Genomic DNA, 288,358 nt, shown 5'->3' on the forward strand with positions numbered 1-288,358 from the left:
AAAGGAGACTATAAAAAACAGAGCTATATGAATTAAAGATGACAGCAAAAATATAAAAGAGGAGTTGAACAAAGATATGGAAAACCTCAGAAAAAAGAATAAAACAGAAATCCTGGAAATAAAAAATCCCTTTAGTCCAACAAAAAACACAGTGAAAGCCCACTCCAGAAGACTAGAACAAGTGGAAGACAGAATCTCAGAGCTAGAAGATAAAATAGAAATTAAAGAAGAAATCTTAGTCAAACAATTCAAGAGCTGTGAAAAGAATATAAAGAACTCAGCAAATCCATTAAAAAACCAAACCTGAGACTCATAGGCATGGAAGGAGAAGAATTGCAAAGGCAAAGGGATATGTAATATATCCAATACAATAATAACAGAAAATCTCCCAAATCTCAAGAAAGTTTTGCCCATTCAGATACAAGAAGCCTCCAGGACATCAAACAGCCTTTGCCAAAATAGAACATCCCCATGGCATATTATCATTAAAGCAACAAGCACAGAGAACAGAAAAGAATATTGAAGGTTGAAAGAGGGAAAAAACAAATATTGTATAAAGGTAAACCCATCAAAATCACAGCAGATTTCTAACAGAAACCTTAAAAGCAGGAAGGGCATGGAGTGAGGTATTTGGGCACTGAATGAAAATAATTTCAGGCCTAGGATACTCTACCCAGCAAAACTATCATTCAAAATTGAAAGAGCAATAAAAATCTTCCACAATAAACAGAAACTAAAACAATATATGACCACCAAGCCACCACAACAGAAGATTCTACAAAGAATTCTGCATGAAGAATATGAAAGAAAGGAAGTATCAAACCACAGGAGAAGAAATCAGAGAGTAGCATTGATTTGGCTGCACAAAATCAAATCTTTAAACAACAAAAACAACTAAATGGCAGGAATCACCCCATACCTATCAATATTAGCACTGAATGTCAATGGACTCAACTCCCCCATCAAAAGACACCGTTTGGCAAACCTGTTTAAAAGGACAATCTGCTGTTTTCAAGAGACCCATCTTATTGACAGAGATAAACACTGGCTCAGGGTGAAAGGCTGGAAGAAGATTTACAAAGCTAATTGTCCCCGAAAACAGGCAGGAGTTGCAATATTTATATCAGACTAAGGAGACTTTACACTTACATGGTAAAATGAGGCAAAGGACACTTCATACTAATAAAAGGGGCACTACATCAAAAGGAAACAACAACTATCAACCTATATGCACCCAATATCAGTGCATCCAATTTCATTAAACATACACTAAAAGACTTAAAAGCACATATAGACTCCAGTGCAGTGGTAGAGGGAGATTTTAATACCACTTTATCACCAATAGGTAAGTCATCAAAACAACAAATCAACAAAAAAATCCTAGAAACAAATGACATCATAGATCAAATGGACCTAACTGATGTCTACAGAATATTTCATCTGACAATAGCACAGTACACATTCTTTTCAGCAGCCCATAGAACTTTCTCCAAAATAAGTCATATCTTAGGGCACAAAGCTAGCCTCAGCAAATATAAGAAAATAGAAATAACCCCCTGAATTCTATCTGATCACAATGCAATAAAACCAGAACTCAACAACAAAAACAATAGCAGAAAATATGCAAATAATTGGAGGCCAAATAACACATTGCTCAATGATCAGTGGATCATATAAGAAATCAGAAAGGAAGTCAAAATGTTCCTGGAAGTTAATGAAAATGAAAACACTACGTACTAGAACCAGGACCTATGGGAATCATCAGAGACTACTTTAAGAATGCATATTCCAATAAATTGGAAAAATTTTAAAGAAATGGAAAATTTTTAGATACTTATGATCATCCAAAACTGAACCAAGAGGATATTAACCACTTGAATAGATTTATAGCATGTAATGAAATTGAAGCAGCAATAAAGAGTCTCCCAAAAGAGAAAAGTCCAGGACCTGATGGATTCTCTGCTGAATTCAACCAGACCTTTCAAGAAGAACTAATACCTACACTCCTTAAACTTTTTCATGAAATAGAAAGGGATGGAACACTGCCTAACTCATTCTACGAAGCCAGTATTACACTCATCCCAAAATTGGACAATGACACATCTAGAAAAGAGAACTACAGGTCAATCTCTTTAATGAACACTGATGCAAAAAAGTTCAATAAAATAATGATAAACCGAATCCAACAACACATCAGAAAGATCAGTCACCATGACCATGGTTTCATCCCCAGAATGTAGGGGTGGTTCAACATATACAAATCAATAAATGTAATATAGCACATGAGAAACAATGACAAAAACCTCTTGATCATCTCAATAGACGTAGAAAACGCCTTTGATAAGATTCAACACCATTTCATGGTAAAAGCTTTAGGAAAAGAAGGACTGTATCTTAACATTATAAAGGCTATATATGACAAACCTATAGCCAACATCATACTCAATGGGAAAAACTGAAACCATCTCCCCTAAAGTCAGGAAGGAGACAAAGATGCCTACTCTCCCCATTCCTGTTCAACATAGTCCTGGAATTCCTATCCAGAGCAATAAGGCAAGAAGAAGAAATAAAAGGAATATGAATAGGCAAAGAAATAGTCTAAGTATCCCCATTTGCAGATAATATGATCCTATACCTCAAAGACCCAAAAAACTCCACCCTAAAACTCCTAGAAACCATAAATAGCTTCAGCAATGTAGCAGGATACAAAAATCAACTTACAAAAATCAGTAGCCTTTCTATATGCCAAAAATGAACAAATTGAAAAAGAATATTGGAAAAAAATTCCATTTACAATAGCCTCAAAAAAAAAATCAAATACCTAAGGAGTAAACTTAACAAAGGATGTGAATGACCTCTACAAGGAGAACTATAAACCACTGAAGAAAGAGATCCAGGAAGACTACAGAAGGTGGAAAGATTTCCCATGCTCATGGATTGGCAGAATCAGCATAGTAAAAATGGCTATCCTACCAAAAGTAATCTACACATTCAATGCAATACCCATTAAAATTCCAATAACATTCATCACAGAGGTTGAAAAATCTACCTTAATGTTCATTTGGAAGCACAAAAGATGACAAATAACCAAGGCAATACTGAGCAAAAAGAGCAATGCTGCAGGTATCACAATACCAAACTTCAAACTATACTACAGAGCCATAGCAATAAAAACAGCTTGGTACTGGCACAAAAACAGATATGAAGACCAGTGGAACAGAATAGAGGACCAGGGTATGAATCCACACAACTATGCACACCTTATTTTTGACAAAAATATATGATGGAGAAAAGACAGCTTCTTCAACAAATGTTGCCAGGAAAAGTGGTTATCTGCCTATAAAAAATGAAACTAGATCCATGCCTATCACCCTGTATGAGTATAAGCTTGAAGTGGATTAAGGACCTTAAATTAGACCCCAAACCTTGTAGTGAGTACAAGAAAGATCAGGGAATATACTGGAAGCAATTGATATTGGCAAGGACTTCCTCAGTAGAACTCCAGCAGCCCAGCAACTAAGAGAAAGGATGGACAAATGGGATGACATGAAATTAAAAACCTTCTGCACAACAAAAGAAACAGTCTCTAAATTAAAGAGACCACTTACAGAGTGGAAAAAAATATTTGGTGGCTATATGTCAGACAAAGGACTGATAACCAGAATATACAGGGAGCTCAAAAAACTAAACTCTCCCAAAATCAATGAACCAATAAATGAGTGGTCAACTGAACTAAATAGAACTTTTTCAAAGGAATAAGTCTGAACGGCCAAAAAGTACAGGAAAAATGGTCACCATCCCTGGCCATAAAGAAAATGCAAATCAAAACCACACTAAGATTCTACCTCATTCCTGTTAGAATAGCTATCATCAAGAACACTACCAACAACAAATGTTGGCAAGGATGCTGGGAAAAAAGAACCCTTATGTACTGCTGGTGGGAATGTAAGCTAGAACAACCACTTTGGAAAACAATATGGAGGCTTCCTAAAAAACTAAACATAGGTCTGCCATATGATCCAGCAATACCACTCCTAGCTAGGGATATATCGAAAGAATGCAACTCAGGTTATTACAAAAGCACCTGCATACCCGTGTTTATTTCAGCGCTATTCACAATAGCTAAGCTATGGAAACAGCCAAGATGCCCCACCACTGATGAATGGATTAAGAAAATGTGGTATCTATACACAATGGAATTTTATGCAGCCATGAAGAAGAACAAAATGTTATCATTCGCTGGTAAATGGATGGAATTGGAGAACATCATTCTGAGTGAGGTTAGCCTGGCCCAAAAGACCAAAAATCGTATGTTCTCCCTCATATGTGGACATTAGATCAAGGGCAAACACAACAAGGGGATTGGACTATGAGCACATGATAAAAGCGAGAGCACACAAGGAAGGGGTGAGGATAGGTAAGACACCTAAAAAACTAGCTAGCATTTGTTGCCCTTAATGCAGAGAAACTAAAGCAGATACCTTAAAGCAACTGAGGCCAATAGGAAAAGGGGACCAGGAACTAGAGAAAAGGTTAGATCAAAAAGAATTAACCTAGAAGGTAACACCCACACACAGGAAATCAATGTGAGTCAATGCCCTGTATAGCTATCCTTATCTCAACCAGCAAAAACCCTTGTTCCTTCCTATTATGGCTTATACTCTCTCTACAACAAAATTAGAAATAAGGGCAAAATAGTTTCTTTTGGGTATTGAGGAGGGGGAGAGGGAAGGGGGGGAGTGGGTGGTAAGGGAGGGGGTGGGGGCAGGGGGGAGAAATGACCCAAGCCTTGTATGCACATATGAATAATAAAATAAAAAAAAATAATTCCTTCTTTTACATCTTTAATAACATAAACATTCTTATTTTGTCATTAAAGACTTTGTCTAAATATTTTTACTTTGTCTAATGAAGTTTAAACGTCTGTCCCATAGCAGGAGCTCAGTAAATATGTGCTGAATTTATGAACAAGTGCCCAGGAGATAGTCCTACTTGCCTCACTTTTTCACTGGGTTTCCTTAAAGAAATTATTTAATTCCTCTTTGCCTAATTTTTTTAATGTGTAATACAGAGAAAATCCTATCTCCTAAAGTTGTTGTAGGGTCTAAATGAGGTTATGTCTAGTGTACTGCTTCACCCATGCCTAGCTGTGTTAGTTGCCTTCCTTTCCAAACTCTGCACTGTCTTTTTCTATTTCTTGGGAACTGAAACATCGCTACCATAAGAGCATCTGAGTGCATTGTGCTTTATTGCTTCTTTTAGCTTTGCTGTCTTCTTTGCAATCCTGATAAAATCTGTTTCTCATACGCACAGTTCCTTCATCGTGGGGCTCCTGGGGACCACACGTGGCTTTATGCTGTCCTCTGTACTTTCTCTCTTATTTCTGTGCTGCTCTGGCTCTCTAGCTGCTGAACTGATTTCTACTCTCAGAATGCTAATAAATACTCTGTGAGGTAGAAGCGCAATTCACCGTAACTGAATCTGAAATAATGCTTAAGTCCTGCATCCATTTTGGATTCTGCTTCCTGTCACTTGGTTTCACTTATACTCTGTCACAGCCCATTGAGGCCTGCATGGTGTAACATGGGCTTCATCTGCTCCCTTTTCTCTACCTGGATGGTCAGTCTCAGAGGCATCTATTGCTTTATCTTTTGAGATAAAAGAAATCTGAGTACCTAGCAAAGAAGCCTAAGTGTTAGTCACTAGAAGAAAAAGGACACACAACTGAAAATCTCAAATTGCCTACTTATGTTACTTTTGAGGTTTTGTCTATTAATTTGGATATAGGGCTCTACAAAAGAAATTTTCACCTTTTATTTTCCATTTGCTTTGGTAACAGAAATGCTATTTATGGTACATAACAGACACTAAATTATGTAAACTATGTCCTTGATAAATGGAGAACGAAATTTAGCTCAGGTCTTAAGTATTATCCAAGTGAATATATTACTGGAAAGACACTAGGATAACACTGTCTAATCAACTTGTACTATTTGTAGCCTTGACACTGTAGGTTTCAGGCCTAAAAGGAAGTGGTTTCTTTATTGTAGAAAAAATTTGAAGCATGAAATGAGGTAATAAAAGAGAAAAAAAGAAAAGATCACCTCAGCAAGAGATGAAATATTTGCAGGCACTATTCAATACTGAAAATGTTACTTTTCCTTCTCCATTCACTGTTCTTAAATTCTTCTTGCGACAGAGATCAAATACCAGTGATGTGCAGTTTTATCATTACATAGATTTACAATGTTGGGAATTTATTAGCATTTTTTGTCTTTCTAGAATTCATACCTTTTTTTTCCTAGAAAATGCCTTATTTTATATATATATATATATAAAGACTTGAGTGGGACTGAGTAGCAGATTCCATTTTCCTGGTCTGCTCAACAAGAGGCAGGATCCTATTTAAGACCAGTTATACCTGATAAAGGCAATAAAACCCTGTTACTACCTGGGAGTTGCTGAGAATGTGGCACAGACTATTTCATTGGTTATAAGATACCATCTTTTCACCCACAATTTGACATCTCTGATATAGGGATGCATTTTATCATCAGACATAAAAAACTATGGGGTTATTAGGGGGGTCAGCATTTTTCCTTTCTTATAGGTACATAAAGTTTTTCTTGTAGTCAATGATCTTGATCCCATGAAATATAGTACACCTGGAGATTTTGGGAGCAAACTTGCTGTTTGTTCATTTATTTATTTAGAGACAGGGTCTTACTATGTAGACAAGGCTGGCCTCAAATTCATGATCCTCCTGCCTCAGCCTCCTGATTGCTAGGATTGCAGGCATGAACCACCACACTCAGCTCTTCATCTTGCTGTCTTGAAGGATAAGGCAGTCTAAGAATGGAAAGGATGAGGAGGAAAGCAGAGTGTATGGATTAAGAGAAACTATATATTGATGATGTAACTTACTTTCTGTTGTACTCAGTTATGTTTGAAGTTAGTGTTTTGAAATTCTGTAAGCCCATTAACTCCACTCTCATTCCATATACACTTTTGTGACACCCCTCCTCATTTGAAAGCAGTAGTAGGATTTGAACTCAAGGACCTGTAATTGCTAGGCAGGTGCTCTACCACTTGAGCCACAGCTTCCATCTTTTTTTGCTTTAGTTATTTTCAGATAGAGTCTTGCATATTTGTCTGGGCCAGTGTCAGACTGCGATCCTTCTACCTGTGCATTCCACATAGCTGGCATTACAGATGTGTTCCGCGATACCCAGCTTGTTTGAGATGTGGTCTTTGTAACTTTTTCCTGGCTAGCCTCAAGCCATGATCCACCCCATCTCCTCCTTCTGAGTCAATTACAGGCACATGTGGCCACTCTAGGCTCCCCTTGTCCCACCCCCCACTTTTTTTTTGCTTAAGCAAGTTATAGGAGCTCATCTCTCACTTTTATTGCAAGAGTTATGACTGCTAGAGTACTAAGTAACTATAATTCAGAGAGGCAAACATAATCTTTAGATGCAATCTGATTTCTGTAAAATAGACGTGATTCACAGTAACTCCTGGGGCAAAAATGACTTTCAGGGGTTGGTGTGTATCTTAGTTGTAGGGCACTTGCCTAGCATACATGAGGCCCTGGGTTCCATTCCAACACTGCAAAAAAATTGCAGATTGATGATTCCTTGAACAAGAAGTCCCCAAATGCTCACCAAATCAGGAAACATGCAGTAGGGTAGAGTCCAAAAAACATTGACAGTGGTATACAACATAGGGTGTGACAGTGTGTAATGAGATGTGTGTAGAGATACAGGGACTCAAAAAACTCAAATCTTGGGCTACCTGAGATAAAAATTTTATATATCAACAGGAAGAGTAAGAGCACATTTTCTGAGGTAAAGTAGTAGTGCAAACTTTAAAGATTTTAAATTGTCATGAAAGTATAATTTGACCATAGCCTCTCTCCTAGTGGCAAGATACTTTCTAAGATTTCAAGTCATTTGATTACTATGGATTCTTTAAATGCTTAAAGTACAGGACATATGTGTAGAAACCGTTCCATCTTGTTTGGATACCCTCCTTAAAGATAGTGCCTTTGTGCACAAGTAGTATGTATTGGCCTTAAGCCTCACACTTTCTAATTCTCTTCAAGTGATTAGGACTATCTGAGAAGTGATATAATCCCCTAGAAATGCATTGTTTGGTTTTTCTGTGTTCTGTTATGAAAATTGCTAGGAACGCATAAACTGGAATTAAGGAAAAGTATTTCCTGGCAGTTAAATGAACAGACAAATGTGTGCATGTTCAGTCATGTTTGCTGTGCCAAGGGCAATTTGAGATAATTTCTTAATTGAATTGCTTAAATAATACCATTCCAAATCCAAATCTTTTTGTCTTTATTCTAAAAATGAATTTATGAAATGAACATTTGTTCTGTTTATTTTTCTTTTAAAGTCACAAAAAGTGGCAGAAGATCATCTTTATATGTGAGGGTGTGGACCAGTCTTTAAGAAATCACTTGACACCTCACAGGCTAAAGGATACCTATCAAAGCCTTTCTTGCTTTATTTGTTGTTCTTAGATTGTTCTATTTCTGCCATCTCAGTGAGGAAATTTATATGATGTTAATCTAGTTGCGATGATTATCATTTTAATGCTGGATTTAAAAAATAAAGATTGACCTAAGCTCTTGAATTCTTGCTTTGATTTCTAGTGAGAGAAAAATACTTATGCAACTAAATGTACTCAGATATTAAATTTATAAACTCATCTTGCAGAAAGAAAGTACCAGCAGAACCAACTGGTAAGACTCCATCCCTCCCCAAACTTACTTTGGTTAGTGATTTTTACTAATTTCTAATACTTGAGTTTTAAACAAAACACACATTATTTGTGAGTTGTGATGTAGATATCACAAATAAAATAATGAATAGATTTATTAAATAGTTAAACTTTATAGAATAAATTGCAAATATACTCTTATTTTTTGAGCAAATGATGTCAATGTGAGTAATTTTAAACACCCTGAATCTCCTCTAGTCCCAAGACTTTTGTACTAGCAAATCAACCAGGAGAGACCTGCATACTTTGGAGGTGTTACTGGATCAGTCATCTTGTTTCATTCTGTTGTGGAGTAAATTGTTGAGTAACAGCATGGTATCCCAGTGCTATTACTGTGTGTAGGCTTTGCTAACCACAGTGCAGAGCTTTATATATTTGTTTTTTCTTTATCCTGCACACACTTCCCCCCTTCCCTCCACACCTTTAAATTTCCCCCTTCTTTTTGTATTTACTCTCAATTCATTTTGTACATCTCTTGTCAGGGGTCAGACAGAGCTTTTACTCTTGCCTAGCTTTGTATACTATTTTGCTTTCTGTTTCTGTTCTTGGTAAAAAGGACAAGAGGATAAGTATTATGCATTTAGGAAATATAGTCTCAGGCAGTAGAAAACATTAGTATTTTGGAAAAGGTTGTTTGGAAGACCAAGTACTCCAGGATACAAAAATAAATAATGCTACAATTCTTCTATTTCTCTTAATTAAAGCAGTTAAAAACAATGCAGTTTACTTTACAAATATCTAAATATTTTCATGACATCATAAGGTATTGTGTAAAAACAGGGTCTATGCAGCCAGGCTTCCTGATCTCCCCCTCCTCCATACCACTGAATAACTGGGTAACTACCTTGTCAATGCCATGTGCACTCCCATGAGTTCTGTTTCTTCTTCCTCCATTTTCATGGTCCTGGCACTAAGTCTCCACCTTATTTTAGCCACCACATTTTTAGACCAAATCCAGATTTGTAATTAATTATCTATAATATGAATTACCAGAATTTAACCTTACGATCCTAACTCCAGCCTTTATAGTTTACTTCCAAGAGTTGTCTGACTCCACCGTTTAATTTCATTTGACCCTGTAAACTGCTGACCCACTTTTTCACTCTCATCACCTTCTCGTGCTCTTTCTGCTCTCCTTCCCCTGCTTTCTATGCCCCATGGTTTAATCACTCCTTTGTGCATTTTCAAGTCCTTCGATATGCTCTTGTTTCACTAAAATGACCTGACAAAACCCCAGCTGCAGTTCAATCAGATTTTCCATCCACCCTATGTCTGTACCCTCACAATGGAACTTGACTGAAGAAAAGCACAAATCCGACCACCTGGGCTTCCTGCAGCTTGCATTACTGAGAACTAGGCCCTAATCTGTGCCCATACATGCTGCCTTTTCTCCTCTTATTGTGATAAGCAAACCTCATTAGGACAAAATCATCTCTAACTAGTGCCTTAGCCCCTCTCCCTTCTCATCTACTTAAGGACTCTGCTCTAATCTTTTTTCTCTTTTTCTCTAGCACCATCCATTTATTTCAATCAACTTGATCACTAACAATAAAAAACAAAAGTCAATTATTTCATAGTAAAATGTATCCCTTGAACCCTTCTTTTTCCCATCAGACTCAGTGTTCTTTTTTGCATCACAAAACTCCTCCATTGAGTTGTCTATGGTCTCTCCAATTGCTTTATTCCGATTTCCTTTCAAACTCTTTCCAATTAGACTTTTAATCCATAATTGTATCAAAAATGCTTTGGTTAAGGACAGAAAGGACATATGTGTTTCCAAGTTCATTGGTCAGTTTTTTGTCTTCATCTTATCTGAATATGGGAGTAAATTCCTACCTCCTGCTTGAAGTATCTTCTTTAATTAGCTTCTAGGGTAACATAGGCCCGTAATTTTCCTAACTACTTCTTTTTCTTGTTTCTTCTCATACTTAAACTTTAAATATTGGTAAGTCTCAGGGCTTAGTGTTTGTAAATTTTTAAAATCTGGACTCCATGGGTGATCTCATACAGTCTCATAATTCTTAAGACCATTAAGAGTTAATGTCTTGAGACTCTTAATGCTGGTGGCTCTTGATTTCCTATCTTGAACCTCATCTCCTTCTCAGATTCAGATACTTCCATCCAACATCCCAGTCCGAATCATCACTTAAATGCCTATTAAGCAACCTTAAATCCATCCTATTCAAACCTGAGATACTGATTTTCACCCTTGTTCATGACCTTCCCCACTTCAGTAAGGAGTTGCTACACTCTGTCAATTGCTTGCACTCAAAACCTATGTCAAAATGTTTGAAAAAAAAAGAAAAATACAGGAATAACTAAGCATGGTTGAATAAACCTGTAGTCTCAGCACTCAGAAGGCTGAGGCAAGAAGATTATGAGTTGGAGGCTAGCCTAGGCTACAGAACAAGTTCCAGGCCAGCCTGGGCTACATAGTGAGACTCTGTCTCAAACAAAACAAAGAAAGTAACTTCCCCTACAAGACCCTAAAACATAAGAATATGACTCTAATATGAATATGAAGTAAACATGGGTCAAAATTTATTTAATATGTCAAAATTTGTTAGTTCACATATAAATAAACCAGCACAGTTAAAACCTTGAGTCTGAAATTGAAGGACCCAAAAGAAACAAAGTTAATTCAAAGGAAAGACTTTTATATAGTAAGGAAGGAAGGCAAGCAAAATAAATTTGCTAAATTAGATACAAAGTAGGTAACAACTTTCAGTACAAAGCTATTAAATTTATCTTCTCTACTGGATGGAAAATATTTGCATCTTTACAGGATGAAAGTTTACAAGTGGACATATCATTGCAGTGATAGTCATTTCACAATTGTAAATAGTAAGTCAACATCGGTGCTTGCCCTGGGGAATTAGTTCATCCTTGTCAGGGCCTGCTAAGCAGTTATCTAATAGGAAAGGACGCAGAGTCATCTTTTTGTCTGTTTTCCAAGTGTTTGATAATATTTTAATACCTCTAGTCATCCATGTTTTCTGCCTGATTTTCATACCTTACATTTTCTAATCTCCTGAACTCTAACTTCAATATATGGTTAGAGTCCTATCACTTTTTACTGCCTTTACTGCTATCCCTCTGGGCCAAATCACATTTCTTGCCTAGCTTGTAACATTCCTCCTGATTTCTCTGAAACATTCATAATCCAGTTTCAGCAAAACAGAGTGATCCTGTTAAGCTACATATAATATCTTTGCCCTTCTCTCATTAAAGTATGCTAAAGAGTCCTCTCAGAGGCCAACCAGGCCTGATGATCTGTACCTTTCCCCAGGCTCATTGTCTCTCAATTCATTTCTTACAATACTCTGTCTCAATCTCAGTGCTCAGCTCACAAGGGGCAGCCTTGCTGGATTCCAAGCACACATAGCATGTTTCTACCTGGAGACAGTTCTACTTATTCTCACTGCCTGAATATTCTTCTCCCCAGATACTCTGCTGGATCATCCCCCACTTTCTGCATTCTTGCCTGAATATCACCTTTTGAGGGGGGCCCTTTATGACCACCTATAATTATTCAACTTATTTCCTTGACATTTCTGCCTCTGATAGTACCTGTACATTCCCCTTGACATAAAATATATACAGAGGCAGGTATTTTTTTCTATATGTTTTGTTCACTGTGTCCCAAAACTCATCCTAATATTTTTGACTCTATAAATGAGTGAATGAAGTATTAATCTTCTATCTTTTCCAAGAAATATTTAAAATTTTTCTTCCTACACAGTGAATGTTAACTTTAAGTTGAAGCTATTATTTATTACTGATCTCTATCCTAATATCAACTCAAATCAAATAAAATTAGAAACAAGTATAGTCTATATCCAAGGCACTGATTTTGGTTAACAGAGAATATAAGAAAAATTAGACACAGGAGTTTGCATTCTAGTTGGGGATATAAAATAATACGAGATTAGAAAATAAAGCTAAATACTAACAAAATATGCAAGTAAGATTTCAAACCAAATTTTGATAAAAATACTTGAGAAATAAATGCTTTTTAAAATTTACTTTCTGAGTCTCACACTTCGATGTTGTAGAATCAAAATTTGCAGATAGTAATATGGTTTCCAAAACAAAAGGATTCTAAATATATAAAACAATGAAGAAATTTGCAAGAAGTTGCTAAGTGGTATTGCTTTGTAAAAACCAGCTAAGAAACTCATTGTGAGTTGTAAATAGAAAGAAAAATCATATATTACCAGTTCTTAGCAATTGCATGATGTAATTAGAAGACCTGTTTGGGGTCCAGGGCTAGTCATTTTGCTCAGTGTTCTTACCTTTCTCCCGTCTAGCATTGTCTCTGTACTGAATTCCTTATTCTGTTTATTCGTAGATCCTTACCTCCTTGCCCTTCTTACCCTCTTTCTCTCTCTCTCTTTCTCTCTCCAACACACACCATTTTTCCTGATTGTATTAGAACTAGAAGCTCAGTCATTATGATGGTCTTCTCTGGTTTTAATTCAAGACTTCTACCTTTTTATGGTTCCCCCATCTTATCCCAAAGAGAAATATTTAAAATATATCTGCATTGCCTTCTCACCATAGCCTAAGAACCCTAAACTTGTAGGGTTCTAGATAAGTTGGATATCCCAACATAACCACTGCTGTCTCTGAAAAGAATGTGCTTTGCTTAAATAAAATGTTTATATTTCATTCCCTGGCTTCTTTCAAAAAAGGTTTTAAGCTACTTGGGTAAATGGAGAACAATGAAAGCAGCTTTATCAGTGCAGAGTGTTTAAATTTTTTTGAAAACAACTTTGCTAACCTTTCTGCAGTATTTTAGTTGATACTACATAGAAAATGCTACTTGTACTGAGAAGCTGTCAAATATAACCAAAAGTCAATGTGAATATAATATACTTATTAAGGTTTTGTCCTCCTCCCATTTCAACATTTTCTTTACCCATAGGTCAGGCACCAAGCTGTCTGTGTTTGATGCAACAGTAACTTCACTAAATAAGTAAGAAATAATGAATCTTTAGACTAGATGTGTCAGTGAAAGGGAAGTTCTCTGCCAAAACCGATCAAGTGACAATTTGAGATAAATTTCCTTCTGAATAACCAAATCTTTCATATTTTTGGTAATAGACACTCTTGTTCTTTAAATATAATCAATGAATTTGTGGTATTTAGAAAGTTAATCATTTCTCCAGTCTATCACAAATGTTGAATTCAGGCATTGAATATTCAGTATAAACATTTCCCATTATTTCTGTTGTAGCACTTCCCTTTATAAATGTAGGTCAAATGAAAATTCTGTTTCCTTTGCTTTCTCTAAAGTCATTCTTAATTTCTTTTTCTTTTTATCTGTGCTATTTCTGCTTCCCTTGATGCTTCATGTTCCCAAGTAGTTGAAGAATGTCAAGATATATTGCCCTAGATATGTTTCATTGCTAACTATCATTCTGCTCTCTCATTGTAAGTCCTTAGAATTCCAGGAAGAAATCTGATGTTAATTTTAAGAATAATTTATGGGCATTAGCTCTAAATAAATTCCACATGTTAATCATAATAAATTAATGTCTGTTACTTATTCTCAAAAATTCTTAAAAGTTTTTGGCAATATTAGGGGTTAAACTCAGGGCCTTGCACTTGTTAGGTACTCTACCACTTGAGCCACTCCACCCTTTTTGAGAAAGCGTCTCACTATGCCCAGGCTCAAAGTTGATATGGTGTTTTGGGAATGTTTTGTTCAGGCTGGTTTTGAATCATGATCTTTACAATCTAAGCCTCCAAATAGCTAGGATTACAGGCTTAAGTCACCACATTCCAGGTATATTTTAAGAAAATTTGTTCTTCTAATATATCTGGCAAAGGTCTAGAACATTTTTATAATACTGAATCTTAGTGTCATAAGCACAACCTTGTTTATCATATAAATCATTAATAATAAGTATTATTCTTTTTAAGCAAAAAATTAATAATAAAGACAAAAATCACAACAAAATTTATTAGGTATTTACTATGTGCCAAACTCTGCTATATATTTTATGTGCATTATTTCACTTAATCATTTGGAAGTAGTACTAACATTAAATTCTCAATGGATAAGAAGTATGAAGCTTTGGAAGATTATTATTAAACTTGTTGGTAACAAGGCTGGTGAAAGTGCCTGACACATGATTAAGGTGAGGGAATAAAGATAGAGACATAAAATTATCAGACAATATTTCAAGCAAAGAACTGTGTTGGATGATCTCATTTGATTCTTTTGTAACTCTTAGGAAATAAGTATAACATTATGCCAATTTTATAGATGAAGAAGGTGAGACAGTTAATGTTTTGCTCATGATTACACAGTCACCAAGTAACTGTACTTACTGAATGACTCAGTTAGCACATACCTTTTGAATAGCTACTCTCCATTCATACTTGTGCTAGGCTCTGAATGTATGAAGATAATGCAGAAACATTCAGTATTTTATGGGGATTTCCTGCCCAAGGATAAACAAAATTAACTTTCATTGTGATGCTTAATACAGCTGTTATCCAAAGACCTCCGGGAGTCCACTGGTGAATTGGTATCCTACTTCAGATAGGGTGTGGGATGGCTGTAAGAGGGAGAATGACTTCTAGAAGGAATGCTACTTGAACTACAACTTGAAGGATAAGCAAAAATTACTTAAGTGAAGGAAGAGAAGAGTGTTCTGGAAAGCGGGACACACATGAGCAAAGTCTGCAGATGAAAGCTTGAAAAATTCTAGGAGTCACAGGTGTAGCCAATGGAATACAGTGAGAAGGAGATGGGAGGGAAAGGTAGAACAGGAACAGTAAGAAGGCAGGAGACCATGAAGCATAGGGGGGTATATCCTATACTATTTGGATTTATCATTCTGAAGACAACAGGAATCTATTAAAGGATTTTAGTGTACCAGATCAGCTAGATGAGCAGGTGTTGGAGCTCTATGGAGGTAGAAGGCAGAAAAAGAAATAAATTATGAAGTCATTATAACAAATGTCATAAAATGACCAAACTAAATCATTGCCTGGCAAAACTGAAAAGTGAGGACAAAGACCAGATATATCAAGGTATGACATTGATGAAGGACAGTTTGAAAGGGATGAGAAAAAAGGAGGAATGTAGGATGACTTCTAAGTTTCACAGAGCTTTTTGTATTCCTATATTTTACATAAAGAGTAGGTGTATGTGATATGACAAAATCAGGTACATACTCCGTGTGGACTTGTCTATATGTCATTAAAATTTGAAGTGAATAGATTAATCAGGAAAATCTTGTTATTTGAATTGTGTTCACTGTGACAATAGTCTAGTTGTGATGCCAAACTTACTGTTGCAATATCTGAACAAAATGAATTACCTATGCGATGATTCAATAATTCTTGCCACTTAGAGTTTCACTTAAAAATTGTAAAATTTCTGGATATGTATCTTCCACACATCTTTGTCTATGAAAACCTTTCAATGATCCAGATCATAAATTTATACTGTGAAGGTGGAAAGAAGAATTTCTTTTATTAAATTATTCCAAAAAAAGGAGTTTTGGATGCTGCCATTTCAGTGTAATACCTTGTTTTTTTCCTAATTCAATATTTTGTTTGAAGACTTGCAAGTTATTTGTAGTATCCATCTCTCTAAATTGTAGATTTGCTTGGAAGATAATTTTGTAATCCCATAAAATCCCTCTATTTTATTCTGAGCAGTAGGGCTACTGAGAAAGACTGAGTTCTGATCTGAGAATTCTCTGTGTATCTTGAAATTAGCCACATCTCCATCTCTGGCATCATGATGTATCAGTACTATACAAGTTAGGGACTGTACAGAGAACTAGAGATTTCAATGGCAGGATATTACAGTCCAGTGCACTGAGTTTCTGAGATTTATCCATTAGTCAGCCCCTTTTGAGTCAAAAGTCAAAAAATAGATGTGCTGCCTGTAGTGTTGGACTTTCTGGGGTGGCAAGTTCTTAGTTGCTCATTTCAACATGGAACAGCAGCTGTTGAGTAGAACAGATGGCAAAGTAAGCCAAATGAGAAAGAGGACTGAAGCTTGACCCTCTTGTCTGTTTATCCAGACAGTAAACAAGAAATCTAATGAGTGGAACAAGACAGGAGGTTAAAGATGAGAGCTACCATGGATGTTGAAGATTCCAGAGACACATAGTAAGGAACTTCTGTAGAAGACAATGAGCAGAAGGTGGCCAAAGCTGGGTGATGACAATGACTTTTCAACCTTTCCTCTTCCAAGGGAAGTTTTGACTAACTGGAGCCATGTGAACAAGGAGAGAAATAATCATGAATCAGGTATTCTTCTGTCTACACAGAAGAGTCTGTGGACTCTTACCCGAGAACTTAGACCAGAACTCCCAGTGCTTAATCACTCTAAAGAGAAGAGACAGAAAAGGATGAAAGTCCTGTGAAGAATCTTGTAAGTGATTTAGTAGTTTTCTAAAAGAAATCCAGTTTAAACCAGAAATAACTAGTGTCTTAACTTGAAAAAGTTCAGGTTTGTAATAGCACATAGAATTTAGGTTTTTTAAGACTTCAATGTGGTTATAAAATACAAACAGGAGTAGACTGTTGAGAATGAACTGCAGAATTACTGTCAGGATATGACTGCCAGCCTCAATCCTGATTTGGGATTTAGGATTATGCAAACTGGTGGAAAGAATATGGCCTTAAAACAGATATGTATGAATTATTCACTAGCTGACATTTGCTAAGTTATTTTATTTTACTGAGCTTTCGTGTTTGCCCTGTAAAATGGGTTGAAAAAAGAGATAAATATATTATTGTAGAAAAGTATGTTTTGCCCCACTTTTCATCAAGCCAATTTTATTATTTTATATCTAGAAAACCATTCATTTCATTGAATTTTTATTTATTTTTTCTTTCCGTTTTTATTTTTTATTTTATTTTTATTGTTTTATTATTCATATGTGCATACAATGCTTGGGTCATTTCTCCCCCCTGCCCCCGCCCTCTCCCTTACCACCCACTCTGCCCCCTCCCTCTCTCCCCACCCCCTCAATACCCAGCAGAAACTATTTTGCCCTTATCTCTAATTTTGTTGTAGAGAGAGTATAAGCAATAACAGGAAGGAACAAGGGTTATTGCTGGTTGAGATAAGGATAGCTATATAGGGAGTTGACTCACATTAATTTCCTGTGCATGTGTGTTACCTTCTAGGTTAATTCTTCTTGATCTAACCTTTTCTCTAGTTCCTGGTCCCCTTTTCCTATTGGCCTCAGTTGCTTTTAAGGTATCTGCTTTAGTTTCTCTGCGTTAAGGGCAACAAATGCTAGCTAGTTTTTTAGGTGTCTTACCTATCCTCACCCCTCCCTTGTGTGCTAAAGCTTTTATCATGTGCTCAAAGTCCAATCCCCTTGTTGTGTTTGCCCTTGACCTAATGTCCGCATATGAGGGAAAACATACGATTTTTGGTCTTTTGGGCCAGGCTAACCTCACTCAGAATGATGTTCTCCAATTCCATCCATTTACCAGTGAATGATAACATTTCATTCTTCTTCATGGCTGCATAAAATTCCATTGTGTATAGATACCACATTTTCTTGATCCATTCATCAGTAATGGGGCATCTTGGCTGTTTCCATAACTTGGCTATTGTGAATAGTGCCACAATAAACATGGGTGTGCAGGTGCCTCTGGAGTAACCTGTGTCACAGTCTTTTGGGTATATCCCCAAAAGTGGTATTGCTGGATCAAATGGTAGATCAATGTTTAGTTTTTTCAGTAGCCTCCAAATTTTTTTCCAGAGTGGTTGTACTAGTCTACATTCCCACCAACAGTGTAAGAGGGTTCCTTTTTCCCCGCATCCTCGCCAACACCTGTTGTTGGTGGTGTTGCTGATGATGGCTATTCTAACAGGGGTGAGGTGGAATCTTAGTGTGGTTTTAATTTGCATTTCCTTTATGGCTAGAGATGGTGAGCATTTTTTCATGTGACTTTTGGCCATTTGAATTTCTTCTTTTGAGAAAGTTCTGTTTAGTTCACTTTCCCATTTCTTTATTGGTTCATTAGTTTTGGGAGAATTTAGTTTTTTAAGTTCCCTATATATTCTGGTTATCAGTCCTTTGTCTGATGTGTAGCTGGAAAATATTTTCTCCCACTCTGTGGGTGTCCTCTTCAGTTTAGAGACCATTTCTTTTGATGAACAGAAGCTTTTTAGTTTTATGAAGTCCCATTTATCTATGCTATCTCTTAGTTGCTGTGCTGCTGGGGTTTCGTTGAGAAAGTTCTTGAGTTTGGGGTCTAATATTAAGATCCTTGATCCATTTTGAGTTAATATTGGTATAGGGTGATATACAAGGATCTAGTTTCAGTTTTTTGCAGACTGCTAACCAGTTTTCCCAGCAGTTTTTGTGGAAGAGGCTGCTATTTCTCCATAGTATATTTTTAGCTCCTTTGTCAAAGACAAGTTGGTTATAGTTGTGTGGCTTCATATCTGGATCCTCTATTCTGTTCCACTGGTCTTCATGTCTGTTTTTGTGCCAGTACCATGCTGTTTTTATTGTTATTGCTTTGTAATATAGTTTGAAGTCAGGTATCGTGGTACCTCCCACATTGTTCTTTTGACTGAGTATTGCCTTGGCTATTCGTGGCCTCTTGTGTTTCCATATAAATTTCACAGTAGATTTTTCAATCTTTTTAATGAATGTCATTAGAATTTTGATGGGAATTGCATTAAACATGTAGATTACTTTTGGGAGTATAGACATTTTTACTATGTTGATTCTACCAACTCATGAACATGGGAGATCTCTCCACTTTCTATAATAGTCTTCCTCAATCTCTTTCTTCAGAAGTTTATACTTTTTCTTGTAGAGGTCCTTCACATCCTTTGTTAAGTTTAATCCTAGATACTTGATTTTTTTTGAGGCTATTGTAAATGGAATTGTTTTCATATATTCTTTTTCAGTTTGTTCACTATTAGTGTATAGAAATGCTAATGATTTTTCTATGTTGATTTTATATCCTGCTACCTTGCTATAGCTATTGATGATATCTAGAAGCTTCTGAGTAGAGTGTTTTGGGTCTTTAAGGTATAGGATCATGTCATCTGCAAATAGGGATATTTTGACAGTTTCTTTACCTATTTGTATTCCTTTTATTCCTTCTTCTTGCCTAATTGCTCTGGCTAGGAATTCCAGTAGTATGTTGAATAGGAGTGGAGATAGTGGGCATCCTTGTCTAGCTCCTGATTTTAGAGGGAATGGTTTCAGTTTTTCTCCGTTAAGTATAATGCTGGCTGTAGGTTTGTCATATATAGCTTTTATAACGTTGAGGTACTTTCCTTCTATTCCTAGTTTTCTTAGAGCTTTTATCATGAAATGGTGTTGGATCTTATCAAAGGCTTTTTCTGCATCTATTGAGATGATCAAGTGGTTTTTTTCTTTGCTTCTGTAAATGTGGTTTATTACATTTATTGATTTTTGTATGTTGAACCAACCTTGCATTCCTGGGATGAAGCCTACTTGGTCGTGGTGAATAATCTTTTTGATGTGTTGTTGAATTCAGTTTGCCATTATTTTCTTGAGGATTTTTGCATCAATGTTCATTAAGGAGATTGACCTATAGTTCTCCCTTTTGGAGGTGTCTTTGCCTGGTTTTGGGATAAGTGTAATACTGGCTTCCTAAAATGTGTTTGTCAGTTTTCCTTCCCTTTCTATTTCGTGGAACAGTTTAAGGAGGGTTGGTATCACTTCTTCTTTAAAGGTCTGATAGAATTCAGCAGAGAATTTATCTGGTCCTAGACTTTTCTTTTTGGGGAGACTCTTGATTGCTGCTTCAATTTCATTTTGTGTTATAGATCTATTCAGGTGATTAATTTCCTCTTGGTTCAGTTTTGAATGATCATATGTGTCTAGAAATCTGTCCATTTCTTTAAGATTTTTGAATTTATTTGAATATAGGTTCTTGAAGTAGTCTCTGATAATTTCCTGGACTTCCATGGGGTTTGTTGTTATCTCCTCTTTAGCATTCCTGGTTCTATGAATTTGAGTTTTTTCTCTCCTCATTTTAGTCAGGTTTGCCAGGGGTCTGTTGATTTTGTTTATTTTTTCAAAGAACCAACTTTTTGTTTCATTAATTCTTTTTATGGTTTTTTTGGTTTCTATTTCATTGATTTCAGTTCTTATTTTTATTATTTCTCTCCTTCTATTTGTTTTGGGACTTGCTTGTTCTTGTTTTTCTAGGAGTTTGAGATGTATCATTAGGTCATTGATTTGGGATCTTTCAGTCTTCTTAATTTATGCACTCATGGCTATAAACTTTCCTCTCAAAACTGTGTTTGCTGTGTCCCATAGGTACCGGTAGGTTGTGTTTTCATTTTCATTGACTTCCAGGAACTTTTTAATTTCCTCTTTTATTTCATCAGTGACCCATTGTTCATTAAGTAATGAGTTATTTAGTTTCCAGCTGTTTGCAAGTTTTTTGTCTTTACTCTTGTTGTTGAGTTCTAGTTTTATTGCATTGTGATCAGATAGTATGCATGGTATAATTTCTATTTTCTTATATTTGCTGAGACTTGCTTTGTGCCCTAAGACATGATCTATTTTGGAGAAGGTTCCATGGGCTGCTGATAAGAATGTATATTGTGTAGAAGTTGGATGAAATGTTCTGTAGACATCAAGTAGGTCCATTTGATCTATTGTATATTTTAGATCTTGAATTTCTTTATTGATTTTTGTTTGGATGACCTACCTATTGATTTTAATGGGGTGTTAAAGTTTCCCACACCCACTGTATTGGAGTTAATATATGCGTTTAGGTCCTTTAGGGTATGTTTGATGAAATTGGGTGCATTGACATTGGGTGCACATCGGTTGATAATTATTATTTCCTTTTGGTCTATTTCCCCTTTTATTAGTATGGAATGTCCTTCTTTATCTCGTTTGATCAATGTAGGTTTGAAGTCTACTTTGTCAGAGGTAAGTATTGCTACTCCTGCCTGTTTTTAGGGCTCATTGGCTTGGTAAATCTTCTTCCAGCCTTTCATCCTAAGCCTATGCTTATTTCTGTTGGTGATATGGGTCTCCTGTAAACAACAGATTGTTGGATCTTCCTTTTTAATCCATTTTGTCAAGCGGTGCCTTTTGATGGGTGAATTAAGTCCGTTAGCATTAAGTGTTAGTACTGACAGGTTGTGGTGATTCCTGCCATTTAGTTGTCTTAGTTGTTTGAAAGTTTGATTGTGTGTACCTAAGGTGAGTTTACTCTCTACTTTCTTGCTTTTTCTTTTCCTGTATTTTGGTGCTTCCTGTCCTTTCATGGTTATGTTGGGTTTTACTTTCTATGTGCAGAATCCCTTGAAGAATCTTTTGTAATGGTTGCTTTGTGGTCACATATTGTTTTAGTTTCTGCTTATCATGGAAGACTTTTATTGCTCCATCTATTTTGAATGATAGTTTTGCTGGGTAGAGTATCCTGGAGTTGAAGTTATTTTCATTCAGTGCCCAGAAGATCTCACCCCACACGCTTCTTGCTTTTAATGTTTCTGTTGAGAAGTCTGCTGTGATTTTGATGGGTTTACCTTTGTATCTTATTTGTTTTTTCTCTCTTACAGCCTTCAAAATTCTTTCCCTAATTTCTCAACTTGTTGTTTTGATGATGATATGTCGTGTGGTAGTTCTATTTTGATCTGGTCTGTTTGGTGTCCTGGAGGCCTCTTGCATCTGTATGGGAATATCTTTCTCTAGATTTGGGAAATTTTCTGTTATAATTTTGTTGAATATATTATGCATTCTCTTTGCTTGCACCTCTTCTCCTTCGATGCTCATGATTGTCAAGTTTGGTCTTTTGATGGAGTTGGTGAGTTCTTGCATTTTCTTTTCACAAGAATTGAATTGTTTAATTAATAGTTCTTCGGTTTTTCCTTTAATTACCATTTCATCTTTGAGTTCTGAGATTCTGTCTTCTGTTTGTTCTATTCTGCTGGATTGGCCTTCCATCTTGTTTTGCAGTTCTGTTTCATTCTTTTTTCTGAGGTTTTCCATATCCTGGGTGGTTTCCTTTTTCATGTTGTCTTTTTTTGTCTTGAGTTCATTTATCTCTTATTAATCATGTTCTCTGTTTCACTTTGGTGTTTATACAGTGCTTCTATGGTTTCCTTTATTTCTTCTTTTGCTTTTTCAAATTCTCTATTTTTGTTGTCTTGGAATTTCTTGAGTGTCTCCTGTTCATTTTGGTTGACTATACCCAGTATCATCTCTATAAAATTCTCATTTAGTACCTGTAGTATGTCTTCTTTTAAATTATTCTTGTGGGCTTCGTTGGGTTCTTTGGCATAGTTTATCTTCATTTTGTTGGAGTCTGGATCTGAGTATCTGTTTTCTTCATTTCCCTCTGGTTCCTGTACTAATTTTTTGCTGTGGGGAAACTGGTTTCTCTGTTTTTTCTGTCTTCCCATCATTGCCCTTGATATTGTTATTGTCCCTGTACTGTGTGCAATTAAGTATTTTCTGGCTTGTAATCAATAATAGCACTAGTGATATTTAGAATGGGAGTGTGAGAGGGGATGGAAAGCAAAGAAGTTAAAGGAAAAGGGAAAAACAAATAATCTAGTAAAAAAAATAGAAACAAACAAAAAAAGTTTCAAAGATATAAACAGGGACAGACTGAAAAGGCATTAGAGAGACAGAGAGAGGATTGAAAATAAAAAATAAAAGGAGTAAAGATAAGAATAAAAGTAAGAAAAAGTAAGTGAAAGAACAAATATATATATAAAATAAAATAAAATAAAACAAAAAATAAAAAATAAAAACCTCCAAGTTCAAATGCAATGAAATTTCAGTCTTAATAATTTTGGTGTTCGTCCTTCAGCCTGCAATCCTGGAGATGGTGCCTCAGATGTTGTTCTGTAGTTGTCTCATCAAAGGGGAGACATAAAGTGAACAAAACTACACACACACAAAAAAAAAGCCCTCTAAGTGTCCCAAGTTCAAATGCGATACAGTTTTAGTAAGTTTTTCAGCATGCAGGTGTAGTTCGGTTGTTTTCTCATGAAAGGTAGGGAGAGAGATAAAAAAGAGTCTGAAGACAGTTCTGTGAATGGCTATCTGCAGCTGTGGCTTGCCTGTCCACTGCTGTCAGGCTGCTGTTGCTGGAGGCATTATTTATGCAGATCTCTGGGGTGAGCTTAACACTCACCTGGCCCCACAGGCTTTGTTTACTCAGAGTTCTCCTGTGCGCAAGCCACTGCTACAAGCTTTCCCCTTTCAAGCACAATGGGGGAGGTGACACTGCACTGCTTTCTCAGGCCTGAGTGTTTATTTACAGTTCACATGGGAAGTGGGTCTTCCGCCTCTCCTGTGGAGTTTTCCTCCCTCCACCACTCTCACAAGCTTTCCTGGTCCTGGTTGCTGGGCGCGCGCCCCTGCTCCCGCCAGAGCCTTTCTGGTCAAGCCAGGCTTGTTTATTTACAGTTAGAAAGGATTCCCTTCCCTCCCCTTTGGAGCTCAGGGTGCCCCACTCTCTTTGCTATGTGTCTTTATTGTTCTTATTGCTAATTACTCAGTTTCTCTTTTTTCCCTGGGTGGGGGTTGGTCTGTCCAGGGGGCTATGCTTCTCTGGCCCAGGCTTGTCTGTGGGAGTACTGCAGTACCGCTTAGCTCACCTTGTCCGCATCTTCCCAAGCCATCTGGAGGCAGGCGACTGGTGGCCCAGGGGCCCTCCTGGTTTCTCCGATTAACGTGAAGTGGAGATTCTCTGCACAGGCTGGAGGTGTGGAAGGGTCAAAGTTTTGCCTCTTCTTGGTGATTATGCCTGCAAAGTGTGTCTCCAGCATCTCTCCAAGATTTCACTATAGGAGGCTCGCTTTCTGCTTCCTCCCTCTAGCCGCGCCAGCTTCAATTCTCCTCATTGAATTTTTATTTGTAAACATATATAGATATGTTCTCTTAAAGGTTTTATATTTACTTTTTTAACTCTGCACAATGCTCTTCTAATTTTTAAATTTGTTGTTGGTTTTAATTGGATTTCTGAGAGGTTAGTCAATCTTATTGCTAGTTGCTTATTGCTTATTGATTTAAAAAAATTTGTTTACTGTTTTTTAGTTTTTGCTTTTATGTTAGTTATTCCTTTCTACTTACTTTGGCCTTTTTCTCTTTTTTTAAAATTCTTGGGTTAGATCTTATTTTCATTTACTTTTTCTATTTTAAAATGATAAACATATTTTTAAAAGACCAACTACTTGTGACTATTTTCCATATCATTTTTTAATAATCAACTCATTCAAATTTTGAATTTTGAAGCATGAGAAAACTATGAAAGCATGAAATGAACTATATCTATAGTTTATTGCATTCCTCAGATTTTTATATGGCATTTTCATTTTTATTTCTAAGCAGTTTGTTATAGACAAAATATTTGAATTTTAAATCTCTAAGCAATTTCATTTTTAAAACATAGTCATATTTATGTAAAAAATGTATTATATAAAATATGTAATTTTTTGCCACCACATATTTGATCAGTGTTTTTGATTTTTTTCATTAACATTTGAGATATTGGTGGTTTTTTTGTTACTAAAACAGTATAATGTTTGAAATAAATTGTTTTGTTAGTAATAGATTTTCTGTGTGTTCTAACCTATGTATTTTATTCACATTTTATGGGCTGATAATGAATTGTTAAAATTTTATAGTATGATTATCTTTATATCTATTTTTAGTTTTTATTTCTAGAAGTGGATTTTTAGATGCATTTTGATGCTACATAATTTATCAGTAAAAATGGCTCTATTATGCCTTCTGCGTATCTGTTGCCTTTTATTAATCAAGAATGACCTTAAAGTGACCTTATTTTAATCTTCCTACCTATGCTTGACTTAGGCTAGTGTTAATGCTGTTATTTCTGCCTAATTTGGAAAATTTAACTATTTACTGCCACATTAATTGTATATTTTTCATCATCTTTCCAAGTTATACCAGGAGTGTCTTTCTTTTAATGAGCTTGCTCCATGCACAGTCTATCTCATTACTCACCAAAGGACAAAAATGCTATCATAGGTGGAAGCTTATTATTTCCCCTGCTTTTCACATGCTGTGTTATTAAACCTGCCATATCTGAATATATCTAGAGGTTTATTCCAATTTCAGCACTTTTCCAACTGTTTTTTTTTTTTTTTGCCAACAGCCTATTTTTTTAAAATGTTGATGAAATATTAGATTTATATTAGGGACAGATAGTTAAATTAAAAACATTTGCTAACAGAGACCTTTGGTTTCTCTACTATTTTCTTCCTGGTCTTGGACCAGAGCAGCCTAATGACAAGAATTCTTGCTGTTTTCTTTTCATCCCTGAATGAAAAATGATCATTTTGGAAGGTAAAGAACACTTATTCCTTTGCAATAAAAAGAAGCAAGTATCCATGAAAGCAGAGAGGCACCCCAGGAACACAGGAGGATTAGGATGGAGTTAACTGCTCTCCACTCCATCTATGCTCCAAAGTGTAGGTCAGCCCCGGGTCTGCACACAATTCAGAGCTCAACCTTGGTTGGAAAACCTTCATTACCCTTGTCGCAAGGGCTGAAACCAGGCTGGCTATTGAGAGATATTTTTTATTTTCTTGACTCCCAGGTCGTGATTATCCAGTTACACTCCTTCATTTTACATTTAAGATCAATGGTAATGTAATTTCTGAGTTCCAAATCAATAACTTGTCTTTCTTTTTTCCCACCTAAATTGGAAGAAAAATGATACAGCTCTTCCCTTATCAATTTATTTATGGAAGGTGTTCTCTGTACACGCAATCTGCTTTGGTTTAATACTTAATAGGTTTTATGTTTGCTCTAAGAAGCTTCCTCAAGTGAAGCAGAGGTTAAAGTCCTCTAATAAGAAATCAAGAACACATTGACTCATTTTAATATTTCATCTCTTTCTAGCTTATAGAGCTTTGGTTTAGACCTATAGTGATTCTCTTGCCAGACTTGTCTTATCCAGAAGACAACTAGAGGGATAATTTTCCTAAGCAGTGACAAAGGAAATGGTTTTATTAAAAATATCCTCAGTTTTTAAGTTTAACAAGTTTTAACTTATTATACTTTAACTGGTTAAAAACACTCTTTTAGATCCTTGTCTTCATATTTGTTTTTAAAATTTAAAAAAACAGCTGATTATTTCTTGAGGCCCCATCAGAGCTGAGCAATGGTAAAGGAAGACATTCCTATCATTAGAGAAGCTTTGTCTGTACACAGGGGTCATAAAATGACAGAGTGAGCTTTGAAAAAATAGGCATGGATCACCAATATAATGAGGTGGTGTCAGGAAGACAATTAATTAACAGCAATGACAACATGACATTCAAAATCAAAACCATACAGTTAAAAACATTGCACAGATCTGAAGAAAGCACAAGTTCAGGGAAAGTATTCCTGATGTAGAAATATTTCGCTTGTTATGGAAATGATAAAAGAGATTATTTGGCTATATTTCAAGTTTCTTGGCAATTAATATCCATGTATCTCAAATTGTTGTCTACTAGAAATGTGGTGATAATTAGGTCAAGGTCACAAGTTTAATCCCTATGTGAGCTGGTTACATAGTGTGATGTGTTGGGTCAGGCGTCGGGGTAGACATCCTTCCACAGGCTTGACTTCTAGTACTATGAATACATTTATTAGGCAAATGACTCTAGAGAAATTGGTTTAACTCTCTGAGTGTTAGTTTCTTCATCTGTATCATATAGGCAATCTACTTTTCTGTCCGGAAGGAGTATGAAGGAGCAGGAAGCCAATGCAGTTAGATGTTCTCTTAAAACCTGAAAAGTATGAAACAGATGTAAATTATGATTCATGCTATTCCTGTCTTGTTATACATAGCAATCTCCCTTGTCTTACAAATAATGCTCTTAATTTCTGAGGATGAAACACCATTGCAGCTTACCTAGGACTGTCCCAGTTTCAGCAGTGAAAATCTTATATTTTAGGAAATCTCTCTGCTCTGAACAAACTGGGGCTATTGGTCACCCTCTAATGAGTAGGAGACAATGACTTAGAACATACCTAATTCTCAGGTCAGTGGTAGTTTTCTGCCTGAAGAGCATATTAATAATGTTAATATTAGGATGCTAAAGATATGTTCATAAATTTTGGAGCATCCACAATATGACAGCACTTTGTAAGACAATGAGCATAAAATAAATGGTAAACAAAGCAGACTGGGTTTCCGCCCTCAGAGGAAAGTCATTCTGTTCTGAGAGAGAAGATAAACTGAATAAGCATACAAGTTGGAAGAAATGTGTGGAAGGAAAACCAGACTTTTGAATAAGACATAAAAGAGTAGACCATCTTTATGGAACAAAAGGACTACATTAATTAAAACAGAATCCTGAAGGATTTTAAGGTGCCAGCTGGAGAACACAGAAACAGTGTGTGTGCATGTGCGTGTATACCCGTGTGTGTGTGTGTGTGTTGGTGAAAAGAAGAAGAAATCCAGGCAAAGGTACGAACATGCTAGATTATCTTTTTTGGTTTTGCATCTTTGATGTAGCATAACACCTGATATAATGTAGGTAGATTCCCAAAGACAAATTGTTGAGTGAATAAATGCAGAAGTATAACACTTAAGACATAGCAATTAATTCTAGAATTTCAGTTCCTCTCACCCTTTGATGGTAGAAATCATTTAGGGAACAGCCACCTTCCTATGGTTTCTTATATTTCACTGTGTGAGTTTTCTGTCTCCAGGAACCTTAGCACTGTGTGGAATCCAGGATTGGGACATCTGCCCAAATCAATTTCTGTTGCCTATGCCATGAAGATCTGTGCCTAATGCCCCATAGGCTTCTGGGATTTATCACACTGTTTATGACTATGACCAATGATGAACCTTGGGAGAATTCTGATGCTTTTTATTTTATTCATTTTAAAAAATCAATAGGTTTATTATGCATGTACTTTGAATTACTCTAAATGATGCTCTCTTGACTTTCCCTCCCACACACATCAGCCATCTACACTAGAAATTTTAACTTTTCTGTTTACAAGTTAGCTTTCTGGATGTAATGAGAGAAAACATTGCTATTCAATGTTCCTGTCTGCTTTGAAGCTGTTTTCCCTTTACCATATTCAACACTTTATGACTCCAGTGCCAGGTTTACTTCCATTTTCCATGAAACATAACAAGAGTCCCTTGAGTGGTTGTCATTTATTTCTCTACTGAATTTTCTAAATGTTTTCTTTATTTCTCTCCTTTGTCTATTGCCACTTTAAAAAACCCATAATCTAGTTATTCATGCACATGCTATGCTAACTTAAAGAACATGCTCAATATTTGTTTTTCCTCTCTATTTAGGTTTCTCCTCTCTGTCTCTCTTCGACCATTTACCTATACCATGCATGCTGCTGTACTAAAGAAATATTTGTTTAGTAAAAAACCAAAAAACCACTCTCAGATGACATAAAATGGAAATGGGTATCTCCTGAGAATAACTGATGAGAGTTGAGGTTTGTGGGAAAAGTTGTGGTTTCTAGCAGTAAAACAGTTTTACACTGTGGCATCTAGCTAGATAAAGATAATTGAGGTGAAGAACATGGTGGCCATGAATCAGTCGGCACTCTTACCTATCAGAGAAGGGAGCTGATATAAGAGGAGCTGTAATCAGGTCAAATTGTTTCGGAATGTTCTTATTTCAAGTCATTGGTCTTAGAGTTAAAACTGGTAAATTTTATATCCAAAGAAAGATGAAAGGTGATTGTGAACTAGGTGGTAGTGTTCCTCAAAGCTTCCCCAAATGGCCTAGCACCTGAAGGAGCTGAATTACTCTGTGTACCCCATGCCACCAATGATAATTGGAATGGATAAATTAGCAAAATCATAGGTTCTAAAATCTTGTGGGTTACTTTATCTAATTTGACTGTTCCTGTAAATATATCAATTACTATGATTCACTCAGATGACTATATCTAACAAAATGGAAAATTCTATTTTAATTTTGCATTTACAGATAGGATGGAATGATAGAGTCATTCTGATTCTGGATTAGAAACCTCACTGGGAAATAAATAGGGCAGCTACCATGAGAGCCACAACACGGTAGCTTGGACCCTCAGATAACTATTGCCATAGAATTAGGACTTTTAGAAAGAAAGAAGCAAGGGAACTGCAAAACAACTAGAAAACAGCTTTCAAAATGTCAGTTATAAGTCCTTCCCTGCCAATAATTACATTGGATATAAGTGGATTAAATCCCCCAATCAAAAGGCATAGAGTTGGTGAATAGATTCAACACAATTCAATGCTACCTGTAAGAACCTCATTTTACTTGTAAGGACACACATCAACTGAAAGTGAAGACATAGAAAAAGATATTCCACATACACAACAACCAAGAGAGTAAGAATAGCTATATTTACATCACATTAGGGCTTTCTATTATACTCTGGAGGACTTTTTCTTCCTCTTATTTATATACATTTCTCTAATGTTGGGATTTTTTATAGTAAGCATGCATTATATTTTTGTACATATCTAGAAATAATCATATCTTACGTGATTTAAGTGTTAGACTGGATATTGAACAATTAATGTGCATGCATTATTTTTATAAAGAGAAAAAACAGAGATTTTTTTCAAACTAATTATACTCAAATCCTTCCTTTCCTCCTTCCTCCCTATACCTATACCGTGCATGTGGTAGTACTAAATGAATATTCGTTCAATTAAAAAAACACTTCCAGATGACATAAAATGGAAATGAATATCTTCCTTTCTTCCCTCTTTTCCTCCCTCCCTCCCTTCCTTTCTTTCTCTCTTTCTCTTTCTTCCTTTCCTTTGTGGTGCTGGGGACCAAGCCTAGGACTTCACATTTGGTCAGCAAGCACTCTTACCACTGAGCTTAATCTCCAGCCTTCAATTTTTTAAACCACCTATTACTCCTTCCTCCTTTTGTAGACCACATTTTTAAAAAGACTTGGCACTATCAGATAATGAAATGTTTTTCTATTTTTTAAATTATTTTCACAAATATGAGCCAGAACTTCTGGCAAATATGAAGTATATAGTTACCATTAAATTGCTATAATTCTGGCTGGCATGGTAGTACACTCCCAGATATTCAGGATGCAGACACTGAGAGGATCACAGTTCAAGGACAGCCTGGGCAAAAATTTAGTAAGATCCCCTCCCAACAAATAAGCTAAATGTAATGCTGGAGGCATAGGTAGAATGATTATGGGCTGAGCAAAAGGTATAAGAACCTATCTGAAAAATAACTAAAGCAAAAAGAGCTGGGTGTGTGGCTCAAGTGGAAGAGTACATGCCTAGCAAGCATGAGGCCCTGAGTTCAAACCCCAAAACTGAAAAAAAGTTGCTACAATTTCTGACCAACTGCAAGAAACAGTCATAGGAAACACAGTATTGGTCAACAGGGTTTATTAAATTGGGTATGGGGGTAGAAAAAAAAGTTTTGGCTGATAGAAAGAATGTTAGCTTAAGTTCTCTTAAAGGACTATTCTATCCAGGTATCTATTTTAATTAAAATAATAATCTTGTTTCAATTTAATATTATTCTGGTGTCCACAGTGTATCAGCAACCAGTAGTATTTCTTGGGAATTGGAAACACTGTTTTTTCACACAACTATATACTGCTTTATGATACTTCATTTTCTTTATACATGTCTTATCTTCTTAAGAAGATTTATTTCTTTGTTCATTTATTCTTTTATCTCTCCAAAACACCCTCAGTAGCAGACACAGAATGAGCATGGAGGGGTCAGTGGAGTAAGACCCAGCCTTTTCTTAGGGGCTTCAGAGTTTAGCAGAGCTCACAGTCCTGGCCACATAGTACACACCCTGGCAAAGCCCAGAGAAATAATGGAATAGCACAGCAGATACTGGCTTCATGAAGCTCACAACTTCAACATGATACACTTTTATTTCCTTAATTTCCTTTTCAAGACTCATTCCCATAAGTAGTTAAGATAAAAACAAGATTAAACGGAAGCCATGAATATTCCCTACTTGAGCCTATTGTACTCATTTAAAAAAAAAGTCCAACTTTGCTAAACATTAAACAGATTAGCTTAGTAAGCTACCCTTACTTTAGTAAATAATTAACATTTTTATTCAGAATTCCAGAAAGAAATGCCAAAGCTCCTTTGGCAGTTGTAGGAGACCAGTTTTCAGCTGGAAGAAGTGCCTTTAAAATAAAACATAACTTGAATTTGAATGGGATGGGGGCAACTTTAAGGAAAACCTAGCAGATTGATTAGGGACTCTGCTTTTCATTCCTGACTCTGTTAACTATGCATTTAATCCAGAACTACACAAGTGCCAGGGTTTATCTGAAGGTGAACAGGGATGCCTATCTACAAGACTCTTGATGCCATTTATTTTTATATCAGGTTCTAAGAACAAATGTAGTCTCAGTTCCTGGTTAAAAACTCTGCATCTTCCTTATCTGTGTTCACTTTTCTACTTTGTGACTTTGTCTCATTTATTTTCTTTAAACTGTTGTATTTAGTACACTGTGCATACATGTATACATAAACATATATATTATATATGTATATATATTATATATATTATAATTTAAATATATTGAAATTTATAAGTATATTAAAATTTTAAGTGACCTCCTATCTTTTCTATATACAGATATCTAGATTTCTACCAGAATAGACTCAGCCACACCTGGAACTTTATAACAAATAAATTACTTTGTATAAGGCATAGTGCATAGTGTGTGACATGAATTTTTCTCTCTTAACCATCATGCCTACTCTGTGGTTTTAGATAGCATATCCTCATTTACATATGAAGAAACAGTGACCAGATGAAGGTTTTAGAGGAAGTATAGAGTGGTGAACTGTAGTTCAGGTCTTAAGTGTCTCCCAAAGGTGCTTGTGTTAAAGGCTTTCTCCCTAGAGTAGTACAATGGGAAGATAGAGGAAATTTTGAGGTGGAGCCTGGTGAGAGGTTTTAGGTCATTGGGGGCATCTCCTTAGTGGGGACTATGGGACGCTGGTCTCTTCTTTTTTCCTGCTTCCCTGCCATGTGGTGAATGGTTTTACTCCACCAAGTGCTCTTACTGTGATGTGTGCCACCACAGAGCCAAAGCAACAGACCAACCAGTGATGGTTTGAAAACTCTGAAACTGTCAGCCAAACTAAACCTTTTCTCTTTATAAGCTTATTTTTCTCAGGTATTTGTTACAGTAAGAAAAAACTAATTAACACAGTGCTGATTTGAAGTCCATTACAATTGCTGACTTTAATTGACAATATCTGACAAACAAACTTTTGTTTGTTTTTTAAATCAAGAGTGTAGCTAGTCCTCCAGCACATTGATATTGCTTCCTTTACATACTGAGAGAACGCGTTACCCATTCTGGCTAGAATGGTATTTCTTCCTAGTCCTTTACCTGGACAAATTTCTTACTATTATTTCAAGTCTCAGCCCAGTATTGATTCCTTGAAGAAGATGTTTGTGACAGCCACACTGGGTCAGTTTCTTCTAGAACAACCCATACACAGCAGTTTCCGCTCTGAGAATTTGAATAGTGACTTCGTCACAATTACATTGGCAACTCCTAATATCAGCCTGCCATGGAATAAAAAATTGTCAATAGAATGCGTAAATGAGGCTCCTACTGTTAAATGAAATATATAGGAGGTGATTGGTTTAGACTGAGCTCCAAACCAAAGCGGAATTACTCTACTCATGCTGAAATTCTATGTTACCAAGCAAAAACTAAGTTGCCCATCTGACCTGACAAGACAACAGGAGAGAGTGATTCGTGGCAAGGAAGTCCCTTCTGCTTTTATCTTCACAAGGACAATGACTTTGAAACAACCAATCTACTTTTTCTCTCACTGCTTTCCTCAGTCTTTTTCTGTCTATAAAACCAAACTTCTGCCTGGTGTAGTGGCTCATTCCTGCAATCCTAGCTATTTGGGAGGCAGAGGAGTTACCAGAGGGTATTCAGGAAGCCAGCCTGGGAAGAAAAATCAGCAAGAGCCCCACATCAATCAAGAAAAAGCTGGGCATGGTATTGTATACCTGTCATCCCATCTACATAGGGAAGCATGAATAGGAAAATTGAGGTCCAGGCCAGCCAAGGGATAAACGTGAGACCCTACCCAAAACATAACTGAAGCAAAATGGACTGGAGGCATGGCTTATGTGGTAGAGCACCTGCCTAGTAGGTACAAACCCCAAAACTGCCAAAAGAAAAGAAAGCAAAAACAACAACAGCAAACCTTCTCTGCTCAACTCATTCTATTTCATGTAACAAGGTTCTAGAATAACAAATAAAAGTCCATTAAGATCTTTAAATTTAGTGTCATTTTTTCCTTTGACACTCCGGATCAAATTGTTGCAATTCATTTAGAATTACATGCTAGACATGCAAAGTGTTGCAGGCTAAAGTAGTAAAACCATCCTAAAGCATGGGAGGGTGTAATTGATCCATGAGGCATAATAGTTTGCATTATTACCAAACATACTCACAGAAAATGAGCATCTATTTAGAAAGCAGAAAGGGTGTAAGACAAATTAAACATCTGATTGCTGAGAGGATTCAGAGTCAATCAGGAATTAGAGTAAAATTAAGTTAAAGCAGACATAGTTCCTGGAGCAACCTCTTGATCACTGAATTTCCCCTTCTGTTCCATACAGTTGATTTGAACTTGGTGCCTTGTCTATGGCCATACCACCCTGAATGGGCCCGATCTTGTCTGAACTTGGTGCCTCAAACTTGCTAGACCGGAGCTCTACCACTTGAGCCATAACACCAGTTCACAAATGTTGCTCATAGAGTCAATTGTGCACTTAAACTATTGATATAGCCACAAGTGAGTCAAATAGTGCTTCATCTTTCTTAGCAGTATGGAAGTGGCTCTATAAATATACTAAACATTACTTCACCAACTGCTTATTTCCCCACTTCATTAGAGAAGAAAATTACCCCATTTATAGGATGTTTCATTTCCTTTTTCCACAAAGCTGACAGCTAAAAGATAGGGCTTGTTAACATGGCAATTTGTTTCAGAACAAAAAGAGGAAAGACACACAGCACATGATTTAAATTATCGAATTCTTACAAAATCAAGGTGGAGGTCAGAAGTAAGGTAGAATCTTCTCCTAATTATTTCAAAAGAAATGTTATTATGGCTTTTATACCATGACATCATGGGAAGATGTCAGGGCATAGAAGGTGACCTGGGCTGTCTTCCTTATCTCTCCTCACTCTGTGAAGAGGAGATTAAGACTCAATCTCTGAAGTTATATTCACTTCTAAAATCCGATGCACCATTCTGCAATTTGATGGGTTTTTTACTGCTCCAATTGCCTGCCCATAAAGATGCTAATCTTCACTGTGCTCTGTATGATGGACAAATGCTTGCTAATTCATTACTGTGAATTCTTATTAGCAGCTCCTAGTAGAAGCTTCAGAACACAGGCTTTGGGGAAAACAAATGCTATAGTCACTGGGCTTTACCAATTAACAGTCATGTATATTTGATTAAGTTTTTCGACTTCTGTAAACTGTTCTTCCTCACATATCAATTGGAATCAAGAAGAAATTATAGTAACTACTAAGTGAGATGGGGCACACATAGCACTACTCATTCACTAATAAATATTTTGTTTTTGTTTTATGGGAAAATGTTCAAAATTTCAGATATTTGGACTTGTGTGTGTGTGCATTTTATTTATTCGTTTATGTGTTCCTACTGCCTGGGAATAAAACAAGGTGTTCATTCAAAAACAAATTGTGAGTCAGGATTATAGGGGCCACATGAGTTATCCAAACCCCATGGTGTCATTTCTTATGCCAAGATGCCAATTAACTTTAGTCTCACACTTGTGAAGTATAAGTCTCTACTCATTATGGATGAGACAAATTGAATATGTCACAAAGTATGTTGTTGAATAAGCCATGTTTTTGTCTAGCCGATTCAAAGTTCTGGCAGGGTACTGTTTTAAAGATGGGCAGGCATGCTGTTACTTTTGTTTGAAGGTAATTACAAGAACTTGACCATTTGCTTTGGATGGCAAACTGTAGACACTCTCATAAACTAATGTTTGGATTTGTTGCTTTGCTAAATTATATTTATCAGGATTATTGATTTTCCTTTGTGCTTACTGCTTCGTTATGCCTTTTATTGTTTCTCATGGAGATGGTACTTTTTTGTGCATTAGTAATAGTATGCCACAAATGAGACTCTTCTAGGAGCCAGTTATACATCACTTTAGTAAAAGTATTCCATGATCTTGTGACAACTTCATAAATGGCATTAGTTTCATGGATTTTTCTCATTCATTGTGATAATTCCCTAAATACAGTGTAAGATACAAAAACCGATTCAAAGTAGATATTCAAAGTCACCTGGTCTCTACTTGGTTTTAGTGTCCAGATAGGTCAGGATTGGAACTAATATGGAAATTCCTTCCATGTACATATTATTTATTATTCACAACTACAGCCAAGTTTTTATTTTATAGATGTTTTTATTGAAGTTCAAAGAAATTAAGATAACATGCCCAAAATCACAGAAGTAGGCAACAGATCATTTGAATGTAGGCTAATTTTCTTCCACACTGCATGGTGTTTCCAATATACCACAAAGGCAAATATTATGCATTTATGGATAGGCACCCTGATAAATGCTTAAATTTTATTTTTAAAAATGTTTTGATGGTACTGGGGCTTGAACTCAGGGCTTCACACTTCCTAGGCAGGTGCTCTACTGGTTGAGTTACGCCTGCAGCCCTTTTTGTGCTGATTATTTTGGATATAGGGTCGCACTTTTTTGCCCAGACTGGCTTTAACAATGATCCTTCTATTTTATGCTTCCTTCTGTAGCTGGCACAGCAGGAGCACACCACCATACCCAGCTTTTTTCTGTTGAGATGGGGTCTCATGAACTTTTTTGCACAAGCTGGCCTGGAACTACAATCCTCCCAATCTCAGCCTCCCACGTAGCTAGGATTACATATGTGAGCCACTGATGCCTGGAAAATTGCATATTTTTTTTTAAAAAGAACACTATAAAATAGATACTATGATTCCTTAAAGAAAGAATGTAAGGAAAGAAAGATGCTTGACTTAAAAATAGAAGTTTCAAAGTCAACTTCAAAGTGATTCAAGTGATGCTGCTTCAGAGAAGAAGCTTTTATTCCATTCACTGGACAGTGCCATTCACACCTGAGAAGCTATGATGCAGACTCACTCTGTGCCGGTCATAGAGCTGGTGCTAGTGGTAACAGGAGGAGCAAAAATTAGAATGGTCTTTGTATTCTAATCACTTATGATCTCACCAAGCAGCTGTATTAATAAGATAAATTTAAATTATATAATTGCATATACTTGCTGTGACCCAGGTTTTCATGGAAAAGGGGATTGCCAAAAATATAATATTTGAATGTAGGTACATATTACTATAGAACACATTCAAAGCAGTCATGAAAAGTCAAAGGCCACATGTTTCTCTCAAATGTGGAATATAGACCCAATACAAACAATATTATAAAAAACAGGTCATGCTAAGGGGAGGTCACATATGAGAGTGGGAATAAAAGAAGGAAATTAAAAGGTGAATATGGTTGATGTACTTCCTACACAAGAATGAAAATAGAATTTGTAAACCTGTTGAAATCACCATAAGAAGGAGACTAAGGTAGAAAGGAGAAAAATAGAGGGGATGAACTAATTAGGGTTATAATGTCACAATGAAACTCCCTGTGTAGTTATCTTAAACAAACAAAAATGTCATTTTTGTTTTACCAAAACAGATAATAGGAAGGCAAAACAGGTCCTGTCTGGGGGGTTGGTACCAGTGGGTTGGGGGAAGATACAGGGAGGGGGTATAAAAGTATGAATATAGTGGAAATATTATGTACACATGTGTGTAAATGGAAAAATAAGACCTGTTGAAACTGTTCCAGAAATGGGGGAAGGAAAGTAGAAGAGAATGATAGAGGGGGTGAATTCAAGTATGTTATATTGTAAGAATTTTTGTAGATGTCACAATGTACCCCCAGCACAAAAATAACTAAAAATATTTTGAAAAACAGTCATTAAAACCCAAAAGGATTTTTTCCTGTTATGTACATTTGACTCTTTAGGTCTGTAATGATGGTGGAATAATGCTATGAAGTAACTAGTATCCTTGAGGTAAATGTTTTCAAGCATTATTGTTATACATATTTTTCCATTTTCACATATGGTTTATTATGGCAGTCTGTTTTTTTCCTTTGTTTTCTATTTTGAAAATATGTGTGTGGCTACATGATTTTTTTTAAGTGGAAGCAAAATGTTTTCACATATTAAAGTATTTCCTAAGAATTTTGGCCACCTTCCTTGTTTTTGGCTAAATCAACTTTTGTTCTGATTTGCCTAGTCTTCAGTTTTGGAGGACAGGGACAATGGTAGCATCTCAGCTGCAGTGATCCCTTTTTCTGGTTTCTGGATTGTAGATTTGATTAGGAGGAAAATTGAAAACCTATTCAACCTTGAGTTAATGCCTATGAGATTAAGACAAGGCTGTGGAACTCAAATTTCCAAGCACTAGCTCATTTCTACGCTCTAAGCAATCAGAATACAAACTGTAAATGAAAATTATTTTGCTGGGCACATACTTGCAGTCTCATTAACGCAGGATCAGAAGCAATTTTTTGTAAAACACATTTTCAGCAATATATTTTTAGTATGTTCATATAGTACTATGTATTTTATAGTGATATGCATATCTCTTTTCTTCAAGGATCATCAATCTTACTTAAATATGTCTTATTTTATTATTAGGAAAGTAATACTTATCATATACTGTAGTGATTTCTTTTGATGGTACAGGGGTTTGAACTCAGGGCCTCATGCTTGCTAGGCAGGTCCTTTACCACTGGGCCCATGCCCCAAGTTCTTTTTGCTTTAATTATTTTTTAGGTAGAGTGCCTTGCCAAGGGCCAGCCTGGATCTCAATTCTACTTACACCTACCAAATAGTCAGAATGACAGGCATGTGTCACCATACATAGCTTTTTTGTTGAGATGGGGTCTTGCTAACATTTGCCTGGGCTGGCCTCAAAACATGATCTTCCTGATCTTCAACTCCTGAGTAGCTGGCATTATAGCCAAGAGCTGTCACTCCCAGCCTACTGTAGGAATTTAAGAAATGCAGATAAAAAAGAAGAAACTAATGATTACTCATAGTCCCACAACACAAAGGTAAGCCATATTGCTATTTTTTGTACATATCCTTCCACTATTTATCTATGCATAACTGTGTGATCTACTGCATATATAGATATACACAATGAGTATGAACACACATTTGTTTTATAAGTGTAAGATGCTTCTATAGTATTTTTCTTACATGTAATAGTTTTAAATGTCTGTAATAGCTATATAACACCCAGTCACATAAACATCTTGTATTGACCAATTAATCATTTAGTGTCATTTGAGTCTTTCCCACCCTTTCATTATTATATACAAAGCCATGATAAACATCATTACAGAAAAATCTTGAAGTCACCAACTTGAAGGTAGAATTTTGATTTGGCTGCATGAGTAATGTAACAGAAATACTTGGGCAAGAAGGTAGTGTTCCCCATATCTGCTTCCCCTCCCTTTTTCATGCATTCACTGAGTACAACCTCAGAATGATTTCTAAAGTAGCTTTCAAAATAAGCTGAATTATTTTAAATAATATGCATTGCCAATGAGATTTTAAATTGAAGTTGTATAGCTAGTAACAATCTCATTTAGGGGCATGTTTTCTTTTCTCCTTACACTACTGTAGGGTGTAAGTTAAAAAAAAATACAAGTAAATTTAAGCAGATTTGTTTGTCAACATCTATGACTACCTGGGAATTATCACTGTTACACTAGAATGTTGCAAAGTGAAGACAGAATACAAGCAAACAGAGAATTTGAGAATGTTAATATTACCAGTGTTGTAATGATAATGGCTTTATGAATGCTAGCTTTGCCTTATTCTTTAAGTCTACATTGTCTTCTGTCCCTGTCGTATTTACTTGACCAGCATTGCTAACTGAAAAATTATACTTACTTGTGTGTGTGTGTGTGCGTGTGTTTGTGTGTATGTGGTTCTTATTGCTTATGACTATAGATATAAATCTATAGTAAATTGCCAACCTGCAAAAGTAATGTTGAGGGAGTAAGTCCAAAGTAAGTCTTTTTTATCTGTGTGACATTAAAGCATTGAACATTGATGAGCAGGAACTCTGCCCCACTTTGTTTACACATCTGATGGGGTTAATACATAAGGCCAGCACTAACTAGTGTTAGATGGCCAAATAATGATAGCCTGCGGCAAGAGAAATGAGCAGCTGACATCCTGACATTTCTTTCCAAAATCGCTGTGCATTTTCCAGACTATTTGTGTCAGTTCTACTGACAAAAGTTCTTCTGTTAACCATCTAGAACAAAATTCTTCTCCATGTGACATAATTGAAGAACTACCTTAAAACCCTGAAAAATAAAAACCTTTTCAAATTCAGATTGACTTTCTGTCTTTCTGTTTTTATTTCATGAAGACAGAGCTTGAAATGAATGAGTTCTGAATTTTTCAGAATTTAAAAATGTTGGAGAGCTAAAACTTTCTTTAGCCACTGCTGCCGAGTAGATTGTTTTAAAGATATTTAAAATTTTAAGATAAAAATAATGATGTGAAAAATTGATAATTTATGTATTTGTCCAAGTCTTACAACATTTTAGTGTTTTATGACATAAATTATCAGTTGGCATTGAGAGCTAAAATAAATAAAAGGACCATGAATTTTATACCTGGAATTCAGTATAGCTATTAAGTCTTTAGGTAAAGAACCAGAATAAAGGTTTTTCTAGAGGAGAAAGCACTGGGTACATATAGGGATGTCATAACAGAAAGGTCAGGTAAAATATGCCATAGAATATCAAGGGATCTTCTAGACTGAAGGTCAGAGAGGTAAGGAAGGGCTAAGCATTAAGGAAGTTGCATGACCAAATCACGAGGTACATTGAGGTGAGTAAGCCTAAGGAGGAGGTAAACTAAAAATGCTATAGGAGAGAAAAATGACTAAGAGTCTGTCAAATGTTAGAAAAGAAGTAGACAGAACCAAAAACTGTTTAGTTTAATTCTTTTTTAAAAAAAATGAGAAATAGAATTTGGAATAGCTTTAATGTTAAAATGGATACCTCATCCACATAATTTGGTAGCATTGCATAGAATGTACACTTAATCTATACTGATAGCTTTCAAAAAATTGTATGTCACAATGTCCACTTTGATCACTTTTATCCTTTCAATTTATTCATAATTCTTACATTCTAGAAATTTTGACCAGAATTTGGATGATGTAATCAATTGACTGGCAGATAAGATGGAATAATTATCTATGTATTCTAGAACCTTTCCTAACATATTATTTGACCATTTCATTTCAATATATTGCTTAGTGAATCACAAGTCTTAACCTGAGGAAAATATAATGTAAAATCAAGATAAAAATATAACTTAAGAACACCTAATTTATTCTTTTTCTGAATTGATTGTGATTTATTATCTTAGTATTTTTAATATTGAAAGATACCTATAAATAGCTTATAAAATTTTGTTCCCTTTGAATTACTTTTAAAATAGTCTTGTCCTAAGCTCAGATCTGGATTTAGACCTAAATCTAGATGTGTCTTTGAAGAGTTCTGTCTTCCTCCCTGCTAATATCCAGCATGGAGTCATCCTCCACAACTTCCATGGTGACATCATCCCTTCTCTAAAATCGCTTAAGGAAAAAAAATGCCTTGTAGCCAACTTCATGAGCTTAGAAAAAATCAGAGACTGAACTGCTTAAGTAATGAAACAAGGTCATCTCTGCTTCCTTAGAAAATGTTTTTATTACTGTGAAAGGAACTTTGGAATTGAATCAGAAAATGAATGGCGGTCCCTCCCAGTCTAGAAGTTGTGTTTAGATTATTAATCAGATTTGGCGATGTTAGTGAAATTAAAATGGGGAATATGCAGTGCCATTTCAATTTAAAACTATCAGTTTGTATAAGTAAGTCATATATTAATATTTACTTGCATATCTTTTAAGATAAACTTTCCATTATATACCACTAGAATAAGACATTAAAAAGGAATCTAGCCTCAATATCCCTGAAAGAAGCAGCTGCAGATTTTAGTATGAAATGAGTTAATTGTGTCTACATTCTCAGCTTTATTTATGACATTCCCCCTCATGTAGCTAAAATAATTTGAAAATGATAATACCTTACTGAATAATATCACAATACTATGATTTAATTTTTCATTTCTAACTATACTACCTTCATAATTCATTTTTTCAGATAAATGCATAGAAAATAAAATGAATATTTTATGTCTTCAATATCATTGTAAAAATGGATGCAATGAAAAATATTACAGAATCAGAAACTAAAATCAATATTATGGGGGTGGCAGAATCTCAGCTACTTGTAGAATCATTAGTTTTCTCTCACTTGTTCTTTTTTCCCTTTTGTTTTCAAATAATTGTCTTTTTAATGAATCTCATATTTTACTCTTGCTTTGAAAATTAGCATTAGATACATTCCAAAACAATTCTACACTCAGATAATCATTAACAAATGTTACCCAAGCCTGACCTTTTCGGCCAGACAGACACCAAGAGCTAATTGTTTTATGGGACTTTCCTTCTAAAAGACATTACATCTGCCCTTCAGGCAACGACCTCTTTCCTTGCATTCCAAAATCAAATGATTTATGTTTCTTTAAAGGTTTTCCAAACTTCGGTACCACACTGCTAAGGAAATTTTCTGTTGTCTAGCACCAATTTCCTAACCCTAAATTAAAATTATGGATTTGAAATGTTCCCCAATACAGCAGGAAGCTGAAAGGAACATATGCAAGGGTGAATCTGGTTCACACAAACTCCCCAGCCATGTGCAGTGGTCCTCAAAGAGGTCAAAACTGTTCTCTTCCACTAAATTCAGCTTCTAAAGGACCGAGGTCATACGAATTTTTAATTTTCTTCAGAGCACATTTATTGTAGTACTTCGCACAAATTAGATGTTCAAGCATGACATGCTTCTCACGGTCACAGCTGGTGTGAATTTTTCTGAATCTATAAACTCGGATTATTTAAAGGATTGATGGAAGGAAAAGAGAACTCAAAGTAACAGAGCTTGAGACATTCAAAGTATTTGACAATGGTTGTGCTGTTGCATTACTATTGCCATTGCTGTTATATTCTTCTTAGTAAGTATGGTCATTAAGATCTTCATTCCCAAATCTTTGCATTATCAGGCATCAAGAAACTTGTTAAGGTACCAGGAATGGAAAATGTGAGTAGAACCATCCATGAACTGTTATTCCCTCTGTAGAGGGACTGAAAACCCAATGAGAGCTGCTCAGTGGAAGGCATGAAGGAATTGAAAGTACAGAAGAGTTGCTTTGGCAATTGGAAACAATTACTGAGAGCAGGCGGTTGGAAAATGAAAAGCACAAAGTCAGTTAATTTTCTCTTTTAATGAGAGTGATTGTTACTTATAAGCAACTAGTAAAAGCAAAATACAAGGCTGGGGATGTAGCTCAGTGGTAAACCATTGCCCTGAGTTTCATCCCAAGCACCATTTAAAAAAAAAAAAAAAAAGGTGAAATAGATTAGATTGGAATTCGACTTTGGAAGGTTCCAACCAGCAGGTTAAAATTATTAGATTTCCATGGAAATGGTGAACCAAACTTTCAGTCAAAGGACTGTATTTGTTCTCTATTTCTGCATAATAATAGGAATAATTTAGTAATTTAAGGCAACACCCATATTATCTCACGTTTTGAGAAGATATAAATTCAATGTCTGGGTTCTCTGCTCTGGGTTAGACAAGGCTGAAGACAAAGTGTTGGCTGGGCTGAACTCTTCTTTGGAGGCCTTGGGAAAAATCTGCTTCCAAATCCACATAAAATACTGGCAGAATTCAATTCCTTGCAGCTATAGGACTAAGGTCTTTTTTCTTGCTGGCTGTCATCTGAGGTTTACTCTCTGCTCCTGGAGGCCACCCATATTCTTTTTCATATGGCTTCCTAGAACTTCAAGTGTAGCAAAATTAATTCTTTTCTGTGCTTTCCACTTGCCTGTCCTCCTATTTTACTACCAGCCTGAGAAAACTAAATGCTTTAAAGGGCTCACATAATTAGATTAGGTCCATTTAGATAATCTCTCTGGATTATATCTGCAAAATCCCTTGTGCCATGTAAGGTAACATTCACAGTAATAACACTGGAAACTAAAGTCTTGGGACTCGCTAGAATTCTGCTTTCTAAAATGATCCTTGAAAGTTCTTAGCCAGGTCTGGTGGCAGGATGCAGATATCAGGAGCTTGTGGTTCAAAACCAGCCTGGGCAAAGAGTTCACGAGACCCTATCTTGAAAATACCCAACACAAAACAAGGCTGGCAGAGTGACTCGAGTGATAGAGCACCTTCCTGGCAAGTATGAGGCCCTGAGTTCAAACTCAAAAAAAAAACATGAGATTTATGTAGAGGGAGATAATGAGACTCTATGTCAAAAACAAAATATACAGGGAGTTGACTCACATTAGAGATAAGGGCAAAATAGTTTCTGCCGGGTATTGAGGGAGTGGTGGGGAGAGGGAGGGGGTGGAGTGGGTGGTAAGGGAGGGAGTGGGGACAGGGGGTAGAAATGACCCAAGCATTGTATGCACATATGAATAATAAAACAAAACAACAACAACAAAAACAACCAAAATATAAAACAAATGGACTGGGGTGGCAGTAAAGCAGTTGCCTAGTGTGCACAATGACTAGGGCTCAATCCGCAGTTCTGCAAGAAAGGGGAAAAAATGTTCTTAATTGCACTAAAACCACAAGGCGCTATTTGAGCAATTTGAGCTGAGGCGTTAAAGCTTTTGTTTGTTAGTAATATGAGTTTGCCTTGGGCCCTGCTTATGGGTTTAGCACAGACTTTTCACAATTATCTTATGATTTGGGTGCTATCATTAATATTCTCTCTTGATAGTGGAAGAAATGGAGGTTTAAAGGAGATGAGTTGCTCAATGTCATATAACTCATAGTTTGTAGACTTGGTATTTAGGCCAGACTGCAGAGTACAGGGTCCTCGTCATCATTTGACCTCGTCTCCCTCAACTGAAGGCTGGAGACCACATGGCAAAGATGAAATCAATGTAGTTGACCCCTTGGTTCTGTTTAAATCATCTTTGTGTTGCAGTTTTCCACTTTGATTTACTTTGTGTATTAAACAGACATTGCATGTTGTCTTTTGTAAGTACTTCTGGTGAAATATAATCATTCAATCCTCACGACACTACAATTTTCCCAGGATTCAGATAAGAAAACTGAAGTTTCAGTTCCATATCCTGTTTCAGGTCTCAGAGTCACAGACCAGTAGATATAGACTTTGATCCCCAGGTAATTCGGGTGTGAACTCTGAAGTTTACATGATTAACCTCAGAACATCAGTCATGGCTCGTTCAAAGCTCCAAGATGCAGAAATGTGTAATCACAATCGTCATGGAGCTGATATCCTACTATGTATGTCTTACTCCTACTTCTCTTACTTGTCTTTTTGGCCTCAGTTTCCTAATTTTTAGAAGGATAATATTAGCTACTGTATAGGGATTATAGTGACAATCAATGGCTTATTACAGGTAGAACCTGTTACATTAAAAATCTTAAGGCTATTAGAAAGGTCTGGGAGAAGTGCACGAGTAGACAACTATGAATTAAGTTTACCTGAACTTTGTGTTATTTGTAGGATTAAAAAATTGACACTACTAAGCAACAGGGATGGATGAATGTCACAGAATAACAATGTTTTTCAGTGGGGCTGGCTAATTAGGCTAATGGTGAGGAGAAACTTAATTTTGAGTTGAATTTTGAAAACCTGGAGGGCATATACAAGCAGCAGAATTAAAGGGAGAGCTTTGTATGTAGGTCATTGTGAAAAGATACAATTTTGTCTTAAGCATGGGGCAAATTTGGTAGACTCTCCTGTCTGAAATGGGGAAGACAATAAATAGCATATCATAATTCATGTCAAGCTGTAAGGTTGAAGCAGTGAATATATTGAAAGCAATATACATCTTTGTGTTTGGTTATCCAACCAATTATCTAGCCATTTGATAAATATTCATATCCCTCTAAAGTGCAAGATGTTATCAAAAACACCAAGGTGAATCATAAATTTTGCCCTCAAAGAACTGATAGACTGAGGTATATAATATTCAAATATTTACACCCGATAGTGGAAAGTTGCATGAATCATAAGTGAGAGAGAAATTAAGCTCTAATGACATTTAATGGAGGGAGATACTGAGAAAGGAATGGGGAAAGGTTGTTGAGGTGATGGTCAATTGCAAGAAGGGGTAAGATGTTTAAAATAAGAATGAAAAGATGGAGAGGGATTATGTCTTGATATACAAGATATGAGAACAAACATGGAACTTCACTAGAGAAATAACATTCACGATGGGGGTTAAAAGGGGCAGAAGAAAGACATCTGAAATAGAATTGATAAAAGGTTGACAACTATACAGATTTTGATATAAGGAGGAGGGAGAAATAAAAGTTGACTAGGAGTTTGGCTTCAGTGACTACAGAGTTGGTAGAATTAGCAGAATCACTGAATACAGGAGTACGTTTACAGGAAAGGCGATGGGCATTTGTTTTGCACAAACTGTATTTTATCTATTGGACGCCCAAAATCATCCAGAACAAAATAAGACCTGGATGAACTGGGGCTGCCTGCCATGAGGAACTTGGGCTGCCTGCCATGAGGTGTAAAGAGAGAAACAACAAGGAAGAAAGGTCTGTCACACCTGATTTCTAGAACAGTTCTCACCCAGGGATGTCCTCAGTGTTCTGTGAGCTCTTCATTGATATGGTAGTGTCTCAGAGGCATGATGACTATATGGTCTAAGAGTGAAAAGGGAACTATTCATAAGTTTTCTGGAATCACTGCTGTAAACTGGGAGTGCCCTGAAGCAATTGAGTCTTCAATTCATTCTCTTCAGATGCCATGGAAGGAAGGTGGAGGCCTCAAAGATTGAAGGTGCCTTACCTTCAGTATTCCATAAGTGCTGCTTTCATGTATTTTGTGTGGATTATGGATCTGCAGAAAACATAGCTTAGAAAGTGGTTTCAATTGCCACAGAAAAGATTGTAAAACCTTTGGCCTGGGCAAAAGTTTAAGGTTTGCAAACAAAAAAGGTGGAAACAGTGGTTTTTTTCCCCCTTTGAAGGAAATAAAAAAAGGACTGCTTTTTTTATTCCCCTCTATCTCACAAGGAAAGGGGTGCTAAAATTTTGTGGTAGCACGTGTACTTTTCAAATTACAACTATATTTTTAAACAAACCATTTGTTGGTGATGCAACTGCAAAAGAAATCTAAAATTACCTCATCTATATTTGATTCATAGAATTGCATATTCTAAAGGAATGAATAAATTCTTTCAGATGATTATAATTCACTTGTAAGTTGTGACTTTGTAAGCCAGATTTTATCTTGGATCACATTTATATAAATATATATAAGTATATACATATATACAATGCTGTGAAAATGAGCAATTTTAATAATTGCAGCAATTGTAGTGTAAGAATCGGTGCTGAAGAGCCTCAACCTTCCTTTTGTGGCTCACTAGTGTTAAATAGGAAGAAAAATTAGTCATATAGCATGTGAACACCAATAAGAAACCTTAAAGATATTCATAGTATATACAAACTAAAAATTCAATAAAATTAAGCATTAAGAGACTATCATGATGGACAAGAATCATTGAATTTTGATTTTTAAAATTTAATTCCTACCAGCTGGGTGTTTCACATCTCTAATCTCAGTGCTTGGGAGGCTGAGAAGGAGAATTGCAAGTTCAGGCCAGCCAGGGCCACAAAGGGAAACCCTATCTCAAAAACAAATGACAAAAGCAGGCAAAAATAACAGTAATTCCTAGATTAAAATGCTTTGCTTCTATTAAATTTTATTGAAATTTTAAAAGTCAGTTTAAAAAGTATTAGTTAAGTTATATTTGACTGGTTACATACAGTTATAAATAATTTTATTGAACACTTTGGAATTCAATTCTCAATTTTGTTTTGAATTGTAAAGAAACTCAAAATTTCAACTTATGAGAATAACACTGTACTTTCTTCTCTGCCTTTTTCATTTTTGAACATTTATTCAGTGTGTATGTGTTTCAAGAACAGAGCTTGATAGGTTTTTCTTTTTCAAGTCTGACTTTGGATTTCAAGTTAAGGAAAAAGATAAATATTATTCTCTCCAAATTGAGAGGTTATTCATGACAGGAATTCCTGTGTAGATCCATTTGGTGAAGAGTCTTTCTTCTAACTCTAATTGATGAATCAATATCCTCTCAGAAGTGTCAGGTTTTCTTTTCAAGTACATGGTACCATTCACCATGCTCTATATACAGTCATGGCCCAAGAGTTTGTTGTCTTGAGACACTATTCAAAGGTTTTAGTGTTAACTCCTTCCCTCATGATGCCCACTCTCCTATGGAGAGACAGAGAAGCTGAGGAGTAAGTAGGCTATTGCATTCAGTGGTGTCATGACAAGAGTAGGCATAGGGTTATTTGGAATGACAAATAGGGACCTCCTAATGTGGTATTGGGGAATCCAGGATGTTGGGGAGAAGATGGTGAGCTGAGTTCTGAAAACTGGAAAAGTTTCTTCATAAATGTTACTTGAATAGGGTATGAAGCATTCTAGAGAGTGTCATTCATTCCCACCTTGTTGAAAAGGAAGGGTACATAGGTTCACAGCTATATCCATGCTGGAATTGGCCACACTGGGAGCAAAGAGAAAGTTAGACAATATTTGGAGGGATCACACTTGAAGAAAGGCAAAGATTGAGTGAAATACTCAGAGTCATGACTTCAAAAAGTCAGAGGTCAATATAATGGCAACCAACTTTCAGTCCATAATCTTACATGTGCAAAATTTATTACATAGAAAATTTTTCTTTAAAATCAATTGAATTCAAACTCCAAACCCATAGCCTATTAGAATGATGATAAAGTAGACCTCAGTCATTTTTGATGCCCTTCACTCTGTGTTGGGCACTCTTTATATCTTACATAGCCTAAATGTTGTGAGCACTCTTTTGGTTATAGGATATTAGGTCACCTCAGGTTGGGCAACTCTGATGCTTGCTATGTAAAGCTTTGTCTTTGAAGGAGCAGAGAGTTCTTGTGCTTGGGATTCTTTCCCCTCTCCAGTTTTTGATAATTAATCTGAGCATCTCATAGTGTCTTCAAGGCCCTCTTCACTTCCTTCTCCTTCTTTGGCATAATTCCTTCTAGAGATTTTATTTTACACAAAAGGCAGAAAAGATATGTTAACATGTGGTTGCTTTTGCCTTAGCTCTGCTTAAATCCTTTTAACAGGCAGGCAGCTTGCTATAAATGGGGGGAAAAGAGGATAGAAAATATATAGGCAGAACATATATATAATTTAACTTCCCAATACATTTTCCTCCGATGAAGGGCATGGTCTGTGGGAAAAGGACTAGCAGAAAATCGACAGGTTCAGTTAGCAAAACAGGGCAAGTGCCGTGGGACCCTGGGCATATGTGTTCTTCTGCACCATGCATACCTGCCTTGCTTGCAGCCTTCAGCAGGCCTGGTACAGGTTACCAATATTTTGTTGCTGCCTCTTGAAAACAGTCTACTTTGGGGGTTGTATACTTTATGGTCTCCAAGTCCCCAGTCCTTTGTCTCTTTCAAATTAGAAGCCACAGGGCTTCTGATTTGCCATCTTAGATCTCTTTGAGGCTAGTCCACATGTTCACCAGATGGCCTACATTTCAAGAGTAAAGCTGGATTGACAAGTATGCACCTTGTCCTGGCGGTCAGAAGACCTGACTTTTTCCACTATAGTTGTTGTCATTATTGACTCTCGTTATCATTAATAGAATTTTCCACTTAATAGCAATTAAGGTATTAAGGCTTTTTTCACTCTGTTATCCCACTTGATTCTCAAGGGAACCCTGAAAACTAGGACAAGTGTTACTATCTCTGCACCCTAACTATTGTCTTTATTAGAACCCTTGAAAGCAGTAGGCTTACTGAAGACTTATGGATGGAAATTGAAGTTGCTAAAAACATATTCCAGATCACCAGAATAAATTGTACCCCAGGCATTTCAGTGTAGGACAAATCATTACACAGTATCTGAGGCATTTGCTCACTCATCTATTCAGAGCCTTATGGGAGTTTCCACAGGGTTTTTGAAGGCCAGTATGCAATCGTTATACAATCTACCCTGAATCAGATGATATTCCTTTGATGCCAGTTAAAATCTTCATGGAGAAGTTGCTCTCAATGTAACAAAAGGATCACTATGAATTTTTCTTTTTTTCCTTTCTTTCCTCATTTCCTTGTTTCTTTCATCTCTAATGCATTAATTTAGTCATTTTTCATTTATCCCTTCCTTCTTTCTTATCTCTTCTCCTACAAGCACATGGGGAAAACATTACTTTCTACTCTCAGTGCTCTAAAACAATCTATGCAATAATGATGTTTCAAGAACACAAGGGTTGCCATTAGTTGGCTCAACCACATAATAGTCAATCATTTGTCATTCTAGGAGTATGTATTTAAAATGGTTACATTCAAATTTGGAACAGAATCGTAGAACATAGAGCCTTAATATAGGAAGTGTTGTCAAAGACCTACGTAAGCAAAATGCTGCTTCTCTAAAATTCTCTGCCAAGGAATTGTCCTGTTTCTATAAGAACAGATCTAGTAAGGAGTTGAGTTATTTTCACTCAAAATTCTTTCTTGTTTAGAGCCAAATTATGTCTCTTTTTTTTCTATCCCATCCTTTGACCCTGGTTTAATTATATGTGCTGACTGACCATATACTTGGTTTTCCTAGGATAGCCTCAAGTTTATATAAGACCATTGTCCCTGAATAATTATTAATGCTGTTCTCCTTTAACTCTCAAAAATGCCCCATTTCATGTCATTTTCTTCTACAAAACTGGAGAACAGGAGGATGGAACAATTCTTGCAGGGGTGGGAGAGTTGGTACCAGTGGGAGGGGAGGAGGTGGTGGGGAAAAGGTGTAGGAGAGTGAATGTGGTACAAATACTGTGTAACCATGTATGTAAATGAAAAAATGAGACCTGTTGAAACTATTCTAGGAATTGGGGGGGAACAAAGGAGAATGGTGGAGAGGGTGAATTCAATTATTATGTATTTGATACATTGTAAGAACTCTTATGGCCACAGTCATCAGGACACTTTCTAACACAGATTCCTACCTAGGCTTCCATAAATAGGGTTTGAAATTTTATGGAAATATTGCATGTTAGCAGTGCTCACTTCCCAGAGTTGCTGTTACAAACGACCACACTGGGTAGCTGGAAGCAACACAAACTTCCTCTTTCAAAAGGCTTGAGGCCAGGAGCTGAAATCAAGGTGTGTGAAGGATTGGTTTCTTCAGGAGACCCTAAGGGAAAATCAGTTCCATGCCTGTCTTGTAGCTGCTGGTGGCTTCTTGCAACTCTGCGTGGGTTCCTTGGCTTGCAGCAAAACACTTCAACCTCTGCTTCCATCTTTTTACAATGCTCTTCTGTGTGTCTTCTCCTTCATTGTTACTTGTACGGACACTCATTATTAGATTTAGTGTCCAGCTTGTCTCCAGGATGATCTCATCTCAATATCCTTAACTTAATTACATGTGCAAGGTTTTATTTCCAAATAAGGTCACATTCATAGGCCCTGGAGGTGGATGTATCTTTTTCTTGGGAGGGGGCATGATTCAACTCACATAAGCACATGTGCATTGCTCTGAAAAGTAGACCATAACTTTCTCACACCACAGAGGATTCTGTGATTTTCAAAAAATTTTAATAACCACAAATCCAGTTTCTCATTTATCCTGAATATAATATTCCAGGAATCCTTAAGGACATCTTTTAATTGAAGTTAGAATGCTTGACACATGTAGGAATTTAATAAGTATTTGTTTAACCAGTGATTGAAACAAATGGTTTGATAATTTTAAAAGACAGTCACCTTTTCTCAAAAACTTGTACTTCTTATGGTATCCAATGGGTATAATCACTTTTGAAGGGCAAATGCTAACAACAATTCAAATTGAGTTGATTCCCTGTATAGCTATCCTTATTTCAACTAGCAAAAACCCTTGGTCCTTCGTATTATTGCTTATACTCTTTCTTCAACAAAATTAGAGTTAAGGGCAAAACAGTTTCTGCCTGATAACGAGGGGGGCAGGGGAAAGGGAGGAGGCATGGGGAAGGGGGGAGAAATGATCCAAACATTGCATGCACATATGAATAAAAGAAAAAAATTGAATTGATTTACAATTATAGCTTGTTGAAGTCATCTACATTTCAGGCAGATAGAATAATTATGAACACCCTTTTATTATGGCTTACATGGAAAATGAAGACTAGTTTTCTATTCTCAGAAAAGATCAGTTTTGTGGGAAATGCCAGACTTCTGTGACTATCAGGTATCTATTTCATTGTTTGGACCAGTTTCAGGTGCCTCTGAGTTTAGACCAGAGATGCTGCAGTCCCCTGCATTATTCTGTTGTGCTGCCTATGAGAAAAAGAACTCAATGCTGTTGTCTCCATTCTACAGTGAAAATCACTTCTTTTTATGGAACCCATGCAACCAACTTCCTCATCACAGGAGGTTATTCCATAAGGATGCCTGATTCCCTTCTCCCCTCCCAGGGCCTTCTTTTCTTTGGGGCAGTCACTGAGAAATGTTATCAGCTGGTTCTCCAGGAAAGACTGAGATTAAAGAGGGGTTGCAAGAAGGAGTTCCATGTACACATTTGCTGCTCTGTGGGAGGCTGGGATCCAACTCTGGGTCTTGATGTTTAAGACTCATTAAGCACCATAGGATTTGTTTTTCAGAAGTTGAATTGGACATCCACAGGAAGACATTGGAGGCTATTTTTCAGACATACTTGGAGAAATTTCTGGAGTTGACACGATATTGCTGGTTTGTCTGTGTTACTACTCTGCCATACTCGAGAAGCATATGATAGTGGGGCTGAGAGCAGGTTTTCACATTAATAGGGCAGAGAGAATGGGGTTATAGGAAGAGAAGGACCTAAAATCACCCTTTACAAGTCTGCTGAGGGCCAGTCCACTGAGCCACTTTTTATTTGGCTTGATTTTTATTTTATAATATACATTCCTTGGGATTAGTAGCCTGTGTTTACCTTATTCAACTCTTATCATCAGTGCTCAGCACCTACATTTTGTTGGGAGAATGGAAGAATGCCTATCAGGTCAGGTGCAAGACATGCCCCTTCTTGTCTTGATGGAACTCCCAAAGAAGATGGATGTAAAATTCCTTAATGTTTATATCTTCCTGCCAAGATACCAGTTGTTTGTTTAGATATATGGCTACGATTCAACAATCCTGTGAATTCCATTTAGTTCAAGTATCCAACAGATGAAATAAATATTGTTGTGGACTTGAAAGCCAGGGTAGATGGTAGGGTTTCCAGAGCCTTACCTGGACTCCTTTTCAAGTGAGGGGATTGTTTCCCTATGGGTCATTCTTCTAATTGGAATACTCCTGTTCCAATTAATTTTCCTTCCAGGTTAACATGTATAGCTAAAAAGAAGACTTTACTAAAATTACCATTTTAGGACTCTAGACCCCCACTAATACTTATTGCAGCTCCTATGTTATCCTAATATCAGACATGATTATGTTTCCTTAACCTATCCTCTGAAATTAGGGTGCTAAATTTGACTAAGTTGCTATAATAAGTACTCTGAATATAAGAATACTCTTTTATGATCTGCAAAATTTCAGAACCTCAATTTTTATGCCTTTTGAGAGAGACCTCCCTTCTTGTCTATCAACAAATTTGCATTCTAGACAGGCACTCCACCACTTAAGCCACTCTGCCAGCCTTAACAGCTTGGCATTCTGAAATTGTCTTAGTTGTCTCCGTTAGACACTTTAAGTTCTAATATAACAGAGATTATCAGGATGTTAAAAAATAATACTCCTATTTAGCAAGTTGATATGGAAAATGGCAATGAAAAGAAAATATTTGGGATTCTAATAAAGCTTAAATATTGTTTAATGTTCTCATCACTTCTCAGAAACCTAGATATAATTGATTTCTGCAGTTATCCCTGGAACTGGCTGTTATAATAAATAGTGCCAATTTTGGGAAAAATTAATCTGTTGAATGGGTTTGTTGAGGGAGAGTGTATAAACAGGACATCTAATAAGCATTTAGGAGGGGTATTTGTGTCAGCTGTGTAGTTCTATGAACATAACCTTAAACTTTGTACATGCTAGATCTCTCTAAGGGTGGGACCCAAAAGCACCAGATAAAGACTTTGTCCTTAGAAAAATTCAAAGCCTATGGCTTTTGAGTTAATTTATCTTCCACATGATTCCTTCTTTCTTACCTTCTTCCTTCTTTCCATTTTTCTTAATTTTTTCCCTTCAAAACAATAATATCATCACTGAATACATTCCCTGGTTTTAAGGGAAAATAAGTTCATTACTAGTTTAAGTTCATTTTGTAAGTAGTTAAATACAATTCCATAGAATACATATGTCATAAACATTTTCAACATTTACATATTTTGCTACTGCAAAACAAGCTTCAACCTTTTACATATATTGTTACATATTATTTCTTTCAGGTGAAGGTCTTTTGGGGTGATTTCTCAACCTAATTCTAAGCTTATTTAAAATTTTTTCAGTTACTGCCTAGCTATTTCCATAAAGCTTGTAGGAATGTGTATTTTTTACCACTTTTTCACCTAAGTAACAACTCTGGTGTAATGCTGTCAATATGGTTTAAGAACAGTCTAGAAAAGCCAGTTTTTCTCCTATTGGGGTTTCTGAAGGATAAACTAGAGAAGACAAAGGAGAATGAACAGTAGAAAGTATAATAAGCATATCTCCATGATTCCAGAGGGAAAAAGGGTTGCTTAAAAGTAGGAAGATCTAAAATGATATCTGATATCTCAGCTGTGATACAGGTTGCTAGAAAACAATGTCTCCAAGGTGCTAAAGGGAAATTATTTAGATCTTTGAATTCTATGCTGAACCAAACTTTCATTCTGACATAAGAACAAAAGGAAGTATCTTTTGCCCACAGTTCTCTGGGTGGGTCAGTATCTGCTCTACTGCTAGCATGAGGTAGAAAGCAGAAAAGGCAGAGGTTGAAAGGAATAAATTCAGACCTGGAAAGTTTCTCCTCCTCCCCCTGTTCCCTCCATAGCTCAAGGGTTAGATGATTATATCTGAATAAGAGAGATGAGGTGAGTATCCCTCCCTAAGTTTGGCAACTTTGTACAGGGATGGCAGGTGGGAAGTTTTGACCATATTTCACTGCTAGAGGCCATGTCCCCTGAGGCAAATAGTAGGTAGAGTGTAGGCATACACTCTTCAACTCTATAGGAAATAGTGTTTATGTCTTTACTCTCTCACAGATATACTGGCTGGGTGTGGTTGCACACTACTGTAATCCCAGCACACAGGAGGCAGAGGCAAGATGAGTGCAAGTTTGAGGCTAGCATGAGCTACATAATGAGATTCTGATTCCAGAAAAAAAGATATACTTCATCTGCTGTAAAGTTACTTATTGCTGCATAATAAATCACTCCAAATAGTGGTGTAAAACAATAAACTTACTATCTCACAGTTTCAGAGGATCTGAGTGCCGCCTGTCTATGTGTTTCAGCCTCAAGGCCCCTGGTGTTGGCAGGGGCTGTGATCTCATCTGAAGACTCAGCTAGGATGACTTGATTCTCAGTCATGAGAATGCTATGCATGCTGGCAGGAAATAGTTTTTCATGGAATGTAAGCAGAAGCCCTTCTCAGTTCCTTGCCAGGTGGTCTCTCCACAAGGTACTTTACCACCACAACTGACTTTCAGCACAGGAGCAAGCAAGAGAGCCAGAGAGGAGAGAGCACAGAGTCCTTGTTTTAGTATTTTTTTAATCTCATCTTTGAAGTGCCATGCCATGTCATATTCTCATTAGAGTCATGTTGCTAGGGCCAGCCCACACTCAAGCAGATATTACCCAAACTCAAGAACAGTGGAGGCAGTGACCTTATAGTTTGCATACCACGCTTGCTATTGTAAGCTGCCATCCGTAGGGAAATATAAGCACATAGAAAAAAAATCAGAAAAATCTGAGTGTAACAGAAGAGAAAAACAACAAATCAAAGTGCTTACACCACAAGAAAAATAATAGATCAGAGTAAACAGGCATTTAAAATAGATTTCATACCTTTAGATGAGTAAAAGCAGACATTGCTAGTACAAAGTAGGAGACAGGCATTTTTAAAAAGCACTTGAAAATACTGATTCTGAAAGCTATGATAGTTGAAATAATCTCAGCTCCATATGTAGTGTGGAGTGTATATATATATATAAAATGCATGTCAAAATGATACAGCCAGTCACCTGTGGCTCATGTCTGTAATCCTAGCTACTCGGGAGGCAGAGATCAGGAGGATAGCCGTTCAAAGCCAGCCCAGGCAAATAGTTTGCAAGACCTTATCTCAAAGAAACCCTTCACAAAAATAGGGCTGGTGGAGTGGCTCAAGGTGAAGACCCTGAGTTCAAGCCCCAGTACCGCAAAAAAAAAAAAAAGATACAGATGGAAATGAATGTACAAGCACAAGAATTGATACCAATAAGTAGGCAAATGGCATTAAGAATTGTCAGAGATGTAAGTATAAGAGAAACTCAAGAGATTTTTTTAAACTACTCATAGTTGAATGACAACAGTCACAGAAAGAAAAGTATATATCAAAGTTTGAAGTTTGAAGTTGAAGTATATATTATTTGAAGAAACAATTATTAAGAGTTCCCTTGAATTGTTTCTAAGAACTTAGAATATGTTTTCTCATCCTTCCTGAGTCCATAAACTATCTAAAACTATAATTAATATTTGTGTGTTGAAATGAATGAGAAGAATTTTGTCCTTTGTAACTAAATTCTGGTTAATATTATGTTAAGTACCAGTAGAATACAATAGAATATATAGCTTTCAAATTAGTAGTTAATCTATCCAATGGAAAGCAGAAAAATAGAAAAGAGATGGAAACAAAACACAAAATAAAAAGGAAGAAATGTAGCAATTTTAGGGTAACTGTTAATATGATAGGTATAAACTGCTATCATTATGAAGATCTACATATCAGGAGTAAATAAAACCAAATGTACATACACCTTGTCATCTAGCAATCCTTGGAGTATATCCCAGAGTTTCAGGCTGCTTGACAGAGAGGCATGCATTAGGATGTGTGTATCATGGTGTGGTTTGTGGGTTTAGATACAGTAAATTGCAGTGGCTACAATTTTAACACTCAGAAGCAAAAAACCAGATTTCCAAAGTGCAGCATGGGTGAATTTTAAAAAGAGAGTAGAACAACAAAGCATAGATCTCTACTGTAATGCCTATATTGATGCAAATTTAAAAGGAAACTGGGTAAAAATAGACATATGAAACTACATTTTATGGCAGTCAGAAATAATAAGCTAGTAGAACATGCAGTAACATGTTGTCATTGTTTATTTATTGCTGAGTAAAAACTACACCTAAATTTAGTGACTTCGACCACCATTTATTGCATAGTTTTGTGGGTCAGAGATTCAGGCAGGGCTTGACTGGATGATTCTTTTATTGTACATGGCATTAACCAGGGTCACCAATTGGTAGTAGAAGGGCTAGTCTGCAGCACAGAAGACAGCTTCACTCACTTGCCAAATGCCTTAGCAGAAAGGCAGGAAGACAAGACTCAAATGAGACTATCAACTATAGGCTTACATGTGGCTTCTCCAGCATTGTCATTTCAGGGTAGGTAGACTTCTTACATGAAGTCTCTCTGAGGGAATGCTCAAAGGGTCAGGAAATAGAAGCTGCCAGTCTCTTAAGTCCTGGGATCTGAAACAATCCTAGTATCAGTTCTGCCATATTTTATTAGCCAAAACATCCGTGGAGCCAATTCTGGCTTCTGCTAAAGAACATGGATCCACCTCTTAAGTGTCCAAGAATTTTCAATTCTATTTAATTCACCACATATGAGTAGAGATAAGACACACAATGTTAAATAAGGAAGATATTTAAATATCAAAACATTTATAGCCTTATAGTCATGTATTTTTCAATATTACATAAATCTTTAAGGCCATATAACAGACAAAATAAGATGGAAACCTATATAAATGGAGGAAAAGAATCAAGGTTAGGGGTCAAAGGACACAATAAAATGATATAAAATTACAGGGGGCTTATCTGTACTGAAGATGATATATACTAGAAATTTAGAAAGTCCATGGTGGGGAGCGGAGGTAGGAAAAAGGAAAAAGGGCTGCATCATTTTAGTATGCATTAATTTAATTCTATTTAAAAATATGTCCTTTTTATGTTTGTGTGCCTAAATTTGTTATGAGATCTTTTCTTAGTACTTTTGAGGAAAATGTACTCTTTTCATATTCATGTGTTTTTCCTTTAAAAAAGTTGAATCACTTAGAAGACAGAGGAAGTGTGGAGGATGTGTGTGTATGTGTGTGTGTGTCTGTGTGTGTGTATAAGAGAGAGAGAGAGAGAGATTGAGAAAGAAAGCACCGGGTGGTATGTATTATTTCTTTCTCTTTAATTGTAGACTTGGCATGACAATCTGCCAGGGCTTCTCCAGGGTGAGGCTCCATCAAGCTGTTGAAAGGCAAAAGAACTCTATTTCTAATTCCATTATCACATGATGTTTTGACACTTGGCTACCAAATCAACTCTTCTCACTTCTGTAGCTCTAAAGAGGTGGCTATTTCAAAAATAAATTTTAAGGCTTAAATGTCAAACATGAACAAGATTATCCAAGTAGATCCATTAATTTATGGATGTTGGATGTTGTTCATACATAGCTAAGAAAGAAAATAATATAACTGTTTAAATTTGAACAACATTTTAAACTAAAGATAGAACACCTTTGAACTCTTGAATTTAAAAATCAGCAACACAGTAAATGAATGTTTGAACAGAATTTATTCATCAGTAATTTATCAATTATTACAGGCTTAGCTCTTAAGTGCTTAGAAGGAAGACCAATATGATTGCCTGCTCAGAGTTAGGTAGTTAGGTCCACACTAGAAGAATGTGAAAAAATTACTTTAAAGAGGAAAAATACCTTCTTTATCTGCAAGATTTGACTATAATCAGATTAAAGATATTAATGTAGTAAAAAGACATGTCATTCAGCTGGAAGTTATTAGCTCCAAAAACATGGAAAACTGAGACTTACAGAGGCACTCACTAGCACATTATGAAAGTGAAAATACCAATAAGTAATAGTGATTTCCTTAGCATGTGCTGTACCATAGCATGAAAACTATGGTACAGAGTTTAAACATCTTAGTTTTATCAATGCAAAAATCTTAGAATCATCAATGTTTATAGTTGGGAAGGACTTCAAGGGAATCTACTCTCTTTCTCCTTAATGATAACAATTTCCTTTCAGAAACATCTTCAGCCTTTGTTCTCTTTTTAATAAACTACACATTTCCATTCAGATCCAAGATGTCAGTGTGCCATTCTTCTGTTAATTCACTTCCAGCCCAGTGTAAAAGCAGTACACATAAAAGTGACATTATCCACAAGTTAGATCAATGTTCCTTATAATAAATGGGGAAATAGTCTAGGTAGCAGATATGGAAGTGACGATTATTTGAAGACATCTAACTGGAATTCTGGATTTGAATGGGCACTTGAGGGTTTCTCTGGGTAGTGTTCTCTGGCAATAACCCTTAATTTTTCATTGCTTCTTTCCCCAGATTATATCATGGTAGCAGAAATTTTGGGAGTATAGGAAGTTATTGATGTTCATGAAGAATAAATAATACTTTACACCACAGAAGGTTGTATCAGTCTACTCATCATTTTTTTGACATCTGCTCTGAGAAACATGGTTCTATCTGATTTTTTATGACCATCTCATAATATCCATAACATGCCCTTGAGGTGAATTTTATAATGAGACACCCTTGGAGATGTCAAGGAAATTGTGCATGATTATAATTTGAAGTCAGGTCTCTGGGGCTCCAAATGTAAGGGAACACACTGTGAGGACAGCAGTCTCTTGCCCAGGCTCCTTTCATCGGTGTCTTTCTCTCCTTTCATTCTACACCTGCATGCCTTCTTCCACAATCTCCTAATTTTCTTTTTATAAGGTATATTATAATTAATTTTAATTTTTAAAATTCATTTATTTACTGTATATCCACTGTAGACAAATTAGAAAATGAAGGTTTAAAAAGAACCCCAAACAAAACAAAGCAAATAAACATGCTCAGTTCATAATTCTGCTACTGCAAGACAGCCCCTCTCAGCATTTGCAACTGACATAAACTCAAGTTGCGTCCATTTTTCTGAATGCATTAATAGATGACTTCATTTGATAATACTGCTTTATATCCTCCATTTCATCATCATCCATCAATTTCTAATAGGCATATCTAACATCATGTGTTTTTTATGGGTTTTTAAAAGCTTCTACATTAGCTGAATTCTATAGCAGGTCCCTTAATTTAATAATTTAAAAAATATTTGTGAGTATAGAATATTTGCTCATTATAAAAATTTTCAATAACTACAGTAAATACATTGTCTCTCTTACAGTATGAGGAATATACATCTAGTTCTTTATTCCCTTTTTCACAATGTCTCTGTTATTAGTTGATATTCTCTTTGAATATTTCTTTATATCAAGGGGCTGGTGGAGTGTCTCAAGTGATAGAGTGCCTGCCTAGCAAGTGTGAGACCCTGAGTTCAAACTCTAGTACAGACAAAAAAATTAAAAAGGTTTCTTTATATCAACAGATACTCTAGGAACTTGGGGGATTTAGACATGTATACAAAGGTAGAAAAGTGTGTATTCGTACTTATATATTCTAATTAGGTAGAAGTGTTACTTACTTTGTATAATAAGTAGAGATTATATTGAAAAAAATGTTGGCTTAATAAGCATCTATTCAAAGGCAAATGGAGAATTCATTAAAAATTACAGCTTTTTAACCCAGTTCATCTTAAAACTATCAGCTTTCATTATCTCTTTAAAGTTGCATACCAGACATTACGTTTCACATTCTTAAAAATTATTTATTAAATTACTATTTCAAATAATTTATAAACAAAGCATTACTCTAGAATCATACTATAAAATATACAGCTCTAAATTTGGAAGTTAATTAAAGTATTATGGAACTATATAACATGAGTCACAGTGGAAGTCACACACTCACTTTCAATTTTCTAGTATCCTCATTAAGATACCAAAAGAGAAATGGGTAAAAATACTTAATTTTAATAGTGTTTTATTTATAACCTACTATGCCCAAAATTTTATGTCAATCTTATATTATGCCAACCTGTAATCAAATAAGAAATGAATTATTTTACATTCTTTTGTTGTACTAAGTCGTTGCTAATATATATTTTACATTTATAGCACAACTTAATTTGGACTTAGCTGCATTTCAAGTGCCCAACAGTCACATACTGCTAGTGCCTAGAATATTAAAAGGAACAATGATAAAAAATTACTAGTCACATGAATTTATAAGATTAAGCACAGATCATGAATTTAATCGTCACATTTTTTAGAAATCCAGGAGAAAATAATGATTCACCCTGTATTTTTGTGAGTGAGCATCTATGAGCCATTGACTATGGTTCAAAGTCCAAGCTAAAGTCAAGAGAAACAATGTCCACTAATTGGCCTCACTGAAAAAATAATTGATTATTAATCAATTCACACAGATAATGAATAGGTGGTTAAACACAATGACAAGTTTAAAGCAGATATTTCATACCTAGTTTTTTGATAGATTGGGATTATAAATCACTTTTTGTTGCTTATCTATGAAAATGGTAAGACGGTTCTTGGGGCAACGAATTCACCTTTGGATTCTGTTTTTGTAAAATGTTTGAGAATCAATGGCAATGGTAATGAATATTAGTATGAGCACAAATTTCATGCATTAAAAAGATCTAACTTCCAATAATGAAAATGGAATACACTTACACACACAGGAAAATAATGAGAGTCACACTTCAAAATAACCCTTCTTTTAGAAATACATATTTCTCAGAGATAAGGAAACTGAATTCACTTGAGAAATGTTTTAATCAGATTGTAAGAAGTCCATATTTAATATTCATCAAGTCCACACATAACCCAGACTAAATTGTTTGACTTAATCAGTCCTTTATCACCTTTAAATAAGCTTTAAAAAACACTAGCTAGAATATTTAGTTGAAAAATATACAAATGAATGCTTTATTGCGCCTGTTGTGAAGTCCAGTAGTCCTTTCAGAGCCTTGAGTTTAACATAATCAAACAAGTTATTAAAATTTTGTTTCATGTTTGATGTAATCCAAAATAGTGAAGCACCAAGCTTAATGAGAGCCTTTTCTTCAGGAGAGTTCAAGAACATTTATTTACTGTTTGTCATACTGTTTATCCATAACAAAGATTCTTCAGCTTACTTAGCTCATTAAGGAAAATGTGATTTGATTTTTAAAAGATTGCTCTACCACTTAATTCAGATGATGAAAGAAACGTCTACTGGCTGGATGAAGGAGATACATCTTTCAGTTTTATGTTTTATAGTTACTGCTTTGTGGAGAGATAAAGAAAAAGAAATAGGATCACTCCCAAAATACTAGCCTTGCAGAGCTCAGAGAAAGAAGAGCAGAACTCTTCAAAGAAAACTTTTAGAACAAAATGCTAGAATAAATTATAAGAAATTTAAAGCTAATGTGAATATTTAGAAATTATTTATAAAACAATGCTTTTTTTGTAATACTGGGGCTTGAACTCAGGACTTTACACTTGCTAATTAGATGGTCTACCTCTTGAGCCATGTCTCCAGGCCTTTTTGCTCTCATTATCTCAGAGAAAGATACTGCTTTTTTGCCTAGGCTGGCCTGGACTATGATCCTCCTATGTTAGGCTTCTGGCTCTCTCTGCGATGACAAGTGCAGGCTACCACGCCCAACTTATTTCCATTGAGACTGGGTCTCACAAATTTTTTTTTGCCTAGGTTGGACTAGAACAGTGATGGCGCTGATGTCAGCCTCCCAAGTAGCTAGGATTATAGACACGAGCCACCAGTGTCTGGCCAACATTCTTCTTTTGCTTGTAAGGAAAATTACATTTAACAATTTTATTTCCTCTCTTTTTATTCCTCTCTGTATTACATGACTGCACATACCAAAGACACCCATGGCTTGCAAAAATCATCCTTTATGAATAAATCTGCTAAAATATATTACTTCAAGTTGTACAAAATAAACAGTTTAAATCTGGGATGCACAATAATTATTGACAGAACAACGGTATCGTTACATACTTTAAATGGATTACATCATTAAACTTTTAAGAAATGCGACTGCATATATTCCTTCTAGGAGATTTACAGTAGTCTTTTTCACATTAAGTTTATGAGAAATTCATCAGGAAAGACTTTGTATAAACTGATATTCCCAAACTTTTTTAAATGGGAGACTTTAAAAAGTTTAACATCTTGTGGAACAACTGTTTAAGGAAAGTATTTGGGGAAATGCTGCTATCAAACCATGACATTTACATTGGTTACAATTGAGAATTCCCAAATTCATGAAACCCAGAAATTAAGAAATCAGGAAGCAGATGTTTGGAGATTAGCTATGCTCACTAAGTAACTTGCTCATCAAAACTCACGTCACAGCCCATGAGATTCAAATTCACACCAGATGCTTTTATTACAAGATTTTCATCCCTGCACATTTGTCTCAGAACAGCCAGAGGGTGGTAGTGTCTTTATTCTCATTATGATTGACATCACGTGTTCACGGCTTAGGAGATGAACTGAAGTAGATTAGTAGACTGGAACCACAAATGACAAATTTATGACAGTCAAGATTACAGATATAGCATACTGACTCAGTATCTGTGTAACCTAGTTATTTAATATCTCTCTGCCTCAGTTTCCACATCTACAACTTGGAAGAATTGTAGTTCCTACCTCATACAGTTCGTTTTTTGTTTTTTTGGGGGGGTTTATGGCTGTTCTGAGGGTTGAACTCGGGGTCTTTTATTTCCTAGACAGTTGCTCTACCACTTGAGTCATGCCTCCAGCCTCATAGAGTTCTTATGAAAGTTAAATGAATTAGTAATTGCTAAGTTCTCAGAACAACGCCTATGTATAGTAAGCACTACTAAAGTGTTGCTAAATTAAATATAAAATATTATGCCCTAATGCAGATGTCATTGATTCAGATTTTGCAAACTAAGGATGATGGTTCTCTCCCTTCTGACCCACTCTACCAGGCTATAGGAAGAGAGGGATTAAGAGAAAGAGCTGTAGAAATGGTACCTGCCTCACCACTACCAAATATGTCAATTTCTCCACAGATTGAGAAGGCTATTTTTTTTTGGTTATTTAGCAAATTTAGTTTGTTTGCTGAAATATAGGTTTACTTAGGACTGCCTCCATCAGAAAGTAAAATTGGAATTCCTAGGTGCTAAGGAGATAACTAGAATCAAAATCAGAATCTATCTGGAAGTAGCTCAGAAACATCTGCTTCCTCCAGCCTGTTCAGGTTGACTCCGTCAGTTTGCCCAAGTAATAAAAAATGAAAGCCAATGACTTAAATGATTAAAAAGTCCTTTCCTAGAGTTATGATCAGTCTCAATGAGTGTATGGTCAACAGTGCTGTCCCATCCTAAGTCAGCTGTAGACTCCTTACATCTTCCTGTTTAGCTCAGGTTTGTTGCCTTGTGGTCCCAGGACATTGTTTTTTCTCTGGGCATCATGTTTATATTTTAGGAAGGAAGACCAGCAAAAGGCAAAAGACCCATTCTAGTTGAATGTTCCTCTTTTAAGTTTTCCTGGTAGGCTCACACCCTGAAATGACTACTGATAACTCTGTAATGTGGCCTGAGCCACATTGCTACTCATCTGCTAGGAAGCCTAGAATATGCTGTCGTCTAGCTGGGCATGTTTTTATGCCCATCAAAATTGGAATAGGCTCTTTAGTATATTCTGTATTGCAGTCCTAAAGAAATGATTTTTCTCAAGCCACCTCTATCTACTCTGTACACTTAAATAAGACTGCTCTTTCCCTCTTAAGTATTTTACAAACTTCTATTTTTCAACCTTCATTTAAGTTACCCATTCCTCTGTGAAAGATTCCCATCTAAGTGTGGCAGATTCAATCCCTCTTGCCTTCTTTCATATTCATAACACTCTATTATAGCTCTTTCATGTGTACTAACTCAGTAGACTGAGACATTTTGAAGGCCAAGATGGATAGTTTATGTCTGAAGGCCCAACTCTAGCAGTTGTCTTACCACAGCTGTTTAAAGAATGTTCACTGAATGTTCAATGAATGGACAAATGCATGTATAAAAATTAGAACGAACAATGGAGTATATGAATGAAAATAGAGCATTTTTCATCTTTTGAGTAAAGTAATTATTTCTCTTAGACTCTGCTATTCTTTTTTATTCATCATTCCAAGAAAAACTTGGCCATAGAGTTAAGAAATTATATTCTAAAAGTAAGGAAGAAGACAATATAGAAAATGCTTAGTGTATAAAAATATGTCCTCTCTTCTGGTTGAGCACTCACGTTAATTCTCTTCATTGCTACATCCTCTGAAAGACTTGGTTCAAGGTACATTTTTCAAAAACCCTGAATGGATGAGCTTTGAATTCACAGGAAAAGAGAGAATACCCAAGAGTTAGCAGGATGCATTTTTCTCTTAAAATTCCAAGCAGTGTATTATTAATGTCATTACTCTGAGTAAATAATTTTAGGGGATAACAGATAAGTAATTAACAGCAATAATAATTATTGCTCAAAATAATGCTATGTAGGTAGCCAGTATTTTAAACTTCTTTTAATATATACGGGGTAACTGAGTTGATCATTGATGCTTACGCTTTGCATTTTTATATCCATATAGATGACATTTGGAGAATTACAAGAAAGTATTTTAGAGCTAATAATGAAAACTTGTGCCCTCACATAAGACTTTATTTTTTGAGAAATTTTTCCTTCAATAAAGAAGAGGTATTCTATCTAGTTTGTGTATAATCCAGATATTAATATTTTGAATAGTAAGCTGATAGGTTTTAATGTTCTTAGTTAAATCTGTTTTGAGGTGGGAGAATTCTGGGTCTTGATTTCTTTGTAAGATAGTGATGAAAAGTAGCTTTATGTATAAGAAGGATATACTCTTTCTTTTAACATATTCAGGACTAAAACCCAGAGACTCCAGATCTTAGAGTGTCAGTTCCACTGAAAAATTAGGAATAGGAAGAGGGGATAGAGGAAAAACTCTTACCTATTCTTTTTCATGCTCACAGATTGTAGGAAAAAGAAAATGGAAATCAGAAGCAGGGAATCAAGATTTCCTGTCTTCCCTAAAAAGGGATCAAAGAAAGAGCAGATTCTAGAAGTGAGGGACAGAATGAAGGCAGGGTGCTCTTCCTGGAATTGACTTTGGAACTGGAAAAGAGCCATCTCAGTGATGACCTCACAGAAACTCAAATGGTGATCTCCCCTGTCCTGAATATAGAGCTTCTGAGTCAGTTCCATGGATCATAGACAGCATCCAGAATCACTGTGACCAGGCAAGAGAGGCTGGGAGAAAATAGCCAATCAATGACCCAATGGAGAACTCAGCAGAGACCCAGCAGTCAGCTTTATCCATTTGTGTTTTCAGGGTCTAGAAGACCAGGGAAAGAGACAAAGAAAGAGGCAGAGGACATCATGCCCAAGAAGTACTCATGACTTTACCACCTGTAAGCCCCTTGCCTCCCATACCTTGACTCTCCAGATGGCACCAGCTAGTGAAGAGTAACTATTATGTTACCAACCAAGAGACAGAACACTAGCTAGAAACACTACTTATATTTTTGAATCATACTAAGAATACCAATCTGTATTCTTAATCCCCTTCCTTAAATTAATCAGCAGATGGTTTCAGAGCAAAATCACTAATTGTCTCTGAAGATCTAAATTCAAATGGGAATTAAATTTTTAGCCTCCAACCTATCCTACACACTTAATAATTCCTCCACCCAAACAGGAAGGGTTATATAACACATTAAATTCAAGTTTAAAGACAGAAAAAAATAAAAGCACAGAGAACACCAGATTTAAATTTCACCAGAAATAATCCTTGTCAGAACTTTTCTGTGTATGAATTCATAATGCATAGGAAGGAAAACTCTGTGCCTTCTGAGAAGGATTCTGCTGAGTTAGGAGAAGACTCTGAAGATGGAGAATATTAATACTACTACAACTTGGAATTTATTTCACTTAGTAAGGAGAGGATATCATTGCTTTAAATATTATAAGGTAGATACTTATAAAGTAAAGATGGGTATTTTATTTTTTCTTTACTTTTGGTCTTGTTTTCCTTACTAGAAGTGACAAAAGGGAGATCAAACAGGAGTGTGATAGGAAGAGATTTTAATGGCAAAAACACATCTTTCATCATATATTTGTTTTTTAAATTTTATTTTTATTTCTTTATTTTTGTTTATTTGCAGTGCTGTGGATCAAACCCAGGGCCTCATGTATGCTAGGCAAACCTTCTACCACTGAGCCATACCCCAGCCCTCAACATGCATTTCAAACATAAGTTAAGTGAATAATGACTTCTTTATTCTCTATCCTCAAGGAATTTATAATCTAGCCAAAGAAATTTGTTTAACAACACAAACCTGTAATAGTGGTAGAAAGAAGGTGCATGAACTTAAATGTTTGGTTGTGTGTCATGGACTAGACATGAAGTTTTGAAGTTCAAAGGAGAGTTCAGAATCAGGGAAGTTTCAAGAAATTATATTGTCATTTCACTAGACAAAAATTACAGTATGGCATGGTGTAGATGTGGACATAGTTGGGAATAGTAGGAAATAAGAGCAGGTGAAAAGATCTGTATCAACTGGCCCTAAAAAGACAGCTTTTGGGGGGAATAAATGTTGATGATTCAGTGTAGGTTCTTGAGTAGGGGAACCTATAATCAAATTTGAGGTGCATTTCCTTATGTCAGGTGGAATGAGGGGAGAGAGGCAATTGAGGACAGTGCTGTAGAATCAGTGTCAGGGTGGGGACAGAAGCAATCAAAAGGAAGAGAGGCTACTTAAAAGAATTAAAATTAAGAACTTCCTGTCAGAGAGATTAAATAGGATGACAGTTCATTCTGACTTCCCCAGAACCAGCTAGTTCATATCTCTTGTATCAGTATGACTATTAATCTACTCCTTTCTCTTGGATAACTTTTATAGTGATCTTTTATATATGGGAGAACAGCTTGAATCCAGGCAGTTGTGACTGCCTTGCAGTACCTCCACTAAACATAGGGAAGATGGAAGATGCCCATCCAGAATGGGGAAGAAGTTCACTTTGGAAGTGATTAGAAGGAGGAGCAGCAAGATTTCAAGTGTAAATGCCCAAGAGACAGTTGAGATAAAAGACAAGGGATGCACATTCCAGAAACTGATTTTTTTGTCATCTGCATCCTTCTTTTATAAAAGCCAGTTTGTACCAAGTGCTACATTTTGATTGTGAGTGTGAGCAGATGACATGAATAAGGGCATTAATGACATCCAGCACCATCTACCTCAAGTCAATATGCCATCAAAGGCCAAGGAAATGCCATGGAAGACTATAATTCAGGGTATGATTTCAAGGAGGCTTTGACTAAAGGAGCCCCAGGATTTCCTCCCCCTAGCATTGCAGTCTACTCTGCATTATTCTCCTTCACAAATATTTGACTATATCTAGACTGATATTAATGCCAGGTGCCCCTCCCTTGCCCTTATGTCTGTTACTACAACCTTACCTCTATCTCCTACCCTGCCTCCTAAAAGTCTTTCCCTCCCTCTCCACCTGCCCATTTTCTACTAGTGTCTTAATGATGCCACTTCATTTCTAACCTCTTGAAGTGGTCTTGACAGCACCAATACACTTCTGTTCTGTAGCCCATGAACTTACAGCAATTGTTGTCTTAATGCTAATGTAACTCCTACTTAATCATACATTGGCATTATGCCACCAGTTTTTCTTAGGTCTTGTATGTCCTGTAGCACTTTATTCAACTACTTCACATATATTTCTAATCTTCAGGTGATTTGTCCTCTGGACATAAGGCTGCCATATTTCCCTATGAAGCTTATAGCTCTTACCTTGTTTCTCAAAAGCAACAAAAAATTATTGCTTTATATGTTGGTAAGTGAATTAAAATCCTAATATTATTACTAGTGCATTTTCAGAATATTACTTTAACTATTACTATAAACCATGTCAACTATATCCCTTGTCCTACTTATTGAAATTACAATAATATTAAGAGGTTTTGGTGTTTTGAGGATATTTAACATAAAATATGAGTTCCTTCACTTGTTTGGAAGGCAATTTTTACTGAAAATATAATAGTATCATTTACATTTTAAAATCATTTATTTAACCACTGTTTAATATTGTATGATACAGTGCACTGAAGGCAACAGAAAACATTCAGCTTCTAAATTTAGAGTTTATATTTCACCAAATTAATAAAGATATGAATGGATTCACATTTCCAAGGTAGCAATGGCACTGAGCCAAGATGTAATTTTTTCCCTGTTCTTTGTCATTATATCAATAAGGCTTAGTTGCTTGATTATTGGACAAATGAAACATCTTTGTCTCTCTCCCAAGTCTACCAATGCTACAACTAAATTTACCACTAGCTGTTTCCTAACTTGTCACATAGTGGCACCTCTCTATAACACAAGAAGTGTGAAAAATGGGATATTTCCAATTTTATAGAGAAATTCTATTTGAGATGAATGTTTATAATGAATTGAAGAGCAGATGATACGTATGAGGCATGTGATTAAGAAATTTGTTAAGATAAAATTCCATTGAATTTCCAAAGGTATCTCTCCAACTTGGAATGTGGTGTTTTCTTGTATCAGCTGTATATTCCAAACTTCAGAATATAGATTGCGTTGTGGAAGATAGGCAGTGTAGATTGATCAAGCCATTAACCTTCCTTAGCTTCATCAACAACTTCTATAAGGCTAGGTATAATTTACTGAATATCCATCCATTGTTACCTCTAGAAACATGAATCATGATCTTTTATTTTTAATTTGTACTTAGTCTGTATGTTAAAAAGCCTGTGTACATAGCTAGACATCTATGCTTGATATTCAAAGAGTGGCATGGGAAAATATTTTTATTGTAATAAATGTATCTCTGATGTCTTTAGGGGAAATTGAATAGTATTTTATTGACTGGGATCAAACAATCTCTAATTACCACCCAGAGGCACAAAGGAAAATTGCAGCAAGTAGAGGCAGCAGAGGTTGCATCACAGAGGCAGGCACTATTTTGGTATATGCCCAGGCATTTCCTTGAAGAGCTTATGTAAGTTTCTCAAAGAAATGCCTGGGCATATACCAAAATAGTATCTGCCAAAAAGTCCATCCCAACAAGGTCTTAGTTGCCTGTTTCTGCCATCTTTGATTTTGTTTCTCATGACAGTTGAGCTCGTCAACAAACCTCAAATAACAAGAAAGCAAAAAAAACAGACAGTTCTTGTTAATTGAAATGCATAGTTTTTTTCTCTAACAACTTTTTATAAAATCTTTATGAAATTTATCAGTCCATTATCTTCATTGCATATATCTAAATACAATATCCTGAATGCACAGGAATAATTTTGGCATGAACGTTTGTAGGTTTGTTTGTTTGTTTATTTTGTAGTACTAGGAGTCAAACTTAGGGCCTCACTAGGCAGGTACTGTACCACTGAGCTATATACCCAGTCCATTTGGGTCATGATTCTTATTGTCTGAATATTTTATTCTCCTGAATATAACCCATCAAGATGTACCCATTCCCTGATGATAAAATGCACAAGTTGTATCCTAGTACAGAAGGGCTTTCTTTCAAGACCTGACTCAACCATCATTTTCTGTGACTCTCCACTTCAGTCCCTAAACTCCAGTCTTATAAAATTACCTTCAATTCCTCAGTGTTCCAGTGTCTTTCATAACTCTGTGATTTTTCCCATTGAGTCAGTGATTTTTTTCCAGACTACAAATTTCATTGTTTTACTGACCTGGCTTTTTAAAACACTTAAATGGATTCCTTGATATTGCCACAAGGTCTTCCTTGATCCGGCCACACCTACCTATCTTGCTTCAAGTTAGGTTATTCTCATTTCCATTATCTGTGTCCAAACCATGCTCACTTTCATACACAAGGTAGTTACCTCTTAGATACTATGAGACATGGTATTACCTTTGCTTCTTAATGGCCTTCCTTTTCCACATTCTGCTTAGGGTAGTTAACTCTCCTGCCATCTTCCAGTCTCTAAATTAAATGTCACTTCCTCAGTAAGCATCTCTGCTTTCCCTTTTCTCTACTCCCACATTAAATCTCCTCATCACACATCTTCACTGCATTTTTAAAAGACAAATTATTTGTAATTAGTTTTTCAAATTCCCCACTAGCATAAGAAATGTACTAAGGTGGAAATCTTATGTATTTTTGCTCAGTCTTATTCACCAACACATAACCTATTGCCTGTCATAATAGCTTTTTAATAAGAGCTCGATGATTATCTATATAATTTCTATTGTCTAGAATTCTACTCCCTGGTGTGACAGCTACTCATTTTTAAGATACAAGTCAAATATTCCCTCTTTAGGGAAACTACTCTATATACTTCTCCTAGAACCTGAGCTTGAATTTTTCCCAGAAGCACATTATGCTGACTATCATTGCTGTGTTGCACCCTGAGGGGTGATTGGTGTTCATGTTTGTGTCCCTACCATGTGAGTACTCAAAAACTATTGTAATTAGTTAATGAAAAAGTTCTTGAGTTTCCCAATCTTCATATTAAGACTCATTTCTCTTTGAGTATACAGACTAGAAGAAGTGGAGCAAAATAAGGATAACTAAAACCAGGGATTTAGTTAGAACTTTGTCACTAAGTAATGAATGGAAAAAAGGTTAATCTCTTTGAGATTCAGTTTCCTCATCTATCAAACCAGGAAGAGATCAGTGATAATATCTGCAGTGCTTTATTTGTTTTTGTTTTATTTTGTTTTGTAGTCCAGCCTGGCCTAGAACTCATTGCAGGTGTGCACCACCATACCTAGCTCCATCAGGGATGATTTTTAAAATTTCCTGTAGGTGACAAAAATATTAAAATGGCAAATGTAAAGAGTGTAGAGAGTAGGGCTAATTCAAAATATATGTGATGTACTTCAGCTTTTGCGACTAAATTCCTAATAACCATTGGTGTGCGTTTTAATAATGTCTTTTCCTCAAGGAATATTTGGAAAAAAATTTTGATTATTTAGAATTTGAGGATACATTGAACAACATAAGTCAAGTACTAAAACTCCTTCAATTCAATACCATTTTTATATGTTGTGGTCCTGACTAAATCTTGAAGTAAAAAGAAGGATTTCTAGTTTCCTGTCTGGCATGTAAGAAGCTTACTTGGAAGCTGCCACTCCATTCTAACCACAAATTAAGTGCTAAATAAACTGAAAAGTCAATACATATTTTTGGATTTATAGAGAAATGAAATGACAGGGCAATATTGCTGCCCCCACATGGGAGGCACAGAGGCAAATACAGAGGAGTACAACTCAACCTGAGCAGAGACTAATGAGGCAAAACTGGACTGCAAACTATGAACTACAGGCAGTGCACACCTGGAGTCTCAGTTAATCTGGAGACTCTGTGTACATGGGTCTGACAGTTAAAGGTTCCTGAAGGGCTCAGTCATGGGGACCCTTACACTTTTATGGGTTTTACCTACTGAATCTCTACCCGGGATCTCACAGTGAATATCAGGGAGGAATCCCTTTGTATTTCCAAAAGAAGAGAGGAAAAGAAACCATTTTGAAATGCACCAAAGCATTCTGTTCTTCAAAAGGACTGCTCTTAAGAGAAACTATTTAACAAGAGCCTAAACTTCTGGTGTGTTATCAGAGAGTAACTGACCTTGAGGAATAGATACTAATATACCCAACTACAGCAGGTTTCCACATGGAAGATGGAAAATACCCAGTCCCAGCCCCCTCTTCTTCTCTATGCATAAGAAGGGAAATACAGGTCTCCAACTCACTGCAGTCATCCTGTCCCATCTAAGTGAAGGACATAACTGACAGACTCTTGTGAAGCTCACAATCCAAAGGCACAAGCTCACTAAAAGACTGAGACCTATTCATAGGATTATAGGTACTTCCCCTGCCCTCATCTTAACACCACATTATCAAAGGCCTTTTTACAACAATTCCTTTTACCCACAGTACCATGTCCCATTAGCAAGAAAAAATTGCAAGGCATACTAAATGGCAAAAAGTCACAGAGGCAGATCAAGCATCAGAACCAGGCTCAGATATGGCAGGAATATTGTAATTCCTGCCATAATTCAGATGAAAAATCGAAAAAACTGTAATTGGTAAGCTAAGGGTTCCAATGGATAAAGTGTACAGTATGCGAGTAAAGAAGTAGAAAGATAAATTCTAGAAATGCTAGAGATCATGTCTAACAAATGAAGAATTCCTTTGATGGACTTTTAATATTTATTTATGTATTTATTTGCAGTACTTGAGCTTGAACTCAAGGTCTACACCTTGAACCACTCCATCAGGCCTTTTTGTGATGGGTTTTTTTTTTTTTTTTGAGATAGGGTCTCTTAAACTCTTTGTCAGGCTGGCTTTGAATCACAAGAATCACCATCCATCCTCCTGATCTCTGCTTCCTGAGTAGCTAGGACAATAGGCATGAGTCACTGGCACTGGCATGGTGGACTTTTTAATAGACTAGACTAGAAAAATCTGAGCAGAAGCTATCTCAATAGAAACATAGAGAAATGAAAAAAAAGGACTAGAAAAAAAAAAACCTCAATGTAATACCTAAAAACTATGGTATTAAGTATGTAATATAAATATTATAGCATTACAAGGAGAAGAAAGAGAGAAAGGAAAGGAAGAGTAGAAATAGTTAAAACAATAATCACTGAAAATTTCCCCCAAGTTAATATCTGACACCAAATCACAGATTCAGGGAGATCAAGGAGGATAAGAAGGATGAATGACAACAAAACCACATCTAAGCATATCACTTTCAAACTACAGAAAATAAATCTAGCAAGAAAGCAGAAGTTTTCAAAACCTACCTTACCTATATAGGGCCAAAAATAAGACTTTCATTTAATTTTTCTTTAGAATTCTGCATAAAAAGAGGAAGAACATTGGAGAAGGAATAAGTGAAATTAAATGAAACCTTTTATTTTTCTTACTCTTAATTGATGTAACATATAATAAAATTTGTTAATAATAATAACAGCCATGTATTTAATTATGTATGTGTGTACATACATACATACATATATATATGATTATGTATAAGTGAATTCTATAAGAAACACATTTGCAATGTAATGACACAATAGAGTAGGAATAAATAGATGACCTGCCTGGCATGTGCCTGTGGTCTCACTGAGGCTGAGCGTGGGAGGGTCACTTGGAGCCCGGACTTTGATCTCAGTCTGGGCAACATGGTGAGACAAAAACACCCCAAACAAATATTTTTTTAAATTAAATTTAAAAACTTAAACAGATGGTAAACATTACATACTAACACTAATCAAGAGACTATAGAAGCCATGCACTGGTAGCTCATGCCTATAATCCTAGCTACTTGGGAGGCTGAAATGAGGATGATAGTGGTTCCACAACAGCCCAGGTAAAAAAAAAGTTTTCTCAATGGAAAAGAGCTGGGTGTGGTGGCACAACATAGGAGGATAAAGGTTAGCCTGGGCAAAAAGCAAGAACTTACCTGCAAAACAATTAGAGCAAAAAGGACTAGAGGCACGGCTCAAGTAGTAGAGTACCTGCCTAGCAGTGTGGTACTCTAAGTTCAAACCTAAATTGTTACATTAATTTCAGTGTGGTACTCTAAGTTCAAACCTAAATTGTTACATTAATTTCAGACAGAAAAAAAGAAATTTACAAGGGGTAAAGAAAAACACTACATTATGATAAAGGATTTATTTTTCCAAAAAGCCATAGCAATCCTTAATGTGTATGTTTCTAGCAGTAGAGTTGAGCTATGTGAGACAAAAACTGATAAAACTACAAAAAGTATCAGATGAGTTTTCTATTATCATTGGAAACTTTCATATCCCTCTATCAGAAATGTACTGACCATCAGGTGGAAAACCAGTAAGGATATAGTTGAGCTCAAAGCCACCATCAACCAACTGCTATACTCAAGTTCACATGGAACATTCACCAAGATAAACCACATTCTTGACCATTAAATATACTTTAGCAAATTTAAAAGACTAGAAGTCATACAGTATTTGCTGTGCAGCCACAATGGAATTAAACTAGCAATCAATAACAGAAAGATTATTAGAGAGCACCAAAATATTTGAAGACCAAACAACACATTTCTAAATAACACACTGACCAATAAAAAAAATTTCAAGAGAAATTAAACAATATTTTAAAGTAAGTGAAAATTAAAACACAGCTTATGAAAACTTTAGGATGCAGCAAATGAAGTAATTAAAGTGAAACTTATAATACTAAGTGAATATATCAAGAAAGAAGAAATATCTAAAACCAGTTTTAGACCATCCATCTTAGGAAAATAGAAAAGAAGAGCAAATTCAATTCAAAGTAGGGAGAAAAAAATTGCAATTAGAACACATTGAAACTGAAAACAGAAATTTAATAGAAAAGTCAATTAAACTAAAAACTGGTTTTTTGAAAAGATCAATAAAATTGATAAGTCCATAGTCCAGCTAACTAAATAAAAATGGAAAAGATACAAATTACTTATACCAGAATGAAAAAAGGATATCACTAGGATATCCACAGCTATTAAAAGGATAACAAAGAAATACTATAAGCAACTCTGTTCTTACAAACTTGATAATTTAGATGAAATGGAAAAATCCCTGGAAAGACACAATCTTCTAAGTTTCACACAATAGGAAACAGACAATCTTAATAGATCTATATATTTTAAAGAAATTATAAGCCAAAAGTGGTGACACATATCTGAAAGGCCAAGGCAGGAAGATTTCTGAGTCCAAGGTCAGCCCAGGCAAAAATTAGCAAACGACCCTATCTCAAAAACAAAATAGGAAACATAATGGCAGGGGCTGTGATAGTATACTTACCTAGCAAGTTTGAGATCCTAGCATCATCCCCAGTACCACACACACACAAAGGAAATTGTATCAATAATTTATAACACTCCAAAACAAAGCACCAGACCAATGATGATCACTAGTGAATTCTATCAAACACTTAAGAAAGAAATCATACCATATTAATTATTCACAATCTTTCAGGAGACAGAAATAGATGAATAATTCCTAACCATCTACAAGGTAAACATTACCCTAATCCTAAAACAAGATAAAGGTATTCCCAAAACACCCCTACATATTAATATCTCCTCTGATGCAAAAATCCTCAACAAAACATTAGTAACTCAAATTCAACAATGTATAAAAAGAATTATATGCTATAACCAAGTTGACTTATCCCAGGTAAATAAGGCTGGTTCCTCTTTTAAAAATCAAAAAAATCTATCACATTAAGGAGCTAAAGAAGAAAAATCACAATATACCAATAGATGAAGAAAAGGCATTTGACAAACTCTAATATTCATTCACAATAAAAACAACCTGATTTAAAAAGTAGCCAAAGATTAGCGACACCTCACCAAACAAGATATCTAAATGGAAAATAAGCATATGAATAGATACTCCACATAACATGTCATTAAGAAAATGCAAATTAAAACAGTGAAATATCATTACAAGCCTATTTGAGTGGTGAAAATGCAGAACACCAGCAAGAACAAATGCTGACAAGGATGTGAAATAACAGAAACTCTCTCATTCACTATTGGTGGGCATGCCAATAGTGGTACAAGTCACATTGGAAGACATTGGATCATTTTTTACAAAAATGATCATGCTCTCACCATGTGATCCAATGATTATGTTACTTGCTATTTGTCCAATGGCATTGAAAACTTACATCCTTGCAAAACCCTGGACACTGATGTTTCCAGCAGCTTTATTCATAATTTCCAGAACTCAGAGGAAACCAAGATGTCCTTCAATAGGTGAATGGATAAATAAGGCTGTGATACATCCAGACAATGTGATATTATTCAGTGCTGTAAAGAAACAAGTCATCAAGCTAATGTATATTACAATGTGAAAGTAGTCAGTCTGAAATGTTAAAATTGTGATTGTAATTACGTGACATTCTAAAACAGAAAAAACTATGGAGAAAGTAAACAGATCAGTAGTTGCCAGGTACTGGAGGAGGGACGGATGACTAAGTAGGGCACAAATGATTTTTAGAGCAGTAAAACAACTCTATATGACATAATACTACATATGAGTCATTATACATTTACCTAAACCCAAAGAATGTAAAATACCAAGAGTGAGCTATGGTTCCTGGATGATAGCGATGCATCAGTGTCAGTTTATCAATTGCAACAAATGTACTACTCCGGCATACATAATACTTACCAATATATTTTCTCCAAAAGGCTGCAAGAATGTTCCTGATATCATACATGCTCCTAGAACCTTGCCACTCCTCCAGAGGCAGAGTCTACACCTTGCTCCCTTCAATCTGAGCAGGCCTTTAAAACTGCTTCAGCCAATAGACTATGATAGAAGTAGTGCTATGTGCCTTCTGAGGCAAGTCATAAAAAGTAACTCGGCTTCCAGCTGGCTCTGTCTTGGAATGCTTGATCTTGAAATCCAGCCATTGAGCTGTGAGGAAGCCCAGACCAGATGGAGACACTCACATAAAGAGGAAGTAAGGCTCCTGGTCTTGACCCTTGGCCAGCAATAACTTCCCAGCATGTCAGTGACCCACCTTGAAAGCAGATTCTTCAGACTTCAAATAAGTTCATTCTGGATGGATCAGAACCCTGTGTAAATTTCATGAGCAAAATAAATGATCTTTTTTATTTAAGTCATTAAGTTTTGGTATGAAGCAAGAGGTAACTGGAACATATTTAAATCAGATAATACATATAAAGTGCTTAATGTAGTATCCGACATAATGCATGTTTAATTAAAGGTGGCTATTATTCTAGGAACGGTACAAACTTAGTGTTAAGATCACAGAATCAGATTACCTGGTATAAATCCTAGGTCTATTTTTTAACTGTATAACAAAACAACTCACTTAACCTCTCTATGCCTACGTCTTTCATTTTAAAAGGAGATAATCATACCTACTTCATTGGATGGTTGTCAGAAATAAATGAATTGCAGTTTCCCACATGAGCTATGATTCTTGTCATGACCAAGCCTTTGTAGTAGATATTCCTGCATTTCACCACTTTTTAGGTCTCAGGTTAGCTGGTCCATCTGTAGCAAACTTTTGACCTCTGAAGTTAAGATGTGCCTCTTATGTGATCCATAAACACAGACCTACATGCTGACCCCTTGCTGCTACTTGGCACCTGGTACAGATTTCTTCACACAGAACTCATCTGGAGATATCTCTGTGTTTGCCAAGGCCACAGCCCATGACCCTCTCAGTGTCATGAAACACTGAATCTGCTGTTATAAACTCAAGGCTGTGAAATGAAAGAGAAGGCCTTTCTTCTCACCCCTCCCCTCTCTCTCTCTCTCTCCTTCTCTCTCTCTTTCATGTACTGTTTTGAAAACCAAAAGCAATTCTTCCAGATTTAACATCCACTTATGAGACCTACACATGAGTCTATGGCAAATGACTACAACAGACAAACATGCTGCTATCTTCAGCGTTACCTTTCCTCACACCAAAGCCTTAAAAACTTCTTCACACTGTTTTCCCTCAAGATGAATTAATTCTGAGGGACTCTGCAAATCCTTCATGGAAAAACATTAGAGGATCCATCCCAACATGTCTCAACCTCTGCAGTAGACACATCATAAATTAAAGTTGGAGTCTCCACTGTACTAACATACAAGAGAGAAAACATGAAAAATAAAAATCCCCCTACCTACTCACAAAATATTACTATTCTTTTGATTTCATTTTAATTTCAAAAGCACATGAAATTCATTTTTAGCTTGGGGGTATATATTAGCAGGTAGGATGGCATTTGTATCATGACTACAGTTTGCTGACCTCTGTCTAGAGAGTACAGAACATGAGTTCCATTAAAGGATGACTGGCAGTTTTCTAGGCAGACAAAGCCATTCTAGGTGAAGGAAATAGCAACCAGCACAGTATAAGTAGGTGAACAGCATGACTCCTTTGAGGACCCATAAATAGACTCACTGGGATTTAGGGTTGGAGGAGGTGGAAGACACAGGGAAGAAAACTGGCAGATCCAGTTGCACCATGCTGGGAATTGACCTTTATTGTGTGGACAGTGGGAAAACATTGTGGAATTTGTGGCAAGGTAAGGTTTACTTTTTTGAAAGGTTTCTCTAGCAGCAAGGTGAGAAATTGACAAAAGTATTCCAAGAGAGATGGAAAGAAAACATGTATACAATTTCAGTAGTTTACTCAAAAACCAAACAGAGGACAATTAGTCCTTTGTTAGTTCCATGGAATTCTGATTCTGCACACACAACATGACTTTTCCAAGCTCAAGACCATTGCAGATGGTATTCCTGTCTCTGGAATTTTTTCTTCTCTTTCATCACATAATCCCTTTTCATTCTTTTGGCTTCAGTTTTAATGTTACTTCTCCAGTTAAAGCTTGCATCGACCTCTCAGATCATGATTCACAGCTCTGTGGAACACAACAGGACTTGTGCTCTGTAGCAGTGATCACACCAAGAATGTTTGCCTTTTGTGCCAGACCAGAAGCCATGGATCTGCCACATTCCCCAGGGCCTAGTACAGTACCTACTTCAGAGAAGATGCTCAGTGAACTTGTACAGTGGACAAGAGGTTGGAAAGAGGCTATTTACCAGGCAGAATTGACTTGGATTTTGTGACTGACTGGTTGAAATGAGACATAGGACTTAAGGAAAATTTCTGGATTTTAATTACAAAATAGTTGGTGGAACAAGGAGACAGGAGAGGAGAGAAGTCAGATTTTAGGCAGTTGAAGAAATGATGATTTTTGAAGTGTCCAGGGGACATGTAAGGAGACATATCAGTAAACATTTTATCTGCTGCTCACTAGGGAGAGATGATCATTTATATTTGTACTAATGATTGCAATAACCTGTGCTCAACTAATCCTAGTTCTTGTTTTGAACTCTTTCCTTCCAGCACATGCTAAAAGTGAGGACTGTCTTCCAAAAACATCACTTCCTTTATTATTTCTCCTGCTTCTAAAATTAGTTGAAAATTCACATTTTCTCCCTTCAATTAATCTAAACACCCTTGGATTGATTTCATTTTTTTCTTAGTTCTGACTTCCCAACATGAATTTTCCTTTGATTGGGTTAACATCTCATTTTTCCTAATTTTCACTATTCTCTTTCCTTTTGCCACCTGTTTTGCCACTCTGTCTCAAGTTTTCTTCTTTGGAAAGCCTAAAGCTTATCTTCCATTAAAGGCCAACTGAATTTCCATCTCTTTCTTGATGCTTCCTTGGGCAAATCAAATATGCAATGCTCTCTCTTCCTTGAATTATCTTAATTTATATAGGGTGTTTCTCTGATAATACTAATGCCTTCCAAACTGAGGGTGTAGCTCAGTAGTAGAGCACTTGCCTAGAATGTGCAACTCCCTGGGTTAGATAGGCCGAGTGGAGATGAGGAATTTCTTTTTCATAGAATATAATAAACCCTGAGCTGCCCAGGATTTACATCTTCCTTTCCCACATGACTGGCATTGGAGAATTACAGAGACTTCTTCAGCTCCTGTGTAGTTACCAGAAAAATGAGAACCCAGAAGATTTCAAGGAAATAACTGAGATGATTGTATGGTAACACTTTGAGAATTGGGAAGCAATCAATTTGACACAAGTATTGGAATTGATAAGTAGAACTTCAATGAAAATAAGAAGTTTAATCTCAAAGATAGTATAAAGCTGAGGAGAATAAGAAATTATCATTTTGACATTCATCATAGAAAGTAATTTAGTTAGCCATTGGATTAACAATGTGCACAGGGCTAAGCTGGACTCTGGATTTTTAAAAAGTAAATTCTAACTTTCTATGCTTTCAAGAAGATTTCTTTCCTAAGTTGAAGATTAGGCACATAAACACATATATAATTAAAGCTTTAGATATTTTATATATGCATCCATAAAAATTTACTTAATTCCCTTTTTTGCTAATTTTTGACTTTTTGTACCTGGTAATGAATTGGTTATATTTTATACTTATTTCTTTTTTACATGTGTCTTCCTGGATTCATCATTGCAGTGCCAGCATCTAGCACAGAACCTTGCTTATCAACAATTAATTAATGAAGGAAGGAATGAAAGAAAGAAAGGAGGAAGAAAAGAAAGAAGAGAGGAAGGAAGGAAAAAGGGAGGAAGGAAGGAAGGAAGAAAAGAAGGGAGCGAGGGAAGGAGGGAGGAAAGGAAGTGGAGGATGGAAGTTGAAGGAGGGAAGGAGGAGGAAGAAGAGAAAGGGAGGAGGGGCAGGCAAGAGAAAGAAAGAATCATTTACTGTCTGAACACACTACTTCCCCTTGAAGATTCTTCTCAGCTAAGGACAATTTTTAAAATGATCAGCCATCTACAGGTCTTCCTCTTACCTTGTATGTAGATTTTTATCCACAGATCATGTTCTTTCCTATGGCTTGTTTCTAGTTCCTTTCTTTGTCTAGCCTATAACCTTGCTAACACATCTCTTAAAATCAATGACCCAGATCTTTATTTAACCAAAAGTCAAATAAAAATATATTGAACAAATAAATCATGGAACATACCATACTAGGTAGTGAAATTTCAAGATATAGTTCCCTGACTGTGAAGACTTTTCAATAAAGTTTGGCAGACAACTCCCAAATATGTGGTCTAGTAAAATGAAGTGAGCTTTGGCATCAAGGAGTCTCGTTTTGGAAAATCTCTCTCCTGCTTACTAGATCTGTGGCCTTAGGTATGCCTCTCAATGTCTATGAGGTTCAGAGTCTTATTTATGACACAGGGGAAGGAATTTGTACTCTAAAGAGATTTGGAGGATAATTAGAAATGATATTTATAACATTTAGCATAATACCTAGCTTGTGGAGGAAAATAAAAGATATGTAAAAATGCATGACTTCTTGTCAAATAAACATTACAGATATAGAAGTAATAAGCCACTTAGTCATTTAGAAGGGGCATATATAATTTCCTACCAGGAGTGTCAGAGAATACAGTAAGGCCATAATTAATATTGATCAACTGATTGAATAATATATTCAGCATATATTCCCAAACCATATGAATGGAGTAATAAATATTACTTCATGATAATGTATCTGTTGGTAAGATTTTTACATCTGATTCATTCCACTGGTGGGGCCAATAAAGTTGTGACTTTAAACATGGTCAATCATATTATTAAAAACAGAGTAAGAATCTTAGAAAAATGCTACAACAGCCAAACCTATGAAGAATAGCAAAAGTAAAACTTTGAGAAATAACTTGTTCTGTAGATAAAATTGAGCTATTACAAACTGCATAACTTCAGTAATGCATCAACATTGTAAGCCTTGAGGAAAACCAAGAGCAAAGTCAGCACACACATACTGGAATGGGATAGCAGAACCCCGTGGAAGGAAGGACATTTAACCTTGCTCTTAGGATACGCCTCCAGCTCCCCAGAAAGAGAAACTTGGGTTTTCCTTTGCCCTACTTAGTGTGTAGTCATTTTATTACTTTCTTTTTTTATTTTTGGTGTTACTGGGAATCAGGGCCTCATATTTTCTAGGCAGGTGCTCTTCCATTTGAGCCACAAATTCAGCCCTCATTTTATTACTGACTTCCTGAACACATCCAGAAAACTAATAATCCTCTGAACTCAATAAATCCAGAAATTGTCTTTTATTCATAAAATTACCTAAGCAAAAGCACTTAAAGGAATTATTAAAGTATGTCTACTTCTTCCTCAGACAATGGACCTACCTTTCTTCTAATATTGTAAAAAAGATTATTTCTCTTCCATGGCATTCAGAAGGACTGGTGAACCTGCTCATGACACCTTGCCTGTGTCTCTTCCACTTGTGCACATTGGTTTTCATTTGGCCCGTTGCCTGTGTTCACTGTGGTTCTTTCCTATCACATCACAAGCTATAAAATAGCTGAGCCTAAAACCCTGTCTTTAACTGGAAGCCTAAACCTCTCAGGGCTCTTTTTGTTACTCTGAGCAGGGCTGAATTACAGAAGTGGAATAAAACTGATCTTATTGCACACATTGGCTGCACTCCTTTGCTTTTGTGCAGAGCCCTTCAAATGCAGCCAGAGGATGTCAGTGACCTGAGCATGCAAACACATTTGTCAGATCCAGGGCTCAGGCCACCTGAAAGTATCTAATATCTTTCTTTGGCGAGTTTGCACATTTTCTTACAAGTCAAGCTACTTTTAAGTCCTTTTACTATACAATGAGTTCATGTGAGGACAGACATTCCTTAATACTACACCTTTTGGAGACTTGGAAAGCTGGATATACTGACATTGTTCACAGGATTGATGGTATCAAATGTTGTTCTAAGATTGATTTGTATTTATGCAAGCCCTTGTGTTATAAACTTAAATGCTTAAAGCAATCTATAGGGGAATTTCCCCTCCAAGCTACAACACTTATTACTTGCCATGCAATTTTGAGACACAAACAATCTATAGTCACAAGTTTGGAATGTGTGTTTGATAATATTTTCCTGGGAGACTCACAGGCTTAGCTAAGCTCTACCAATTGGTTTTCAATTTCCACATCCCTCCTTTTCTTCTACTTCCTTCCTTCTTTCTTCAACTCAAACATGACTTTCCCATTGGTTAATAGTAAAATTTTTTTTGCTTTAAAAGTAGTTTCCAGTTTTTCCTTTCCTAAAAAAATTGTTATGTGTGTACAGCCCAATTCAAATATGTCTTTTGAGGTTTATGGGGAAGAGTAAAGCTAAGCAGCTTTGGAATTGAAGTAAGAATCTTGGGGAGGTTGGAAAAAAAGAAGAAAGAAAAAGAAACTGGATTCACTTACCAGAAATTTCTCCAGGACAGGCCCTGACAACCACAGTAGACAAAAAGCAGCAGCCAATTGTCACTGCTGTTGTTCCTTGTTCCTGTTCTCTGTTGATGGCCAAATAATCCTAGGGAAAGGCAAATAATTTGTCCCAGTTGGTTCAACATCTGAGAAAGTTGTCATTTTGAAGTAGTATGTAGGACACAGGGAATAAAGCATGATGGAAAATCGTGGAAACATTAAATCAGAGAATTCAAAGCTTCCCAAGGATCTAAAGCATTTGCTTATAACCCTGAGTGCCTTTTACAGCCCTGAAATTAGAGTAAAGCAAAAATAATAACAAAATAATAATATTTTCTATAATAATAGTACTAATAATAATGCCATGAGCAAAACTCGAGAGCTTTATTCTTTGCCAGTCACTTTTATTTTGATCTCCTCATCAACCCTAGGACACATCCTCATTTTACAGATAAGGAAACTACAGGAGTGAACAGCAAATTAATAGCTAATTAATAATTGTAATAGTCTATGAGACACCATCAATGAACAAAACACTAAATATTATTTTAATGACTTCACATATGTTACCTAGTTTAATCCTCAGTAATGAGCCAGTAAGATAGGCTCTAGATTTAGAAATTTTACACATACGGAAATTAAGGCACAGAAAGGTTAAACAAATTTTCCACCACACAGCAAACAAATACAGGACTATGATTTGGACACAGGTACTGTGGCCTCAGGATGAAGACCACAGAATGTTGTGCTCTGCCATTTTTCCCAGAAGCAAAGTATAAACAAATGTAGACATTGTACATGGCTCATAAAAGCTTCTCATTTACTCTATTTCAATGACAGGACTTAGCTAGTGTTAGGATGAATGTGACCGTGTACTCATGATTGCTTAAGCTGTTCAAACATGATACAAATGGATCAGCTAAGAAGACCAACCCATCAGGACTTTTCTAGTTCTAACACCAGCAGTACCATATTCTGGAGAAACCCTTTAGCTCTAGGTAAGCCAAGGCTGAGGGTAATAGTAGTGTAGACTATGTGCATTGCTTAACTGATACCTTTAGCTCCACCCAATATCAATACCACCACCAAGATGCCAAGCACAGAATTAAGATACCCATCACAGGAAGCACAGCAATTTAGCAACTTTGTAACTTTTAATATGAAACTTCAGGTCCAGGAAGGACTCAGTAAAACTGAATTGAGATTAAGGAATTCATTGTGACTAAGAAAGAAATATACTAAGAGAGAAAGGTAATCATTCAATTCTTCCTAATTGCCCATCCGCCCCTGCCTTCCCATGATACTGTTACAAAACCCAGCAAGTAGCTCCTCTGGGTAGACTGGTCAGCTCCTAAAGACTGTGACCTTTGTTAAGAGTACCAACCAAGGGTCAACAACTAGAGCCTTCTGCCCAAAACCCAGAGTGGCCATTTTATCTCTGGACAGCCTGTGAGAGTAGCATCTCCAATTAGTTTTTTTATTTTCCATAGGCACTGGCAAAATGAAGACTTTTTTGAAGACTTTGAGAAAGTCAGTTCTGGCAGCAAATGTTAAAAAACACAAAGACTTAATGGCACAAAGTTTGGTAGGAAATGGGACGGCTATATCTATCAACATCAATAGTCATTCTTAGTAAATAAAGCCCTCCTGAACAGAAAGTGGAAACAACTTTAAAGTACTATAAGAAAACCTATATTGTGTTAAAAGCAAGCTTGACCTGCTCCATAGAGTCACACATTCTCACAAGAAGCACACCCTGAGACATTGCTATAGGAGCTTGAAAGAGATAGAAATCAAGAAAAAAAAAAAGCATGAAGTAAAAAATACTATATTCAAAGTGCTTTGAGACCTAGATTAACTCTGACAGGGTAAGCCTCACAGTAGGAATTGAGTATGCTAAGCAGACCAGGAAAAGAAGAGCTTCCAGGTAAAGCAAATGTCATATGCAAAGATCAGAAAGACTACTGGGTTTGGTGTTGTAGAGGAATCTCAAATAATTTTCTATGACTAGGGAGTAGCATGAGCTAGGGGGCTATAGATAATGCTGAAAAACTGGGTAGCTTTTAAGATAACTTTAGATAGCAAGTTTTCATAGTTGTCTCAAGATAATAATGAGCACACAGTCATAGTTTCATTAATAATGACATTAATAAGTAATTATAATTGTATTAGGTATATTTACTGTGTTCTAGGTACTATACTTCAAGCTTTACTTGGATTTTCTCCAGCTATCATAATTAACCTATTATACTATGAAAAATATACTTTCCACAACAAAAGACAAGTTACTGAGAAGTGGATATGTTTCACAGTTTTGGAAATCTCCTTCATGTCTGACATAAATGTAGTCAATTCTAATATCTGCATCTGAATTAAAAATGGGGTATGTTGATTTTGTTGGATTTTACCTGCTTATATCAGGCTTTATGCCAGAGAGCAGAAATATGATGATGAACAATTAAATGTGATCCCTTTTTTCATGGAGCCTACTGTCTATTGAGGCATCAACCATGATTATATCGATAACATCTTCCTTTGGCAGGTGTCAAGGAAAGGTACAGGATGAGGTAAGACTAGGGGAAATGACTTGCAGAGATAACCACAATACAATCTTCTGAAAAATGGAAAAGCACATGTTTGTGTCTTAATTTAAAATGTTCATTTTTTAAAATAAAATTCATTATTAGTAAACTCACATTAAATCAATAGGCTAACAGATGGGAGCTTTGGATTCAAAGCGGATTCTATCAGCTAGCAATTAGACATTTTGAAAGCATATTCTTAAATCATGATGTGTCAACGACTTGCAGTTTTTAAAACAAAACTGTCAGGCTGCAAAATTTATTATAGACTTATCTAGTTTTTATTACTGACTTTGATTTTATGTCTCAAAAGGCAGCCTAGAATTTTTCCAGTTTTACTTATTGTAGTCATGGAAGAAAATAAAAAACAACACATATTTTTACCTTCTTAAAATTATATGTGCCTTTCAAGACCAACTTTATTAATATATTCTATTTGAGGCACGAAATGTTCTGCTTCCTTAGAGCAATAATGACGATAGAAAGAATAGGTTGGGATTCCAAAAAAGTCGTCAACCCTCCTAATTTCAAACTAGGTGCCAGAGACACATGAAAGGCCCTATAATGGGAGAAACTGGTGAGTTCAAAGCAAAGCCATTAAAATGAGCCTCTGCTGCTTCTCCTCTCAAATCTAGACTTAGAAGCCACCCTGAGACCTTCAAAGCACCACTGGAGCCCTACTGACCACAAGGAAGACCACTGCCTGCCTCTGTAGTGCCAGCAGCAGAGCAGAAAGAGGGAGGCCTGTGGAGAGGTGGATCCTGAGAATTCAAGCAGAGTCAGCTGAGTGATCCCTGAGGCTCTTTTCCTATTCTCTCAGTAAGTACCTCCTTCCCTGGGAAGGGAGTGGTGAACAAGGAAAAGCCTGAGGAAGGATCTTAGGAAAGGAGGAAAAAATTGCTTTCTCCAAACAGCATGGAATTTGAATTCAGGGTTCAGGAATAAATAGGAATCTCCTCCATGTTTCTTTCATTTTTGTCTCTGTGTGGACAGCACTATCAAAATCAGAGGAATAGAAAGGAAGCTCTCCAAAGAACATTATTCTTTCACTTCCCTTCTCTAACTCCAATCAACCCATAAACTTGGTCTGGCTAGAAAACTACATATTAATAGGAAATTCAGATTTCCAGTGTCTTCTCCAAAACCAATCCTAAAGATTTATTTTTAGAAATAATGAGGAGTGCAATGTGGTGAGGCATGGGAAGCCCTTTGTAAGCAGGGTCTTACCCTTCCCTGACATAGACCCCAAACTGGTACAGCCTTCAATGAGTGACCAAATTCCTGAACCAGTTTCCTTATCCATACAATAGAATGGAGGGTGATTAAAGAAGTATTAGCTCAAAATCTAATCCAATGAGAGAATATACACACAGCAATATTCAAATAAATCATTATTCGAATAAATATTTGATAATTTCTTGACTATTTGAGGCCAGGTGAGGAGCTACAGAGGAGGTGGGGATCAGAGATTGGAAGAATTTCAGTTCAAGGCCAGCCTAAAGATAATGTTAGTGAGATAGTTGTGGTGGTACACACCTAGGAAGTGCAAGGCTCTGAGTTCAAACCTCAATACAACCAAAGCTAAAAAAGTGTGTAAGAAGTGCACTGTTATTTTTGACAGTATAAAATGCACTTAACTCAAATTCTCAGAATTTTTTAGAAAAGTTCCTAGAGAGAAGTACTTAACAATTTTCATAAATACCACTGTGTGTGTATCTCCGTGGTGAATATGTAGAAATATTATATACTTATATATAAAAATGGAAAAATGAGATCTGTTAAAACTCAGGGAGGAGGAATAGAGAATGATGGAGGAGGTAAATTCAACTATGATTTATTGTAAATGTCACAATGTACCCCCAATAAAACAATAACATGATAATAAAAAATAAAGGGTGTCTGTGACTGAGAGAATGTTCTTTTATAGAGCACGGTTGATATAATTTTGAAACTCCCTGGACAGTAGATTCTTTGTGTCACCTATATATGTGTGAAAAGACTTTACTGCTTTATTTACAAAATGCCCAATGAAAGCTTGACTCATCCCAATTCAGCCTTAAAGATCAGATTTAGAAATATGAGGACTAAGCTATATGTACTTGCCAGTTAGGACTGACTTAAATTACTGACAGCACTCTAACTTGAGGGCTTTTTCAAGTCTGAGGTTCTTAGATAATAATTACTATTTAATAAATGTCATAGTTTCTAAACACACAGAGAGACCAAATTGAATGTTCTTCATTATTTTAGACTTAATTTTTGTGGTTTTAAAATTGTGCGGTTTTCTTTAAAATAACCAGTTTATTACAATTTTTTTTGTGGCTTTAAGTTGTGTGGCTTTCTTTAAAATGTAACCAGCTGATTACAACATGTATTTGTGGTTTTACAGTGTGTGGTTTTCTTTCAAAATATTACCAGTTTATTACAAGGTTGGTAAGTTCATTAGTATTATGGCCTTTGTTAAACTTTCTTCATCAATCCCTGTATGTTTTCAAATTATGACTCTTCTTACTAGCTTCTTGAGCTAAAGGTTTTGTATCCCAGAATGATTGCTTTCCTTAAGAGATCAGTCCACCAAGAATTCTGCCAAATAAAATTTCTCTCAAATTTCCAAATAAAGCTTTATGAATTGTTCATCCTCCCCCAAAATAAGTTCATTAGTGTACTTTAATTGTATCTTGGACCAACCCAGCCTTACTTCCCCCTTCTTTTCCCCTCCTTCCCTTCTTTCCTTTTCCCTTCACTGGTTTTGAATCTTCCGCAAGCCAGTTTTGGCAAGAATATTTAAAATAATAAGATGCAAAAGTCCATGTCATTATATGTCTCCATGTGTCTCAAATACATGCTTTATTTTAAATTTTATTTTCAAAGAAACCAATAAGTCTACCTACACATGACCACATACTGAGCTCACCTTTAAAAAGGAAAAGTGTTCATTTTTCTATTTTAATTATTGATTTGTAGAGCTCAACACACCATTGATTAGTATGCAGTTTACCTGTATAAACTAGGTAAAATTGCTCTCAGCAGAAAAAATTTCACTGGTGTACCATGTAAAGTTGATGTTAGGGAGTAGTCTGAAGCTGTGTTGGGGTGCAAAGTCTGCTTTCATGTCTACTCAGGAAATATTTGTGTCTCAATTACCAAGGTAATTAGAGTTAAGCCTATGCAGTACTAATTAGTACATCCAATATGGTCATACTCCTTTGTGACATCCCTCTCCATGCTTTTCCATCCCCATATCAGAGAGAAACAGATGTTTCCACATTCTTGTTACAGATCACAGCTGTACTGGGCAAGAACAGAAAATAACTAAGCTGGATATTTTGGCCCATAATTTATCTTTCTCTAAAAAAAAATCATTATTTTTTTGTTCCTAACACAATTTTGGGCAAAAGTTCTATCAAATTTCTAAGGAATTTTTTGTTTGCTTGTTTTAATTAATGTCTTAAAAACACCTTGGGGATATTAAATCTAATGTTCACATATGTTTTTGAAAAGATTGCTCATAAATGTTAAAGAATCTACTATACTATTGCCATTGGTATATATTACAGTGGAATAGCATAGTGTGCTTATTATCTAAGATAAATGCATTCAATTATACATGTGCAGGCATCAGAGAGAAGGAAAGATCAATTGATTTTGTTCACTGCCCACAGGATGGGTTTATGGCATGAAAGGGAAGACATGGATGTGCTATTCCCCCAATTATCACAGTTCTCCACTGCCTGAATGTGAACATCTTGCTGGGGTGAATGTGATCTTCACTTTCAAAATGCACTAAATATGTTTCCTATGACCAGGTCCTTAAATGTCTTCCATGCAAGCCAGCTGTCAACCTACTACTTAACCAAAGAAATGGAGCTCTACTCTAAGACTGGAGAGAAAATTGGATTGGATCTGCTGAAAGACAACCCTACTGCTCATTAAGTAATTTTTAAAGGCATTCTTTATCTATTTTTAAGCCCTGACTTTAAAACTTATCCCTAGATGATATGCTACTGTTATAAATCCATCAGTTAGTAGTCTGAACCGTAGTTCAATTAGGTACAATCTATAATTTTATAATAGAGATTAGACAAAAATTATAGTATGAGTGGGAAAAGAAGACTGGTTATCATCATTAGGGTGCTAGTGCATATCCCAGTTGCCATTGTGTCACTAAGGTAAGATGGTCAAGACATTTTCTAAGTTGACACCAAACCCCAGTGCAAATCTAGGAATCACTAGTATCTGAATCATGGATACATTGGACTTTGGTATAGTAAAGTGCTAAAAATTAGTGAAACCTTAATAAATGCTAGGACTACTTATAGAAATTGAGCTCTAACTTAATTTATTAAAAAATAATATTATCTGTTTTGCTAAAATGAATGAATATTACAGATTTTTTTCTAAGTGTATCTAGCACCATCATTAGCCAGAGTCAACTACTTCTTCCTTCTAAATATTCTCTCTTGTTGGTTTCCTTTATCACAATAATTTTCCATTATCTTCTTGTCCATTTTTCTTAGTCATGCTTACCTTGTAAATATGCTCATCTTTCTTAGTCATGCTGATCACTAGATATTGTCATCCCTTCAACCACAGAAGGTGAATTAGTATTGACCACATGACCCAAATAAGGTCAAATAGAGCCAATAAAACTCTATCACAGGTTTTATATTGAAGCCATCAAAGAATTAAATTCTTTCTGATGAGGTTTCTGGAAGTAAGAATGATATCATCACAGTGCTGCTGGGAGTGAGAAAAAGAAGATCAACACAGTGAACAATGGATAAAAACTAAGGCTTGATTAACTCACTAAGGTCTCTGGATCTAGGTAGCTATGAATCCTATAGAATATACTTCTGGATTTCTCCATAGCATGAACCAATACATTTCCCTGATTGTTGGAGTGAGGTTTTTATATCATTTGCAAATGATAAAAACACTTCCTCCCACTTGCCTATCCCCACATGTGTGATTATACCCATATTTCTGAGATCCTCACCCTTTATCTGAACCCCAGACTCCATAAATATACCTGTGTCCTAGCTAACAGAGGGGTTAAGAGTCCCCAGGAGAAAGCCCAAACCATCTGCTGACCACCACCATGACCCCGCAGCAGCCTATGGAGCTGAATAATGAGGACAAGTTGGTGTTCGCCGTGGTTGAGGAGCTGCCTCTGGGAAGATGGCAGGGGGCATGCAGCCCTCCAGCCTGTCCAATTTTAACAGACTGCTCCCTGCAACTTCCATGAACAGACCTTTCCTCTCCTTAGCACCACTACCATATCCAAATTATCCAATCCTTTTATTATATTCCAAGTCATTGCCTTCATTCTCATTGCCTGAGGTAGGATATACTACTATTTCTTGACTGAACTACTTTTCACACTTTCTAAATTGATTTCACCTGCCCTCACTCAACCCTTTGGGTTACAGCCATAGTGATCTGTCCAAAGTGCAAATTTGACTACAGTACTCTTTTTAAGACTTTGTATGGCTCCTCATTTTCCACAAAAAAAGTATGGACCAAAATTCTTTAATGTGCCTCACATGTTTTTTTATTATCCATTCCTTCCTTACCTCTTCCAGTCTCACACACACACACACACACACACACACCAAACTATTTTTAAACTCCTAAATGGGTCATACTTTTTCTGTGCTTTGGGCCTGCTTATGCTGTTTCTTCTGCTTTAGAATATTACCTTTCACTGCTTACAGCTGGTGGAATTCTACACATCCATAGTAAAAAGTTTCTTCTCTGGGTTTCCACTCTTAGGACCACCACTTACATGGCTAGCTCCTGAGCCACACTGATCCACTGTAATTTAAATTCCCTAGTAATGTTATAATTGCCAATTTATAATCACCTACCCTGAATGCAAATCACTTGAAAGAAAGGGTCTCAGTGCCTAGAACATTGCTGCTTCATAATTAGTTGTGTGAGTGAAGGAACAGTGATTGAACAGTCATGCCATAGAGTTGACATAGCTATATCAAGTTTTATGCTCGCATAACTACATCAGCCTCTTTCTAATAATCTAAGGGGTTCAGACAAGAGTAATTGTTTTAAATACAATTTTTGATAGAGGAATTTCAGATCTTACTTGAAACTTCTTCACTTCCCAAACTCATTTGATTGATGTCACTTTTAAAATTAGGGAGAGGTTTATATCAGGGAATTTGAGGGCATGCCCTCAATGTTCAAAATCCATTTTCTTATCAAAATATAGACCTTTTGACCTCAGTTTGCATATTCATATTTTAAGCTTGAAATAATAAAATTACAAAAGAGATAGGTTGATAGTTCATGACAGAAATTATGCTGTCCTATGATAACTGACTTGGTGTTTTACACAAAACATCAAAGATGAGAGACTGCCCTGACAAGCCCTGGTGACACAGGCAAGAGATCCCTAAGGAAAGGAGGAGTGCTAACATAGCAAGAGGAAAAATAAAGGACGGTATGGAGAACTCATCTTCAACACAGAATAAGAAGATCTCCTGCTTTTCCTGAGCTCTCCTCACTCCCACCATTAACAGACACACGCACACAGTCAGCTTTAAACTATTACTCCTTGGATACTGTCTTAGTCTGTTTTCTATTGCTACAACAGAATATCTGAGATTCAGTAATTTATAAAGAAAGGAAGTTTATTTTAGCTTATGATTCTAGAGGTTGGGAAGTTGAAATCAGGCAGCTGCATCTGGTAAGAGCCTATGGTACTTCAACTTACAGAAGGGCAAGTGAGCACTTGTGTAAGAGGGAAACGGTAGTCAAACAAACCCTCTCAAGAGCTAATTCATTCCTTCTAGAAATTAATCTATTTATAAGGCCTCTGCCCTACTATTCAGGCATCCCACTAAGCTCCACTTCCCAGCACTGCAATAAGAGTAATCAAATTTCAACATGAGCGTTGGATGAAAAAACAATATTCAGCACTAGTTGTTACCACCTATTATTTCAGTGCTTGTATTTCTTGGCCAAATAAAAAACCAAAACATTAGTAAGAAAAAAAAATCAGCAACAAGTTAAACTGAAAAATCTCCTGTCTTCTGCTTTTCCTTCCTCCGATATAATCTTCATAAGAAAGTCAGAGGGATAATTCAAGAATTCAAGGCTAATCAGATTCTGTTTCAAACCGTTCAGCACTTCCTATTACCTTTGGGATAAATCCCCTAATCAACAATGTATGTGTACTCTTCCTGCCTGATGTTTTATGTTCATCACACACTCCTTCCTCTCTCTCCACATTCTGACCAATATGGGGTTCATGGCTCAAGGCTTTTACACCTGCTGTTCTTTCTGCCTAAAACACTTTGACCCCTACTCCATTTGCTTAGTTAAATCTTATCTACCTATTAGATCTCACTTTCTCAAAGTCCCCTCTGAGTTATCAGGGTTGGTTTTGTCATCCTTACTTTTGCCACTCCTTTCCAATGCCCTTGACTCTTGGAAGTGGTTGTCACCCTATCAATTTCCTCATTGGATTATAAATCCCGTGAAGATAAACACTGTATCCAGTCATTTTCATTTTAAAGTTGTCAAGGAGTACAGCCTAACAACTACTGGTAATTAACAAATATTTGTTAATTTAAAACGAAGTCAGCAGGGGAAGTGGGTTAGACAGGTATATAATTCACACATTGCTGAGGCTGCTCAGTAATGTCTTATCATCAATTTCTTTGGTTGTAATCAGGTCTAACTGCTTAACCTTATGGTCCATGGCATCTCATCTTGCAACACACCAAAAAATTTTTACATTTTACAAACATATATGGATGGACATCTTTTACTGGCTTTCCCCTTGTGCTACTAAATACCTTTCAGCTACTAAAATACATGCATCAGCAACTTTGAATCAAGGTAAACATAACTAATCATGGATACTGAAATCCTTCCATACTGATGGCCACAGAGCCCATCTCAGAGATACAATAGTCCTTTTTTACTTTTATTAGCCTTTTCTAACCACTATTCAAAGTCTTCCTGCATATTTCTTCTCCATTATTCTGTGCAGTATCTGATACTATGTAGCCTCAGACAACAGGTTCAGCTCCTTTGAAGGTAGACTCACAAGAACAGTCCAGAGAGAAAAGTGTCTTCAGGTAGATCAAGGTCGTAGCCCTTCGCCAGCTACATCACGTCTGCTGCACTTCATGTCTCCCATCAAGGAGTCCAGTTTCTCAAGAAATTGCACCCTGATTTCTAGTCTGATCCTTTTACTACTTGTTAAAAACTACTTACACAGTTTTTAAAGTAAAGTCTTATTTAAAAAAATCACATTTTTTCTATTCATTCTTATAGCCTAGCTCTATTTTTCTAGAATTTTTTCCTTCAAGTTTATCTTTTGACTATTCCTTTATACTTTTTGCTTACTTCTGCTTCTTTGTTTTTCTTTTTAAATTTCCAAGGACTATCATTTGTTCTCTAAATCTTGTTGTCTCCTATTCTTATGTAATGCAATTTCCTTTCACTTATACTTTTAATGAAAAATTTTCTTCTATTCCTTTCATTATCTGTTTCTATTTTGTTATTGTAGATTTGGGGGGTTTGTTTTGCTTTGTTGTCTTATATTGGCTATAGAGTCTCACTATATAGTTCAGGCTGGCCTTGAACTTGCCATCCTCCTGTCTCAGCCTCCCTCCCTAGTGCTGGGATTATAGGCATGCACTACCTCATCCACATGTTACTGTTGATTTTGATCTCTACTTTTCAAGTTAGAGGATTTCCTCTCATGTTTGCCCACTCATAGTTAAAGGAACTAGAAAGCTGATTGGGAGTTTAGTGTACACAGGTAGAATAGCCAACCTCTGGGCATTGTAGTGTGATCTGGCTGGCTATTTCATTGACTGACTAATATTGAAGACTGTAGATAGATACCTACAGATTCCTTTCTTATTCTGCTCGGTTTTCTAGAGAGGAAACTTAGAAATGCCCTGGAGGGAATCACTGGCTACTAGCTACTTATTCATAACTGAGTCAAAAGGGCCCATTGTTTAAGTTGAACTTTTATTTTGCTCTCCTATGTCTATTGTGGTTGCCATTCATATGGTGTTTCTCATTTTCAACTTATTAGACAATAAATTATTAGTCTTCTGGGGATTTTATCCTCTGCACAAAATTTCATGGGTGTGGGGAACATAAGAATGGATCTAGCGTCTGAGCTACTATTTACAGAGTTTCGAAGACTTCAGTGTAGTAATCGTCATTTCTAATTCCAAGGGTCTACTGGGCTTCTTCGTGGTGATTAGATCGCTTCAGATTCCCACCCTGGTGGCTAAAACTTCAGTTTTCTTTGGTCTGTTAAATCAGTTATCGTTTATCCATTTGACTGTTGCATTCTAATTCTTAGTTATCACTTTTCTCCTTTGCACCATTAGTTTGCAACATATCTGAAATTCTTTTATGATCTCTTTAGTACACTCTCACAGAAAACATAGGAGTTTATGGTAACCTTCCATATTGAATCAAAACTTTGTAATTTAGTTCTTTTTTATTATTGTTTTTACATTTATTTATATGTGTATACATTGTTTGGGCCACTTCTCCCTCCACTCCCCACACCCCTCCTCCCTCTCACCCCACACTCACTTCCAGGCAAAACCCATTCTGCCTTCATGTTCTCCAATTTTGTCGAAGAGAAAACATAAGAAGAAATAAGAAAGACATAGCATTTTTGCTAGTTTGAGATAAAGATAGCTATATAGAGAGATTCCTAGCATTGCTTTCATGCACATGTGTATTGTAACTCACATTGGTTCATCTCTACCAGACCTCTTCACTACTTCCTGGTCCCCTTCCCATAGTGGTCTCTGCCAGTTTAAGATTACTATATATGCTTGCCTATAGTGGGCACATCAGCCACATTCTCATTTTAGATTTCCTTCCCTTTCCCTATCCCTCCCATACACGTTCTGCCCTCAGTGTATGACCCATGTCCAATAATATTACTGCATTTGTTTTAGGGCTATAATCCACATATGAGGGAGAACATACAATTTTTGGCCTTCTGAGCCTGACTAAATTTGCTCAATATGATATTCTCCAATTCCATCTATTTACTTGTGAATGACAAAATTTCATTCTTTGTGGCTGAATAAAATTCCATTGTGCATAAATGTCACATTTTTTTAATCCATTCATCAGTAGTGGGGCATCTTGGCTGTTTCCATAACTTGGCTATTGTAAATAGTGCTACAATAAACATGGGTGTGTAGGTGACTTTGGAATAACCTGAGTCACATTCTTTTGGGTATATCCCTAGGAATGGTATTGCTGGATCAAATGGCAGATCTATGCTTGGTTTTTTAGGAAGCCTCCATATTGTTTTCCAAAGTGGTTGTACTAGCTTACATTCCCACCAGTAGTATAGGAGTGTTCTTTTTTCCCTGCATCCTTGCCAACATTTGTTGTTGGTGGTGTTCTTGATGATAGCTACTCTAACAGGAGTGAGGTAGAATCTGAGTGTGGTTTTGATTTGTATTTCCTTTATGGCCAGGAATGGTGGGCATTTTTTCATGTGTCTTTTGGCCATTTGGACTTCTTTCTTTGAAAAAGTTCTGTTTAGTTCAGTTGCCCACTTCTTTGTTGGTTCATTGATTTTGGGGGAATTTAGTTTTTTGAGCTCCCTGTATATTCTGGTTATCAATGCTTTGTCTGATGTATAGCCAGCAAATATTTTCTTTATAAGAGAATTTCTTAAACAAATAAATTTACTTAATTCTAGCCATACTGAGTTTCTCTTAAAATATTCTGATTCCAAAAAGTCAGTAATGAAATAACAATTTCATAGTTATTTTCAGTATTTTGCTCTGAATACCTGCATTTATATCACTGAGAATATGCTACTCAACATCATATCTAAAATACTTGGAAACTAAATACATTTTAGTCTGATAATCCAAGTCATCAGAAATCTTAGAAAAAAATTTTAATGCATTTAATTTAATGGAAACTAAAGCACAATATATTATAATTTATTGAATCATGTTAAAATAATGTTGAGAAATTTCTAGAACTAAATTCTTTCATTGGAAAAAATGAAAAGTTGCAAATTAACTATCTAAAGATGCTCCCATTTCATGAAACTAGAAGAAGAGCAAGATAAATCCAAATCAAGCAGATGGGAAGGCATAGTAAATACAAACACAACGAAATTGGCTTTCCCCATCTTGCAAGATGGTGGATGAAAAAGCTGAGAAACCACACACTATGAAGAAGAAATGCAAAGCCGAGAAGGCTGATGCCAGAGGCAAGATTAAAAGGGGTAACTGCAAGGCTGAAAGCCCAGGAAGCTGGAAGCCCTACTGGCACTGAAATCCTGTCCTGATCAGAGGAATTTGTAGGTATTACAGATGTGCTATATATTCCAGAAAGACCACAACAAAAGACAATATATCCAGCTGCCCAATCTAGGCTTGAAAAAGAAAAGGAGGAAAAGATTCTTACTACTTCCCCAAAACCAACTGGTGGTTAAGCCTCACAAAATGCCTAGAGATAATCCTACTGAAGATGTGTCTTGAAAACTGTTGAGATATGGCAAAAACTCTTTAGTCAGCGTATGAGAAAACTGCAAGTGCTCATCACTCCTAGGACTACTCTGATCATCCTCACAAAGAGGGTCATTTTCTTGAAGCAACTCAGTAAAGGTTTGCTCTCTGTGACTGGACATTTTGCTCTCAATCAAGTTCCTCTCTTGGAACACACCAGAAATTTGTCATTGTCATTTGTGAAAACTGTTACCAGCAAAGTGAAAATTCCCAAACATTTCACCCATGTTTTCTTCAAGAAGAAGAAACTACAGAAGCCCAGACACCAGAAAGGTGAGCTCTTCAACAGAGGGATTCAAGATTACAAAACAGCACAAGGCTCATCAGGAAGCTGTGGACTCACAAACTTCATCAGAAACCAAAGCTTTTCCTCAGTTCCGGGGCTACCATGCCATCCGTTTTTGCCCTCATAAATGGTATCTATCCTTGTAAAGTGATGTTCTAAATTCCTTATAAAGAACCTAATTAGGTCTGGGAGTACAGTTCATTAGTAGAGCACTTGTTTAGCATGTGCAAGGCCCTGGGTTCAATCCCCAGCATGAAGGAAAAAAAGGAACCTGATTAAACAATTGATACAAAAATAAAAGAAAGAGGAAGAAAGAAAAAGAAGGAAGGAAGGGAGGGAGAGAGGAAGGGAAGGAAGGAAGAAAGGAAGGAAGGAAAGAAGGAAGGAAGGAAAGAAGGAAGGAAATTATTATGATTAAAAAGGGAAAATAAATGAAAAGAAAACTGTTTATTTGAAAAGATCAATAAAATTGACAAATCTCAGGCAAGTTTGACAAAGGAAGAAGAGACACATGTATTACTAATACCAGAAATGAAATAGGAATCATCATTACACACCCTGTTGACATCAAGAAGATCTACAAAGAACTCTGAAAACATGTGTTCCTTAAAAAAGCACAAATTGAATACAGAATGAATTAGATCATTTGAATATTCCCTATACCAGTTAAGAAAATTGTGTTTGTAGTTTAAAAACTCCTCCAGAAGAAATCTCCACAGTCAGAGGGTTTCATCAGAGAATTCCTGCAAGCATTTAAAGAAATAACAAAACACAAATCCATATACTATCTTTCAGAAAATAAAAGAGGAGAGAACATTTATCACTTATTTTATGAGACAAGCATTATTCTGATAGTAAAATCAAAGGCAATACAAAAATAAAAATAAAAACAAGAATGAAAACTAGAAACCATGTCCCTCATGATACAGATTCTTAAAAATTCTCTACACACCAAGTAGAAGTTTAACAAATCATCAAAATGAATCTGAAAATTCAGGGGAAAAATGGCCCAAATAACGTATGCACATGTGAATAAATGAATAAAAAATTTAAAAAATGAAAATATTTATAAAAATTTATACCATGAGTTATGTAATTTATTTTCAGCAAACTAGTCTATGTGAACATTAATAAAATCAATCATGTAATCCACTGTGTGAACAGGTCAAAGGAAAAAAAAATCACACAACTACTACATCATTTGATAAGATTCAACATCCATTCATGGTTAAAAAAAAAGACTTAGAAAATGAGGAGCAGAGGGGATAGTAGTTTTCTCAAGCTTCTATAACAAACCATCATAAACTAAGAGACGTAAGATTTACTGCGAAAAAGGACTGGTGGAGTGGCTCAAGTGTTGGAGGGCTTGCCTAACAAGTGCAAAGACTTGACTTCAAACCCCAGTCCCACCAAAAATATAAAATAATAAAGACTTACTTCTTCTCACTCTGAAGGCAGATGAGATCAAGGTATTAGCATGGCCAGTTCTTTCACAGGAAAAATCTGTTCTCTCTCCAAGCTTCTGGTGGTTTACCTGACATCTTTTGCATCTTTGGCATATAGAAGCAACACCCTGATCACTGCCTTCATCTTGACATGGCATTCTCCCTGTTTGTCTGGTTCCAAATTTTCCTTTCTTATTAGGACACCATTCTCATTTTATTATAGCAATTACATCTGAAATGCTCTATTTCCAAATAAGGTTACACCTTGAGGTACTGGGTTTAAAACTTCAATATATAAATTTAGGGAGACTACTATTTAATCCTTTATGGGACCTTTTTCAACTTATTAAAAAGCATCTATAAGGAAATCTACAGCTGCTATCTTTCTTAATCATAAAAGGCTAAATACTTTCTATGATTGGCAGCAAGACAAGGATGTTTGCTCTCCTTACTAGTATTCAACATAGTCCTTGAGATTCTATTCATGCTAGTCAATAAAAGGAAATCATAGGTATACAAGCTGAAAAGGAAGAAACAGAACTGTCCTTATCTACAGATGACATGATCATCTACATTTTAAAAAACATTGTGAAAACTGACAAGTGATTTTGGCAAAACTGCAAGATCAACATACCCAAAACACTTGCTTTTCTTTTTTCCCTTTTAGCAAGGAGCATGTGGAAACTGAAATTAAAAATATGTAGTATTCTATTTGTGGTTGCTTTAAAAATGATATACTTGGATATAAATCTAAGATGACATATGCAAAAGTTATTTATATGTTGTAAAATATTAAAAAGTGATGTTGATAGAAATAGGATCAAAATAGAGAAACCTACCTTATTCATGGATTGGAAAACCATAAAGGTATCAATTATTTTCAGTTCCAATCCCTATCAAAATCCCAGAAACAGTTTTAATAGATATAGAAAAGACTTTTTTTAAGTAAATATGGAAAGGAAAAAGAACTAGAATAGCTATAAAATTTTTGTAAAAGAAGAATAAAATGGGAGAATTCACTCTTTCTAATTTAGGAGAAAATCTTTAGGACTAAAGGCTTGATGAAGAGTTCTCAGATATGGCCCTAAGCAGATGCCAGCACCATGTCTTTGGACTTCTTAGTCTCTAGAACCATGAGCCAAAGTGTGTGATATATAAAAGTGAAAGATTAATTAAACTTCATCAAAAATTTAAAGTTAAAACTTGTTTTTTTCTTTCTATGGAAGACTATTGTAAGGCAAATGAGAAAACAAGGTGCAGATTGGGTGAAAATATTTGTAAGTCACATATCTGGCAAAGGATTCATATTTATGATGTACCAGGAACTCTCAAAATCAACAATTACAAAAGCAAAGTTCAATTAGAAAATGGGCAAAAGAAATGAAGAAGTATCTCAGCAAAGAGTATATATAGATGACAAATAAGCTCCCCAAACTGTTATAGAAATAACAATAACCATCATAGAAATACAAATTAAGAACACAATGAGTACCATGACTCATCTACCAAAACAACTAGAATTAAAATCCTGGCACTGCCAAATGTAAGCAAGGATACAGAGAAACCTAATTTCTCGTACATTGCTAATGATAATACAAAATGGTAATTACTCTGGGAATTAGTTTTGGCAGCTTCTATGTAAAAAAAAATTAAAGATGTGCTGTGATTTAGCCTAGTGATTGAACTTCTGAGCTTTTTAGCTTTGTTTTGCTTTTGAGTCAGGGTCCCACTATGTACCAGGCTAGCCTTGATCCTCCTGCCTTAGCCTCCAGAGTACAGGATTATAGTCATGTATCCCAATGCCTGGCTCTGTTGAGCTTTTTGTTCCAGAGAAATAAAAATATATAGTTACCAAAAACCTGCATAGAATTGTAGAAACCAGCTTTATTTGTAATAGTCCAAAGTAGAAGCAATTCAAACATATGAAAAGTGACAATGGCTAAACCAAGCTTTGTGTACCCATACCATTGAATTTGGCCATAGAAAGGAGCAAATGCATGGCATATACAACAACTTGATTGGATCTCAATGGTATTGTTCTGAGTGAAAAAAGCCAATTTCAGAAAGTCAAATACTGTAAGAATCCACATATACAACATTCTTGAGATGATGTAATTATAAAGACTATGTTTCCATTAGTGGTTTCTAGGATTAGGCATCGTGAGGATGGAGATGGACATGACTATAAAGGGCTGATACAAATGAGGTATTTGTGAGATGAAACAGTTTTACCATTGATTATAGTAGTGATTAAATGAATGTGGCATGTAGTTTAAAACAAACAGACATAAAACTCTTCGTATCACATTGTGCCAGTGCCAATCTCCTAATCTTAATATTGTACTGTGATTATGCAAGATGTAACAATTGTAGAAAACTAAATGAATGGTACCTAGACCCCCTTTATTCTACCTTTGAATCTATAATTATTTCAAAATAGGTTTAGATTTAAAAAAATCAAAATAATACTTAGTGCTGTGGTAACAATGTATCCCCAGATGGTCAGGTATTAGAAACTTAATCCCCAAATTCATATGTTAATGCAACATATAGACCAATGGAATAGAATAGAGAGCAAAAAAAAATGTGCCAGAGTAAGGTAATGGGCAAAAGTAGTCTCTTTTCAACACTGGACATTCCTATGCAAAAGAAAAGAGCAGTGTTTTTTAATCTCATAGTAGATACTTAAATTATCTGGAGAGAATTTTAGACTTAAATGTAGGAATTAAAACTAGAATTTCTAGACAAAAACAAAGACAAAAACTTTGTAAACTTAGGTTAGCAAAGATTTGTCATAAATGCCTCAAAATGCATGAACCACACAGAAAAAATGTTAAATTGAATGTCTGTCATTAAAATTAAAACTTGTTGTTTAGAAGACATCGTTAAGAAGATGGAAAGGTAAGTCTAGGTGACAAAAAAAAATGTTTGGCAAACATACCTGGAAAACATTTATAAAATATTATTTAAAAGTCTATTTCAACTCCAAAATTAGAAGACAAAAGTCTGAAACTATATACAAAGATTTTAACAGACACTTCACAAAGGAAGATATATGAAAGGTAAAAAAGAAAAAACTCGGCAAAAATGTTTAACATCATTAGTCTTCAGCAAATTAAAAATTAAAACCACAACAAAATACCACTAGAATATATAAAATTTAAAAAGAAAACCAGCAATACCAAATAGGGGCAGTGGGATGTGCATACATTGGCGACAGGAAGCAAAATGGCATAGACTTTGTGGAATTCTGGTATCTTACTCCTATGTATTTGCCTAAGGGAAGGGAAAACACACATTTTCATTAAGATATATTCATATTATCTGAAAATTGGAAACAGTGAAATGCCAGCAACTAGAGAATGGCTGAAAAAATTGTAGTAAAGTCATGCTTTAGAATAACTACTCAGCAATAACGAAGAGCAATTTACTGATATATGCAATAACTTTGATAATTTTCAGAGATTATATGCAATGAAACCATCCAATAGCATTAATACTACATAACATATGTTTCCATTTATTTGAATTTATATGAAAAAGCCCCAAAATACACACACACACACACACACACACACACATACACACACACACACACACACTTAGGAAGTGATGCCCAGAAGCTAGAGCATAAGAAACTTTCAGGTTATAGAAATGTTCTATACCATGATGGTTACATGACTATATACAGTTTCAAATTTTATCAAATTATGTACTAAATATTTATTAACTATATTGTATTTAAATTATATTTCGGTTATATACATGCTAAATATTTACTTATATTTCTGGTAGTAGTGTGTAAGGTAAATGGAACTAGAAAAAGACACTGAAGTCATTTACTAGGTCACTGTGTGAAGTAAGGCAGGTATCAAGGGAATGAGTAAGGAATATGATACAGATGTTAGTACTATGGCTTAGAATTTTCCAGTCTCTTTTCTATCTCTTTCTTCCTTCTGGTGTGAACAAGAATCCCTAAGCTTTGTCTCAGATACAATGATGCCATGTATTAGTGGTAGTTGTAAGGGATGGATCAGGGAGGAGTTTGTATATCTAGGAGACTAACATAGCCATTTCCAGTTATAGGTAGTGGAGGTATGAAAGTTAGACTAAATTACCTACAAGCTTTTTTGTGTTGTGTTCTGTTGTGCTATTTTATTTCCACTTTTCCAATTTCCTGCCACAAGGAATTCTGGCACAGATGATGTGGAAAGAGGTTGGTTGAAAAACCTCCATACACGACTCTGATTCAACCTTACTTCTCAAGAAATCCCAAATTCCCTCTACGAAACTTGAGAATCAATGGTATAAAAAGTTGAAAAGAACATCCAGTCAAAATAGTAATGACAGCTTTAGATATGTTGAGTTTGCAAAAGTTGCAGAGATTTCCAGTTGGCCTGTCTGGCAGAAAATTGGAAATTAAGATACAGAACTCAGGAAAATTGGTTAGGATTGACGACACGAAATTGGAAATCATCAAGATGAGTATGTCATTTTCAGCCATAGAAGTTGAAAGGTCATCAAGGAAAGCAAAAGAATACAGCACAAGATTGAATCCAATAACTTATCTATAAATAACAAGAGAAGAAAAGAAGAGCAAAGGAAGAATAATAGTGAAAGAAAAGTAGGAGAACAGCATAACAATGTGTTCAGCCAAAGACAGGAGCTAAAGTGCAAGTCAAGGTAATTAGGTTAATGTGTGCTTACAAGATTTACCTGAAAATAATTCCTTCATCCACCTCTATTTTGTGTTAAAGATGAAAGATTTTTATAGGTTTTTATGGAGTATATACATTATTTGTCTAAAACTGAATGTGTAATATAGGAGAGAAATTACAGTATACTAAAAGGAGATTTAAACTGAGATATTTAGTCTCATGCTTGTAATTCATTTCCCAGAACATGACTGATTACTTTGCTTTCAAAGAGAGAAAGAGTAAAACCTTGTCAGTTACATTTGCAGATGTCTCAATTTGAACTTCATTTTAATCGTAAAATGCTGTTATGTCATTTCCAAACCAGTTTATAAGGTATTACTTTGACATAATTCTATAATGGCTTCTATCAATCTTCTCTTTTACAATTGTTCCATCTCAAAATTACTTACAATGCATTCAGTAGCCTGTGCAGCTAAGTTAATTCAAAAGACATTCATGCTATCCAAAGTAAAGAACCTCCAGAACCCTTTCAAATTGTGCATGGAAACAGAGTCCAAAGGGCTACCATCATAATTCTTAGTCAAAAGAATCAGCCTGAATCATCTACATTAAAAACATTAATAACTCAATTCTGTCCAAGAGAAGCTTATTTAACATCTATGTGATGCCATATGCCATACTCGGTTATAAAAAAAGAAATAAAAGACAATCTCTTTTTAAGTAGCTCACAAAGTACTATGGTGAATAAAATAAATTATAACTAGTTGATTTCATCATTTGAAAATTATCTGTGTTTTTACACTTAGGTTTGTGAATTATATTAAATAAATTTTTATTTTTATGTTTTTTGGTACCTCTAAATAATGATGGCAAACATTAAAACAAATAAAATAGAAAATAGAAAAATTAATCAAATGAAAATTCATATAGAAGAAATTAGCTAGTGTTCAAATAATGTTTTTTAATAAATTGGTGACATTGATATTTCAAAAGTTTTTTAAGCTTAAAATGGCATTAAGAATTTTGTGACTGCATTGTCTTGTAATATTTTCCATACTTTTTTTTTTCCTTTTTGATACAGGGTCTTGCTACATAGCTCAAGCTACCCTTGAATTCACTATCCTCCTGTCCTAAGTGCTAGGGTTACAGGTATATACCACCATACCCATCTCTCCACACTACTTTTGTCTCATTGTAAATTATATAGCAGTACTAAAATCTTGGTGGCTTGACATAATAAAATCTTATCCTGCTCATACTACAAGTCCAAGATTGGTCATCAGAGGTTCTACTGATTGTACACACTCAAGTACTCAAGTTAATGGAAACTCCTTGATAAGTGCTTCCACAGTTGACCAAATGGGGATAAAGGAATGTAGTAAATTAAACACTAAGTCCTAGACCACTTACTGTTCATATTTTATTAGCTCAGCACAGTTACATAGTCTATGAAAGCAAATGAGATTGAAATGATGTCATGCTCCTGGAATGAGAGAAGAACCAGAATATATGTGAATATCCCTAATGGTTTTTAAACTACTTTTTTTCTCTTGTTCAGAAATAACCATCATACCTATGATAGATCTCCTCAATTATCCTTTCTGAAATCCACCCTATGCATGGTTTTCATTTCATTTTGTAGTATCTTCTCTAATTTAGTACCTGAACTTCTGATTCAGTTGCATTTATCGCCTTTTTTGGTTGTTTCTAGAATATCTTTCATCATAATGATGTTTTTTTCTTCCTTTAATTTCTTGAGTTTTATAAGAATTTTTTTCTTAGCTTTCCATGATCCTATAATTGCTTTTTTGTACACTTGCCTTTTAAGCTTTTTTTTCATGTCTTTCTTTTAAGATTAATCATTACTATGTAGGACTATGTGAGTTTATTAGTCTTATGTTTTCCAGCAGATTTTGGCCTCTTTCTTGCCTACTTGGTCTGCCTTTATCCCTCTATTTCTTTTCTGGCCTCATCCTCATAATAATGTCTTTCTGAACATTATTATCTGGTACTGGGATCTTCTATTGAACAGTTTTGAGATTTACTTTATACATTGCTCTCATCATATAAGTTATTTTGATTTACCTTGGAAGCAAATCTCCCCTTAGATAAATGTAGAAACTTGGCTTTAACATTTTTTTGTAGTTGTTTGGTTCTCCTTTTTAATGGATTATATCCTTAGGCAGAAGAGGTAGATCATGGGCACCAGAAGTGGCATGTGCACTGCCATGACTTTTCCTTAAAATGCTCTTTTTTCATAACTCTGGGCTGTCAATTTGGCTAACAGGGCACCCTAATTAAAACTTATTGTACATGTCCTTTTGGATATAACATTTTTTGGAGGTGGGGTGATTTTCTTTCTTGCTGAAATCCAGTGCATCATGTACTGATAAAAGGCATGTTCTTTTCTTCCAGTTGTTGTATGCTTGATAGTGTGGGGTTAGGAGTTTTCTTGGTATTAATGAAGACTTTTTCTTTTTACTTGTCACTTGCTTTTATTATTTCTGATGGGTTTTGAGGTAGAAGTTTGAACTAAAACTACTTCTATTCATTAACTTAGGTTGTCATTTCCATACTTTAAAATATGTATGTATTTTATGCAAAGTCTCCCTCACTGTATAGAAGCCTGTTTGAAGTCAGAGCTATTTATTATTATTTAAATCTCTAGCACTGAACATATTAGGCCTTCAAAAAAAATTTTTAATGAAGTGAATTTAATTGAACTTTATATTATTGACTACTTTGGTCATAAAGAAGGCAAAGAAAATATATAGTGTATCTTAAACTATTGACCCTACTACAAAGCCATATCAAAGGACTCTGCAACAGGTTGGAAGGTTCCTTTATTCTGGTATATTAGGGTTCTCCAGGAAAACAGACCCAGTAGGATATTATATAGAATGTATATATGCGTGTATATGTATATATACATATGCATACACACTATGTATGTACATATACAAGAAAAAGAGAGACAGAGAGAGACAGAGAGAGGGAGAAAGAGATTTTAAGGAATTAACTCAGGATTTTGAAGCTGGGAAATCCAAAATATGCAGGGCAAGTTGTAGAGAAGAGTTGACATTGCATTTTGAGTCTGAAGACAGTATAGAAGTAGCATTCCTTATTTCCTGGGTGACCTTGGCCTTTTCTCTTTAGGCCTTCAAGTGTTGGAATGATGCTCATCCACATTATAGAAGGTAAAAAATCTACTGACCTAAATGTTATTCGTATCTAATTTAAAAAAAAAAAGTTCACTGCAACATGGAGAGTGCTGTTTGACAAAAAACTGGAAGCTATAAGTTAACCAAGTCAACAATAAAATTAACCACCACTCCTGGCATGCTTAGGAGAATGATGGATTTACATCAGCAGAACTGGCTGTAAATTCAAGTGGTATTGTACCACATTAAGTGAACAGGAGACTGCTATTTTATTTTATATTACATAAAGCATCCCAAAGGGAGTAATGCAGAAGTCAAGGTCTCAAGTGGTAGTTTTTTTTGTGGTACCTAGATTTATTCTGCTCAATAAGTATATTATTATAGAAAGAAATCTTCATAGCTTAAGACCTCCAAAAAGTAGCATATTTATAGGAAATGGCAACATTATAATTGGAGCTGAACCTGCCTTCATTATCCCAACTCCCCCACTCTACATGATGGATAATTTGGAACTCACTCTTCTATATGCTTTGGCTAAATTTTTATATTTATAATGTTTCATAATCCACCCGAAAAACAAGTCCCAATTTCACATGAGCTGAATGAGGACTAAAAATCAAGCAACAAATATTAGGATTATCCTTCCATTACACTCTTTTGAAAAATGACTCCTTGCTGCCATATGAAGGGTTCTCTAAGCTTTAATACTGAACAGAGATTTAAAAGGATTAACATCAACCACCTTCCAGTAAACACACAAAATGCATTTTAACATCTAGTATTTCATCTTTATTTGAGTACTTTCAAATTATAATGCTCTGTTCACATAGAAAGACTGGCTGGCATTGTCCATTACTATTCCTGCTACGTTATTCACAGTTCCCCACTGACCTTTTTTTCAGCAGGTTTTGCAGATCTTTTGTTTTGGCTGCTGTTTTGTGTCTTGCTGACGTTAGTGAGTCAGATTTATGGTGCTGTGTGCAGGGGTTCCCACCATGAATGCCGTTGTGACTAATGCTTCTCCCTTTAGCAACCTGTGTTTATAACTTGGCCATTTAGTTGCTTTGCCCAACTCTTTGAATTCCTAGGACTTACACCTCACTGGAATAGCACTTCTTATTGCCAAGGTACTTTGTAAAACACTTGACTCTATTTTCATGTATAACTATTTTTAGCGCCAACGGTGTACTTGACCAGACCTGTTCCTTGATTGTTTATTTTTGCCCAGACATTTATTTGGAAGATGTGAAGTTCTCTTTGGACTTCCACAGATGCCCCATTTGTTCATTCAACATCTTCTAGTGCACCAAATATGGACATGATCAGCTTGCTCCCAGATGAAATAAGTTAACACTTCTTATCGTGAATACAGCTGCAATGTTAGTCTGTATTCATAATATACTACCTTCTGCTTTTAGTTTCCTTCAGCTCTATGGAATACATTCCTTGCACTTCAGGGAAAAACATTTCTCATTGTAACTTCCAAATAGGTTATAATAACAGGCACAAATACAAATGATCTTGCTACTTTTAAAATGATGACTGATGGTAATGAATAAGATATAACTTATATAAAAAGATTTGAGGGTCACTGAAAACCTGGTTCTACATGTCTCTACATTAACCTGTGTCAGTGCTTAAAACGCTTAGCATTTTGGATGAGTTGACATTTAAGAAATATGTATTCTAAACTAGAATGGGATAGTATTATCATCCATGAATATATTAATTTTTATGCTACATTTTTATTAGGATATATTTGTTGTATGGGGGATTCATTGTGACAATTCTGATTAGGCTCACTTTGTACATTGATTACATTGCCCCTACCATCTCTCCCCCTCAACCCCTTACCTTTCCTCCCCACTTAAAGCAATTGCAAGAGGTTTCATTATTCTATTTTATATATATGAAGTCCATCAACCATATCCCCTCACCTTAATGTCCTTCATTCACCCTCCCCCGTCCCACAAGTACCCCACCCCACACTGTATCTAATTTACAGTACTGTCCTTTGTTATTGATTTCTAAGTCAATGTTCAAAGGGGTTCCTAGATGTATCCCTGCTGTGAATACCTTGGACAGTTCAATCCCTTCCATTGCCCTCCCTACTCTTTCCCTCCAGCCCCCCATTTTTCAATAGCTTTCAGTACATATTCTTATTTCCTATACCTTCACAGATGTCATGTATTATAGTACTGTTAATGCTCTATTATTCCCTTTTTCTTTCCTTCCTTCCCTGAGTTCCATAGTGTAGTTCCACTGTTACAGACATACTCTACATATACATTTACATATGATCATGTTTGGTTTTGTGTATGTATTTGTCTTTTGACTCTATCTTCCACATGCAGCCTTTTTCTTTCTGAACCTGACTTACTTCACTTAAAATGATGTCCTACAATTGCATCCATTTACTTTCAAACCATATGGTGTCATTCTTCCTTATAGCTGAGTAAAACCCTATTGTGTGTGTGTGTATATATATAACAGTTTCTTGATTCATTCATCAGTTGTAGAGTGTCTGGGTTATTTCCATAACTTGACTATTATGAATAGTGCTGTGATGAACATTGGTATGCAAGTATCTCTATTGTATCCTGACTTATATTCATTTGCATATATACCTAGGAGAGGTATCACTTGATCATATGGCAATTCTATATTTAGCTTTTTTGTAGAATCTCCATACTGAGTTCCATAATGGTTGTACTAAATTGCATTCCCATTAACAGTGTATGAGGGTTCCACCATATCCTTGCCAGTATTTGTTGTTGTTTTTGCTCTTGAATATGGCCATTCTAAGTGGTGAGATGAAATCTTAAAGTAGTTTTGATTTGCATCTTTTACAGCCAAGAAGGTTGAACACTTCTTCATGTGTTTATTGGCAATTTGTACCTCTTCCTTTGAAAATTCCCTATTTTATTCATGTGCCCATTTCTTCATTTGGATGTTGATTCTTAGGAGTTTAGTTTTTTGAGTTCCCTGTAGATTCAGGATATTAATCCCTTATCAGATATATAGCTGGCTATTTAATATGAGGGATACTAGTGAAACCCACCTCAACCTCAAGTATTTGACAATCAACTTGAGTAAGACAAATACAATGCAGATAAATGCAAAAAAAAAACCTGAACAATGTAATAAGTTCCATAAAATAATGGATATAGGTAACTCAAAAAGTCATATAATAAAGTAGAAAATGTTTAAGAAAAACTGCTAAACTTTCAAAATAAAAGTGGGGTCTGTTGCATATTATTTCCTCCCACACTCAGTTAGCATCATGACCTAGTAGCTCTAACAAGTGGACAGTCTTGCAGCCACTGACTGGGGCTGATCTGATTTGGAGCTCTTCAAAAAGCCACATTTCCAGAGGGTTGGCACTATTTGATCAGGCTTGGAGTACTCTTGAAAGTTCCATTTCCAGGACATCGTTGCTAGTTAACTTGACTTGACCGGTGCCTACTTCAACAGGAAAGCTCCTATTTTTAGGTCATTATCAAAAGTAAATATAATTAGATCCAATTAAGGTTATAATTTCGGTTGAAAGACATAAAATTCTATCTGAAAATTTAAAGGAAGATTTGGGTTTTGAAAAGCCCTGATATATTCCTGGAGATCTAGAAGTCCAACTCCATGCACATGGCTGAGATTCAGTTACTTCTCCTATCTGACTGACTTAAAACACCTATACAAGCAGGACATGTAAGCTAACACAGACATGTAAACTGGCTAAACTTTGAAAATGTGCCCCTATGCACTCAGATACCCTTAGAAAAGGTGCAAGATTTGTTTGCTTGAGGAAATCTGACCAATCATAGACTGACAACTATGCAATACATATATATTTTGATATTTGGAGGGCCCTCCAAATATGGGCTTACAATATGATCAATTAAATAGAGCTATATTAATTGATAGATATATCAAAATTATAAAACAGTATGAATGTGCTTATAATATGTAAAAATGCAAATTGTGTAATAATAACAGTGCAAAGGAGGGAAATTGAAGAAGATACATTGGAACAAAGCTTCAATATGTTATTGGAATTAATTTAGTATTAATGTGAGCTACATTGTTTTGTACTAAAATACCCACTGTAATGCCCAGAACAACCACCAAGAAAATTGCATTAAAAATATAGTTTAAAACATAACAAAGGAAGTAAAATAGCATGCCAGAAGACATCTACTTAATTAAAAGGAAAGCAATCAAGAAATGGAGGAACAAAAACAGATGACTATGACATATAAAAAACAAACAGCACTGTAGCAGATGTAATTATTCCAATAGTTACAGTAACTGTAAATGAATGAAACACTCAAAATAAAGGTATAGATAATTAGACTGGATTTAAAAACAGAATCCAAGCATATGCTACCTATAAGTTATAGACATTAAACCTAAAGATGCAAATAGTTTAAATCAGCAAAGAGCTGGAGTGATTATATTAATATAAAAATAGACTTTAGGAAAAGTATATTACTAGTTGCTTCTTATAATGATAAAGGGAGGGGTTTTATAATGACTCACTAGGAAGTTATAACAATTACATATATATTTATATCAACACAGATGCAAGATACATGAAACATAAGCTAGCAGTACTGAAGGGAGAAGTAGACAATTTTATATTAGTAGCTAAGGAAGTCAATACTTCATTATCCATAATTGATAGAAGAACTAGACAAAAAAATAATATAATGAGGTTGAAAGGAAAAAATTGGTAACAATGTGGTAGTGAGGCTAAGGAAATTATCGGACCAATTTTTCCAAAACGTCTCTTTAAGACTTCAATAACATCATTTAAATATTATTTTAATGTTCTTTAATTGTTGTCAAAATTTTGTATTGCTGACTTGACATGGTGGTGCACACTTGTAATCCCAACACTGGAGAGGTTGAATCAGGAGAATAGAGAAATCAAGGCCAGAGTGGACTGCATAGTGAGACCCTGTCTCAAACAAACAAACAAACAGATAACAAAGTTTTTGTCTTAATAATCATCAATCATCATGATTTTTTACCATCTTGACTTTAAAATCTACTGGACCGTTAAATTACATTGGTGTGCTAGTGCCTTTTCCTCTGACACAAATTTAAATTCAATATGCTACATAGCAAATCACATAGCAGAAAATATGGAAAAGAAAAAAAAGAATGATCTATTTCCATACATTTTGGCTAATTCGAATAATTCTGTGATGTTCTTCTTTGTAATTAAATAATTATACATATCATAATTATTTTTTAAATAATATTGTAGCAATAAGAATCCTATTTTAAAATTTTTTGATCCATAAAGAGAAATTGCCCTCCCAGAAATAATGAATCAGTTTATATCCTATCATCATCATATAGGAATCCATTTCCTACAAAAATAGTTTATGATAGCTAAATAAGTTATTCAGTAATTTATTTAACTATCAGCTGCCTTTCGATATTTCAACCATTTATTTAATAATGTATGCTATGTATCGAGATAACACAGGAAATGATTTATAAAATAGATATAGAGTTTGTCCTTGTGGACTTGTTACCTTTATGCTATTGCTATGACTATCTTCAAACATGCTTCTTTTTATAAAACTGGATTTTTAAACTAGTATTTTCTAATACTTCTGGCAAAATTCATGATGTCTTCAAATGCTTTTCCTTGGAAACTGTGGACATTGGGAAGATTCCCAAAGGTACAACAGATTGCTACTTGACTTTCTGGGGTTGGGGGAAAGAAGTTGAGCTCATGCTTATTTTGCAGCAGTGTTCAAAAGAAAAAAGTTTGATGAGCACATGTGTAATCATTATTTGAAAATACATAAACCTGAAATATTAAAACATTGAAATATTTCCTTGTTTTGGCTCTCTCAGAAAGAGTACAGGAATTTTGGAGGACCAACTCAAAACCTTTCTCTGACATTGACTATACCATAAAAACCTTAGGTGCTTTGTTAGGGTTTTCATGAATATCATAAATATCACAACTTTTTAGATTCCCTAAAGAAACTAGAATAGTTTCAAAGAATCAGAAATTCTTGGTTTTTTTTGTTTTGTTTTGTTTTTGTTTTAGGGAGTTTTTCCCCTAATATTTTTTGTACAAATTTTCTATTTTGTAATTGAAATTATTAACTTAGAAAGAAGTTGAAGATCTCAGGACAAGTGAAACTTCATCACTGACCATCAGAAATCCACAGACACACAGACAACTGCTTGCAGTATTCTTGAGAATTGCAGTTCATGACATAATAAGAAAGAAGCAAGTCAATACCCAGAGAATAAACAAATGGTTCCGATGATCAGTGTTCCCAGATCTACACTTCTCTGTGTAGGCAATATATTAACATAAACTTCAAACAAAATAGGTCATTTGAAAAAGTGATATGCTAACAAACATTTTTAAAAATCCAAAGAATGTGATATTTTAGAAAGTCTCAAAAGCATAAGTTTCATTTACAAAAGACATGTGTGAAGCAGAAACTCACTTTCTCACTTGTAAAATTTTAAAGTAACAATAAAAATAAATGTTCATTGGCTTCAGGGTGAAAAACCCTTCCAGGATACTTGCCATCAACTTTATAAACCTATGAGCCAACCTTGTTAAGAGTACACAGATGTTAACTGAGTAACTATGACTAAATGCTAGGAATCTCAGCTCTTCTCTAAACACTAGGGACCTAAGTGAAATAAAAAATGACACAGGAATCAACAGTCCCTATCCCAGATTATTTAATCTTGATCAGAACTTGATAATACTTATTATTAACCAATCTTTTCTCTGCCAAATGAACATTTATATAAAATGTATAACATAATAAAAATGTTAAGTCCTTGAAATGTCCTCATAATGAAGGCTGCCTCCAATTTTACCTTACTCACCTATCTGTCTGGTTACTAGTTACATGCAATAATAACTAGTTTCTTCAGGAAATGTAGAAAACAAGTTTTTGCTAATCATTTTACATTTTGATAATTGTATTTTTTTCCCCTGAGGTATTTCCTCTGTGGTAATCATTAAGGCTATTGCTCCAAGTTCTGGTCAAGGATATGATTGAATTCTTGGACCCTTAAGGTTGTATGGTACCATGTGACCAGTTCTGACCAACGATTTCTCAACAAAAATGACGTGCCAGATTTCTAGGCTAAGCATTTAATAGCCAATTTGGGATCTTCCAGAGCTCTCTTTTGTTTTTTCACAGCAAACACTTCTGACATTGGCTACTCTTTCAACATGGATCTCTGAGTGCTCCCGTGACAAACATGGGCACCCACAAAGGAAGGTGGATGATAGAAATGGTAAGATCAGTCATTTTTCATTAAAATGAGTATACTGTGAATTATCTAGATTTGGACATAACTGATTCTGAGTATTTGGTCAGGTTCTCAAATAAATGGTCTACATTATCATTTCACAGGTATATTCACTTATTTTGGTGTATAGTGACAAATTTATTTTCTCAAGAATTATACCCAAGCTAATAATATAAGATGAAATAAAGGTGACTCAGAGATCTGGTTTGATATTCAAATAAAAACTGAAACTTTGACATATACCTTTTTAGAGATGACCTGGTGACTATTCTTGCCCATCGTTAAGGGATATTCTGTTTGTAAAAGATTTTTATTAGAGCAGGTATAAATAAATCTTTTTATATCTAAATGATGTAGGCTAGAGTAGGGGAACTGAACTAATTTGAGAGATTGCGCCATACCTGTATATTTAATATATAAATTGCTTTGTGGTATGCTTTTGTGTATGTGCATGAGTGAACTTTCTATAAAGTTGCTTAACTTTTTAATCTAGCATATGGAAATTGATGACTTTTTTTTCCAATTTCACTTGCTTAGAACTCACCAAAACCACAAACAATTGAAAAATAGAAAGAAAATTTATGAAAATCACCAATGAATGAGAAAATAGCTACACACTAAAATGTATAAAATACTCTGGCCAACTATACTGAAATTGGACCAACATGGACAAAACTGAGAGTTGGCACATAATTTTTCAGAATTCAAAAAGGTAAATAATCTTCCTAAACATGGTAGTCCTATTCAAACATCTTGAATAAATTGATGACATTTTTAGGTGTGGCTTATTCATAACAGAACTAAGGAGTACTATTGTGTAAGCTCTGTTGGACATGGCACAATAACAGAAAATGTAGAAACTGAAAAAGAAACTCCTCATTTTTGTTTTCTACCAATTACAACTCTAGACAAAGATAACTTCCTCAGGACAAGTGGGATAAATTATGAAAAGGGCGCAGTATCAAAAGCCTATGACTTAAGGGATTTTCTTTTTACAATTTCAATTGCTTAAGCATCAAAACTAAAAGAAATAGTTTTTTAAAAGTTAATTATCAATAAAAGGAAACAAAACAGTAAAGCAGTTTCAAGACAATAAGTCAGAAACATAATATAACAGTCCCCAGATTATTCTCCCTATACCATCAACTCTAATTTTTTAAAGTTTTGCTTAAAAATTAGTAATAACACAAAGCAAAACAGAACAAGAACAAAGCTTAAATCCTGAAAGTCAATGCAGAATGTTCACATGTGCTAACAACAAATGAAAAACCTGTATCATACGGAGAGTCACCCAAAGATATAGAAACAAGTAGTTCAGATACATTGTTCCCCACAATTTCAAAGACATTAAAATAACACTAACCTGAATTAAAAGAATAGAAAAGCCAAAAGATGGTAATAATATTTGAAAAGGTAGCTTATAAATCGTGAAAAGAAATTGGAGGGAAAAATAAATCCATTATAGAAATAGGATCCTTTTATACTACAGCACGCACACACACACACACACACACGAGAATACTAATAATGGAAAATGTGATCAATCACAGGATTGTTTGCTGAGGGAAACACACATGCACACACATACACACAGATTTTGTACTGTTGGTACATTTATTCCTAAATCCTTTTTAGTTTTAATTGCAATTATAAATGGATAGTTTTTAAGACAATGTTTCTAATTTTGGATAGAATATTGAGATATAATTGGCCTATTTTAAATCATCTTAATGAGGTATAATTTACTTAAAGAAATGCACCTAAAATAGGTGTTCAGCTCTGTATGTTTTGACAATAAATACTCACCATTGTAAACTAATGTGACTTTTAGCAACTAACTATCCTTCCAGCTCTTGGTAATCAATAATCTGCTTTCTTCATTTTAAATAAGATTTGCCTTTCTTACAATTTCACATAAATAGAATTGAATCTATAGACCATTCAGAGTTACCTAACATCTTAGCAAAGCTTCCAGTCCATGGAAATGTACTATCATTTCATTTATTTAGGTCCTCTTCAGTTTCTTTCAGCAATGTTTTGTAATTTTCAATGTGCAAGACTTGTACATCTTTTATCAAATATATTTTGTAGTATTTTATATTTTAATGCTATTATAAATACTACTTAAATTTAAACATCTAATTTTTGCGCTTAGTATAGAGAAATGTAATTGTCTATTTTAATCCTACTACCTATAATCTTGCCAAATTCATTTACTGCTTCTCCCTTTGCAACTCCAAATACAGATATATTAGACTGTCTTACATCATCCCATGAGTCACTAAATCTCTGTCCATTGGTTTTCAGTCTATTTTTTCCTTCTGTGTTTCAATTGGAATTGATCATATTACTGTTTGCACAGTCTACTTTGCTCTTTGTTCCATCCTGTAATTTTTTACTTCACATACCAAATACTTGCTCTTTTCTCTATCTTCTACTTCTCGTTTCCTATTTTCTTTTTAAATACCTTGGCAAAGTAAGCATATTGATTAAAGTTGTTTTAATGCCCTTGTCTGCTAGACTCTCCTCTCTGACATTTCTTGGTCTGTCTCTATCGATTTTTCTCCTGATTATTCACTATACTTTTTGGCGTCTTGCATTTGTAGTAATTTTTTTGTGTTAGACACTGAAGTTACATTGTTGACTATTCTGCAATTTGATTTCTTGCTTTAAAAATGTTGTGCTTTGTTCCGATAGAACACTTACTTGAAGATTAGCTTGAATTATTTAATTCCTACTTTTATGTCATGTCTAGAATAGTTTTCATTCAAGGCATACTTCAGTCCCTTTAGTAAGATATAACCCATTTGAGGTTGCCACTGAATGCTGGAGTAATGACTGAAGAATCTCTAAACTGGCTAGTCAGAGCATAGCTATCTCCCTAACTTGTGCAAGATCTGAGAGTTATTCATGTTTGCTTGGCTTCGCTGAGTTTTGCCCTGCACAGATATACCTTACTACTCAGTGAAGACTTTGGGAGCTCCAGTGTCAATTTCTGAAATTTTTTTTAATAGCTCTTTCTTCTATAAAATTCTGTCCTTAAGGTTCCAGCTATCTCGGCTTTTTCTAACCAATGATTTTATTATAATCTTAACATATGCATTGCAAATTTATTTCATTGTATGTACCCTTTTAATGTATGTTACCATTTCTTAGCATGAACGTTCTGTAATTCATTTAGCTCCCTTATCATGAATGGAATTTTAGGTCCTATTGCAGAAGTTACACATTGATTCACTTCAGTCTGTTTTAAATACCTTGGACAATGCTTGACTGAGTAATAGAGACTGAAGTTACAGACTTCTTTTCTCAGACTCGCTTATAGCTCAAATTTCCAACAGGCTTAGCTCTCCATGAGCAGATATACTCATCTTCTGGAAACATAGACTAGAACTTCTGCTGTTTCTGCTGTGAGATAGGTTGTGGCAATATTTGGTTTTCATGAAACAACAATTACTAAATTTACGCATGGTGTCTAGCTTCAGAATACTTTTCGTTTCATGACTAGCTGAAGAATAGTCTCATTTCTACAGACTTAGCATAAAGGTTGCCGATTTCAGTCCTTCCAATGATTTTTGAAGCGCCTGTACTAAAACCAGCTTAGCTTAAACTAGCAAAGGTAATTTATGTTATCTGTCACCAAACACTAGATGAAGAGAAATATTGAATGGGCCACATGTCACAGAAGATATGTGGCATTTGGTTTAGCAATCAAGTGAAGAATGGAAAAATCCAGACATTGCAATCTGAAAAGATGATGGAATATGCTATTGGATGATATTTGTTACTGGATGATAAAAGAAATTAACACAGTTGTTTCCTATGATATCTTGGAAGGAAGAGTTTGTACAACCATGACTATAGCATTAGGGGAAATAATAGTGAAAATTCAAATATTGTGTTGATTATTTCCTTCACTTTTAAACAATGTTCTCTGGGAATGTTCGGGTACACAGTCTACAGCCAGCCATTCCACAAGCAGAGATGGAAGGAGAGACAATTCCATTCAGGAGATGCGGTCAGCCTTGTTTACAATGTGCATTCACTGAGAGTGCAGTGGTTTATTGAAGAGTTGAGAAGCAACAATCCTAAAGAAGTTATTAGTAGATATCTAAAACAAAAGCCATAGCAAGTAGTGGTAGTAACAGTTACCATAGTAGGGCCATGAGCCTGCCATCAGAGAGGATTTTTTTGTTGCTAATGCCAGTGACAGTGTGATTCTCACTTTGTTCTTTTGCAATGAGAGCTTTAATTGTGGTTATCCTGTTCCAGTTATATCATGATATATGGGATATGTTTAGGAGTGGGTAACTTGCTGTCTATTTTAGCAATTGTCAGATGACAAGACAGCACGCTGTCTTGAGATACTTCAGTGGGCACTATGTGAGGCTGTGGGACTGTGTCTCTCAAGAAAAATTTTGATTGGGTTCTACATGTCAGAAGAAGGGTAAGGGTGTATATTTGGATGGGAAAGTGGATAGACTGTGAAAGAGACTCCGGTGTCCTGGAAAATGGATTTTGATGGTCAGGAATAGACCTTCAAATGTTATTGGGACACCTGCACTCCAAGAATGACAAGTAACTCTCACAGATTCCCTTGAATCCAGATGTAGCCATGTGACTAATTACACATAAACTCTGGCCAGTAGTGGCACATTAAGTGAAAATGATGGGAGGAACACCTGATAAATGTCCTAAGAATGAGACGTCATGCTCTTCTCTTCTCCTTTCTTCTCACCTGCTAACTTAAATTTAGATCAAAGGACTGATGCTGGAACAGTGGTCTTGTACCATAAATAAAAGGCACAGATTGAGGATGACAAAGCAGCAACATAGAAAGATGCCTGATAATCAAGGAATTTTCAGTCAAAGTATCTACATGAAGGAGGATAAACTTCTATCATATTTTAACCATTGTTATTTTGGATTGTTTCTGTCAATTATAGCAGAAATGACCCCTGTCTTAATATAAGTGTTTTACAACATTTTAATATTACCCCCAAATGATTCAGCAAACAATGAGGTCTTTAGAGAAATATATTTGTATACATATTACAAGCATTGTTTTTTTTAGGATGGAGTCCTAGAAGTGGAATTCTTGAGTGAGTGATGTGTGTTATTTTCATTTTGAAAGATACTTCCTAGTTGGCCTGCAAAAGGCTTTATCAGGTTACAGTTGCACAAAAGGTACAGGAGGGAGATTGTTTGCTTCTGTCCTCTGTACCACTCTACAGGCTTTCACTGATTTTTAAATTTATTCTAATTAAATAAATATTTTGATATTCATATCTCTGAATATAAGTAAGATTGAAAATCCTTTTCTTATATCTTTTTGGTTACTTGTTTAAATTCTTTTTCTTTTTATTAAACTTTCTGCAAATTGTTTTTCTTTTTCCTATTGATTTACAGAAGTCCTTCACATATTCTGGATAGTAATTATTTTCAATTATATATTTGGCATATATCATATATAGATTGCTGCTTATTATATAACTTTATGGCATTTTTGTTTAAAAAAAGATATTTATATTTACATATTTGAATTTTCATTTTTGGCTTTTTTTTCCTGCAGTGCTGGGAATTGAACTGAGGATTTTGTGTTTGCTACTACTTGAGCCATTCTGCCAGCCCTTTGTGCTTTGGTTATTTTTGAGATAGGGTCTCATTTTACACACAAGCCAACCCAGACTGAGATACTCCTATTTGTGTGTCCCCACATAGCTAGGATGACAGAAACAACATTGTCCCCAGTCATTGATTGAGATGAGATCTTGTGACCTTTTTGCCCAGGCTGGCCTCCCACTCTCTACTTCCTAAGTAGCTAAGATTACAGGCTTGAGCCACTGCACCTGGCATGGTTTTGAACTTTTTCAGACCCAAAAAATTGTTATCATTACTACAGGTTCTAATGTTATTTTTGTATATTCCTTCCATCACATTTATTCAATTAGAAATTGTTTTGTTCCTTAATCCATCTGTAATGTATTTATGCAAGGTATAAAGTAGGTGTTTAATATTCCATTTTTTCCAGTGTATATCCATTTTCTCAGTACCATTTATTTAACAACATGTACATCTCACTTATTTGAAATACAAGTTTTGTTATAGTCTAATTCTTGAACAAACATATGTCTGTTTCTTGCTTTCTTTATTCTATTGCATGGACTGTTTCTATGCAATACTCTTTTGTTAATTACAACTTTGTATTTATTTATATTTGAGATGATGTTATCCAGGGTGTCCTCAAACTCCTGTACTCAGGTGGTCCTCCTGCCTAAGCATCCCAAGGAGCTGGGACTGTGGGCTCACACCACAGTGCAGTCCAGATGAGAAATCTTGTTCACAGTTTTGGGTACTGCCATTTACATATAGATCTACAGAACTTTGAAACAATTTTTCATCAACCCAATTGAAGGAAGATTGTTTGAAGACTGTGGCTTTCAGATGACTTTTAGAAGTTAGTAAGCATTCTCTAAACCATTTATATTCTATGATATTAACATTTAAAAATTACAATTAGCCAATTGGAAAGTATTTTAGAATAAGAATGCTATATGAATGTATATAATGGTTATATACTTATTTAAGTGTCTATACAGTCTATGTATTCACAATCAATTAAAATAAGGTCACATTTTTTCATTTGATAATTCTAAGACAAAATTAAATAGTCATCTTTCTACCATAAGGTCTATTTTCTTTATGTCTAGATGTTTTAGTAAAAACTAAATGAAATTAGTAAATACTAATGTTCTTAGTTTCCTTTGTATGCCTGGCTTTTGGTTTTTGGGTTTTTTGTTGCAGGGGGTGGGTTGTGTGTGATGCTGGTATGCTGAGGATTGAACTCAAGGTCTCAGAGATGCTTCTGAGCTATCCTCAACCCCTAAGTATCCTTTGACAAAAATCTGACAGAAACTGGAATTTCTAGTTTAATGTATTTCTGTTCAAATAATAGGTTGTAGATATTATGATTTAATAGTTATTTCACAGACAGAAAAACTGACCTTGAATTAGTGTTGTACTAAGAGATGTGTGTAGAAAACTGAGATCGGTGAGAAATTCTTTGGCTAGCATGGCTTTTGTTACAACTGCATGGTGCTGGACAACCAGCTCCAGTTTAACAAATTCTCTATTGCACATTGCTCAACCACTTTCCCCCAGAGTTGAGCTGCAACCAGGCCTGCAATGGTTGCAATAAAAAACATTACCAAAATTTTGCCACAGACTTCAGAACAAAGTCATCTCCTGTGATTTTTCAAGACCATGGAGCTGAGAACAGCTCAACAATCCAAACCTATTCCTCCCCTCTGGAGCGTTTGGTGTAGTCATCATTTTATAGATGACAAGAACCATGACAGAGAAAATAAGTAGCTTAACCAACATCACACAGTGAGCAAATAGAAAAGAATAGACAGTATGATAAGAAGATAGGAATGTACAAAAAGATGCTGTGATGTTGTGGTCTACACTCCTAATCACTACTTTGTACTGCTGCCCAAAGAGACAAAGGAAAGAAACTATTGAAGAAGATTCTACATGGACACAGAACAGCACATGGGCTGCATTTCTGATCAGGAATGTGACCATCTCACTCCCTCAGGTAAGAGCATTATAGGAATTAACTATAATATTTTAAAAGTGACTGTGTTACAAAGGATATATGTGTGGGAATTTTAATATCTTGCAAACCTTAAAATTGTCTATAGGTGTTTATACTAAACCTTCTTCTTGGAAGTCTACATTCCAAAAGAGCATTTGCTTTTTAATTGCCTTTGGGTTTTCAATGAGTGTTAATCTGACCCCATAGAATTTGTCCAATGTCAACAAATGAAACTGTTTTTCTTTTGGGAATGAATCTGTGATTCTACATTTATAAACTCTTAGACTATTCCTGTAGATCCATAGCACATGATTATTTCAGAGATAAGCAGGCAGGTTTATATGAGTACAAAGGATGCCCATATAGTTTCAGAAACTTTACTTTATGATCTAAAATTTTAACATGATGTTTTGAACAAGTTATTGCACAGAACTTCCTGCTAATAGATCCAATGAGAAGATTAGAGCAGTGAGTTCAGTTAAGTTACAGTTCCACTTCTATTTACTGAATTAGGAAACACACAGACAGTTGGCGTAGGGTGAAGAGTTATTTTAGGTTAAGATGAAAAAACTCAACTCACTAGCGTATTCATCTCATGGAAGTTCTCTAGCAACCCAGATTATGAACCTGCTTTTTCTTTTCAGGATCATGGCATCAAACGAGGCATTTGGATCACAACGGAAATCCCCCTTCCCCTTAGGTACCCATGGGAAAGAGACTTCTAAATATTGCATTTGTTTGGGCTCAAAGGCAAATTGTGGGTAATCTGAATCCCTCATCAATTTCACAATTCTCTGTGGATTAGCTCTGTTTCTTCAGCAAATTTTCCTTAATCACAATGGAAATTTGGGCAAAATTTTGTTTATATTGTCTACCAGTAAAATAGTGTTATCTGAAGAGCCTACTTTGTGGTATTGAGGGTACTTTGTTGGTCTTTTATTCTTGGTAGTTTGGACCAGAATATGAATCAAGCTATAGCACTTGGTATTTCAGAGCTTATTCTATGGCTATTTGTTCACATCACAAACCATTGTGAAATTGGGTAGCTTACAAATTTCAAATATATATATATATAATCTTTTGGGGCAACATTCTAGTGTGTTTAAATACCAGTGACCATCTTCCTTACCCCAGTCAGAGATCTCTGAGGAGTTACTGGTCCATTTCTGTGGTCCAGCAGCAAAAATGACCATTGACAAAAATATTTCATATTTTGCATGTACATGAGCTATGCCTACTCTTCTGTTCTCTTCCTCAGATCAATTTTCTTTTCTTCTGTTACTCAACTTTGCTATTTGAATTTTTTTCTTTTTTTTTCCTTCCATAATCCATATTAAATACTCTTTCAATATTTAAAGGCTTAATAATAGGTCGCTGGGAGGAAATGCCATTATATGTCTTTGAAAATCTTCTATAAATTCTGATGACTTATAAATAAAAATCCACCATTAGTTAAATATTCCCCATGCCAAAGGTTATCGGAGTCAAACAAGAGTTGAATAATAGTTTTAGGTATTATAAGCAAATTAGGAACTTTAGAGAAATCCTGGGTTCATAGGAATGAATGCAATAATAATAACAGTTATTGAGTACCTTCCATAGGCCCAGTACAAAATTGCATATTCCTTACAAACCTATGTCTGAAAAGCATCCGACATACTTAAGTAAAACTACTTTTAATAATGAATTTCTTTTATTTTTTTATTTTGGTGGACCTGGTGTTTGAACTCAGGGCTTTGCACTTGCACAGCAGGCCCTAACCACTTGAGCACACCTGTAGTCCACGATTAATAATGAAAACTCACTTATAAACATACTTTATGTTAATTTAAAAGCTACTAATTTTGTCCATGAACTATCACTTCCAATATTAATAAAGTTTCCCATGTCAACATAAAGTAAAGATGTCATGCACCATGGCACTTCTGATTATATGTTAAGCCTGCTACTACTTCCTGTGAACTCTTGAGTAAGATGACTGGTGACACATAGATCATATCAAAGTGTCCATGCTGAGACATCACAGGCCATCTTGGATTTTTCATCCTACCTTCCTGGTCATTGTTTCTTAATTAACTTTGCTGATGGGTCTGTTGAGCTACCTAGGACTGAATCCTAAGCTTTCGTTTCTCCTTAAATGATTTTAAAGGTCACTGATACGATGATGAATCTCAAAATGTCTATCTCTGGCCTTGACTTCTCCTTTCTGAGTCCCAGAGTCTCATATTTAATCACCTGGCTGACATTTATAACTGGATGGTTGGTTACCCTCTCCAACTCTTTACAGCTGGAAAAAATCTCCTGAGTCTCAATTTCTGATGATTTCCAACTTCTAAGGGGAGAGAAAAAAAGTCTGTTACATTCTGGGTCTTCTCTGTTTCACAAACTGTAGCACCTTCTATCTAGTTTCTCAATTCACAAAAATTGGAGTGTGTCTTGGTTCTTTCCTTCTTATCCTTTGCTTCTAATCCAATCAATTCTTGTCTCTTTTTACCTCCATCACAATTCGAGTTCAAAGCAGTCTAATTTCTTTGCTGAACTGCTGCACTAGCTTCCACATTGTTTTTGCTGTTTCCTGCATCCTAACCATCCATTGATCACATAGCAGCCAGTGGTCATCTTTAAGCACAAACCAAATCATATTGTTCCCTTGCTCAGAACCTTTTAATAGCTTCCCATTGCATTTATGTGAAGATTCAAGTGTTTTCCCTGTCCTCCATCATCTGGATACTCACTTCTACATCCTCTTTGTGCTGCCTACTCCTTCACTTCTTTCCCCCATTTGTTCATTACACTTCAGCCACATCAACCTCACTGCACTTCTTTTCTGCTCCTAGATTAACCTTTCCCAATTGATTGGCCTGGTGCTTTGCTCTTGCCTCTGACTGGCAAACTCTTCACACAGATAATGCCTACTCATTCTTAGGTTTCATCTCAAATCCTCAGAAAGACTTTCCATGGAAACTCAGTTTAGGATACTTCTCCTTTTCCATCCACACTCACCCTCCATCACATGATTCTGTATATTTCCTCTGAGACACTTCTTACAATTCTTTCTCCAGTTATTCATTTGCTTGCTTCCTGTTTCTTCTCCAAGAGAATGCAACTTTGTGAGAGGAAGAACTTGATCTTCCCTACTCACCTGTGCATGCCTACACTCCTAGTGGAGATGGTAAGGATCAATACACACATGCTCTCACCCACACTCACAAAGATACTCATTTCACACACTCACACACACACACACACACACACACACACAGGTACTCAGTAAGTGTTTGATGAAAGGGTGGGTGAAAATAAAGAGAAGAGGAATTATGAAGAGTAAGAAGTGAAATCACTATGAATAACAGGATGTTATATGGCAAGGGAACTTTAGAGACTATCTTCTCACAAATGTTTATCTTCCTGATGAGCCAATCCAGAGGGTTAACTGGCTAAAGATGAGCACATGAAAAGCAGGTATCTTGGTTCCTGATAGTCAGTGCAGTGCTTTCCACTAAATAAGTGACACATAAACTTGGTGCTTTATCACTGGATTGTTTTGAAATGAACATAAGTCTAGTATCTCATGCATTGATGTATCTCTTATGTACATAATTGTCTTTTAGAAAGAATGTATTAGTTCATGTCCTTCCTTTCCTTTTTTGCATCAAATATCGTTTCCTTTACAAAATGATAGAGTACACATTTAAATTTAAATCAATTTGTATTTAAATTATATTGAAACTTTTTCTCTTTCAACAAAGTTAAAAGCTGGCAGCTATAGGCCAATTCCTACATGTTTTTGTTATTTTGTGGTTTTTATTTTGGTTTTTCATTTTTAATTTAACTTCATTTTTTAATTAAATTAAATAGCATTAATAATATGAATGGATTTCATTGTGGTAACTCCACACATGCATTCAGTATACTTGGAACAAGTCTCCCCCTCCCCACCTCTCTCCTTTTCAAACAATGTTTAGTGGGTTTCATTATTCTCTCTGTTCTCTCTTCATTTGTGTATATGAAGAAGTTGAACTCAGGCTGGGCATACTGGTACATTCCAGTAATGCCAGCTATTCAGGAGGCAGAGATTGGGAGGATTGTACTTGGAGGCCAGCCTGAGCAATAAATTAGCAAGACTCAAATCTCAACAAGGGAAACTGATCATAATGGTGCAGGCTTTGATCCCAGCTGTGTGGCAGGTGTAGATAGGAGAATCAAAGTTCAACGCAGGCCTGGGAAAAAGTGCAAGACCATATCTGAAAAACAGACTGGAGGCATGGCTCAGGTGTCAGAGCACTTGCCTAGAAAGTTCACAGCCTTTTATTAAAACTCCAATATCACCAAAAAAGAAAAAAAGAAAAAAAACAAAACTTCAAAACTTGACAACCAAGTATTTCTCAATGAATTTAATCATTATAAGTGATTTCGCATATTAATCCCATCTGTCCCTCTCTTCCAACTCTACTCCCTTGAGGTAACCAATCAGAACAGTCTGTTATATTTTTCCACGTGTCTTTCTCCATATTCAAGATCATATTATGCATATTTCCCCACAACTTTCTTTTTATAAACTAAATGTAAATCTAGAACAATGCATATCGTTGTAACTGATTCTCTTTTACATAATTTTTGCATTGTATGGATGTGCCAAAATGAATTTAAACTACTAGTAAATCTTTTCAATTTCCCAGGACATTTTTTGTATGCCCTTGCCTCTCCAGGTTTTTAAATCTACTATAAACAATACTGTCACAACATCTATATTTACATCTGCAACTAATATAAAAACTCTACTTCTATTTCTCCCTACATTTGCATCTCTTCTCACACAGTGGTGCCTTTAATTCATTTTAAATTGAGAAGATCTTGTGAATTTTACTCTGGATTCTATTTATGTACTACATTACATTTATTGATTTGTATATATTTAATCATCTTTGAATCCCTGAAGTGAAGCTGGCTTGACCATGCTATATGATCTTTTTAATATGTTGCTGAGATCAGTTCAAAAGTATTTTTATATCTATATTCATCAAAAAAATTGGTCTACAGTTTTCTTTTTTATTCTGTCCTTATCTGATTTTGATATAAGGTAATAGTGGCTTCATAAAATGAGTTTGGTAGCATTCCTCCCCTTTCTATTTTATGGAATAATTTGAGGATCATTGGTGTTAGTTTTTCTTTAAAGATCTGGTAGAATTCAGCAGTGGTCCTGAACTTTTCTTGGTTGGGAGATTATTCCTACTTCAATCTCATTGCTCATTACAGTTCTATGTAAGTAGTTTATATCTTCTTGGCTCAGTTTTTATGGTCATATTCATTTAGACATTTATCCATTTCTTCTAGATTTTCCAATTTATGAGAATATAAGTTTTTAAAATATTCCTTAATGATTCCCTCACTTTCACTGGTGTTTGTTATTATAGCCCCCTTTTCATCTCTAATTTTATTAATTTGGGTCTTCTCTCTTTTCATTAGTTTGGTTAAGAATTTGAAAATCCTATTCATCTTTTCAAAGAATCAACCATTTATTTCATGGATTCTTTGTGAGTTTACATTTCATTAATTTCTCCTCTGATCTCTATTATTTATTTCTGTCTATTGTCTTTGAGTTTGGCTTGTTCTTGTTTTTCTTACAAGCCTCAGGTTCATCATTATTTATTTGAGAGCTCTCTGTAATGTAGGCACTCATAGCTATCACTCAAAGGCCCTGGTAAATTGTGTTTTCATTTTGATTTAATTCTAGGAATTTTTTTAATTTCTCCCCTCACTTCCTCAATGACTCACTGGTCATTCAAATGTGTATTGTTCAGTCTCCATGTATTTGAGCATTTTCTGTGGTTTCTTTTGTGATTGATTACTAGTTTTATTCCATTGTGGTCTGATAAAATATAGGAGGTTATTTTAATTTCTTATATTTATTAAGACTTGCTTTATGTTCTAAGATATGAGATATGTTCTAAGATTTGGAGAAAGTTCCTTGGGGATGATGAGAAGAATGTGTATCCTGTGGCTGTTGACTAAAATATTCTGTAGGTGTCTGTTAAATCCATTTAATCTATAGTATCATATAATTCTGAAGCTTATCAATTTTTTTTGTCTGAATGACCTTTCTATTTGTGAAAGTGGGGCATTAAACTCACCTGATATTGTTGTACTGGGTTCAGTCAGTACCGTTATATTCAAGTGTTTGTTTTATGAAATTGGGTGTGCCAGCGTTCAGTGTGTATATGTTTACAATTGATCTATCCTCTTGATAGATTTTTCCCTCTATTAATATGAAGTAACCTTATTTGTCTCTTCTAATTTTGATTTGAAGTCAGTTTTTCAGATATTAGTATGGCTATTAATGCTGGCTATTGAGTCCCTTTTGCCTACAATATCTTTTTTTCATTCTTTCCATTCTTTAAGTCAGTGAGGTGTGTTTCTTGTAGGCAACAAATGTGTGGATCTTATTTTATAATCCAATCCACCAGTCTATGTCTTTTGATTGAATAGCAGACCAATGGCACTCACAGTTACTATCAAAAGGTATGTAACAATTCCTGACATATTTCTTGTTTTAGAAGTGCTTGATTCTTTCCTAATTTTTATTTGTTTATCTATTCATCTACTAAGACACATATTCATCCCTGTATCTTCATGGTTGAGGTTATCTTCCTCTTCTGTGTATAGGATTCCTTTGTGTATTTTCTCTAGTGCTGATGTGGTGATCATTAATTTCTTTAGTTTTTGTTTATCATGGAAAAATTTTAGTTCTCTTTCAATGATGAAGGAAAGTTCTGGATACAGTCATCTAAGTTGCCAGTTATTTTCTTTCAGCACTTGAAATACATCATGCCATGCCCTCCTGGCTTTTGAAGTTTCCATTGAGAAATCTGCTGTTATTCTGATGGGTGTGCTTTTCTATGTGACTTGGTGCTTCTCTCTTAGAACTTTCAATATTCTTTCTTGTTCTGTATGCGTAATGTTTCAAATACAATATGATGTGTGGAGATTCTTTTTTGGTGCTGTCTGTTTGTTATCCTAAAAGCTTCCTGTCCCTGGATGGCTATCTCTTTCTCAAGATTTAGGAGGCTTTCTGCTATTAATTTATTGAATATATTTTCTATGCCTTTAGCTTTTATCTCATATCTTTTTTCCTGTGCCCTTGACTCATAGGTTTGATCTTTTGATGGTAACCAAAAGGTCTTTTTAAAAAATCTTTATCTGAACATTCTGTTTCATCTACCTTGTCCTCAAGCCCTGATATTCTTCCTTTGACTCGATCTAGTCTTTTGGCTAGGCTTTCAACTGAGTTTTGTTTAATTTATTGAAAAATTTCAATTTTTGTATCACTATTGAATTCCCCTTTCATATCCTGCATTGTCTTCCTTATTTTGTTCAGCTGTTTATTTGTATTCTCTTTGAATTCATTCAGGTACTTATATATGTCCACTATTTCATAGATCATTCTTATAACCATTCTTTTTATCCTTTGTCTGGAATTTCACCCACTTCACTTTCATGAGTATCTATTGCTCTGGAGTTGTTTTCTTTTGGAGGAGTCATGCTACCTTTTTTTTTTGTTTGTCTGGTTGGTTGGTTGGTTGGTTTTTTCACATTTCTTATGTTTCTGTGCAGCTGAGGCCAAGTCACTGGTTGAAACTTTTAATTGCCTGTAGTCCTTCAGTTCAAATATTCTCAATGTTGAGACAGGACTATATTGAGGCAGTTTCTCACCATTGTTCTGGGGTATAGCTCAGTAGCCAAACATTTTCCTTCATGCCCAGAGCACTAGGCCTGATCCCCAGCACCACTCAGATAAAGAAAAATTAGCTAGAGTCTCTTGTAGTTCTTAGTGTGCAAGTTGGTTTTATATGTGTGTTGAGGGCAGTGCTGGTCAAGGATCAATTGTCCACTTCTATGCTGCTTTCATTTTATGTTTTATGGGTGTTCACTTTATTTTTTATTGTCATATTATTGTTGCACTGGGGGTACATTGTGACAATTACAAAAGTTCTTACAATATATCATAGTTGAATTCACTCCCCTATCATTCTCCTTTATCTCCCTTCCCCCCCATTCCAGGAATAGTTTCAACAGGTCTCATTCCTCCATTTACATACATGAGTACATAATATTTCATGTTTTCACTTTAGAAGTTTCCCTTCTTTGTATATTAGGAGCTGCTGATGGATACAAGGAGCTTTGCTGCCTGTGAACTGGGCAGGTTACCACTTGCTCCCCAGGCTCCCCACTTTGTGCCCCCAGGGACAGCAAACATCAAAGCCTAGAGTATTCCCTGAATGTGTAGGATAGTAGGGAGATCAAGCAGAGCGCTGAGTTTTGCACTGGTGGTGGAGAACTGAGGGCCTCAGGGAGGGACTCAGGTGCTCTGCCTGCCTATCTCAGCACTTTCGGACCACATCCAGAGGTTTCACTCCCTGTGGGAAGGAAAGGACTGGGGAAATTGTTGGGTTCTCAAGATCTGTGCTCAGAGATCTCAGACCCTTCTGGCATCAAACATCCCAGAAGCCTGTCTCAGTGCTTTCAGACCTTACCCAATAGTTCCCCATTCCTTAGGAGAGAGGAAGCTGGGGAAATTGTAGGGTTCTCAGGACCCATGCTCAGGGTTCTCAGTCATGCTTGGCAACAAATACTTGCAGCTGGCAGGCAGTTCTCAGAGGCTGAGCACTCCACCAGCCATGTGCTTAGTGCTCCGTTTCTGCAATGGTCCTCAGGTGATGGGATTTGCTCTTTAGTCAAAAGGGTGGGGACTGATCATGGTGCTCTTTGCTTCCCAAGCTTCCCACAATTTACACTTCTTTAAGAGCCCATGTCAGAGCCTCTTTCACTCCACAACCACCTCTTGTAGCCATCTCTCAGCCAGGAACTGGATCAAGGTATCCCAAAACTCCATGGGCCACTAGTGTTTATTGTTCATAATAGAACAGCTCGATCTCAAACAATCTCTCTTCTCCAGGTGGAACCACGCTGTAGCTCTTCCATACATGGGAAATAAAAGTGTCTTTCTTCTCTGGTGATAGCCTGTCATGTAGGAGAAATCCCTGAAATAGATTTAAGGCTTAGAGGAAGTGTGGGCTTGTTCCACAGCTAGGTCTGCCATTCAGTCACCAAGGCTGCCTATCTTACCTTGTGGTGGAGGCCTAGGTTTTCCCTTCCCAACAGGGAGCTGTGACTGGAGCTGCCGACTTTCCTGATTTACTCTGCCTCCTGTCAGTTTCCCTGTGTTTTTCAACTGCCCTGTCCCTCTTTCATGGTTCCTGATGTTTTTCCTCTTTTTCTCTTCAGAATATATTCTCTCCTTTGTTACCCGACTCTTCTCATTCACAGAGTCAAATGGAGAAGGATTCTAATCTGACATATTGCTCCACCTCTGCTTTCACTTGTTTAAGATAAATTTTCAGTAGTAGAATTGGTAGACTATGGGGAAGGGGATCTATATCTCTATATCTCTACCTAGCTATCAAATTTTATTAAAGTCTAGTAAGGGTTAAGCAATTTAACCAGCATAGCTTGTGAGTGTTCTATATTCTCAAACAATTTCTGCTCTTTCAAACTTCCTGCTGTGGTAGTTCTGGCCTTGTCAGAGTCCTTCAGTCACCTCCAGAGTACAGTCACATAAGCCATTCACTTACTGTCTCTATTTCATTCTGCTCTTTGCCACTCTGCAGACAGTTTAGTAGTCGAATTACCCAAGGGACAGATGTATCTTCAGATAAAATAGAGATTTGTATCTAAGAAAATGCCTGAGATTTCTGCCCTTACTTTGCTTCTATTATAGCATTTGCAACACCTTTTACCCCACAAAATGAAAATATCAATGATGTCTTTGCTGTCTGTGGTAAAAAGGATATCCTTAGATGTTTGTTTGACAGGGTGTATCATCACTCTTTCTTCATAAAGAAGTTCAATTTTTTTGTTGTATCTCTTTTCTTTTCAAAAGTGAACATAGGGATGGGTGTGTGGCTTAGTGGTAAAGCACTTGCCTAGCGTGCCTCAGGCCCTGAATTCAATCACCATCACCACACACACACACACACACACACACAGAGGCAGGCACATAAATAGTTCATATAAAGTCAGAGAATGACTTTCAATATCCTTCTTTAAATATTTCTGTGAAAACAAAACAAGAGTTTACATTTTGGGGGAAAATCTGATTAGTCTGCATTTGTCATATGTCCTGTCTAACTGCTCTACTACCCAGATTATCAGAGCAGTCTCTAGTCCCCTGATAATCCCCTTCTATTGACAGTCCACTTTAACTCCCAAATCATCCCTGATTATGTTTACATTCTTAGAGAACCTACTGAACAGTTCAGGATCACTCTCTAAAAAATATAATTAGCTCTAACTGTGGGGCATAGTGCTTTAATGGTAGTATATGTTGCAAAATTGTGAAATCACCTGAAAAGAAGTTGCTATGAACAGCTATAGTGATTTTAAATTATGATAAGCTTCTTTATGAAAAAATATAAAGCCAGTCCAAATCCTTACCTGACATATTAGTGGGAAATCCAGCATCTTACTCCTCATGATCCAAAGAAGAAATATGAAGGATGGGAAATCTGACCTCCACACCCTAGAGAGAGGAAACCAGGCTGTCTTTAATTCTGCTTAAGAATCTCAGAGATGACTCTGATATGTAGTTTATCCCTGCACAGGAGCAAGTATCTTCTTTCCAAGCCAACCTTAGCCTAGGATCTTTTAGGACTCCTTAGAATGAAACCTTTGAACTGTTAACTATCAGGCCAAACCTCTAAAATGCAAGCTTCTTAGTGTCAGAATTTACAACTAAACCATCCTGCCCTTTCTTTCATGGGGGAGTCCCACCACAAAATTTCAGGGAGATATTATTTTTCTATGCTGGAAGCATAAGGTGGGGGGGGTCATTACACATTTGATTTTGTGTGTGTATGAACACTGCTATGGAGCAACTTGCATTTACTTGGGGTGGAAGTTCTAATTGCTTCACAGAATCTTATAATTTCTGTTTCTACCCTACCGGTACACATGTACATATGAACTTCTGTATGCAGATCACAGGCAGATACAGTAAGAAAGGGAAAGATTTAGAGTAGCTTACCCTGCTAAGAACAACAAGGTGATTTTTTGGCTATAGAAAGGAAAAGGAAAGAAATCTACAAGACAAGTCCTTCATGAAGTATTCTGCAATGTGACAAATGGAGAGATATTTTAGAAAATAAAACTGTGCACTGTAATATATGCAAAATGTGTGATGTCTAATCAGAAATCTGACGTTATTTTTTCTTATAAATGAGTATGAAGTTTGTGTCTATAAATTAGTGTCCATATCAAAGGAAGGTTAAATGTCTGCTTACTTATTTACCGTCAATAGTTAAGGGCTTTGTTTCATAGATATTAATTCGGGAACCACAGTCATTTATGGAGTGCATTCTTAGGTTACATGAACAGTCTGTGCTGCATTTGGCATTAGGTGAATTAAGATATGAGTCTACTGGCAACATTTTGCATAAACAATACATGTCAGGCAAAGACTCAACAAGCTGTATCGTTAATCTGCTGCCTAAAATTCCTTAGCTGAAGATGTTCTTCAAATTATTTTTGTATTTGTTAAATGTTTTGTTAACATGGAAATATTTCTGCTCTTACTTTCCTCAGAAGGTCCATATTTTTAAAGTATGCTTCAGTTAATCTCATGAACAAACTCCACTATACTTTTTATGTCTTAAATTAGTCTGCATAATGATTTTTAAAGAACGCATTTATCTGTGTATGCAGTACCTTCAGAATTAAAGTTAATATGCAAGTTAGATCCATGTTTTCAAAATCTAACATAAAATACTAAAGTCAAACATTTCACTCATTTGGCGATATTTAACTATTGGATATTACATATCTTTTCATAGTAAGATGAGGGCTAAGTGGTTGGTTATTTTTAAAACATGAACAAAAAAAGAGTTCTTCTTTCCCATTCACTTATTCTTAAAACACAGTGATCAAAACTTCCACAAAATGCAAGAGTGTCTACTTCCCATCTTAGTTCCTGAGTGAAGTAGAGAATATGTGCCATTAAGAAATAAGTTAGCTGTCCTTTCATCCAGTTATTAAAGCAACAAAACCCATAGGCAATTTTAAAGTCCAACACCATGAGAAATTTTAAAAAGCTAACATTAAGAAACCAATTCTAAACATTCAAAAATATACTTAGAAAATTAGAGAAATGAGCACAGATTAAATACCACTGCTTAAATACAAAACTGCAATAGGATGAGCATGTCTGGAACCCAAATAAGGTTTAAGTCTTTTTTTCTTACTAAGCAATTCAAGAGTACTTCTGACTCTTTCCATGCAATTTGGAGGAAGGAAGGAAATTTTCTGGGCTTGTGTGATGACTACTACATACAAATAGCAAGCACTCACAGTTTGCATTGGAAGATAAGGTGTTCCTGAAGGCTGTGACATACTGAATCGGTTCTCTACTGACCTTGTTACAGGCCTCAGAAAGTGTCCAGGGTGAGTCTGTGAGTTAGATGACCTGTAAGTACCTCCAATCCCGAGCATGTGTGCTGCTTACTATTCTCCCCCTTCTGCTAATTCCACACAAAGTAAGAGAGTCAGAATGACTGCAACTCTAACCAAATGCCAGCCAATTTGTTAAGTTTGTCATATGTTGTGCCACTTGATCTTCCTCACAATGATATGTTACAAGGACTTTTACTATCTTAAGTTTATAGACAAGGAAAATGAAGAGTAAGAAGGCAATAACTTGCCTGGAATATGTGATTTCTATCTCAGTCACACCACCATAATTCAGTCAGTTGAACAAGCCAGAAACCTAATTCTGCTCTCCACTACCTCTTCACTGGGTTAGTCACTAGGCCTTGTCAACCTCTCAAATGTTTCTGAAATTTATCCTTTTCTTTCCATTGACTTCTATTGCTAAGCTCAAATTTTTACCATCTTTTTTTTTTGTTTTCTTTTGATTTTTTTCATTTTATTAGATTAAAAAATACAACAAAACCAGAAGGAACTAGGCGAAAAGGTGGGGAAAGAAATACAGAAGAGAAGAGCTGGCAGAGTGGCTAAAGTGGTAAAACACTTGCCTAGCAAGTAGGAGGCCATGAGCTCAAACTCCAGTGCTGCCAAAAAAAAAGAAAAGAAAAGAAAGAAATACAGAAGAGGATTGAATAAAGATCAGAGAAGCAAGGAAAGGAGAAATCAAAAACCTAATTGATTTTTTTGCTTCTTATCGTTCTACTAAATTCTGTACCATCTGACATTTCTTTCCTTCCTTTTAAAATTTTCTTCCTTTCCTCCTTATACAAAGCCTCCCTGAATATTATGCCTTATAATTTCTGCCCAAGAAATTATTTACTAATTTTTGTACCAATTGAACTTATATGCTCCATTAATAGAAAACTCATGCCATTGAAGCATAGATAGCAAACAGACTATTGCTCTTACTACTAGACTGGTAACTTCTTGTAGACAAGACTGTTTCATTCATCCATTCATTCAAGTTTATTGATCATCCACTTTATGCCAGGGGCTTACTTAGTTTTAATAATGACAATAATGGCAATAACAATAGTTTGTCTTAATGGTAGCATGCCCAGTTCTATAATGTGGATATTGGTTTTGTTTTTTTTTCAGACAAGGTCTCACTATATAGCCTAGGGCTGACCTCAAACACACAAGGTATCTTAGGCTGGCCTCAAACTCAAGATCTTCCTGCTTCAGTATCCCAAGTGCTGGGATTACAGACATGTGACACCAAGCCTGGCTGTAAATATTGTTATCTTTGTTTACACTGAGGAAATTGAAGAATAGAAAAGCAAAGACACTGCTGTCAAGACAAATATCTTGATTAAAGACCTAGAACTGTATAAGAACTCAATAAATATTAGTTGCATTTAATTGAATGTGAAGTCATAAAGCAAATAAGCATTTAAAGAATGTGTTTTGCCTAAGAGAAAAAAGAACAGCAGAATAACCTGGAGTAGAGTAATGTAAGCACAAGAATAGCTATCCCTGATTTACCACTAGTAAACTACATGACCTCAAATAAATGCTTTATTTCTATAAACTTCTGTTTAAATCCATTAAATAGAGATATATTAGTACCAATATATGGTTTGTTATATGGCTTAAATGTGAAAATGTATGTAAAATGCTCAGTAAGCCATTTAGTATAAAGTTAAGATCACAATAAGGATCACTATTGTCATGATTCCCCAATAACATAATAAGGGTCAATAATAAGCTGTTCAATGTGAAATTCTAAATTTTTGGTTATGATTTTGAATGTCATTATTTTCATCTGTCATATTTATTTTTGTTGTCAATGCTATTACTGTTATTTTATGGGGAACCAATAGGAAGTACCACTAAACATGCATGAAGTATCAACTGATGAGATCCTCCAGGTTTCAACATCACAGTATTCTAAGCTATAAAATATGGATCTGAAGGAAAAATACCTACTAATTCATTCTGCCACAGAAATTACCATTTACATGGAATACTGCCATTTGAAATGTTTATATTTTACCTTTCCTTCATAGAATTGCCGTGCCAGGGATCATAAATAAGAATGAAAGTAATTACAGAGTTAAGAAAGAGGTTAAACGTTGTAACAATACGTTATTTCTACCCTATTTTAGCCATCACAATTATGGTTGAAATAAAGAACAAAAATGTTTTAAAACAACCCTAGGAACTGTCTCTCAAAGGAGAGATAAGAATTTCAAACATCTCTGAATGTGAAGAAGGAATTTCTGGAATTTAGAAAAGATTGGCTAAAGGATCAATTAATCAGCAAACACATAAATCGGCCTGCTATGTGGTTTCTGACATTGTGAAGGCTCATTGCCCACAGCTGGCATTCTGTGTGGTGGGTGGGTTAACACGCAGCCGTTTTTTTTTTTCTTCCTCTCAGGTAAACTCAGCTACTCACTAGTGGTCAGTTTCTCAATGCGTAAATAAGGTCTGCTTTTTGACACACATTCCACAGGCAAGCCAGATTTTAGGAGACAAGAAAGTCAAATGTGCCAAAAAGAAATTATAGATGGTTAAGAAGCCACAAAGATTTGGCATGGGGGTATGTATGTTGGAAGTGGGGGTGTTGAAAATCCAGCACAAGAATTACCCAATCATCCTTTTCAATAAACACCCTTAGGGTGTAAGCATTCGATGGTGGGCCTCTCCAGCAATTCCCAAACAAATCCATTGGGCCATTTGTGGTTTGTTCTCTAGGGTTTTATTTTGCTGTATCATCTGTGTTTTTTACTGCTGTACTTCTTTTGGTTAATCTTTCTTCTTCCTGGGAAACAAAACGTTCTGCAATAACAAACACTGTCTGTGGTAAGTCCCTAAAACTCCAGTGCAGCAGATTGCAAAGCCTGCTGTCCATTCCAAATCCACATGCAGTGCTTCTTCTTAAGTCACTCACTTTCATCTCTCCAACTCTTGTCTCACAAATGTGTCATTTTCCTCTGGTTACCCATCACCAGTTGCTCCTTGCAAAAGATGTTTCACTATGCACAACAAATATGTCCTCTAATCCAATTCCAAAAGCTCAATCAACTTGTAGAAATTATTGATATTCTGGAAATACAAGATTGTGCCATTTTTCTTATTGCTTTCTTTTTGTTCAAGTCTAAAAAAATTTAAGTGTGTTTTTAATTATGATGTATTCTGAACTCAAACAGAGCTACAGAGAAAAATATAGCTACTTGAACACTATATCATCTTGGGATATATTAGCCAGGCTTTATTAGAAGTATGTTTTACTTAATAGGAGCTCACTTACAAGAATACTGAACCCATGAAATTAATTAACTGGGTCTCAGACTCACTCAAAGGACCAGATGCTCTTGAAGAGAATCCCGTGGTGCCTATAGGTATAAGGAAAGTTAGAAGATTCAGTGACTGACGTGAGAAGCAATTGGGAGTACAAGAGGCTCTGGCTTTCATTTCAGTTTGCTTGGGGCCAGGAATGATTTATATCTACTAATCTGTCATAGTTACTGATACTGTGGCATCATTCTCAATAAAACCTGGTTTTGACAAGAAATTATATAGTTATCATAACTGAAAAACTGGAGGGTACATGATTTACCTAAGGAAGGCAGTTTCTACTTCGCTCTGACCACTCATAATCATGTAGCAATGAAAACCTATGCTTTGTCAAGGGAAGTCAGATCTGGATTTTAGATACAATCCTCTAAGGTTTAATATTAGGCCAACGGCATCATTTTTCTTTGTATTCACTTTATAGGATAAAACTTGTCTCAATGACAGATCTCCTTAACATACTACCAATATGCAACTTCTTTAAACATAGAACTTCTACAATCTGTGGGTTTCTGTACTAGCATTTTCTGTTCTGCTCCATCGGTTGAATGGCTGGCTCTCCTTAGGATAGTGATATGCACACTACAGGTCAGGTTAAATAGGTCCTGTTTTACTACTTCTAGAGGGGCATCCATCATTAGTTACAAAAACTGATCAAGATCTTGGAAACAAATGAGAGACAAACTCAAGCCTAATTAACTGATTTGCTGACATCTGCATCTAAATGACTTTCTATTGCTGAAAATAGTATTCACTGAGCAACTGCCATGGGCCAGGCACTAGTTCAAGCTTTTAATCTATCATCAAAAACAGGAAGGGGCATCAGCATCATTATTCCAATTTTAAATGAAATTAGATGGAGATTCAGAAAATTTATGTGATCTAAGTTCACATTGCTAATCAATCTTTGAGCTGAGATAGCACAATCTCTGTGGCATCAAATCCTCTTCTCTGTTGCTCTGTTGACTAAATTCACATCCTTTGCTAAGCAAAATTTTTAAATTTTTTTTGAAATCTAAATCAGCATTTAGATTTTCCTTATACAATTGTGTTGTCCAAGCCATAGAGTGTATGATGAAAATACCTATAAGAGATGTTAACAAATTCAAAGAAAGCAACCAGTAAGTAAATGACTAGGCATGCTGATCTAACAATGTCAATAGGTTGATAGTGCTAGAAAACATCAGCTTATTACTAAAAAAATCAAATTGGTGTCTGCACAATAGGACAACTAAGTGATATTGGCAATTGCCTGTGGGTGTGTTCTTTAGAAGCAAAGTATGAGGTAGAGTTTTTATACAAGCAATTATTTGAGGAACCATTCTTATGAGAAACCTATAAGGGTATGAAGAGACCGGGATAATGTAGGGAAACATCTAGGTGATGATGAGCTTTTAAGGTAAGTCTAGTCTCCTGATCTTGTTGGGGTTCTGGAGTTGGATGGCATCACAGAGGCTGTCCTGCCTACTGGCGAGAAGGCTGAACTATCATAACCTGTATCAGCAGTCCACACTTTCTGGCCTCCCAGGCTTCTCCTGGAGACGTGACATCCAGCCAAGGGAGGAGCAGTCTACAGAGAAGGATACAGTTGTGTGCTCTTAGTACCAAATACCTATGCAGCGAGGTAAGTATGATCTGTAGAGAGGTAAAGATATGTGGGAAAATAGAAGATCTGTGGGGAAGATGTGGGAGAGATGGGATTACCATTGGCAGTATCTGCTACAGCCATCATGTGGCAGTGACTTGGATAAATTACTCTCTATTTATAGCATTTTTATTTGGGGGCAATTTAAATTGTCTACTATGGTTTTCTGGGCAAGGCTATATTTTCTTAAAAGAGGAATTTTCAAAGTTGATCGAATTCTTTCTAACTTTTATTTTCTCCAGTGATCAAACTCTCCCCTGCCTCCATCCATGTTAGCCCCGGGAACCTATGTCACAGTAACTCAATGTGCAAAATGAATATACATACTATGAATGCCTTTGCTTTAAACAATATTCATTATAAAACATTACAGTGTAACAAAACAATTCAGTCTCTACGAGATTGCTATATTTGTCTATACCATATTACATAAGTGAAAAATTACTGACAAATAGAAAGAAAATTATTCTTCATTTCTCTTAATAAGAAGGTATCTCTACAGTAGAAAAAGCTTTTTTAAAAACCCACAAAAATATGTTCATGTGCATATTGTATTTCTGACAAAATGATACTAATAGAATTAGAATTATAATATGTCATATGTTTCATATGTTATCTTAAACGCATATTTATTATAACAACCATTAACTTTTTAAACCCAGAAGTTATATATTGTACATAATTTTTCCTCAATAAAAAGCACAGAAGCAGAAAGTCAATAAATGCTTCTTGCTATATTTTGACAAGACAAATGAGCCAACCCAGTTTACTCCAAAATATTTGATGTTTTCAGAGCACTCTGCTTACAATAAGCCTTGAACCAGAGCCCAGCATGACTGCTGGTGATTCAGAAGCCCCTGTGAAGATCTAACGGTCTATATTTGTAGCTCAGGTGAACTGATGCTTTTCACAAGAGGAGGAGAGAACCCCTTAGCAGGAGACTTGGCTGCTTCACAATCCAGCAGGGGTCAGGGAAATTTCTCAGATGCTATCACTTGCACTCTGCAGAATTCTAACTTGGGTTTTTTCCTTGGTTAACTTAATTAAACAGATTTTCCAGTTCTTGTCAGATATACCCGGAGTCACAGAGATGTAGTCGGCATTAAAATATGGTCAAGTGCATCCTTATAAATGAGGACTGAAATCTAAAAGAAATTTTTGTCTAGTTTATAAAAGACCAAGAACACATAAATGTGTTTTCATGAAATTTTATTTTGAGGCCTTTTACTCATTAAATGGGTAATTGTAAATCAAAGGCAGCTTTATATATCCTTAGTGTTATATTTTGATGGAGCTCCTGCAAAGCTTAGGAATGAAAATAAGGATCCATCTTGTGACTTACTCATTGGTACCCTCCCTAACCACTCTCCCCAAACTATCCTGCTCACAGTGTAAAGCAATCAGCAGGTCAGAATGCATCCAAAAAGAAGCGATGCCCATTCTTTCTACAAGATGAATGTTGGTCATCTTTTTCTTTAGGATACAGGTTCAGTGTGTGCATGTGTGCGTGTGTTCACCATCCCTTCCATCATGCAGAAACTCTGATTTCGGGGCAAGCGTCCTCCTCTTCTATCCCTGCCGCTCTCAGTATCCATAACATCTGCTATCCACTCTCAGTGCAGAGGACTGTGTGATGCTCTAGTTTCAATTGTTCACATACTAGAAACAAGAATTATGATTTTTCCCTTTCGTCTATCTACTGATTGAAAGGAAATGAATATGGCCATTATTATTGAAGAAACCAGCGATTTTGAAAGGCAGACAACACAAGAAACAAGCGAGTTTTCAGAGAATGAGTAGCCTCTTGGATGGGATTAATGGAACCCTTTTCTGAGTAGCAGGAATAATAAACAAAACCCTACCTTTAGGGATAGAGCTGTGGCTCAAGAAGTTGAGATGCTGTTTAGCAAAGACAAATCCCTGAGTTCAAACCTCAGTACCATGAAGAAAACAAAAGACTAAACAAAAAATACCTCTTCTTTTTTCTGCCTAAGGGTGTCTAACTTCAGCCATCCTCGATCTCTTTGGTGGATGAGGGGCTGAAGCTCAGGAATGAAATGAGAATGTCCCTCTAATTTTCTGTTTTGTGGTAAAAACTTGAAAGTTTAAGCTTTTTAGGGGCAAATCCAAATATGTCTATTTTTGAAAAGTTGAGAAAGGGCTGGACATGGTGGATCATGCCTATAATTCCATCTACCGAAGAGGTAGAGATTGGAGAATTGTGGTTTGAGGCTAGCCTGGGCAAAAAGTTAGTGAGAACCGCATCTCAACAAATAAACTGGATGTGGTGGCATGTGTCTATAATCCCAGCTACACAGGGGGCATGGGTAGGAGAATCGTAGTATGAGACTGGACCCAGGGAAAAATGCAAGACCCTTCCTGAAAATTAAATAAAGCAAAAAAAAGGCTGAGAATATGTCTCAAGTGGTAGAGTGCCTGTCTAGCAGCATTAAGGCCCTGAGTTCAAACCCCAGTACAGCAAAAAAAAAAAATGGGCTTTGCACAATGGTCACTATAAAATGGTCTTATCAAGTGGCTACATAACCTAGAATAAAGAAATATGGTTGGGAGCCAAATCAATCTCTGCGTCCTATGAACCTAACTGATGTGCGTACATGTGTGTTTACATGTGTGTGTATGTGTGCATACAATGGAATACTATTCTATGTTATTTGGAATTTTGAAGACTAATGGTAATAAGATGCCCAGTGTAGCATGTAGTAGTTTGTAATGACTGTAACTATGGTTATGGTAATTCTGAGAGCAAAGCTGCCAGGCAAGCGCTCTATAAATATCCCAAGCCTGCCCTGGCCTGAGGTTCCTTTAATTATGCTGTATCTTCAACCCGGAATGCTCTCTTCCCACCACTCCCCTATCCATTGAATCCCATATTTTTGGTCACAGCTTAGACTTTACTCTCCCAGGAAGCCTGCTCTGAGACTGAAGACTGAGACCTTCCTTCTATGATTCCTAGACTTTATGATATTATCACTATTTTCACTTGTCTCCATAATGTCTGTAGATCCTTAGAGGGGAAGGAATATGCCTTGCTTCACCTTATATGCCCACAAACTAGTGTGGTACATAAAGCATTATAATTTCTAAACATGCGTTTTTGAATAGATGTCAATAATTTGTCCATAAAAAATGTTATCAGACTGAAACTATACCAACTAAAAGAATTATTCCAATCATCTTAGAAAATGTTCCTATGGAATTCTTTTCCACTCTTCAGTAGCTTTTTTAATCCCTGAACCTACCTTTTACTTTTGGCCTGTGTCTTCCCAATTTGGCATATTCTAATAGGTAAATTGTCCCTATCTGGACCAAATCTAATACATGCTAATAATACCTCCAGAAATTGTGCTATATACACCTTGATTCCATTCTGCTCAGTCCTGCTTGGAACTAGTTGAGAGCACTATAACATATATTAGCTATTCCTCCAGACCTCTCTAATGATGCCCTTTCCTGGGTTTCTAAATTTCTCTTCACTTGGATTTTGGCAGGCATATCTGAAATGCCTTTATCTATCTCATGATTCCAACTCCCTTTCTTTTGGGGTCTCCTCATAGACTGTTTACTAAGGCAAACATCAAATTGATGGCATGATAGGTTGCAGAAGAATAAGATCACAATACCTTTTCCTATCCCTGTGGACATGCTTCTTTGCAATGGGACTTTGATAACTTCTAAACACCCCCTCAAGGAGTAGAGTCTATTTTCCTAGACCTTAAACTTCAGCTGCCAATAACTTGACTTGACCAATAGAGCATGGTAGAAATTATAGCAAAGGATTTCTGAACATTTACCCAGAAACCTATATAGCAACTCTTCTCACTCTCTTGGAACACTACTGAAATCACCATGTGGAAAATGATTGATGTAGTCACTGGAGGAATAAAGGCCTCATGTTGGGAAAAAAAAATCCTCCCCACAGAAGCCCCTAGACCAAACAGCTAATACCAACTATCAAAAATATGAGCTTCAGATCCAATCCCACTCAAGTCAATAGATGATTATAGTTGCATGAATAGCCCCAGGTGAGAACAGCAAGAGAACTACCCAACTAAATTCTGTTCAAATTGCTAATCCATTAAATCATGATGAAATAAATTAAGCCAGTAAAATTTGGAGTGGTTTATTACATGCCAAGAGATCATAGATAAAAACCGTAGCAATAGAAAATAGATAATAGACATGGCTATCCAAAGAGACACAATTGTTTTAACCACATCCAGAAGTGTATTACTCTTTTGGAACCTATGATGTTATTTGACTGCTGTGATCCACTCATATCTTATATCTGTGGAATGTCTTAAGTTCATAATATATTTTAAACCTGTTCCTTTGATCCCAACTTCCACTCTGTAGGAAGGAGGCAGAGCAGGTTCTATAATCATCTTCATTATCTGGATGAGGACAGTGAACTCAGGATAGCACCTAACTACACAAGGACACACGGTAGCAGAAGACAAGGTCAGGGTCATGACCCAGTACTCTATATTCTATGCTGTTCCATATCACAATATCTCTACCTGGAGACAATATCATGATAACATTGGCAAGACTGGATTAAATCTAGGTTTTCATTTGTCAAAATGCTGATTATGATTTTTATACCACAATTAGTGATCGCCTTTAACTATTGCTTTTTTAAAAACATTATACCTTATATGTATTTTAAGCAAAATTTATCTCTGAAGTTTCTGATTCATTTTAATCAAATTTTTATTTAGCAACAATTCTTTGATGTTCAGTAATACCTTTGAACCATTTTATAAGCCATTTAAACCTTTTATCTTTGAATCATCCAGTCACATCTTGCCAACAGAACTCAAAATTATATTTTGCATTTTTGTATTAGGTTCAAAATGTAGTGTATTCCCAACCCTGGGCATATTCTTACTGCCTTGCTTTATGTGTCTTTTGCAAACTGGTTTTGCTTCCCCAAAAAAGGAAAATATTTTTTCATGTGTTTCTTTTTTAAATTTTTTAATGTTGTGTTGGGTGGGGGTACATTGTGGCATTTACAAAAGTTCTTACAATATGTAAAATACATCATACTTGAATTCACTCCCTCCACCATTCTCCTTTATTCCCCCTCTCCCATTCCTGGAAGAGTTTCAACATGTATCATTTTTCCATTTACATACATGTGTACATGGTATTTGCATCATACTCACCCTCCTTCACCATTTCCCCACTTCCTCCCCCTACCTACTAATATCAACCAGCCCACGCAGGACTTGTTCTGCCCTCTTGTTCTCCTATTATGTGAAAGGAAAAAATGACATTTTTGCTTGTTTAAGATAGCTACACAGGGAGTTTCCTTATGACAGTTCCATGTATATATGTATTATAATCCAAATTGATTCATCTCTTCTATTTTCCTTCTTTCTATCTTAGTTACCTTCTTATGGTGGTTTCAACAGGTTTAAAAATTCTATATTCATTCTTGTATAGAAAGTACATCAACCATATTCACTCTCTTAACTTCCTTCTTTTACCCTCCCCCTCTCATATGTGACCTCCCCTTAGCATGACCTGTTTTTCATAATACTGCTGTATTTGTAGTAGGTCTGTATTCCACATATGAGATAAAACATGGGGCTTTTGGCCTTCTGAGCCTGGCTAACTTCACATAAGATAATGCTCCATCCATTTACCTGCAATCAACAAAATTTCATTTTTCTTCGTGGCTGAATAAAGTTCTATTATATAAGTACCTCATTTTCTTAATCCATTCATCAGTAGTGGGGCACCTTGGCTGTTTATATAGCTTAGCTATTGTGAATAATGCTGCAACAAACATGAGTGTGCAGTATTTTTATTGTAACCTGATTCACATTCTTTTGGGTATAACCCTAGGAGAAATATTGCTGGATCATATGGCAGTTCTATCTTTAGTTTCTTAAGGAGCCTCCATACTGCATTCCATAGTGGTTGTAATAATTCACATTCCCACCAGCAGTGCATGAAGGTTCCTTTTTCCCCACATCTTTGCCAACACTTGTTGTTGTTCAGGTTCTTGATGGTAGCTATTCTAACAGCAGTGAGATAGAATCGTAACGTGGTTTTGATTTTCATTTCCTTTATGGCCAGGGATGTTGAGCATTTCTTCATGTGTTTTTTTAGCCATTTGGACTTCTTCCTTTGAAAAAGTTCTGTTCAGTTCATTTGCCTATTTCTTTATTACGTCACTGATTTTTGGGGAGTGTAGTTTTTGGAGCTTCCTATATATTCTGGTTAATAATCCCTTATCAGATCTATAGTTGGCAAAGATTTTCTCCCATTCTGTTGGTGGCCTCTTCAATTTAGAGATCATTTTTTTGTTGTGCAGAAACTTTTTAATTTCATGTAGTCCTATTTGTCAACCTTTTCTTTTAGTTGCTGAGCCATTCCAAGATTCATATCTCATATGAATTTTGCTGCTATCTCAGATTACTATAGTTCAAAATAAGTTTTTGGGGTTTTGTTTTCAATTCTAACAAAGTGATCATTTGTAAGCTATGAGAACAGACATCATTATAAATACCAATTTTTGGAAAAACACATTAAAAATAAAAAGTAAAGCACATTGAGCCAGTAATGTAATGTTTTTGTACAAAACAAAAACATATATTATTTTTAAAAAGCATTACTACTTCTTAAATTATAAGTGATATATATTTAATATCCCATCAAAATGAAAAGAACTGTTTCTTTAATCTATCCTGAACTAAATGATATAACATTGATTTAACAACTATTATGTACCCGAAATTGCTCTCATTATATGACTTCTGTTTAATTCTCACAACTCACTAAGTTTGCATTTGTTATACACAGTTTATAAACAGGGAAACTTATACTTAGAAATAAATGCTAATATCTGAACCCACAGTCTATGACATACTCTACATTGGGTATTAAAATGGCTTAGGTGAACTTATGGAAACAAGAGTATCTGAATCATACTTATCTCTTATATCACTTGGACCATGTGCTCAGCCCTTCTGTTAAAAAAGATATCAAGTTGTGTACACTGTATAAGTTTATGTGAAAATAAACCCTAATCTATAATGTAGTATTCTGCTAACAGCATTAGATTTTTTACAAAGAAACTATTAGTCAATATTTTCAATGTTCTTTGGAATAAATCTCTGCTTTAGTTGGGTATATAAAAGACATCAGGGAATGAGGAATATTAATACCTATTAGTGAGGCACAGATAAAATCCCTTGCTGAGGAAGGGACGAGGGGAGGCTGCTTAGACTCCCATGGGGCAAACTTCCCCCTCTCCCTCCATTCTATGTTGAAGAAGAATGTCACATCACACAGAGTGACTCCTGTGCTGAGTAGTTTTATCCTAATTTCTATTAGAAAGTGAGGACCCAATTAAATATTTTGATTGAAAGACCTTCATTTAGACCTAAATGGATATACAACATGAGAAACCATAACTTCTAATTAAAATATCCTAAAATGTTGATTAGAATTGGTAGATTATTATTATTGATAGGTGTTAATTTGTTTGTACTTCACTTTAAATCACTTATGAAATATATGCTTCATGTCTGTATCTTTGTTTTCCAATTGTGGAAACTGAAGCAAAAAGACATTAAATTTTAAGATCAAAAACATGATTAGTGTCACTATGTCTAGATAATCTGGTATTAAAAAAACCTCACCTCTAACTTCTCTGTCATTTATAAATCCAAGTCTTGGGAGGACGAATATGACTTTGCATATAAAGGATTTTGCAAACAGGAGCATCTAATACCAACAAATGCTATCATTTTGACTAAAAAGTGAGAAAGTCAACAAAGTGTTGTGAAAATACTGGCACAGATCAGCCAACAGTATAAATCATTTGCTTTGGAACTATCTGCTTATTAAACCAATTTTTTTTAAGAAAAAGAACTAGGAAACAAAAGAATGTTGACCTTTAAAATGCTTTAGGCATAGTTGTCTCTACTTCTTTCCTCTTTCCCCAAGTATTTATTAGATGCTTAGCAGAAGTACATTTATGAGAGTAATTGTAGGGATAATTTAGATGGTCCTACTTTGAAGACCATATTTAAGCATATACTTGGGAATAATTTTTCTTTCTCATTTTCACTTACTATAACACTTTTTTCTTCTCTATGTGTTTTGTTTTATATGCCTTTTCAAAATGTTAGACTACCCCCACCAAAAGACCTTTCTACCAGAAATAGCACTGGTGAGTCTGGATCAAATAGCAGTTGGATTTAATAAGTCCTTAAATAAGACAGGAAGCAACTACTAACAGAGTTACTTCTAAAACTTTGTGGTACAAGTAAAATCATGTCATTTCAAGGGGATAAAACATTTGAATATTCAATTAAGACTCCAAGCATACAAGGTAATATAGTACAACATATTTTAGTATTTGAAGTAAACAAAAGTGACTTCCTTGACTCCACCACCACCAATTAGACACCAGACAAATTGACTGTTAATCTCATTTTCTTCACCAGAAAAGTGGGGTTAATGAAACACACCATACACGTTCCTAGGGAGAAGTAGAAAGGCTGTGAAACGTATCTAGAAAAGGGACCTTTCACATTACAGGCATTCAATAATTTTTTGCTTCCTTTCCCTTTTCTGTTGGTCTTCTTCTCCACCTCTTCTCTTCTTCCATCTCTGCATCAACTGTATCAGTGAGAACAAAAATATTTACAGATTTTTACATTTAAGATTTATAAGCATATAACATCTTTCATGTGAGATGAAAGATTCAAAAAATGGATTAAGCATGTTAATTTCAATGTATGTCTTGAAATATCTAAATTGTCTTTTCCTGGGTTTTTTGTGGGTATCTGTTTTCATAAAAATTATTATGTTTCCTATATAAGATGAAAGGTGAACGTTCATAGAACTCGAGAATTACCAAAGATTAGAATTGGAAGGGGCATTCAAAAGAAAAGTTATTAGCATCTACTCAAACAATTAAAAAGTTGTGAGTGCTTACTCTATGCTAAAACAGAGGATGTGTTCTTGTGAAGCTCATATTCTCATACAAGGTACAAAACACTTGCTTTACTTGTCTCTTGTTTAAAAGAAAGAGCTGGCATAGATTGAGAAGTGAAGGAAAATCTTCTCAAGAATGTTTTATTTAAGCAGACACTTAACCATGGGAAAGAATATGCTGTACAAAGATGAGGACAAAGAATCATAGACAGGAAACAGCAATTGTGCAGACATTAGGAGGGAACACTCTTGATCTGTTGGATCACTTGATCTGTTGGAGAAACCACAAGAAGGTCAGCCAGGAACAAAAAAAAGAAGAATGTAGTCAGCTATAATGTCATAAAGGTAAGCCTGGACAGGGTTTTGTAGAGTATGGTAAATAGTTTGAGTTTTACTGTACATGTGATGGAAAGTCATTGGAGGATATTGAGCAGAAGAATAGCAGATCTCATTTATCCATTTAAATAGTAACTTTGCCTGCTATGTGGCATATACATGGTCAGTGGGCAAGAATGGAAGAGAGAGGCTAATTTGAAGGTATTGTTGTGGTAAAGAATGACAAGGTGGTTATTTGTATTGAAGTGGAAATGACTGGTGGTCATATTGAGGTAGAGCTAATGAGACTTGAGTAAGGATTAACATGGGGAGTGAGGGAATTCAAGAAACCAACTGCAACTCCTAAAATTGGGGCTTCAACACATGGTTGAAATTTTTGCCTATTAGTGTGATAGGCAAGATTTTGGGGAAAAAAGTTTTGGATCACAAGAATTTCGTATTGCATGACTATTAGACATGCAAAATGATATCTTCAAGTAGTAAATAAAATACATGAGTCTTGAGTTCTAAGGAACTGTCAGGGATGGAGATAGAAATGGGTTAGTTGGCAGATGTAGGTAAATTTTAATACCATAGGCCTGCATGAGTTCATGAAAGCCAGACTATTGCTAGAGAAGGGGTGAAGACCAGAAACAGCATTAAGGAACTACAACATTTATCAACTGTAAATTAATAAACTACAGAGTTTAAGGAGTCAAACACAACAAGGGGATTAGACTTTGATCACATGATGAGGCAAGAACACACAAGGAAGGTATGAGGATAAGCAAGAAACCCAAAAAAAACAAGATAGCATTTGATGTCCTCAATGCAAAGGAACTAATGCAGAAACTTTAAAGCAACAGAGGCCAGTAGGAGAAGGGGACCAGGAACTAGAGAAAAGGTTAGTTCGAGAAGAATTAATTTAGAATGTAACACACATGTACAGGAAAGCAATGCGAGTAAACTCACTCCATAGCTATTCTTATCTCAACTAGCAAAAACCCTTGGTCCTTCCTATTATTGCTTATACTCTCTCTTCAACAAAATTAGAAATAAGAGCAAAATAGTTTCTGCCTGGTAGTGAGGGGGTAAGGGGGGAAAAGGGAGGGGGTGGGGGGAAAGAGAGGGAGCGGAGCGGGAGGAAGGGGAGAGAAATGACCCAAACATTGTATGCGAATATGAATAAAAGAAATTTTTTTTAAAATACACACAGAAATCAGTAATGGTACTGTACACCCGTAGCAAAAAAAAAAGTATCTACTGAGTTATTGAGGAAGAAGGAAAAGCATGTAAGACAAGAAAGACAGTTATAATTCCAAGATAGATCAGCTTATAAAAAATGCTGAATACAATCCCAACATAATGCCAAGAAAGTGTCAGTTTGTGTGTCTTGAAGGTCAATATTGTGGTAGAACCAATGCTGAATTTTTAATGATTTGGCCACAATAAGTTAAGGGAGTATGTCCCCATGAACATTATTTTATTCCAAAAGCTGAGTGCAAATCCTGGAATTATTAAAAAATTAATAAAAGGAAAGAGGAAAGAATGAAGGAAGGAAGAGGACAGAAGGAGGGGCTTTGAAACTCGGCTGTGAATAATTCCCCTCTCAGAGACACCAATTTTCCAAGGGGAATCGAAACAGGAAAAAGCTCATGTAGCTTCCTTTTCCTCTGAGTTACATATTGAAATCCCCTGATGCTGCTACCAGTACCTCTTCCTGCCACTTCTCAGATGGTCTGTCTTTATTCTTGTTCTGGTTTCAAGCCAAAACCTGGGAGCAAAAGCTCTAGACAGAAATGTATGTCACAATTTAGTCCCCTACGTAAGTTGAATTTTGAAAATATATAATTACCCCACTGATGTTCAACTGACCCCATTACTCAGGGCTGCCCCCTTAGAGGGCTTCCTTATTGTGTAACCACTGTCCTTGAAAGAATAGAGACCTGTTCAGAGCCTCGAAGGAGTGTTTCAGAACATCAAAGTCCCTAATGGATTCTTTCAGAAAACTCCTGGTGCAATACAACGGTTAGTACTTAGCAATATGATTAAAAGAGATGCACTATGAACTCTGATAAGTATAATTAGGAGAATTTTAGACTGAACTAGACAATAAAGAACAGGTGTTGATTGGTTTCATGTTTCTCCACTTGTTGGTAGTTTGACCTTAGGTAAATTACATGACCTTTATAAATCTGTTTCTTTTCCTGAAATGGCTTTTATGATAACACCTACCTAAGTGTGCAATGAGAATTAAACAACAAAATGTGTGTGTGTGTGTGTGTGTGTGTGTGTGTGTGTGTGTGTGTGTGTGTAGAAAGAGAGAGAAAGAGAAGGAAAGAAAGAATTAGTGCTATACCCGGCACATAAGATAGATCATAATTTGATATAAGTAAATGACAACATTATCCCACAGGAGGAAAACTTAACAGGACTCATCTTGGGAATGGCAGTGTGGCACTTGCATAGTGGAGTCTTTGCCTTTCAGTCTCAACCAAGCATTGTTTTCTAACTTTCTCTACAACCAGGTCTGAGTAAAAATGCTGGAAATCCAAATTCTTTCCCCAACTTCCTAAAATATCCATGTCTGTCATCCCTTTAACACTTATATAACTTCTCTACTTGACTTCTTTTTGTCATATCCAAAATAGTTTTCCAAGCCTTTCTACTCCTTATTGCCTGCTATTTGACCTGTTCTAGTCAAGTCAACCCCTCATTACACTCCGCTTCTCACTGCTCAGTACTGCTTGGTACCTTGCTTGCAAGCTACCTTACTGCCCCGAGCTTTCCTTCCTTCCTTTGTACATCTAATTATGATTCATATAAAAATCTCATTCAACAAAATGCAATCTGGTATCTTGAATTAGAACCTGGAGCAGAAAAATGACATTCATATAAAAACTGGAGAAATAATTTACCAATGTTAGTTTCAATGTTGACAAATGTACCCAGGGTAATATAAAATATTAACATCAGGAGAAACTAGGTGAGAGATATACTGGAACTCCCTGAGTTATATTTCTAGTTTTTCTGTAAAATTATAGCTATTCCAAAATAAAAATATTATTTAAAAATTCACACTCTGATCTTTCCTGAACACTTCCTTCCCTAACACAATCCATTCTCTTACTCCTTTCCTTGGACACATTGCCTGACTACTCTGTGCTCTAGTTTCTTCATCTGTAAAATGATGAGAATGTGCCTAAACCACAGTTAAGTGAAAGCACAGGCAGAGGTGCAATACTCTGTGTGTGTGCGCATATACATTCATGTGTGCATGCATGTGTGTGTATGCATGGTGGAGACTAAGGGAGCTAGTAAATAGCAGAACTGGTGTTTGCACCTAGCTGTCTAGTTCAAGTCTCTCCCCTTAAACATTTAGCTATGGCACCTGTGAGAATTTTTGTCATAGACATTTATACATAGGAAATGACAAAAAAGAAATACATCAAGCAATAGAAGTAGTCTGAGATTTAGGACTATCCGTGATTCTTAGTATTTTATTTTCTTTTGCTTCATTTTGCAAATATTCTACAGCAAGCATGTATTCCTTGTTATGGAGAACATTATCGGGAAACTCATAATAGCATTGCCTCTGAAGGTAGAGTGACAGAAATTGGATTTAAGATAAGAGTTAAGAGTCATTTCTTTAAAATATGAAGTAAATACTATATAACACCAAATGTATTACTTCTGACTTATAAACAGGACAAAATTTAGGGGTTGCAAGCAAAAAAACAGGATTTTGATATTATTCTGTCCTTACATTTTGAAAGAAAATTTTAAAATTATACTATTTAAGCTCTGGTAACTACACGATGGGTTATTTCAGTACCCATTCTGAAATATTCATTTACATATACATTAGAGAAGTGAAAAGAGAAGTTTCACTCTGAATAACTATTTTTGTTTTCACATTATGAACTCTACTTGGTGCTTTCCCTTGTTTGGCTGTTAAAAATAATGTTTAGTGTCCCATGTGTGGTCTAAAATGAAATTAGAAGAATGTCTAAGTGACATTGACACTGGGGAAAAATGTCTTCAACAGAACACTAAAAGCACTGGACTTGAAAGAAAAGATTGATAAATTGGACCTCATTAAAATTAAACACTCCATTAATCAAAAGAGACCATTAGGAAATGGAAAAACAAGATACAAACTTGGAGAAAATATTTCCAATGTACACATCTAACAAGAAACTCTTAAAAATATGAACAAGAGATTTTTTAAAACAAATTTTGCAAAAAGAAAATAGCAAAAGGACAACTAAATGTGGAAATTTGTTCAACATCATTAATCATCAGAGAAAAGCAAATTAAAAGCACAACAAGACCCACCTATCAGAATGGTCATTAAGAAGACTAGAAACACAAACTTTTGGTGAGAATATGGGCAACAGGAGTTCATTTTTACTGTTGGTCAAAGTATAAATTGGTATAACAACTTTGGAAAATTACTTGGCTAAAATATTGTGCAGTAATCTACTCCTAGGAATATACTCAACAAAAACAAGTGCTTTTATCTGCCAAAAGCCATGAGCAAAAATATTCATAACAGATTTACTTGTAACTTTCCAGGAAAAAATCAATATGATAGTCCAAAACTTGAAACAACCAAATAGTAGAATATATACATTCATTGTGATATACTTATATAACAAAAAAGCTATGTAACAGTGAAAGAAAAATCCAAATACTTACTAGGAAAGTATAGATGAATTTCATAGACATACTTTTAGTAAAAGTGATCAGACAAATTTCACACTGTTTTGTTAAAAAGAAACAAAACTAACATATGGAAATCAAACTGGGACAATGCGGAACCATCAGGATGATGGATGTGCTCTATCACTGGATCAGGTTGGTTATAAACACATTCAAAGAAAATCATTTAGGTTTTACAAAAAGCCTTTTGCTCTACTAGTCCTAGTCCCCCTTTCGTTTTCTTTTTTACTTATTTTTATCTGGCTATGATTTGTAGCTTTCTGAGCAACCTACTTAGAACATCATTTATAAATAAATCTATGAACATGTGAATGAAAATCCAGGGTTCCTAAATTGGACAGCATCAGATTGAATCAAAAGGCACACATTTTCATCTTATTCTGAATCTACTCACTAGAGAAACTACTTAAGATAATATCTATTTTACACAGTTGTTGAAAGAACTAAATAATATGGTATAGCTAGAAATATTTTTTAATTTTATAGTGATATATAAATTCAATTTTATAATATCCAATATAAACCTAGGAACATGATCTCCAATAACAAAAATAATAAGTTTTAGAGAAAAAAATTAAGTCATTTCTGTCTTTCCTGAGACTATGCGAACTTACTTAAAAAGGTGTTTGGTATCCTTGTTTCAGTTCTGTCCAAGTAACCACTACCAACATGAGTTCAGACGATTAAGAAATTTCCTAGCACTCCTAAGATCAATTCATGTAATGTTATTAGAACATTATATATTCAACGTTTTGAATCAGGACATAAGTCTACAATATAACAAAAATGAAATGAATTTTCTAAAGTAAATTCAGTCAAAGAAAATCCATTTTAGCCACATCTTGGGAGGGGAAACAAAAAAAGGAGTGATGAATTTCAGAGTTGTTTTTGTCTATCATTGTCAGCTAAGCAGTGTGGAGACACAATAGGAATTTTCTGCGTTTTTGTTTGTTTGTTTGTTTTATTTTGTTTTGTTTGAATCAGCGCCTCACTGTAACCTATAGTCCAGACTAGCCATGAAATCTCAACTTTCCTGCACCAGCCTCCAAGAGATTACAGGTATGTGCCACCATGCCTGGCTCTCAAAGGAGTTTCTGCATATAAATATTCTGACTTTTATGTAAAAGGATGTCAGCTATATCAAGCCGTTCTCACTTTTCTTTCCAACTTAACACATTCTTCAACACATTCCAAATAGCTTCTTCCATAAAGTTGCTTAAGTTGAAAATTCTCTAACATTTCCTGCTTTCACACAATCAGCAAGTCTTGTCTCATTTATCTAACTAACTAGCTCTATAATCCATTAACTCTCTCTCTCTCACTTCTTTCAGTGCATAAAAGCTTATCTACAATTGATTCTACTCAAAATAGCCAAATCTGATTATGCCTTCTTCTTGCTTAATATACTTCTTTATTGATAAAGATTTATATCCCACAATGTTTGCAGGAAACATTTTTCAGCATAATTTTTATAACAACAAATACACTACAAGGAATGATACTTTATCACTAAAATTTCAGGGAATGACATATTTACCAATTTACTTGACACAGAAGGAGAAAGTTTTCTGAATATGATGTTTGGATGAATTAAACCTTGTTTTGCATATTATATGCCCAATGAATGTGATGAGGAGGGATGGTTCTTTAGTCCATCACAAGCCTGCACTGTTTTCACGTTAGCTTTCACTTTAACTTAAAGCCGTGTGTGTCTATAGATGTGTGTTTACATGTACTTTATGTTCTTAGTGTAGTTTGAGGGCAAGATAACCATGGGCCTCTTCCTGAAAATATCTCCTTTATAATCTCCGTCGCCCTTCACAAGATAAATCCTCTTTCTTTAGCAAGTCCGATAAATCTTTAGAATATTATATGTACAGACTGTATTTAATTTTAACATCTTGTTTCTCAAAGAAGTTTGTTTTCATTGTCCAAGTGATATATTTTTCAATATGTGAAAATTATTTGTGCCTTGATTTTGGGTGGAACATAGAGTAACACTTTCCATTAAAGGAAATCGTTTTTTTTTAATTATTGTTACTTAATGAGGGTTCACTTTGCAGCAGGATATTCAAGAACAAATGAGAGTCATTAACAAGAGTTAGTTGTGCTCTCATTAGTTTCAGCATAAACTCTAAGCCACTTAACAAGATTTGAAAGGTACCTGACTTGACCCCTGCTTCATCAGGCATTGATTCCCACTTCACATGCTACCATTTAGACACCTGACTACAGAAATCTTGCACCAACTCAGGAGATGCATTCCTTAAAAGTATCAGAGTTGGCAGAACTAAGGTTGGCATGATTAGGCAAGTTCTAACATATGAATAGGATTCAGAAAAGCAATTACAAGATATTAAGCATATATACTGGGGCAAAGAGGAAATTTAGAAAACACCTACTACTAGAACAGACTCAAGGAATTGACTTGTCTACAATCGATTCCACTCAAAACAGCCAAATCAGATCATGCCTTTTCCTTACTTTCCTTTAACCATATTTTTGACCCCTTCCTGAAAAAAATCAGGTGATATTGTGATCTACAAGTGGGAGAATATTTTGCATATCTTGTTATGCTAAATATCTTCATTTGAAGTTTGCACATCAGCCCTTATTGGTTGCAGACTTAAAAGGAGTCACTCATTACTGGTGATTTGATAAACCTGTGTCAGTTGCTGTGCCTGTTGCTCATATCAAAACTCCCCTTCTCTCCTATACAGTTTTCTTCTTATTTTACTAATGTCAGTCTTTAATGCATTTGAGTGGATGTAGTAGTTAAAGGTTTTCTACAAGGATATTCTTAGGAGAGTTGCTTTTAATTAGCTGGACTCTAATAAGGATATCTTTCTGGCTGCTTTGTAAAGAATGAATAGCAGTGCACGTGTATGGAAGCAAGAGACAGCATAAAAGCTATTAGAATAATCCAAGTGACAGATGTTAGGAGTTTGCCAAAGCTAATGACAAGAAACTGGAGAGAAGTGAATATGAAGGCTTTAGAGTAAGTTGCAGAAATGTAGAAGACTAGAAAAGGAATAGGGTGATGTGGGGGAAGTAAGGAATTGAGAAATCTGTCTTGGCATATTAAATTTGATTTGACTTCTAGTCATGCAAGTGGGACTCTAAAGCAGTCAATGGAAAATTCAGGGCAAAATTTCTATTTAGCCATTTCTATATACCTATGAAACTAGTTAAAAATCACAAAGGAAAGACTATAGATATCCCAACAGGCTTTCATATTCAGACCCACAAAGGCATTGAAATGAGCAGAGATGGACTGTTGGTGAATCAAACATTAAGGAAAATGGCATAAAACTGGACTTTCAGTCTTCTTTCTCCTCAACTTACTTATGAAAATTTCTCATACCTCTTCAAGTCTTTTTTAGAATGGCATGGGATGAACTACATAATGTAAATAGTTTATTGCAGGATGCATACCCTCTTGCAATGCCAAGTAGGAAGCTAAACATTCTTCTCAACACTGCTCACTTGGTACTAATGAAACTTTCTTGGAGTGCCCTGAAATAGCATGTCAACCTAAACATTTACCAAGCTTAATATCACTTCCAACAAAAGCAAGAGTTTCACATGTTTGGACACACTAAAGGATAACAATAAATAAACCCATTCCATAGAAAACCCATTTAGTTGCCTACCAGTACATTTTGCAGTTAGCCTAAGTTTTAGAACTACAGAAATGCTATTCTCTCAAAATAAAATATCTAGATGAACTTTGAACCCAGAACTCGTATTCAGAATTTGCATAAAACCTCCTGAGAACTCTTTTTAAATACTCGGATTCAAGCACTAGTATTAGAAATTCCAATTTGATGGATGTGTGAAGAAAATACTCAGGAAAAATTTCTTAAGTGATTTTGCTGCAGAGCCTTAGTTAGGAAGTATTGCTTGTTGACGAGGACCACTTGGGTTTCAAAGGAGTGGGCTTTTGAGATCCTGGAAGGGCTTTAGACAACTTCTTTGCCCATCTACTTGCCTTTAACTCAACTGTGAAAGTTGCCTTTTAATTTGCATAAAAGTAAAAATCAGTTTCTTTAATTTTCATAACAAAATAGATAACTTTGTCAAATATATGCCTAACATTTTTATCTAAAGCAGATGTATCTCCCTTAATTAACCAACAATTAAGTATAACTACTTTAGGCACACATAATGACTTCTATCTCAAGTTCATCACTCTCCAGATTTGGGCAAAATCTGCATTAGTCAGTACATTTACAACAGGGGTTATCCCATGTAGGTGATATTCTCACCAATCATGTTAAGCCTTTTCTCCTGAATTATCAGAAAGCCAAATTCCTGGACTGTAACACTTTTGATTACTTTTGTTCCCTCTGGGGATGCCTTTGGAGAATGTAAATTTTAAACACTAAACTCTCAAGTTTTATGAAGATTTATAAAAGAAATAGCTTCATCTAATAAAAAATACTGCTATTGAGGATGCTCTCTACATGATAAATTTCACCTCAGCCTAGACAGCCAGGAAAAGGAATGCAATATATATTGGCATACTTCATTTTATTGATAAGTGGCTTCAAATCTTCTTTTTGAAAGTGTATTGATTATTAATAATAAAATCTTCCTGGATTCACTCTTTCATAAAATAAAATCCATTTATTTTTAGTTATTAGGAAACCACTGCCAACGAGTCTAGTGTGGCAATTGTCTTAGTGAAATAATATAAAAAAAGAACTGCTTTTTTTTATTACTTTCTAAGACATATGTATGATGGTTATCTTGTCAACTTGATTGGGTTAAGAAATGCACAGGATTAGTAAGAACGCTTCTATATGTCTGTAAGGTGTTTCCAAAGGGACAGTCGATTCTTCCTTAATGTGGGCAGCACCAACCCATAGCCTGGGAGCCCAGAGGAATAAAAGGGGTGAAATGAGAGAACCCATGGAACTCAGGCATTCTCTGTCTCTGCTTCCCAACTACCATGCTGTGAGTTGCTTTGCTCCACTGCCCCTTCCTGACATGATAGACTGAAACTTTGAGCCTTTTAAATCATTAGAACAATAAATATTTCATCCCTTAAAGTGTTTATGTTAGGTATTTTGTCACAGCAATGTAAACTATAACTACCACATATCCTTCCATAACAAAAGATGTTGTCTTTACAGAAGATTGCATTATGGTCAGGGATTATGAGTGGAATCTCACAGAACCTTGAGATTCTCTTCCCTTCTTCTTCCTCAGCATCATCATTACTGGCATTTAAATTCTCCCTATGTGTCAGGGACTATAACAGGTGCTTTGTGTTCTTCTCTAATCCTCACAACAAGGTTGAAGCTTGTCCTACTAATGTAACAATTTTGATGAGGAATGTAATACTTAAAGGGAGTAAATATCATGCACTCAACACATGCTTTTAAATAAATGCATGACCATGTGCAGCCAGATACCCAATGATTAGATGTTCTTCATCATGCTAGTCTTTACCTGAGACCAGGAGAAACAAAGTAAGGAAATGCTCCTGCTCTAGGTGTGATATGATCCATTCCTGCTGCTGGGCACTCTCTGGGGCTTTCTCAGTGTCACCACAAGTTAGAAATATGTCTTGCTCTACTCTCTTTGCATGAGGGTGAGAATTGAAGCTGACACACTATATAGGTTCCCTCTCTTTGAGCTGAGCTTTGATTTTTCTCTTCATCTTTGTTATTTATGTTTAAAATCTCTATGAAGGCTTGAACAGTGGTGGATACAGTTGACTAAAGGATCAGGTGGATACAGTTCAGCATTCACTCAGCTAACAGATTATCCATGCCATGTCCCCAAAATGGGACTCTCACAGCACTGTTTCCTTTTATGCATGTGGAGAGTTAGTGATTGTCTACTTGACATAAAGCAAATACTTTTACTATAGCTTTGAGACTCATAAGTGATAGATCACTTGGCTCACATTCTTTGAATATAGTGTTCAAAGTTTAATTAATAAAGGTAATAATTTATTGGTTCAATAAATCTTCTATGGTGACACTGGGTTTGGGATCAGGAAACCTTGGTACTTGGGTCTATTTATTCTAGTGATGTGTGACTTCAGCTAAGTCATTTCAGTGCTCTGGGCCTCACCTTCTTAACTGTGTAATGAGAGAATTGTTAGATTGTCCTGAACTTCTTTTCTAACTCTGAGAATCTATAAAGTTACCAATCTCTCTAATTTACTATATCAAGTGACTCTACTAAGATAAAGCTTTATTTTGTATAAGCATCTCTAGTCAGGAAGAAAATAATTTGAAATTAATAGGCAAAAGTAAGGAAGAGCTTTTTACAATACATGGATAAATGTAGTCATGGTCTGTTCTCACACGGTTTGTCCAGTCACTCATGAAGCTTTTCCTTCATTATTACTCATTTCCCTAATTGACTTTGGATATGGGCATCTGATACATAGACAAGATCAAAATAGTCATTACTGAATCTCCTTTAAAATAAATGTAAAAAGTGTTTCCTGTTGTGTCACACTCTGCATGAAGTCATTTTTTCCAAATTACTAGATCCTAGCACATCTCATTTATTTATCTTAGATTTATAACTGTAAACGGATTCCTAAACCTATAAATATTTAACAATATATTTCCTTACAGATGTTTAAGAAAAACAAACTTTTCCTTTCTTTGATTCCGTAATTCAGTGAATCAGCTCTGTGCTGAGAAATTTGGTCATCATTTCATCCCAAGCCCAGGGAAATCTTTTGTCTTATTAAAGACAAAATAAATAAATAAACAAAACAGGACCTCAATTTACAATGGTTATTAACTTTGAGGGGTGGCCTCAAAGAGTAATTTTCTGCCATCATCCCTATTTCAGTGCACTTTTGACACAGTCATGCTGTTTTAGGTTTTGTGTTTACTCTTCTAAGCTATCCCTGCCTGCAATTCTTTCTTTATTCCTAAAATGGCAGTAAGCCAAGCTCCACTTTCTTCTAACTTAATTTTTCCAGACTTCTTAATGGCTATGTCAATTTCCTGCGATTGTTCTCCTATAGGATTTCCTTAGTCCCCTCCTAATGCCTTTGGCCAGTACCCATTTATACCAAAATTGATAAAAGTGGAGAAAAGTCATCAACACAGTCCACAGAAGAGACTGATTCATTATGAGGTAACTAAGCTCTAAGTTTAATGGTCTATTTTGGTAGCACGACTTGAGACTCAGAGCTGAGCCTTTTAGTCCCTGGGGATGATTTCTTTTGAATGTCACTCCCAAGGTCAGGAAGGAAACATGACATCACTTAGAAGCAGCTGACTCTGAGGTAGTGAAAAGGAGATTCAAGAAGCTCCTATGTTTGCAGGTGCATTGAGTACAATCACTTGGTTAATTAAAAGATAAGAAAAAATCCTAGGACTTAGGGAAAATTCAGGACAATTCAAAGTAAAAGAGCTTGCAAAAAAAGTTTAAAAAACAAATAAATGTTTATGATGATTTCACATGCAAAAAAAAAAGGAGTTTGGAGTATCGTTTTCATAATCAGTGAACTCTTAACCTTTGCAAAATGCTTCCTTATAAGCTTTCTTGTTTCATGTTGTAGAGGAAACAGTATTGTCATTTTCTTCTCATCTGTGAGATCAAGAGTAGTCCAGTTTCTCCTGCAGAGTCCAGTGTGAAAACTCAGACAGTTTGCATAATCTATGTTTGTCTCAAGCCACATGAAGGTTTGAGAAGAGGAGATGTTGTTCATGAATATTTTGAAACAAGTATTATAAATATTGTATATTATTGCAATTATTATTAAAAAACTGTTAAAGTAAATACATGTAACTTTTAAAGAATCCAAAGTAATGAATGTTTTTACATATTCAAAAGCTTACTTTTACAAAATAGGGCTGATGGAGTGGTTCAAGTGGTAGAGTGCCTGAGTTCAAATCCTAGTACCACAAAAACTTACTTTTCCCAATTGTTAAGGGCTTCTTTCAAAGTATACTGTATGCATGTATGGAATTATCATGATGAAACCCTATTGTGCTATTAATGCATACAAATAAAAATAGTAAAAAAAGAACTTTATTTAATATCAAAGTAGATAGAAGTAGCCAGTACCTGTCCTATTCTTTATGACAAACTATATCTAGGTTTTTATTTTTTTTAAAAGTTACACTGGGCAGCACACATTGTGTCAAATTAATAAATAATGTTGATAATGTATATTAAATATGAATACATATATATGCTCATGAATGTTTATTATAAAACTTTAATATTAAGTTTAAAATTGTACTTCTTAAATCTAGAATATTAATTTACTGCTGCTTTCTCACAAGTATCCCAAATTTAGTAAATGAAAGCAACACAAATTCATTCTCTTACAGTTCTGGAGGTCAGATGTCTAGGAACCAAATGTTTTCAGGCAGCGTTCCTTCTAGAGAATGAATTTCAGTGGGAAATCCTTTTCCTTGCCTTTTTCAGTTTCTACAGGCTGCCTTCCTTTCTTGGCTCCTGACAGTTTGAAGACTCTTATGACTCCCTCTGATCACCAACTTCCTTATTATATGACATTGTGATTCAAAATAATCTATCTTGAGATCCTTAACTTAATCCCTCTGCAAAGTATGCTTTTCCACACAAGATAAGAGTCATTGATTTAGGAGATTAGGATGTGACATTTTTAGGAGGCCTTTTTTGCCTAGCACAGTAAGATGCATTTACCCAACAATATACTTCATAAATCTATCATCTTAGTGGAAGATGAAAGCCAAAACTCAATCAAAATATATTTATAAATAGAAGCCAAAGGTTCTGCATGGTGAGAACAGTCTAAAAAATATTGAGAATTAATTAAATTATATGATAGAAACATTTATCATGCCAGTAATATATCACTTCTATCAATTAGGAAGAATAAAATAGTAATGAAATGTTAAGTATAATTAATCTGATCTGGGATTAAATTTGAATGCATACAGTTTATAATTCATGCTTTGAGTGGATAAACACAGATTTGGTCTGTTAAAGCTCTCTACATAAAAAGTTCATTAATAAGTGAATGGATAAACAAATTGTGGTATATATTTATAATAGACTATCATTCTACCATCAAAAGAAATGGCATCGTATACATCCTACAGCACAGGTAAATCTTGAAAACACCAGGCTATGTCAAAGAGGTCAGACATGAAGTGTCACCTCTTCATGTGACTCTTACTATAAAAGGACACTTACATGATTCCTTTTATAGTAAATATCCAGAATAGGCAAATACATGAGACAAAAAACACATCAGTGGTTGCCAGAGAAAGGAAAGTAAGGACTGGGGAGTGATTATTTAATAGATATGGGGTATTTTTCTGGGATGATGAAGCACTTTTGAAACTAGGGAGATAATAGCTATCTTACATTGGTAGTGCACAAAATGACAGTGAATTATGTACTTTATAGTGGTTATTTGTATGTTATCTGAATTTCACCTCAATAAAAATATTCTAAAGAAATCTCAACATAAGCCAGGACTGGTGGCACAAGTCATACTCAACAAAAAGTAAACAAACAAACTGGGTGTGGTGGTGTGCATCTGTCATCTCAGCTACAAAACAGGGATAGGTCCAAGGACACAAGACCCTATCTCAGAAATAACCACAAGAGAAAGAGCTGGGGTACGGCTCAGGCAGTAGAAAAACTGCCTAGCAAGCATGAGGCCCTGGCTTCCAACCCCAGTATCACACACAAAAAAGTAATTTTTACCAAACATGAAAATTAAAAAATAATCAGTCCAGTCAATCACTTGAGAAAAGACTGATGCCACCAGCTGTGTGGCCTAAGTAAGTACTAAGAATGTTTAGTATGTTAAATGGTCAATGCAGTTCAGCATGAAGACAGGACAAAGTTTAAGAATTGGAAAAAAATAAGTTTCTCGATTTAATTACAACATTGTCTCCTGTAAGTTTTCTGAATTTTCAGACTACTGCACATTTTTGACATAGCTAGGAAATGAACCCAGGTCCTCATATATGTTAGGCAAGTAGTCTAGCACTTAGCCACACCACCCAGCCCACTATTACATTCCTGACTCTATATGCTTGACAAGTCAAATTTGATAAGTTTCAATGGGATGGATCATCATTAGGGACACTTCCAGGGATGCTCCTATCCTTTCTGCATCATTCTACAGAGAGTTCTTTTGAAAAACAACCTCAAACTCATCTTCTGGGTCAGTGGCCATCCTGAAGACACAATATTCAGGGAGTTTCACGGCCATGGACTCCTCTCTGGGGCAATTATATTTATAAGTCAGTCATTATGAGCAAACAGGTAATTAGGAAACTTTGTAATGAACCTAATAGCACACAATTAGCAGAGGAGACAACTCAACCAAAGTGCTCTGGCTCTTGCCATTAAAGAATCTGTTGGTGTGTCTTTAACTTTATAGCACTTACTTAAATGTTCAGGACTCGCCCAAAGGAAAAGTCTATGTGTCTATCCACAGTAGTAATAACAGTGAACCCTGCTATAATTCCAAAGCACTCAGTCAGCAAACTGAGGATTGAGCCAAACTTCTGTAATTATTTGCTTTTCTAATCAAGCTGAAAATCTTATTTTGCCATGAAATCAATGTAGCACATTTCTTGGCCATATAATATTGCTCCCAAGGAATATTCCACTATTTGATCACAGCCTCTTGGCCCACAAAATATTTTTATGTGTGCTATTACTGACAAATCTATTGTAATCTATCATTTTCTGGAGAATTTATAATTCCCTAACACAAGACAGATCATTGCAGTTGGACATTTTCACTAAGGAAGCGATGTTCTCTTCATTTTTGTTAAGATTTACTCAGCTGTATATCATTTCATGCTGTTTCTTACAAATTTTCCCTGCTTCAGACATCTTGACATGTGGTTATAAATTTTTTTTCTAAGAGAAAATATTTGTCAGTGTTTCATCACTTCATAAGTTAAGGCAAAAAAAAAAAAAAACTAGTTTCAATATGAAATATTTTAACCTAAAAACAGATCCAATTTATAGTGTCAAAACTCTAGAGTTTTAGTCAATATTCCTGATAAAGCATTTTAATACTACAAAAGGAAATTGAAAGAAGAAAAGCTATTATTTAACACACTTCTACTTAATTCCATTTTGCAACACTTTATGCTAATTCCTGGTGCAGCAAAATATTCAGCATTCTTGACTCTTAAAAAAGCTTGGCACGGCAACTTTCATACTCCTCAATGGGTGTGACCATCACTGCGTGATATTTATGGGGTTGGAATATATCCATGGAGTGCTTAGGGATAAAGATTTAGAGTTATTTGTATTGACCAAACCTGAAAACATTTTAAAATAAAACACAATTATAGTTCCTATATAATCTATAATGCATTAAGAAGTCATCATACCTGATGCCTTGTTTTGCTGACATATAAGCACAAACTCAAAATTTTAAACTCACACTCACCCATCCAGCCATTGCTCGATACAAATTAAGCATTATAGCAAACCAGGAACGATGCTAGGCTTCTACAACAGTGGATAAGACATAGTCCCTGCTTTCGGGGAGACTGTATTTCAGAAGGAAGATAGCAAGAACACTAACACATTTACATAGTAGGATAAACTGTTATGATAGACAAATGTCATATACAAAGTAAATATAAGGATATACAGAAGCTAACCAATTAGAAAGGGATTCCTCTAGAAAATGGCTTGTAAGTAGAACCACAGGAAGAGTAGGAGTTACCAGGAGCAAGAGACTGAGTGGGTGCATGAACACATGAGTATGGAAGAAGACTTTCCTAAAACTGAAGGTGGTTTAGCATTGCTGGAGCATGAACTAGGTTGGGGTCATACGTATGCTTGTAGATAAAGTAGGGATAAGAGATAGCAAGTTAGAAAGCAGTTGAGTAATAAAGTTCTTTGTGTGCCATGCTAAGAAATTTGGATAGTGTTACAGAGACATTAGGAACTTAAAGCCCCAGTGAAATGAGGATAGGGAAAGAGGAAAATACCACTGCCAGGTATAAGTTTTAGAAAGATCTTTCTCCAGCTATAGAGAGGAGGCTGGACTAGAAGGAGCCAGGAGATAATCCACAACGTTGGCAGGTATTAAGTACCACTAAAGGTTAGTTCTAAGGTTACTCCTGGATGTCTACAAACATGTCTCTAGACTGCTACTCCCAGGAGACAAGAATATTTTCAGGTGATGTACAGTTCCAAGGAAGGCCATTTCCTTTCTAGCCCTTGATAGGGCCGTCTACTCATAGACACCACGTATGGTTGTCAATGCAAAGAGACACAGGGACCTATCAGATTCACAGACTACAACCATTTCTTTCTCAGGGGCACCTGAAAAACTGGCTACTATTCATTCGACCTTTTTGGTTGCTGCATCTCTGAGACTAACGATATTTTAGCTTCATATTATAAGGCTACTGGTGGAGCACCTCAAAATAGCCTATTAAGAGAGGAACTATTATTTCAATTTTAGATATAGCGAAGCCATCTTTTAATAAACTGAAATGGTTTGTCCAAGTTCTCAGGATAATACAAGTGTTCCTAAAGGTGGGCTAGAATTAGTCCATTCCACTCACCACAAATAAAAGATAAATCTCCCAGGCACTGTAAAAGACACTAATGGTGCAAAGATAAGACGTGGATAGCTGCCCTTCTCCATCTCAGGTTTCCTCTCATGTTTGTAGGATTTTCTCTCTGCTTCACCCAAGCTGGGTCGGGCAGTTCTAAACCCAGGACAGGTGAATTCCCCAACAGCTGGTGGGTCCATGGTTGTTTCACTCTGTGCTTAGATTCCTGAATCCCCAGCCTGCTACAGAACTAAATATGAGACTGAGTCTCTCACAAAAGGATCCCTTCCATACCCACAGCTTCTGAGAAAAACACTCTAAAACAATATCTGTAGGTTTGTTTTTACACTGTTCTGATTTGCAATGCTTTGAATGAAATAAAAAGTTGCAATCAAATGTGTTAAATGGACCTTGGGTAGCTTGCCATTGATCTAGACTCTAGACTAAAAACTTTTTCTGTAAATTTATTACTGTTTCTAGGATTTGCCCTTTTGAAGAAAATATGTCCAATCAAAGGTTTCTTTAAGTGTGCCCTGAATAGCCTACAGTTTGGATAGGAGTATGGGAAGGACCGTATATATTTTTGAAGTAAAAAGTGTATTATATTCCTACCACTGTTCCTAGGAAAGACAGTTATGTGATGCTAAGAAAAATGTACTCTTTTTAAAACATTCATACCACTTAAAAGTGATTGAGATAAGCTGTCAATTTTAAAGTATTAATTTTTAAGCAAAGTGGGTTAAAAAAATCTATCAATCAAATATTGCTAAAATTTATTGCCAGACACAACATAAAATTGATTTTAAATAATTAACCTACTTGGAAACAATTTAAATAGCATTTTGGATTCAGTGACTTGTCACAGTAAATGTCAGTGACTTTTTCCTAAGAATCTAGTATAATGAAGCAACAAAATAAAAATACAGTTTGATCACTTAAGCTTCAAAGTCTGTGTAATAAGTACTGAAGGGGGAAAAATTCTCAGGAGTTTAAAGCATACACTGTGTTAGGCTAAGAAGTACTAAAGTTAGCAAACCACATTTTCACATCTTGCTTTGCACTGAGAACAAAAGTGACACAAAATCCATTCTGTGATAATAATCTTTCAGCTTTTCTATTATTCCCTAAAGATCCAAATTTTCAAAGTGCTAGAATCTTTTTACTAAAGTAAAGCTCAGAAAAGTATCTCTGTCCCAGTTTCTACCTTGTAATAGTGTGCCTGTCAATCAGACCCACCCACTATCACAAATAAGCTCATTGGGGTTTGCAAAATGAATTGAGTCCTTCAAAAAGAAACAAGTAAAAGTTAAAATCAAGAGTGTCTTTAGGGTGTTCAAACCCTAAATTCCTCATGCTTCTATCTGGTACGACAGGCAATCTCAAAGCAAGTGTTTGCTGTTAGAGTTATCTTCATTCTCATAGTGGAGATTGGCTTTCATATTAAATCTACTTGATCATTTTAACATAATTGTTAGCATCCTAAAAATTGCCATAAATTCTCGGTTTTATTACAACTTCATTAAGTAATAAGGAAAAACATTGACTATCAGGTTTGTTAGATGTCTAAGGAGTAATATAAATCCAAAGTATTGTCAAAAATAAGGAACAAATAAAACAAAAAGGAAGATAAGTCAAAAGGAAGATTAATCCAAATTTTCTTATTCTGTACGTATAGTTACTTGTTTTGAAAGATATTGAGTATTTAGAAAGTCAGTCTGGAAGAAAACTAGGATGGGAAATTATTACATTTGTGAGTATGTATGTCCTCCCAAAAGTATGAAGGGAAGTAATGTTTAGAAGTTCAATGAATATAGTAAAACTAAAGCTTTGGGGATATTTCTATGGCACCTTTGGAAAACAAGATAGCAAGGAAATATGACAAAAATTGATATCCAGGGAAGGTTATTTGGAGAAATTTGAGAGATGTATATATTTAAAATGTTTAATTTCTTCTAAAAACAAACATTTACAAGTTTAAATACTCACCAGGTGAAACTCCATTTGAATACATCATAGACAAGAAAGATAGACAATGTTAAGTAAGGTGTGTTAGTTATCACTGTGACAAAAAAAAAAACGCTGAGATAAACAATTTATGAAGATGAAAGGTTTACTGTAGTTCATGGTTTCAGAGTTTTCAGTTCATTGTCCATTAGTTCTATTGCTTTTGAGCCAGCTGCAAGGCCCCCAAAGCATGGTGGGAATATGTGGCATAGAAAACTGCTCACCTCCTGGCAAGCAGGAGACCAAAAAGACACACAGGAAAGGACCAGGGTCTCAATATCCTTCTCCAGGACATGCCTCCAATGAGTAACTTCCATCCACTAGGCCCCACCTCCTAAAGGTCCTACCACCTCCTAATTATACCACAGGCGATGGCAGAAAGAGTACAACCCAAAATTTGAATAGAAAGGTAAAGATGTCTAGATTTACTAGCAGTGAAGGTGGCATATGGAGGGAAAGTTGAAACATAAAATAAGAAAAAAAGATAAAATCAATAGAGAAAGTCAAGACAAGGCATTAAAACACAGACTAAGTAAAGGGCTAAGTGGCTTCTTTTCAATAATTATATGCCCAGTGCTTAGAGATGTTATTTTATATAAGAATAAGTTTACTAAATTTCTGCCTACAAGCATGGAGATGTTTAAAAATGTAGATTTTATAGTTAGTCTATTATAATAATGTCAACATACAGGAGGCAATTGCTACTGAAAAGAGAATTTGTTACTTAGACATTTCCCAAGTGGGAGGGGCATAGGAACCATACAGGGGGCTCCTGGGGTGGCACCAGTAATCAAAGGGAAACAAATAAGACAACCCCTCAGTCATACCTGCTTAAATGGAAACAGTTCCCAGTCCACAAGGACAAAGGAAAAACATAGAGCCCAACATTCTGACTAAAGGCTCAAAGTTAGGGAAGACTATGTCAGCTAGAATTTGTGTAGCAGAATACTAGAGTAAAGACATGAAAAGAGGTTGGAAGAGAGGAAGAGAAGGAGGGAAAACTGCTCAAAGCATCTAAACTTATCAAATATTTAGCTGATTTGTGCATGGAGGGAAACTCCATGAGCCTGGGAAAACTGCCAGAAATCAGTTTGCTAAGAGGAGGACTGGAACGCATTTGCATACACACCAACAAAAGTGGAATGATCTCATAGCACATAAGGCACAGAACAGACTCCTCAGAAGGCCTGCTTCATAAATGAGGCTCAGTTAGTCTTTACTTTTATTGATTGATTGATTGATTGATTGATGGGACTGGGGTTTGAATTCAGGGCTTCGTATTTGCAAGGCAAGTGTTCTACTGCTTGAGTCACACCTCTGATCCATTTTTCTCTGATCATTTTTTGAAAATAGAGTCTCATGAACTATTTGTCTGGGCTGGAAACAAACTAAAATCCTCCTGATCTCAGTCTCCCAAGTAGCTAGGATTACAATTGTGAGTCACCGGCATCCAGTTTATGTAGTCTTAATCTGGTACTCTGAGTCCACCCCAACAAAACTTTATTTATTTATTTATTTATTGATTATGGTGCTGAGGATTGAACCCAGGCCCTTGCTCTTGTTAGCCAAGAGCTCTATTACTTGAGCTACACCCCAGCCTTAACTGCACAAAACTTTCAAGGCAAGACCCAAATGGAGCAAGCTACTGATCCCAAATAACTGTATGCTGCAATAAATTCCCACATGATTTAAGGGAATACAAAAATATCTAGCACCTGACAACACAACATTTACAATGTCTAGCAGGCAATCAAATCTTACAAGGCATATAAATAGGCAAAAAATAGGCCTTATAATCAGTATTTAAAATTAATCAAAAGAAACATGACCACAAATGATAGTGACAATACAATCCAGCAGATATTGAAATAATCCTTTAAATGTGACCTACAAATTCAAGAAATTTGAGAAAAACATGAACATGAAGAATAAAGAAAAGAAAGAATCAAATTGAACGTCTAGAAATGAAAAAAATATAATACTTGAAAGTTTTTTAAGCCCACTAGATGCACTCAACAGGACATTAGATACTGAAGAAGAAAAAAGCCAGAAATTCAAAGACATTGGAATAGAAACCATCCAAAAAGAAGCACAGAGAATGAAGAGTGAACTTGAATTACCAGAACCAAGTAACCTGCAGGATAATATTGACCAGGTACGTTTGAGGTTTTAGAGAAAAAGGAAAGGAGTGAACACATACAAAAAAAAAAAAAAAAAAAGAAATAGTATGCCCCAATTTTCCAAAATATTAGGTAAGTAATAAATCTACTGATTCAAGAATCTGAACAAATTCAAGCAGTATAAATATAAAGAAAACTGTACCAAGGTATATCACAACCATATTTTTAAATAAGTAAAGAGTGTAGCAACAAATGCAGGCAGCAAAATTATGTACAGAAGAAAGGATACCATGACCTGTCACAAGAAATTATGTAAGCTACAAAGTGATAAGCTAAAATACCTTGCCCCCCAAAAAGTGTTTTAAAAATGTAGTCATATTAAATATAGCCCTACAAGCAGTGTTAAAGGAACATCTTCAGACAGAAGAAAAATTATACTAGATGGAAATATGGATAAACATAAAAATACAAACAGTAAATATGTAATAAATAAGCAGATATTTTATCTTTTTTATCTCCTTAAAATTGAATTGATTATATTGAAAACAACATGCTGCTTAATAACATAAGTGATGGCAAAATTTATGACAACTATAGCAGAAAACATGGGAGTCAGAAATGGATATTTGGTCTTTTTTTGTTTGTTTGATGTTTCTATGTTTTTAATTATTTTTATTTTATCATCTTTACATTTACTCACATGTGTATGCATTGTTCAGGCTACCTCCACCCCTCCAGAAATGGATGTTTAAAGTTGTATGGTCCTTACACTAACAAAGATGGATAAATTTTATCTGGAAGTAGACATCCATTTCCTAAATATGTATATAAGTCTAGAGTAGCTACTAAAAAATGCAATAAAACAGATAAGCACAATTTATTAACTAAAAGAGGAGATACAATGGAATCTAAAAAAAATTCAATTAATCCAAAAAGGCAGAAAAGGAAATAAAGAGAAAGCATTAAAAAAACAGATGGAATAAGTACAAAGCAAATTACATACTTAATCCAACCATATCAATTATGTAATGACCTCATCTTCTTATTGAAAGGAAGATTTTTTAGATTTTGAAATGCAAGATTGATCAATACACTGTCAAAATAAACTATATATATATAGTTTATACTACATATAATTTAAACTGTATATTTTATATATTAAAAATGTATATAGAAGTAAATAAATCTTGAAAAGGTATGCCATGCAAAAAATTAATTCAAAGCAAGACAGCATTGTTATATTACTAAAACTCAAAGTATAACAAGGAAGGCTAACAAGGATAAAGAGAGTATTTTATAATGATACTGAGGTCTGCTAATCCAAAAGATGCAAGAGTCCTAGGTGTATACACATATCTATTAACACAGCTTTAGAATCAATAAAGAAAAATCTAATAAAGCTAAAAGGAGAAAGTAAACATACTGACAACTGTAGATGATGATTTCAAAACTATCTTACTGCTAACTCATAGGTCAAAGAAAGGAAATGAGTAAGATGATAGAAGATGAACAATGCTTTCTAGAAAACTGACCTATTTGAGATTTTGAAATATTCCACCCAACAGCAGCAATAATACATTATTTTCAAATGCACATACATCATTTACCAAAATACTCTTGGATCTGATACTTTGGGCACAGTGGCAGAATACAAAATCGATGTAGCTTTTCTATATAACACAAATGAGCAGGCTAAGAAAGAAAGAAGAAAGAAGCTGAAAACACAAGAAGATGGAAAGATCTCCCATATTCATGGATTGGCAGAATTACTATTATGAAAATAGCTATACCACTGAAAGCAATCTGCAGATTCAGTCTAATTCTAACAAATATTCCAATGTAATTTCTCACAGAAATAGAAGGATTGATCCTAAATTCATTTCAAAATACAAAAGAACACAAATAGCCAAAGCAATCCTGAGTAAAAAGAGCAATACTGACAGTATCTTTAGTGTACTAGAGAGCCATAAGTAACAAAAATAGTGTGGTACCTGCACAAAAGCAAATATGTAGAGCAACAGAATAGAAAAGAGGGTTCAGAAATAAACCTATGCACCTTCATCCATAAAGCACATACTACCACACCAAAACCATAGATTGGAGAAAAGATATGCACTTGTAGAAGACTGAACTAGACCCTTATCTCTCACCCTTCACAAAAATCAATTCAAATGAATCAAAGATCTTAATGTCAGATCTGAAACTTTGAAACTACTGGAGAAAAACATAAGGAAACCCTTAAAGATATAGGCATAGGTAAAGCTTTTTCCCCATTGCTCAGAAAATAACAAAAATTAAGAAATGGGATTGTATAAAATTAAAGCAAAGATAACAACTGTCAGAATGAAGAAATAGTCTACAGAGGAGAAAATCTTTGCCATCTATTCATCAGATAAAGAATTACTATGCAGAATATGAAAATAACCTCAATTATTAACACCAAAAGAACCAAAATCCAAGTAATAAATGGGAAAATGAATTCAACAGACAGTTCTCAAAAGAACTCCAAATGGTCAATAAATACATGAAGGAATGCTCAACATCCTAAGCGACAAAGCAAATGCAAATCAAAACAACACTGAGTTCATCTCATCCCAGTCAGAATGGCTATCATCAAGAAAACAAACACTAATAAATGTTGACAAGTTTGCAGCAGGAGGGTTGGGGGGAAGAAATCCTTATACACTGTTGGTGGAAATGATCATTAATGCAGCAGTTGTGGAAATCAGCATGGAAGTTCCTCAAAAAACTAACATTAAAACTACCATATGATCCTGTTGTACCACTCCCAGGCACATACAAAAGAATGCCTGCATACCCATGTGTATAGCAGCTCTATTCAAAATAGCCAAACTATGCAATCAACCCAGGCGCCCATCAACAGATGAATGGATAAAGAAAATGTGGTATATGTACACATATAATGGAGTATTATTCAGACATAAGGAATGAAATTATGTTATTTTCAAGAAATGAATGGAACTAGAGATCAAAATAAGCCAGACTGAGAAAAACAAATATTGCATGTTCTCTCTTGGATGTGGTATCTAGACTATAAAAATTGAATAACAGGAGTATAAAAAGGATGCTGTTTGGGGGTGAGAAGCAGCAGGACTGGGAGAGTGAAGGGAAGGTGAATATGATCAAAGTACTTTATACACAGCTATTCTGGGCTTAAAAATAATTTTTAATACTAAATATCTAAAAATATTAAAATAATTTGATATCTAGTCTCTGACCACAATGGCATACAAGGAAGTCAATAACAAAAAACTCTATAAAATACATAAATATATGAACATTATCAAAGACATTTCTGAGCAACTTTTAGGTCAAAGAAGAAAGCATAAGGGAAATTAGAAGCATGTTGAATTGAATAAAAGTAAAAATAAAACATATAACATCCTTTGGAGTGTAAATGATTAGAACTTAATATAAAATTTAGAGAATTAAGTTTTTATCTAAAAAATAATGATCATGCTTCCTCTTTTAAGAACCTGAAAAAGAAGAAATTTAACCCAAAGAAAACACAGAGAAGAAATAATAAAGGTAATGAGAGGGGGTAGGGCTGGTGGAGTGGTTCAAGTGGTGGAGCGCTTGCCTAACAAGCATGAGGCCATGACTGCAAACCCCAGTAGTGCTGAAAAAAAAAAAAAAAAACAGTGAATAAAATGCAAATTCAATAGTAATAGAAAAATCAATGAAACAAATTGATTTGGGTGCAATTTCAATAAAATTGATAAACTCTAGATAAACTCATCAAGGGAAAATGAAAATTATACATTATCAATATCAAAAATGAAAGAAAGAACATCACTACAGATATTAAGTATAAAAATAAGTATTAAAAATGTAATTATGGATACTAAAAATAATTAAAAGATAATAAAGTGATATTATAAACAGTACATTTCAAAAATTTAAAAAGTACATGTTCTTTAAAAGATATGAAATATCTGAGCTTACTCAAGAAAAAAATAGATAACTTCAAGACATTTACATCTATTAAAGAATGGATGGAATTGGAGAACATCATTCTGAGTGAGGTTAGCCTGGCCCAAAAAGACCAAAAATCCTATGTTCTCCCTCATATGCGGACATTAGATCAAGGGCAAACACAACAAGGGGATTGGACTTTGAGCACATGATAAAAGCGAGAGCACACAAGGGAGGGTGAGGTTGGTAAGACACCTAAAAAATTAGCTAGCATTTGTTGCCCTTAACGCAGAGAAACTAAAGCAGATACCTTAAAAGCAACTGAGGCCCATAGGAAAAGGGGACCAGGAACTAGAGAAAAGGTTAGATCAAAAAGAATTAACCTAGAAGGTAACACCCACGCACAGGAAATCAATGTGAGTCAATGCCCTGTATAGCTATCCTTATCTCAACCAGCAAAAACCCTTGTTCCTTCCTATTATGGCTTATACTCTCTCTACAACAAAATTAGAAATAAGGGCAAAATAGTTTCTGCTGGGTATTGAGGGGGTGGGGAGGAGAGGAAGGGGGTTGGGGCAGGGGGGGAGAAATGACCCAAGCCTTGTATGCACATATAAATAATAAAAGAAAAAAATATTGAAAATGAAAAAAAAAACTTAAAAAGTACATGTTCTTTAAAAGATATGAAATATCTGAGCTTACTCAAGAAAAAAATAGATAACTTCAAGACTTTTACATCTATTAAAGAAAAATAATTCATATTACAAAACATTTCAACAATAAAATCCAGATTCATATGGTTCCACTGATGAATTCTACCACATTTTCAAGTATTAAAAAAAGGATACCAATACATGCAGAAGAGCAGCCACTACTCAATTCACTTTATGAGGCAAGTATAATTTTGACATCAAAACCAAGTGAAACATTATAAAGATCACTATATTAATAACCACCATGACTATAGATACAAAAAATCATAAAACTACTTAGCAATGTCTAAAGAACACTATATTTTCAAAGATTGTCATAGGAGTGCCAAATTCGTTCAATATACAAAAAACAAAGTAATTTATCACATTAGCAAACTAAAAAATGAAAAATTATATGATAATTTTATAGGTACAGAAGCAGTTGACAAGTTCAGTATCAAATCATGATAAAAATGCTCATAAAACAAGAATGAAAGTAAACTTTTCAACCTGATAAAAGACAGTTTATCCTGTATCTTAACTTCTTCCTAAATAATGAAAACCTGAATGTTTTCACCCTAATAGTAGAAACAAGACAAAGATATGTTTTCTCTCTTCTACTATCTCAAGGTCTCAGCTACAGTAATAGGTATTTAAAAATAAAAAGAAAAGACTACTGAAAGAAAAGAAAGGAAGTAATCCAGACATTAGTTCACAGAGGACAAGATCTTCCATGTAGAAAATCCTGAGGAATCTACCAGAAAGCAACAAGAGCTGATAAATTACTTCATAAGGTTACAGCAGGGCGGAGGGAGAGATGACCCAAACAATGTATGCACATATGAATAAATGAATAAATAAACCAAAAAAAAGGGTACAGCAGATAAAGTCTGTATAAAACCACAAGTATATTTCTATGTCATCCCAAAGAAAAATTAAAAATTTTAAGTAACAGTAATTCTACTTATAACAAAATTTTTAGACAATTAAGAATAAATTTATGAAAATATGTGCCAGACATGTACATTCAAAACTATAACCCATTGCCAAAAATAATGAAATGATCCCTAAGTAAATAGAGTCATATGACATGTTTATGAGTCAGAATTTTCACTGTTTTAAGATGTCACTTCCCTCCTGTTGATCATTATATACAATGAAATCTCAATAAAAATTCCCACCTTAGAAAATATCAACCTGTGAATTCTGAAAGTTATGTGGAAATGCAAAGGTGCCTGAAAAGCACTTTGGAAAAAGAAAAAAAATTAAGATTTAGTACTACTTAATTTCAAGGTTTACCTTATTACAGCGATAACATGATAATATGGACATAAGAAACACAGATCAAGGGAACAGAATAGACAATCCAGTAATTTAACCACTGATATGCATTCAACTGATTTTGATGTATCTACTGAGGTAATTGAATAAGAGAAAAGATAATATTCTTCAGCAAATAACGTTAGAACAATTGAGTATCCATGTGCTAAACCAAACAGCTTCAAATCTCATTTGGCATAAGACATGAAGGTAAGAACGAAGACTATAAAATGCTAGAAGAAAGTATAAAATTTTTGTGACCTTTGGTTAGGCAAATATTTCTTAGATAAGCCATAGAAAAACACAAACCGTAAAAGAAAAACTGGCAAAATATCCCCCAAATTAATATTTTCTCTTCCAAGGACATCATTAAGAAAATGAAAAGATAGGCACAAATTGCAAGAAAATAATTGGCAAAAATATAGCAAATAAAAGAATTGACTCCAGAATTTAAAAATAAATCTTATAAGCCAATATTAAGACAAACAAGCTTCTGAAAACAAAACAGGTAAAAAGTTGAACATATACGTTGCTAAAGATATACATGAATATTGTTAGCACATGACACATGCTCTGAATCATTAGTTATTAAGAAGATGTAAATTAAGACCACAATATGAATACTCACTGATTTGGCTAATTTTTTTTCAATAGCAATTCCTTATATTTGCAAAGGAAGAGAACTCTCATTTTGCAGCTGGGTATGCAAAATAGTATCACACTTGACACATGACCCAGTGATCCTGCTTCTAGGTATTTATCTAAGAGAAATGATGATAAACAATTCACTGGAAAACTAAACTTGTATGCAAGTATTCAGAGCAACTGTTTTCATACTACCTGAAAACACAAACAACCCAAATGTCCATGAGTGAGCAAATGGATAAGCAAATTGATAAATATACATGGGAAAAAGGAATAATTTGCTGATACATGCAACAAAATAGATGATTCTTAAAAACATTATTCTCAGTGAAAGACTACACAAAAGTCTACAAACCATTTTATTTCATTTGTATGAAAGTTTTCAAAAAGCAAAAGTGTAGTGACAGAGCACAGGTCAGTGATTTCAGGAATTGGCTTAAAAGATTGATTATAGAAGGACAGGAGGCAAGTTTCTAGGTTGATGGAAACTTGACTGGACTGGGTTGTGAGGGAATCTGTATACAATTGTTAAAACTCATCAGATTTAAATTTTTATTCTATGTCAATTATACTTCAATAACGGCTGTGAAGAATAAACATATTACATTAAAGTTCTTGAGATTATCTAAGATGAAAATCATGAAACCTTTGAAAAATCATAAAGGGCAGCCATGAAAATGGGAAGAAAAATATTATATCAAATGGAAAAGTAGGATATAAAGTGAAATTTTTGAGCAGCCTGCTTAGAAAGCAGTACCATTTAAAAATAAGGGGGACATAGTTGGGTGTATAGCTCAGTGACAGAGTTCTTGCGTAGCAAGCATGAGACCCTAGATTTGATCCCCCAGCGCCAATTATCAACAACGATGAAGCAACAACTGTAATAGAGGGAGAACAAAACTGAGCAATAGAAATGGAGAAAACAAAGGAAAGGAAGAAGTGAATGCAATATATGAACGACATGGACCTTGCCACTAGAAGACACATTTGTAAAGCTACTTCTAAAGCCGTTTTCTTGCACAGTAAATATGGATAGGTTCCAGAAGCAATATACAAATTCTCTAAGGTGGACAGTTCTTGTGCTTTCCTAAAACAACAAGGAAAACTTGAGGTGAGGATGCCTTCTGTCACCTCCTAGTGGTAGAAAAGGGGCAAAGTTTGAACAATACTTGTTTTACAGTCTGATGTGCTTTTGTTAGTGTTTAACAATTAAAGGCAAAAAATGATCACTGAAAAGCAAGTTCAAATTCCACCTGCCCATGTAGCTGAAGGAATGGAATGTTTTGCTGAAGAATAAGGAGAGTCAAGATGGAAATCAGCAGTTTCAAAATTGGATGTACTGAAAGAAAGGGTATCATGGGAAGAGAATAGTAGAGTTTAAAAGGGAAAACAGGAAAATATTTCATAAAGCCATTTCAAAGCAGGTCTGTACTTCCAAAATAATTTGTTGAGGATGAACTCACTAAAAAGATCTTTAACAGAACAAAGAAGAGAGGTCATGATGAGAGTCTGAAACTGGGCATCTGGTGAGAAGAACTAACTTTTGAGAGTAGAGGTGAGACATGATCCAAGAAAGCAAGTGCTGGATGCAGGGAAAGAATGAGAAAAGGAAACAAGAAAAATAATGACATTTACTCTCCAAGGACTACAATAAAGGCTTTTGGAACTAATCTTACAAATTATAGGTGGCAAGGCAAGGCAGGTGAAGGGGTAGGATAGGCCCAGACAGCTATACTTATAAAGAAAGGGTTCATAAATTCAAATCCTTTTCTGTATGGCACATAAATGTATCACGATCTGCCCCACCCCATGGTCACACTCCCATGTCTTGCCAGTTTCTGCCCACCCCTACGCATTCTACGTTCAGCAACACCCAAACTCACATGTATTTTTCCCTTCCCGTTTTCCCTCTTACACCTTGCTTTGCATATATTTTCCTCTCAATTACCACTTCTTTGGAAAAAAAAATTTCCAAGCTGTATCTCTTCACTTCAAATTGAAGTATTTTGAATTGCCTTAACTCCTCCAATAAATATCATAATAAAACACACCACCTCTACTGAGCATTTACTATACTCTGAACCATAGCTATTGTTTTATGCATGCTATTTATATGTAGGTGCAGTGATCTTTATGTTACAGGTAAGCAATCTGGGGAACGGGAAGCTTTTGTAACGTGCCTGAGGTCACACACCTTGTAATTGTTGTGAATGGAGCCCAGATCTGAATGGCTCTAGAGGACACATCTTTTCCATTACACTTACCTTTCTTACCTTTGTGGTAGTCTTACAAACTGTAATTTTTTTTTACACTTCTGTATCTCTTACTAGCCTGTGAGCTAGTAAGACAATTCATCTTCATCTCTCCGATGCTAATTACAGTGTGTAATCAGTGTTTAATATATTTGATAATGTATGAATGAATCATATGCGAATGAATAGAAGTTACCATGGTGAACATGGAAACAAAGCAGAAGATTAAGTTATATAATTACAGTATGTAATGAGACCAAGCTCTGAAAATCTAATTCAGTGTTTAACTCCTTTTTAAAAACTACTTTAAAAATAGAACACACAAATGTTATATATATTTCAAACTCTAAAACGATGTAAGCCATTTTCATTATGCAGTCTGACTTGTTTTGATTCAAAATGTGTCAGAAAATGTCTCCCGCCACATCTGTACCTATATTTGAATTTCACTGTAAACGTGTCATTGGTTTTAAAGATGACTGCTTGATATTGGCGTGATATTTCTAATTCTATGGATACTTCAATTGTTCTCACAGCTCTAAATGACATTGACAGTGAGATAAATTACTGAAGCCATGAACCAGCAATTTAGCAAAATGGAGTGACGTAGTTTATCCAGGTAAACTAGCGTGAAGGTTAAACGGCAAGCATTCATATGAGGTACGTTATGGTTTGAAAGTGATATTTACCTCCTCTTTCCTTGTAAAAAGATTGTACATGTCAGCTGTTCTCCATGTAGTTGCTATGTTTCCCCACAATTTTGACTTCAGGTGTAGCCATGAGACTTGCTTTGATCAGGAACTGTGAAGAAGATTTTAAAGACAACCCTTGTGTCCATCAGCTCTCTGGTTCTTTCTTCATGACTCTACAAATGGCATGCCCCATAAAGAGGCTGAAATAAGACTACACTGGAGTGGAGCCAAGGGCAACAGTCTTAAAGCAGCACTGTCTGTTCTCCTCCGCTCAGAGAAATCACTGCAGCCTGTTTCTCTAGCAAGACTTTATGCCACTCCAAGGACACAGTGGCTTTCAGCTTCTTCCTTGTTCTCAAATGACAATTCTCAACAATGAAAATCAAAATGAACAAACAAAAAACTTCCTTCTTTTGCCACTTGCGGAAAATACCAATGCCTATCAACTTATGCAAGTAGAAGTCCAGACTGACCACCAAGCCCACCATTCCTTCAAACAACCAAATTCTGAAACCACCCAGAGATAAGCTGCTCTGTCCTTTTGTATAGATGAGGAAACTGAACACCTTCTCCCACAGTAATTCCTATGGTAAGTTTCTAAGATCACTGTTATGGGCTGAAATTGTTCCTTCAAATTTATATGTTGAAATTCTACTCCCCAGTATGTCAGAATGTGACTGCATTTGAAGAGAGGGCTTTTAAAAAGGTGATTACGCTAAAATGGGGAAGTTAGGGCAAGCCCTAACCCAATCAGACTGGTGTTCTTATAAAAAAGAATTTTGAACGCACAAGGAGACACCAAGGAAAGACAAGATCAAAATATACAGAGAAGCAGCCAAGGAGAGAGAGGCCTCTGAAGAAACCAAACTTGCTCACATTTTGATCTTGAACTTCCAGCCTCCAGAACAGTGCGGGAATAAATTTCCATTTTCAAGCATCCAGTCTGTAGTAATTTTATTACGGTGGCCTTACCAAACTTATAGTCATAGAGTTAGTGAGTGTACTACTAGAGATCAAATCCAGGACCTCATACACGCAGGCAAGTACCCACCCTACTACTGAGCTACATCCCCAGGCCCTCTTAACAAATATTCATTTATTACTTAGAGATAAGACCTACTGATACTGATAGCTAAACCATCATTTACTGAGCACTCACTGTGTGTTACTATGTGAAGAAAGTTGCATGCAAACAGTCTGGATCGTTCTTGGAGAAGCAATTAAGCTGCTAAGTAAATTGTGAGTCTTCCTTGCAATTCCAGACTTCATTTAAACCTCTGCTTCCTCATGGAAAAAGCCAATGACTCCAACGTGGATATCCCTTCCAAGATTTTCTTATGGGATCCTGTGTTTGCTTCTATCATGATTCTTATCAAATTTTTTAATTATTTTGATCTATTCTCACACTAGACACTGATTTCTTAGCTATCAAAGATTATATTTTCATTGCACCTTGCAATTTTTACCTTGCAAAATATCTGGTACATTATAAAAATTATTTTTTGTTATTCTTGAATTGATCATATGTAGCTGTTTGTTACCATTTCTTACCAAAAAAAAATCTAAATGGCTTGAAATTGTTCTTCATTAAATGCATCATCTCAGAGTGAGTAAAATTCTCCTCTTTCCTTGGAAAGAATCATACCCACCTCAATGTGTGCCAAATATTTTTGAGTAATTTTGGAGAAATATTTTTGCTGGAATACAAGTGTTATGAGTCAGAGAACAGTGATTCTTTATTTTTATTTTTCCACCTGCAGGGACTTTTCTTGCACCACTTTTACTTTCACTTAAAAGTCTATCATCATGACTCTTGGTTGGGAAGCAAGAAGTGGCAATGGCAGAATATAAAAATTATTTTCAATGGCTAGGATGGCTTAACACATAAATAACTATCATTTAATTAATGAATGGTTGGAGGTAAATGTGAAATATTCCCTTGCTTCTCTTTTGGTTCCTTAATCCCTTTCAGTGACCTCTCTATTTCTCTGTTTCTAGTCTAAAAAAACATCTTCTTAAGTTGCCATCTTCACTGTGTTCACTCAAACACCTGCAAGTCAGTCTTTTTCTCACTCCAGTTCTACTTCTATCTTATAATGCAATGATAGCTCTTTTACTGAGGTATCAAGAACACCATGTTGCCAAATTTAACGAATGCCTCTCTAATCTTATCTTTCACAACTCTTCCACGCCTTTTGATACAGTTGACCACTCTACCTTTTTTTAATTCTCTATGTTTCTATGATAGTTATACCTCTCTAGTCACAAATAATAGGACCACAACTCAAATTAGCTTGTTCGAACACAAAAAGAATTTATTGGCTCTTATCGAGGAAGTTCAAAGAGTGATGGTAACTTCAGGTGCCATTGGTTAAAGCAGTTCAAACAATATTATCAGAAATTCATTTATTTTTCTCTGTCTCTCAGCTTACATTTCCACTTTTATCTTGTGTGTTTGGCAGATTCACCTCCCATCGAAAAAAGGCTATTGGCAGTTCTAGATTTATATCGATCATCCTTCTCTTTACTGATTCTAGTGAGAAAACCATACCTCTGTTCTTTGTACAGTAGCAAAATTTATGGGAAGGCTTCAATTGAGCAAGGCTGGTGCTATGCTCAACCTAGAGCTGGTCAACGATAAGGGATAAGTCTGTGTGTTAGGAGAGAATCAGTCTCTCCTGAACTGCATGGATTAAGATATAAAGAAATACACTGAACCTACAAAAAAATGGACATACACTCCATTGCTTCTGTAGCACTCTTCCTGTTTTTCTTCCTGGGTCTCTGCGTGTTCTTTCTTACTCTCCTTCGTTAGCTTCATCTCTGTCAGAATATCTCTGAGCTTTGTTCTGGGTCCTCTTCTCTATTCACCCTCTCTTCCTTGCTGTTGACTAGAACTCTCCTGGAGCCAGAGCTTAAATTTACTTGGCAAGCTGATGACTCCTCAGGTTTATGGCTCTACAAGTAATACGTCCCCTGAGGAACAGACACAGCTTTTTGTCTATGTGAAATTTCCACAAGGACATCTATATGCATTTCAAATCTAAAATGATGTTCTTGTCCCCTCTACCCCGGTTTTCATCCATCTTTAGCATCTCATTAATTGGTGTCAAGATTCATCATCTGCTAATCCAAAAATGTAGGAAATATCCTTGTCTTCTGTCTTTCCTTCACTCTGCATGTGTAGTTCATAACCCATTCACACAATTCATAGTTCCAAAGCACATCTGAAATCCATCCTTCCATTTGTTCTTCCACACTGCCTTCTCCCTTTCTAAACTAACCTAATTTCTTACTCAGGTACTCAGGTGAGAGCAATAACCTCCTATATTATCTTTTTAGCTTTTACTCATCCTTTTTCCTAATCCAAATTTCTACTCAGACAATTGAGGTGATCTTTTTAACATCTTTTACCTTGTCACCTTAAACTTTCTATCTCGGGTCCTATGCTAGAGTCATGTTGATCTCCTTCTTTTTCCTCCAATAGCCAAAGCCATTTCCTCTCTCAAAATCTTTTCACTTGCTCTTCCCACTGTCTGGAATGTTCTTCTCCCAGTTCTACATTTTTTCAGTTCAGATCCTAAGTATCCTCTCTTTAGAAGGGACTTCCTTTACTACATGTCCTAGGCAGCTTGGACTACCATACAAAATATAATAAGCTAGGTGATGTATAAATGACAGAAATTTATTTCTCACAGTTCTGGAAGATGGGCTGTTCAAGCTCAAGACAATAGCAGAGTCTGTGTCTGATAAACACCTATTTCTTGGTTTAGAGATAACCATCTTTTCACAGTGTCCTCACATGACTAAAGGAGTGAGGGCTCTCTCTAAGGTCTCTTTTATAAGGTCATTGATGCCATTCATGAGGACAAAGTCTTCATGATTTCTTCTCCACATTAAGGCCTCACCTCCAAATACCATCACATTGGGAATTAGGTTTCAACATATGAATTTGAAGGGGATGTAAACATTCAGTCTATAGTACCACTTTATCTTGATTTACTTTCACCTTAGGTCTCTTAGTTCATCACTCATTGGAAGAATGTAAGCTCCCAAGCATATAAACCTTAACTGTTTTGTTTATCACTAAATTTCTAAAACTTCCAACAGTTCATAGGCATTAAAACTCTATTTGAAAGATGGAGATCCCACTTATTTCCCTCATGGCATTTTTTAATGATTTTCCAGTTCTTTTCACATTTACTTTTTTACATATTAAATAATTATCTCTTCTTCTAGAGTGTAATTGCTAAGAAGACGGAGATCTTACTCTATCTGCAATGCCTGATTCAAGTCCTTGTACTCAGTAGACATTTAGTATATTCATGTTGAAAGTATAGTTGAATCAATGCTCATCAGTAAATACTTCCTGAACTTCAGCAGAGACCATTACTAAAAATGCTTTCTTCTTCACTCTCACTTGAAAAGAAGAAATCAAATCACACTGATTTTATTATAAAAGAGATACCTGTGTCTTAGTCAACATTGGCCTGTTTAAAATGGAATTTGATGTATTAATCACTAAGAGTAACTTCTATAAAAGGTTATACAAAGAACTTTGCAAAGAGATTTTCATATCTTCTGAGTCTCCACGCTCTTATGGATACCCTATGTACTCCAGTAACACCAGACTTTCAGTATTCCTTGGTCTTTCATATCTCTGTGCATTTTTTGTATTTTGTTCCCCTTCCTACAGTGTAACTCATCTCCTCTACCTAGAAAATTTTTATTTTCTTAAGCATTAAGTGTCCTTTCCCTAGGAGCCCTCCCCAAACTTTTGCTCTTCCTTACTCATTGCTTTCATCAGATTTTTACATATTCTTATGATAATTTATTACATTATACTAGTAAACACACATATGTACATATGAATGTATATTTTGTTTCTTAATTATGTATCTTTCTCCCTTCTAAGATACTGACATTCTCAAATGATTGTCCCTTGACTTAATCTTTTTTATCCTCAATAACTACCATGTCATGGGTATTTAACTGGTATCAATAAATGTAAATAAATATAGAGTTAATGCATCTGTCAAATTTTATCCAAAATAGGTCTATGATATTTCTTGTAGTACATTTTTTGATGAAGAGACAAAAATAACATCAATCTATATTTTATATCATTTCTAATTTCTTTCAAACACTTTTCCATCAATTTTTTTCATTTTATTTTCATGACCTATATACTAATAGTATCTCCACATATATATGAGTGAGGAAAAGTCAGTAAACCATTGTTCTATAGTCAACAACTAATAATTGCCATCAAAGAAAACAACTGGTCTTCTGACTCCTGGCCATATAACCGTTAAATTGCAGTAGGAATATTTTTTGAACCTTGATTCAAGACAGAATTGTTAATACTTTCACTGTAATTACAGTGACCCTAAAAAAGAAACTGGCTGCCAAACAGGACAAGTAATGTTTAAGTGGAATAGTAATCAAAGAAAAAACTAGGTGTAGTTTTTGCTTACTAAATTTACATTAAAATAATACTATTATGAAGAAAGTATGGTAAAATGGAGATTCTAATTTTTTATTGATTGGAATAAAAATTGATTTAAAATATCCTTTGGACAAGTCAGGCACAGTGACTCACTTTAGCAGTCCTACCTACTTGGGAGGCAGAGATTGGAAGGATTGAGGTTTGGGGCCAGCCCAGGCAAAAAAAAAAAAGTTTGTGAGATTCCTCCCCACCATCTTAAGCAATGGCTGAGCTGATGGCACACATCTGTCATCCCAGTTACACAGGAAAGCACAAAGAGGAAGATAAGGGGTCCTAACTGGCCCAGGCATGACCCTATCTCAAAAATAACCAACACAAAAATATGGGCAGAGCACCTGCCTAGTAAGCACGAGACCCTGAGTTCAACCCTTAGTACCACCAAAACAACAATAAATATATTTGAGAAAGAGAGATCAGATTCAACCCCTCTTTTACTATTTTATCCCCTTCCCTCTCTCCCCTTCCATTTCTCTAAGAATTCCCCTTTAATTTTCATGTTCTCTATTTACTCCAATAGAATCCACATATGACAGTGTGATACTTGTCTTTGTGAGATTGGTTTTTTTCACTTAACATGATGATCTCCAGTTCCAGTCATTTTCCTCAAAGTGACATTTCATTCTTCTTTGTGACTGAATAAAAACTCCATTATAGATAGATAGATCAATAGAAAGATATCATGTCTTCTTTATCCATCTGTTGATAAGCACTTAGACTGATTCCATAACCTGGCTATAGCAAATAGTGACATAATAAATATGGACCTACAGATATTTCTATAGTAATCTGACTTTGATTCTTTGAAGTCTATACTAAGAAGCAGTATGGATGGATCATAAGGAAGTTCTAGCTTTAATTTTTTGAGGAAATTCCATACTGATTGCCATACTAGCTGCACCAATTTACATTCTCACCAACAGTACATTCATCACCAACATGTTATTTTTTTTTTGTTGTTTTTTTTAGGATGATTAATGTGACTGAGGTAAAATAGAATTTCAATGTTGTTTTGATTTATATTTTCCTGATAACTAAAGATGTTGAACATTTATTCATGTATTTATTGGCCATTCAGATTTCTTCATGTGAAAATTATCTGTTCAGTTCATTTATTTATTGATTTGATTATTTGCTCTTCTGGTGTCTAATTTTTTTGTGTTCTTTTTATATTCTGATATTAATCTCCTGCCAAATGAATAGCTGACAAAGATTTTCTCCCATTTTGTAAGCTATCTCTTCACTCTGTTGACTACTTCTTTTGCTGTACAGAAGCTTTTTAATATAATACAATCTCATTTTCAATTATTGCTATTATTTCCTATGGTGGTCCTTTTCAGAAATTCATTGCCAATGCCTACATCTTGAAGTGTTTCCTCTGTTTTTTTCCATAGTAGTTTCAAAGTTTCAAGTCTTACATTGCTACTACCGTGCTATTTTTGTTACTGTGGTTCTGTAGTATAATTTGAAATCAGGTATTGTGACACCTCCAGCATTACTCTTTTTGCTTAAAATTGCTTTGACTATTCAGGGTCTTTTGTGCTTCCATATAATTGTACAGTTATTGTTCTATTTCTATGAAGAATGACTGAAATTTTCATGGAACTTGCATTGAATCTGCATATCACTTTTGGTAATATGGCTATTTTGACAATTTTAATTATGCCATGCTATAAATATTGGAGGTCTTCCAGCTTCTAGTGTCCTCTACAATTTCTTCTTCAGTGCTTTATAGTTTTCATTATAGAAGACTTTGTCATCTTTGGTTAAATATATGTCTTGGTATCTCTCTTTGTTTGAAGCTATTGTGAATGGGAATGATAAGATTTTAATTACTTATTTACATAGTAAAAAAGCAAAGTAAAAATATATACTTTCCATCTTTATAGTACAAAGCAAGCTATAAAACACCACAGTAGCATACTCACTACAACTAATAAAAAGGTTTGAAAATAAAGAAAATTTAATCTCCCTTTGTCTAAGAAATTTGATTTCTCCTTAAAATTGTGGTCCTTCCCATAGGAAAAAGTTGAGTCAGATTATGAGTCTAACACATAAATTAGGGTTGCTATCATGACATAAGAAGAATGGGGACACCGAAAAGCAGATAAGAGAGATTTTCACTCCGTAGTTTAAGGCAAGCATTCATTTCCCCAATGACCTTACATAACACCACGAAATTTTCCAACTAAATTGTACATACTCTATGCCTCTTTTCTTGTCACATTGTACCTTTTCCTATTCTTATTGGTATTCATATCAACTTCCTTAATTTTCTGTTAGTTCATCTTTGTAATTTTCCAGTCCTCCAAATTGTTGGTGCTTACCACATTGTACTCTCAAGAGTTTATTGAGTTGAAGTTAGTTAATTCAATTCAATACTTATCTAGTATCTCAATAAGGTTTGAAAGGAGGGGACACTGAGAACAAAAGCAGGTTTTGGGGAAGGTAGATGGTGTGATGATGCACAAAATAATTCAAATTTGAAGAGGCTGGATTTAGCAAGCATGGTGAGTCACAGCTGTGGTGGTTCAGTTACAAAAGCAGCACAGAGATTGACTAGCCAGAAGAGAGGCTGGCTGAGGGCCAGACCATGAGTTTTTGAGACCCCCAAAGCAAGGTCAAGTAAAAAGTCCTAAGGTGGATTGCTGGGATGGTTCAAGGGGAATTAGCAAGAGGGGTAGTGAGCACTTAATTGGTTCAGGGAGGAGTCAGAGGAGTGTTTGAATGTCTGTCAGTCCAGTCTGTGAATCACACTACTGATGTCTGTAGGACAGAAATAGTGATTGCAAAGATCCCCTGGGAAAAATGAATTCAGAGAATGAAGCAATTGGTTACAAAATGGTAATGTAAAAGATAAATCATTAAAGAAGCTTCTCACATGTGTTAGGAAAATACTGTTCCTCTTAACAAAAAAGGTGAACAAAGCTACCACACCAGAGTATGGTTTTAGAAGTGCTTAAGTTTGAGGTGATAGTATGACATCTGAGACCAGTCTGGGGAAAGTTGGAAACAGATGACTTAAAAGAGGTCCAGTTGAACACACGAAATGGCAACTCCACCTTGAGGTGACAACTCTGGTATGCCTATGGAGGAAAATCCACTGGAGTTCCAAAAAAGAACATAGATCTTAGTAGATGTCAAACAATCCTCACATTAGTGGCACTTGAAGAGTTGTTTACTCCTTTCTGTTTTTATGGAATTTCCATACCTTCTAAAACTACAATATCATTCCTTATATAAATGTGGAAAATATTTGCTTTTGAAATCCAATTTTGTTTTCACCAAATATATTACCTATAGCAGTACACTTCAAGGTAGGACCTAGGTCATGGGATTAGCTAATTTAAAATGTTGTTTTCTTTGTTTTTCTAGGCCTGATGAATCAGGATCTCAGGGATGGTGTCCAGTTATCTGCATTTTCAACAACTTTACCAGGAGATTTTTATGCACAGTGAGGTTTGCAAGCCAATGACCCAGAGCATGTAGCTCAACCTTAGGAACATTTCCTTATCTGTCTTTGCATTGATGCTTATCAGTGTGCACTGCTTCTACTGCAACATGGGGTTTCTCAGCTTCACTGAGCATAAAGCTTTCCTGAGCTCCCAAATTCTTTTCAGTGTTTCTACCACAGTCCTCTCTGAGAGGATTACTTAGTAAGCCATTTTGGTTAATGTATCCCAGGAAGGCTTAGATAAGTCAACTGGTCCATTAAAATCTTTTGCCTTCTTTAAGGAACAGAATGTTAAGGCTTTCTTTTTATTTTCTCTACCCTTTATCCTTTTCCTTAAGCCTCATCTTTGGTCAAATTGATTTTGTTATTTTTCAATTTTATCCATTAATGTCTTAAGAGATACAAAAGCAAGCCTGGTATAGAGAAACCTATATCATAGCAAACAATGAGACAGCTCCCTATTGAATCAAGTCTGCCTGCTTTGAGGAAAAAAAAAAAAATGTTTAATGACTTTTTTACACACATAAACACACATACATACACCACAGCATTTTTTGAAGACCTATTCTCTCTCATACTAATCTAAGGGAAAAAATGTAAAAGATAATGAATATATTTCTTTCTAACAGTTATGATAAATCACTAAAAGGTATAAAATGGAAAAAAGTTAAATTCACATTTTTTGAGGTTATTAAAATGTGGGAAACCATTCTCACTGAGAAGACTTTAGGGAGATGGCTACTGCACTGCTTTTAAAAAAAAAAGAAAAAACTAGGTTTCCATTTTTTCTCCACTCAGATGTAAATATTCTCTTGAAGATTAAAACACTTTTTGAAATTGTATAGGGGGAACTAAAGGGCAGTATTAAAATCACACTTTAAGCTATACTAGCAAATAATGTTAAAGGTTATTTTCTCACATCAATGCCCTCTAGCAAGATCTGAGACAAGGTTATATATTCCCAAATGGAACCAGTTAGCTGCAGTATCCAGCGTGTGGTACTAATGAGGCTAAGGTCAGAGTTCAGTTGCAAAACAAGCTGGTATGTGTGACAAGAGCGATGGCCTCGCCAATCTGGCTGTACAGAGCATTACAGTCACTTGGAGATTTCTATTTTGTTTTGCTTTTGATTTTTGTTCGGATTATTGCAAACCAACCAAATCAAAATTTTAGGGAATGGGGCAAGGAATTTCTTTTGAAGAAATTCCCAGGTAATGCATAAACCAATCAGGATTTGGGAGTCAATAACCTCAGAGGAGCCAGCTCAAGGGAGAACAAAACCCAGCAGACTCCTGTTCTTTGAAATTCAGCCCCTTGAATTCCAAATGCTACCCACTGATAACCTTCCAAATCTCCAGGGTGTTTTGTCCTTCTTGAACCTTTTGGGGTTCTTTGGAGAAGCAAGGAATACAAAAATATTTCCAATCTTAAAGACATGCACATTTCACGGAGCTTTTAAATGCTGACTGGCAGAACTCCCCTTTCCCCACAAACGCTGAGACACAAGTAAGAAACCTTCTTTTTCCCTGGGAAATGGACACTGATTGCAAATCAACCCTTTGAAATACTCCACTTGGAGCATAGTGATCTCCAGATACGCTTCTGGAGAAATGAGATAGGGTATCTTCTCTGGAAAAATCAGAAGCTTTTTCACGGTTGAAGTATTTTCAAACACACATGCAAAATGGGGTGGTCATGACGGCAATCATGTGGAACTAAACCAAATGACAAATTTATGTCTCCTTGGGGATTTGTGTTGGAACAGAGAGGAGGGAGGGAGTGTATCTAGGCTAGGGAAAATAGCAGGTAGGAGAAATAAAAATCCTGAAACACTGGGAAATATGAAAGTTGAAAACAAAAGACCAGTAAAGTACATGAATCTCTCACATTATAACCAGCTGCCTTGGTGTGAGATATACTTAATCTGACTATATTTGCTGTATTTTCAAATCAAATAGGTAACAAATACCTCTCTGAGTTAAATACAAATGCTGTGAGATGCAGAAACCCAATTCATTCTAAGGAATAAAAATTGAATTAATTTTTCCCCATTTTTCAAGCCACGTATACATGTGTATATGTATATGTATATGGAACCTGACATTAACCTCCATTCTGTCACAAATTGGATGTGTAAACTCTTTACCCAAAGAAATTTCAGCCCCAACCCAAATAGCTCAGGAAACACTTCCTTAATTGTAAATATCATACAAATATCATGCCCATTTCTACTGTCATCTGGCACTCAAAATCTCAAGCCAATGAGATCTGTCTTTGCAAATTTTGACAATAGTAATTGACATTTAGCCACCATCCCATCTGCTACATTTTTGGATAATTTTGTAGAAGAAAGACTTTCTCTCAATAACTCCTGGCATTAATATGCTCTAAAGACGGACTGGGCCTGGGGAGGAAGCTGGCACAATGCACTACTGCACATTTTGAAAGTTGGTAGGTACCTTTGCTTCTCATGAGTCAGTACAGATGGTCCTCTATTTATGGTGTTCCTCTTCAACCTCCCAATATTGTGAAAGCAAACCCATAGTGACATTCTGTTTTCACTTCAGTATAGTATTTAGTAAATTACCTGCATTATCTAACACTTTATTATAAAATAGGCTTTGTGTTAGATGACATTGCCCAACTATAGGGTAATGCAAGTATTCTGAGGATGTTAAAAGTCAGCTAGGCTTGGGGTGGGGGAATAGCTCAGTGACAGAGCATGTACTTAGCATGTATGAAAATTTGGTTCAATCCCCAGCACCAAGGAAACAAGAGTAATCTAGGTTAAACTGTGATGTTACATGTATTAAATGCATTTTGAACTCTTGGTATTTCAACGTAAGATGAGTTTATTGAAACATAACTCCAGCGTAAGCAAATAGCATCTGTACTTTTTGTTTTTTCTTTTATTTTTATTTTTTCTCGGCAGTACTATGGTTTAAACTAAAGGTCTTGTACTTGCTGGGCAGGTGCTTTACCACTTGTACCATGCACCCATCCCTTTTTGCTTTGGTTACTTTTGAGAATGAATCTCACCTTTATGCTCTGGCTGGCATGAACTGTGATCCTTCTATTATGCTTCCCAGGTAGCTGGGATGACAGGTTTGTGCCACCACACCCACATTTTTATTGGCTGAGAATGGATCTCACTAACTTTACTCAGATGTCTTCAAACTATAGTCCTCCCTATCTCAACTTCCTGAGTAGCTAAGATTATGGTTGTGAGCCACCACTCCCATAGAGTCTGCACTATGAAAGCAATGTCCTTCACACTCAGGAGGTGGAGTCAGGAAGATTGAGAGTTCAAGGACAGCCTGCATTACAGAAGGAGACCTTTTCTCAAAGAAAATTTTAAAAAGACAAAAACAAAAGAAATGTCCTTTACAAAGAATGCCAACATTGAAGGGATTTCTGCTCTGTTATTAGAGCAAAATGATGGTATAAAATAACCTCTTTCCTGAATTCAGCAGGGCCCTTGACAACAAAGAGAGAAGCTCAGTTACTGCCATTTGGAGACAGCCAAACGGTTTTACAAAGAAGAGGAAACTGTGGGTAGATGAAAGTTCTGCCTATAAAGCAGATGTTACGACAGTGCATTGTGGTTATATTATGTGTGCCCAAAGGATAAAGAATTCAGGTGTGAAGTAGTGTGGCAAGAGTTGCAAATTAAATAAGCCCTGCATTTGGAGTTTTTCCTTTAGTGTGCTGCAGTGACATGCCTATGGCTCCAGGGAACTTTATGATTAAGTTGGAATGAAGCACTCACGCCTCATGTTAAACGTAGCAGAAGAGAAGTTATTGAATATTTCTTGGCAATTAATTACCTGAGATACGCCCTTTTTTCGCAGCTTTGGTTTCAGGTATGTGGGAGAGTTGAAAACATTTAATTGCACCTAATTGGTTGCTGTAGTTTAATCATAGGTCTAAGCTCTGTGCTGAAGTCTGTTACCTGTGTGAAGAATGTGTAAGGGGCGTCATGGTGACACACCCAGGAGAGAGGATTTTTTTTTTTTTTTTTTTTACTTTTGTGAAATAATTCTATCTGATTTTGGATCCACTTTCTTTGAAATTAAGGAAATTATTATGAAAATTTGCCAAATATATAGTAAATTCAGTGCAATTTGGAAAGAAAAGTCTTTCTACTGCTCTGCATTCTTAATGAGATGTGTTATTTTCTTCACTCTCACAAACCTGTTGACCCAGATCCTGGGAGAAATTCCTTCCTAGATAAAAGCTAAAAGTGATGAAGGGTAATCATTCCTTTATATCTGGCCCACTTACTGGTGACTTTGTTGCCTGAGATTTGACTACTATTACTCTTGCTGACTTCTTGATTTCTAGATGTCTAATTTGGCTACTAAATATAATCATTTTTGCCTCCCAGCTTCAAGACAGTCTTCTCATTTCCAAACCCTTTCTACTTTTCTTCATAGTATTTAGTACTAAAATGGCATTATTTATTCATTTATTTATTTGGTGTGAACCAGTCCTTCTTGTCTTCTCTCACTAGAAACTTCACAAGAAAAAGAAGGGAGTTGTCAGTCTTGTTCACTGGTAAATCCCCAACATGTATTCCAAGGCTTAGTACTGAATAGTATGTGCTCAATAAATATTGGGTGCATGTATGGATGAGTAGATGTATGGATTATGAAAGGATGGATGAGAATCTGATATTTTCTAGGCTCCGTTCTAGATTGGTTCACATACCTGATCAACTCCAGTATAGTACTTTCTGTGTAACACAAAATACATGGCATATTTTAGGCACTTGGGAAAGACCTTTTGTACAAAGCACAAGCAAAGATGTGTCAAAGGATCAGGACCCCCTAAGAACACTTTAGGTGAAGATAAGAGAATAGTATCTGAGTGACAGGTGACCAGAATGGGGTAAAAATAACACCTGAAAAGATTGATTGAGGACTACAAGTTTTGGAAGAGCAGGCCAACCTTCTTTAGAGCTGCTCTGTTGCACTTGTTCCAGAGGCAATAGGAAAGATGGATGGAAAATAAGAGTCAGTGCTTTTATTAAACTTATTTAGTATCTTCTCCTCAGCTGTACATCCAAATTCAGTTAGTGAGGGGTCAAGCTTACCTAAGAGCACAAGAACAGCAGTAAGTATTTGAAACCCAAAGCCTTAACTTGTTATAAACATAAAATATAAATGCAGAATAAGATTTTACTTACTCCTCATAAAACTATCACAATCATAATGCCCAACTTTACTGGAAGCTAAAGCTTGGAAAGACTTCTTAACCTGTTCCAGATCACGCAGTTACAAATCTGTGATTCACATCTAAGTACACGCTGGTTTAGAATGGGTAAGTGTGTATCATTTTACCTTCAATTCCAGATGATTGGTAGCATCAGCCTTGATGTGGAAAAGCACTCAGACTTCAGCAGGGTTGGGATCTGGGTGGAGAGCATAGCAATGTCTGCTATGAGGATGGCAACCTATATCATTGCCTCTCTATAAATTTGGCCTCATTCTAAGGGTTTTCAAGTGTTTCTAAGGTGTTTGGTAATGTGAGGATGGAAGATACTATAGAAAAAAGTACAAATGGGCTTAGTATAGGCAGTAACGTTGATGAGACTTTTGTTTTGTTTTGGCAGTATTGGGCTTTGAACTCAGGGCCTCGCAGTTGCTAGGCAGATGCTCTAACAATTGAGCTGCTCTTCCAACTCATTTTACTTTAGCTTATTTTTCAGATAAGGTCTCACTTTTCTCTGCCCCCCCCCCCACCTACCCACGAGGCTGGCCTCGAACTGAGATCTTCCCAATCTCTGCCTCCTGACTGGAACCCTGCATCTGGATTTTATTTAGGAATTTCTTATCTAAACAGACAAATTCATGTTTCATTTGACTTTATAAGGAAACTGTATGAATATAGTAAAACACTTTTAAATTTTTCTCAATTTTTATTAATTATAAAGGAGTATACACTTAGAATAAGTAAAGAGGTAGAAGTACCTTTAAATAGTGTTTGTTTTGTTTTTGGGTCTTTGTTGTTGTTGTTGAACTGGGCAATTATTTTGAAAATCACCTTCTACTCTTCTATTCCACCCCTCTTCACCACTTTGGTTTTAATAAAATGGTGCATTTCCTTCTGTATTTCTCTCCATGTTCCACATATATACACATTCATAGAATTTATCGCTTGTTTTATAATTACACCATTCTATCTCCCTACCCTATCTGTCATTTCTCTGTCTCCCTCGGCATCTTGCATTTCTCAATTAATATTATATAACATCCCACAATATAAATGTACATAATTGATACACGTTCAAGTTGTTTCCAGTGATTTACCACTCCATGTAAAGCTGTAGTAAACATCCTTATATATGTCACATATCTTTATATACTAGTGCTTTCATTTTTATAGGATAATTATCAGAAGAATTTCTGAGTCAAAATGTGTGTCAATTTTTAGTTTACTACACTTGCCATACTGCTCTCCAAAAGGCTGTAGTAATTTATGGTCCCATCAACAATGCATGAAAGTAATATTTCCCTGGATTCTCACCAGCACTCAGATGTTACACGCTTTTATGTTTTTACCTTTTGAAATTTCAAGAACAAAAGATGATATTCAGTTGTGATTTTACTGTGTCTTTTCCTAACTATGAGTACAACTTAACAGCTTTTTATGTTTATTGATTTCTTAGGTTTCTTCTGTGAATTGATGATGACATTTTTTCAATAGATATACATAATTTGTCATTTTTTTAACCAATTTGTAGATGCTCTTCCTATATTCGGGAAGAGTAGTCTGTCATGTGCATTGGAAAAACTTTCTCCCAGTGAATAATTTGTTCATTATATCATTTGCTATATAAGTATGCTTACTTTTATATAGTTAAATGTCTGTATTTTTTATCACTCTGGGTTTCATGTCTTGAGCAGTAAGGTCTCTTCTCTAAAACTATTTTCCTACAAATACTTTCTTAAAATTTCAATTTCTCCATATATTTATGTATATAATGCTTTGTTTACATTTATTTACAATCTTACATTTAATTCTAACTCATTTAAATTTCTTTAGTCTAGTTTTGTTTTAGATGAGATTGCCAAAGGAGCACCACTTATTAAATATTCTGGAAGGGGAATACACATAGCCAGATCATTGAACAATGCAGAGAGAAGTGCAGGGCAAAAGAAGAAAATACACAGGATATACAGGGAACCCAAGCTGAGCCACACGCAGATCATGTCAGTACTCTCTCTCTCTCTCCTTTATTTATATCTCTTGCTTACTCCTTACTACCAACAGCTCTTCTTCTAGTGGAGGAAACTCAACTTTGATGCCTGAAGTATTAGGCAGGAAATACACATTGGTGACTCAGGCTAACAAGAGCATGCCCCAAATTAGTCAGCTTCCCATCAGTCCTCTCTGGTTCTTGCCACATGGGAATGCAAGACCTATGTTGCCAGATTATATACTGATTTTTTTATGCAAGCATCTGATTTTTAAGCATTAGCAATTCATTTTAATTAAATACACACACACATGCACATATACAGACCAGACAACCAGTATGTGAGCCTTTATCCTTTCCATAAGATATCACACTGCAACCTCAGGGCTGCTCCAAGCCCTGCTGACTTTAATGTGTTCTGCATATTCTGCCAGATTTGTCATTTCACACTCTTACCCAAAAGCTCTCTGATGCTCTACCCATTTGAATTCAGGAAGTCTCAAAGTCCTAGCCTGATTTTCAACCCTATCAGTATTTTTGCCTCCACATATTTTCATGACCAGCATTACCTTCCAAACAGTCACACCACACAGCCAGTGAAGATTAATATCTTTAAGCATCTGATGGAATGTCTTACACATGATATGCCCAATAGACATTTGTACAATGACTAGCTGAATCTAGTCATTGACTAGACTCTTTAAGGGATGATGTGTTGGCAGGTTTGCGTATGTGAGCTGAGAGAATACTGACATGACAGATGGGATTTAAATAGAACAGATCCTAGAGTAAAGAGTTTGAACATTATTCTACTGGAAGAATGTTTGGTTGAAAGCAAACAAAACTAAGAATCAGGAAGCCTGGATTTAAATCTATTTATAAATGGATTTATAAATTCTAAATTTATAAATCATGTAGTTCTGGCTAAGTAACATACTATTATTCAATTAAAGTTTCTTCATTTATAAAATGAAGTGTTTGAGGTGTTTGGTTTTTTTGTAATTAGGTGAAGAGGAATTTGAAGGAGTGGAGTGTTAGTAAAACAATGTTTTAGAAAATGAATTTGATGGTGAAAGGAGATGGGAAGCAAAAATAATCAAGATAGTGAAGTCATTTGAGAGATCATTGTTGGTCAAACTATGAAGTGATGGAGTTGGGGACTGCATAAGCTAAAAATAAAAATAAAACAGAAGAAAGAAGATAGAAGCAACTCTATGAATAAAAAAATATATAAGATTGGTAGTCCATGAGAGAAAAGGGATGCAAAGAACATTCTGGTTTTGAGTTGAGGAGAGAAGGAATGCCTGGAAGAAGAACTAGTCAATGGTTAAGGAATATTATGTTGGGATATTTGTTAACAACTGTACATAGTAACAAGGGAGAAGAAGAAAATGCAAGTAAGTAAAAAATGTTTAATTTTCTTCTCTTTCTTTCATCAATTTGTGCTCCCCAGGACCACTTTTAGTAGTCAGATTCTTCACCATGGCTTTCATTCCCACCTGACTTAAAAGACTTCTATCAATAAATATTCTTCAGCTCTTTATCTCAGCTGCAGTACCCTCATAAATAAATCATCCCTGGAAATATGCCACTTGTGTAGACATGTATATCAAATATATTGGCAAATTTTCAGATTAGAAATGTATTTAGACAAAGGACTATAATTGTAGCATTGGCCTTGTTCTGATAAGCTTTCGTCTTTAGCACTGCTGTAGATTCTCTCTCCTAACCTCTCCCTGCCTTCCAACTCATTGGATATCAAATGAGAAGGAAGAACAGTGATGAACGGACACTTGGGAACTTAATGCTATTTTAAAAATCTTTGCCAATGACTGTCTAGCACTGCATTGTCCAATATAATTGTTACTAGCCATATATAGCTACGGAGCACTTGAAATGTAACTAATCTGAATTGAGGTGTGGTATAATGTATCAAATACATACAGGTTTCAAAGATTTAGCATGAAAAAGTATAAACTCTCTTTTGAATAATTGTTTTAAAGTAATATTTTACATATATTAGATTTAATAAAAATTGTCATTAAAATTAATTTCACATTTTTTTCTGTTTTTGAGTTTTTTCTTAGTAGAGCTATGAAAAATGTAAATCAATTTGTGGTCAATGTTTCGGGTTTACTACATTTATCTATAGGATGGTGCTGCTCTATAAAGTTTATTCAGAGTTGAGGGCTAACTATCATGGCATGGGGGTGTTGTATGCCAGCAATTTCATCAACCCGATGATCCCTGCCTTCTATATTCTTATTTAATTAATTCTCATATCTTAAGGTCTAAGATTACAAAGCCCAGTTGGATATTGATATAATACAGAAGGAAAGAATTATATCTATTTGGGGCAAAGATACAGAATTCTATCTTGATCATGTTGAGTACGAGGCAGCACATTCAGGAAGAATGCCTCAAAAGAAGCTGAAGAAACAGGATTAGAAGTTCAGGAATGAAAGCAGAGACTGAGAGGTGTAAATAGGTGAAATTAAGCAAAAGACTCACTTAAGCCTATGTTTATAAATGTTCACCTCTCCCAAGGCCAGATATTTGGTCACCAATAAATTCATTTTCAATTTCTAAAACTCCTTTTCATAAAATTAAAGTAGGAATAACCATTTCTACCCTTCAGCAAGGCCCAAAACACAGTGGTGACCAATGATGCCTTCCAAAAGCTTTTGCTCTGGATAGGAAGACACTAGGGAAATGCACAATAATAAGCCAGGTGAGTTGTGGCTTATACACCACAACAATACGCTGCGGTGTGTAATTGAGGAGGAGCAGCACGTCTAATCTTGGGGTGCCAAATCTCTCTCTCTTCATCTTGGAAACTCATATTCAGATTTCCATATGAAGCGTAACTATTCCTATTCTGGGAAGCTTTTATAGCCACCCCTGTACCCCGCAACCTGAGAAGCGTTCACCATTTCCCCACTTGTGCTAATCTCTATCAGCTTCTACAAGCTGGAGTCATTTTGTCTTCTCTTCTCTTCTCCTTCCCCCCTCTTTCCCAGTCTCTCTCTTTGACTGTGAAATCTTTGTGGGAAGTATTTGTGTTTTCTATCTCTAGATCCTTAGCAACATACTCCAAGCACTGAATAAATGTTTCCTTTTCTTCCTTCTTTCCTCTTTCCTCACTTAGAGGTTAAGAGTTAAAGCCCTAAAAACAAATAAGGAGTGTAAGAGATGATAAAGAGGCCAGAATGTAAAGGACTTGGGACCATTTTATCACCATTTTAGAGGAGAATTCTATACCAGAGAACCCAAGGGAATTTCCCCAATACAGAATGGTAAACAGTGCTATCAAATGCCACACCAATATTAATCAGGAGATAACAAAGAGACTGTTGAATTTGGCCGTTGTATTACATTTATTATTTGAATTTGGATCAGAATACCACAGAACAATTTTCTCAATGACTTCTTCAGCAATGACAAATTTTTGCTTTTTCTAACTGTGGGCATTATGAAAATCTGAGGAAATAATGAGATTCTTTTGCCAAATGACAGAACTCTTTGAAGGTTGACAGGTGCTTACTATGACTATACAAGGCACATTGAACTCCAGGCAACAAGGGAAGTGGGGCAATTCACTTGTTAGCATGAGCACAGCATGACTCTGGACATTGTTAAGAAAACAGCTTCAATTTCTCCTTTCAGTTATTTCTAGCAGGTGGCTGAGGCACAGATCCAAGGGTGTGAGACCCTCTATGAATCATACATCCTAATTTCTAGGTAGAATTCATTTTGACCCAAGAATCTTCACCCAATCAAACTAAGTGCTGTCATGGGGGAAGGGGGTCTAAACTCACAGATCCATGAATCTATATTCTAACTTTGCTGCTTTCTAGTCAAGAGCTAGTCATTTCTGAGGGCCTATATCTCTACTAAATTATAAGTTCCTTAGAGCAAGCAGCAAGTTTCATTTCTTTTTATCTCCACTCCTTTGCTTAGCATTTTATGTAGATTGGTACTGAATAAAAAGAATCATTAAAACTTGTTTAGAATTCTGGTTTAAATATTCAATATCTAAAGTTCTGACAGTTACTCAAATATTTTAAATGCTTTTCAACCTCAGGTAATATCAAGATATATTCGTTTAATGCTATAGCATTAGCAAGCTATGGCCCAGGGCCCAAATCCAAGTATCTTCTTGTTTTTATAAAGTTTACTAAATTAAAACAATGCACACTCATTTGTGTTTTGTCTACAGCTAGTTGCCTTCAAACTACAACAGCAGAATTGAGTAGTTCAACAGAGACTATCAAGCCCCCAAAACCTAAAATATTTGTCACCTGGCCTTTTATTGAAAAATTTGTCAACTCCTGATATAGACTATTGTTGAACTTTGAGTTCAAAGAAACCACATAGGATAAAGTCCATGTGGGAGAAGACAATGCTAACTAAACCCATGGACATTCTTCTTCTTGGATAAAACTGAATCACCTTGCAATAGAATGGGCTTGGTCAGTAAACAAATTTCTCTTTAAGGAGTTCCTTTATCTCTGAGATCTGCATGTTGAAAGAAGCTGCTAGAATGGAGTACTGAAAAGGAAAACTCAACCTTTACTCTTAAGCACTGGTGATTCAATAATGTCTTAAAAGTAGAGCAAATAGCTCACATTGCAAAAGCTATTTTTTGCTTGAATAATTTCTGTTCATAGTCTAGATCTAACCATGGCCTCAGCAACTCTAGGAAGTACTTGTAAAAGCACACTTGGCATATTTAATTGTATAAATTCACGGCTGGCTTTTCTTAAGAACGCAGCATGGTATGTGATAGATGCTCAAGAAATACTTTAGAACCAAATTGTAATGAACAGATGGGATTCAGGCTGGGCTAAGAGCTACTTTTGCCTGAGTTGTTGCACTGATCCCAAATGAACTGAAGTTTTTCTGTACAAAAATAAGAGGTAAATATAACCTTCTGTAGGCTTCTTTTAAAAAAGAATTAAATCATGCAAAGATCAAATACTTGATGAGCACATACCCTGCACCAAGCAAATGAAAGAAGACAAAATTGGCATTGGTTTCATAATATAATTCTTTTACCTCTGAGATCAGTGAAGATCACCCTTTATGCAGAGTGCCTGGAAGCCTCCCACTAGTGGCATAGTCAGATGAATGTGTAGGTTGAACAATAGCAAGGGGAAGTAGACAGTTTCTATACCATATAGTCTTCACCTAAGGAATCTGTAAAATAACAGTTGCCTTACATTGGCTGGGTGAAGTGTGTATCAATTAATGATGGACCAACTGGTTCAGATAAAAGCTTGTAATTTATGAGTCGTTAAGACAAATACTTTAGGAACATGGAAAAATCACAAGCTATCTAGCATGCCCTGAAGCAATCTTCCAGTTATGTGGTTGTACTTAAACTCAGTGCTAATTTCTGGGGGCACGTCACTTGTAATAGTACAGAGATGAATGACAAAGAATTTATTAATGTGATTCTGCACTGCCCATTATACTAGCCTTCCCCCCTGGGGAAGTGAACCATCCTAAGAGCAACTCCTAATAAGCAGAAATTAAATGCTACTGTCCCTTGCCACTAAGGGAAAAAAAAAAAAAAAGAATCTATGCCTGGGGAGGAGAGAGATGGATAATTTGCTTGTACATAAATAATGTGAAGGGAGAGAGACAGACATCTATTTTAAGCCTTTGTGGCCTGGGAAACCACATTGCCCTTGCTCAAAGCCAGGAGCCCTCTTACACAATAAATAATTCAGAAACCCCACAATGAGTGCCTGGCTAGGAGGCCTGCTTCCTGCAAGCGGCCTCTTCAGTTAATCTTGGAAAAAGTCATGGCTCAACCTGCAGCTCAGACAGAATTCCTATTTTCCACCTGAGGATTATGATCAAGGCCCTCAGCCAGGATATGTCAGGAGGAAACCAACACAGTCCTGTCATTGTTTGTGTTATTTATAGTTTATTGTTTAAAAAAATTGGAAATCACTGGACTCCTTGTGGTAAACTTAAGCCCTCATATGTGAACTTGGCAGGCACTTCTCCTGGAGCAGATTTTAAAAACAAATCCAAGATATTATACACTCTTCTAGGGAAACATGGCAAAGCCAAAGTCCTTCCTGATATTTTCCCCTGAGTCCCTCTGTGGTCTTCTGTGACATTTACCTGGAGTTATTTTGATGAAAAGTCAACTGGATTTATTTTTTCAACTAACCCCCAAATTTTCTATGCAAAATTAAAGAAAGAAAAAAACACCCAATGTCTCTTGTTTGATTGATCTCTAAGTTTAGTCTGATTTAAAAGATTGATGAGATATGGTCAGTAAATAAAGTGCAAAATACAACAATGTGTAAACTAAAAAATGTCATTAAATGCCACTTTGTGAGTCTAGGGGAAGGCATTTCTGCCCCAAGTCCATCAGAACCACATTTTTTAGTGGGTGGAATGGTTGGTGTTTGTTTCTCAGAGCTCAGCCCATGATCTGCCTCTCCAAAGGTTTACCTTTTGGGATGTCTTTAATTAGTAAAGGACACTGATAAGAGTGATAAGAAAGATAGACAAACTGGGATTCCTCCAACAACTTAGAGTCAATCCTAATAAATGAATTTTAGTGAGAAAAGATTTTCTGTAAATTTTTAAAACTATCCAAGGTCACCAGCACACATACTTGAATATCAACAGGCTGTTTGCAAAAGACTAGAAATGAAATCAGATTCTGAGCCTTCAAAGTGCATGTCCCACCTGAAATGACTTTATAAATCTGCACCTCCTTGCCATAACTCTCTTCATACCACCTTAAAAAGAGCAAGCAGGAAATTTCTTTTTATATTGATATTTACTGGCTCTTTGAAACGCTTATTTGCCTCTAGGGGACATTTCTAGAGAAGGCAAAGGAAAGTACTTAGCTATTATGGCTGTCAAACCAAGTGGTTTAGGCACAAGTATTAGATCTATTGATAAAACGGAAAAGGAATAAAAGAGTCATTTTGGTGAAGTCAACTTTCATTACCATGAGCAATAAAAAAGTCAGACTGGACTTTGACTGGAATTGAATTGGGAGATGGGAAAAAGTGACTTCTAAAAATTATTTCTCTTTCTTAGCATGTGCAAGACCCTGGATTCAATTCCCAGCACCAAAATAAAAGTATTTAAAATTTTTTTATTAGCTAACTTTATTGAATAATCTCTGACCTTCCACCTAGAACAAAGGCCACAAGGGCTAGAATTACAGAGATCACATTCATTCAGAGAAAGATAGGGGAAAAACATACCTTTGATGGGGATAATCATTCTTAAGTCCAGTATTCATTTGGAAAAGAAAGGTGTACATATATACATGAAAGCAATGCGAGGAATCTCCCTGTATAGCTATCCTTATCTCAACTAGCAAAAACCCTTTGTCTTTCTTATTACTATTTATACTCTCTCTTCAACAAAATTAGAGATAAGGGCAAAACAGTTTCTGCCAGGAAGTGAGGGGTTGGGGGTGGAGAGGGAGGGGGCGGGGGAAAGGGAGGGGACAGGAATTAGGGGGGAAGAAATGACCCAAACATTGTATGCACATATGAATAAGCGAAAAGAAAAGAAAGGTGTTACAACACTGGGAAATTAACTGTCATATATCAAAAGAGCTACTCTTTTGAATGGCCTCTTCAAAACTCAGTCAATATTGTGATTTAGTGTAGGCCAGATTTATTGTGCTCCAGGTTGTGTTACCCAATCTATCTATTAATTCTATTGCATCTTCCCTCATTTTAATATTTCACTTTGTTCTTCTTTAATACATGATGTATTTCCATAATGTCTTTTATCTCCCAGCATATTTAAACATCAATTGACTAAGCTACCCAACAAACACCCTTGTGTGGGTAGAAGTATCCTATTATCTTAATTTGGAAGCTGGAAAAAGCAGGTTAAGTGAGGTGAGTGACTGGCCAGCCAGTGTCAGAGGGAGAAATGGTCTCACAGGTTATGATGCCTGGTTATCTAACAAGACATGATAAGCTCCAGTTTCTAATCTTCTCAGATTTCAATAGTGTGTAGAATAAGAATATCAATGAGATCAATTTGTAAAAAGCCAAATTTTCATAATTTTTTTGCAGTACTGGGGCTTGAACTCAGGGCTTCATGCTTGCTAGGTAGGCATTCTATCACTTGAGCCACTTTATCAGCTCTGTTTTTGTGTTGGGTAGTTTTCAGATAAGATCTGTCTGGCTTCAAACCACAATCCTCCAGATCTCTCCCTTCTTTGTTGCTAGGACTATAGGCATGAGCCACTTGTGCTTCTAAAACACAAACCAAATTTCCATTGAAAAACTTCTAGAACCTCTTCCAAATCTATCAATCTCAACTCTTATTTCTCCACAGGCAATTTAGCAACTAAAAATGGTTTGGTGAAGACAGAGCTGATATACTCGAACTTTGATAATGGGTCAAAAAGAAATGAATTTTCACAAAGAAAGACCAAATAAAATTGAAATTAACTTTTGCTAATAATAATAAAAACTACCTACCATTCATGAAGCCATTGGGCTCATACTATGAGGGATGAAGTGTGTTTTCTCATTTATTGCTAACCATTTTAATGGGGGAGAAGTGTCCTTTTTCCTACTTGAAAGATGCGAAACTTAAAGCACATAGAGATTAAAGTGAATTGTCCAAGGTCAGAAAACTAATAAGCAAGGGAGTCTGGACTCAAAATCAGATATCTCATCTCTGGAGCCCATGCTCTCAATGGCTTCACAGCAATTATCCCATTGCCTGAGTGAGACATCCCTTTCTGTTTCCTCCAAGTTAGCAATTGCACCTGCACTCTGACCAGTCAATATCAGTAAGCGTGGTCTCTACATTACATGTCACTCTAGGATCTCTAAAGGGCAAAAAAAGAAGCTGTGCCTTTTCTCTTCAATAACTATATGTCTTTTGCCAGATTAGATAGATAAGATTTGATGATTTCTTTTCTTATTTGTTCCTGATGTTTGTCTGGATTATCTTGAAATTCTGAATGTCTTTTTATCCCACACTGAAGTGATATTGACCAAAAAGTGCCTCATGCTTAAGCTAAAATTTCTGTTCCTTCACCTGTGGGCATGGTTTCTCATGTTTGCAATCCCAGCCACTTGGGAGGCAGAGAGCCAGAAGATAGTGTTTCGAAGCCACCCTGGACAAAAAGTTAGTAAGACCCCCACCTCAACCAACCAGCTGGGCATGACTGTGTGAATCTGTGGTCCCAGATACTGGGGAAGCATAGGAGCCAGACCCAGGCAAAAACTTGATACCTACCTGAAAAATAACAAAAGCAAAAAAGGTCTGGGTGTGTGGCTCAAGTGGCAGAGCACCTGCCCAGCAAGGACAAAGCGCTGAGTTCAAACCCCAGTACTGAAGAAAAAAAAAAAAAAGAATTTCCATGCCTTCTGGGAGCACTCAAGCATCTTCCTGCAGTTTCAAGGGGTGTGGGGGTCAGTAACCCAGGCAAGGCTACCTCAGCTGGGTGACATAGCTGAAACCAGGAGGAGTATGTGACTATTCCATCTCTTTCTTTTCTATTCCTCTGTTCAATCAGCCAAAGTATTTGCCACCTTTTATTGACAGTTTATTCTGAATTTGGGACTATGCCTAGTGCTTGGGGGAGCAGCATCTCCTTTAGTGCTCCCCAAACCCTATAACATGAAACTGCTATTCTCATTTAGTGTGAAAAAACCAAGCTACAGAGGTGCTAGATGGCACAGCTTGTAGTGGGGGTACAGACATATGACCCAGGTGATATGATTCCAGGGTCGTGTGTGATCTGCACCTCATCGCCATTCCACTCTTAAGATTGCTAGAAAGTAACCTAATGATAAACACATTTATACAGCAAGGTCAATTTTATAATCTCTTGAAATTCTTAAAGGTATTATAGGCATTTTACAAATGCTGTCTAAAGCAAACGCACAAAAAAGAAGCTCTTGAAAGAGCCCCAGGATTTCATTTGCAACAAAAGTTCGCTGGGCTGGATTGTGTTTGTGGCTGTGGAATGAAGGGAGCTGTAGCGAAATCCCGGGAAGAAGGACAAGGGAATTAGGTCACCTTGGCCAGCATCTCAAGAATGATTTCAGGCAGAAAAAAGCGGATCTTATGTTTTCAAAATCAATTCCAAATTCGTCATAGGTGGAACCCACTTTCTGAAAGACAAGAAAAAAGTAAGAGGGGAGCTGATTAAATTCTATAAACCTACAATCTGTAGGTTCAGTGGATTAACACTAAAAGAGATGGCCTTTAAGGCACAGGGGGAGGTTTGAGCTCATCCTGGGTTATCTTTCCTTCAGAATAGCAGTAGAAACTCATGGGGAGCAGATGAAAGCTGCCTTACAAGACAAAGGGTCAGGCCTTTCTTCTTTTCTCACTATCAGATGGAAGAAAATGGATTGTAGAAAATCCTTTATAGTTAACTATTAAAATTGGTCATTTCTTTTTCCTTTTTTATAACTTCTCTAACCTCAATCTTTAAGAGCAATCAAGCAATAAAATTTCTCCCTGAGTGAGCAGCAAACATGAAGGTGGCTCACCTTAATTCCCTTCTCTTGTAAAGCCAGCATCCAGAACAGCAGCTTAAAAGAGAGTGAGCTGCCATTTGTCAAAAAAAGCTTAGCACTGGGCAATGCTTTGAGTTTTGGTGCCAGACTCCCAAATACAAGGAATTCTTCAGGGTCTGCAAAAGAAGATAGGGAGTGAAGGGAAGAAAGAGATGTCGGAGCAGCTTCATCCTCCACCCCAAGATCATTACCAACTGCTAGAACCCTGCAGTCATTGTGGGATTAGATGGGGCAATAAAGAGGTCAAGAGTAGAAGTGGGAGCAGGTAGCAGAAAAGAGGAGAGGAAGGGAGGGGAGAGGAGAAGAGAGGGGAGGAGAGCGGGTAAGAGAATCATTTCAAAAGAGAAACATGGGGAAAAGGCAGAATAGCCAGTGTGGTGGTAAATTGGAGGCCAGCATGGGCTACATATCTCGAGAAGTAAAAAAAAAAGAGAGAGAGAAAGAAAGGGCTGGGGGTGTGGGGGTGTGGAGATGTAGCTCAGTGGCAGAGCGCTTGCCCAGCAAGTACAGTGCCCTGGGTTAGATGCCTAGTACCACTAAAAGAAAAAAGAGATAGACAGACACACACACAGAGGGAGGGAGAGGGAGAGAGGGGAAAAGACAAAGAAAAGATCTTGGATAAGAGTTCACTTGTGTCAACAATTTATCTAGGCAATTAGTCTAAAACAGACAATTGTACAGGAAAAACACTAAACTTCAGGGTTCAAATGTAGATAGGACATAGCCCTAATCCTGAGGAATTCACAGCTCAGGGAGGGAGATAGAACATGTAAACGCACAGTGGCTATCCATACATTAATGTTATTCTTAGTTACACTCTACTTCTTTTTGTCCCTCAAATACAGCACCTCCATTCCATGGAAAGGTCTTTGCATTTGCTGGTTCTTCTGCTGGAAATGCTCTCCCTCCTGATCTTTGCATGTCTGGCTACTTCCCACTATTCAAGTCTCATCTCCAACCCACTTTATTGCAACAATACCCTGAGGTCCTGTCTACACTAACTCCTTGTGTCTCAAAAGTCATTTTGAACATCTGAAATTATCTTAACTTTTTAAAGGTTTATCTTCTTCCACAAGGATGTAAGGTCCTTGAGGAAAAGGACTCAATGAAAAGTTATTGATGACCTCATAAATATTTATCAATGATTTGACTCATCAATTTGCATATTATGTTATGAAAGAGATATCAGTGGGATTCTAAGGTACCACAAAGAAAAGATGCAAAAAGGTCCATGAGGAGATTATTAAGGAAGTCTTTTCAGAATATATGATTTGCTGTTGTTCTTGCATAATTAAGGAGAAAAATGTATTGCTCAAATCTTCAAGGAAAGTAGAGTGTTTGAGGTTAAAAGTGCCTGTAATGACAGAGTCTCAGGAAACCACTGCTCCATCTAGAGACTGCACCTCATTGCAGGTGTCTGGAGTAGACAATGCTGGAAGAACATGGCAGCTACAGCAAGGTAGTTAAAACACGGTATTGACTCTAGCTCCTGTCCTTTTCACTGGTAATTAGGTGACTGCAGGCTATCAGTTTCTCTATTCCCCAGTTTCCTTATCAGCTTATGTCATGTCTACTTCATGGGATTCTTGGGAGATTAAATCAACTAATATATGAGAAAAATCAAGAAGCATGTAAGTGCTCAAAAATATTCTTATCGTGACTGGCACGTGACAATGCAGAGAAGTAATAATTCTCTGTGACAGCCCTATTTTTATTTTAATACAATGCAAACTAATTAGTTTAATCCACACATGCTTAAGAAGGAGATACTTCTATTGTTATCATCATCTTACTGTTGAGGAAATAGAGATAAAGAAGTGAAGAAATTTGCCCAAAGTCAATAGTAGTGCTGGGATTTAGATCTTGAAAGTCAGGCTTTTCAGTCTTAGCTTCACCATTACATTGTGCCACCTCTTTGAACACCTAATTCTGGAGATCTTATGAGGAAAAATGAAATAAAGTACTTAAGTGATTCACTATAGGTTATTTTTATTTTAAAAAATGCCCACAGGATAACTGAGCTATAATTAGGTTTGATCAATAATTAGAAAACACAGTTTATGTGGATTTTTCTAGAAGACTCATCAGAACCTGAAGACAATTAGGAATCATATCATCAATAATTGGCTGGTTGAATTACTGCTGAAAGACTGGGCTCAAGTTTATAATCCAAGTTACTCAGAAGGTTGAGATCTGGAGGATCCCAGTTCAAGGGGAGCACAGACAAAAAGTTTGAGACCCTATCTAATCCATTGCTGGGCACAACTGCCACCCCAGCTATGTGGGGAAGCAGGAATAAGAGGATTTAGGTTGAGGCTAGCCCGATCATAAAGCAAGATCCTGTCTCCAAAATAAACAGTGCAAAAAGGGTTGGTGGAGTGCAAGCACTAGAGCACCTGCTAGTGGATTCGAGCCCTTGAGTTCAACCCCCAGGTCTCCTCCCCCCCAAAATTACTGCTGAACAGGCAGTTGAAAGGTAGAATAGCCACAATCACTTGCTTGACCTTGATTTCTGATGGGAGTGCCAAGGGCCTCCTGCACATCAATCTTTGCCCAGCTGTACTTCTCAACTAATTAATTTTAAAAAGCTCTGAGTCAATTAATTATGAAGCAATCAGGGCTTCCAGCTGCCAATGTATCTATATTACGAACTGTAACCAATTAGTTAGCTTATTCTGTCTCTTTCTTGGAAACACACTATTTGCATATTTACCTGTGGATAAACAAGTTATACATTAATCTGTAAAAAGCTGAGAAACTACTGCTTTTGTGAACATTAACCATTAAAATATCAGGCAGATGAAAAGTACCTTTATTTATTTTATATTTTTTTGAAAAGCACCTTTAGCATACCTAATCTGGCTAATAAATAAGCAGGCAAACGACAATAATTCCATAATGGAATATGATAAATGCTTTTAAAATACTATGTGAAGCAAGCCAAAAAATCTGGTGATGTGGGGCTGTCAAGAGACTCTTAACCTTGAGGAAGATGAAATCAAAGCAAACTTAAAGGTACAACTCCATTTATTCCACACAGTGTTGAGCAACCTTAATGCAAATTTGAAGAGATGTCTTTTATTTTACAAAGAAGCTATTATTTTTCTTTATCCTTTCCTTCCATTCTTCCCATCTGTATTAAAAAAGAAGGTACCCCTCTTATCCAAGGCTAAAACCTCCATCAAAGCTCTTAATCTCATCCCCTCCCACTTTCCCTGAGACTTTGCTACATAAACAACTCCCTATTTTCCTTCCTATTATCAACTGTAGCCTATCTTGACCCATTCTCCATCTACAAACATTCTTACAGCCTCAGTCTGCTGAAAACAGCTTTGCGTTGCCTCCACCACTATTCAAACTACTTTGCTGGCCTTGCTTGGCTCTTCATACATTGTGTACGCTCAAGTTTTGTGTCCACTTCTTTATCTAACCTTTCTTAGAAGATAAACTGCTTATACTGTGCACGGATTTAGCACTTTGTTCATAATCCACTAAGGCCCTTTGAGCAGTTAAGTACCCAACAAGTATCAGCTGTTAGGATTGTTGTCATTGACATTTTGAAGGATGGGATATCATAGTATTTCAGTTAACAGCTCAAAATCTTGACTCCACCTAACTGTGTGACTTAACCAAGCTATTTAATATATTTGGATCTTTCATCTATCTGTCTATCTATCTTCTTTCTTCCTTCCTTCCTTTATTTATTTTGGTGGTACTGGGGGTTGAACTCAGGCCTTGTGATTTCTGGAAAGCTGTTCTATCACTTGAGTCACTCCACCAGCCCAAATTTTGAAACTTTGACTTCTTAAATATCAACTGTAACCACCTCATAAAGTTAATGAGAAAAACTCATGAGGTAAGCATATAAATGCTTAGCATTATGTGCAGAACCTAGTTTAAGTACTCAAATATGCTTTTTAATTGCTCAGTATAACATTGTAGGTGGCCATTTTTAATTCATTCATCTCCCTTCTAATAAGCACAATGATTTTCCTTTGAGGAATAATTCTCTAAATCCAGAATGTTTGGCCCTACCATCCCCTACCCTATCCCTGCCATCGGAAGTGGAATGTGACTCAACTCTGCCTACTTAGATCACTGAATCCTCTTTCTAGACATGTGACCAGGCCTGATCAATCAGAGCACTGAATCCTCATCTGAGGCCATACATTCATCTTTACTAATCAATATAATCCCACTGTTTTTGTCTGTTTGTTCAGTTCACAGAAAGGATTTGCAGAGTTGGTTCCATCATAAGGAATTCCAGGACTTTTGTCAAAATTATCAATAAGAGATGTTGTCTCTTTTCTATACAAGAGGGTGTGATATGGAAAGAAGCTCTTGCTTCTTCTCCTTCTCCTTTCTACCCCTCCTCTCTCCTTCCCCCCACCCCACCCCACACCCTTTTCACCTTCTTTTTTCAGACAAAGTCTTGCTATATATCCCAGGCTAGCTTCCAACTTGAGATCCTTCTGCTTCAATCTCCTGAGTGCTGGGATTATAAGGAGGGATGTGACACTACACCCTGAAAGGAAAGCTTCTTGAACCAGCTCATTATCATGACACTCTGGGGAGAGAGTTGACCCATAGAAGGGAGCACAACCAATTCAACATTGTTCAAGTCTCTCAATCCAGTCATGCCTGAGGCCAGCCTTGCCCATGTACCACTCATTCATTTGCTAATACATTTATTTTTGGCTTAAGCTAGTTTGCATTTTCTGTCACTTGCAACTGAAACTGGTAAAAAAAAAAAAAAGCTGACTATGTTTAGCATAGCTAGGTGATGAAGGAACCCTTTTTTATCTATCTATTTATTTATTTTTGTGGTGCTGGGGATCAAACAGAGTCTCCCATGCTAAGTGCACATTCAACCACTGGGCTATACCCTCAGATCGAGACTCCTTTTGGACATCTTATTTGCTCAATAAATAGCTATTGCACAGAGGTGAAAATACTCTATTTGTAGTAATTAAAGGATGCATTCTGTACCCATGACTCATTTTCTCAATCTGTGTAGACACAGATTGATACAAAATAGATGCCAGTCTATTAAGGTGATGGCCAGAGCAGAAAAATATATTCCTTTACAAGTCCATAGCTGGCCTTTGGCCATTTTTTTTTCTTTTGAAATATCATCTCTTCCAACAATTATAGAAGAAAGTAAATAGCTTCTTGAACAAAATACTTAACTGAGCAGATTGGATGACCATGTCAGTGATTTTCAAACAATACCTCCTTTGACAATGGAGAAGTACATTCTTAAAGTTATTCCTCTGTGACATTTTTTTAATCATTCAAGACAGATGATTTTCTCCAAAGATAACCTTTTCCTAAATTTATAATAGAAACAAGTACCATGAAAGGAACATAAAAAAAATAATATTCAAGTAACTTCTCAAATTGCATAGCTCTTCTGGAGATTGGGAGACATCTGTAAGGTGGTCCTATCTACCTAAACTATGTCTAAAAAATAATTTAATAATTCTGTAATTGGAACATTTTTCTATTCTCTCAGCTGGAGATTAGAATGAAGCAGAAAATAGGAATCCACATGGAAGAGTTAAAGAAGAAAAAAAAGAACCAAGGATTCAAAGAAAATATGTATTTACATGGAAAACATGGGAGCAAATAAGGGAGCTAAAAAATGAGAGATATTAAATAATGTATGTGAATTGTTTTCATGAGTGGAGGACATTCAAACTGAATGTAAAAAAATGTTATTTTGATGCAGATGGCAGCAGAAATAAATTTCTGAGGAGGGGGGGAAAAATAAACTACACTCTCTCAAAAGCCCTGCAGGCATATTCTTGTTTCTTCTGCTGCTTTTCTGCACAGGAACACAACAAAGAGGAACTGGAGCCAGTGACGAAATCATGGCAACCTGTACAACTGACACAGAAAGGCCTCACTCACTTGCTCACGTCTGGCATGCTTTCCAGGTCTAAGAGGGCTTTCATTAGTGAAAGGGCTGCTGCTGAACAAAAAGCCCCGCTCCTAAGAGTGAGAAAGGTCATTGCCTCTTCAAATCAGCATCTGCAGCTGCTGGTCCTCAGTCTTTGCTAGCTGGCCCCTCCTCCTTCTTGTCAAAGCTGGCACCATTTTAATTATTTTTGTAAATTTTGCTCTCCATTAGGTCTACCATGCTGGCACATAAAGGATGAGGAAAAAAACCCCTCTAATTTGAGGATTCATTAAGCAGCTGTTGTTATTTACTTGAAGCAGTAAATGCTGGAAATTTGCTGAATTGCTAGATTGGCATAAGAAACTCTAAAATCCTGGCCAGATTGGTTTTTATTTGTTTTTCTCTGAGGTCAAGCCACTAAGAAATACAGACATTCATCAATTGAGTACACCAGCACATTTTCCCCCTTCCTAGAAGGGCATTCATTCCTTCAGTAAATATTGTAAAGCATCTAGTCCATGAGCCTTCTTAGGACACTGCACAGCTGCTGCTTCATGGGGAAAACTTTGCTGTGAAATTCTCTATTTTATCTAGGATAAGTGAAAAAAAGCAACAAGCTGGTCCCTTTTAAAATATTGTTATTAATTTATAATCCACAGACATATATTCCATCTCTTTCCTTTTAGTTTGCCAGATTTTATTTGGGATGTATATTTCTTCTTCCCACATTGTAACAAGGACAGAAGGGAAGGCAAATCTTTCTTCCAAACGGTGTAGCCACACAATATTATATCTGATCTGCCTGCTGTGTGCAAAGTCAAATGTGAGCAAAGAGAATGGCTCGTGGAAAGTGTGAAATCAGACAGCATTCTCTTGCTACTACTCCATAAGTTCTGTGTTGATACCAGTTCCCAGAACCCCATCAGAATCAGCCCTCTCCCTCCTCCTAGGAAAAGGGCAGGAAAATTCTTCAGCCAAAAACTTCATCAAAAAGTTATCATCCTGCATCCATTCACTTTATTCTAGTCATGACAAAGTTGAACAGTACTCTTTCTAACAGTACTCTTTTTTCTATACTGGGATTTGAACTCCAGGCTTTGCACTGGCTAGGCAGGTATTCTACCACTTGAGCCATACTTCCAACTCTTTTTGCTTTGGTTATTTTTGAGATAGGGACTCAGGTTATTCCCAGATTGACCTGAACCAAATCCTCGTATTTATCCTTCCTGAGTATTCAGGATGACAGGCATGTTCCACCAGGCTCAGCTTTTTATTGGTTGAGATGGGGTGTTACTGACTTTTTGAAGGTCTTGGCCTCCAACCGTGGTCCTCTCAATCTACTCTTCATAGTAGCTAGGATTACAGGCATGAGCCACTGTTTAGTCAATGTTTAAAAGAAAGATCTAGGCCAGGCACTGTGGTTTATGCCTATAATCCTAGCTAATCAGGAGGCATAGATAAAAGGATCATGAAAGCCCCAGGCAAAAAGTAGGAAACTCTATCTGAAAAGTAACTAAAACAAAAAAAGGTTGGGGTGTGGCTCAAGTGGCCCTGAGTTCAAACCCCAGTACTTCCTCACTCCTCCCCCAAAAAAGGAAAGAAATCTAGTATTTTATTTTTTAAATTCCTCTCTGATTTTTAAATAAATGAAAACAGTATCTTCATGGTGTATTTTGTGCTCAAAATGCCACTTTTCTATAAATAAAAGAAATTAGATTCATTCATGAGGGAAAATGGCAGCAGGGAGTTTCCCAGGTAAGACTGGATAATACCCATGACAAAACATTTCTCCAAATTACAAATGATCATCCCTGTAAAAGACAGTGAAATGAGGACTTAACCAGGGAGCCAGAGTTCTCGCCATTGGTGAGAAATTGGCACCAACTACAAGCTGAAAAAAAGAATTCTTCTACAGTTCCTGTCCCCAAAGGTCACTCCTGGCCACATTGTGTCTCTCAAGACAGAACTGAAATATTATTTGTTCTTGTGAATTAGTTTTTGTTCCTTTATTGAAATTCAATGGAGCAAAAATAACTACTGCCCATTATCCCTTGCCTGTCAGCTCTACCTGGGCTGAGGTGGAGGGAAAGGACAGGAAGAGCCATTTCAGATGTTTAATACAAGAAAGCCCTTTTGGAATGTGTTTGCATGACTCATAAAGAACAGTTATTCTTAGCTTTCCTGTCAAAAGAGATAAAGCTCTTTGTCCTATAATACAAGCTTCTACTTAAAAAGAAAACCCAAGGGCCATTCAAAGCTAGAGCCCAATAATAAGCTCTCATTACAGTATCTGCCCTAAACCCCTGGAGTTATATTGTATCACTCTTTGCAAGCCTAGAACTCAACGCAAAATTTTATTCTGTTTGGCTTTTTAATTTGTCAAGGTTGAAGAACCTGGAAAAAACAATAGGAATGGCTTAATGCAGTAACAATTACTTTAATTCAGTTATGGGAATAATTCATCTGGCTATATAATTTAATACAGTTTTAATATGCTGTGTCATATAGAAAATGTATCACCTTTTTGGATCACCTTTGTAGAATGGAATCTTATACTCAAACTTCAATCTAATATTGATTGTGTTTTGGATAAGCCTGTCTTGATTCCCAGAATCAATAAGCCAATAACATACTGAAGCAATTTACTAAAGGATAGCGATAGCTCCACTCTTCCATGAATTAAATAGCAGAGGTCAGTGGATACCAAAAGAATTTGGCTGGAATTAAAACATATCCTCTCTCCAGTTTGCTTCTGAATTGGTTTCTTGTGTATTCTCAGATATTTCTCCTTTTCAGTTCACCAATGCACCTTTTCCCTTTAATCATTCTTGTATTGGTTCAAAATTTACTGTTTTTTGAGTCCTTTCCTTGGGCCAGCTCTCTGGTGAGTATTATGGGGAAAGTGAGTACTCAAGGATCTCTTAACCTAAAAGACAAATAAGAAAAATATGGTAATACATAGTGATAAGATCTATGAAGATGGGCAGCTCAAAAGTGCTTGTGAACCTAGACAATGTACTTTCTTAGAAAGATGTCTTTAGTAAACGATTGTCACTCTAGCTCCTGGAAAAGTAGGCACCATTTTGCATCTACCTACTGACTTCTGGGTCAGAGAACAATGAGAAAAAAATGATCATTGAAAACCTTCTGATTGAACAAGTCCCCCAACTAAGTCCTCCTCATCTCTTAGGTCTCAGGAAGCCAACTACCTGTTTCTAACTCAATACTCAGATCTAGTTTCCTAATGTGCTAATATATCACCCTGAATCTGTCTTCTAGAATTTCTAATGGACTCGAAACTGTACACAGCTTTGTTTTGTTTTAGATTGCCCATCTCTTTCTCCTCCTATTCTTGTCAGTTATCTATCCAAGGCTAACTTAGTCTCGTTAAGTTAGTTATAATTTATTTTACATTCTTTACAATATTATATAAGATCAAAGCATTTGTTTTGTGAATGCTCCAGAGGCATTTGTCTGTGAGACTATCTGAATGCCCTATTTTGTAATGGCTTTTTTTTTTTTTGGCAGTACTGGGGTTTTGAACTTAGGGCCTCACACTTTCTAAGCAGGCGCTCTACCACTTGAACCAGTCCACCACACCCTGAATGTCCTGTTGTAACTTACTGAATCCAGTATTTTTAATTACTGATTCAATTTCCTTATAGTATTATTCAGGCGTTTACATTTGTTATAAATAGTTGTGATTGGCTACATGTTTCTATAGATGCTTCTGTTATCTAACTTTCCCACCAAATAGTTCTGATGGTTCCCTTACTTCTTTATAACCATGGCTACATGATTACATGTCGTCTCTTTTTCATGCTTAGCTAGGTTTGTTTTGCCCACTTTCATTTTTCTTGGCCAAGCATGCCAGAGGTTCCTCAGTTTTATAGTTCTCTTTGATAAGATTTAGTCTAGTTAATAATTTTGATCTGCTTGTTTTCTACTAATTTTATTTCTGATATTTTAAAATCTTTCCTTCCATTTTTAGAGGGCAATTTATTCTGTTCTGTTTCAAATTGTTTTAAGATGGATTGTGTGCTAAATTGTGTGATTATTTGTGATTATTCATGTCACCCTTTATAAAATGACTGTATTTCTCTGCACACTAATTTTGGCCTGAACTCTGGAACTAACTTTTGAAAGTGAACATGAGCAAAATAGACAGGATGCCAGTTCTTATTCTTGCAATTCTGGGCAGGACCTTTAAGAGACATTGTGAATTGTTAATGCTGAAGCTAGGCTTTCAAAGCCTGGACCGTAGACTGAGAAAGAAGACAGTCGATCAGAGCTCACCTTAAAACAGAACTGCAACTGACCCAAGATTCTGTGTAACATGGGCAAGAAAATAATTATTGTTGGGGTAATCCCTCAGCTCTTGAACTCATTTGTTACTATAGCAAAGTTGTCTAAAACAGATATTGGTATCTCAAAACAAGGTACTCCTATAACAAACTGAAAATCCGGTATTGGCCTTGAAGACAAGAGCAAGTTGTAAACTGTTACTGAAGTCTGGGAAGGTGGCAACCCAAAGCATACAGTGGCAAAATATTTAGCAAACTGTCACCTGCAACAATATGAAAGCAGATAATCTGTCTACTTATTTAAGGTTGACTATGGGGAAAGAGGTTTCCAAAGAGAATGTTACAGTGTTACTTGGTTATTTCTTTTCCTCTGAATTGTCAAATGAGCTCAGAAAAGAAGTAGACTGGTTTGTAAGAAGAGAATAAACAGAAAATAAGTGCTTTGAACAACAACAACAAAAGGAATTAAGACATATGCCTAGATAAAGGGCATTGCCATTTATATCCTTTGTTTAAAACTCTCAATGGTTTAGGTTGTAGAAAATCATGTCAGTCGGACAAAACGACTTAGCAGAAAGCAATGCCAGCAATCGCCTTGAAGTCTGGTAGTTCACATTATATAAATAAGTCTTGAGAGAAAGCCATATCTCCAAAGACCAGGAATGTAGCTATTTACACATGTTCCCAACTGAAATCAGATCATTTTTTAAAACCCATGTGTTTAAAGAGTTATAATGCCAAAGATCCAATAGCCAAGATTAAAAGGAACCATAATTATTAAGGCATAAAACAACTGTTGGGCCCAAGCTCCCTACAGGGAGGGAGCAGGTTTAATAAGCTCAGGCCACACAAGATGCAAATATAAATACCCTTCGTAATGTGGTCAAGGAAAATGATAGACATGAAGGCTCTTCCAGACAAGAGAACTCAGTACCATGGGATACAATGGAACTGGCAAAATAAAGGCTTAATCAAATAACATTTCTTATCATTTTTCCAAAGGGAGTGTTTGTTACATTATTCACTATAATAGGTTTTGAGCTTGATGTCAAGACTGAATGAGATAATCCATGGTTTCTTTCTTAGGGCTAGAAGTAAATATATACTGATTACAGAAGAAAAAGTAATGTTTTTTATCAAGATTGAAAAGAGTAGAGAGAGTAGCATATTTCTTTTTAATACTTCTGACCCACTGACTTTGAGTTTGGGCCTAAACTTGCTTAGACAATGGTCAGTTCTGAGTAGAAGCTTGAAGGCTCTACAAATGAGATTCTACCAGCTCTGATGTTCTTTACTTTGTCTTTAAGAACAAGAACAGACTGATCCCCACAGCAGCTCCTCTAGCCTGGGTGGTGGAGTGAGAACACATGGAGCAGTGCCACAAGCCAGAATGACACTGAGGCTGTCAGTGACTGACTCACATCTTCAGATGTGCGTCTTCATAAACCCATCATAAACCAAGGATATCATCAGTCAAAAACACATCTATGTACCTGACTCACAGAGGATCATAGCCTAGCATTACAGCACACTGCAGAGGACCAGTTGTTTCCCTGTGACTGTGTGGCTGACTAGCAGCTGCCACTGTTCAGTGTCATGAAAGGATATCGTACTCAAGTCATGGGAAAAGATAAAAATTCAAGTGTAATTTCTTAAAATAATTAAAAATTGTGCCACCATATGACCCAGCAATCTCATGACTGAATATATACCCAAAGATAATGAAATGAGAATCTTGAAGAGACATCTGCCATCCCATGTTCATTTACAGCATAGTCACAATAGCCAAGAAATTGAAGAAACCAAAGTGTCCATTGGCCGATGAATGGGTAAAAGAAATGTGAGACACATGAAGATAGATCAATAGATAGACAAATAGATAGATAGATAGGAATGGAATACTACTCAGTGATAAAAAAGAATGAAATCCTGTCATTTGAAACATGGATGGAACTGTACATTATAATGTTAAATGAAATAAACCAGACACAGAAAGACAAGTACCTCATGATCTCATAAATACATAGAACACTAAAACGTTTAATTTCATAGGACTGAAAATAGAATGGTTATCTGTGTCCTTTGTGATCCCCTTTAAACTTCTCACAGAAATTGAGAGTAGGTGGTTATCAGAGGCTAGGGAGGGTAGTGGGGGAAGAGAAGGATGGGGAAAAGTTGATGAAAAGGTACTAAGTTACAGTTAGGAGAAAATTAGATAATAATCATCTACCATACATTTCAAAAAGTCAGATAAACATTTTGAATGTTTCCACCATAAAGAAATGATAAATATTTGAGGAGCTAGATATATTTGATATAAACATAAGTATCACCTGTTTTCCTATTTAGACCATTCCATATTTTTTATGTGTGTTACAAATAAATGTAGTAAGAAGCAGTTTCTGCTAAATAAACATTGCTTTTACATGATTGTAAAGTCAAGATAATCACAAGTTGGGGACTTTCTGTACATGCATTTATTATTAACAGTGTTCTTGTATTCTGCTATTAAAAAATAGTGCAAATGAACCTGCGGCACGTTCAACATTAAAGCCAGTGATGAAGTCACATTCACCATTTGTAAGGTCAACTGAGCTTGGCTGGTTTCTGCTAGTGTTGAAATAAATTATGTTGTTACTAGTGGTTCTGATGACAGCATCACTTCTGTTCACATCTCCCTTGGCGGCACCTCAGTCCCACATGCCAGTGAGCGTTCTAGCTCTGACTCTGAAGAAGGACAGGACCTGTGGTCTCCGTGTGCCCAGGCGGGAGGGACATGTAGCACAGATCTTTTATTATGAGAGAATACTGTTACTCGCTTACTGTTTTTGGTTTATTATTTTCCTAGCCTTTCCTGCTTGCTTTTTTGAAATTCCCCTTCCTTATCCTGAAGAGTGTCTTGTGGAGTATTTTCAGATCTGTTAGAAAAACTTGTTTTTTGCTTATTAAAAATGTCTTTTAAAAAATATTTTCTAGAAATATTTGACCAAAAGTGGAATTTTAGATTTACTTATATGTGTGTATGTTTGTGTATATATGTATGTATATGTGTGTATATATATGTATATATATGTGTACATATATATATATATATATATATGTTTTTCTTTTGAGACAGAGTCTCACTATGCATCTCAAGCTCACTTTGAACTCTCAATCCTCCTGCCTCAGCCTCCCCCGTGCTGGGATTGTGCCACAATGCCCAATTTAGAGCTATAGATACCTTGTGGAAGGTAGTTTGACTGCCTTTTATCTTTCACTACTGTTCTTGAGAAGGCATCTGTTGATCCACCACTACTTTGGTGAGATTTTTTTATCTTCTCTGTAGAGGCTTCTTCATATTTGGTATATTGAAGTTTAATTGTGATATATTGGTTTCTTTTAATTTTTTTTTAAATTTCAGACTCCTAGTTTTTCTTGTTGGCTCTTATATCAACCTCATAAAATATTCTCTTCTGCCTTACTTGTACATTTTAAACCTTTTTGTTTAAATATTTTAAACATATCAGAAACAGCTAAGCTATCAGAGAGAGAGAGAGCTGAGCTATCAGGTAGAAGATCCAATTAAAGCAGTCAGCCACAAACGAGAGGTAAGCCTTGAGTCATTACAGGGAGGATAAAAGCTAGAGTCTGGAGTGGAAAGAAGGCCCCTCTTCCTGCTCTGTATGGAATGGCGCATGGGTAGAAGGCCAGTGAGCAGCATATCAGTCAGAGTTGTCTCACTATTCAGAGATCCTGGAATAACAGGCTCAAAGGCTCCACCAGTTTTCTGCACTGTGGAGTTTGAGAGAAAGAGCTCAGAAGGAAAACTGTTGGACCTTCTGTGCTAACCCCTCCTCTCTGCAAATGAGGTGTTCTCACAGACACCTGTAGAAGACTACCATGATATCAAATAAAGAGATCTTGGAATGAAAGTGCCTGGACCAGGAATGTAAATATGTGAAATAACATGACCAGCCAAGGAGGCCTGACATCTTGATTGCAGTTCCCTTCAGAGACCACCATAGGGAGACAGATCTCCCCTGTGAGACCTGTCAGGAAGTAGACTTTGAAATCAATTGTCTCTAGTCAGGCCTGAAAAATCATACATAGGTTTTTAACCACAAGCCAGACTCCTCAAGTACAAGTATTACATGCATTCTTTTCTGGTGATTACAATCTCCAAAAACTTTGCAGATCTTCTCTTATCCATGGTACCTGGTTTCCTTGTGCCTTTGGAGGCCTGGAGAGAAGCCACTCCTCTTAATAGAAAAGATTTGCTTTTGCTTCAATCAGGAACTCAGAACGCTTTAAAATAAATTCTGAGCTTTTAGATTTTTTGGCAAGCACAACCTAATTACTGTGACTTCATGAAAATCATGTGAGGCTGTGGTTATAAGTTACCAGGAGAGAAGTTTTCCATTCCACTCCACCCTCACATCGGAGAAAGGCAATTTAGTCACATTCTCCTTGTGGAGAAGAGAGCAGGCAACATGGATTCACTTTAGTTCATCTAGAGGACATGGCTTTGGGGCTTTCAACATATGTGATAAGCAGAAGGAAGAAAACTTTCCATTAACCTCCCTGCCTGAACTGGCTTGGGACTTGCTTATTCTGTTTTCTATTCTGTATCTAACCTTGAAGTTTAAATTTATTTGGTTTTTCAAATGATCTTAAGGAAAATTCCAGCATTGTTGACTTTTCTCTTTGTAGTCTAGATTTTACTATATGTTAGCTCACCAACACATTTGTATACTTTCAATGTTTATTCATGTTTTTGATTATATCCAATGGCTGATCTACAAGTTCCACAGATCCCATATAGTAACATGAAGAGAAGACCTGCTGTGTTTCTGTCTGTCATCCTTCTGTCTGCTGCTGGAACTGAGGAGCTTATAGTTCCAAAGCCTCTTCATTCCTACCCTGGCCTTTTATGGGCTTACTGGGTTTCTTTTCACTCAGGAGGGACTTCTGTAGCTCACACTCTAAATATGGAAAAATATCAATACTCTCATATTTTCTCTGGTATAATACTGGTATTTCTACTCATTGCTGTTAAGCCAAATGGTTCAGGGTCTCCCAGGAAAAATTCTGCAAATGGAAATCAGGGCACAAGCTTTCCAAGATTTTGGCTTTGCTCTTACCCTATATTAGTTAACCATGAATAATCTAGAACCAAAATTCTTTGCTTTAGTATCTCAGAAAAATATGGTAATTTACTCAAGTGCTTACATGCATCATTTACATATATATTATAATTCTTGTTTATTGTCTATCTCATTAGATTCTCAGCTCCTTGAAGACAAGGATTACAACTTGTTCATACCTGTGTCCATAGACTAGCACAATGCTTGCTTATACATACTAGAAACCCAATAAGTATTGGTTAAATTAGTAAACAAATAAATTCATTTGCAAGCTGCTTTGTGGTTTTATAGAACTGTGGTGGGAAGACTCAGAGAAATGGGACTGCACATAATGGGGGTACAAGGGTTTGGGAGGCCACAGAGGAAATCAGCAGAACACATTTACTGACTAGATGGTGAAATTCCGGCATAAGTTGTCTAAAACCAAACATCTCTCAATGATGCATCTTTAGGAGTTTTTCTATTTTTTAATTGATAAAATAATTGAGGGCTGGTGGAGTGGCTCAAGTGGTAGAGCACCTACCTAGCAAGTGTGAGGCCCTGAGCTCAAACCATAGTGTCAATAAAAAAAAAAAAGAAATAATTAAAAAGTTCCATTCAGACTTGCCTGATGAGAAAAAAGTGAAAAAGAAAGAAAATCTGCAAGACTGTCACATTAAAAATAAAGATACTGATAAAAAGGCCAAAACTAAACAAGATATATATACAGAGAGAGATGATAGATAGATGATAGATGATAGACAGGTGATAAATAGATGATAAATAAATATTTTTAAAAGTCCACTCCATCTATGTCCTCAAAGTGAGTGACAAACACACTTTACTCATATTCCCACATGTACCTAGAAAGATTTCATGTGGAATTAGTATCTAGAAAACCTCTCTGCCATGAGAGGAATTTAACCGTAATAAATTACATTGAAATATTTGCTCATTTAAACTCAGGATGGGTCTGGCTTGGGGGAGATTGGTGAAAATCTCCGTTGGCCTGTGTTAAGCACATGTGCATGCAGGGCATACCTGCTGTATACCAGGTACTATGGTAAGTGTAAAGGTGAAGGCATCCCAGCCTCTACCTTCAAACTCTGATACATCCATAAAGACTATACAGCAAAGGACAATATCAAGAGATACAATGTGATAAAGAACTAACGAGAAGCCAGTCACAATGCCCTAAGTAGAGGGAGGATGGTAAGTACACATATGTTTGGGATGGCAATTTTTCTGGGCCTGTAGTGACCTAAATGGTCACTCTGGTTTCCCTGATTGAAATAGTCTGACATCAAGAATCTGGGCACCTGCTCTTGGGACTCCTCCCAACTCTGGGAGCTCTACTCTTTGCTAATTATCTATTGCAATAAACTCTCCCACTTTACTCACACAAAATGAATGCAACAAGATTACCAGTGAGGGCATCAGTTACTTAGGGGAAAAAAACAGTTGGATTCTTACAGTGTTTTTACACCTGCCAATTCTAGAAGAATTCCTCTCGATGATTACATATTAGTCAAGATAACATTGTACAGGCCCTGTTAGTCAGACAATTCCAGTCACTGACAATCTCTCTCAAAACAGTTAACATTTCCTTAACAACTTCTTCCATTCTGATATCAGGAAGTCAGAAATGAGACTTTTAGAATCCCATAAGATTGCAGAGGTCAACTTTCTGGTAGATTTTCCAGTTTCTTCCTTCATTAAGGGAAAGAGAAGGAAGGTTATGATAGAAATAAACAAAACCCAGGAGTTAATTAAGTATTTTTAGGTATCTAACATCTCACTCTGATAGATCCACCCAGTGTTGTAAGGCGTTACAAAGAGCTTTCTCCTTGCTTTGACACACGTGTTGATTCTGTTGGAATCTTAATCACTCATTTTCTAATGCAGAACAAGTTCCAAAAATAATTTTCAAAAAGTGAACAGTTTACTCACATTTTTACAAGGGATTAAACTTCATTACTTTTCTGGGTAAAATAAGTTACATTAAAATGTTCTTAAAATAATAAAAATAGCAGAGATGTTAATTCTATGTTTTTGACACTTTTTAATCAATTTTGAAGATTAATGCATTTGATATAGATTTGCTTAAGAGATGTTTTCTGAACCCAAATTAGGTAAAAACTGCTGTAATTGAAAAATAAACCACCATATGTCCTCAAGGTATGTGCAAGTTATAGACACAGTGTTTTATGCCCATGAAATTATTGACCGACTTGAGTAATTGAATTAAGAGTCTTTGATTTGTTAGCTTTTTGCTCCAGGCATAGCATGTCAATAATTGGTATGTTTATAAAAATTCTTTCCAATAGAAATATGTGAGCCTAGTAGACTATTTAAAATAAATAAAATATTTAAAATAGTCTAGTAGTAACATTTTTAAAGAATAAAAAGAAATAACTGAAGTTAGTTTAATGGTATGCTTTACCATTAAAGCATACCTAAATATTACTGGTTAAGCATGTAATAAATATAAGAAATATTTATGAAATATTTTACATTTGTTTTGTTGTACTAATTCTGAAATATGTATTTTATACTTGCAACATATCTCAATTTATATTATCATCATTTGGAGTATTCAGTTATAACATGTAGCCAATTGCTCACATATTAGAGTGATCAGGTTTAAAATGTAGATGAATTGGTAATACATTTATGTTGTTTATAAAACATGTAGGAAAGAAGAAAATACAGTGATCAGAAAAACCGTTTATAATAGAGAGACTTATGCATTAAATGTCTAAATAATTTTGAAGAGACAACAACCAAAGTAAAGGCTTTTTATAAAAATCAAGTTCAGGTTCACAAATAAACACAGATTCCCTTGAAGAAAATAGTGATAGAACACCTGCCTAGCTCTGAGTTCAATTCCCAGTGCCACAGAAAAAAAAAAAAAGAAACTGTTCAAAACTTATTTAAGAGAGATTATGTTTGTTTTTAATTTACGTCAGTGTGTTTTAAATTATCTTGTTTATGGGTGGACAGCTCAGTATAATAAATCATCACAAGAGCAAATGCAATGATTTTTGGCCTTGCAGAGAGGAAATCCTATACTATATGGGGCTACTGGACTTCAGGGTGGGGCCTTTTATTCTGCAGAACAAGCCACGTTCACCAGGTTTAATTCAGAGCCAAATGAAAAAACCAACTGCCTGGATTAAACTTGATGTGCTTAGATAAAGAGTTCTAAGTATGGCACACACATTTAATCAAAACACAAACTACATTTATTGAGCACCTAACTAAGAGACTCAGCTCACCTTGCTATCCCCTGAGATGACCAGGTTCATAAACTACTTACACAAACCCATATCTAAAACACTACTCAAACTGTTCTAGACAATGTCAAGTTGCTTTTGTTTTTGTTTGCTTGCTTAGGAAAACTCAAGGCCTTTGAGTTTTATCTATTTATCAAGTCCTTTTGTGGTAAATAGCACATCAGCCCTTAATGAATGCAGAATTAATTACTGGTGAAGGAGGAGTAGGTAGAGGTGAGGGAAACAATTTCTGTGCTGTGAATTTTTAAGCCAAGTCAGATTGGTAACTAACGACATCAGAAAGCAACAGAATATACGGTACAGGCACAGAACCCATGGATGGTGACTTATGCAAGCTGTGTGATGGATTTCAATTAACATTGCTTGATTCAGTAGTCCCTGACTAACCTTGGCCATTCTTATTAATATCTTAAAGTTTGCCTAAGCCAGTTCTTTCCATTCTCAAAATGGAAATCAATAGTTTGATATTAGTCTATATTTCCTGCATCGACTATAAGATTTACTATCCAATCTTATGAAACACAAATCAAAAATAGTGTCCAAAGTACACGGAGGTACTATGTCAACATGTACACTGGTACATTTTAAAATACAGTCTAAGAATCATTTGCTAACCATCCTCCCAGGGTTGGTGGGTGCACAGATTCAAGAATAGCTGGTGGAAGTCAAAGACTCCAATCCACTCACATTTTGCAAGTCACAGTCACGAGAGGATCTTGGTACAGCAATACCAAATTGTGCTGCAGCCTGAAGAGAGTGTAAGTTAATTGCCAGTGTCACCCAGATGATGCCCAGTGAACCTTAAGAGGTCATGGACTAAGCAGTAGTAAGATAATCTATGTGGTGATCTCCCAGGCTTTTAAGACACACTAGCAATATTTGAATTGTTGTCATTAACGATATGAAAAAACGAAACTAAACTTCATGCAGTACATGGTGTTTTTCCAAGTTCCATGCAGTAAGCAGTTTGTGAAGTGAGCCCAGGCTTACACCTACCCCTCCTCTCACTAATTATTCATCAAGCTTATTTCCCAGTCTGACTTCTCATTTCCATAACCTATTTTCCTCTTCACCTTTCTACCTCTCTGATCTAGTTTTTAATTTTTCTCCTTTCTTACTCTTTAATGCAAAAGTATATTATGTCCCTAGATAGCACATTTCATATATTCAGGTTAATATTATTAGATTGAAACATTCCTCTCTACCACCATTGATCCCTGAAGCAATCCTGAAATGGCAATCCATTTAAAGCAGAACTCCAGGCTCCATGCAAAGGCAAGGATCCCTTAGCTATAACAGGTACTGACATTGCATTTCCTATTAACATTATTCATTTTAGAAGCTAGGGAGCTTCTTACTTAACTATTTTTATGGTGTCAGAGAACACATAACCAAAAGGCAATCTCTTTCTTTACATTTATAGAAGATTAAGTACTTGGAGAAGGTAATATCCTTGCAGAGAGATTTATGTTCTCAGGAGCAAGTCCCTTTCTTGACTTTGGCTGTGGGATCCTGAGTCATTTATTCAACTTCCCAAAGCCTCTGTTTCCTCATCTGTAAGATGGTAATAAAGATGTTACTTTAGCATCACTGGACGAGTAAATGAGATGATGCACATGAGGAGGACTCAAGAAATTAGTCAAGTTACCACTACTACCATCATTATAATCATTAATAATAGATCAGCATTATCATAATGAGGTCCTCTCCAATTGGAAAACACGCATCCATGGGGTTCAGTGTGAAAATATACACCAGTGTCCAAAATGTATGCTGAGACAGATGGTCAAAAGGTGGTGCTGTGGCCAGGAATAGGGAGGAGGAAGTCTACTCTTGTAGTCCAGTTTGAATAGGAAACGAAAGATAATGCTTGATTCTGCCACTTATTTTGCCAGATTAGCACACTGAATTTGATTCATGAGTACCATAATTCTATTTTAATCAACAGAGCCCTCCATTTTATTCTCTTGCTATTTATTTGTCAGACTGGACATTTGATTTTTAGGGATCTTCAGTTTCTTTTCTTCTAGATTTTGCTAATTGCATAGCAATGTGGTCCTTAGAAGTTTCCCATGTTCTCTGTTCTTCATGTCAGTTGTTAGAACTAAGGAATGATCAAGTTCCCATATGACTTTTTTTCAAGACTACTCTAAAGATAATGTATTTTTCCAACAGGAGACACATTCTGTCTTTTAATTTTATAAGCTGTTATTGATGCTCAAAGTCTTAATCCTTACTGAGGATGAGGATGTGAAAAAGTAATGTTGCAAATCTATTATTCTTTCATTTATTTCTTAGAAAATTTCTACAAAGGGAAAGTACCCCCTCATCTATCACTTAATTATCCAATGGCACAATGCAGGAAAGGCAGAATGAATGCTTAATTGATCCTTCTCCCTATTATTTTTACCAGTTTTTAAAATAATGAGTAAGTTCTCTAGCATTGTGGAACCAGTACACGTTCTTGGCAGGAGTTTTTTGTATTATTATTAACCTGTGATGGCCTAATTCAATTATCCCTGTGTCCTTGAAGCCAGGATTGTCAACCTTAAAAAGGGGAATTCAGATATTAGAAGAAAAGAGGTTAAGTAAAAACTCTGTAGCCTTGAATTTAAATTGGAAGATACAGTAGGGTTTTCATTTAACGTATCTTTAAAGTAATGCCTAATTTAGTCTAATGAAAAAGCCTAGGAAACCATGTCTAACCAAAGAGCAATAAGCTGTCTAGCACCCAGAATTTCATTCTAAAATACCATTTCCAACTAAAGCAGAATAAAATGCCCCGGAAAAGAAGTACACAGATGGTTTTGGAGTATTTTACCATATTATTTAATAAGGAAGTTGTCCAACACTACTATTAAGGTAATAGTATAAAGTATTCAGATGTTACCCTAATGAAGACCCCTCTGGAAAAAGATGAAACAACTCTGATTGTAATACAGAAAATATATGTTCTATAGTTTTACCAGTGTTTTGTATATAAAACTATGTGAACTCAGTCATCATTTTTAAAGTCTCTTTATATTTACTGATTTTTGTCTGAATTTTCTTTCAGCTACTGGCTATGTATTCATATATTAAAATAAACTCAACCTTAACAAAAAAAGATGGAATACAATAAGGATGCAAGTTAAAATAAGTAATTTTTTTTCACTCTAAATTGCTGTACCTAGCACATTGCTTAACACATGGGAGGCATTTGAATACTAAGTGAATTAATGAAGAGATTCAATTACCACTTTCAAATGTAACCTCCAATTTAAAGCACCCACTGAGTTCCATATGGATAAATTCTACTTCTCACAATATATTTCCATTTGGATGGTCAATAGAAATCTGAAAACAAATCAGATTTAAACACATCATCTACCCACCTTCATCATCCTCCTTTTGTGCTCTCTAATGACTGGCACCACCATCCACCACTTAAACAAGAAAATTGACTGTCCTTGATCCTTTCTTCCCTCTCAACATCCAAATCCAATTCATCAGAAAATCTTGTTGGTTCAACTTCAAAAACTATTTTTCAAATTATCCTTTCTCTTTATTCACATTTCCATTTAGTTATGGTTGTCTTTTTTCCTGCAGGCTCATAATGGTCTCTTAACACTTAACTACTTCGTGTGTCTCTAATCCTTTCTCCACATGATAGCTGAAATTTAAAACAAAATGCAAATCTGTGTCACTTGTCTATTTAAAAGGCATCAATGGATGTATATCAGTCAGATAGGATAGGCTAATGCTTCTGTGATAAGCCAAAATCTCAGTAATTTAAGATAAAGTTTATCTCTCACTCATGCTTGATCAGGGACTCTTCTCAGACAGCTGTCCTTATCATGAATTCAGACAAAGTTAATTTCATAGTTCTGGGTCTGGAGTGTAGGTCACTGGTAGAGCACTTGCTTCAGACACTTGAAGTCAGCGTTTGATCCCCAGCACCAACAAACAAATAAACAAAAACCTGTTAATTTCATAGTTATTTCATTACAGGGCTTCCATATTTCATGCTGGGAGGATGAAGGGGATGTAGGATTTTTCCGACATATTCATTACCTCAGTATATAGATCAGTTTCATATTGCCACTATAACAGATTGCCACAAGGATGGTAGTTTAGAACAACACAAATTTATTGTCTTACAATTTTGAAAATCAGAAGTCTCAAATGGATTTCACTAATCTAAAAGTCCAGGTGTTAGCTGGTTTCTTCTGGTAGCTCCAGGAGATGAGTCATCTCTGCTTTCCTTAGCATCTAAAGGCAGTCTTTATTCCTTGATGCAGGACCCATTCCTCCATCGTTAAAGCCAGCTAGGGGGTGAATCATTATTTATCACAGTTCATATTTGTACTTACAGTCCATTGACCAAAACAAGTGGCATACTGCTCCCCAACTGCAAGAGTTCTGAGCAGTATAGTCTTAGATGTACACAGGAAGCAAAGGAGAGCCAGACATTGGTGAGTACCAGTAACATCTACCCTAAGTTCCTGCTGCTCTTAGAATGAAATCTGAGCAGCTAACTTGGCCCACTAAGCCTTGCAAAATTTGCACTACCCCTACTTACCCACACTCTATCTTATCCACACTCTATCTAATCTAAACTATGTCCATGTCCCCACACTGCCTATTCTCTATCACCTTGGGCTTTTCATACTCCTTTCTCTTGAAACACTTTTTCTCTCATTTGATTTTTATTTTTCCTTCAAATTTCTAATATAAATTTTTCCATACCATTATAGACACTTATTTCACCAATTGCTTTTCCTTGATTATAAATTTCTCTTTGAATTTTAAAAATAAGATTTAATTATATATGGAAAAAATATTTCCGGAGAAGCATGACTCCAGTATTCTAAGACTAAGTTGTTTCACTAATATGAACTGTTGCCTCTTATAATAATATGAATTATACTAAGGTAGTATCTTTTTAGGCAAACTAAAAAGATTTCTATCCTTCTGTTATTGGAGCTGAGTTCTTGGATCCAGAAATGGTAGAAACAAGACCAGACTCAGCACACTGGCAAAGCTTTACTGGGACATCTGCTCAGGCAAGACTGGAAATGGTTCTCTGAGCAGGAACAATTTAGGCCCCAAATGAATGAAAAGGGTAGCTAATATAGGAGTAGTTCTCACTAAAGGTTTCCATCCAGATTCTTCATGTAAAGAAAGAAGTCAAACTTTCAGAGGGTGTCACTCCTGCTTGGTCAACATCTGAGCTCAGCTATAGGCAGATCATTGATCAGCTTTGACTACTAGGATAAGGTTTTCAGGAGGCTGACCTTTGTTTGCATTTGGGTTTATAGGATGTGTTTGTAGCTGTTGTAGTTTTTAATGCCAGGACTGTTTGTGAGCTGTGTGTCCCCATTTATATTTTTGTTTAGCTTTGCTGTGAAAGCACAAAATGATCCCTGCCTTTCATGACCCTTCACTATCCTTTACCCCAATATAATATGGGTATTCGGCATTTTAATTTATCCAGTTGAACATTTGAGGCAATGTCTAGTCTTGCTCCAGCTAAATTCTCCAGATTTGGCAATGACAATAGCCAGCTTTGCATGACCTCTTACCCATGACTATTTACTGCTCCTTACCTGCCCCAATCTCTGCTGTCAAGCCTGCTCAAATTTAATATACTGTCCTAGGTACAGTACACTAACAATTAATAATCTATAATAAATATCATTTCCATATGAATTATCAAGACAAGGTCCTTAGCAACCTACTTACCAGATTTCTACCCTAGACCCTTTAGAAATTCTGAAGTTATCCTTTGTCTCCATTACTTTTCTTATACTCTGTGCTCTTAATGATTGGGACTATTCAGGGTGCAATGAGTTGAACAACTTTTTTCCATGCCTAGAATCATTTTCTAAAGTTGATTTCATGCACATGATGTGGTTAAGAGTCTGAGAAGTCTATTCACCCTACCTGGCATCAAAGGCCTACTCTATCATTGCTTGTTTCATGGCCTTGGGCAAGTTAATTAACTTTTGCATGTCTGTACCCTCACTTCTAAAGGGCAAATAATAATAAACCTAACTTATAGAGTTTTGTGAGGATTAAATGAGAAAGATATATACAAGGCATTAGAACATTGGTTCTCACTAAGGAATGTCTGATTTCATTGGTTATTATCATAAGGGATTTCCTTCCTCCTTCTCCATCTCCAAACTCTACCTTTTTGGAATTTTCTTTGTCTTTTATTGTTCAGTTCACAAAGATACGGTTTGAATGTATCTCCCTAAAGCCATGTGTTGGAAACTTAATCTCTAAATTCACTTGTTAATGGAATTTGAAGGTGGCACCTGTGGGAAGTAATTAGGATTAGAGGAGGTCATGAGGATGGGGCTCCCATAATAGTATTAGTGGCTTTATAAGAAGAAGAGTAAAGACATGAACTGGCCCACTTGCTCTATCTCACCATGTGACACCCTTTGCCATGTTATAATTTGGCAAGATGGCCCTCACCAGATGGAAAGCAGATGTCAGCACCATGCTCTTCAATTTCTCTGCTTGAATAACCTGTAAGAAATAAATTTCTTTCCTTTCTAAATTACCCAGTCTCAAATATATAGTTATGGGAACAGAAAATAAACTTAGACTCCAACTATCTTGGTGCAAATATCTTCCTCAACTAGATATTTTCTCCTTCATATGTATACCCATGCACATGCATGACATTTTTGTTGATTTCATCCAAATAAATATGACAGCCAGGTAGAGGCTAGGAAGGAGTAAGAAAGTCATAGGTCACTAGAAGATGGCAACATCAAAGATGCAAGGGACTAGCTCAAGAATTTTGATTGATTAGAATTGATCCAGTGGGAATGCAGGTTAAGTACAGCAGTAAGAAGACCTCTTCTAAGATGCCCAAGAAAGAAGTCACAGAAGAATGCTGCTTTGCAAACATTAGTAGGGCCATAACTTATACCAGTGATCTTGTTAAGATGCAGATTCTGATTCAGTGAATCTGGGAAGAGGTCTGAAATTCTGCATTTCCAACAAGTTCTCAGGTAAAGCCTTCCAATGCTCACTGAATGTCAGGACACTAGAAAAAAGGATGGAATTGCAATCCAGTGAACTCAGGAAAACCATCACTAATATCTGTGGGTCAACAAAACAAGAGTGAAAAAACTTAAGCAATAATAGCTGCAACAAAGGAGGCCAAAATCCAAATCAAATTCATGTGCATTGCATGGTCATTACAGCAGTGACACAGGTGATCCAGGACTGTGCTTGAGTTGAGAGTCCGGGATAGGGAGCAGTGCCTAGAGAACAGAACAGAGAAACATTCTGACTGTGGTGGAAACCAGTTACCCACAGATCCTATTTTCTTGTAGAAAAGCAGTGGAGTGTGGTAAAAGGAATTCCAAACTTCAAAACAAGTTCCTTTGAGATACATCCTAATCTCTTGCAATAACTAGCCAGGTGATCTCTTTATGTACCCATTTCCTCATCCAAGAGAGGGAGGAATAATAGCTTCTTCAAAAGGTTGTTGCAGGCCATGTGCTGGTGGCTCACACCTGTAATCCTATTTGGGAGACTGAGATTGGGAAGATGCCAGTTCGAGTCCAGCCCAGACAAATAGTTTGTGAGACTCCATCTCCAAATTAACTAGAACAAAATGGGCTGGAGGTGTGGCTCAAATGATAGAGCACCTGCTTTGTAGGTATGAAACCTTGAATTCAAACCCAAATCCCACCCCTCCCCTCAAAAAAACTTGAACAAGATAATTCTTTCACTGGTTATCTGGATACCTAAATGACTATAAAATCCCAAGGCTCATATTATATATCTATGATTACCAAAAAGGTGACCATAGCCCTATTTTTTTTTTTTAATCACCATCTCCTACCTCAGAAAGTCTTGCCCAAATTGCTGGGAAGAAAATTGATTCAGCTAATCTGTTATTATGTAGGAGAGGACAGTAAAGTGAGGGGTTGTAAGATCTGGGCAGAAAAGTAACCTCGATGAGCGTCATGAATTCATCAGGAACTGGAGACTCCTAGAGGGTGCCTATCCTTTGACAAGATTGTCACCTAGAAAGAAAGTGGGCTTGGTTTCAACATAAAAAGAGCTATTTACTTGAAAACCTCTTAACTTTTAAATGTTGGCAATAATTCAAATATTTATACACTTGTTTGGGCCACCAAAAAAAACTATCTTTAGGCTCAGTTTCTACCCAACAGTTTTTCTCCCTTCCATCTTTGCCTTAATCCTTGGAGGAATTCAAACCTTTTCAAAGAGGACAAAGATGTCTTTTAAAAGCCTCTGAATGGTAGACTTTCATGTAATCCTAAAGAATATGAGACTTCTGGAGTACAGCACATTTTCAGCACCCTTAAATCAGGTCATACACTTTTTTAAACTCCACTACTTGCAGAAGGCACAATATAGTGTGGCCTTGCATCAGTTAGGAGCTTTTGACAAAGAGTTACAGAGACTTCATGTGACATTAACTTTACCTAAGAGAAAAACCACTTCGATCTCATTTATGTCTCATCATTTACAACTACAATCTTGCAGTGTTTTTTCCATGGAATTAATTTATTGATCCATATGATTTTTTGTGTTTGCTTCAGCACTTACTGAATGCTAAGCACTGTTGTAAGTGCTGGACACAGAGCAGAAAATATGACAGGCATGAGTAGAGTGGGGCATTAATAAGGAATGTATAAGGTTTATAAACTAGCTAGCAAATAATTTCAGAGAGTAAGTGCTATGAATAAAATAAAATAGAGTGCTGTAGGAAAATTACATGTTTTGAAGGGTGTTTTTAATTGAGTGGTCAAGGCCTCTCTAAAGAGAGTAAAGAAACTAGCATATAAAGATCTGGAGGAAGAATATTCCAGAAGCAGAGCCCTCAGGTAGAAGCAGTGTGACTTGTTCTGGGAAGGCTGTTGAGGAGAGAATATGTGAATAAGAAGAAGGGACCAGGTAGCAACTGAGAGAAGGGCAGAGAGCAGCCTCTCACATGGGGTATGACAGAGTATTTGGTTTGAGTGCAGTGGAAAGTTTTAAAAAGAGAAAACATGATATAATTTTTTTTATGGGTGATCATTTAGACCACCTTGTGAAAAATGAATTGAGAGCAGCAGGAGTAGAAGCAGGGAAGCAATTTCAAACTATTCCTAAGTACAGGTAAGAGGCAGGAGAGCAAAAGTGACTACAATAGGGGACAGGAGGAGAGGAATTCAGCATTTTTTAGAGAAAAAGCCAATAGAATGTTAATGTCTGTATCTTAAGAGGAAAGAGAGAGGGAGAGAAGAAGGAAGGGAGGGAAAAAAGGAGGGAGGAAAGGAGGGAAAGGGGAAAGGAAGGGAAGGGAAAGCAAGAGAGGCCTTCAAGCTTTAGTACACTAAGAAATGCAAAGTTAAAGTGAGAGACAAAAGAGAGGGAAGGAGGGAGGGATGGTGGGACAGAGGGAGAGAGTGAAACTCCTCCAAGACTAGTTAGTACAAGGGATAGTTATTTTGGTAAACAATAGTTACATTCTCCCCAAACTATAGAGACTAAGGTAGAAGAATTGTGAGTTCAAGGCCAGCCTGGATTATAAAATGAGTTCAAGGCCATCTTAGGCTGGCCAGCTGTCTCAAGAAAGCAAAACAAATGAACAAGCAAAACATATCCAGGGACTTGTGTACCACAAAATAAACTTGGAAAACATTTATCCAACCATTATTTTCTAAAAGTTACAAACACCACTTGTGTACGGTAGTATCTCATTATCCTCAGGAGTTATCTTCTAAGATTCCCAGTGGATGCCTGAAACTGTGAATAGAAATGAACCCTGCATATACAAGTTTTTTCCTATACTTACACACACAACTTAACTCCTTTTTCATCTTGTCTAAGCACTTGTCATGCACTGTGACCGTAACTTTTGTAGTCTGTGGTATGACAACAAAACCAACATGAATTCTTCTTGCTTCTTCACAGTTCCCCACAGAGTTGTTCTTATTGTAGATATTAACAACCTCAGCATATTTTTTTCTTTCCTTAATGCAAAGAACTTTCACCTTTTTTACTTACAAGAAGCACTTTACAGCTTCTCTCTGACATTATCTGAATTTCTAACGTCACTAATTTGGCACTTCAGGACCATTCTTCAGTAAAATAAGCGCAAACACCTTGATAGTGTATCTGAAATCCAAGACAACTGCTAAGTGACTACTGGGCAGGCAGTGTAAGCAGTTGGGTACACTGGACAAAGGGATGACTTACTTTCCACCTAGGATGGAGTAAGATGATTATAGATTTCATCACTCAGAGCAGCATGCAATTTAAAGCTTGTGAGTTATTTATTTCTATAATTTTTCGTTTAATGTTTTTAAACTGAGATTAGTTTCAGGTAACTGAAATCATAGGAATCATAGGAAGTGAAACTGCAGAGAAGGAGAACTACTGTATTCAATTCATTAATCAGGGAAGGAGAAGATTGTAAAATTCATTCAAAGAGTATTTTAAAAACTGGGCATCAATAAGTATTTGTGTACAATAGCTCTATTAGACACAAAACTGAGTAATTTTCTATTCCATAGCTCAGAAATAACTTTCATCTCTACTGGTACTTTTGTCTTTTCTAATAGCATCCTGGTTTGGAAGATAAATTATGTGGATTTTCTGTTTCTTAAGTGAATGTATATAGACTTTCAATCAAGAGTGAAAAGCAAATCCAACAAAAGTACATTCCTTTAAATAGGTGAATAATTCTTGGGTAGGTCTATTAAATAATGTTCCCAAACAAAATTGAAAAACATACTAACCCCTCACCTGTGAAAGATAGACCCCTAAAATAAACATATATGCAAATATAAACACAATAATAGGGGGACTGTTAGAGGGCACTATGGAGAGGAAAAGGGAAAGACAGAATGAATAATATCAAAATACATTTCATCTGTAAAGGAAGATGACATAATAAAACACACTTAAAGCTGTTAATTAACAGAGGATGGAGGTAAAGGGTAAGGGAGAGTAATAGATGAGATTAATCTCATTAGAGTACAATATATTCATGGGTGAATACCATGGTAAAACCCCTTTGAAAAGGAATATACACTGAAAAAATGAAAGACTGGAATGTAAAACAGGTCTTTTGGGGGAATTGGATACTAACTAGATAGGAGATAGTAAATGGAGAGGGTGAAGGTGGGGGAATAAGATCAATGTACTTTATATACTTATATGAAAATAGAACAATGAAACTTGCTGAAATTGTTTTAAGTAGGGGTAAAGAGGGTGAGGGAAAATGGTGGAGGGGATGAATCTAACCAAGATACATTGTAAACATATATGGAAAGTTGACAATGAACCCCCCCTGTACAACTTATATATGCTAATAAAAAAGTAAAAAAAGAAAGAAAGAAAAACATACTGGCTTCTATTAATCTCATTTCCATATTTGGGAAATGTTTTAACAGACATATGTTATCTTCAAAGATCATTTATGATCCCTTACATATACCCACCTCACACACATAGTGATTGCTTATTGTGTTCTGGTCGTTTCATTTATGTAGATGTAATACTAGGTGTTAACTTGCTTCAGTATACAGAGCCATACAGTGTTCAGAAACTACTAATGCCAAAGAGGTATCTTCCATGTGGAATTCCGTATAAGGAATTAGGATTGCACATTCAAAAGTCTCCACGTTGTTCTCTCTTTGATTCAGAGCCACAGATGCTCAAGAACTGCATCTCCCTGAGTTTTACCTGCAATACTCATTGTCCTCATAATCTGTTGCTGTTGTTGGCCTACCAGAAAGTGACCTATGAGAAGCTGAGCTTCTCTTTTATTTTGACAATCCTTCCCTTATAAAAATGTTATGGTAATTGTACCAGTAAAACAGATCTTCCTATACAGTTGAACTATTTACAAAATATTGATGACACTAAACAAAACAATCTTTTTTACTATCTTCAATAAATTTTGTTATTATTCTTATACTCTCTGGGAAATCTCACAATAGTTTTTCATTTTTTGTGTTTTGGTTTTCTGAGACAAGGTCTTGCTTTAGTCCAGGGTGACTTCACGTTTGTGATCTCCTTTCCACAACCTTCTGAGCACTGGGATTATAGATGTGACCACCAGGCCTGGCTCATCACAATAGCTTAAAGTATAAATGATAGGTTGTTTTCTCCCCACCCCCAACTCCTGAACTTAAGGTCTGAACTTAGAAAACAAAAATTAGATTTGGTCTGTTGATTAAGATAGGATCATGGATACAAAAACAGTAAGTCATAGAACAGTGGCTATTTATCAACTAGAATAAGCATATATATTTGAAATGAATGAATCTTAGCTCCTATTAGTAAAAAGCTCTTGATGTTGTTTTTTACTAATGGTGAGAGATACAGTATCTGCTATCTGAGTAGATTGCACAAAAAGTTAAACTTTTATTATATCTATAAAAATGAGAATATCCCAAGACACACCATTTTGAAAGAGAAAAAAAATAGTTAGCAGTAAACAATGTAAGAGTTCCTTCTTTATCAATTATCTTTTGAACAAGTCCCTCAAAACTAATAACATATTTATAAGATCTTTAATAAGATAATCATTACTTTTTCAGATTCATTACTTTCAGATATGATAAGCCAAAGAAATACAACTAACTTTCTTTCTAGAAGTATTCTACTATTTTTTTAGTCATACAAATTTTGTCTCATGCTATCCTCTTTCATAGTCTAAATAATCTGACACTTCATGTGGTCAAAACTACTCTCTCTGCTTGATAAGCAAAAACATATCCACTATCATAATCCGTAGTCAAACTTCTTTGTCACTGTTATTCCTCACATAGTCTCAATTGTTCATATTAATTATAATTTTCATCAAGATTTACTACTTTTTCATAGGAAGAACTGAGAAATATGTAATTGATAGCAGTTAAAAATATAGAACAGCTCATGAATAGAGAAAAATTTTAAAATCTCTGTTGGGGGCCATGTGTGGTACATGACTGTAACCCCAGCTATTTGGGAGGAGGAGGTAAAAGGATTGTGGTTAAAGGGTGGCCTAAGCAAAAGCATGAGACCCTATTGAAAAATAAACTAAAAGCAAAAGTACTGGGATCATAGCTTAAATAATAGCAAGCATGAGGCTTGCCAGTACTGCCAAAAAAAAAAAAAAAACTCTCTGTAGGGATAGTTTAGTACACCCCCTACAGCCATACAACTTTCTTCCACACTTTCTCAAAATGGCAAAAATGAACACATTCATCATTATAATCCAAAGCTATGGTAACTCTATAATATATTGGCCCCTTATTTGTATGCATATATACATATATACCTACACACATAAATACAACATTTTAGTATTTTATCTTACTTAGAAATTATCCAAAATTGATTAACTCGATACCATATTAGTCCAAAAATTTAGAATTTATTAGCATTTGGAAATTATGTTTAAGCTGGCATACTACAAAACTCAATTACTATTTATATAAAAACATTTGTCAGAAGTATAATTCAACTTAGTTGAACATATGATTTTACCTTTATTCTTAATTTTAAACATTATGTGAAGTACTTCTAGCTAATCTGATTGACAAAACAGAGTAAGAATGTTAAAGAGTTCAAGCTGACTAAATAAAAAGGAAACCAAATGTTATATAAATATATGCTTGTATTATGTTGAATATTAATGCCAGGAAAAAGAAAAATAGCTATTTTTAAAGAAAAAGTGTGAAACCAGTTTATTTCACCTACTTTAGTTATATAAACTTAAATTATTAATTAAAACATGAAAAACAAGAATATAAAACATGGAGCTTGAGGAATATTATGTATATAAAAGCATTCATGAATCTCTATCAACCAATCAGAATAGACTCTCTATATTGAGAAACTTTATAACATAATTTATTACTGCTGTCCAACAGGAAAATATTTCACATTCACATGATCTAGTTATCTATTACTGTTTAACACACTCTGAAATTCAGTAGCTGCAGCATACAACCATAATTTATTTGGATCACAAACCTACAATTTGGGCATGATATTTGGCAAGGAAGGGTCCATGCAACCTCAGTTGGGGAGGCTTAACTAGGGGATCCTCCATTCCCTGGTCTCCCTCCCATGGATGGCAAGTAGGGACTGGTTGTTGGTTGTGAGCTCAATGAGGGCAGAGGGCCAAGGCCTTGGTTCCTCTCTGTGTGGGTTCGTCTACATGAGCAGTTTGGGCTTCCTCACAACACAGTGGTGGGTCCAAAGCATAAGAACAACTACAATTCCATTTACATCCTATTGAAAAGTAAATCCAAATTCAAGAGCACACAAAACAATCCTGCCTCTCAATAAAGGGAGTATAAAAGTCATATTGTACTAAGAACATGTTGAATGGGAGAAATTGTTATGGCCATTTTCTGGAAAATACAATCTGTCAAAATCTGTGTATCTCCAATGTTGCACAAAAATAGAGTTTACACCTTCCACTCTAAAGCACATACTTGCCTGGATCTCAGTAAGTTCTCCTTTTTAGGGGAACTGAAAGATTTTCTTTAAAACAAATTGAGTTTACATATAAATAAACAGTCAACTAACTAAACAAAAAGGTTAACAGACCAGATTCTTTGTCTTCTTACCACCATCTGAACTAGCAGGTGAGTTGTGTGCATAAAAATTGCCTTAAGTGCATCATCAGGAAAATAAAGTATGCTTGAATTTCACAATTCACCCAATTTTCACAAATGATATTTTTGAACAAGAAACCAATCTCAGAAAAGAGATTGGTTTTTAAATTAAAACCTCTAGTCATACAAAACAAATATCTAGCCAATAGAAAGCTAAAGAAAGACAATATTGGTTCATTTTCAAATTATGCTTCAATTCTTATGGTCATTAATAAACTTTTAGTCCTTAAAAGTTCAGCAGAGTGGTTGGAATATGGGTATAGATTCCAATACTGGCTTTACTGCAAAGAGCTATGAGCTCTTAGGCACCTCTCTAGTCCTTGGTCAAGTCATAGGCAAAAATGGGACTTATCACAACTCACAGTAACTCATAGGCTCACATGAGTATTAAATAAGTCAGCTTAATAAAACACTTAATGAAACATGGTGTTCAGCATACAGTGAGGCCTGTAAATACTAGATATTAGTATTAGTATCTGGCAATTAGTATATTATACTAACATAAAAGATTATATATACTATATAATAACAAATGTAATATCATAAATGGTGTAGGTATATAGTAGTTATATGTAGTATATGCTATATTATGTACAGTATATTATGATATGTATGGTTGTTCCTCCACATATGTGAAGGAATGGTGCCAGGATCTTCCTCCTCTAAGATACCAAAATCTGCAGATACTCAATTCCTTTATGAAATGGTATTCTATTTGTATATAACCTACCGACATACTCCAGTATACTTTAAGTCATCTCTAGATATTTCTAATAACCTAATGCAATGTAAATGCTATGCAAATGTCATCATACTGTACTTTTTAAGGAATAATGACAAAAATTCTGTCCATGTTCAGTAGACACTATTTTTTCCAAATATTTTTTATATAGAGTTGGTTGAAACCCTATACCCCTACACATAAGCTACCTGTCAATTTAAATTTATTTTGACCTATATGGTCCAATAATTAAAGTGATAATAATTAATATCCAAATACTTTCAATATTTCTTTCAAACATTAATTCTAGGGAACACATGTTGTTATCCCACCCCTTTTTAAATCCAATCATTCATGTGAAATATTTAACTTATGCTTGTATGTGAATTGAATTCCATTTGATCTGAAACTATTTCAGAAAAATATGTCACCATTTTTCTGCTGGGAGTCGAGGAATCCTCACTAACTGAAAAGGAACATCTTGACTCAGTCCCTTATTGATTGTGTCTGCCATTCATTCTTTCTAGAAGTCAAATTGAGGTTGTTGACATTTGCCACCACATAATATATGATTGCGCACCTGTCCTCACAGGCAAATACACAAGTAGACGTCTACCCCTTTTTTCTAGTTCCCTCTTGTACTTATGCCTAAAGGGGAAGACACATGCATTTCCAAGTGTATGGAACATTTTCAAACTCCTGTCTTTAAAAACTATGGACTGTCATATGTCAAATCCCTAGCCAAGGATCCATGGCCCTTCAATTGGAGACCAATGAAAAGTTAATGACTAAATATACTGCAAACCATCACTAGCTTATCCCAAAATACCATCCTCTTCATAATACAGAGCTTGGAATCTGTATACAGTGAACTCCTACAAGAAATCAAATGATAATAGGAAAACAAAGGCTAAGCAATTTTGAAGGCACAATGCCTTCTCTTTGGGGTACACAACCAACTACACCAGTAGCGCTTCAGTTACTCTCATTTTCTGCACAAGAAGGACGACTAGTGGTCAAACAGTGTACTTGTCACTTAACATCTGAGATTACATTTTCAGATCACTAGGTTTATGCTTATCATTGAGGATAATGAGGCATGAAAAGGAGAAATGAATTAATTACTCAAGGATTTCTGGCTGTTTAGTTAAAGGTCCAGGTCTCTTTCTAATAACATCTCCTAGATCTAATTTTCTTTGGTTGTGAATATGCAGTGTGAAATAATTAGCTCAGATTCCTTTGGTAGAATTCAGAAGAATTTTGGTTCTTTGTTCAAAGACAAGCTGTAACCAATACAGCCTAGTAACCTTATAGCTTAGTCTTTCTGAAGAATTTTAAGAGAGGTTTGCCTTAGTTTCTGACTGACTTTCAATGTTCTGAGAAGGAGTAGGTATTTTGTATTCATTTTGGTTGAAACATGCATTGAAACTCCTCCAATGGAATTATTGTCAAACAAGTAGATGGAACCTTGGAATGTTATACGAGAACATAGATCCCCATCCTTCCATCTACATGCTCAAACAGCTCAAGGACCCAATCACTAAAGCCCTGCATACCTCAGGCCACCACTGAAGACTCATGCCCAATTGAGTGTTTCTTGAAATACATGTGTACCAACAAGCTCATAACTTTTTAGATAAATTTAATTATGCTCAGGAAACCTGGAGCAGCTAGTAAGTAATGAGTATGTTTAGAAGTAATTGTTTTAAGTTCAGAGCTTAAATAAAGATCTCTGCAAATCATCTAAGCATTTTCTTTTCATCACTTCCTCAAAAGTATTTCTTAACTTTAGCACAAAATGGTCCCGTGGGCAGAAGACTCCCACACAAGAAGGAAAAAAAAATCTTCCTAGAGGTGACTAATATAATAACAACACAAGAAAAAAAAGGAGAACTAAAAAATATTCTATTGAACATGAAGTGACTGAGCTGAATTGGTAGCCAAGAAACATTCAAGAATGAAATGACTCTGGTATTTCTGACCTCCTACTCAAAGTTGTGCCAGATTTCACATCTTTTTTTGTATACACAGTGTCTCAACACTGCTCCCCACAGTAACTATATTTTCAAATAACACCAACACATGCAGGAATGTGGGGGAAATACAGTACTTATGACTAACTTTGAAGATTCAAGATTTCATAGGTTTAACTAAGCAGGAGGAAAAGACAACGTGAGTTAAGATTCAAGTAGAAGAGTAGAGTTCATTCTGCTCCTTCTATGAAAGTATTTTCTTGTACACTCAACTGAAAGTGTTCTTTTTCTTATTTGAAGGGGCAATCTCAACCAAATCTCTCCAGTACCTTAAGAGTGAATTTTCTGTCCTAGATGAAGCTGTGCAGGCGGTAGCCTGTACTTATTGCTTATTTAATATGCACGATGTACATAAAGGGTGCCATGAGCTATGCTTGGATGCTGCAAAAGTCTAGCTGAGTGAGCCATGTGTTTTTAAATTCCAGTGGAATGGTACATTTACTCCGGTCATGTATACATGATATATACGTATACATTAACCATACATTTGCTGATAGGAAGGTCAAATACTCTAGGTCGCCTCCTTATAACTATTCTGCCAGTGGAATGATTAAAAGCATCCTGGCATGGATGGAAAATAATATGGTTCCTCTATTTATTAAGTAACTCATGCATGCCAAACACTAGAGACACAAGAAACTCTCTGCACTTTGAGGAGTTACATGTCTACTATAGGAAATAGACGAATGTAGTACCTGTGATAAGGGTTATACACTATACACACATGCATAGAATGCCTTCAAAGTTTATTCATACCATCATGGGTCCAGACTGAGTGTTAGGTATACTTTTCAGAGTCCAGGGGGCCCATGGAAAGTAGTCTTAAAGGAAAAAATAGAAGTTAACTAAGTGAAAAAAGAATGTTCCAAACCAAAGGAGGTATAGTTGCCAAGGAAATGCAACAAGACAGAGCATAGCAATTTTCTGGAACTAAAAACATTTTATTTGTCTGGAGCATCATGTGTGAGCAGGATGGGATAGGAGCTGGAGCTGGAGGGGATAATTACTGAATCATTAAAGACTTAGTGTACTGATTTAAGGTCTGAACTGAATTCTGAGGGTTGGAGAGTTACAGTGCAGAAGACACAGGATTGCTTTGGCTTCAGTATGGAGCATAGAATAGAGAGGGCTAGACAACAGAGAGATGTAAGCAGAAATTTTGGGGTGGGATTTACATAATATCTCCCTAAGTGACCTCATTTGGGCATGATTCACTCTCTCTTTTTTGTTTCTTTCCCTTTTTATTGCTTTCTCCTTTGAATAAGAATGTGATGGCTGGATTACAGTAAACATCTTGTGATCTTGAGAAAGGAAGTGATGTAATGAATAAGCAAGGTGAAAATTATGAATCCAGAGACTGGGGATGTAGCTCAATGGCAGAGTGCTTACCTGGCCTGCACAAGGCCTAGAGTTGATCCCCAGCATTATACACACAAGAAAAAAATAAATCTAGATTCCAGTGAATTGATGGACTTAATTTATTCATAAAAGGTCACCTACTTATACACTATTTTAACTCTTCTGACTCCTTCTCCAGAGTTAACCATTATTCAAATAAATATTTGTTACTACACATAACAAATGATGTGTAACACTAAAGTTACACATAATTCTGTGTCATATTGAGCAGAATAACTCAGAGCTGTATCTAGCTTCAAGGGAGGCTGGAAATGTCCAGCAACCTACCCATACACTCTATTGAATCTTGGGGAAGAAGTGTTCTCTTGGGGAAGAAGGAAGGGTTAACTGAGCAACAGTTAATCACTCGTAGCTTTTTAACATTTGTAATACTGATCTTATTGTGTGTATCCTTTTATAATTGAGTTTTCTACATTCAACATCAAATTTTTTAAGATTTATCCCCATTGTTACATTCAATAAATTTAAGGTACTTTAATAACTGTACAAATCTCATTATAGGGATAAATCATACTATATATTCATCTACTGAAGGAATACTGAGATATAAAACTTTAATAAATAAGACTCATATTCTCTCTCAGTGTTAGATCCACTGAGAATCAGTTTTATCATGTGGTAGATTCCCCTTTTTTTAAAAACAGGTAACTTCCAAGTATACCACCAGGCAAGCTATCCCAGAGGTCATAGAACAGAGAGGTTCATAGACCAAGGTAAGATGCTCAGTTATGGCTTACTAAATCAATATAAAACATAATGTAAGAAACAAAGAGAAAGAAATGGGGTAGGTTCATACAAGGAGGACAGGATGCTCTCAGAGTAGAAGGACCACACAAGCTGAATCCAGTCTCTGTGCTGCATCAAGCCTTCCAAGTTGACAATGTGGTTGTTAAGACCAGAGTTGAATTTTGAGTCAAAGAGGTCCACAGAAAGAAGTTGGTCGACATACATTCCTGCTCTATTGAAGAGACCCATGGGGCAATTAACCTCCTGAGCAACTATAGATTTTAATTGCATTTCCAGGACAGGGATCTTGTGGGGACAGAATGGGTGTCATCAATGGAGACTTATTTAAGACCTCACAACCATTAACTGCTGCTTCGTGCATGTCATCAATATTAGATGCTTACCTCATTGTCTCTTACTGCTGCATCATCTTCTCAGGTGTGCTCGTAGTGGAAATTGGCATTCTTGCATTCTAGTCATTGGAAAGCACAAAGTGGTAGTTGTGAGATGTTCATCTCATTTGTGAGATGCTGAGCAGTTGCTCTTGCTACATGAAGAGCAGGTGATGTCTGTTTAATATCATGTGCATAGGCCTGCCTTATATGTGAACAAACCACTTTAAGCTGATGGAATCCACTAAGATAAAAATCCCCTGTGGCCATAGCCTAGAAAGCATTCCCTAAGCATAGACCTAGCTACCCTAACTATACTCATGGTCTTTTTCTTTTGTATATTCTTTATTTTCCCAAATTATATTTCTTGCTTGTTTCTCATGTTAGGAGTCAAAGTGATCGATAAACAGCAAACATCAGACTGACTCATGTAAGAAATGAGAAAAAGGAGAATGTCAGATGGAGATTAAAGAACAACTTATTTTCTGGTAAAAAGTGACCAGGAGAATATGTTTTATATCTATTGGTAAAAGGGCTTCCTAATGCTATTTCCTAGAATTTAAATAGTCTGCAGTCACCTATTTCAGTCTCCCATACCAATGAGGCAAGGTTAACCCCAGAAAAACTTCTGGAAAGGAGCAGAACATGAAGTAGACTTCTTGCATGCTGCCATACTCCCAAGACAAAGAGAGAAAGAAGTCAAGCTATGCAACCTTATTTCCACATGACACCCTTACCAATGATTTACTCCTTCATGGAGAAGAAAGCATGAGAAGTGGCACTAATGAACATCCTTCTATTGGAGTAAAATATAATCGTGAGGGTTTAATTAAACAATAAACAGATATAGTTTCCCATTTCTTCCCACTATTGAAAACAAAGCTGGCCAGGTGCTGTGGCTCACATCTGTAATCTCAGCTACTTGGGAGGTAAAGAATGGAAGGGATATGGTTCAAGGACTTCCCAGGCAAAGAGTTTGTGAGATCCCATCTCAGCCAATAAAGCCTTGACATTCCAGCTATGCAGGAAGTGTAACTAGGAGGATTGAGGTCCAGTCTGATCCAGGCATAAACACAAGCTCCTATCCCAAAAATAACCTAAGTCAAAGGGCTCTGGGCCTGGCTCAAGTAGTAGAGTGCACCTGCCTAGTAAGCATACTGCCCTGAATTCAAACCCCAGTACTGTCAAAAAAAAAATCAGTTCTTCTTCAAAAATATTCTGCATTGTAAATCATTATACCATCTCCTTATGCAAAGTATAAAGCATTATCTTTAAAATATATGGAGGACAGGATTTTCTGAGTCATAATATGTCATATGGTATATGCTATTAAATTATTCTCCACAGTGGTTGAACCAATTTACACTTAACCACTAGAATGTAAGTGCCTATTGACCTCTATCCTTGGCAAGTCTTTATGTTGTAAAAACAAACAAACAAATAAATAAGAAGCCAAGTCCTGGGTATAAAATGGTATCTCAACATAAAAATAATTTATGTTTACATTTTCTTCATCAAATTTAATTTCTTTCATGTCATCATTCCTACTTTTGCTCATACTTCAATTATTTTGTGGGACTTCTTACTGACATATAAGAGTCTTTTTCCTTTTTGGGTTCTAAAATGAGTGTCTCTCTCTCTCTCTCTCTGTTACATTTTCTCTTTTCTCTCTACACTGCATTTTAGGATATTTTTAGAGAGGTGGGGACCAGGGATTGATTTTCCTAATGACTCATTCTCTCTTTTCCTATATCTACTGTTCTGCTTAATCCATCAATCAAGTTTCAAATATTAGCCAGGTGATATTATGAGAATATGAAAGAGAAAATTTGTATCAAACACACTGCATAGCAACCAACTTTATAAACAGCTTTCTTTGGCTTAAGTTCTTGTGCTTTCTTCTTTGACCACTTGCCTCTTGAGCCTGCTCCTTTACTTAAATTCTTCCCTATTTAGCCTCTCTTAATCTCTAATTCCCCCAAGGAATTCACCTCTGTCCCTAATTTATATTGACCATTCTGAAAAGTTAAGTCTTGAAATTAACCAAACTCATACAAAGCAATTTGATATCCATTCCCATATTTCCAAGTAGCATCTCAAAACATTCATGTAGCAAAAGGGAGGATTCCATTGTGGTGTGGTCTGCCATGGGTTGGTCAGAGCTTAATTCAACACTGAGGGAATTATTGTACTAAAAACAGAACATCTTTAGCAGTCAAAATAAAATGCTCACTTTATTCTGTTACCAAGAAAAGTTACACATATTTTTTCCATAATAATTATACTTATTATTTTTCTATAATAAATTTCTAGATATGGAATGACTAGGTCAAAAGTCATTCATTGCTTGAAGGTTTTCGCAAGTGTTGAAAAAGGAGCCTCCTAATATAATTGAAGCTATTTTCAATTCCATAGATGGTAACATGATTTCCAGAGTTTTTAATGGACCAGAATTGAATCCTCATCCACATCTGAGAGCCAAAGCACAGTAGAGATTATAACCATCCTTCAGTATTCTTGGTTGTAGGATCCCTGTGAGCGTCAAAATGCTCAAGTCCTTTACATTTAATCACATAGCATTTTCAAATAACCTATGCTCATCTTTCCATGAACTTTAATCATCTCTGGACTACTTGCAATACCTAATTCAGTATGAATAGTTGTTATACGGTATTGTTTAGGGAATTATGACAAGGGAAAAGGCTTGTACATGTTCAGTACAGGTGCATTTTTTTTCCCTAATGTTTTTGATACACAATTGGCTGAATATGCTGACCTAGATACAAAGGACCAACTGTATTTACCATAATAGTAAGAAAACTGAGCAAGAAGACTATCCCACATTGGCAGGATATTTAGTACATGTGGCCCACAGGCAGAATCTCCTCTCTGCTGCATGCATGCACACACTTACACGTACACATACACACTCCCACCCATCATTGTGCTCGCCTGACAAATCTCTCTGGGAGTTAAAAACAATACCTCTCCCATGAAAGGCACCATGTCAACATTACCATGTACAGAAAGCATAGCTATTTATTGCCAGTGATTATATACCAAGCCCCATATAAGACACCGCCGATCTCAAATGAATTAGGAAAAATGCATTCAAAACTCATCTACTTAGAGGAAACAAACATAAACAATACTTAAAGTATCTGTACTCTAAATGTTAACTTTTCTAATACAATTATACAGTTCCAGGACACTAGGGAAAAGGAGAATTACAGATAAATGTCCCACATAGTTACAATAGAACACAGCATATATTTCTATTCAAAATCCAACTCTCAGATATCCTAATTTCCTGGAAGGTATAGTTTGTTCTATTAGCAATTATTATATCTACTGTGAATCCATTTTCCAATAAACTCAAATTCAAAAAAGAAAGTAGGTTTTAAAACTTAGCATCCATTTTACCAAAAATCTCTATTTTCATATTGCTGATGATGTTCCTAATGGTGAACTGTGGACTAGGGTTTGAACTTGGGGCTTTGCACTTGCTAGGCAGGCACTCTTCTACTTGAGCCAAGCTCAAGTACCCTTTTTTGCTTTTAGTTATTTTCAGATAGGGAAGGTCTCCTACTTTTTGCCTGGGCCACCATGAGACCTCTACCTTCTTACCTATTCCTCTCTTGTAGCTGGGATTACAGACATGCTCCATCACTCCTGGCTTGTTCTTTGAGAAAGGGACTTTTTAACATTTTTGCATGAGCTAAGCTAGGACCTCAACCTTCCTATCTCTACCTTCTAATAACTGGGATTGCAGGCATGAACCACCTCACCCTGCATTGTTTCACTTTTTATTAAATAGATGGCACTTAGAGTTACAAAGGCTTGTAATAAACCACAGAAAGCAGATGTGAGTTCCTCTCACTTTTGAAACTAGCCAGAGAACAAAGTTTATAGTGAGCATCTCTAGGTCTCACACATTTACAAAGATTGTTAACATAATGGGTTGGGGGTCCATAAAGGACCATTGACACAAACAAAATGGTTAGATTGGAATAAGTAAAAGCAAAGCACAATGGTCCACACCTTCACTCTGTTGGCAAGTCTAGTTTTCGCACATTTCCTTTGCCACTTTTCCTTTAGTCTGGAACTTGCTAGAAAGCACCTTTCTTAATTGCCCCTGCACACCTAGCATCTGTGACCACCGGAGGGGTGAGATTGCATAGTCTAACTAGGAGTTGTGATACTTTCAGTTTGACTCTCTTCATTGGCAAAAATTTCATGCCATTTATTCTCTTTCTTATGAGGAAAAGCAAACTTTTTGAACATTGACTCTTTCTTTGAAGACTGTACAGTTCATGGCCTCAGAGACACCCTCAGAAACCAGTTTACTTGGCTCCAAATTATAAGCTGGAAAAGGTATAGGAGGTTGACCTTCTTCAACTTAATCCTTTCTGCTAGAATGTTTTAAGTTTGCTTCTTTCTTCCAAAAGAGGAGCACAAAAAACCCCAATTGCTACAGGCATTAAACTCCAGTCAACTTAAACTAAACATTTCATAGGCCCCCACATTATAAATGCTGGTGATTGGCTCTCCTAGGCTCTATTTTTTAGCTGCAATTCAGCAATTAGAATCCCAGGCATCACCTTCATTAAAGGATTAGCCTGTCTATTCTCAGCCACCAACTTCTCTCCTAATAAGGCCAGTTGCTTTGCAAAAGCATAGACTAGACGCTATGGATGGATTCATATACATCCATCTTTGCTGAAAAAACTAACAGTTCAATGAGTGCATATTTCTTATGCTTTCTTAACATATGAAAGATTCTAATAAATATTTTGCCATTCACCTGGCACTAAGCCATTAGGTAAACAATTGAATTTCAACCAACATTCATCAAATACTAACCTACCACAGCAAATGCCTAGCATTTGTTCTCAGTGTCTTTGAGAGAACTAAATCAGGTAGCAAACAGCTCCATAGCCTGAATCAGTTGTATGCCATAGGCAGAGGGACACTGTTTCGGCCCAATGACTGCCTCATTGGGTGCTTTGAGCAATGTTCCATGGTGACACCAGGGCCATCTTCTCCCCTACCTGTTATGAAATTCCTGCCAATAAAGTCGATTCTGCTGGGATAGGATGTATCAAATACATTTGTTTATTTCTCTGTCCTCCAACTAAATTGTAAGCTGCCTAAAGCTGCATGGAAGGCATTTATAAATGCTTGCCTGATTAACTAATAGAATGTATTTAAATCAAGTTATTTCTAGAAGACCCTGATAAAAAAAAAGTTACCTGTGGAGTGAGGGAAACTCTAAGGTCCACTCCCACTGCAATTTTTGAACTTTCAATATCTCACAGTTTGAGAGTCTCAGGGAATCTGTTGTTTGAATTCATATCTTCTCTGAACTGACAGATCAAATATTTCCACATAGCCATGGGCAAAATCTACAAAATCTATGTGTACTTAGGAAAATAACTTGCTTCCCTTCCTTTCACTTTCTCCTCTCCCACTAAAGGGTCCCAGAATTCTTTAAAATAATAAGCAGACAACCAATCTACAAGAGGAAGTCAATGGATAAGCACCAACTGTCTACAAAGCTCTTTGCCAAGATTCTACCCATTTTTCACAAAGCCTAACGATGTGTCAGAAAAGAAGAGAAATGTGGAGGGCTCAAAGAGAAGTTTTTGTTTGGTTTTGGTTTTCTTAAGTTTTTTCAATTTTAATAGGGTATAATGGACAAATGGAAATTATCATATATCATATTATATTACATATTTAATATATTTAAGTGCATAAGCTGATTTTTATTAGCATATAATTGTTGTATGAGGGGATACATTGTGACACTTACATATGTACTTATATCTTGACTAGATTCACCCCCTCTATCTTCCCTCCCCACTTCTTAGAACAATTTCAGCAGGCTTCATTGTTCTATTTTCATATATGAATACAAAATACTTCCACCACATTTGCTCTCCTTTACCCTCTCCCTTTGCCCTCCCTCTTCCCACTGGTAACCCCCACCCCCGACAGCACTTGTCTTACCTTCCTGACCTTTATGTTTTTAAGTGCATATTGATTGTTCAAGAGGAGGAGGTTTCCTTAGTATTTCTGACCTGCATACAAAGTGTACAAGTTGATTTTTTGACAGTACTGGAATTTGAACTCAGGACCTGATACCTGCTAGGCAAGTGCTTTACCACTTGAGCCCTGCCTCTAGTCCTTTTTGGTTGTGGTGGTGGTGGTTTTTTGTTTTTGTTTTTGTTTTTTTTGCTAGTGTCTTTTTTCTCATGCTTTTTTCCTAGAACTAACCTCAGACCATGATTCTCCTCAGACCATGATTCTCCTACCTACATCACCTGCATAATTGGGATTACAGATGGGTACCACGATGCCCAGCCTCTTTATTTCTAATTGACATATGATATATTACATGTTTACAAGGTACATGCATATAATATTTGATGGTCAAATCAGGATAAGTAGCATTTTCATCTCACCAAAACATTTATCATTTCTATGTGATATGAACTTTCCAACTCTTCTTTTTGTAGTTATATTGAAATACACAACAAATTGTATCATTATTTTTCTGTGCTATAGAACAGTTGAAGCAATTCTTCATCTAATGGTATTTTTCTATCCCCTATCCTCCCTCACTTTCCTAGATTCTAGTGACCTCTATTTTCTTCTCTTCTCCTATTAGAACAACTTTTGCAGATTCCACAAATGAGTGAAAACATGGGGTATTTTTCTTTCTGTGCTTGCCTTATTTTGCTTAACACAATGTCCTCCAGTTCCATCCAAACTGCCACAAATGATAGTATTTTATGTTCATTATGTATATATGCCACCTTTTCCTTATCCATCATCCATCAATGGAGACCTGGGTTGATTCCATATCTTGGCAACTGTGAATAATGCTGCAATAAACAGGTGTCTCTTTAATGTAATGATTTAACTTCCTTTGGATATATATCTAAACTTTATAGTGGAATTGCTGGAGCACATGGCCATTCTCTTTTCAGTTTTTTTGAGGAGCTTCCATACTGTTTTCCATAATGGCTGGACTAATTTATACTTCCATCAACAGTATATAAGAGTTCCCCTTTTCACAGAGATTTTGACTTGCTTACTTAAAGCCAAACAGCCAGCAAGTGACTGAGTGAGGTCTTGAAACCAAGACTTTCTGACTCCAGTTCTTAGTACTTTTTACCATTTAGGGCCAATGTCTTACCTGAATCTGTTTCATCTGTATCTTGAGGGCTTCATATGAGATGACCTTGAATTTCCTAGTGAAGTCTTCAGGATCTGTATTTCATTATCTCATTTGTTCACATGTTGGTATCTACTAGATCCATAAGAAAATCAAGACTCAGAGAAGGCCAGTGGGCAATTCATCATATCCCTAGCACTGGAGCTCAGGTTCTAGTACCCAATCCCAGTCTGCTTAACCTCGAATATGTTTCACCTAGCCTACTGGCTCTGATCTTTTTGGTTTCTTGAATTTAATTTTCCTCTTTATTCCTCATACTCTAGTCACAATAACTGGCAATGACAGAGTCTTTCCACTTTGGTATACATACATTCCTTCTCTCTGCTTGGTCTACCTTTGCCCTCATTTCCATCCCCACACCTCTGACTCTGGACAAGACCAACTTACCCATTAGGTTTTCAATTCAGATCTCACTTCCTTCTTTAACTACTTCACACACACACACACACACACACACACAGGTTTTCCAAATAAGATAAAAGAACCCAGTTCAATTTTAATTTCAGTTAAGCAACAAATAAACTTTCAGTATAATCATAACTCAAATATCGCCTTACATATACTTACTAAACTTTCCATTGTCTGTCTGAATTTAACTTATGCCCTATATTTTTATTTGCTAATTCTGTTAACTCTCAATCCATTCCAGATGAGGTCTGTTTCTCTTGTCATAAACTGTTAAGAGTACCATGGGTTGCTCCTTTATAATATTTACAAAATTATAATTAATGGTTTTACAATGATGCTTTGTTTATAAATGCTCTCTATGCTGCTATAGACTAGACTTCAATTCTCTGTCTGTTTTGCTAACCACTATTTGTCCTGCACTAAGCACAGTCTGTCACATAGTCAATATTCAATAAGTAGCTGCACATAAGAGAATAATGAAAGAAGGAAGGGAGAAAGGGAGGAAAGAAGAAAGGAAGGAAGGAAGGAAGGAAGAGAGCTACTTCACTTTTCCATGGATATCATACACACAATACCTTTATTTCCTCTTCACCCTTTTGCCTTGCCCCCTCTACTTCACTCATTTGCATTAGTTGATGTTCTTAGAAGTTTATTTCTTTGTTTTATTTTATTTATTTTTGTGGTGCTAGGGATCAAACCTAGGGCCTTATACAAGTAAGACAAGCACTCTGCAACCTAGTCTTGTTTCTTTATTTTTAAGAGGAAAAATAAGAAGAGTTTGGGGGTTAAAGACATGGCTCCATAAATATTTTCATGATTCTTACACTTGATCATAGCCAAAAGGCCAAGAAGTAATCTATGTTTCTTCAAGGACAAGGCTTTCTGAACAAAGAGCACTGGTACCTGGGTTGAAATGTGATTGACTGTCAAGTGTCTTTATCTATTCCTGCTCTAATAAAATACCATAGACAGGTAGAACTGAATTTCTCACCACTCTGAGGGCTGGAAAGTCCAAGATCAAGGTACTGATGGACTCATTGTGTCATGAGGGTCTACTTTGTTTTCACAGATGGTTCTTTCTCTATGTCCTCTCCTTGATGCCATCACCTGGGTTTAGGCTTTCAGCACACAAATTTGGGGGACAAAAGCATCAGACCATAGCATCAAGACTAAAAACAGAGACACCTGGAGGTGCCCCTCACTGGAATCATTTGATGAAATAGAAACTCACTCTTCACAAAGAGAATTTCTTTACATTCCAAAGCAAAGTCTTTCTTCTCCCTCTATCTAGCCAGTAAGATAGGGAGATGTCCCATCCACTCCTACATAAACTCCAAGTTTCAGAATTTCTCTTATTCTGTGCTCCAGCTACTCTGTACATGTGGATGACATTAGGCTCTTATCATGTTGCCTTGTGAGGAACCAGCTGTCATGTAAACTTATATTTAACTAATGCACATATATGTATATGTATACAAACACATACACACATCATGGCAGGCTAGCTGGTTAATTTGCAAGAAGGGGAAATCTCAGACCCTTCACAGTTTGGACTTAATGTTTGTTGTGTACTGGGCTAGGAGGAAAGAGGGGTTGGTAGTACGGACTAGTATGTTTAGGTTCCCTCTGCAGACACTTTTAGATCAGGTGTCACATAATAAATTGCCCCAGAAAAACACTGTGAGACACTGGGCACATGTAGAGCCATGTCTTTCATGACTCATGTTCAGGGGATACCTTTATACCTGAGTAGCAAAGAATGCCATTCTCCTTATCTTTGTGCAGAATCCAGACCATCAGGCTCCTTAAAACAGGAACATTTTGATATATCCAAATCCATTAAGTTTGAAAAAGTCATTTCCATTGAGTTTCATAGGCAGTAGATATGGACAGGTGGGAGATGGACCAGAAGAGGAAGAACTGAAAAGGCAGGTGACTTCAGCTACCTGTGGGCACATGAGGGAAGTAACTCAGAAAAAAACTGAGAAATCTTTGGGTGACACCAATGTAAAATGTGCAATCTTTCAGTCTTTCAAAGGTTGAAGCAACATAATTTGAGTTTTAAAAAGAAAACTAACCCTTTGTTAAGTTCAGCCTAATGAGAAATCCACCCACTTGAGCTATTGGCAGAAATAATAGTTCTAGTATTTTCAAGATGTTTCTTCTCACCGTCTTCAAGCATCTGTTAGACGTCTTCAAGTGTCTGTTAGGTTGCCTAATTACTGGGAATTGTTTTCTCTTCATGTCCAAAGATTTTCATGAGGTGGAATCATGTTTTTCCCTACATATCCTATAAAATTTAAAAAATTTAATAAATCCCACAAAACCAGAAACTATAAACTCATTAACTTCTCTTTCACAATTTAAGCCACAATCCCCCCTCCCATAACTTACTTATCAGCCATGTTTACTTTATATGATATTTAATCCTTTGATTTCCTGATATCCCCCCACCAACACCCTGGCTCAGGTATAAGTGATGATAGGTTTGCCAAAATAAATACAGTAATTATTTCTTTCATATACAATCAAACCAAGCTTCATGATGAGCTATTGAGCACTGGGAAAGAGAGGGGCTCAAAGAGACTGAAGCAGAAAGAATAATAGCAGAGGAAGAGGAAGTGCACCAAACCCATGTACTGATGCTCCAAATTTGACCTTGAGCTGACTGTTCCTTCTGTCCACTTGGAGACCAAGAATAGTCTCTTAATTCCTCAGTTGTTTCCCTCAGGCCCAGCTCCAGCTTGATATGAGCCATGAACTGGCTCCATGGCAACAAGTCAAACAAAGCCTGAGGAAGATTCTGCAAAGCTGAGCCAAGCAAACATTCGATAGTTGAAAAGGCATTGCATTCTGCTCATGGTGTTTCCTGTGTACATATTGCAGGAAAAATGCAGTCCACACTTCCCCCAAAACCTTCACTCTTTTCCATTACAGAAGGGACTTAAGTATTATAGACCCCAAAACTCTGTTCTACCAAACATTATCATCTGTAGAAATGTGTCAATATACACTTCATGGGGGAAAACAGGATCTTGCTATAAAACGTTGAGAAATAATAAAGTCTTGGGAACCACAATCCACTGAAAGTCCTGAAAGGATGTTCAGGAAAAACATTGTATAACTTTTCAGTGTTCTTCATATCTTTAGATCCAAAGAATTCTTTAATTTGGCAGGAAGATATTTTTCAAAAAGTTTACCACAAGGTAATAGTTTCTTAAGAATGCTGTAACAAATTATCACAAAGTGGGTGACTTAAGAAAATAGACTTTTAGGCTAGGCATAATGGCTCGTGCCTGTAATCTTAGGTACTTAGGAGACAAAAATCAAGATGATCATGATTCCAGGCCTGTTCCGGCAAAAAAAAAAGTCAGGAAGACCCCCAGCTCAACAAATTAAGTTGGTGTGGGTTACATTGCCATAATCTAAGCTACATGAGAGGCATAGATAGGAAGATCTCAACTGAAGTGGGCCTCAGCAAAAGAGCAAGATCCTATCTGAAAAATAACCTAAAGCAAAAAGGGCTGGAGCACTTGTCTAGCAAGCACTGGAGTTTAAACCCCAGTACCACAAAACATATACATACACATTTTCCCACAGTTCTGAAAGCCTAAAGTACAAAACCAAGCTGTTAGCGGGCCACAGTCCCTTAGGGCACAGCCTGTTCCTCATCACTTCCAGCTTCACATGGCCCCAGATGTTCCTTGGCTTGTGTCTTATCTACCTCCATAGCTACAATGTTTCTGTTTCCCTATATTTCTCTCCACTTATCAGAACACATGCAGTTGCATTCAGGGCCCTCCCAAGTAATCCAGAATAAGTTCCTCCTCTAGAGATCCACAAAACATAGTATATGCTCCTGCCATATGATCACAAGCTCCAGGAATCAGAATGTGGACATGTTTTTGAAAGATCAAAATGGTACCTTCAACTCAGTTCAGTTTATTTCTACTCAGCAATCATCTAATGAGCTTTTAGTGTGCACAATTATGTCCTAAGCCTGACCCTAAAAGAGTCAAGTCCTGGTTATTTCCCTCCAGCAATTTACATCCTAGTGGAGGAGATGGGCAGGACAGTGAATTTATACTACACTTAATGCTAAGTGCTGTATAAGAGTTATAACCAAGCAGAGTTGAGGAAGTGATGCTTCTTGGAGAAGTAGGGAGAACTTTTTAGAGGAGGAGGTTGTTCCCTTGGATTTAAGGATGAGAAGTTCCCCAGGAAAAAAGCAGGGAAGGAATTCCAGATAGAAGGAACACCATTGTCAGACATACAGAGGACGATGGTTTGGAAAGCCTGTGGAGACTAAGAAAAGGCATGCAAAGCTGTTAGCACGGAATCTAATACTCAGGACATTTCTTGTTTACCTGAAGTGAGAGAGGTAGAAGCAGGAGACAAGGCCAGTGATACAGACAGTGACCAGATTGCCAGACTGGATACGCCATTCTTATCAGTTTGTACTTTACTTCAAAAGTTATGGAAAACTATTGAAAATTTTTCATCAGGGAAAAATGTGATTTTGTGGGGGTTTTTGGGGGGGGTAATATTAAGGTTTCAATTCAGGCTTTCTCACTTGCTAGTCAGGCACTCTACCACTTGAGCTATGCCTCATTATGTTGGAAACAGGGTCTTGATTTTTGCCCAGGCCAGCCTGGACCCCATCCTCTTATTTTATGCTTCCCTCTGTAATTGGGATGATAAGCATGCACCACTATGCCCAGTTTTTTTCTGTTGAGATGGGGTCTCATGAACTTTTCCCCCAGGCTAGCTTAGAACTGCAATCCTCCCAATCTCAGTCTCTCAAGTAGCTAAGATTAAAGGCATGCGTCATCAGTGCTTGGTCAATGTTTATGTTTTAGCAAACACATGCAGGCCAAATGACTTAAAATTTATATTGTAGAGGTATTTCTAAAACTTGCATTTAATGGCAAGATTCCAGAGTATAAAGTAAAAGGGAACAAAAGTAAAAGAATAGTGCAGAACACTCTGCAGGTAAGCACTAATATAGGTCATCTATTTGAGAAAATAACAGATACATTAAACATGTAGAAGTATAAACTTTTCACCAAGTACCCTTCTTCTTAAGGCATGTATATTTGTGTCTTTGTGTGCATCCATAGGAACATGAACAGGGCTAGACTACAGAAACCTAAAGAAGATTCTATAGGAATGGTCTGTGGGAACTTATGTACAGAAACAAATAGAAATAAAAGCCAATTAATTTCAACCAAATAGGTAATTACTTTGGAAAAAAAAAGAATGAATTTAGTCAATGACTGGATGGTTGTTTGGCTAGATTTGTAAGTGTAAGCAAACATACACATACATACATACAACAGGCTACAGATACTCCCAGAATAATTGGGAAGCAATTGCACTATTTAGGTGGGAAGTGATTTTCTAGTCATGCCTTAGTACCCGACTAAAAGCCTCATTGAGCAGGGCCGTTGCCAGTATTGTGAGTTTGGCATGGGAATCAGCACTGCAGCAGGCCCGGTGCTCAATACCGGTGCCACATCCTTGAGGCATGACCTCATTTTAATGATACTGACATGGGCTGAACTGGGATTTGCACTGTCAACTCCTGCTGCTAATCAGGGTGACTTTCATTTGCAAGGGCTAAGAGTACACAAAGCTGAATATTGATGAAGTGGTTGAGCTTTCACAGGGCTCCTGGGTTGACCTTTTAGGTCTCAGTTCAAATTTCATTTCCCCATAGAAGTCTCCCCTCCATCTAAAATTGCCCAGCCTGCCCTTATCTCATCTTTGTCACTGCACTCTGTGCCTTACCCAGACAGCACAGATCACAGTCTCTAATGTCTTGTTCATTTATGTTTCCATGTGTTTATTTTCACTTTTCCATCGCCTCCCACTAGAATGTAAATTCCCCCAGGCCAGCAAGCACTTCCTCTGTCTTTTATTGTCAACACAGAGAACAGTATCTGGCATTCTTGTTGATCAATAAATGCTTCTTGAATATGAATGAATAAAACAATGAAGAATAAAGTGAGGGAATAATTAAACTCTTTCAGTTTAATTATTGATGATACCAGAAAATAAAAGGTAGTGAAATATTTCCTTTTAGGATATGAATCAGCTGAGTGTGTAACTCAAGTGGTAGAACACCTGCCTACCACTTGTGTGAGGTTCTGAGTTCAACCCCTCATATTGTTAAAATAAATAAAAATAAATAAGGAAATGAATCAAACACTTCAGAAGTAACTTACAACAGGAAAACATCAGGCCTAAATGGGCCTCTGTAGAATGAGTTTTCACTTAGACTTTTTAAAGAAATCTCCCCAGTAACTTTACATGAACATTTAATAAATGACCATATGCTTGTTATGAGAAGTTTTTTGTATAACAGAGAACCGGATTGGATCTCCCAAGATCTGATCTTCACCATGCAAATGAAGTTTTGGGGGGCAATTTTCTAAGAAGAAAAAGAGGAGGAGGAAGATTTCTCTTGTAAAAATGGCAGATTAAACAATGTTGCTAACGCCCATGAATAAAAGTTTATCATAAGAAGAGTAAATTCTAAGTTGGCAGAACTAAGAAGACAATAGAAAAGCAGTGAGCACTTCAAAATGTGTCCAAGTTTCTGACTCAGAGGACTTAGTTTCCAGGACATGAGCCTCTTATGATTGGCTGCTTTAGCGTTTTAACAAATGCGGATCAGGGAGTGACAGAGGCAGAAGAAAACAAATGCCTAAACAGAGCAATTTATTCTGAAGACAATTCTAGAAGTCTATTTAAAATATCTTTCCTGGGTATTTCAAACATGAAATAGTAGATAGTGGAAGCTAGTAAAGATTGTCCCCAAAATAAACTTCTTTTCTACTTTTAAGAAAGCTACTGTTGTTGGGTACAGAGGTCCACATCTGTAATCCCGGTACTCAGGAGGCTAAGGGAGGAGGATGGACCCTGTCTCAAAAACAAACAAATAAAAATAGCCCCTCCAAAACAAAAAAAAAGAAACAAAACAAACCTGAAAGCGAGGGGGGAGCTATTTCTCCTGATACTGTAAGCCACTGAACTTGTCACCATCTCTGCTCAGGGTCAATGGCCAATCAAGAAATACTTGAGACAGTCATTCTAAGAGGTCAAACCTCTTTTTCATAGGAATTCCAGCAAGACATTTAACCATTTCCCATGAATACTTTTACACAAAATTAAGGCACATGAACTGTTGGTACACATTCAGATTTCTTTCTTTGGATAAGCTACCCTCAAAAAACATTAAGTGACACATTAAGTATCAAAACCTGAGGACATCTCTAGTACAAAACCTCAACATTCTCATAACGAATAGATAAACAGAGACCCAGAAGGCATGTTGACCGATTTCTGCAGATACCAGCAAGTTAGGTGATAATCAAAAAATTTAAAAAGCTAACAGAAAAAAGGTCAAAACTGGATGATCCAATGCTTCAACCCAGGGGAAATATCTAACTGCAGGGTTAAAGAACAGGGGAGATCTAAGCAACAGTTATTGGAAAGCAAAAATAGTTTTAATCATCTACAAATTCAATATAACTAGAGGCAGTAGGGTTTCTAGAAAAGGTCATACATTCATGACTGTCCAGACTGGAATTTCAACACTGAATACAACCAGGCTTGCTTAATTCATATGAATGAACAAGGGAACAATTTAGTGAATGAAATAAACAAATGATTTTGAGACTTAACTAGGCAAAACTGGACATTCAAAGATTTGTATGGTATTTCCTCACAACTACAGTGTGAATGTTTGGTAGAATGTTTTATAAAGTAGTAAACTCCCAAAATCTGGCCCACTTAGAGTGAACAGTCACCTCTCTTACAAAAAAATCCTTAAATTACAGAGGGAGTTTAGCCACATGACATCCAACACTCTACCCATCTACTGGGTTCCCATTAAGAATTTTACCATGGAGTAAGGATAGAGACAACAATCAGAAGATCTTTTTTCCAGACCAGAATGGAAACTGGTGAGCAGTTTCCTTCTTCCTAGAGAACAAATTGGGTAAGCCTCAAAATTACCTAGACAAAATTACCCAGCTCTCCACTAGAGAACTGTAGACTTAGGCATATTAGTTAATCTCTCTTTCCCCAGTCTTCTCATCTGTAAATTGGGGGTAATCTTATTCATTTGGTAAAGTGGTGTCCTGACTAAGGAAGTTAAGGAATTCATTAACTGTGGCTTTTCTTCAAGGTGGGGCACATATGTCTAGGTACATATTAGGCTGTGTCCCTAGAGGCAATCACCTGTCCCTCATTCTACTCCTCTAGAAAAATACATGAAATTCCATTTAACTATTCTATTTACAGCCTCTTGTGTATTCCGCTTGCTTTCTCTCTGAGACTGACTTGACCTTTCTCATTAGCCACCAAGAGACACAACCACACACAGAAATACATATTTTCATAAAACCCTGAAGTTTGTTTTATTTTGGAAATAAATATGCTCACCAAGTCAAGCCAGTCACAGGTAAGAACTTCTTTCAATCATTTACAACTAAAATTTTTCTCAAACTGTGGTTCAACCATCTTGGCAAAGTTGTGACAAGAAGGTTTCTCTTGGGTGCACAGATGTTGTAATAGAATAGGAATGCATAGGAAAAACACCTTGAATATAATTTCACACTTCTTCTGCATGAACAGTACATTTTTAAATACATGAGCCCATATATTTACTCAAAGATAAAAGGGTTTTAATAGTTTCTGTCAAACATCTGAGATCTTTTTCACAGTCATGAGAAAGTTTCCTGAGACAGAAAATATAGTCAGTTGTCATCCTAAGGGAGAAATCTAAATTCCAAGCAGATCAGTGCAGAGAGCCTCAGAGGACAAGTACACAACATTGCTTTGCAGTAGGCAGCTACACAAATCAACAGTCCACTTAACTCTCCTCTTGTTTCTCAGAGACAGTTTTAGTTGTGAAAATGTACACGGTTCTTCTGAAAACCCTGGTAAACAACAGTTCTCCTGATAGGAACAGAAGGAAACTGGCATTTGCTGAACTCTTGACATTTGTCGGCACCATACAAAGGATTTTGTTTTCTAAGTTAATCTTCAAGACAAATCTACGAAGTCAGATTCCCCTCTTTTCTTCTTGCTGCTTGGGTGTTACTGGGGTTTGAACTCATGGCCTTGAGCTTGCTAGGCAGGTGCACTACCACTTGAACCACACCTCCAGTCCCCAGATTCCCTTCACTATAAAGAAAAGTTACCCAAGGCCTCCTGAGGTTGAGGCTCTCCCCAGCCCTACAGGCCTGTTCACATTTATAAATTGCTATAATGGACAAGGTCTCTGAAAACTAAGCATTAATGGTTTGCTGTTAGATTCATTGCTCATTTTTCTTCTTGGTGTTGAAATAATTTTTTTTACTTTGTATCTTTGGGTCTAATATCAGGTATTTCTTACCCACATTGTCATTATAAAATCAGAAATTCCATTACTGATGTTTCTCAAATTTTTGAAAACAATGACTCAAATAAGTACATGTAAGTCGTGTTACAGCAGCTGGATTCACAGTTCCCCAAAGAGAAAACATCAGTTCAACAGATGAATAGATAAACCAATTGTACTGTGTGTGTGTGTGTGGTGTATGAGTACACTTGTGTGGTATAAATATACACACATGAAGTATTATTTAGCCATGAAAACAAATGAAATAGTAATGCATATGCTATGGGGGGGGGGGTGAATGTATGAAACATAAAGCAAAGTGAAAGAAGTCAGACATAAAATGTCACATGTCCTATGATTCCATTTATATGAAATGTCCAGAATAAATAAATCTATTAGAATCTATAATTCTATAGACAGAATGAATACCGGGTATTACCAGGGCTGTAGAGAAAAGGGTAGGAGGGAAAATTGTTTAATAGGTGATGGGTTTTACTGTGGAGTGAGGTAAATGCCTGGTACCATATAGAGGTGGATGGTGATTGTATTGAATTGTTAAATTGTAAAATGGTTAATTTATATTATAGAATTTCATTTCGAATTAATTTTTAAATGGCAGACCTAATGCTATTATTAGCATGTAGCAAATAATAACTAATCGTAATATTTAATAGCTAATACAATTCCTTCCTCCCTTTTCCTCAGGCTGCGGCCAGGTGTTTTCCTTGGGGAAGAAGCCATGACCCTGGCCTTCTGCAATTCTCCTGCATTAGCGGCCTGGAGTTCTGCCGCCACCAGATGGCACTGTAGTTTCAGCTGTCACAGAAGCTCTGTGCTCATTCACCACAAAGGCTCTGTTTTCCATCCACGAAGAGAACAAACAGGCGTGCTTGAACCTTTAGGTAGCTAGAAAAGCTGACAAACACTTCTTAATTCCCCTTGGAAATTACTCTCAACCAAATTATGAAGTGAATATGAAAAAGTAAGTGTTAGAACAGAAGTCACATATGAAAATAATAGCTATTCAAGACCAAGGAGCAAGGGTAGGTTAAAAAATAAAAACAAAATAAAAAAACTACAGAAAACATCAGAGTACAGCCCATATATAAAGGGTGCCTTCAGGGAAAATTAAGTTTATGCTTTGGTAGGTGTGATGCAGTAATATGTTCGGTAAACTTTTCTAAATAGGAGCTGAGTAGGAGGGAACTCCTTTGTGTGTATACCCCAGATCACAAACGGAAACTGTAATGCTGAGAAAAATTTAAAGAAAAGAAAATAATTCACAAAGATATTTTGGGTAACTTCATGTTAAAAGTTAATGAAAATTCTTAATTTGTATATTATTCCTTAAGGTATTACTTTATGTCAAGACATTGAAAAAATAGAAGTCTAACCATAAGACTGGCTTAATACAAAAGGAAGCAGTTAAGTGATGTAATTGTTGGTGTGTCCTTGTGGGCGACAGAGCAAATGCAGATCACTGACTGTACGTCAGAGGCATCATGGTGAGGTCAGTGAGCCAGACGAACAGGTAAGAATTGTCTATTGAAGTTTTCTTTCACCCATGTTATGCCTTTTTGAATTCTTAAGTGAAATAATCTTAAAGGTATAGAAAACTTGCAAGTGAAGTTTACAGAATTTTTTTTCTTCCCAAACCATTTATGAATAAACTGAGGATACATGCCACAATCAAAAAAATAAATTAAGTAAATAAATAAACCCCAGCAGTTTCACAAGCAGATAGAGCTAGATTCTAATTCAGACTCCATCATTTGCTGACCTTACTCTCTCCACACCTCAGTTCTCTCTTCTGTAAATTTTTGGTAATTTCACTGCATTTACTTCCAAAGGTGGTTTCGACAATTAGTGATGCCATAAAAGAGTAATAGTAACATAGCACATGCTTTGCAAAGCATTTAGTTCATAATAGGTACTAAGTAAAATCTACTATTCTAATTAATGACAGAGAAAAATATAAACCTGTAGGCAGGATCTCTGCCTTGGGGCACATAGATTTAAAGTTGAGTTTAAGGCACCAGAGATCTGTTTATGAATACTCAAAATCAGTGGAAAACATTAAATGCTTATCCTTTCTCTAAGCCAAACACTGACGTGATACCACATTGATGCAGCAGAAAATTCATAATATATTTTTAGGTAGAAGGAAAAAAACCAGTTTGCAAATCAGTATTGTTGGATAGTTCCAATTTTGTTTGAAGAGCAGTATATATCTGGTAGGATGTAAACCAAAATGTTAATGTTATCTACCTCTGGTCATGGAACTTCAGCTGATTTCAATGTTCTTAATAATTTCTTGTCTTTTAAAATATTCTCTATAATGAATATATATTCATTTCTGATCACACAATCATGTAATGCTATGAAGCTAGGTTATATAAAATACTGACATTGCAAAGCCTCCTCTGGGAGCCTGTTGAATCCACAGAGGGGCCACTTTCAGAGGTCAAAGTGCTCTAGAGAACTCCTTCTGCCTACAATTCTCCCTTTCTCAAAAAAGAGAAAGAATAAACAAACCCAGCTGCTTTTCTGAGCTGGTTTTCAAGGCCAGCACAAAAACCGTACAAGATGTTCAAACAACTGAATAAAAAAGTAGGAAATTTAGTCAGCCTCATTATTTATGATCATATCTAACATCTCCTGAAAAAAATATTTCTCACTGACCATAATTATTGTACAATACTTTGTATTAATTCATAACAAATTTGAGAATATGTATCAAAAATTTTACACACACATACACTTTTTATCAATAGCTCATTTCTTAGTCTCCAACCTATACAAAGACACATATGAGCACCAAGAACTATGGTCAAGAATTGCACATAGCAACACTATGTGTAAGAACAAAACTTTCTACTCATAGGGAAATGATTTTCACATCTTGAGGCATCTACAGGAGGGAACACTTTGCAGGTGATAAATAGAAAGTTACAGAATTCTAAGTATGATATCCAATGGTCTCACATGTATCAAGTGAAAAAAAAAAAAGTCGAGAACTACTACCAAAGATCCCACTTATGTTTAGAAAAAAAAACCCTGTATGTCCTTTTAAAAACATGTACTTGTATGTATATTTATATGTATAAATATAGAAAAATATTTTAAAGATTTAGAAAGGTAAATACCCAATTATTACGGATTATGTCTAGGAAAGATAGTATTTTTAAACTTTGAGTTTTCTGAACTGTTTAAACTCTGTGTCACACACATACATACACACATACATACAGCTTCATTAACAAACTTGAACTCATTTGAACTCTTGGCTGAAATGGCAGTCTCCACCTTGTCACAAGGACAATACTGATAGCTCAGATGAGTAGAAGAAATCAATTTACCCCACTCATTCATTATTTATTGGATACAATCAGCCCTTCATATCCACAAGTTTTATGTGCACAGACTCAACCAACAAAGGAATGAAATGTTTTAAAAATGGTATCTGAATGAACAGGTACAGATTTTTTCTTGCACTCTTCTCTAAACAACACAGTACAACAACTATTTACACAGCATTTGCACAAAACTAGGTATTATAGATAATCTAGAGATGATTTAAAGTGCAAATACTGTGTCATTTTATATAAAAAAAACTTGAGCACCTGCAGCTTTTGTTATCTGCAGGGGTTCTGGAACCAATCCCCTGAGGATGTGTAACTCTTTACAAGGTGCGAGGCCAATACTAGAAACTGTGGGTACAACAGTGAAAATAGACTATCAAAACTCTATCTCAAAAAACAAGCCAGGTATGGTACTGTATGTCAGCAATCCCAGGTACATGGGAGGTGTAGGATAGGATCAAGGTCTGTGGCCAGCCCAGGAAAAACATGCAAGGCCCTATCTAAAAAATAACTGTAAGTAAAAAAGGCTGAGGCTATGGCACAAGTGGTAGAGAGCACTTGCCTCACAAAGGTGAGGCCCTGAGTTCAAACTCTAGTACCATTAAAAAAAAAAATTCCAGGAGAGGACACACAGCTCATCAAGAAAAGAGGGAAAATTCAAATTCTCATATGATCTTTAGGTCTTGTATATTTTTAACAAAACTCTTAGAAATAATTTTTTTAGTGTTCTTGCACAAAACAGGCAAGAGTAAATCATTAACAGTGACTCAACAGGGACTTGGGGAAACACCTTTATGAGTTACATCACTAAACTCTGAAGAGTTAACTTTGCTCCTGCCTCCAAACATGCATCACCCGCTTATTCTACCCTCTAACTTGTCATTGATGCCAGTGGTCTGTTACAAATCACAAGATGACTGGAGGAGTGACAGCAGTTAACAGTATCAAGTGTAAACCCAAGGTTACCCTCTGGATAGATATGCGCTACAGCAACAGGAAAGGCCACCAGGTGGCAGAATGGAGACAGAGCTCCTGCAGATGAGTGCCTTTCTCTGCCAGATGAAGAATGGGGAGGGCTTTGCTGTTCTCTTAGATGTTGGACTCAGACCTAAGACAATTTGGCCATCATTCTTCTGCTTGTCTACATCTCTTAAGTTACTTTTAGTTATATTTAATAGCTAATACCATCTGAAGAAGAAAAATAACATTTATCCCTGTTTTCTGCCCCAAACTCAAACATGCCTTTCCAATTTAGCTTGGCTTGATGGGAGAACGTTGTAAATTGGGCATGAGCTCACCAGATTCGACAACAGGGTATTTCATGCCTCCAGAGAAGGCAGAAGGCAAGTAAAGAGAGACCCAGTGGTACAAAGCAGCACCAGGTGCATCGCCCTTGCAGAAAGGCTCTCCTCACAATGCAGGGGAAACCAGCGTTGAGGCACTGTAAGTTCAGTGTGTGTGCATGTGTGTGTGTGTGTGTGTGTGTGTGTGTGTGTGTATGTGTGTGTTGTCATGTGGTATGTTGTGGGAGATTGGCTTTGAAGAACTTGCTTTGTGCTTTTGCTTATAAAGAAAGATATGCTCATTGAAAAAACATTAAGGAATTAGATGAGGAAAATGGCACATGCAAGCCAAAATCCATAATTTCCCAGATGTCACATCTACGCATTGGATGGTGGATGGAGAAATATAGATAAATATACAGAGCAGCGTGTGAAAGTGTAAACTGGTACAACTTCTCTAGAGCCAAGCCCATCATATTGCAGCAGGTAAAGGATCAACGTTATCTATGATCCACCCAGCTCATTCCTGGCAATGAATCTCAAGTAAAGGGTTCTCAGACATGAAAGCACAGACACGAAGATGGCAGTGTGGTCTGTGGTACCCAGCAATGGGAGACAACCTTGACGCCCATCACTGGAAACACAGACTAATGAATTGTAGCATATTTGTAAGATCATATACAAAAGGGCAAATGACCAAGCAAGACATACTTTTGACCTGCAGAAGCAGTGTCAAACAAGGGTGCATCAAGGAGACAGGAGAAGCAAGCATCCGGGTCTCCAATACAGTTCTATCACAGTGCACAGCAAGATGGCAGAATCCAGTGTGTGACTCTGGCAGAAAGACCTTCCACTTCAGCTCAGGGTTTGAATAACACATGATTGTGTTGAGACAACACTGGCCTTTTCAAAAACCAAAACCCCAACATTCTTTTTTATGGAAACTGAGAACTTGTAGCTGAAATCATTTCCATAGAAAGTCAATGACCCAAGAACAGCCAAAATACATACCCAACCAGTTATCCAGACTTTTTATAAAAGTAGAATAGTTGGTACTGAGTGGTACCAACACAGATTAAACTTATTGATCAAGAGAACAGCACAGAGACAGAGAAGACACACATATGAAAGACAGAGTAGAAATGCAGATGGTTGGGAATAGAAGACTTATAGAATAAATAATGCAGGACAGTTGGTTAGTTATATGGTTAGTTATATTCTCTATCCCATACCAATACATAAAAGCCAATTTCATGTGAATTAAAGATTTAAATGCAAGAAATAAAGTACTAAAATGTTTAGAAGGAAGGAAATATTAAATATTTTATTCAGAGAGGTTTTCTTTAAAAAAATAATAAAGGAAAGGATTAATTTTATTATATTAAAATTTAAAACATTGATTCTTAAAAGCCTCAGGAAGAAAGTGAAAAGGGAATGGCATAAGCATAAAGAAGATATTTGCAGCACACAGAATCAATAAGGGAAGAAGCCAGATGTGTTTTGAGAACACTTCCGGGTCAATAAGAAAAACACAAATCAAAAGAGAAACAGACAAAAGTCACAAACAAGTACTTCATGAAACAGATATCTCAAATGGTGAATACACACGTGAAAATACGTTCAGCTTCATGAATAATCACAGAAATGAAGTTAAGACAATAATGGGATAAGATTTTGCATCTCCTAAACGTACAACAGTGCAGAAGTCTGATATTGGCAAATGCTGGTAAGGATTTGAGTCAACGCTTACTCATTCATGGCTGGTGGGAATGTGAACTGACTTAATCACTTTGGAAAACAGCTTGACACCTTCATATCAAGTAAAATATCCTAAGGCTTAGGATGTAGCTCGTTTGCCCAGTATGCACGAGACCCTGGGTTCGATCCCTAGCTCCCCAAACAAGTTAAATATTCTATACCCCAAACCAACCAATTCCACTGTTAGGAACCCCAGAATCATAGAAAAATTTTTAAGCATGTATACCAAAGGAAATGAATAAGAACCTTTATTACACTATGTTTCCATGTCATCAAAAATTGGAAACAGAATATACCTTCCAGTTTCCAGTGTCAGAAGAGTAGCTTAGATGAATTATTGAAAAGTCCACAATAAAATATTTTATATAGCCTAAAAATCAATGAAGTACAGCTAATTGGGAAACATCTGGATACATTTTAAAAACCATATATGTAGACTGAAATAAGCTAGTCAAGGAAAACTACAATAAGATGATATAAATACTGCATCGTACAAAACCATACAATGCATTGTTAGGGAAACACACTAAAAATGAGTACTTTTTAAAATGTAAGGAAATGACAGACATAAAATGCAGAAGAGTGGTTACCTTTGAAGATGAAAGCATAGTGCTTTGTAGCACATTGCTACAAAGATTGATCAAGTCCTTAAGATCAGTGGTAGATTCACAGGTATTCATTTTTTTACTGTGTATATAGCTTATAAAAATGTTACTGTGATTTTGTGCATCAATTATTACATCTTAAATTATTTTGGTTTTTGTTTTAGTTTTTGTTTAGTAAGACAAGGTCCCAGTTGTCTAACGGAGGCTGGGCTGAAACTCACTGTAGAGCCCAGGCTGATTTCAAACTCATGAGCCTCTTGCCTCAGCCTCCAGAGTGCTGGGATTGCAGGCATGAACTACAATGCCCAGCTCTTAAAATTTTTTAAAAACATATTTACTAAAGGAGAAAAATAAGTTCAAAACTTAATTACAATTAATGTTCAGGCATGTTAAGCAGTTTGCCCTCCTCTCATATTCAATTCTATTTCCTTAAATATACAAATTTTAAATATCATGTTCTTTCTTCTTAGACAGCATTCTAAGATTCTTCTTAGAAAGCTCCAGGGGCTCACGCCTGTAATCCTAGTTACTCAGGAGGCAGAGATCAGGAGCATAGTGGTTCAAAGTCAGCCTGGGCAAACAGTTTGAAAGACCCTATCTTGAAATACCCAACACAAAAAATGGAGTGGCTCAAGTGGCAAAGCACCAGCCTAGTAAGCATGAGGCCCTGAGTTTAAACCCCAGAATGGCAAAAACAAAACAAAAAACGAGTCACTGAATCATGTCTCAGCCTTTTGGCTAAGATAAATGTAAAAAGGGACAGGAATAAAGGGGCAAATAAAAGACACTGAAGAGATAGGCTTTGATCTGTCACTAGATGGTAAATGGAATCTTACTTTCTTCAACGGAAAATACCACATCTATAGGTTCCAGTCATTCAAACTATCCCACCACATTTAGTCTTTGAATAATATAAACTAGAATTTTCCAGCGTTATTTTAGGTACATAGTGCATCCATTTCCTTTTTTTTCATATAACAATTTAGATTCATAATTTATGCAAACACCCTGTAAATTTGGATCCAAAGCAGTTTAGATAATTCTGTATTTGGCATGATATCATTCTTAGACAACTACATTTGACCTATTTCTCTCTTTCTCTCTCTCTCTCTCTCTCTTTTGGTAGTACTGCCTCCTACTTGTGAGGCAAGTGCTCTACCGCTGGAACACTTCCAGCCTTTTTTTGCTTTGGGTTATTTTTCAGATAGGGTCTGGTGTTTTACTTGGGCCAACCATGGACCACAATCCTCCCACTTATGTCTCCCACAGGGCAGTGATGAGAGGCATGTATCATTACGCCTGGCTTGTTTTGTTGAGATGGAGTCTCACTAAGTTTTGCCCCTGCTTTGCTCTAAGGTGATAACACTAACTACGTTGAGTTGCTTAACCTTTCTGCTAATTTGAAAACAAATAATTGTATTAGTCAGGATTTTTGGTCTATAACTCTTTACAATTTATCTGCAAATTCAGTTCCAGAGAGCTCAAAGAACAAATTCACAAAATTCACATTGCTAGAATGTTTATACTCAACAAAGTTAGATCCATCCCTCTTCTCTACCTCTCTCTAAATACTGATAGCCTATGAAAACAAACTCATCATTTGATGGGAAAAAACTACTTCCAAGTGCCGCATAGCCACATCTTCTAGTTTAGTGAGTTCAGAAGGGTGAGGAAAGAGGCTAATTCTCTCACCCTACATCCTATTGGTCTTTTTTAGGGCATATATTCACTCTTACTTCAATCACTGCTCCAGGAAGGACAAGCTGTTATAATTGGCCAACTGAGATCACATGCTCACCCGGAGGAAAAAAGAACAGACATAGTGATGAAACTCACCTGGACCACTTGTGAACAAGAACAGGTAAGAGTGGTATAGAGACAAAAACATAAACTTCCACTACAATAATGTTTCCTCTAGTTAAGAGGTTAAGACAGCATGCCATCTTGTTGTAGAATGCATTAAATCTTCAGTTAAAGTATTTTTTATTTAAAAAAATTATGAGGAGATTGAAAGGGAGGAACAGAAGATCATATTAGACAAAGTTATTTCTCGTAGAAACTTGGAAAACTTGTTATATATTCGTTACAAAGAAAATTATCTACAAAATGAAGGAAATAAATATTAGTTTGGTGCTTAATATAGATTTTTTTTTTAAGAAATGAAAGCCATAATAAAATTTCCAGTGTCTTTATGTGTTCACAATGAGCTAAATATCTCATTTTCTGCCAAGAACAAAATGTGCCCAAGGGTGTGAACATGTCATAAATGCTTAGCTTAATGGGTGTGAAGTAAATGCACTTTTTTCCAGAGAAAAAATTTTTTTCTAAAGATCATTGCAACATTTACAGAACTGGGCACAATTTTATAAAATTGAATGGTTGGAAGTGACCTGCAGAGTTCATCAAATCTTTGACATGACTTTAGAATGACAACAAAAATACTCTCTTGGGAAATAAATATAGTGAAATACATTTTTAAAATCTCTTCCAGAGAGAGCCTCTCCAGGGAATCTAGCTTTTACACAGTAAATCAAATCTACCTTCACCTCTTCCCTTCAGTATGCCAGAAAATAATTGGATTATACTACATTTCCCAAGGCAATTGTTCTCAAACCTGGTTATTCATCAGAACCACTTGGGAAAGTTTGTAAAAATACAGATTTCCAGTATACTCTAGATTACTGAAGCAGAGCCCAGGAACCATATTTTTTAAGGCTTTTCCCAGATATCTTTCTGTAGCTTTTTGGATTCTTTGGGGGATCACAGAGTACAGGACTAATGAGATACTTAATCATGATTCTAAAGTTATTGCCAAGAGAAAAGTGTCTACTACTCTATGAGGCAGGGGGACAAAAATAAGCAATGTATTTTAACTTTTTAATCTGTACACAGAAATTTTTTGATTCCCTACGCTTTCTAATTCTACTTTCAGAATGTTGATGTTAATATTCTGAATATTAACTATTAAAATATAATATTAATATCCAGTTCCAAAACCACTGAAGTCAATAGGTTCTCCATTATATGCTCTGGATGTGAGAAAGTGCTGGAAAAAGAGATGACATTATGATGAAGACAAGGCAAGCTACCTTCATTTCATATGAGAGAATCCCAGAAAATTTTCTGAATGTATTAAAAGAAGCTCCATTTTTTTCTGAAAACAGTAACAGTTCACATCAATTATAAAAAGCTTAATTGTGAAAAAATGTAAAGAGATCAGGCTACATAAAAGATTTTTCACCCTGTTCTTTTCTGTTACCACAAGCACTTTCCATGTAATTACAATTCTTCATACATATGTTGGCATGTACATGGTATACAGTCATATATACATATACTTAATCAATCAATAAATGCATCAAAATGTAAGCCTATTAACAATAGTGAAACTGTAGTAATTTTTAAGTTTTTTCATTTTTGTCTTTTTCAACTTTTCCATAAAAATACATGTAAGTTAAAATTTAGAAAAATAGCACTCTGTAGCATATATTACTTTATATGCCATATATCTGTATACATATATATCTTTAGAAAGAGTAAATCCAAAAGCTACAGAAAGATATCTGGGAAAAGCTTTAAAAAATATGGTTCCTGGGTTCTGCTTCAGTAGTCTAGAGTAGACTGGAAATCTATGTTTTTACAAACTTTCTCAAGTGGTTCTGATGAATAACCAGGTTTGAGAACCATTGCCTTGGGAGATGTAGTATAATCCAAAGAAAGAGTAATAAGTTTTGCATTCTTCTTAAGGCTAGTTAAACAAAGAAAGTATCAGTAGCTTACATGTAGGAAAACAAAGTACAAACCTTCACCCAATGGGGAAAGTTTCCTGAAGAAATTAGAATAGACCTTTCATCTATCTATTTGTATAGCTGTAATTTATCTATCCTAAGTTAGCCTCCTCATTAACTATCGTTTAGTAATTTTCTAATATTTTCTAAAAAGAATATATTACTTTTATAAACAAAAAGCTTACTATTTTTTAAAACTATACATTAGAAAGAAGTGTTTCACATTGGATAATTCTGTTACTACAGATGAGAAACCCAGTCACTTTTTGTATTATATCTCTTGGTTTGGTTCTTACATTTTGATTTTTCTTTACCACAGACTTCCTTCCTTTAGGATTTTGGCACAAATTTACTGAGGTCTGCCTCAGAATACAAATCTATGCCATACTTTCAATATTGTCCATCCTCATCAACCCTAGACAGTCTCTTACTTAATAAGATAAGCTTCTAACTCATCACTTGCTTGGGAGGCTAAAGGAAAAATCTTGTTCCTGATGTCCAGTCAGAAGCCTAAATATAACTAATCTTAGTATACCCAAATGAGCTAATTGCTTAGAGTTCTTCCACTAGCAACCCTTCAGAATGCCCAGTTTTACCCACATAAGTCATAGCTGATGGGAAGTGCTTATTATTACACCCAAATAGACAAGATGTGGTTTCTTTTTCCATCATCTTTATCTCCATCATCTTCTGTTTTACACACTGCTGTATCTCAAGTGTCAAGAATAGTAACTGGCCATAATGGACCCTCAAAAACAATTACTTAATGAATGAATCACAGAAATATTTAACACTGAAAACAGAGAAATATGTTCTCTTTATAAAGCCTGTTTCTATGCAGTGACTCACCTGGTAAGTCAGATTCATTAATTTGAACACTTTTCCTTCCATTTACTTGAAAGCAATTGATAGCGATTGAAGTTTGAAGAACTAGCTTTCTCATATCTTTTAATTTTTTTTCCAAATACTTTTTAAGTGACTACTCTGGAACTTACTAGCTACCTAGACAGAGAAAGAAGCATCAGGAGAAAGAAAATCACAACAGGCAGACGGGAATGCAACAACAGTCTAGGTAGTAGAGAGTTTAGTCTAGGTAGTAGACAGTTTAGTCTAGGTAGTAGAGAGGAGTTTAGGTAGTAGGGAGTTTAGGTAGTAGAGTGTTTAGTCTAGGTAGTAGAGAGTTTAGTCTAGGTAATAGAGAGGAGTTTAGGTAATAGAGAGTTTAGTCTAGGTAGTAGAGAGTTTAGTCTAGGTAGTAGGGAGTTTAGTCTAGGTAGTAGAGAGTGTAGTCTAGGTAATAGAGAGTTTAGCCTAGGTAGTAGAGAGTTTAGCCTAGGTAGTAGAGAGTTTAGTCTAGGTAGTAGAGAGTTTATTCTAGGTAATAGAGAGTTTAGTCTAGGTAGTAGAGAGTTTATTCTAGGTAATAGAGAGTTTAGTCTAGGTAGTAGGGAATTTAGTCTAGGTAGTAGAGAGGAGTTTAGCCTAGGTAGTAGGGAGTTTAGTCTAGGTAGTAGAGAGCTTAGTCTAGGTAGTAGAGAGCTTAGTCTAGGTAATAGAGAGTTTAGTCTAGGTAGTAGAGAGGAGTTTAGTCTAGATAGTAGGGAGTTTAGTCTAGGTAGTAGAGAGGAGTTTAGTCTAGGTAGTAGAGAGTTTAGTCTAGGTAGTAGGAAGTTTAGTCTAGGTAGTAGAGAGGAGTTTAGGTAATAGAGAGTTTAGTCTAGGTAGTAGAGAGTTTAGTCTAGGTAGTAGAGAGCTTAGTCTAGGTGTAGGGAGTTTAGTCTAGGTAGTAGAGAGTTTAGTCTAGGTAGTAGAGAGGAGTTTAGTCTAGGTAGTAGAGAGTTTAGTCTAGGTAGTAGGAAGTTTAGTCTAGGTAGTAGAGAGTTTAGTCTAGGTAGTAGGGAGTTTAGTCTAGGTAGTAGAGAGGAGTTTAGGTAATAGAGAGTTTAGTCTAGGTAGTAGAGAGTTTAGTCTAGGTAGTAGAGAGTTTAGTCTAGGTGTAGGAAGTTTAGTCTAGATAGTAGACAGGAGTTTAGCTTAGGTAGTATGGAGTTTAGTCTAGATAGTATAGCGTTTAGTCTAGGTAGTAGAGAGTTTAGTCTAGGTAATAGAGAGTTTAGTCTAGGTAGTAGAGAGCTTAGTCTAGGTAGTAGAGAGCTTAGTCTAGGTAGTAGAGAGTTTAGTCTAGATAGTAAAGAGGAGTTTAGTCTAGGTAGTAGAGAGTTTAGTCTAGATAGTAAAGAGGAGTTTAGTCTAGGTAGTAGGGAGTTTAGTCTAGGTAGTAGAGGGGAGTTTAGCCTAGGTAGTAGAGAGCTTAGTCTAGGTAGTAGAGAGTTTAGTCTAGGTGTAGGGAGTTTAGTCTAGGTAGTAGAGAGGAGTTTAGCCTAGGTAGTAGAGAGTTTAGTCTAGGCAGTAGAGAGGAGTTTAGTCTAGGTAGTATGGAGTTTAGTCTAGGTAGTAGAGAGTTTAGTCTAGGCAGTAGGGAGTTTAGTCTAGGTAGCAGGGAGTTTAGTTTAGGTAGTAGAGAGGAGTTTAGCCTAGGTAGTAGGGAGTTTAGTCTAGGTAGTAGAGAGGAGTTTAGTCTAGGTAGTAGAGAGCTTAGTTTAGGTAGTAGAGGAAGTGACTGGCCCACATTAGGCCCATCCTGGTGACTTTCAACTCCCCACACTACCCCTCAGCCTCCAGCGCCATGCCATCACAGAAAAGCTTCCAAGCAGAACAAAGAGTAGACATCTGACTTATCTGAGAGTGGTGACCTGCCAACCTAGTGATAACAGAGCAATACAAGAGTAAGAAGCAACTTCCTGTGCTGAATAAAACCAAATTCCTTGTACCTGTTTACATCAACATAAGTAAACTGACAAAGATTCTTCTTTTTCTTTTTGGTGGTGATATATGGTTTGAACTCAGTGCCTTAGCTTAGTAAGCAAGTGTTCTACCACTCAAGCCAAGCTTCCAGCTCAAAGATTCTTTCTTGATCAAACTTTAATCAGATTTTAAACCTCCTGTACCCAAATGTGTAGTTCCTTGAATAATCCAGTATTAGCAAAAGCAAAGAACCTTGCCAAATCGGCTTATAGAAAACCCACACGCATGACATCCCATCATCTTTAATACCTGAACAGGTTCTCCATCTTCTACTACCCCCTCCAGGTGATATCTGATCACCCTGGCCTCTCTTCAGGAACAATCCTGTTAGGTCCATGTAACCAGAATCCCCCTGTACCTTGATGCCTCCTTTCACTAAGTTTCCAATCACTGACCTCAATCTTGTTCTTTGGTTACGAATTTCTAATGTCCATTGAGCGGGACCTAGTTCTCCAATGCAAGACCCTGTTGCAGCAGTCACCATAGCTGTCAAGATGGTACTGACTGATATTCTCCACACCACACTTTAAAAAGTATCACTGATTCCTCCCTCAGGCTGTCCCCCTTTCACATTCATGTTCCATTATTATCATCAACATCATTTTAGGTCTAAGAAAGAAGGGAGAAAAGGTATTCAAAGTACACTGTACACATTTATGGAATTATCACAATGAAATCCCTTCATATTATTAATGAGTATGTAAATGAGTATGTAATAGTATGTAAAACTATTTTAAAATATTTAAAAAGAAATATCACTGAATATTTTTTCTTTGATGGACTCATCAAGGTAATGAGAAGGCATTTACAGCACAGTGTTAATGTAACCTTCTTCCTGTTAGTTAAAAAAAATACAGTTTTCCATGCCAACTTCTAAAGTATATGAAAGTGAGAAGGATTAAGATAGATTCCTGTGTATGGTGCACATCTTTCAAGAGACACTTGAAATGAAATTCTAGGACTAGAAAAAAATGTATCTATTCTAAAATTTTTTAAGCCTTTATTAAGGGAAAAAAGAAAAAAGATATTACCAACTGAGAGTGATCAGTTAATCTAATCATAGATCACCACAATCAAAGTGGTGTTCCCATCAAGGAATTCTAGGAAGTTGTTTTTATATTTTAAGCAGAAAACCTGAACTCCAAACCAGTACATTCAGCTTTGGAAAACTGCATTATTTAATTTAAACTATCTTGTTTTCCAATTTTTAGAAGCTTAAAAATAAGATACTTTACATTCTAAATCACCAAAGAAAAAGAAAAGGAGGAAGAAGAGGAGGAGGAGGAGGAAGAGATTAGTGAGAAATAATGACATCTGGTATGAGTTTTTTTTGTAGGAAATGAAACTTAAGTTGAATCTAATGAAAACAAAATGACTCAGACAAACAGGAAAGAGAAAGAAGAAATTCTATGCTGGGGAATAGAATAAGAAAAGATGTGAAATCAGGAAAATACACATTCTATTCTAGAAACCCTGAGAGAAGTATAAGGATATAGGTTTTGATAAGACTTAAGACCGTGTGGACTTTGCTCTGTTTTATTTATTTTATAATTATGAAAGATCTCAAACTCACAAAGAAGTACAGAAAGTTGTTTAAAAACCATCTGTGTGCCTATCAGAGACTTTCAAGAGATGTTAAAGTTTGGAATATGTGCTTGATTGCTGGGTATTCTTTAATGACATGATTTGAACTTGGCTTCTCCAGGCCTGGCCTGGGCATTTTAAACTGATGGTAGGCCTGAGGTTCAAGGATAATGCAACACTGTGAGACCACTATGATGTAATTTCTTGAACTCTAAACTATACTTAAAGTTTAGGGAGATTGGAAAAAGAGAAGTATAAAAAAGAAATAATTTTCCTAATACGTAATTTTAAAACATCTTAAGATTCTTTGATATTAATATATTATGGTGGTAAATGAAAAGCTGATGTGAACTTTTAAGTTAAAATGCAAAATAGTAAAGAAAAACTTCGTCTCTGCATTTACTCAAGGACTGCATTCTCAGAAGCTTGCAAGTGTGAGTTTCTCCCTCCCCACACGGACACATATTTTTCTCTATTTGCTGTTAGTAATGCTTCTATGGAGAAAATATGAGCCATTCTCTTTCAGGGTACTCACTTAAGTGTTACCTATTACATGGAACTTGATATTCTAAATACTGAAATTTTACTGTTTTGAACTTAAATTGACCATCATCAATCAAAACAGACTACTAACCTCAGCGTGGGAGTTGCCCTTCTAAGAGACATTCTTTCAGAGATGATTTAAAAAAAACAATTCCAAGATTATCCAGTGAAGAAAAGAAACAGAAGGTAAAGGAACAACTTTAAAGGAATTAGTGAGAGAAGAAGTTTGGGGTGGACAAGAAAAAAAAGAATTTTCTTCTATGTGTATAAGAAACACAAAGGATGACCTCTCTTGGAGCATGGATCACTTTCATTTCTTGTAGACCTCCTGCTACGTAGTAATATAAGATGACAAGGTTTCCTTGTCCCTTAGTAAAGGAGGCCAGATGTATGAGGGACAACATAAAGGGACAATCTTGCATCCTGATAAAAGTAATATTAAACTGAGTTAAAGGTGGGCATTATGGCCGTACCTATAATCTCAACATTGGGGAGGCTGAGGCAGGAGGATTTGAGTTCAAAGCCAGCCTGAGTTACACAGCAAGTTCAAGGCCAGCTTGGGCTATACAGCAAGACCCTGTCTCAAAGAAAACAAAAACCAAAAAATTTAAAACATTTTTTAAATAAAAATATATACTGAGTGAGTGAGGAACTTCCTTGTACATTTTCCATTGTGCCTATTTTGGGGCACACAGCACAGAAGGAAGACACTGTTGCCCACTGACTTCAGTTTTTAATGACCATTTGCTAGAATTTTTTGCCACATGGCCAAACCAGAGGTCTGGTCCTGCTTGCAAATTAACCATCACTTCTGTTGTATACAATATATTAACATAAAATAATCTCCCTGCCTCCTCCTGTCTTACATGATCCTCACCTGTACTCCCACCACTCTGGATGGCCTTTGGTTCCCTATTTTGTGTTCCACATCATGATTTATGTTTCCTAAGATTTTCCTTTTTTTTGGAAATTGTTCAAACACTCTTCTCTGGCCTTCAGATCCTGACATGTGAAAACATGCATGCCACTGATACACACATGAATATATAACGTCTGCTTTTATCCTACTCTTTCATTCCTAGGGGTGCCATAACCTAGCCCTATCTTACATTTCCCAAAACTCCACCATCTTGGTTAAAGCTCGACCCTACCCTCCCTAAACCCCAAATTTGGTGACAAACACACAGAGTCTTAGACTGTAATAGCAGAAACCTATCTGGAGGAAAGAAAGTAAGAATCTCATTGTAACTGTACTAGGAAAAGGCACAACTGAGCACTGAATTCAATTGTAGGCTTATTTTAACTTTGGTATCAATGCTCACAAATTTCTAGTAATAATACCAGAAAAGAAGTCTGGCAAACCCAAGGTCTTAATTAGAAACAAATACTACATCCATGTTCTCTAACAGGATTATTTCATAACTGATGTCTGGTTGAGAAGAAATTGTGGCAAAACCTACTCAGAAGGAAATCAGAAAAAAACACACTTGAGATCAACTAATCTCAAAATATTTGTTGTAGGCATTAAAGCCCAAGATCTTGAGAACATAAATTGTCTCTTTACTCTCAAACCATAATTACTTTTCACCCTCTTAAAATCACCCCCACATTTTTTCTTTTATAGTAAAATAAAAAATATACTAATTGTTCATCTTTCAAATTCAGGAGGTCTGCATCAAATATCTGGCCTGGCTTGTCCAAACTGCATCAATATGACAGCTGTTTGTTAAATAACCTCAGCTTCTGAGAAACTGGAACTTTGGAGTTAGGCAAAGTCTTTCCTAAATTGTGGCTCTGTCATTTACTAACTGTGTGACCTGGGGCAAGTCATTAAAATTTTTCTGGGACTCAACTTTCTCAATTGTGAAGTTAAGCATGCTAGTGACTACCTATCTTCATTCATTTCATCAGCATTTTTGTTTGGGGGAACTAAGAGTTTGTCCTGCAATTAGCAAAAAAAAATTATAGTAGACTCCCTTCTTCCATGTCTCTCCAAAGGATAGGTTGAAACAGCAGGAAGATGGATTCCAGGGTGAGAAAAGACTGTGCACCCTATGTAGCCACCTTGCAATAAGCAGATGTCCTAGGTCAGAAAAGAGTTTAAAGGAACCACTGAATACAATGAAAATATATGCCAAACTAAAGAAAACCTCCTTCCATCTCCACCAGTGATTGCATAAGCTATGAATCTACTGAACGTACATCACTAAAATAGTCTAAAACACTGAGCAGTGAGACTGTCCTCATTGTTTAGAAGTTTCAGTTCCATATTTCTTCTCTCTCCTATTGTTGATACTTCTGCCAGAAGAAAAAAAAATATCTTTTGAAAAGCAGTAAATGATAAATTAGAGAATGGATTAAAGGACCGATAATTTCTCTGGCAGGTTAAATATGATGAGTACTTAATCCTGGATTAAATGTCAATCAGGACTCAATTCCTGGATGATTCAGCAAAAGAAAAAATCATCATTACCACTTTCAGTAGCTCTATAACTGGTATTATCACTGTGTTGCACATTATGATAAGCAGAATAATGGCATACAAAAATGTTCCCTTCTAATTCCCAGACCTACGAAAATATTATCTTACATGGTGAAAGGAACTTGCAGATGTGATTGAGGTTAGGAAACCTGAAATGAATTGAGTATCCTAGATTATCCAGGTGGGCCTGAATCATTCACGCAAGTCCTTAAAATTAAAAATCTTTTCCTGGTGATCAAAGAAACACTGAACAACCAAAGAAGAGTCACAGAGGTGTGACAGTGCTGACTTTGAAGATGGAAGAGAGGGGCCATGAGCCAAGAAATGTGGGTGGCTTCTAAAAGTTGGAAAATGCAAAGAAATAACTTTTCCCCTAGAGCCTCCAAACTCTGCCCTGCTGATACCTACTGACACAGTAATTTTAGCCCAGAGAGATCCCTGTTGGATTTCTGACATATTGAATCTGCAAGAAAATATGCTTATTTATGTCACTAATTTATGGTAATTTTGTTACAGCAGCAGTGGAAAACCAATTTGCATCTTGAGTAGTTTTCTTACTTAGGCTCTGCTCTCTTGTACAAATTCTTCCCAGAGGAGTAACACCTTGCAAACCTTTCATATAAATGGTCTTTTAAATTTTATTAACAATTATACATTTCATTTGAATTGAGTTTTTATCATGTAAGGTAGGCAGACTCTCAGTGAGTGCCTCTCACTTAGTGGATGAGGAAAATGAGGTTAAATTGCAAAGTTCCTTTGTCACAGTGGAGGGCTTGTGAGTGGTAGGGGAGAATGTCAAATCTCACCTCGTCTCCTCCAACATTTTTTTCCGAGACACAAAATTTGCCACTAGTATTTTTGCCTATGACCCCCCACACATATTGCCATCTAGGCAGAAAGACTAGATGAAGTTGCTGCTCTATTTTATGGATGCAAAAACTCTTGTTGCACAGAAGTTAAGTCATCAATACTGAAGCCAGAACAAGAACTTCTGGCTTTTAACTTGTAATCCAGTTCCTCCTCAGGGAGGACCAGAATCTACATTTTCAATCTGTCAAAAGTCACTGAATCTTGATTCCAACCAAACTAGTAAATCTAATTCAAGGAAGAGTTAAGAGGGAAACAAAATGTTCCTTCACTACCATGGATGAAATAATTTGTAGTGGTTCCTTTGTCTCCTTAAGCTGTGAAAGAAAATTGACATGAAGGTTGGTTCAGTTTTCTAGGCTTCTGTCTATTAGAAACACAAGAAAAAGTTATCCTTAACCTCAGTGTACTTTTCTGAGATGAACTGCAATCATATTCAAATCTGTTTCATTTGTGTGGTTACCATCAAATCAAAATTGATGGGAACAGAATGCCCAAATATTGAACACTGGGCCACTGAAATGCTAGGCAAATTCATTCATACTTGTGTATGAATACAGTAGTGCTTATAACTTTGGAAGGAAGTTCTATGGCTCAGGTCAAACCTACTCTGTTTAAATAAGTATAATATTTTAAAGAAAGTAACTTTAATTAGAAATAGGACTGTAGATGGTATTTCATTGTAAGGAAAACTAATTAGAAATAGGACTACAGATTATATTTTGTTGTAAAGTTCTGGTTATTTGGGGTTATCTTTTGCATCCTTATGTTGAAGTATGATAATACTACTTTACTTAAAGCAAGTATGAAGAAAACATTCTTTACCAAAAATAATTTTTCACAGAGACTATTTCAGATGAGAAATGGAGGAAGCATTTTATGAAGAACTGTTCAAAAGATTCCCTTCGTTTTTCCTCCGTGATTTTCCTCTGTGATAAAAAATAAAGGGAAGTTAGGAATGCACAGGTTATTTTAGTTCCTTTGATATCTGAATCACGAAATGCAGCTCTCTTCCCAATAAACACTGGAAACAGGGTATTAAAGTAGACACACTGATCATATCTACCAACCACTTGTCAAGTCCTCGTATTCTCAGGACACATATCTTTGTTTCTAACAAGACCAGGAAAGCTCCCACACAATCATGACTGAAATGACTCCAAACACAAATAAAGGACTCTCAGAATTGGATGAATTAGAAACTTTGGCCTTCATAAGCTTTCTTACCTGGGAATCCTAAAATCCATTTTAGTTCACCAAACCCCAAACTGAGCTCAATATCTCCTTTCACCTGTATCCAAACCACCTTTTCTCCTTTTTTTTCTTTGTAATGATAGCAGCCTCACCTCTTCATGATCGTGAGCCTAGGAGCTGGCATTACTTTTTCTGCATCTCTCCTCCCAATCAGCAAATAACTACATCCTCACATCTCCCCTTAAGTATTCTTCAGCTTCAGACAAAACATCACTATTTAAGTCCAGGCATGTAACTTCTGCTATTGGATACTAGAAATGATCTTAACTTGCCCCATTATGTTCTCATCTTTTTCTTCCTCACTGACACCTAGTTTCCTAAATACCATTCATGTGTCTCCTGCCCAAAATTGTCCTCTTGTACCTCACTCCCATAAGATAGAGACCACAAACCTCAGCCTGTTGTAAAATACCTTCTTGCTTGGATTCTCAACAGCTTTTGCTGGTTGGGCACAAGTGCCTGCACTTGGCTATTCTCACCCTGTGGATGTTTGCAACAGATATTGCTGCTTCACAGCTCTGCATCTTTGCATCTACTGTTCTTATCAACAAAATAGATGTCCCCAATCTATCTCCCAAGAAAATTCTACGGGTTCTTTAAAAGGTTGTCTTCAGATGTTCTTCTCATAAAAGCTCGCTTTGCTCCAGAGAGTCTCTCTTCTCTTTCCCTGTGTTGCATCCATTACACATGTTGTAAATTTACTTGCTGTTTCCTCAATTCATGGTAAGCCCCTTTAGGGCTTCTTGTTCATCATAAAATGTGGCAGGTGGCTAAAATTCAATAATTGCTCTCTGGATAAATGAATGAATTTAGACTAACATCTTCCCTTGTTAAATTAGGTAATTTAGCTCCTGCAAGGTTAAGCAATTTGCCCAAGGCCACATAGACAGCCAATACATAAGTCCCAGATAGGAGGCACAAAGGCCTCCAGATACCAGCCTGTAATGACCTTCTGCAGCCAGCTGCTTCCATATTTGACAAACGTGTCCTATGGCAACACCTATCACAATTATTTATTATCAGGCTTTTATTTTTATGTTGATTTAATTTTTCAGTACTAATACCTTGATTTTGCCTTAGAAAATGCCTCTAATATATTCCCAATTTCCAGAGTTAGAATGGGGCTAGTCCCACACTCTGAATCCAGGAGAAGACAAGTGACTACGGACTGCCCAGTAAGCCTGCTGTGAAGCCCTTGGTGAATCAGGGACAATACCAGCTCCAGACTTGCTAGAACTATTGAGAAAGAGAAGCACTTTCCAATGCTCTTTGAGAAATAAGTCTAAAGAAACTTGGAGTTGAGAGAGATTTGCAAACATGTTGCTTAAACCCCTCCAGCCTGTCATTCCATATGCCAATATGGTGCCTTTGTAATGTGTTCACTTGTCTATTCTGCACTCTAGCTCCCAGAATCACCTTCAAAATAAATTTCTAGTTAGAGTTGAACACACAAGGCATTTTGTGTGAAATTCAGAAGGTGAAGATCACCATAATGTTTTTAATGCATGAAAAGGCCCAGCAGTGGCACGAGTTACTGTTACAGTGCATACACATCATCAGTTTTCTACTGACCTGTTTGTGTGGGGTGGGAAGATTTGAATTTACTTCACTTTCACCCAAATTTTCACACATACTTTTACCAGCTTCCAGACCAGGTACTCATTTAACTTGATGATAAAAGATTTCAGCTTCCTTTCTGCAAGAAGGAGTCAACATGGTTAGAAGGCAGTCAGAGACTGACCAGAGTTTCAGACCATTCTCATAGGTTCCATCTCATGTTTGTGGGTCCCCAATTTTCCTCATTATTTTCCACTTTACATCCAGCTTCTGTAATGGACAACTAGCTCAGATAACATCAAATTTCAGCATCAGAAACAAAGACAACAGCTTTATAAAGAGACTGGCTAACCATCTTTCATAACTGCATTGGTCAAATTCCCTTACTCGTGTGCGTGTGTGTGTGTGTGTGTGTGTGTGTGTGTGGTGTGTGGTGTGTGTATACTTCTAATTGATTGAATCCTTCTCTGATTGGATCCTTGATACACAGTACTATTCCTGGGTTTTTTCCGTTATACAGCTGATGCTCAGTCAATGTAAATTTGGTTTCTGTCACTTGCCACTAAACAGAACTACTATGCAGGGTTATCATAGCTTAACTAAACTTGATATCCCAAAAGCATGCTTCTCTCTTCCTTAAATCCTTAGCAACCCACAAAATGCCAGGTACATTGCAGACACTTGTGTTTAAGGGCAAACACATGTTAAATGAATGACAACAAATGGTTACAGAATACAAATGCTGTCCCGGGGCCCCACAGCTAAAGCTTCACACAATGTGAATGATATGGAAGATGAAAAGCAGGATGAGAGCGAAGCCCTGGCCTCTGGAGAACGCCACGAAGATCCTGGTCTGAGAGGCAGCTGAGCCTTCCAGCTGGCGGCCTGGGGAAGAGGGCAGCACATGCATGACACCTCACACTCACCATGAGCACAACAGGTGTTCCAGGGCCACCGGCCCTCGCACGGAAGTGAACTTCCTGCCATTGCTGACAGGGATTCACTAGAAGTACTTAACAGAAGTGATGCAGGGGAAGAATTTTTGAAATAGAAAATTTGAAAGCGTATCAGGTTCCTCAAAAAGGAAACTTCTGAGAACAGTGCTTTCACAGTAAGAAATTCCATGCATCATCTAAAGAATTTATATCTGACGTAAAACATAAATGCTAACCATTCTTTGTGTTGCCTAGAACACTTTTAACAGATCCTGAGCAAGTAAGTGGTTTAGGCAAACCACAAAGACACAAATTTCTGAACAAAAAGTTTCAGAACACTTTTACTGATTTTCAGTACTTATCAGACAATGAACCCATTTATTTCCAAGTATGAGCCTTCAGAGAGGGAAATAGGAGACATGTATATTGCACATTGACTCCAAGCGGTGGGAGTGTAATGGGCTGAATATTGTGAATATTACCTTATATGGATAAAACTGCTTTGTAGATATAATTAAGGATTCTGGTATGGTGCTAGCATCCTGGGATATCCTACTAGGCCCTACATGCAGTTACAAGCATCTTTATATGATACATCCTTATATAAGGGAATTAGAGGGAAACTTGACCACAGAGAAGGTGACATGAAGAAGTAGCAGAGAGAGATTTGATTATGCCCTTGCACATGAAGTGGGGGCCCATGAGCCATGCACTGCAGATCTAGAAGGTGGGAAGGTGAGGAAAAGGATTCTCCCCAGAGCCTCTGTGTGTGTTAGGGAAGAGGGTGGGGGTAAAGGGGAAGTCTGACTCTGCCAAGACCTTGATTTCAACCTCTTGAAACCCATTTTTCACTTCTGACCTCCAGAGCTGTAAGAAAATAAAGTGTGTAACAACATCATGTTGTGCTAATTTGTTACAGCAGCCATAAGAACCTAATATATGGGAACTAGACACACACTATAAAGAGGAGGAGAGCTGCAAATGGTCCTACCAGTAAGCAGGATCCAGGAACCACCAAATGACATAGAAAGAAGGATCCAAATTGGCTCAACACCCCAAAAAGTGTCCTTCTCAGATATAGGATAATCTGAAGGCCCACTGAAAATCTCCCCCCCCCTTTAATCTCTATTAAGCACTTGCTTCCTTAACCTTTATTCTGGTGAACTTGTTAATTTGTCTTGCTATCTGCTACCTTTTTTTGTTATTGTTGTTTGTTTTTGTTGTTGTTTTATTTTTTGTTTTTGCAGTACTGGAATTTGAACTCAGGGCTTCCCACTTGATAGGCTGGTGCTCTACCACTTCAGTCATACCTCCAGCCCTGTTACTCTGGTTATCTTGGAGATAAGCTTCCTGCCTTCACTGGGATGACAGGCTCATACCACCATGTCCAGCTTTTTACTAGTGAGATGGGGGTCTCTCGAACTTTTTTTATTTGCTTTGGTTGACCTAGAATCATAATCTTCCTGATCTCAGGCTCTTGAGTAGCTTGCAATGACAGGTGCATGCTACCAGCTCTGCTATTGGTTGAGGAGGGGTCTCGTGAACTTTTTGCTTGGGCTGACGTGAATCATGATCTTCTCAGTCTCAGCATCCCAAGTAGCTAGAATTACAGGTGTGAGCTCTCAGCATCCATCTTCATGATCCCTTGCTTTTATCTCTCTTCTTGGCTCCTTCAAGTAGACATTTCATTTAAACAGCTCAATGACTTCTTTCTCTGGCTCTTCCTGGGGCACTATCTTGAAGGTTTCTGTTGGCCCATGCCTCACATCCCATGCACCAAGCAGCTTCATTCTATATCCACTGGATCATGTAATCCCAACTGAATTTAGTAACCCAGGTCACCTCACTCTCATAAGGAAAGTATAGTGGATCAGGAAAAAAAAAAAAGAAAAAAGGAAAGAAAAAGAAAAAAGTCTGCCTCTGAACACAGAGCAAGGCCTAAGTTTGAATCCTGGCTCCACCTCTTACCAGTGTGTACCCAAACTTCCTCAAAAGTCCATTTTCTCTTCTGTAAACTAGAGATAATAGTCTCTTCATAGGTTGCTGTGAAGATTAGAAAGAATGTATTGAAATTTAGGATAGTGTTCAGAATATACTAGATGCTCAGTAGAAATCTGTTATTGTAATTATAAATCAAGTTGGTGGTTATTTTTATTCTCTCAAATGATATTATCTTTCCCATGACTGTGGTCTCTGCAACATAGCCTCTCCCCTGAATCTGCCTTACTTAAAGTAGTATCCACTTAGGCATGCTGAGTACAATATGTTGCCCCAGTGAGGAGTGCAAGCCATATGTCAGAGAATTATAACAGATGTCAGACTCCAATTTTGGTTTCTCATATGACCATTTAAGAGAACCTGAGAATGAACTATGAAGTCAGATACCCTAGGTTCAAACCCCAGCTCTGTTTTTACATTCTTGTTATGGCACCTTACACAAATTATTTAATTTCTTTGTACTTTAAATACCCATTGTAAAATGAGGATAATATTAGTGACCAACAAGGCAACAGAAAATTGTGGGAAACAGATATTTCACAGGACAGTATATCTAAATGACAAATGATAACAACAGTAAAGAAAAAAATATTCTATCTCCCTGATCATCAATTCAACACAAAATTAAATGTCAGTATATATCCAGGAGAATGGCTAAAATAAAATGACTAATAAGTTCAAGTCTTAGAAGTAGAACAACTGAGACCCTTCTACATTGTGGGTGAGTTGAATATTGTCCTCAGACACAGGCAAGAGGGTCCATGCTGGCCCGGTCTTGCCTCACCCAATGAAGTAAGGAACCCATGGAACCAAAGGAACATTCCCACTAAGAACCCATGTCCCCTCTCCCACGCTTTCCCTGGACCATAGTCCAAGGAAGTTCCTTCCTAAATGGGTCCTTCCCAGGACCCATTTCTCCAAATGCAGACTTGTGTATAAACCTTGACC

General features: G+C 36.1%; 2 long non-coding RNA genes and 2 pseudogenes across 4 annotated transcripts; 2 read left to right on the top strand and 2 right to left on the bottom strand.

Annotated features, from left to right (window-relative positions):
* Positions 1 to 83,968: 83,968 nt before the first annotated feature.
* On the bottom strand, positions 83,969 to 226,548 carry LOC141425556 (uncharacterized). Its single transcript, XR_012450529.1, has 3 exons — positions 226,245 to 226,548; positions 133,051 to 133,135; positions 83,969 to 84,079 (listed from the first exon to the last, which is right to left on the bottom strand). It is a non-coding gene; the product is annotated as an uncharacterized lncRNA (long non-coding RNA).
* LOC109702974 (large ribosomal subunit protein eL6-like) lies at positions 98,039 to 98,546 on the top strand (annotated as a pseudogene).
* Positions 226,549 to 245,464: 18,916 nt separating the features above from the next.
* LOC141425557 (uncharacterized) lies at positions 245,465 to 284,613 on the bottom strand. Of its 3 annotated transcripts, none has more exons than XR_012450532.1 (6): positions 284,493 to 284,613; positions 255,308 to 255,428; positions 254,884 to 255,084; positions 252,692 to 252,805; positions 251,500 to 251,570; positions 245,465 to 245,570 (listed from the first exon to the last, which is right to left on the bottom strand). It is a non-coding gene; the product is annotated as an uncharacterized lncRNA (long non-coding RNA). The 3 variants fall into 3 exon arrangements; XR_012450531.1 differs by having other exon boundaries at positions 252,692 to 252,802; positions 255,217 to 255,428; XR_012450530.1 differs by having other exon boundaries at positions 255,217 to 255,428.
* Positions 276,012 to 277,149, top strand: LOC109702975 (microtubule-associated protein 1 light chain 3 beta pseudogene; annotated as a pseudogene).
* Positions 284,614 to 288,358: the final 3,745 nt, after the last annotated feature.

This window comes from Castor canadensis, chromosome 8 (assembly GCF_047511655.1).
Source record: "Castor canadensis chromosome 8, mCasCan1.hap1v2, whole genome shotgun sequence".
NCBI classification, from domain to species: Eukaryota; Metazoa; Chordata; class Mammalia; order Rodentia; family Castoridae; genus Castor; species Castor canadensis.